This window comes from Equus asinus, chromosome 13 (assembly GCF_041296235.1).
Source record: "Equus asinus isolate D_3611 breed Donkey chromosome 13, EquAss-T2T_v2, whole genome shotgun sequence".
NCBI classification, from domain to species: domain Eukaryota; kingdom Metazoa; phylum Chordata; class Mammalia; order Perissodactyla; family Equidae; genus Equus; species Equus asinus.
In genome coordinates, this window is record NC_091802.1 from 17307294 (window position 1) to 17565585 (window position 258292).

Consider the following 258292-nt stretch of genomic DNA (forward strand, 5'->3'; position numbering starts at 1 on the left):
AGTTAATGGAAGCGGAAAAGGAATGCACGGCAAGGGCATCAGCTAGTTCAGAGAATGGGCAGGCGGCCAGGAAAGTCAGGCCGGCCTGGAGGCTGTTACTAAGGGAGGCTGGGGCCAGAACCTCGACCAGAGTCACGCCTTCTGTGGGTTAGGACCCAGCCGCTGCTGCTCTGCATACTGGAAACCAGCAGGCCTTGAGCCCTGGACCCACTAGCACGTCACCACCAGAGGGACCTCCAAACTGAGTCTGATCACTCACCCCGGACCACGGGTTTGTTCTTCTCCCAGGTGGCCTGTTAGAACCAAAGGCAGCTCCCGTCTCACCAGAGTGAAGCCACAGTCTTTTTTTTTTTTAAGACTTTATTTTCATTTTTTACTTTTCCTTCTTCTCCCTAAAGACCCCCAGTACATAGTTGTATATATATATATATATTTGTGTGTGTGTGCTTTTTCTCTCCAAATACCCCCCGTAGATAGTTGTATATTTTTAGTTGTGGGTCCTTCTAGTTGTGGCATGTGGGATGCCATCTCAGCATGGCTTGATGAATAGTGCTATGTCCGCACCGAGGATCTGAACCGGTGAAACCCTGGGCTGCCGAAGCGGAGCCCACGAACTTAACCACTCGGCCATGGGCTGGCCCCATAATTATACATTTTAGTTGTAGATCCTTCTAGTTGTGGCATGTGGGATGCCGCCTCAGTATGGCTTCATGAGCATGTTAGGTCCACACCCTGGATCCAAACTGGTGAAACCCTGGGCCACTGAAGGGGAGCATGTGAACATAACCGCTCAGCCACAGCCAGCCTAGAAGCCACAATCTTTATAAAGTCCCACCCGAGCTGGTCCCATCCCCCTGCGCCCTCAGCTCCCACTCTTCCCTTGCCCGGCCCTGCTCTGGCCACATGGGTCTCCCTGCTACTCCCCAGTCATGCCAGGCCTGCCCCCTCCAGGGCACAGGCTGTTCCCTCCACCGAGAACACTCTTCCCCAAATGTGCCCGTAGCTCCCTCCCTCGTCCCCTCCAAGTCTCAGCTCAAAGGCACCTTCTCTGGAGGACGGCCTGACCTCCTTATTTAAGCCCAACCTCCCTTGCCCATGTAGGTCCTTTAGACCCATCTTTTTTTTTCGTGTCATCTTTTAACACATCACTATTATATTTCTGTCTATTCACTGACTTCCTGATGATTCTGCCCCAGGTGCCTAGACCAGGGCCTGGCATTAGAGTTAATACCCACAGCTGTTTGTCGAATGACTGGATGATAGCATGACATGCAGATCCCGGTGTAAAAAGTCTTAGGAGGCATGAGTTGAATCCTGGTTCTGACACTTACCAGCTGTGTGATTCTGCACCAATATTTTAACCTCTCTGAGCGTTAGTTCCCCCATCTGTAACATGGGAACTTACCTCAAATGGGTTCTTGGTGAAGAGCAAAGGAGAAAATGTGCTGAATAAGCTCCCGTGGCCATTCTCTCCTTATTTCCCGCCCACCCATTCAAACTGATCAAAATGAAAGTCTCCCAGGCCAATATGATGCAATGAACATTTCCATTTACTTTGGATTATATGCCATTATAAATATTAACAAATAAGACTTAAAAAGGACACCTTCGGGTAGGTCAGACGAAAGTACAAAAATTGTGTGTGGGGCTGCAGTTTAAGGACAGGTTCTGCAGCCGTCACATGGTAGCAAAACGGTGTGAAGCAGTGCACGAGCGTCTGCGCCGACGACAGCCAGAGTCCATGCAACGGCAGGTTCTCTCGGTTGGAGAAGGAACAAAGGGCAGGTCATGCGCGGGCCGGGGAGGTGCAGTTCCTCACTCTCGCCACTAGAGGTCAGGAGGTTACCGCTTCAGGGTTGGAAGACGGGCCCGTCGGGGATTGGCTCGTGGGGACGGGGGCGGGGCGGGGGCGGGGCGGAGACCAGGGAGGGAGATGCGGGTGGAGGTGGACGCAGCCAAGTGGGACCCCTTGGTTACTGGCACCTGACTTTGGAATGAGATTTTTTTTTTTTTTTGGCGTCAAATTTCCCGTCTTTGTGGGGCTGATGGACCAGAAGAAAGATGCCAGTTTGGGGCCGAAGGTAGAGCTGATACTGCAGCTTCTTAAAGAGCTTTTGCTTTAACAGAGGTACAATCTGCAAGGGGTCCAGAACAGTGCCAGGGGCCTGGGGAAGGTTCCATCACTCCCTGGGGGGGGCCTCCTGCCCACGCACCCCCATCCTTCACTTGGTCCCGCTGTCCAGAACCCCCATCTCCCAGCCTGTCACTGTGGTGAGCTGGGACCATCTTTCAAAACCGAGTCTACACTTGCACAGCCTGCAGCAGTAGAGGGCCCTGGAATGGGTGCCAGGAGTCCTGGGTTCTTGTCCCAGCTGGGCCCTGGATAAGCCCCTTCCACTCGTTGGGCCTCAGTTTCCCCATGTGTCTACTAAGGAAATCGTACTAGATGAGACTCACAGCCCCCTCCAGCTTTGCCATTCGGCATTTCCATGTCTTCACAGGAGGCTGTGAGGCTCCTCTCTGAACGAGGCCTTCCAAAAGGCAACGCTAAGAAGCTCCCTGAGCTCACCCAGACACGAGGCCCCTCAAAAACGGACCATCTCCCCTCTTAGCCCCCCAGAGCTTCCCCCATTCCAGCTGCGTGGAGAAAAGAGGAGTCCTTGCCTCAGCCCCCTTGAGGAGCAGGGCCAGGCCCACAGGCTGAGGGACAGCTGAGTTCTGGCCTGGGCTGTGGGGACCTTGGGGGAAGCCCTAAGTGGCACAAATGATTTCAAAGCCATCTAGAGGACGAGACAGCAAGACAGTGACATGGCCCCACACCTCCATCACGCACCAGCGCTTGACGAGTCTTTCCTTGAGTACCTCTGCTGCGCCCTCCAGCCCGGGAGGGAGGGGCCTGGGGAGTACGGTCCCCCAGACACCAGACAGTGTGGCAATCAGAGGACCTGAGCTTGAGTCCCGGTCCGCCCCTTCCCGCTGTGTGATGCTGCTACACTACCATACTCAGCCTCTCTGAATCTCAGTTTCCTCATCTGTCAAATGGGGGTGACAGTTCAACCCATTCTGGAGAGTTGTGAAGATTCATTAAGATGGTGCACATAAAACCTTCAACACACGCAAAGCCTTCTTAAAGACGGGGAGCCAAGGCTCCACGACCGGCAGAGCTTGCCAGGTCCTGTGTGGGGGCCAGGGTCCTGTTTTCCCTGCAAACTGGGAAAGGGCTGATGGCACTTGGTGGGATTCGAATCATCACCCCAGGCCTCAGATGGTGATGTGCTTTGTGTCTGCAGCAGAGGGTTCGACCCCTGTGCCCCCTGCTCCGAGCGTTGGTGTGGGTGGGCAGCGGGCAGGGGCGAGCCCCAGGTGGGCAGCTAGCAGGCTCTCGTGTGCATCCAGCACCCTACTTCCCCCGAAGTGTGGTGTCCAGAGCTCTGGGCTGGAGGGGGCCGGGGGCCCTGGGCCTGGGCCACCCCAGCTGTGGCAGGGCTGGCAGGCCTTTGGCAAGTCACTTTCCCTCTCTGGCCTCAGTTTCCCATCAGTGCAGGGATGGGTTGAATACAGAAATTCTGTGGTTCTGCATTTCTCCATCCAGCATTCCTGAAGGCCCCTCAGAGGGCAGGAGAAGTTTGCAGCTTCAGACCTGGGCCCCAAGATTTCGATGCCGTCAACCCCTCCCTGGGGACCCTGCCTCAGGGTACAGACAGGCCCACCAGGCAGGGTCTCTCTCAGTCCCTGGAGGGCGGAGCTGGCCCCACAGGCTTCCCAGAAACGAGGCCCTGCACTGCCACCCAGCACTCCTGAGAGGGACGTCAGTGGCCACGGCAGGGCCAGATGCCTGGGCAGCCACCTGGGGCCCCCCACTACCCAGCCCTGACCCCAGAAGGGCCCAGGCCTGGGCAGGGGAAGGGAAGAGGAGGGTGAGGACAAGGAGGACTCTTTGCTCCTTTTCATGCAAAAGAAAGGGACCCTTCTCTCTTCTTGAGCTGGCCTGATGCTTAAGCTGGGAACAAAAAGAGGCAGGAGCCAGCCTCTGGGTTCCTCCGGAGGAGAAAGACAGAAGGTGGGAGGACTGCGGGTGAGGCCTGAACTTGACCCTGCACCAACGTCAGTTTCACCACCGTGCTCCCGCCACTTCCCCCACAGCGAGGAGTCCAGGCTGGCCTGGCAGCCAGGGGTGAGATGGGAGCGGGGCTGCTTGCTGTCCCTGCTGGGCCCCACTCCTGTCCTGAGGAAGCCTGCCCCCCAGAGACCCTGGGTCCTGCACAGCACCCCTGGCCCAATCACCACTCTCTCCCTCCAGGCCTTGTGGACACTCCCTCTGCCTGCACTGCCCTTCTCCTTTGTCTGCCTGGAAACTCCACTGGTCCTTCAAGGTCTTCTGAAGCATCGCCTCCTCTGGAAAGCCCTCCCTGCCCGCCCAGCAGAGTTGGCAGAATCCACAGCACTTGCAGTGGGCCAGCCTGGCCTTGGCACTCCTCACTCCCAGTGTGATGGGCTGTTTCCAGCATCCTGACTAGATGGGAACTCCCTGAGGGCAGGCCCTGGGTCTTCTTCATTCCCAGGGGCTCGTGGAATCATCGAGTGCAGCACCTGCCAATTGCCCACGTTCTTGGGGCCTCTAGGAACATCCCCAGACTCCTGGCTCTCGTGTCGCCTTTCTGCCACCTGCCCAGTAACGCCAGAGATGAAGGGATGCAGTCAGAACCTCCTTCTGGGAATAAAACCGCTCCAGAGTCCTGTCCTGCCTCTGTCCACAATCTCCTCCCCGCTATGCCCCCTCCCCAGTGTCCCTCTCAGGAGTTCTCACTGTCTGCCAGGATGCCCCTACACTCCTGTTCTCTCAGCCTGGGGTCCCCTGTGACTTCCTGCTGACCGCTAGTAGGGTCCTCGATCCCCGGACGGCCCCTTCCCCTTCCCCAGGTGGGTGCTGAGGCCGGGGTCCTCTCCTCCCATCTCCGGCCCTCTCGGGAACCCGGGGCTGAGAGCAGGCCCAGCTCTCTGCCCTCACTGTCCTTCCGAGTGGCTGGGCCCTCCGTGGCCTCCAGGCGGGGGCTACAGTGGCTCTGTGTCCGAGCAGGCGTCCTGGATCTCCCCTGACATGGGGGCCAAGGCCCTCGCTGGCAGCTGAGGAAGCCCAGGGCCCGGCCCGCGCTGGGCCAGCTGAGGGCAGGGCGGGCGCGGCAGCAGGTGAGGGCGGGTCAGTCGCTGAGCACGGCCCCCGGGAGTTCGTTGGTGAGCGTGTGCCAGCGCTCGATCCGCTTGTCCTTGTTCTTCAGGCAGTCAAACCAGTGCTTCAGGCGCTCACCCTTGGCGTTGATGCCCAGGACCACGCCACCTGCAGAAGGGGAGCCGAGGGGGCAGCGGGGACCCAGTGATCTCCTGACTCCCAGGGTCATCCACAGGCCTGTCCCTCTGGGACCAGGGCCCCCCGACACCCTCTCCAAGATTCGAGTTCCAAGGCCAGATTCTCCACCCTGCCCCCCGGGCTCTGAGAGTAAACAGTGGTCTCACCCCTGCGCCACACTCTTGGCACCCCCCTCACTGGGGCCCAGGATCCTGCCCTTCCATCACCCAGGACTAGAGCTGTGCTGGGGGCAGAGTGCAGGGGCATGTGTTAGAGGATGAAGGATGGGGGCAAAAAAGGGGAAGAAAGGGCCAGGGCGGCTCCAGTGTGCACGGCCACCAAGCCCACCAGGAATTCGGGGTCATAAAGGCTGAGTCCAGCCAGAGGCACTGACCATTGTTACCTCTCAGCCCAGCTCCACCAGGGACTGCTGTGTGACCCTCCCAGGCCTCTTTCCTTCTCTGGGCCTCTCTTCCTCTGTCATATGGGGTCAGGCTGGATAGTGTCTGAGGCCCCCTCATGTCTGGGGAGAGGTGGTCTATGGCCCCAGCTTTCCCCAGAGGCCTGGAAGGAGGGTCTGTGGCCTCAATCAGGGCCAGTGCCCTTTGCTGAACCCAGGACGGGCATGTGGCTCTCTCATCACCTCCTCTTACCAATGAAATCATTCGATTTTCCAATGTCGTAATCCCAAACGGTGACCTCCAGGGTCTTCTTGGCCAGGTCCCCGTGCTTAATCTCGTAACAGAACTCCTGGTGGCCAGAAGAGGAGAGTCAGGGCCAATGCCTGGAACTGGGCCGGTGGCCAGGAGGGCTCTGAGGTGTGGTGAGGGTGTGAACCGAGGGAGTGAGGGAGGGCTGAATGGGAGGGCGGGCAGTGCAGGTGGCGGACGATGGTGGGTTCTCACCCATCTTCTGCCTGAGAGCCCAGCCGGGTCCTCGGGCTCCCCTTCCCTCCAACCCATCTGCCCTTTGTCACTGAAGCCGCTCTCTCAAGAGCTTCCTTATTGCCAAATCTGTGCACACCTGGCAGTCTTGGCATGACTGACCTCTCCTGGGTCTGGCTCTGCTGACCACTCCCTTCTGGTAGAACCATCTCTCCTACCCGCTTCTGGGATGCTCCTGCATCCAGTATCCCCCTCACTCTCCAGAAGCATCTCCTCAGCCTCCTCCGCCTGTGCCCTGCTGGAGGCCCCTCTGCTCCTCTCCCTCCTCTCGCTCCTCGGAGCTCCTCTCCAGCCACACCCCTCTCGCTGGGCTGAGGACCTGGGTATCCCTCTGCACCTGACCTACCCATCTCCCCGGGGCATCTCAGTCCCCACATCCCACCCAGAGCTTCTCCCATCTCCCTAGGGCCTCCTCCTCCTGCTGCTGGGTCCCCTACTTCCACATCCACATCCACCATGGCCACAACCCCGTCAATTGGATCCTCTGAGGAGCTTTCCAGGCCCCCTCCCCTCCATCTGTACCACCTTGGCCTGGTTCAGCCTGGCCTTGCCCCTTCCCTTGCCCTCCACGGCTGGGGGCTCTCCTGTCGGCCCCCACCCACCCTCTCTTCCAGCTCTCCAGCTCCCACAGTGGCCTTTGGAAACCCAGTCCCTGCAGGGCCCCGTGCCCCAGGGGAGAGTGCATGGCTTCCCTGCAGCCCCCCAGCCCCTCGCACCTCGTTGAACTCTGGGTTCAGGGTCTTCTTCTTCACTGCCGTCTTGTGTTTGGATTTCTTGTCCACATCGGGCTTCAGGTACCTGGAATTATAACCAAGGGACAGGCAGAGGGTCGGGGAGAAGCTGTGGGTCAGAGGCAGCCAGCAGGGCCTGGAAGAGCTTTTTGTCCCGGGAGAGACGTCCCCGGGCCCCGTTCGTCCTGGTCGTCGGATTCCCCAGCACCACTTTGTGTGGCGGAGGTGGGCGGCCAGCAGCAGAGGGAGAAGCAAGTGGTTCCTTTTTCACCTGGACTTCTGCTCACATGCCCATTTCTGGAGCTAACACAGAGCCCCTCCATCCCTCTAGGAAAGAGGATTTTCCTTGTTTCTGGAAGTCTGACTTTCACAAAGCTCACATTTCCCACCAGAAAAACATTTTTAGCAGAGGTGGTCCCTTGTTGGAAATTTTCTTCTTTTTAATGGGAGATTTATTGAGATATAATCCACATACTATAAAGTTCATCTTTCTAAAGTGTACAATGCAGCGTTTTTAGTATATTCCCAGGGTTGTGCAACCATTGCCGCTCTGTCACTGGAGCGTTGAGGGAGGAAAAAGGCCTCCAGGGCAGTAACAGCGATGCTTCTGCAAGAAGGAAGCCTGGCTTGCGAGCCAGCTCCCTCCATAGGTGCCTTAGACTTTGAATGCAGAACAGCTATCTTCATGGGAGGCTCAGAGAGGTAGAGGGACTTGTCCAAGGTCACACAGCTGCTCAGCACAGGGCTGGTGCTCAGAAGCCAGGACAGGAGGTTTAGAACCTCTCCTTTGCAGAACTTCTCACCCTGTCCCTGCATAGACACTTGAGTGACAACTGCCCTGCCCTTGCTGAGGGTCTCTGGGGGCAAGGACCGCTTCTGTCTCACCCACCACCAGCTTCCTGGCACCCAGCTCAGTGCCTGGCACTGGGTAGCTCCATAAACATCTGTTGGATGAATGAAAGAATTCCTAGAAGTGAAATTACCCACCCAAAGGCCTGCACGTGTCAAGCTGCTTGCTTCCTTTTGCCAAAATGGCCCTCTGGAAAGGCTGTGTGGTTGACACACTGCCCTCAACAGAGTGGAGTAGCATCACCTTAAAAACCCTTGCTGGTTTGAAAGGTAGAAAGTGGTATCTCATTGTTCCTTTACTTTGCATTTATTATTTTTTCAATTGTGACTTTCATTACATAAATAATACTAGTTCTTTACAGAAACACTAGAAATTACGTATTGACAAAAGTTGGGGGTTGGAGGGAGAAATGAAGACACAGGTCCACACAGAAACCCGGTCTTCAGCAGCTTTGCACAGTCACCGAAAACTGGACACAACCCACGTGCTCTTCAACCCGAAGGGAACTGATCACACGTGTGGCTGCTCTGTCTGGTGCACCATGCTCAACAGAAAGAAAGACTAAGCTGCTGGCTCTCGCAGCCACATGGATGCCCCACCGCGTGTGATACCACAAAAGCAGCCAAATTCAAAAGGTGACACACTGTATGGTTGCTTTTTAAGAAAGTCTGGAAAAGGCAAACTATTGGGACAGAAAACAAGTGAGTGGTTACCTGGGGTGGGGGAGCTTTCTAGGGTGAAATGTTCGCTGTCTTGACTGCGGTGGTGGTAACAAGATCGGATCTTCAGTCAAACTTCAAAGGGGGAGAAACTTACTGTATGTAAATTATACTCAATCAACCTGACCTGTAAAACACGCTGGGGGCTCCCTTAAGCCCCACCCAGAGATGGTGAATGTCTTCTGTTCCTTACAAGCTTCCATACGCTTGCTGGCCATTTTGCTATTTATTGGTATTTTGTTTTCTGCGACCTGTCCTTTGCTCTGGGCGTGAGGAGGAGGAACAGGGGAGCATCTCCCACCCGGCCTTTGGAAGCCTCTGGAAGGAAGGTTGTTCCAGGATCCCCACGCCCTCAGCGCCGCACGGCTGGTCCATCCAGTGACCCCTCACCCGGCCACCGGGCCCTCATGGTGGCCACCAGCCTCAGGGCCTCCAGCCAGAGACAGTTCCCTCAGATGGTCCTCTGTCCTGCTGTCTCCTCTGCCAGGAGCACCCTTCCCGCCTCACCTCACCACTCCAGCTGAAGCTCCTCTGGAGTGCGACCTGTGTAGGCAGGGAGCCACGCTGGCAAAGCCCCTGAGGCCTGCCCCCTCCCTCCCTGTCAGGACCCACTCCTCGCCCCCAGCATCGCCACCCCTCGTCCCTTCTGCACAGCGACTGCTGCTCACCTAAGGCCCCTCGCAGAGACCAGAGGGCCAGAGAAGGAAGGAGATGCCCAGGTGGCACAGCAAGTGCTTCATTTCCTCAGTCCCCCCGGGTGTAAAATGGAGACAGTGACAGATGTGACTGCAGAGGCTCTTGGGAGGGTCCACTGAGGCCCAGCCCCTGGCACAGAGCAGTTACTCAGTGTACATTAGTGATCATTATCACTCTCACAGTGACCCCTAGTTTTTTCCATCATACCCTGAAGAGGTGGATCTGGGGTCAACTTTCAGCCTGGGGAAACTGAGGCAGGTGTCCCCTGGGGTGAGGTTTATAAAAAATGAGGCACCAGGGGCTGGCCCCGTGGCCGAGTGGTTAAGTTCGCGCGCTCTGCTGCAGGCGGCCCAGTGTTTCGTTGGTTCAAATCCTGGGCGTGGACATGGCACTGCTCATCAAACCACGCTGAGGCAGTGTCCCACATGCCACAACTAGAAGAACCCACAATGAAGAATATACAACCATGTACGGGGGGGCTTTGGGGAGAAAAAGGAAAAAAATAAAATCTTTAAAAAAAAAAATGAGGCACCAAAAGGCCTTAGCCCATCTAGCTTTGCCCCTCAGCATCTGTCACCTAGCACTTCCCCAGCCGGCTCTCTTCTTGGGGTCACAGGTCCCCTGCCAATGACACAGCCTCGGGGGCACCCTGCTCAGAATCTAACCTGTGCCTTTGTTTCCCCTGCTTTTAGCAAGAAAGAGGCCCATGGTCCGTGAAGGGGCCTTTCAGAGATGGGGAGCCCTGGACAGCAGACCCCACGTCTCATTCAGGGGAATTTAATCAGACATGGGGGTTTCCAGGCCGCGGTGGGGCCCTCAGAGGATCGTGGCTCTGATACGGGGAGCCACCCACTTGTCTGCCCATCTTTCGAAGGCCACGTTGACCTGGCCCGTGGCTGGGGGGTGGGCCATGGCTGCAGTGGGCCCAGCAGCTCCCACACCTGTGGCAGAGGAGCCCCAGGTGCGGTGGACGGGCCCTGCCAGGGCTGCCTCTGTTTGGCCATGGGAGTTGGCTGGACCCCCTGTACCAGGTGAGACCCTGCTTTCTGGATAACTCAGCAGGGGATCCTGGAATCCCCGTCAACCTGGCAGGCGGGCACCGAGCCTGATTTAAACTTTTCCCACCATTTTGGCTTCAGATTCTACTTCCCTCAGGAAGAAAAGTAGCATCACAGGTACAGGTGGAGGCACCTTGCTCCCCTCTCCAGTCCCTTCCCCTCCTCCCTCCGCGGAGACCATGGCTCCTGGGAGCCGCCTGTAGAAACGTACAGGCACAGCCTCGCTCTGTGGGCTCCGTGCTGCAGTTCACTTTTGGGCTCAGCGTGTTTGGCATAGCTGTCCGTGTTAATTCATCTAGTCCTAATTTATTCATTTTAACTGCATAGTACTCCATTATATGCATACGCCACATTTTATTAATCATTCCGCTCCTGAAGAACGCTTGGCTATTTCCAGTTTATCGCCAGGACAAGCAGTGCTGCAATAAACAGCTTTCCACCGTGCGTGGGCTTCTAGGCCACAAACCTGGAAGGGGAATGAGGCGGCCATAGGGCGCAGACGCTTACCTAGCCTACTGCATATTGCCAACTTTCCCTCAAGGTCATCAGGAGTCCCCTGAATGGTTACAGTGCTTCTCATGGTGGTCGCCAATCCACTGGAAATCACTATTTTGGTAAAGGCTGAGTTGGGACCCAGCTCATCGCTTTTTATATGGAAAACTAGCAGTCCCTGCACCATTTGCAGGGACCCTGCCCTCCCCCGTGATGCTGGTCAGCTTCCCATTACGCCTGGGCATTGCTCCTGGAGCCTGGTGGCACTGGGTTTTTAAAAAATAACAGCTTTACTGAGAGACAATTCACATGCTGTACAATGCACCCTTTTAAAGTATACAATTCGATGGTTTTCAATATATTCATGGAGTTGCGCAACCATCACCACAATCAATTGTGGAACATTTTTATCACGCAGAAAGAAATCCAGTGCCCATTAGCAGTCGCTTGGCGCTTCCTCCCAACCTCTCCCCAGCCCCTGGTCATCACTAATCTACTTTCTGTCTCTATAGATTTGCCTGTTCTGGACATTTCATATAAAAGGAATCATATGATGTGTGGCCTTTTGTGCCTGGCTTCTTTCACTTAGCATAATGTTTTCAAGTTTCATCCACATTGTAACATGAATCAGCACTCGCTCCTTTTTAAGGCTGCATAATATTCCATTGTGTGGGTGTGCACGTTTCATTTCTCCACTCATCAGGTGAGGGACATCTGGGTGGTTTCCACCTTTTGTTTGTTTGGAATAGTGCTGCTGTGCACATTCGTGCACAAGTTTTCGTGTGGATGTTGTTTTCAGTTCTCTTGGGCATATCCCCAGGAGTGGGGTTGCTGGGTCACATGGTAATTCCATGTTTAACCTTTTGAGGAACTGCCAGACCCTCTTCCAAAGCGGCTACACCATTTTTGTCTCCTGATTTAAAAAGTGACAGAAAAATGACAGGGGCTCTCAGGACTGGTGGCCCCAGAGTTGTGCCACGCAGCAGCACTGGCCTCTCTGTGGTGTCAAGACATCCCCACGGCCTTTGTCACCTGGGCCTGCTCTCTGTCCCTGCAAGCCAGGTCCATCCCTGCTTCTGTTTCTTAACACCTCTGTCCCTCTGCCTGAGCAGGAACATCTTTTTGCTGAGCCAAATTCCTCCCCAAGTCCCGCCCTTCGAGAGAGTCTCGCCGGGAACACAGACTAATAGCCATCTTTTGTTTGTGGGGGGCCCGGAGCACTATGGGGGTCACTGTGACACAGGCTTCGTCCCTCTCCTGCCCCTGCTGCCACCTGCTCACGGCCCCTCCCATGTGCTCACGGAACGGCCTGAATGGGGCATCAGGAGATAACAACTCTCCATCTGTGCAGCCTGAGAAGTCACTCAAGTTCTGCGGGCTTCAGTTTCCTCATCTGTGAAATGGGGCCCCCAGGCTTAACCCACAGCGTTGCCGAAGGGGCACAGAAGAGAACACGTCCCTGTGGGCAGAGCGTCCACGGCGCTTCAGGGGGTCCCCGAGTCCTCGCCCCACCGAGCCACCAGTCTTGTCACACGGACCGCCCGCCCCCTGAGGTGATGGGGGAGGAGGCGCCGGCCTGGGCTGCACACTCACGTTTTCACGTAGGGGTCCGAGTAGCCGTTGGCGTCCATGGCGGCCAGGTGTGCGCAGCGCACAATGCCGACCAGCAGGCCCTGCTTCTGCGAGCTGTACTTGAGGGAGATGAGGATGCGGCCCCGCTCCTCCAGGGACTTGTCCTCCGTCTTGTCCACCTGCGGGGCAGGCGGTCACTCGCTGTCCTCTCCTGCTCCCACCTCCTCCCTCAGCCATGGGCCACCAAGGCTGTCCACGGGCCCAGGCCAAAAGGAGGCTGATGGGTTGGGGGGGGGGTCCCCCGGCCCCAATGCCCCTGAAGGTGCTGCCTGGAGCCTCTCAGGGGGCCGGGGGTGGTCCCCTTGGGGAGAACCCACAAGAGAGCTTCAATACATTCCCAACCCAGGGGGAGCCGGGGCAGCCAGGGGCCGCCCTCCTGTGCCCCAGCATCTGCCCAGCACCCGCCTCTGGGGTCAGACCGCAACTCGAGGCCTCACCGCCTGGACTCCCCACCCCAGACAGCCCGATGTTTCTCCATTCCTGTCCCTCCTGAGACCACCTGTTTCCATCTTCTGGCTGTTGCTCATCCAGACCCCTCTCCTTTACCTTCCATCCACCCAGACACACCCAGCTGGAGTCCTGTGACCCCCAAGGGCCCCTCCTTAGGTCTCTCTGCCAGGCTCCTCTCACACGAAGTCCCAGCCATGTCCCTTTGCCCACAACTGTCCTCTGCCTGGCACTAAAGTGACGGCCACCCATGGCCTCTGGTAGGCAGGGGCCACACCTACACCTCTCTGGAGATGGGGCTTGTGTGAGGTAAGGAAGGGCCACCTTCCCCAACTCCCATGCCAGAGCAGACATGGCTAATTGATCACAGCATCCACCCTGAGCTCAGATGCAGCCTCAGCATCTTTCTCACCACAGCACTCAGTCAGCCACTATCGATGGACCAGACTAGGTGTGTGAGATTTAACTAGGGCCTAGGGCTTCTGTGTGACAGCCTCACGAAACCACGGCTCTTGAGCTAGCTGGTGTGATGTGTGAAAATTGAACAATACAAATGAGCAGGGTTGTTTCCAGCTGTGTTTTGGGGGTTGGATATTACACTTTGGGTCATTTCACATGAAGACCATTGGACTGGGCATCGTTCAGTACTCACGACTAATGTTCACAAACTATGTAAAATCTACAATATACCATCAAAACGTGTCTTTACTGCCAGAGCAGTTAGCTCAAACTGCACCCCTGTGGTCGCCATGCGTCTCCGAATCCAGACCAATGAGCTCCTGGCAAGTGAGGCTCAGCAAGGCCCTGATCACGCCCCGTGCACAGGCACGCACACGCTCATGCATCCACGTGCATGAACACACGCATTCCACACACCTGAACACGTGCCCACACGCACACTCTTTCACACGTAGACACACACACATACACGAGGCTCTCACGTGCGATTCACACTCACACACATACGCACGCATGCTCACCCCCCCCCGCCCCAGTTGTTTATGCCAGGGGTCACAACTGAGGAACACAACTAGAGAAGGAGTTGATGTTGCCTTTCATAAGTGACATGGATCATGTGGAAAAACCGGGTTACCTGGTGTCTGTGACTAATAATACAATGAAAAAGGTTATATCCATCGTGTAAATGTCTGTGAGTGGGAGGGCACATGACAAGGGAATACAGTTTGATAAAGGTATGCAAAAAGACAGAGCTGGCACTGGGGCAAGGAGCTCTGGCCTCAGATCCACTTGCTCCCAGGGCTTGACTCAGGCCAGGCTGTGCTGAGCATCTGTCCCAGCCCCACAGGAGGTGGGCCCGTGGGATGCCTGCTGGGCTCTGGGAAAAATATCTGAGAAAGGGATTGTGCCCTCAACACTGGGCTGCCAGAGGGTCAAAGTTTCTCAGGACCTGGGGCCTCCCGGCCAACTGCTCCCAGCCCTTCTGAACCGGGTGAGGGCGATGCCTCTGGGGGAGGGGAGGGGCGGGGGGGAGGGAGGGCCAAGACAAATGGACCGAGACTCTGGGAGGACTCAGCTGCTGCAGACGGCCAGGGGGCAGAATTGGTTTTGACATCATTTTCAAACAATTGCAATTTCTAGGAAAGAATTATTTTCCGTCTCCTCTGGGTGTCTCACTGGCACCTCACGCCTCACATATTCCGGTTGAGCCCCGAGCATCCCCAGTCGCTCCTCCCACAGTCCTCCACATCACAGTTAACGACCCTTCATCCTTCCAGGTGCTGTCCCCACACCTGGGAGCGCCACATCTGGCCCTCACCCTCCAGGATCCTGCACTTCACCCCCTGCGCTGCTGCCCCCCCAGGCCTGGGTCTTGCTCATCCCCTCCCTCCTTCCCACTCTGAGCCCAGTGAGCCTGTTAAATGTAGTCAGGTGCCCCAGCCCCTTCCCATGCTCCATCTCACTCAGTGTGAAGGCCCGAGTCCTCCCAGTTCCCCACCCCAACCTCTGCTCTCAACTCCTAGGACCCCCTCCCCTTGCTCTTGGCCCCACTCAGTTGGCCTCTTGCCTGTGCCTCCAACGGCCTTGGCACTTTCCCAAACAGGGCTTCGCACCTGCTGTTCTCTCTGCCTGGAATATTCCCCGATGGCCCAGGAGTCCTTCCCTGAGCACCCATCTAAACCATGGACCCCTCTCCTGCTTTCCTTCCTGGCCTGATCACTGCCTGACATAAAATCCGTTGGGGTGATTTATCTCGTTTTTGGCCTGTCCCCTGCCCAAGCTCCATCACGACAGGGATTTCTGTCTGTCTCCCCAGCACCTGCAACCATGCCAGGTACATCGCAGGTGCTCAATAAACGCGGCTGGCCCCGAGCTCCCAGCCGGGGCCCACTCACCGGCAGCTGCTTCTCCAGGCAGATGCTGAATGTCTTGGTGTGATTGGGTTTCAGCTTCTTCAGCGGCACTCGCGTCTCCCCGATGAACTCGTTGTGGCGGAATTTGTCCTCATCACACACGGAGATCCTGTGGGGCAAAGGGCATGGCCAGCTCTTCAGACGCCCTGGGTGCTCTCAATTTGTTTCCAGAGTCAGTGGGCATTTGCATGCGCTGGGTGTGTGTGTGTGTGTGTGTGTGTGTGTGCACATCCCGGGCCAGTCCCTGTGGATAAGGCTGTGTGGGCGGGGGGCTGGCAGAGCCCGCGGCCAGGGGCCCTCACCCACCGCAGGGTCTTCCGGATCATGTCTTCGTTCGTGATCCCGTAGTAAGTGAGGGTCTCATTCCACGTGGGGTTCAGAGTGTTTCGGAGAGTTTTCGTTCTGAGCTTATTTGCCTGGCGAGAGCAAAAATGATCCCATGAGCATCAAGGAGGGCGGTGGGCAGAATAACGGCCCCCAGAGACAGCCACAGCCTAGTCCCCTGGAACCTGTGACTATGTTAACTGTCCATGGCAAAGAGGAATTAAGGTTGCAGATAGACCTGAGGTTGTTAATCAGCTGACTTCGAAATAGGGAGGTCATCTAGATGATGTGTGGGGGCCCAATGGAATCAGTGTTCTTAAAAGCGGAAGACGGAGGCAGGAGAGGAGAGTCAGAGGGAGAGGTGATGAGGGAAGAGGGTCAGAGAGAGATGCCACGCTGGCTCTGAAGGTGGAGGAGGGGCCTCAAGCTAAGGAATGCGGGCAGCCTCTAGAAGCTGGAAAGGGATGGGAAATGGCTTCTCCCTAGGGCCTCTGGAATGGACGGCAGCCCTGTGACACTTGTCTTAGCCAGTGGGCCCTGTGCCGACTTCTAACCTGCAGAGCTGCAAGATAAGAAATCTGTGTTGTTGTTAAGCCACGGAGTTGGTGGTAATTTGTTACTGCAGCCCCAGGAAAGTAAGCCATGCAGGCCTCTAGAGTGTGTGTGTGTGTGTGTGTGTGTGTGTGTGTGTGTGTGTGTGTGTGTCTCCTGCAGGAGGTGGTGGGGGCGGGGCTGCCGGGAAGCCTGCACTCTCTCTCTCACCTCCTTGCCTTTGCCCAGGCCGTCCCTCCGCCTGGGCACTTCTCCTAGGGAATGCATGTGGAGCTGCCTGTCCAAGCTGCCATGTTGCCTCACTCCCCCTCGGTGCTCCAGGGGTCTCTGTTCTTATCACCCTTACCCGTCTTGCCCTATCAGACTCTGAGCCCCGTGTCTGACTCCCTTTGACGTGTGCCACACTGGGCCCAGGCTTGGAGGTCAGACAGCCCTGGGTTCGAATCCACAGCTTCCACCGTAAGCCCTGTGGAGCCCTGGGTGACTTGGCCTCTGTGAGGGTCAGGTCCCCACTATAAAAAAGGCATAATAATGCCTCTCGCTCAGAGTTGATTCAGGAGCCGCCTTTATCAGGAGATGGTTCTCTGTAAAAGGCTACCCTATGCAGGGATCTGTGCGGGTCCCTTCGACTCAGCCTCTGGTACTGCCGACTCCAGGTCCCATGAGTCTAGGGACGCAGGGTCACTGAGCTCCCGAGTTGGGACATTCCTCCGGTCACATTGCCCTCGGCCCTCACAGCCCTGAGGGTCCCACCTGCAGCCTGAGGTGGTCCAGGCCTGCAGTGGGGAGCCCACTTCACCAGCTGTGGGTGGCGGGCCACCGCTGTTTCTCCTGCTGCCCTGCCTTCCTAGAGAGAAGGGATCGCCCCCTCTGGGGGGCCCTCCTGGACCGGCGGGGAGCCCCAGCCCTACACTCTCGTCCTGAGGGTTTGGGCCTCAGAGTCAGCTCAGGCCCCAGCAGCCTGCGGCTACTCAGCTCGGGGGTAGGACTGTCCAACCGGCCAGGAAGAGACCCGAGCAGTGGCCAGGGCAGCCCTCCCGTTACTGACTCTCCCTCCCCGTCAGGCCACCTGAGGGCCAGGAAGGAGCTGCCCAGCTCTCGGCTTCTGAGGAAGAGGCTGGACGAGAACCCCCGCCGCCGGGCTCTGCCGCTCACGTTCCGTGTCCTGTGTCCCTCGTGCCCTGCCTCTCCCGGTCAACACGTGCAAGCAAAGCTGCTGGTCTCCAGTGAAGGCCCCCCAGCCTGGGGTCTGCACAACCTGCCCCTTGAGACGTCTGTGGGTGCCAGGGCAGGACTCACCCCAGAAAAGATGATGGGACCCTGCCTCCTACGAAATTAAAATAAAACAATGCTGAACTGCAAGACACAGGTAAGGAAGTCTGATGAAGTTTTATCTTCCAGTGCCGAGGGTCACCTTGATGCTTTTGCTTAATAGCAACTTTTTTCTAAAAAATTTTTTTTCTCTCCTTTCCTAGATGCACCACATGCTTGGTCTGCCTACGGGGTCATCTGGCATGGAAACAACGGTTCTCTGGTCAAGAGAATTGGGCAGACGCTGCCTACTCCGTCCCCCTTGTGGGGCATCACAGAGCTGCCAATCGACACATTAAAGGCTCTGATAAGCCCTGCAGTAAAGAAACCTGTTTAACAATGTTTCCCAGTGTTATCTGACCACAGAACCCTTTTTTGCACATAATATTAACCTCCAGCTGGAACTGCTTCTTATAAAACGCCGGCCTGGAAATTCTCTGGAGGGTTTCCCCGACTCAGTAGGCGGGCAGTGCTGACTTGAGGTTTGGAGGGTGTGGGGCTGACTGGGTACTCTGGGTGGAGGTGAATGGCTGAGGTCCCATCAGCTTGCTTGGGCTCTGAGGGGTGTGGGAGCGATGGGCCTCTCTGAGTGCCCTAAGACCAGCTTGGGCCTTAGTCATGGCGAGTGGGCAGAGCTGGTAGGAGGCCTGGGGCAGACTCCCTCACCTTACTGGCTCCTGGCAGCAGGTGCAGCTTGACATATGGGTCCGCCAGCCCGTTGTGGTCCATCGGCTTCAGGCCCTGAGCAGAGGAGAACAGCAAAGGGTGTGAATTGGGGCTCAGGGACACAGAGTAGCCAGGGCCTCCAGGTGCCAGGGTCAGCAGACAGCCCTTGCCCCCTGGGCCTCCTGGCTGGGTCCTTTCATGACCCTCTTCCCAGATGCCACCTGGCCCCACCCTCCCAGAATGGGGTGTAAGGAGGGCCTCATGGCAGTGCAGCTCATCCCTACAAATGTCCTGGCCCAGGGCGGGTGTCCCGAGGCCCCTTTGTGAGACCAGCCTTTCTCTTCCTGTTCTCCTTATCACAGAGGCCAGATAAGTCACCTTCCCCTGACTGAGGTCCTCATCATCCTGCTTTGATCAGGCCCTTCCCTCTTCCTGCTACCCCTCCCCCCACTCCCCAAACATGGCGACCTCCCTCACTGACCCTTAGTCCACGTGACCCTCTGTCCACTCGTCCCCCCACAGCCCTTGGTGGCCATGGGAAAATGTTCTCAATTTCTCTCTGGAGGCCACACAGCCAGCTAGCCATGGAGGGACCCTCCACAAGATGGCATCCGTCACTCACTTTGAGCAATCGCTCAAGTGTGCACAGCCAGGGAACAAATGGAGCTGTAAGCAGACGGGCTTAGCCGCCCTCACGCCTGTTCGTTTCCGAAAACTGCATTTTTCCTCCTGGGATGGTGCCTGGGCATGGAGGGGGCCGCTGTGGCATGGGGGGCAGAAGTGGCAACACCATGACTTCACTCAAAGACGAAGTGCAAACTGTCTGCTCGTGACCAGGACCCCCTCCAAGAGCGGAGCCTCTTCTCCCAGGGCCCCCACCCCGATTGGGAGGAGCTCCCAGGTAGGGGTTGAGATTCGAGGGGGGGCTGCCAACCACCCACTGCTCTGCTTCAGGGAAAGGGCACCCGGGTTTAGAGTCAGGCCGGCCCAGGTTCAGCCCTCAGCTGCACGCATTAGCTGGGCGAGGCGGTGAGCCTCAGCTTTAGCATCCGTAAAGGGGTTAACAGTTCCCACCTCCCAGGCTGGAGTGACAGGTGAGGAGGTGATGCTGACCCAGGGCCTGGCTGGCGGGGCCTTGGCTCCCCGTCTCCTACACACCAGACCCCCTGGAAGATGCCAGAGAAGCGGCTGAGGGCTGGGGTGGGGCATCTGAGCTGTGTGGAAGCGGCTGGGGTTCTAACTCTGCCTTGCTCCGTGGGGCCAGCTCTGGGACGAAGCTCGCTGCTCTCAGGCCCCGTGAGCACTCACACAGTGAGGCAGCCCTGCCAGACGCAGGTCCCTCATCCCAGCCTCTCCCACATAGTGCCCAGGACTGGCAGTGCTGTCAGTTTTCCCAGCTCCTCTGTGGAAATGAGTGTCCATGTGTCCATGTTCGGGGGGTGGAAGTGGGCGCCTGCCACCAGGCAGTCCTCGAGGACAGCTTTAGGTACTGAGCACTTCCTCATTTCAGCTCACAGCCATCACACAGTGGGGACGACGAACGCTACTTTACTGATGAGCAAACTGAGGCTGCTTTGCTGACCCAAGGAGGGTGGCCAAGCCAGGGTCCAGAGCCAGGGCATTTGGCCTCCTTCCAAGGACCCCCCCGAGGGGCTCTGCCTGTCATCCCTGCCTCAGCCCCCCCACCCCCTGGGGCTCCTCCCCACAACCCAGCCCAGGGCCCAGCCCCTCCCCTTCCTGCACCACCCTCGCCCCTGCAGAACAGGATCTAAGCAGAGAATGAACTGGAGAATGGGGGAGCTGCCATGGCTTGGGGTCCTCCCATGCCTTGCTCCAATGCTTTGAGCAACACACCCCTAAGTGGACACACACATATGTATGTGTGCAAACACAGTGCCCACAGAAACCTGTGCCTGCACACACATGCACACACTCTCGTACGCCCGCACAGCCCCGCTGGAGCCTGGGCAGTGAAGTCGGGGCACATGGCACAGGAGGGGCCCTGGTGTCTGGGATGGGGAGGAGAAGGGATGGCTCTGGCCAGAGTGGCCCGGCAGCCAGTGCCCATTCCCAGTCCCCAAGCCTGGACAACCTCTACAAGGCCGGGTAGAGGGAGAGCGGAAGGGTCTGCTCGGGCTCTGAGGCCTGCCCTCCACCTTGGCACAGCTGGAGGTCACCAGGTACTCAGCTCTGGACCTAGGGGCAGGTGTGGAGCCCCTGCAAGGCCAGGCTGGGCGGGCCCTGCATCACAGCCCGAGCAGCTCCCAGAGGAGAGGGCAGGGGTGGGGAAGCGGGGATGGAGGGCATGGGCCTCTAGAAGCCCAAGGTGGACACTACTCACGCCTGCCCACAGCATCTGGGTGTGGTGGCCCGGGCCGGTGGGGCACAGCTGGGCAGTACTGGCAGCCTGTCCCTCTGGGTGGCAGAGCCAAGGGCAGGGAGGCGGGGGGACCGAGAAGCTCACAGGTTGGGGGCTGGGGAGTGGGGGGCCCGGGCGGCTCTGCGGGAAGTCCTCGCTCCGAGCCGGCCCAGGCACTTCCACAGTTCTGCTGAGAGGCTCTACTGGGCTGCACCTCCGCCCTTACCTTGCGGGAGAACATCAAGCTTGGCACCTTCCTCCCAGAGGGAGCGATGTGGTGGGGGACAAAGGGAACAGCAAGGCTGAGAACCCAGCGCTGACAAGTGCCAGCCCGCGGGGTAGGGCCACAGCGGGGTTAACAGACACCCGTGCCCCCGCCCAGAGAGCCAGCTCAGGCCTTGACAGGGCAGCAGGTCACTCCCCTGCCTGGAGTCGCGTCGGCCTCTCTCGTGGCACCAGCGTCCAGTGCTGCCCATTCCCCGGGGGGCCGGGGGGCATCTGAACCCGACCCTCCCTCTCAGCCTGCAGGGCAGGCCTGTCACCTCCCTCCCCTCCCTGGCTCTGGGGGCCTCTGTCCCCGGAAAGCCCTGCCAGGCCTCCGTCCTCTCATTCTCTCCACAGACACCCCTGTGCAGGGCCTTTCCGGGCAGCAGGGATGCTGGAGGTGGGAACTCCCTCCGTGCCCTGCTGCCCACGTGGAACGGCTGCCCCGGGGCCTGGACAGGAGACGGCAGCTGGCTGGCCTCCCCCAGCCTCAGCGCCTCCTCAGGGACGGCCCTGGGCCGTGGCCGGGCCTACCTTGGCCTTGCTGATGGTGCAGTGCAGGGCGTTGTTCTCCTGGTCGTAGAGCAGGCTGAAGTCCAGCGTGCCCAGGGCGGCTGCGGACAGAGGAGGGCTCAGGTCACCCACTGCCACGAGGGGGCCCACCCCTGTGCAGCCGCACGAGCCTGGCCTGGGCAGCTGCTGCAGTCCCCACAGCGACTGCCACCCACGGAGTACCTCCCGCAGGCCAGGCCCTCCAGCCCCGGGAAATGGGCAGTGTTCTCCTCGCTTTCCAGGTGAGGAGCTGGGGCTCGGCCATCCCCAGTCACCATGAGTGGCAGCTCAAGAGTCAGCCCCAGCTTGTCGGCCCCACAGCCCAGCCCCCTAGGCCCTGCGCGGAGCTGCTTGGCCTGTGCTGGCCCAGCGTGGCGTCCACGTGTACCAGATACTCAGCTAAAGCAGTTCCTGTCCTCCTGCCCTGCTTGTGCAACTGCCCCTTTGGGCGCCATGCCTCAGTTTCCCTTACCTGTTAAACGTCACAAAGATTATGGGAGAAGGCAGAGGAGACAGGGCTTTGTGCGGCTGCAGGCCCTGGCTGGGCTGATTGGCTGATCCCTTCACCGGCCCCCCAGGCAACCCCCGGGGCTGTGGTTCCCAGGTCTCTCTGGTCTCTGGGGGCCTGGGCAGGCTGTGGGGAGCCAGCTGGGTCCTCGTGCTGCTATCCTGAGCCTCTCAAAGGCAGTGGGCAATTCCCAAGGGCCGGGCAGAGGGCGCAGCAAGAACTGGGTGCAGCTGCGACCCTCAGGGGCACTCCCACAGCAGCTGTGGCTCCCTGCACGAAGGCGGGGGTTGTGTGGGGGACAGACCTCGGGGGCAGTGTCTGGACATCAAGGTGCATGTTGCAGGATGTCTTCAGAAGACTAGAACCTGCTCACAGGCTGCTAGGCTAGTGAACCTGCATCTCATTCATTCATTCATTCTTTACCACGTGTTTACAATACATCAGACTCTAGGGATGGAGATATTAGTAAGGCAGGGTTCCCGCCCCAAGGAAAGCACAGCTTAATGGGAGGAGCAGATGAAAAGAATTTGCCACCACAGAGTCTGGTGGGCCAGGAGCGATGAAGGAGGGATCCAAGGGGGATGCCTGGCCTCAATGTGAACTGAGGTCATCAGGGAAGGCTTCCTGGAGGAGGTGACACTTCACCTGAGCCGTGAAGGATGAGCAGGAGTTGGCCAGTGCGCAGTGGAGCTGAGGCAGGGGGCATTCCAACCACAGGATGACCTGAGCATGGGGGGCTGTGTGGCTGGAGTGATGCTGGGGGGAGGGCAGGGGCATTGAACCTGGGTCTAGATCAAACTGTGGCCCCCTGGCCAAGTCCGGCCACGCCCATCTGTTTAGTCCTTGTCCCTGGCTGCTTTCACACTACAACGGCAGAGGAGTAAACGCCACAGAGGCCAGACGGCCCGCGGGCCTGCACTGCTGCAGGCCCCAGGCTCAGCAAAGTTCCAGGTCTGCAGAGAAACGGGCACAGTCAGGCCGCGTGCGTGGAGGGGCCCTTTCTTCTGAGGGCATGGCGCCCACTCGCGTCTGTCTTGCTCCCCAGCTCCTAACACAGGGTAAGGCACATGGCTCAGTGTTTCTGTCCTTGCTTGGGGGGCACAGTGGCAGGTGGGAGACCTGCCCTCTGACGTCGACCCTGGGTTCAAATCCTAGCTCTGCACTTCCTTGCTGGGTGACCTTAGACAGCTTATCTAGCCTCGCCGTGCCTCAGTTTCCTCATCTGCAAAATGGAGACGCAAAAGTATCGACCTCACAGCGTAGAGCTTTAACACGGCGCCCGGGGGACAGAACGCACTCAGCAGATAATTATAGAAGGAGCAGATCCATTTAGGCGATTTTCCCGACAACTGTACTTGCTCCTCTGAGACGCCTTCTGGAACGAACTCGCTCCAAACTGGATCACCCCTCCCCGCCTTCGTGAACAGAACATACAAACGGTCACCTACGCTCGTCTGAATAACCCGAGCCACTGCTGTGGCCACGATCACTGTTCTGTATGTCATGGTCACGGCCCAGACGCGAAGGGGGCGTGAGACGGTTCCCCCACCAGGTGATCCCAGGCGGCCACGCTTTTTGAGGTTTTCTTCACTTTTCTGCCTCCTCCTTTGCCATCAGCTTGATGCTCCCGTTACAGCACTCACCCCGGCAGCACAAACAGCCGTCCCTCCCGTTCCATAGCTAGTTTCTTCTATGAAACCAGGTGAGAATACTTGTTGGAAGTGCGTTCAAACTAAGAGTCAATAGGCCTTGAGTGGAACGTGGGTATTTTTCGTGAGTGAGGACGTGAGCTTTAGGGCTAACTATATCTGGCCTTTGGCTGCCTGCGTCCTCGCTCCTGTCTACGTGGGTGGGCAGGTGAGGGTGCTGTAAGTGGGTCCATCTCCCCACACCTGTAACACTAACACAGCCACAGGCCCAAGACTCTCCAGGTCTATGCTTTTGTAACAATAGCCCCCAAAGCTGTTGGTGACAGTAAATCAGTCTGCTGTTTGGTTCCGGCCTGCCCGTGGCCCGTTTCCTCTAGACATTAGCCGCCGAGGGCAGGGACCACGCCTCAGCCGTGCCCGCAACACCCGCAAAGAGCAGGTGTTCAATCCCCATGGCCGAGCCGTTCAAACCAGCTCGCTCTGCAGCTGCTCTCAGGAGCCAGGACTCGGTGTGACGCCCCCTGCTAAAACACACACCCCGACACCTCGGCCCGTTTCTCGAGCCCAGAGAGGGACAAGCCGGCGAGACGGAGGGGCCCCTGCTCCCTACTGAGAAACTCAACTCCAGGAGGAGAGAAGAGTCGCTCCTCCCGGCTCTGCAGACAGCCCTGTTTCAGGGCCCCACGCAGCTCGTGACACGACACTCGCTATCACTTCCCAGGAAGGAACAGCACGCCTCGTACCGCCCCAAGATGGCATGGATCAATTTTTTTGAACTCCAATGGAAGTTTTGTAAGAAATTATAATTTATGGATAGAAGCTTGGGCACTGTTTTTAGAGACTTGTATTGGAGCTCTCCTCAGGAAGTGACAGGCCAAAGTCTTCATTTCCCATGCAGAGAAGTGAGGCTCAGAGAGGGGAGGTGATCTGGCCAGGGTGGCACAGCAGAGCTGGACAGAGAATCCAGGCCTCTTCACTTCTGTCCTGATAGTTTGTGCCTTAAAGCTTAGTGGCTTCCAAACATTTTTTGTCTGCCACTTTGTTTAGCTGAAATCTTAGGAGGATGCAACAGAGAAACAAAAGAGAGACGAGCACGAGTTGTTCCTGGGGAGTGGGGAAGACTTGGCCGCTGCTCTGGGGGGCCTTGGAGTTGGACACGCACCCTGGGCTTGTGGTGTGGGTGAGGGGGCACCGAGGGCAGGTGAAGGTGCCGGTCTGTGTGAGCCACGGGGGCCAGCCCTCCCGCCACTCAAACCACATGTCCTGGCCGAAGTTTACATCCTTGGAAGAATAATGAGGGTTGGTCACTAATGGGCCTTTGAGAGTTGTCACCCGCTTGTCGATAATTATAGAGCCTTAATGGGGCTAATTCAGAGAAAATCAAGCTCAAGCCCCTGTCAGTTCCTCTAAGGCTCAGCATCCTCTGCTCGGCGCATGGAGACTGACAGCATCATTCTGACCTTGGCCTCCGCCCGACCTTCCTCACCCATACTCCCTTGAGAATAGGAAATCTGCCCCGCTTTTCTTTTTTGAAGAAAAATGTCAGCCTCTCAAATAGTTTTAAAAAGACTATGGCAAGAATCACAGAAAATGATCAAGCCCAACTTGAAAGCATTTTATAGTTGGGGAAACTGAGGCACTGAGCCAGGCACTGAAGGGGGTACAGAGAGGAATGAGCCACACATCCCTGCTTCCCAGGAGCTCAGAGGCAGAGGGCTAGGATTTCTACACATCTATCCATTCCCCTGCTTCAAGTTGTTCAATGCTTCTCCACTGCCTCCTGGACTCAGGTGAACCTCCTTGGTGTGGCATTCAAGGTCCTCTGTGATACGACCACTTCGTCCTCACCATCAGTCTCTTCCCCTTGCTCCAGCCACTTGACTCCATTGTTGTGACTCCTCTGGGCTGTATTTCCTCCATCTCTCTACCTGGGCACAGAGCAGTCCCTCTGCCAGGAGCACCTCCCTTCCTCCTTCCTCTCTGCCAGCCTGCTTCCTCCCCACTCCCAGCCTCAGAGCACAGCTCTCTCTGCAGGTGAATGCTGTGCAAGCCACCACTTCCCATTTGGGGTCCTGCCTCCCCGTCCTCACTGCTGGGCCACCTGCGTGTCTTGGTTTCCATGAACTCCCTGATGTCAGAGATTGTGTCTCAGGCATTCTTGAATCTCTGTGCCTAACACAGCACCTCACACATAGCTGGTCACGTAATGTGGAGCGCATAAAAGTATGGTCTGAGCAGAACACGACCGGGCTTAGGACAGGGACTCACAGCCAGGGGGACCGGGAAACGCTCCCAGCTGAGGGCCTTTGAGGCAGGCCAGCAGCAAATCCTCCGCTCCATCCTTCTCCAGGCCTCCATGGGCCTCAGTCCCGAGTCAGCCCAGGGTGAATCACTCAGAGGCAGGTGTACCCATGGGCATGTGGTGCAGTTCTGGCCAATGAGACAGAAGGACAGGTCTCCTGGGGACTTCTGGGAGAGTTTCCTCACACTTAAACTGAGACATGGGAGAGGAAACTGATCCTTATCAAATTTAGGATCTTACATGTGACACCTGGACCTGCAGCAGCCACCTTGGACCCTGAGGGAGGTCAGCCTAAGAGGAAAAGAGCATGGCCAAGTGAGAAGCCACCCAGAACCCTCACCACTGATGTTGCTGACGAGGGGCAGCACCAACCCGCCCCGGGGCCACACAACCTCAGCTGCCCTCCCTGTTTGAGGCGCTTTGAGCTTTCTGTCACCTGCAACCCAAAACCTCTGGTCATTCCAGCTTTGAAGAATGGCCTGGGTCTCCACAGGTGGAGAGCAGGCGGGGGAGCATCTCAGGCAGGGAGTGGCCCCTGCAGAGGGTGGGGCACGGGGCCGCCTGGAGAGCAGCAGCAGCGGGGTCTGGCTTAGCCAGGCCGCGCTGCGGACACTTGGAGGGGAGTGCACTGGGGGGCCCTTCTGACTCCAGCCTTCGCTGCGTATACTCCCCATCACCGCCCCTCTATTAGATCAGTTCGGAACATGTTAATTTTGTGCTTGTGCCTTAAGGTGACTTAATAAAAGATGAGCTTTAAAGAGAAGGAAAAAAACGCTGAATAAATAAACAGCACTTCACTCTCGGCCTTGGACAACAGAGCAACCGCCCTAATTTCTTTTTGTTAGAACAGAGATAATCCAATAATTAGGGCAGCAAATAGCATAACCCTGGCTAAAGCCGTAATGAACCATCTGGCTTGAATCATTTAGGCTTATTCTAGGGATCTGGCTGTCAGAGCTGAGAGGGGGGCGCAGCCTAGGGTGCCGGGTGGAGACCAGTTCCACCCCAGAACCTGGTCCCCCACCGGCAGGAGCCAAGATTTCTGTGCTCCCATGCCCGGGGTGTTTGCTTGGTCGCTAATAGGACCCAAGCCCAGGGTGGGCCACCCCCTGAAGGGGGTGAGGGGGCCCAGGCTGGCCCTGGCTCAGTCACACGGCCTCCTTAGCTCGGTTCTGCAGAGCGCCCTGGTCATCCGGGTGTGGCCAGCCCACAGTTCAGGCTGGCAAAGCTGTGTCCAGGGCTGCCTGCTACTGCTGACCCAAGCACGTGTGTCCCCTGCTAGGACCCAGGAGATCCCTGGGTCCAGAGACCCAGCCCTTATCCCCATCACCCACTCTCTGCTCTAGGACAGTGCTCAGTGGAGGACTGCTGAGTCGATGGAATGGAGACGGAGCAGCTGGCCTGAGTCTGGAATTTCTGGTCCCCTCCTTGACTGGGGGTTCAGAGATAGCCAAAAAAAATGACCAGATTTCTCGCCTCTCTGCCGTATGTCATCCAGAGGACCCTTGGTGCCAACAGGAGGGTTGCCTGACACTCAGAGCTCTGCCCTGCCCACCTTCTCACTCCCTCGGGGAAGCAAGAAAGATGCTGGAAAGGGAAGAGTTCCCTACCCCTTCTTCTGGAGGTGGCTTTGGATTCAGGGCGTCCAAAGGGGTGACTTGGGTCCCAGTGACCACCTGCCTGGAGGTGTGCAAGTGAGGGGATGTGCTTTGCCCAGGGGCCAGGAGCTGGGGGTGGGGAAGATCCGGGCACAGCCCTGAGGGCAATCAACTCTGCCACCCAATTTCCCCAAGCTGGCAGGGAAGTGCAGACAGAGAACTACTCCCCACGCCCTGCCCCTGGCAGGGCCTCAATACGCCAGGCTCTGGCCGCAGGGCTGTGGTCCAGGCCCGGGAAAGTGCACAGCAGGCAGTTTCCCCACACAGGCCCAGCTCTGAAGGGCCTCCTCCCGGGTACTCCTCCCGGGGCCTCCCTAGGTAGGGCGATGAGAGGTCTGCCGGCCCCTCCCTCACCCGCGGTGGCACTGGTACCCCCCGTCAGCTTCCAGAAGCACATATTATGCTCGGGAAACTCCAGACCCCCGGCTCCAGGCCCCTGTGAGCACCCAAGCTCGGCGCAGCCACTCTCGCTGCGCTGCGCGGGGGATGGGGCCAGGCGGGCCTTGGCGAAGCCCGCGAGCGACCCGTCCCCCTAAAGGTCCACATCTTGGGCAGGGCCGGCGTTTGACGCTGGCTTTCCAGGTCTGAGAGTGATGCGGCTGGAGCTACAGCTGGGTCGGGGGCCTTGCCAGCAGGGCTCCCTCCATCCCCACCCCCATCCCGCGCAAACCCATTCCGCACTGGTGGCGACCTCTTCAGCCTCGGTTTCCCCTCCAGTCCCGGGTTGGGCGGAGCCGGCACCCTCAGAGACGGGCCAGGCTCCAGGAGCGCCCGCCCGCCGGGCCTCGGCCTCGGGGACCCCGGCGCTCGCCTACTCCCTGGGGCTCGGGGCTCAGCCCGGGGAGGAGGCGGCGCGGGCTGCAGGGCCCCTTCCTGGCCGGGGGAAGTGGGCGTAACAGGTGGGCGAAGGTCTGCGGCCCAGGCGAGGGCAGCGGCGGGGTCCAGGGACACGGGAGGAGGAACCGCCAAGGTTTGTCCAAAGGACAAGCGGCCCCGCGGTCCTCTGGTCCTCGGCCCGCGCGCCAGCAAAGCCGCCGCGCTCTGCCGGCCGCCAGGCCCACCCACGAGGCCGGCCCGGCCCCAGCCCCGGCCCCCCTGCCCGGACACCCCAGCCTGGACCTCGGCCGCGGGGCTGGCCCGCAGCGGGCTCCTGGGCGGGCAGCGACCGCACGGCCGGCAGCAACTGGTGTCTCCCCGGGCGCAGCTCCGCCCTTCCCGGGAACAAAAGCCGCCGCCCGCGCTGGAGCTCCCGGCAGGTGGGCGGAGAGGGGGCGCGGCGCGGGCTCCGGGGAGCAGGGCCCCGGAAGTGGGACACCCCCAGGGGGCGCCCCCAAACTTCCCACCTCTCCAGTCGGGGTCGGGGGAGGTGTCGGGGCTGGATCTGCAGGGCGCGCGGAGAGCGCATGCAGCAGGCGAGGGGCTGAGACGCGGCGTGGGGTGTATGCCGAGGGAAAACGGGAGATCGCGGGGATCCAAGGGACCGGCGAGGTCGGGGCAGCGCGGGAGAGCCCGAGCCGGGGGAGGGGGCGAGAAGTCGCGAGTTGGAAACTTACTGCAGTCGTCGGACTCGTAGCCGTCGGCGTCCGGCTCGTCCTCCGGCGGCTTGGCGGGTGGCCGCGCCGGGCTGGGGCCGGGGCTGGGGCCCGGGCTGGCGCCGTAGGCTCCGAAGATCTGGTCCACATCCTCGTCGTCGTCGCGGGCGCCGTCGGAGGGGCTGCGGCGGCCCGCGCTGGCCGCGGCCGGGCGCGCGGGGGCGTCCGGGGGCGCAGCGGCGCGGGGCCCGGCGTCCGGGGGCAGGCCCCGCGGGAAGCGGGGGAAGTAGTCGGAGATCTGCTTGATGGGCCGGATGGGGCCGGGGCACACGTCGATGGCCATATGCTCCTGGATGCTGATGGTCGCCTTCTCCCCGCGCCGCCGGAGGGTCATGCAGGCAGCGCGGCCCCGCCCGGGCGCGGCCCGGCCCGGCCCGGCGCGGCCCCGGCCCGGGGGCGGCTCAGCAGGCCCGGCGGGGCGCGGCGGGGGCTGCGGGCATCGCCGGCGGTGCCCCCAGACGGCCCTGACGCGGCTGCTGCCTGCTCGGCGGCGGCCGGCGCGAGTGAGTGCCAGGGGCCGGCAGGCAGGGGGCGGGCCCAGCCCGCGTCACCCGGCAGCAGCCAAGCAGTGTGAGTGTGCGGGCTGCGCGGGCGGCGCGGAGCGGAGCGAGCCGAGCGGCGCCGCACTCACCCGCACTCCACCAGCGCGCACGCCGGCCCGGGACCCCGCGCGCGCACACCCGGGCGAGCAGGGCCCCCCGAGCGCCCTCCGCTCACGCACACTGGCAGGACGGGCGGGGAGCTGCGCTGGGACCCGCAGGACGCACACGCGCGCATTTCCACGCGTGCCAGCACTTGCTGGGCTCCGTTTACTCTCACAGGACGCACGCCGGTGTGCAAGGACACGCCAAGCACACACAAACGTGTACAGACGCTTGGCAGAAGCGTCCCCTGGCTCACACACAAACGTGTGTACCCATACAGGGTTGGTTGAGGTTGCTGTGGCAGAGTACACCCCCCCCCCCCCCCCCCCCCCCCCCCCCCCCCCCCCGCCATGCACACACATCCCTAATAGGACACACAAACACGCCCACAGAGGTGATCAGGGGACTCAGGGCACAGTCTTCCATGTCCTCGAGCACGCCTAACAGGATGCACAAACACGCTCATAAATGTGATCAGGGAACTCAGGGCACAGACTGCCCTCCCCCCATGCATCTAGCAGGACACGCAGACACACTCCTAGGAGTGCAAGGACAGGCTGCTCACACACTAGCAGGACATGTGCATCTTCAGCTGTCCAAGGTCATTGCTGGCACAATCTGTTCACACTTCCTCTCAGGTCACACACACACACTCTGTGACCTCGGGTCAGTCTCTCACTTGGTCAGTGAGTGGTTTGAGGGACCCAGCCCCACCCCCCATGGGGACAGGGTGAGTAAGAACCTTGACCACAAGCTGTGGTCAGTTGCTGGTGATGGCAGGGAGGGCCGGGGCAGAAGGGACCTTCCTGGTGAATGATGTGAATGATGGATGCAGTGGAGGTGGAGCAGCAGGGCGCTGCCTGGCCACAGCGCAGGCCTCCCACATGGTCAGATAACTAAACAAATCCCAGAGGCCCAGCCCTGCCTGTTGTCCTGCTTTCCGGGAACAAAGCTGGGAAATGGCTGCTGCTTATACAGGTGTGTCCCCAGAAAGCCCTGGGCACTGACGGATGGAATCCTGTTTACTCCCTGGTTTCTACTGTTGGATCAGAAATGCTTATCTTCTTGGCTAGATCCCTTCTGTGAGATGAGGGGCCCCAGACCTGTGCCCCTCCCCTCTCCATTACCCATGTGGAGGGTGGGGAGCAGAGAGAAGAGAGAGGAGGCCTCGCCCTCCTCACTTCCAGCTGCATCACTCTGACAGATCATTTGGTCTCTCTGAACCTCAGTTTCCTCATCTGTGAAATGGGACTAATTCCAACCTTGCAGCGTTATGGTGAGGCCCCATCTATGACAAAGCGTGACAGATCAGAGGTGTGCACTGGGGCTGGCTGTCTCTTCTCCCTTCCCTTGGGAGACGAGATTCACGAATGAGAGATGATGGAGAACCATGTTTTTTATGGCAAGTTCTGCCCCGGGCGGTGACGGTCACTACCCACTGTTGAAAACTACTGTGTACTGTGTCAAGAACGTTCAAGGTGTCATCCTACAGATTCCTTCTACTCCCCTCTGTCGCGGGCAGGCTTTACTGTTCCCGTTTTGCGGGTGGGGAAATTAAAGCTCAGATGTAGTGACTTGCCCAGGGTGACTGCTGGCTGGGGGCAGAGCTGGCATTAGAACCCAGATGTCCTGACTTTTTGAGGGCTTCCACTCCGCACACCTCTGCCTCTCCCTCCCTACTCCTTCAGTGCTCGAGGGGTCAGAGCAGAGCTGGAAACACAAATAAAACCTTGCTCTCCAAAGCTCCTCCTGAGGCTCTGTGGATGGGTATAGCCCAAATTGAGCAGGAAGAGGAGAGGAAGAGAGAGGGGGTGACAGTGGGGATGCACTGGCCTGGGGGCTCCCTGAGGACAATCAGAGGTCCTGGTGGGGGAAGAATCCAGCCTTCCAACAGTCAAAGGCCAAGGAAAGGACAGGAGAGCCTGGAAGCCTGACACGAGTGGGTTTCTCATTTCCAGGAATGCTTAAGGGGATTAGTCCTTAAATAGTCACAGAGTGACTCCCTCTGTGCCAGAGGTGGCTGCATTGCAAAGTGATTATGTAATGATACGGGGTATTAAGATACAGACACTGAGCCATCATTTCATAATTCCTTCGTTTGAGGAGCAAGAGAGTGTTGTCATCATCTTACAGGTGGGGAAACTGAGGCTTCAGGACTTCAGGCCAAGGGACTGGGAATGAGAGCCTGGCTATCCTGACCCCTGATCCTGTGCCCTTTTGACTTCACGACTTTACCTCTGTGTTTACTGCGGCTGGGGACAGAAGGCGGCTGACCACTCCCTCCCGGCCTCTTGATCTTCTGTGGGTCTGGCTTTTTGCAGGATCAGCTCACAGCTCCTGGCTCTGCAGGTGCTGGCTCTGGGGAGGGTCTGGAAGAAGTGGGGTGGAGGGCCCAGCCTCCAAAGGATCCAGCCAGGGAACCCCAGGATGCCCACTGGAGACACACGTGGCGTACGTGGGGCCAACCTCCAGCAGATGGCAGAGTCAAGAGCCACTCTGAGGTCTGAGTTCCTCCAGCTGTGAGCCAAGCAGAGACGGGGTAGGGCCGCCTGGAGGGGTAGAACTGGTGTTATGCGGGCAGGTGTCCAGTTTCTAGAAGTTGAATGGGCAGGGGAGTCAGGCAGACTTGAAGTCAAAAGCCTGTCTCCCTCCTTCTGCGTCTGACCTTGGGCCGGTGGCTTAGGCCCGCAGCCTCGCCTGTGGAGTACGGAGGCAGCGAACAAATGGCCTCGTGAGAAATGAAGGTGGGAGGCATCTCAGGTGCCTGGACAGCGCCTGGCGTGCAACAGGCGCTCAGTGAATTGTGATTCTCTTCCCAGTGCAAACCATCACCACACGCCCTGTGACCACCTCAGTGTCTCTACCAGCGAAATGCGGTTGGCAGCGCTCTCCCTGTCTGCGGCAATGCCAGGTGAGGACACTGGGGACAGTGTGTGGAGAAGCGAATGTACTTGCCAAGGCTGGGGCACCGGCTGGCATGTGTGGGGATCTGTAAGCAGCTGGGCGTGTCCAGACCCCATCAATCATGTTGCCTTCTGTGCTGGGGTGGGCGGCTCGGCAGCTGGACTGGCCTTCAGCAAAGTTAAGCGGGTAGAGTCTGCCCTTGGCCACAGCCCTCAGGAACCCCATGCCCTTGCTTCTCTCACACCTGCTTCTCCCAAAAGGCTTTTGAGCTCTCTCAGTACACACAAAGGCCCCTGTCCGATGAGGTAGGAGGGGGTTCCCGGAAGGATGGCCCAGGCGTCTGTACCACTGGGATGCCTATTAAGAATGCAGATCCCAGGCCCCTGCTTCACGCCCACTGACGGAGATATGTGCATGAAGACTCATGGGTGCATCTTAACAAGCACCCCTGGATTATTTTTATGCATGATTATTTTTATGAGAATCGCTGGGTTAGAAGGTGCTAATGGTTTAATACAGCGATTCTCAACCTGTTTTGCTGCCTCCACGCTGTTCAATGCGCAACACCCAGGCAGGAGGCGGGGGTGTCAGAATTTCTAGACCGCTTTGGCGAAGTCCCACTGGGGAGTCTCATACATCCCGTTTAGGGCGTTAGGACTTCTTTCTTGGCTGAGAACGGCCAGTTAAAGCCTTTCCTTGTAGTGAGCAACCGGCATTTTAGAGGAAATGACCTCCACCCTGCACTTGGCTGGATATCCTTGGTTGGCATCTCTGGCTGGTGCCCCCATGCCCTGGAAGGAAGGGCCCTCCCTGGCCCTGGCCTAACGTGTACTCCCAGTTTCCACCCTTCCCTGATTCCTGGAGGAGCTCTTGGCATGCTGTGCTGGTGGAACCTTCTCTGGAATTAGAGGAATTCTTTACCCAAAGGAGGGGCCAATGGAGGAGTTCCAAGCACTGTTGCCCGGTTGATGGAGAGAGGCCTTCCAGAGGCCCTTGTCACTCATTTATTTGTGAATCCACACTTTAACAATATTTATTGAACTCCTACCTGTGACAGACCCCATGCTACATTCTGCGGGGGGCCCAGTGACGAAAGAAGCCCCATTTCCCTTTAGAGTCTGATGATGGAGGGCAAGTCAGGAAGGGACATGGGAGCCGCTCACTGTGGTCGATTGCTGCCTCTTCCTTGGCGGACCCCATGGCCTTGGCATGGGAGCATGGCGGAGTGCTGACGTCAGCAAGTCAATGTAAGCGTTTGCAGTATAGCCTGTGGCTGCTGAGGCGAACTTGATGTATTAAGCAATATTAAAAATGCATCTCTTTTTGATAATTTATTATGCACATTCTCATAAACACATTCCACTCGTCACAGTACATTTACTAACACTCGGCCTACCAGCGGGGAAAAGTTAACACGCACCTAATGATGTTGTTTTGCAGATGTCAAATGGTCTTGGAGCTGCCGGGATGGGCTAAATGGCTGAAGGAGATGCGTGTCTTCTTTCCGTCCAGTGGTTTGCAGACCACAGGTCTGCGAGCCCCTCACTTCGCCCACCCATCTCGCTTTCCAGATGAGGAAACTGAGGTCTCTAGAGATGGAGGGCTGGGCTAAGGTCACCCGAGGCAGACCCGGGACTCACACCCAGGAGCTGGATGGAAGGGCTAAGGCTCTCCCTCCCTCCCTCTGCACAGGTCCTCGTCTGGGCTGCCGGGCAGGAAAGAGGCTGAGGCGAGGGTGTGGGAGGGGCTTAGCTCAGGATCATGCTGCCTCTGCCTGGAGATCAGATGCCAGTGAGGGATAATGCTGAATCCTTAGGGGAAGCTCCAGAAATAACCTGAAGGAGGACAGGGGGTGTGGCCTGAGGCTTAGGGGACAGCTCGGATGAGGTAGCACCACCCCACCCCCACCCCAAGAGACCTGGGGACCGCCGGAGCCCAGGGTCTTGTTCTGGTGTCTTCAGGACTGGGGTGAACATCTCACCATTGTGAACAGGTTAGAATGCGCGGGAGCTCTAACTGGCTATTCTGAAACCCAGGGCCATAGCCTCAAATGTTCCCTCAAACAGCTTTGAATTGATGATGCAATTCACAAGGTATCAACAAGGCAAATGGTGGCTGCCAATTTTAACTCATTTCACTTTTTTAAACTGATGAAATATTTCAGTCATACGAAAAAGGTCTAGAGTATAATGTACAGATGGCCCATACCCACCACTCAGCTTAAAAAGAAAATATTGCAGGTTCCTCAAAAAGCTAAACATAGAATTACCATATGACCCAGCAGTTCCACTCCTAAGTGTATACAAAAAATAATTGAAAGCAGGGACTCAAATAGATACTTGTACACCCCTGTTCATGGCCATTGTGAATAATGACCCTAGCATCCATCGATACATGAATGGAGAGACAAATGTGGTATATCCATACAATAGAATATTATTCAGCCCTGAAAAGGAATGAAGTTCTGATATATGCTGCAATCTGGATGAATCATGAAAACATGTTAAGTGAAGTAAGACAGAAAGAAAGCACAAATTATATGATTTTACTCATTTGAAATATCTAGAATAGGAAAATTTATAGAGACAGGAAGTAGATTAGAGGTTATCAGGGGCTGAGGGGGAGGAGAGAATGGGGAGTAATTGCTTAACAGGTACAGAGTTTCTGTTTGAGGCAATGAAGAAAAAGTTTTGGAAATAAATAGTGGTGATGGTTGCACAATGTTGTGAATGTAACTCATGCCACTGAGTCGTACACTTAAAAATGATTACAGTGGCAAATTTTGTGTTATATATATATTCTACCACAATTAAAACAAAAGATCACAAATGCATTTTAAATGCCCTGTCATTCCTGCTCCCTCATTGCTCTCCCCAGAGGCAATCACCATCTTGAATTTGATGACGATCACTCCAGGTATTCGTTTTCACATTTAGTACATATATATGCATCTATAAGCAATATGTGGCATTGTTTTGCATTTTGTAAAACTTCATATAAATGATGTCATACTATACATATCCTCATTTAACTTATTTTTTCACTTACCATTGTTCCTGAGATTTATTCCTGCCGAAGCATGTAGTATAGTTTATCTGTTTTCATTACAGTATAATATTCCACTCTAAGTACACCACAATTTATTTCTCCTTTCTCTTATTGTTGGACATTTAAGTTCTTTCCATGCTTTGCTATTATAAACCTGTTGCCGTGGATATTCCTGTCTCCTGGCCCACATGTGGGAGAGTTTCTTTACAGTTTCCTGGATAGGGAATTGCTGGGATGAAGGACATGTGTATCTTAGCTTGACCAGATAGTGCCAAACTGCTCTCCAAAGTGGTTATAACCATTTCTATTCCCACCAGCTCTGTATGAGAGTTCCAGTTCCTCCACATCCTCATCAACACTTGGTATTGCCAGACTTTTGAATTTCCGCTGGTTTGATACGTGAGGAAGGGCATCTCATTGCATTTAATTTGTTTTCCTTGCTAACTAAGTGCTGTTGCATTTTTGCTACTAAGGGCAGGCATAGATAAATGTAGCAAACTGAAAATTGAAGAGTTTCTATCAATAAGGGATAAGTTAAATATGGTCTGATTCACCTGTACCATGGAATATTATGCAGCCATTAAAAAGGACAAGGCAGCTGTGTGTGCCCTGATTGGGAAGATACATTGATATTCTCATGGACTAAAAAGCTTTTCATCTCAGACATGTTGTTAAATAAAAAAGCAAGAGGCATAAAACAGTATGTTCCTTTTGTATATAAATAAAAGGATATATATACATATATATGTTTTTATATATGCATAAGATACCTTCGAAAGAATAAGCAGGAAACTGATTAAAAATGGTTCATCTGGTAAGAGAGCTGGGACACAGGGAAACTGCTCTGCTCTGTGCGTTTTGACTACATGCATGTGTTACCCTTTAGGAAAAATGAGCCCGGAACGGGCAAATTCATAGAGACAGGAAGTGGAATAGAGGTTACCAGAGGCTTGCGGGGAGGGAGGGTGGTTATTATTTATGGAGTTTCTCTTTGGGATGATAAAAATCTGGAAATGGATAGTGGTGATGGTTACACAATAATTTGAAAGTACTTAACCCCCTGAATTGCACACTTAAAAATGGTTAAAATGGTAAATTTTGTGTTATCTATACTGTACCACAATAAAAAAATAAGCCCACAATGAAAAAATTTTTTAATTGCACCATTAAAAATAATAATTCTAAGACAGTAGGTCTTAAAAGTTCTCACTTCAAGAAAAAAAATTTCTGTAACTGTGTATGGTGATGGATGTTAACCAGACTTATTATGGTGATCATCTCGCGATATATACAAGTATCGAATCATTATGTTGTTCACATGAAACTATGTCAATTATGCCTCAATAAAAAAAGAATTATAATTGTTGGAAACATTGCTGTCTGAATCTCCGGCCCCGGAGACAAGTCCTAATCCTGGCTCCACGGAGGGCATGGTGGGAGCTGGGAGCCTAGACCTGGGTCCACCAGGCAGGACTCTCCACGGGAGGGCACTGTGACTTCCCGAGTCCTCCGCAAGGCGGAGACACGGCTCCTGAGGCCTCACCTGGTGAGCACTGCCTAACTCTCCACCGGGACCCTCATCCCCATCAACCTGGTGGCCTGGTGTCCCATGCCGCTCTGAGCTTCCCCAGCCCCACACCTCCTTTCGCTGCTGGCCTCGCTCTCAGCCCTGTCCCCACTCCTCGGTGATCCCTGCTCCTCTGTAAACAAGACCTCTGATGACTTGGGCCTCTCCCATTATTTTTCCCAGCCTGGTCCTCCTCCATCCCTGGGCAGTGAGTGCCCCCCAAATCCCTTTGAGCCTCCTACAGGCATGCTGCACCTCGGCCCCCATCGACACATCCCCCATCCCCTCTGTGTCATTCCGGTGACTCCTGATGCCTTTTCCGGCCAACACAATGGCCCCAGTCCTGAACCACTGACTGCCAACCGCCTTCCTGACGGCTTCATTTCAGCCAGCATCTCCCCTGGCCACACCCTGGGCCCTGCCGTGCCCTGTGGCCATGTACTTCCTAAACCACATCTTCAGCCCAGACAGGGTGGGGGGATCAGACACCAGAGAGGAGGCGTCTAGCTCACGGGGAAGAGCTGCATCCTCCACACTCCCCTGCTCTGGCTGACCTCCCTCTCGCCTGCTGGGCTGTGCTGCTCCACCTGCCCCGAACCTTCTGGGGACCTCAGGGTCTGAGGAACAGTCTGAAAACCACTGGCTCCCCAGCGAAAGCCCAAAGGATAGCCAAGCAGGCCCCTAGCCCAGCATTCCCTCAGCTCTGTTACTTACGAATCAGCTTCTCAACTGCAACTTACAGTATTATTTACTTTATATTTTTTGAAGAAATCAATACACTTAAAAAATGCTTCAGGGGCCAGCCCCGTGGCGCAGGGGTTAAGTTCGCACATTCTGCTTCTTGGCGGCCCGGGGTTTGCCAGTTCAGATCCCAGGTGTGGACATGGCACCGCTTGGCAAACGCCATGCTATGGTAGGCGTCCCACGTATGAAGTAGAGGAAGATGAGCACGGATGTTAGCTCAGGGCCAGTCTTCCTCAGCAAAAAGAAGAGGATTGGCAGTAGTTTAGCTCAGGGCTAATCTTCCTCAAAAAAAAAAAAAAAGCTTTAAATATTCTGGTTAGCTTTGTCCTAATGATAATATCTGTGATGGGAATTGATGTGCTGGTTATATTTCTCTACTACACATTGAAATAAACACATAATTATTACAATAAAACATTATCCATTAAGTAGATGAGGTTAAGTCAATTGCCCAAGAGCCCATAACTACAAAGAGGCAGAGCCAACATTGAGCCCAGGCAGTTTGCCTCCAGAATCCACGCCCTTGACCGTCACCAGTCCTGATGTGTCAGCCCTGTCATCCCCAGGCTGTGATGGTTACTGTTCCTCCAAACCCCATTGTCAGGCCAAGTTTGCCACAGGTGTTTAAGCTGAAGATGACAGAACACAGCTCTTTGCAGGTGTGCTGTGGGAGTCAAGCCCAGCTGAGGTTTGCTTCCACGGCATCTGCCAGCTCTGGGGCCAACCTCCCCCCTCATAGGACAATGGCCTGAGGGCCACACTTCTGCAGGGCCAGGCCTTGGGGCTCACCCCCAGTCCTCCTAGGAGAGCCCAGGGCCTGGGCTGGGATAGCAGCGGCAGCCCCACCTCCCCTGCCCCACCTGCTGGGTGAGCCCCTGGCTGGAGGTCCTCCGGCCAGCCCAGGAGGCAAGGCCTTGGCCTTAGGCCTGAAACCGGAAGGCTGAGAAGCAGTTGGGCCAGCAAAGGGATGCAGGAAGGAGGAAGGGGTCCAGGCAGAGGGAACAGCACATGCTAAAGCCCAGGTGAGAGAGTGTGGTGTGTTTGCGGAACTGCTTGTGGCTGAGATGGCTGGAGCTGGGGTGGGAGGGGTGCAGGGTGGAGGCCGGATGTCCCTGCTGAGCGCCACACGCCCCCTGGGGGCCACCGGCCCATGGGCTCCTCCTGCCTCTGGGCGAGTGTGTGGAACGCCTCACTGTCTGGATTTAGAGTCAGAGACTCGGGGACAGTGACAGCCTCTCACGGCTCATCCAGCGCCCTCCCACCACGCGGCCTGCTGCCCACTCGCGCCCGTCAGCCCAGCCGTCAGGCCTCTGCCCGGTGCCCTCACCCGCCGTGACCACCCAGCACACTCCTGTGTTGCCTTCAGTGCCCTGTTGGGTCTTGTCCCTCCCTGAGGCCCATGCCATGTTCCTTCCACAATGCCTCGGGGCCATGTCTGTGCTACGTTGCAGGGCCTAGCACACTTCTCAGGGTTTTTCTTCAACAGTCTGTCTCCCCAGCAGGGCTGAGTCTTTGAGGACCTGGAAGGGACTCCATCTTGTGGCCCTTGAGCTGTGGGCTCAGACTTGATGTGCTTCCAAAGCCCCGGGGGATTCTCGGCACCCCCCCCGCCGCCACCCCCACGGAGCCCGGCTGTGGGCCCAGGAACCAACAGTGTTCTGGGTTCTGAAGCTGGGGGCAGGCCGGGCTGCCACGCACACGGTGCATCTTTGTTAACATGGAAACTGAGGTCCAGAGAGGTGGCCTGACCTGTCCAAGGTCACACAGTAACTTTGAGGTAGGGCCAGGGCTTGAGCTCTGCGCACCACCTTGTTGGGGGCGGAGGGGGGTGTTCTACCCTCTCCTGCCATCTGGGATTCTTTGGGCACAGCCTCAGGCTCAGGGCTTCAAGCCCACCCCAGTTAGGCCAGTGGGGTTTTCCTGGGCTTCTCCCTTGGCCCTGCCTGGGTTCTGGTGGCCCCCAGGGGGATTGTACCTTGAGCCCGCTCCCACAGGGCCTTTGCAGAGGGCACTTAGTTCTGAAGAGGAAGCCATTTTGTTTCCTTCTTCCTGTCCTCCCCTGCCCAGGCCCACTGACATAAGCCTGGGGACTGCCTCAGGGCCCTTGCATTAGCCAGCTCCTCCTCCAAACTATCCTTGCACCAGATCATTTCACGGGTGGTTCATTCTCACCTTTTACATCTCAGCTCAAAGCCCGTCCCCTGGAGGGGCCTGACAATCCTACCAAAGCAGCTGCCTGCAGTCCTGTTTACTGCTTACTGTCTGCAAGCTCCCGGGGGTGAGGACCCAGCACAGTGCCTGGCCCATGGCTGGCAGGCGCTCAGTTCACAGTGGCTGAGGGGAGGCATCTGAACCACAGGCAGCCCGGGCGGCGGGGCCCAGGCCAGCGGTAGGGGAGGCTTCGGGGTGGCAGGCAGGGTGGCTAGGTGGAAGGAGGGAGGGAAGGCCAGCAGGGCCCTGCCGGCCAGCTGGCCCGGCCCCTCCCTGCCTGCGCTGCTCCCCCTGGGGCGGGCGGCCTTGAGACAGCAGCATTGAGAGGGAGGAGGGGGAGAGTGGAGGGTCATCCATCAGCCGGAGACGTGGAGAGCCTGGGAAATCGAGGAGGCTGTCTGAGGCCCGTTCGCCAAGTGTCTGCCTGGCGTTCTGGGAGTCTGGGCACCTGGTGGGCAGGCGGCTGCTCCCACGGGGACGGGGAACAGCCATGGCAGCCCCAGGACCACCCTGGTGGAGGAGGGGGGTGGAGGCGGTGCTCCATGCCCACCTCCCCGTCCCCCCCCGTCCCCCAGGCACTTCAGCCTGTCATCCCAGAGGTGGCTAATTACCTTCTACAACCCTCACCCCTTTCGGCAAGGCAGGTCACTATTTTGTTTTAATTATTTTGAACTTCAATACACAGGAGTATAGAGATTAAAATAACAAACCCCAAAGCATATCCACCAAGATGAACGTTTTCATCTTTTTTTTTAGAGAGGTTTTTTAACTTCAAAAAATGTGAACTGTAACACAGAAAATTGCATGAAATGCAGATGCACAGCGTAGTGAATAGTTATAAAACAAACACCAGCATGATCAGCACCATTTCACCCCAGGAGTCATGAAGTGGAAGGTGCCACCCGCTGCCTGAGGGCCCTGATGTGTCCCTTATTCGCACACTTCCCCTGACCCCCTCACGTTCTCTTTTATGACACCGTTGTCTCGGTTTCCTGGTCTTATAAAAATATAAATACAATAAAACATTACAGATAAAAAATCCCCTTCCTGAGTCCCATCCCCATCCCAGGGGAGAGCACAATTATGAAACTGACGTATATCGTTTCCAGCTCCGGTTGATATTTTTACTATGCATATTTGTATTAGAGAAGTTTTGTTTTACAGAGTTAAAAATTTTTCATAAATGGCATTAATATCCCACGTATTATTCTGAAACTTGCTTTTTCACTGATCTCTCAACGCTCTCTGAAAAAACAGCTTTATTGAGGTTTAATTTATACACCATAAATTCAACGGTTTCAAGTGTATGATTTAATGATTTTTTAGTAAATTTAGAGTTGTGCAGTCATCAGCACAATACAGTTTTAGAACATTTCCATCTCTCCTAAAAAGTCTAAATGCTTTTTTGGGGTTTTCTCCCTTTTTCTCTAAATGCTTCTTGATATACATTTTAATAACCAGCCCTTATAAAGCTCCGACTGTGTGCCAGGCGCTGTTCAAGAGCATCACATACATCACTCATTTAACCCACCTCCGTAGGGTAAGTTCTCTTACAGGCAATGACACAGGGCATAGAGGGGTGAGAAGCTGCCCAAGGTCGCCCTTCTAGAAACTGACAGAGCAGGCTGCAGACCCAGCCGTCTGACCCCAGAGCCTGCAACTGTGCAGTCCCACTACACGGCCGCTCTGAATCTGTGCATTTTCCTGTTGTCAGCAAGTCAGGCAAAGCTTTCATCCTCCAGATGAGAGACTGAGGCTCAGACAGGCCAAGTGACTTGCTCGGTGTCCCTGGGCAGGGAATGGCAGAGCTGGGATTCAGAGCCAGGTCTGTGCGACTCCCAGGCCCCCGGGCCCTTTCTAGTCTCCTCTGCTGTTTTTCTTTTTCGTTACAGAGAAGAGAAAAAGGGAGAGAAAGGAGGAGGAGGATGGGTGGAAAGGGAGAGAGACAGATGTCAGGACCACCTTTTAAGCTCTTTTATGTTCATGCATATATATATCCACAAACACACTCACATGCCCACACGTGTACACATGACCGCGTGTACACATACTGCTGTGCACGCATCGGCGTGTACCTGTACAGGTGCCCATCCACACAGGTGCGCATAGTCAGCCACATGCACATGTGCCCATACATGCACAGTGTACTCGGCGATACACACACTCAACCGACCAGTCGGTGTTCAGAGGTCCTTTGTTGCTCAGAGTGAAGAGAATGTCCGTGTGTGTGTGTGTGTGCAGTGGAGTGGGGATGGCTCAGCCTTGCTGGGTCCCCTGGTGGCTTTTCTATCAGGGTCCAGGCCTGGGAAACACCCTGCTGGGAGGGCTGGGCCGCAGTACCCACAGCTGTGTCTTCCGCCGGAGTGTCTAAGTTTCAGTGCCCAGGAAACAGAGCTGGGCGTGATCTCGAGGGACTTCACCAAGCTGCTGGAGCCACAGGGCCAGGCAGGGTCTGCGTTGCCTGGTGTCAAATCCAACCATGTCTCTGCCCCCTGGCCTGGATGCTTCCTGTCCCCAAAGATCATTCCTGTGCCTGGATTCATCCGAACCTACACAGACCTGTGAGGGGCCATGGGAGCCCCATCAAAAAAGCAACACACACGTTGAGTAAGCGTGCCCTCTGTGCCAGACACATGGTCTCTCCACAGGTCCATGCAGGGCGCAGGGCAACGATTGGCATTTTAAAGATGGGGAAACCAAGGCACAGGGCCTTCTGCAGGGTCCTACAGTTAACAAGAGGTGGGCTCTGGATGCAAACCCAGGCTTGTGTCTGCTCCACCTGGCATGAGGAATCCCCAGCCCCAGCCCATGCCCCAAACCTGGACCCAGGAGTTCTGGCATCCAGCCCCAAGGCTTGGTCCTGCCTGGGGCTTTGGAAAAGCTGGTACGCTGACAGGTGTGTGATGAAGTTTTTACCCAGCCTCGGCAAAATGGGAAAAGCAGAGGACAACAGAGTAAGTTTTTCACAAAGTTAAATTTCTTTAATTTGAAAAAGATGGTCTTTTTCTCAGTTCTTTTTTCTTTCTTTTCTGAAATGAGGGTGATCGTTTACGATGGTTATACTTTTATAGTCTTACTTGGCGAGATAAAAATGTGAGCAGCTGCGCGCCAGCCCTCAAATCTGGCAGAGGTTCTCCTGGTTGACGGACCCCTTAAAGTTGATGGTCTCTTTGGGGTACCCACCCCTCGGCCCACCTCAGCCTGAAACTGGGACTTCTTTTTATCCATAGTTTCATATTTGTATTTGCTCAAACAGTCTAGTTGAGGAAATCCCGTCCAGGATGTTTGAAATCTTTATATGACCAGCTCCAACTTTGGATTGAGTTAACAACAAAATAGGGGAAAACTCTTTTTCTTCTTCAGCAGTCAAACTTCAAGGCGATTTCAACCTGGGAACTCAGCCAGCTCCTGGGTACTGAGGGAATCAAAGGCCTCTGGACAGTAAAAAATGTCTGGAGAACAGAGTTCAGCTCGGAGCCCAGGCTTTGGCTTTACCGCAAATTAAAAACAATGATCTGGTAAAGCTTGTTTATCTCCTTGCACCCTCCGGCTGCCGGCAGGTCTCCACGGGGCAGTGGGCAGCAGGCTTGGAAGGAGGCTGGGAGGGCCATCGGGGGCTGGTCTGCTAACCACAGCATTTAGGGGGATGGGGGAAGCAACTCCAATAACCTGGGGCCATTTCACGTGGGGCAGAGAGATTTTCTCCCCTCCGCAGCACCCAGAGTTGTCAAGCACAGTTTACAAGACACATATATGTTGATCTGGAAAAGAGAGTGCTCCCAGCACATCTCAGAGAGATTTCCTTAAACCTGGCTAAACAGCAATTGTAAAACCAAAAATGAAAACCCAAAGAGGCAGGGGAAAGGATAAACTTCAGTTATCTAGAAGCTTCAGAGAGAGGAGAGCACCCTGGGCTGGACGGAGGGAGGCAGGGGTCAGACTGGGCCCCCCCGAGTTACCTGTGTCATGTACATGCAGGAGCTCACCTCTCGGAGCTGCTCCTTGGGACGGGCCTGGTAGCCAGATGGCCCCAGGGTTGCATCTGATTGCAGTTCCCATCTTCCCTTGCTGGAGCTTGCACCCAGAACCTGGTAGCTATTCTGTGATCAGGGGGAGTGGGCACAACCAGAAAGAGCGGGTGAGTTAGGGCATTTACTGCCCTTCTTAGGAACGAGGCACCATTTGGAGCACGTATCATATATTATTTCACGTGATCCTCACTATTGTTATCTTCAGGAGACTGAGTCTCAGAGAGGTTAAGCTACTTGCCTAAAGTCACACAGCCAATTGGTGCCACAGCTGGGAAGAGAACACAGCTTTGTCTGACTCCAGGGTCTGGGCTTTCTGCCCTTGATGCCCCAGCCTCTTCAGCTAACTGGGGCAGGTCCTGTTCCCCCCAGGCTTCCAGGGAGGACACACCTGCTGGGGGTCAGCCGTGCCCCTGGCCTGGGCTTAACCTCACGTTCTCTCTCACCCCTGGGGCTGCACTGGCAGTGAGAGGCAAGCAGAATGCTTTCATTTCTCTTTCCCCAGGCACCAGCTCTGACACCTCCAATTTCTACTGCGATCATAGTGTTTTCTGAGTCAAGCAGGGTATAAGGAAAATCGCTCTTTCCCTGGAATAATTTATCATCTTGTTATTTCCATTAGCTGACTCTGTTTGAGCCTATTCCATGCTGAGCTGTTTGAATTCTCAGCCTGGAAATCCCTGGGCTGGGCGGGAAACGCTGCCTCCTGCTCTAGGAGCGGATGAGGGATGGCTCCCAGCAGACATGGGGAGGTGAGGGGGGGCACGGAACACAGTGGGGAGGGGGCTGAGAATCAAAGCCGAGGCAAGAAGCAGGGGCATTTTTGTTTCTTCTGACTCCAGAGGTGGGTGCATGGTGGAGTTCCACAGGGCTCTGCTGGGCTACGGGGCGGGGGTGGCAGAGGCCTGCTGGGACCCGTAGCCAGGGGTCCCATGGAGGGAAATCATTGGCAGGAATAGGGGGGGTTCCAGAAACCTAGGGAACTCCTAGAGCCAGGCCCTGGAGCAGGGCATGGAGTAAGATTGCTGGAAGATGCTGTTTTCAACAAGTTCAGCATCCTCAGGAGACCGTGTAGATGAGCACACGGATTAAAGCAGGGGCCTTGCGTTCAAATGCTCTCTCTCCCACTTGCTAGCTGTGTTATCTTGTACAAGTGGCTTAACCTCTCCCCAGCCTCAGCTTCCTCACATCTCCCTCCCAGCGTTGTGGGGACTAAGTGGGGTGCAGCGTGTGAAGAACTTAGTCTATCACCCAGCCGTGGCACGTGTGACCCAGATGTCAGCTGTTGAGGGTGACCCACTCTTCCCAGTGTGCCTGAGAACTTTCCTGGTTTGGGCACTGAGAGTCCCCTTAGTTGTGGGGAAACTGGGATGGGTGGTCACCCTGGCTGTGGTCTCCAGGCTCCTCAGATCCACAAGAGGGGCCTTCAACATCCACCTCAGTGTCCTGGGGAAGGCCAAAGCCTCTGCTAAGGTTGCTGCAAAATCCTGGGGCGTCAGTGTCAGCTTCAGCTCCGAGGTCTTGCTTTGGCTGCGTTAACTCCGTGTTGGAAATACATACAAGATCCTGAACCACAGGGGATCCCCATGTGAAATTCGGCCCCTTCTTGCCCCAAATCCATCTCCACGAGGCATCTGGGTGTGGAGGCCATGTTCTGGACATCCAGGGTGTGGGGAGGACTGGCTTACATCACCTGCCACGCAAACAGCATCAAGTGGAACCTGACACACCAGTCCATCAGCCACCCCCGCCCCCCGCTCCAGGACAGGTGGGCATGTGGGGACAGTGGGGCTTCACTCCAGGATCCTTGCCTCCCCCGGTCTCTCTGGCTTCACTCTCTGACCTCTCTTCCTTCCTCTAAACTCCTGTTCATTTCTAATCTCTCTTCTGTGGCTTCGGCCTCTGGTTGAACTGAGTTCTCAGGATCATGCACCATCAGCCTTAAAAAGCATTTTCCAAAACAAAGACAGTTCCCTTCCCAAGGGGAATTGTGGGGCCCCTGTTCAGATCACAGCAGGCGTGTTTCACGTGGAACCGTGTTGAATTATCTGTTTAGACTTGGGAGGCCCTAAGAGTTGGGAGAGGCCCCACTTGGGATCTGTTCCAGGTTGCACAGGTCACCCCTCTCTGGCTCTTTCAGAGACGGTGGTTCTGGGCTTCCAGTGATTTTTCTCTTGGTGTTTCAGGCCCTGAGCCCGGCTCAGCTCTCAGATCCTGCTGCTGCAGCTGCCGGGATGGAGTGATGGCCTCCTGTCCAGGATACACTTTGAGAGGCCGGCTCTCAGACCACAGCCCAGGGGAGGGATGCCACAAAGGCACAGACGTGCAGGGCTGGAAGACGCTGGAGCACAGCTGGTTCAACCTCTTCCTTGACAGGGACACTGAGGCTCACGTCCGCGTTACACACTCTGGAGGAGGCAGAGTCGAGGAGATCGAGTGATTCATTTTAAAACATTTCTGTGTGAATGAGTTTGAGTAAGTTCTGCTCTGCATACACCTTTAGGGGTGGCTGATTAACATGGGAAGTCAACCAGTCAGCCCCATCTACAAATCCATCTTCAGTGTTGCTTTATTCGTGTGGGGAACGTTGCCGTGGTTTGGATGGAGCGAATTTGTGAGGTTTAAGGTGGGGGGCAGGAGATGTTCGGCAAACTCTGGTGGGGGTTGCTGAAGCAGGCTGTGGGGCACAGGGAGCTCGGACCCTGACATGGGCTCTCACACCTTCCGCAGCCCCTCGGCAGTGGCCCAGCCTGGAGGGTGAGCCGGGCGGGGTGGGCAGCCAGAGGGCAGGAAGGCCAGACCTGTCACCCCCTCCTCATAGGCAGCAGCTGCTGTGGGGCCTGGAGGCCTGGCCTGGTGCCCAGGTTGGGTATTAACTGAGGCCCAAAGACCAGGTCCTCAGCAGCCATATCTGACTTCAACATTGGCTCTTCCCAGGGAGCCTGTCAGCTGCTTTGAATGGAGTGAGCCCCAAGCAGGGGACCCCACAGATTGTGGGAAGTGTAGGCTCCTGATCCGCTGCCCCTTCCCTAGGGATGGAGAGAAGATGGGCCCTGGACTTGAGACTGTTTCCATCTGCCCATCCACCCATCCTTCCTTAGGACAGCAGTCCATCCTTCTGTCCATCCTTCCAGATGTCTTCAATACACTGGTCCACATATCCTATCCATCCACCCATCTCTCCATCCACCAGCCCAACGCTCCATCAGTCTATTCATCTCTCCATCCCTTCATCCCTTCTTCCCTCCGTCCATCTGTCCTGTCCACCCACTCACCCATCTATCCATCTATCAATCCAGCGCTGTTTCTTGACAGCTAACCAGGGACTCAAAGTGAATGACTGTCTTTAAGGAGCCGGTGGGGGAGATGGACTCTAGGGAACCGGCTCAGCCACCCCTCCTCTAGAAGCAGAGCCTGGGCAGCGAGCGTCGGGCACTGATCTGAGCAGGCCCTTGCGTTGGGGGCAGGGAGGACAACACCTAGCTTTAGCCTCCCTTTTCCCCGTTAAAGAGCCTGGGCAGAGGGTGGAGGAGATGGCAGTCGGAATGAGGGAGGGAGGGAGAGGCTTCACTTGTCAGCTGCTCAGCAGGTACAGTCAGACTTAAAATGTCCCCAAAGAGTGTCTGCTGAGAGGCAGGGGGTGAGCACGCTGAATTATTTCTCCAGTAATTGGCACTGAAGAAGCGGCAGACATCCTGAGGTCTGCATCAAAGGGCTTGGAGCTCAGCCTGTCTCAGTTAAGACGCGGGGCAGCTTGTCGGGTCTCCTGGGGCCCTGTCCCCTCCCGCCTGCCCGCCTCCTCCCCCTCTTCCTCTCCACGGTATGATGGGGCACCGTGCTCTCCTTGGCTTTCTGCACAAGGCAGCCTGGGGGGTGGGGCTGGATGCGTGCAGCTCAGAGCCTGGCGTCTGCAGAGCCTCGTGCCAGCTGCAGAAGGGACAGGGATGAGGACACTGGAGCATCGAGGCTCTTCTCTGCAGGGGACAGCCTTGCCAGGGGCTCTGCCAATGTCTGCCCGGAATGGTCCTTCTCCCCATACAGTCTGGGCCAGGCCAGTGCCAGGTTTTCCTTTGGTCTCATCCCTCCCCTGGGCAGAAGAGCCTTTGCTGGCACTTTGGATGAGCAATTTGAACTGACTGGTCACACACATTTTGTAAACAGTTGAATCTTTCTGTGCCTGTGTGCATGGTGTGTGCATGTGTGTGTGGCGTCCATCTCCCCTGGCAAGGGCTCCTTCCAGTGCATTTCTGGCTGGTCCCTGGGGCCCCTCTCCCACAGCTGGGCCCACCCCTGGTCGCCTTATGCTAGAGGCTTCTTCTCTCTCCTCAGATGCAGAGGGCAGGGGTAGGGCAGCCTGGGGTGGAGGATCGAGACAGGTCCGGTTTCCAGCCAGCCTCGGCCTCCTTCCTGCCGTGGATCCCAGTGGAGAGAATGGGTCAAAGGGGAGCCCCTATGTTGGCAGTAGGCGTGAGGATGGGTCCCAACGTGCCCCCAGGACTTCCCATGCCACCACCCCCACCCCAGGGAGCTCTGGGGAACACGATCAGAAAACTTTCTATTTAGTTCAGTTCCCCCATCTCATAGATGGGGGGTGACAAGTGCAGAGGGCTGGTGGCAGGGCCAGAATGAGGACTCGAGTGCCCAGATGCCCGGTCAGGGGCTCTGGCCCGCAGCCCAGGCTGTCCCTCAGTAGAGTTTGAGGACTCTCTTTGTCCGGCCTTGCCTGTGGATCTGGCCATATTTAGAGTCTGTGCCCAGAAAGAACAGCCAGGCCAGTCGGGACCAGCTACATAATCTGCAGGGCCCAGTGCAAATAGAAAATGCGGGGCCCCTTGTTCAAAATTATTAAGAATTTCGAGAGAGTGACAGCAGAGCATTCAGCTGAGCTTGGGGCCCTGTGTGACTGCACAGGTCATGTGTGTGCCCCTGAGGCCACCACCGAGGCCAGTGGGATTCCAGCCATCGAGGGAGCAGCTCAGGTCCCTGGGTGGCTTCTGTTCCCCATTCCAGGAGCCCAGTGGGCAAAGAGACGCAGGAGGACAGCATCCCGCTTTAAAAGGGGAGGCAGACCCTCATGCACTGCTGGTGGGATTGCAAAACGGGGCAGCTGCTGGGGGAAAGAGAATGGTGGTTCACCAAAAAGTTAAACATAGCGCTACCATACAGGTAATCCAGCAAGTCCACTCCTAGGTGTATACCCAGGAGAAGTGAAGGCAGGGACTCAAACAGATCCGTGTGTACCCATGTTCACAGCAGCATTATTCATAAGAGCCAAGAGGTGGAAATGCCCCAAATGTCCATCAACAGATGAATGGATAAACACATGTGATATATACACACAATGGAATGTTATTCATGCATAAAAAGGAACTAAATTCTGACACACGCCACAACATGGATGGATCTTGAAATCATTGTGCTAAGTGCAATAAGCCAGACACAAAAGGACAAATGCTGCATCTTTCCCTTTGTATGAGGCTCCTGGAGTTCAAATTCATAGAGACAGAAAGTAGAATGGTGGGTGCCAGGGGCTGAGGGGAGGGGCCAATGGGGAGATTTTATTAAATAGGCACAGTTTTTCTGTTTGGGATAATGAAGAAGTTCCGGAGATGGATGGTGGTGATGGTAGCATGTGACGGTCCTTAACATCACTGAACTGTACTTAAAAATGGTTAAAATGGTAAATTTATGTTATGTACATTCTACTATCAAAAAATTTTTTGTAAAGGAAAGAGAGGCAGGCGGCGTGAGAAGACGAGACGGTTGTGGGGGGTGGTGAGGTGTGCTGGGGGCTGTGGAACTGCAGCCCCCCTCCTGGAGCTCAGGCGCCCTGTTCAGGTGCGGCTCCCACAGGAACCGCAGGTCCGTCCAGAGACAGCCGGGCTCCGAAGGCCCAGAGAGGCTGCTTGACTGATGGGAGCTCCTGGAAACCCTCTAACCCAAAACCACCCCACATCTGTCCACACGCGGCCGGAAAAGAAAGCCGCTTCCCTGAACCCACCCCGGGTGTCCCAATGAGAGAAGATTCACGAGAGCACCTGGGGGTCTTAGCCACACTGGGCCACAGGAGCATGACAGTGTCCAACATGGGGACAAAAATCTCTGTGCAGTGACTGAACTTTATTCTTAGTTGTTACATCAGCAGTGGGAAAATATCCCAATGAGACAAGGGGCTGACTTTACCCTATTTATCTAGAAGTTTCCATCTGCGCTGCTGACACAGCCTGGCTACCCTTCTGCCTGTGCCTGACTCTCCCTCCTCTCAGAATCCTGACTTGTTCTCACCCCTGCCCTGCCCTGCAGCCTCAAGAGCACGGTCTTCAAATACGTGCTCCCTGCATTAAAATACAGGCTGTCTTGACCTCTCTGGGCCTCAGTTTCCTCTTCTGTAAAATGGGAATGATAGAAGCATCTGCTTCATAGGTGGGCGAGGATCCCTAAGGCTCGGGGCAGGCGCCTGATTCAACAAATGGTGGCCTTGACGGATATTATGCAGCCAAATGCTTCCTCTGTCCCCAGTCCTGGCTCAGTGGAATCGAGGCTTGGTTTGTTGTCTGCAGACAAAGCAGTGTGAGGAGGCAGGGGTGGCAGGGGCGCCGCCTGGAGTCCTTGATGGGCCTCCTCCTGAACCCAGTGGCTCCCCTCTCCACAGCCTGCTGCAGCCTGCACTGAGGCAGAACACGGCACACGCTGCAGACAGTTCAGGGGAGAGGCAGGAACAGGCGGAATGGAGGCTGCAGGCTTCTGGGAACCTTGAGATGTGATGCTGGAAAGCAGGCAGATTCTCATTAGGGAAAGATGCCAGCCCCTGCTTTGTGAGTGGAAATGGTCCTCACTTGCTGGGTCCATTGGAGGTGAATCCACCGTGGGTGCTCTTTGCTCCAGGGCTGAGCAACAGCTGGGGGCAGCACTTCTGTCCAGGGGTGGGACTCAGCAGCAGGACTTGTCCCACAGCCTGTGGGAGGCCGTGTTTTTTCTGCCAGCCTGGTCCTCATCACCTGGCCACTGTTCCCCTACGTGGGTCGGTCTAGAGGTGTCAACCCAAGGAAATGCAGGTAAACTGGTTCTACCAGATCAGTGGTTCTCAAAAGTCTGGTGTCCCAACCAGGAACATCAGCATCACTTGGAAACTTAAAAATGCACATTCTCAGCCCCATTCCAGAACTTTGAGCCAAAAGCTCTGGGGTGGGGTCCAGTGATCTGGACCTAACAAGCCCACTGGGTGATCTGATGGTGCAGGAGGGCAGGGGCCACCACTGCTTTGTCCACTGCTGAACCTCAGCCTCTAACAGTGCACTTGGCACCCGGCAGCTGCCCAGTAAACAGCAGATGGATGACTGACTGCGAATGAGCACCATCACTACCCCGAGGGAAGAGTGTGAACATTGACCTCGCCCCAGGCGCCACGCACCACTGCACTCACCTTCTGACGTCACCCAACAACTCGGAGGCAGGCGCCCCGACTGAATTTTGTGCGAGTCATAACTAAGAGCCATGGGAGGAGTTTTACAGGCGCTTTCAGGTTTTTAATTTCCACCATCATCCTGTGAAGGAAGTATTACCCTCATTTTACAGATGAGGAAACTGAGGCACAGAGTAGTACACGTAATTTCAGGTACTAAGTAGTGGAGCAGGAATTTGAACCCAGGTGTCCAAGTTCATGAGCCTTCCACCTGCTGCCTCTTTTAGGGGCTCCTTAGGTTAGCTGGTATTTGGGACAAACCAAGTCATTTCTGCGCTCCCTGAATTTTACAGATGACACAGAACACCACTCTCCCCTGACGTCCCCATGAAAGGCTCAGCTCCAAAACTTAACTTGTAAGTTGGTTGCTTGAGACACAGAAAGCAAGTTTGTAAAGAAAGGATTTCTCGGTTCCCAGACCAGCCCACAAAGAACTCAACTCCAGAGGCAACTCTCAGACCCCCATGGGGGACCTGCATTCCATCTCGCCCCCGAAAGCTGAGGGCTTCCGGGATAACCCCGGGATGAAACTGCTTCAGAACCCGGCAGCCCTGTGACACTTCTCTAGGAAACACATGTGGAATTAGCCCTGGGCACTGCAGGGACCAGGTCCTTCTCCTGGACTGGGTCTGCCCAGGCAGGGGATTCTGGCGGGGCTGAGCGTGGGAGCTCGCGCCACATCAGGTCTGGGAGTCTAAGGGGCTTCTGTCACTTAGAGCCAGAAGGCGCAGGCAATAGCCCCTCACAGCCGATATTTGGATATAGGGACCTCTGGGGCTGTATTTCCTCTGCCAGCTGGGTCCTCAGGGCCTCCCTGCCTCGCTCGCCTACTATAGCCTCAGGGCACTCACCTCCACCCCATGGGTTTATCCTGGGTTTGATACGTACTTTCCCATTTTAAAAATCCCATTGTTAGAAATGTAACCTAGCATAGAGTTTAAAAAGGGCAACTGTGCCACGAAGTTTACAACATAGGCAGCAATGCCCTGCCCCCAACCAAGTCCCTCTCTAGGCAACCCTTAGAACTCTTAGCCGCTTCTGCTGGGGTTTACCTTGGATCTGAATCTCACGCCGATTCTATTTCTTGATTTCTCAATTTTATATGTCATTACAAACTATATTATATATCATGATATATTATAAAACATCATGATACCATATACAATCTCCCCAACACACATATGCTTATCCCTGTATATTCTTGAATATCTCCTCCGTCCTCACGCTCTAATCTGGGCTGGCCTTGGCCTCACACAGCCACCCCATCATCCTGGGGATTCTCTTTGCTCCTCTCCTGTGTCAGATGTCCAGTTTCCTGTGTCCCTGGTATCCCCCTTCTGGTTTTCTCCCTTGTTTGGTTGGGGCACATCCTCTAGTAGTTGCCTGAGAAAGAATGCATGGGAGGTAAATTTAAATAAAATTCACATCTGAAAATACCTTCCTTCTACCATCATTGAAATTTGGCTGGATATAAACCTAGACTAGAAATCAGTTCCTGTCAGAATTCAGAAGACCCTGTGTTCTGCTTCAAAATCTGCTTTGAGAATTTCAATGTCATTTTAATCTCTGATCCTTGATATGTGACCTGTTTTTTTTCTCTTTGGAAGGTTTTAGGATTTTTTTTCTTTAGTATTTTTATACTGGTGACCTGAAATTTCATGCTAAGAAGTCTTGCTTCCTTAAATTTTTTTATTTTGGAAGATTTCAGACATATAAAAATAATACAATAATAAAATATAAATATTACAGATCCATCTATCTATTGGTTTAAACATTACCAATAAAGTTGAAACCCCTTCTTAACCGCATGTCTCTTCTTCCCAAGAGATATCGTGAATCTGTTGTTTATCCTCTATACACTTTTCTTTATTCTTTCACTGCATAAAATATATGTTAATATGTATCATTTTTGCATGTTTTAAAATCTCCAAATAGATGGTATCATAGTGTATTTTTCTGCCATCTGTCTCTTTGCTCAGCGTTGTTTGTGAGATCTATCTATGTTGAGTGTGGTCGCCCATTTTCATCATTGCACAATATTCCATTGTTGGAATATATCATGATTTTTGTAGCTATTCTTTTGTCGATGGTATTTGGGTTGTTTCCAATTTTTAGCTAATCAAAAGGTACTGCTCTAAGCATTCTGTGTGTGTCCCCTGGAGCCCACGTAGAAAGGTTTCTGTAGGGAAATGGTTCTCAGCTCTGGCAGCACACTGGAGTCACCTGGGGAGCTTTACCAAACCTTGATGTCAAGGCTGTGCCCAAAATTGATTAAACCAGACTCTCTGGGGGTGAGTCCGGTGTGAATGCTTGTAAAGCTCCCCAGGGGATTCCAATGAGCAGCCAGTGGCGCCAACCACTGCTCTAGACCAGCGCTGCTTGAAGTGTGGTCCCCCAGCCAGCAGCAGCGGTATCACCTGGGAGCCCCTGAGACGCACACGCTCAGCCCCCGGCCCAGACCTAGTGAGAGAGAATCAAGACCTCAGGGGACCGGTATTACACTGCGGCTGCTGGCCACGCGCATCTTCATCTACAGGCCTTGCCACGTGGCTGCTCACAGTGGCATCCGTGGTCCACACGCTGTGGGTTTGTCACTGGCCCGGTACTCGGTGGGTTCTCCCTCTATGGAAGCTCGTTTCCTTCAATGTAGGAAATGTTCTATTATATTTTTAATTTTCCAGAGTTTTAACACTTCTTTTTAAAACATTACATTCTTGTCCTGATTCATGGGTACAATCTCTTCAGAAGGCTGCTCTCTGACTCCTTTCTTCTGTGTATCGGGGTCTCTGCATTTTAGGTTGTTGGTTTTGGTGAAATGTTGGCGCCCTTGGCTGTTCTCACTATGAGTGAGACACACCAAAGCTAAGAGGAAGCTCTGTACACGTGGACAGGACTTGTGGACTGGGGGATCTCACAGTGGTGACTGGGCAGACTGGGGAATCCCCAACGTCAGGACCTGTCCATCTTTTCTCTTTGGTCAGTTTCCCAGAAGAAACTCAGTAAGGTGGGAGGATGGGGAACAGGCCTGGCTGTTAGCAGGGTTGGGGGCTGAGGGTCTCCCCATTAACCATTGTTTTACCCCAGTCTTTCTCTGGGCTCGGGGTCCCTCATCCAGAATCTTTCTAGTTCAACCTTGGCCAGCTGTAAAACCTGCGTTCCTCCAGGGTCAAGGAAGGGCAGTCATGGGCCATGTGAGCTGGGAGAGGGGACTCGGGGCTCTAACCACTCCTTCCAGCCAATACTAGTTCCACACCCATCCTGAACTCCCACCTGAGGGATATGTGGTCCCTCCAAGTTCTGAGCCCTTGGAGGATTCCGCAGAGCAGAGGGGCGGTGTGTTCTGGGTTGGCTTTCTCCCTTGTAGACACTTTGGGGAGTGGCGGAAGCTGGCACTAAACAAGTTATATTCTCCCATCTTCCAGAGTTTTCAGACCTCTCTCATCTGCTGCCACCTCCTCTCCTATGCTTTCTGTCTTTCCGGTTTATGCCATTTTAGTGCGGGTTTGGAGGGCAGAGGAAATACGAATGTGTTCAGTGCACCATATTTAACCAGAAGTCCTTGTCCATTTCAAAAACATTTCTACATTTGTCCATATAAGTGTGCATAACTCATTTTGATTGTATGTATACTTGAAATTTCTTTATATAGATGACACTGTGTTTTCCATTCAACATTAGGTGGGGGAACTCTTTGAACACACATAGATCCAGCTCATTCCTTTTACTGTGGCCTAGGACATGTTTCAGGAAATCAATGCACCGTATTTTCATCCATCCATTTCCCTACTGATGCATCTCAGAAACAGGCGATTGTGGTCTTTTGATCAACACACTGGCTCAATGCAAATTCTAATCTTTATTGTTTTTATTCTGAAGCATAACTTGCCACAGGGAAACAGTGAGTGTCTTTACCGTCTGCCAGTGGCAAGGGCAAAAATGCTGACGGTGGGGGCCTGGGAGCCTGCAGAGAAGAAGGCCCTTCGAGGACGGGGTACGGGGAGGCGTGGAAGGAGGGGCAAGAAGGACGGGAGGGTGTGGACACCAACACACACATGCACACACACACACTCTCTCTTTCTCTTCAGGAAAGGGTTTTCCAGAAGCATTTGGCTGCACTCTGAATTATACACTTTTCATGCCAAACCAAACCTCCTGAAGAAAAGTGAATTAATGGCTTGGGGGGGCCACATCCTGGCTGGGGACTCAGCTGAAGGCTGCTCTTTAAGGAGGGAATTCACAGTATTCCCCAGAACCCTTCCCAGCTCCACCAGCTGAGCAAAACCTGGGGAGGCCAAGGGAGGGATCCCAAGAAACCTAACAAAGAGCCAGGCTTCTACAGCAGCCCCTGGGCCGGCCCCGAGTGAAGTGGGGACGCTGCTCCCACGGCCCAGAGAGGCAGGGAGAGGGAAAAGGCAGGCAGATCTCTCATCCCCTTGCTCTGGGCTCCACCGCTCAACTCCAGGGGCCAAGTCCAGCTCTGAAGGGTAAATGCTCAGGGTCGGAGTTCTTCTTCCATTAACACAAATATGGAGAGACCCCACCTGGCCCCCTCTGAAACTGCAGTGCATATGAGAAAGCCCCACAAGATGGGTCTTCCCTACCAGTCAAACGCCAGACACGTGCAAACTTAAAATGAAAACGGGGTAGCCTGGGAGTGGGGGCAGGGGAAAGGACAATAAATTAAGGTCACGGCTGAGTGGAACAGCTAGGGGTGGGGAGAGGAGGGCACCCAGGAGAGAAGGGGTGCAGAAAGGCACTGGGTGGGGGAGGCAGACTCAGCCCCCCAAACACTGGTTTGTTGAGTCAGAGGTCATGTCCCACAGGGCTGGCCGGCTGAGGGCGAGTCAGGAAGGAGCCGGGAAGGACCTGGCTCTGGCTTTCTCTCTCTCTCAAACTCTTCCACTGGAAAGTCTGCTCCAGGCACCAAACAAGCCTCCGCCCACAGCAGGCAGAGGGGACCGTCGGAGCCCACACCATCAGAGGGGCCTTGTCCAGGTGTGCCTTTTGCCTTTGGGGGAGAGGAAAAAAAAGCCACTTATAGGGTTAGCAGAGGCAGAGTTCCTCCCCGGTGACAGCTTGACCTTGGGGAATGAGATGGAGGTGACAGCAGGGAAGGAGAGCTCCTTGCTGCAACAGCCCCGCACCTGAGGCAGCTTCTTGTCTGAAACTAACCAGGGGGCTGCCCTGACGGCTGGGGCTGGCGCTCTGGGCAGGGCACCTGTGCCCTGGGCCCGGCTCTGCTCCGCTTAGCTGCGTCACCACAGGCAAGTCGTGCACTCCCTGTGCTTCACTGTGCCCATCGAAACCCGGGGCAATCAACACAGGTGATCTTAGGATGCCAGAAGGAGCAGATGGGCATGGGAATATAAAACTTGCCTCCAGGCTGATCCTTTTCAAGTTGTTTCTTAAGCCCTGGAACCCTTTCTATGCACTGGGCCACACGGCCTTCCCCATCTATTACTGGACATTTCCTGAAGACCTACTTAGGGCAGGACCTCCACATGGCTGCGGCATTTTACTCTCCCTGCAACCCCGTGAAGGACACGATGTGGTCCTCACTTCAGCGATAATGCAACTTGGTGCAGAGAAATAATAGGTTGAATCATAGTGAATTGCCAATATTTGACTATTTTTGATCTATAAAAATGCAACGTTATATGGTTCAACCTGATGGTTTGTCCAGGTTCACATGGCTATGGGTGGCAGGGTTGGGGCTAGAACTAGGGCCTGCTTGAGCCCAAACTATCCTCTGTGGAGGAGGCTGGAGGGAGGGGAGAGACCTCGCGCTCCCTGGGACCTGCCCACCTGCTGCCTCTTACATGCCCCGCCCGGAAGCTTCTCTGGAACCATCACGACAGGGGGAGGGGGAGGAGGTGGGGTGGAGTGGAGGGGATAGTAGGGAGGATGAGGAGTGGGCGATTGCTCCCATGAGATTTCTTGCTCCAACGAGATTTCCTGGTGGGCAGCTGCCAGCGGTCTCAGGGTCCTACAGAGAGCCGCTAGCCCCGTGCCGCTGGGGGACCAGCTGCTGCACTGATCCACACGTGCGCAGTGCACGCCCGTGGATTCTCCGGCCAGGCCACACAGGGATCAGGTCTTTCCTGAAGGAGACTAGGGTGCGAACCTGCGCTTGCACAACTTTCTCTGGCTCGAGTGTGAGGAGACGTCCCCCTGCCCACCTCCATCGCATGATGAGCTCAGGATGGTCAGGCTGGGACGGCAGGCACGGGGCGGGGTGGGCAGCTGGATTCCTGCCCTTGGTTTCCACGCCTATCAAATGGGGACAACAGGCCTCTTGCATACGCCTCCAACAGAATGAAAGTTGACCCTGGAGGTGCAAGGGCAGGCTGGGGGTCCAGGCCGCCAGCTCCTGGAATTCTCCATGTGGGCCTGCCCTGTCTGGGCTGTTTTGGGTGAGTTGATTCGGCTTCCTCAGCTACATGGCGGGTTTCTGGAGGTCAAGGACTGTCCCCCACTGCACCCAGCCCAGGCTGGGTGCAACAACGGGGCTTGGTGAGGCCTGGATTGCCTGGCACATAGTAGGTGCTCTCAAAACAGGAGTTACTGTGACTGTTACGGAGACGGGGAAATGCTTTGAAAGATTACGTGTTTTATAAAACCAAGGATGGTAACAACCACTGTTAGTTACTGAGAATGGGTTAGGGATGGTACCATATTATTTTGGGTTCCTCTCTCTGTTCACTGTCGGCAGGGGTGGGTCTGGCTCACCTGTTCCCCCAGTGGCTGGCACAGCGCTCAGTAAACACAGAGAATTGAAAATCTCGTCTACTACTCTCCAGTTCTGGAGGACTGAGTGAGAGAGGAGGGCTGTGGGGGAGGGGGAGCAGAGAAGGAGAGGAGGCAGCTGGTTAGAAGGGGTGGTGTGGTACTCACCGGCGCCCTTCGGGTCCGGCCAGGGAGGGGTGCCCCCCTGCAGGTCTGCAGAGCCCATCCCAGTCTCGCTGGCCAGGCTGCTCTGGCTCCCCGAGAGGTGGCTTGGGGGGCGGCTGAGCCCCATCTTGGGTGACTCCACCCTGCCACCTGCAAGAGACCATGTGTGGGCGAGAATGGCTCAGTGCTGGGCGCCCTTTAGACCTTGACCAGAGAGGGAAGATTGCAGCCCGACAAGGAGCTCACCTAAAATCTTTGCTTTGGGATCTGTGACGGGTGCCTACGGGACTGTCTGCCCAGAGCCCCTCACCAGGGGAACTGCCACCCCCGCCCCCACAGGGTTGCCGTGTTCTAGCAGGACCCCACTCCCGGCCACTGCTGATGGGTCCAAGACGTATAGAGGGAACTGAATGGGCCCTTAAGTCGTTTCACTTAAAGAATGAGTAAAGGCACTGATGTGAAAATTGGCAGTGAAGAGCTTTCCCTGCCTTCACAGAACGAGGGTGTGTGTGGGGGGATGGGTGTATATTTCAGTTAACCCAATGGGGTTCTTAACTGCTGCCTTTTACAACTAAAGAATCCTCACTTAAATGTGGTCGTTAGTCCTTGCCTGGCCAGGAGAGCAGAGGTGGGGCCTGTGATACTGCACGCCATCCTCTCCCATCTCCTGGACCCACTTGGTCACAGGTGAGAGTTGACGTGAAGGGAGGGGACCACAGCTATGGTGGTGGGGAAGGAGGGGAGTGTAAGACCTGCCCTGGAAACCAAGGCTGGCAGGCGAGTTTCCTTTACACTTTTCTAAGACAGAATCTTTGGCCTGAGGGGCCCAAGAAACCATCAGGTCCAGGGCGAGTTTTCATGTCTTGTGTCACCTCCACGTATTGATACTGACCACTGGGAAAACTGCAGAGGAGGATTCTGAGGCCACATCAGGCTCTGCGGGAAAGAGTATCATGATCAACTAGTAATGTCTGCCACAGGCACAGGAGTGGGAATGGAAGTATGTGTGCCAGGCATGTGCCATCTCTGATCTAGCCCCAAGTGCCATCCCCAGCAGGAATTCCTTCCAGGTGAGCTCAGGCAGGAGATCACTCAGCCTTGGTCCCAGGACAGCACCCTGAGGCATTTCATTCCAGTTTGGGGCAGTTATTATAAAGCTTTCTTACACACTAAAATCAGCCTCTCTGAAACGTCCTTCAGATATCTCAGTTCTAACCTCTGGAGGAACTGAGTGAAGCTGGTCCTTTTTCTGGGACGTGTCTTCATCTGGGTAAAGGAAAGGAGAATGTGTCCCCCAGGCCATCTCTGCACTAGCCTCAAGGCCCCGGTTAATTCTCTTTCATAGTCAGGGCCACAGAGGAGAGCTCGGAGACGTTAAATTCAGACGGCACTTTGGAGACCACCTGCTTCATCCCGTTTGTGCTAAATAGAAGGAACCAGAGGCCCAAGAGGTCATGGTGCGTGTTCGGGGCCCCGCTGCAGTTTCCAGGCAGAGCTGAGCTAGCCCGGGGAGCTCTCTACCTGATTTTCACAGCTCTCATCATTCACGAGGCAACATCTCCTCTGGGATGCTCGCAGTGAGCTTGGGGACGACCCCAGGTGTGCAGGCAGCGGTGCGGGGAGGCCGGTTGGACCTGCCCTCCATCCCCCTGCAGATACACCTGGGCCTCCTTTCCGCCTGCTCTTCAGCGGTGCTAAGACTTGAACTCCTTATCGTCCCCACCCCCAGCCCACTCTCCTCTCTGGTCTAGAACAACTCTGTAGACACCAGTGTGGGAACAGCTGCCCAGGTGTGGTCACACCACTCTGCACCTGGGGCTTGGGGAACAAGCAGCATACTTCCCACACTTACCTGACTCTCCCCAGGCTTTGTCACCTCTTGAGTCTCTGACTCCAGTGGGCGGGAGTCCGTCATCCAGGCTCGAGGAGCTGAGATCGGAGTCGCTGTCACTGTCACTGGAAACCACTGGAAAAGACAGACAACACAGGAGGTCACCCCTAGAGCCACCACCAGCAGACACGTGTAGAGGGGGCCAGGGAAGGACCTCAGCCGGCCCTTGTGTTTGCGGCTTGGGAAACAACGGCCCGGGGAGGGAGGGTACTCCTTCCTGCCCATCAAAGAGGTGAGTCCTGGTGTGAGGAAGCCAGGACTCAGGCTCAGCACGACCAGCTCCAGCAGGGAGGGCTCACCCCCGGCCAGCCGTCTCCACACGTCCCCCTTCCCTGCAGCAGAATCAGAGCCCTCTTGCTGTGGGAGAAGCTGATTAATCCCTTTGGTGCAGGCACAAGTGCGCTGAGGCTTCTGCCTGGCAACGCTTCAAGGTGCAAGGCCCTGCAATGATGACAATTCCAGGCCTGGCCGATGCTGATGGCACGCCCCAGGCACTTTATACATGGAAGATAGGAAAGAGCATTATCCCCATTTTACAGGTGAGGAAACTGAGGCATCTGCCAGGGTGGTCTGTGGAGGAGTCCAGTTTCTAACCCCCGCAGGCTAGCTCCACAGCCTGTGTTCCTCACTCTGCTTCCACTGGAAGAACTGAACTGGGAGCCAGCAGGCCCAGGCTCTCATCCCAGTTCATCCAGTAACTCGCAGTGGGGTCTCATGAATGAAGAAGGGAGCCAGGCTGAGGAGGCTGGAATCCCAGGAGAGGGGGGCCTCACAGGGAGCGCCCACTGTGGTAGAAATCCTTTTTTCTGGACTGAATGGGACCATGTTTGGCTGGTTAATCAACAGTGGGAGTCATAATACGGGATATATCCATACGTTAAACATTCTGTTTTAATTGTAAGCACGGAAATGCACATCCACTCGCCAGTCCTTTCCTGGAGGGCTCAGGTGCTTCTTTGCACTGGGCCCACACGGTCTTTCACATCTAAACTGCATCCATATCGCCTTGTCTGTGGTTCCCAGATTCTGCGTCTTTCAATTGGAGCAGAGCTTCAAGACACTGGCAAAGCCAGATGAGTGCAGAATCTTCTTTTTTTCCATTTTTCTCCTGTTTTTTACAGTTGTCCTGCCCACACCTAATTCAACAGCTTTTTTAAGCAAGTGGCTGCTATCAAGACATCCCAAAGCCTTGGTTTTAATGAAACAACTCCGTGTCTTTTCATCTCTTTTCAATAATTTACATAACATTGAATTAAATGATGTAATTACAAGAATAAGGATCACTGCACAGAAAGGTTTGGGATCACAGGTCATCGCCAGCTCCCACAAGTGACCAACCAAGCGGACAGATGGGGCAGGCCAGTGTGTTCTGCCCAGGGAGTGGAAAATGCTGGTGACGGAGGGGGTTACGAGGGGTGAGCGCTTTCTGCTGGGCACTGTGCTCGGTGTCTGGTGAGCATTAGCTCAGTCAATCTGCCCAAGAACCCTCGATCGTAGGGCCCTGTCTGGGGGGAGATGAGATTGGAAACGGAATCGGTCTCTACCAAGGGTGGCTAGTAGGTTTCCTCTGACCCGCCAGGCCCCTTCTGGAGCAGTGGGCAGGGGAGAATCCTGAGACCGCTCAGCAGGAGGAAGAGCCTGGCGGGTTAGAGAAACCCACTGTGAGTATAGGAGGGGAAATGGTGGGACCTATGCCATGTAGCTTCCACCCAGATCTAGAACCTGCCGGAAAGCCTTCATGCCTTCTTCAGCCTTTCAATGTCATCTTTTGGCTAAGGGAGTCACAGGTCACAGAACCAAGCAGCCAGAGGGGTTGGAGCTGGCTCACCATTTCAGCTCTAAGATTCTCTCCCTGTGCTTCCTTATAAGCAGAGTGGCCGGCACACAGTAGGTGCTTTGAGAAGCGCTGGTGACTAACTGGCTCTTCCTTCTTTCTCATCCCCACATCGTGCCAGTTTCACTTCCTAAATGGTTCTTGAATCAGTGGCCTCCTCACCACAGTCGCTGCTCTTGCTTAGCCCAAGGCCTCATCGCCTCCAGCGTGGACTCCTGTGACAAGCTCCTCCTGATCCCCACCTGCAGACACCTCCCTCTGCACAGCCAGTCCTCCCTCTGCACAGCCGGGGATGCTCCAGCTAACACACAAATCCTGGAGGACCCCTCTTTAAAGGCTCCCCCGCAACTCAGGATCAAGCCCAAGCTCCTGCCCTCTGTCTGCTTCTCCAACCTCATCCCACACAACCTGCTCTCCTCCCCCAGGCTCCTTGAGCCCCACACGGCTTGCAGCTCTTGCCAAACTGACGCTCAGCACCTCCCGCAGTGACTGGCTTCCTTCTGCCCAGAATGGCCTGCCCATCACTCCCCTCCTGCCTCCTTTTGGGTACCACCTTCTCCAGGGAGCACCCCCCCACCCCCATCACCTGCGCCTGGCTGGCCGACCACCCTGTGCATTTGTTACAACTGCATCAAGCGCTTTCTGCTTTCGGCATTTGTGTCTGCTTCCCCAGCAGACTGTGAGGCTCCTCGGGGGCAGGGGCCAAATCGCATCCTTAATGAGGCTGGGTGGTTCCCCTCCCGCAGAGCCTGAGCCACGTGGGTGAGGCGAGAGTGGTGCTAACGTGACAGTTCCCCGCTTTTCCTTCCTGTCTGCTCAAGGATTTTGCCTTTTTCTGCTTTCTTTCCCTCCTCTGCTCTCAAGGAAGAGTTCTGTGTTGGCTTTTTGCGCTTCTGTGACATAGAATCAAGAGGAGATGGGGACAGGGAGGGGCTGTGGTCCGTTTGTCCCCTTCACGCTGTTTGAGAAATGCAAGTAAAGGCCCGACTGACTTTGCAATTGCTTTGCAGGTCCTGGCCTGGGTTTCTTTGATCATGAATCCACCAAGTGGACCTCACGGGCATTAGTTTTATAAGCATTTACGTATTTTTGACTCACTCGCTGACTGACTAAACACCAACCCCGTGGGTCCCCGGACAAAGGAAGTGGGAGGTGGGCAGGATGCAGCAAGCAGCTCCCCATGTCTCCCTGGGGGCAGCTGCAAAGGAATCAGGAAGGACTCTGCCCTCCCCAAATCCCAGCAGTAGGGATGGGGTGGGGGTCCAGCAGCCTAAGCAGTGAGAAACCCCTGAGGAGAGTGTGGTGACTGATCCCCACATTGGTTCCCCCATCTCTCTGTCAGAGATGCTTATGGGTGATCTATTCATCCTTCCCGACTTGGCATGTTCCATCTCTCCCATGCTTGTATGCAGGATCTTTGTAATTCTGGGGCAGGGCAACATGGGAGTCCAAGATGTTGAAATAATCTGGATCCTTCGGTGATAATGGGCAGGTCAAAGGACACAAAATACCAAGTGCTCAAAAGGAGATGATGAGAAAGGATGTCCCAGGACTTGGGTTATGGTGGCAAGCTCATTTATCCCATTTCCTCACTCTCCTCCCTGTTATGTCATCTGTCATGTGGGGTCACAGCGTTGGGTTGGGAGTGGACTTAAATCACAAGACTGTGCCGTGCTACATTGGGAGAGCAGTTTTTGTTGTGAGGGATATGTCTTGTCCAAAGCATCAACCCTGGAGGTGGGGTTTGGGTGCCATATTGCTTGGTTCCCATGTGGCGCCTACGCTGCACAAGGTTTAGGAAAAATAGAACCTCCCCAAGTTACAGTCAGTTGGCTTGTCCTTTGTCTCCTTTTACAGACCCCCAAAGGGCCAGAGCAGTGGAAGGGAACAGCCCCAGATGACACTGAGCTCACACAGGCGTCACAGGGCAGAGAACCAGCCAGCCAACGAGACTCGTTCCTTTCAGATGTGTCTCCCTTGGCTCAGGCATCTTTGCTCATTGTGTCTGGGATTTCGAGCTGAAGCCAGGCCTCAGCTTAGTGGGCTTTGTGGTGCAAACCCAGTCCCATTTCTAATCCACTCTAATAAACCCCACTTGAAAGAAACAAACCAAAGGAAGTCAGCAGTGTCCACGCCCGGCCTTGGCACCTACTGTCAGTGGGAAAGAAACACACGGAGAAGACACTGCTGAGAATGTCCCTGGACACAGCCCAAGGCAAACGCCGTGTACACAACTCTTCCTCCAGCAGGAAAGGAAGACGTCTTTCTTCTTCCTCCTCCTCCAAATGTCACCGTAAAACCCAAACCTTGGCCAATTTGCCATTCGCTTGCCGTTCCCACCTTTCTCCCCGCACAGCGGCTGCCACTGGAAATCTTCCAGGTCTATTAACAAAGCTTTTAGGCTCATAAATCTTTTGGCCCTTGCTCTTCCATCCTCAACAAAACACTGTGTGTCTGAAGGCTGATTTTTTTCCCCCTAATTCCCCAAAGGCTGAGTCTGGGATGGCTCGGTGATGAGTGCTTGTATTCTGCCCACGCCTGATTTTTCAGATTGAAGACGGGAAAACACCAGGGAGAAGACGGTCACGGTATCCTCCTCAAGACAGTGGCATCACCAGTGGATTCACCCGGCTCTGCCAAGAGGCAGGGAGGCGGGACGGCCCCCCCTCCACAATGGCTTCAGCCCCTGGACCACTTCTTGGGGACCTGGCATCCCTTAGATTTTCCCATCATGCCCCAGAAGGGCTGCCCCGCTCTGCTCAGCTCTCATCCTTAGCAGCAGACAGCCCCAGTGCCACCATGCTCACTTCTCTGGGGATAGGCCAGCTTTTCTTTTTTTTTTCCCTGGCTCACTCTTGGATGGATTCGCAATTTGACTGTCACCATGGAAACTCAGAGTTTTGGTATATGAAGGTGGGGGGACGCCTTCCCTTTGGAAAGTCTTTCTGGACTGTCTCAAAGCACATGTGTAGCAGCTGCTGTCCTGTGGCGATACCTTGCTTGGGACGGTCCAGGGGGCAGCTAGGATGCCCACTTGACCTCACAGCACTGCAGTGGGATTTGGGGACTTGCTTCTGCCACTGCCTCTCTTTGTGTGACCCTGGGCACCTCTCAGGGCTTCATCACACACAAAATGAAGCCAACCTGGATAGCTGCTCTAGGTCTGAATCCTAGGACTCAACTTCAGGTCACCTTTGCTCCATCAGTGGAGAGACCCCGATGCCCCTCTCTGGTTGAGAGGTGGGAGATGTGACTTCTGGGCCACACAACATCCGCCTACCTGCCACAGGGACGGCTGACAGCCTAGGAGCCTGGGAGACACCTGTGAGCTGCCGCTGCTCCGCGTGGAGGCCCCCAAAGCCCCCAGAACGTATGGGAATTAGAGAGGAAGAGGGATATTTTCAGCAAACATTCTGCCAAGGCAAAGCAGATGGTGGAAAATTTTGCATACTAAAAACACAAAAAAATTTTTTCAACATAAAGGAAAGATGATAAGGCCCCAGGGAATGCACAGACATCCCCAATTAGCCTTACCCAGCCCACCAGGCTGGCACGGCTGCAGAGGAGAGTCATAGAGCTGTCCCCACTGGGGCAGGGGAAGGCTGCCCCACCTGCCAGCAGGGCCAGGCCTGCAGCCTGAAATCCCAGTGAGATGCCTCCCAAGTCTGGGCTCCCGTGTGGTGGCAGCAGAGGGAAGGTGTGGGGTGGCGAAAAGGGACCAGCTCTGAGTTAGATAGCTGGTGCCCTGGCTCTGCCACTTCCCAGCTGTGTGACTTTGGGCCAGTTTCTTCACCTCTCTGTGCTCAGTGGGCCCTCCTATGAAATGGGGGAATGATGGGTCTCTTCATGGGTTGTTGTGAGCATGAACAGAGGTAACACAGGCAGTGTCTGGCACATCGTAGGTGCTTAATAAATGGGGGCTATTTTGTTGGAGGGGGGCATCCTGAACTCATGGCCCACATAGCTGGTGCAGGGCTGGCCTCTGAAGCCACCATGTTTGGGGCTCAGGCCAACCTCCCAGGGGTGGACTCGCCTCTTCCAGGGGAGCTTAGGTTCCCATGTTGTGCTTCAGAGGATGTTGAGGGCACTGGATGCCGTCAGAGGCCGAGCTGGGATTTGAACCTGGGCCTGTCTACTGCTGGAATCTCCGCCCTTTCCTCCTCAGCCAGAATGCAGGGCACCCCTGGTCTGGCCTCACCCTAAGGGCTCTGCTCCCTCAGAAGTCCTCCCCTCCAGGCAGGCCCGGTCCTCCTGGTCTCCCTGGCATGCGCTGTCTGGGTTTCTCTCTGGCCCTTTTCCCGCCAGAGGCAGGGGCTGCCGTGTGGGGGAGAAAGACTTCTAGTTCACCCCCCATCAAGGAGAGTTCTGGCTCTGCCTTGGACAAATACCTTCACCTCTCTGAGCCTCAATCTTCTCATCTGCAAAATGGAGACAATCATAACTACCAGTAAAATAAGATCAAGCAGGACAAAAGGCATTACAGGCTTAAAAAAGCCATACAAGCCTATAAATATTTTTAAAAATTAGATTCCAATTCATCCTCCAGGAACCCGTCCAAATCCTGCCTCTGTCGGAAAGTCTGTCCAGCCCCAGGGAAGGAAGGATGGAGACCGGCCCTCCCTGGCTCTCCCCACCACAGCTGGGGCAGCTCTTCAGGCTGCTCACAGACCCCATCTGGCATTGCATTTCTTTTTCTGCGAACGGCTGCCTTGACTTCTCCAGCGGTACCAGGAACCACTCGCGGGCGGGGCCACATCTTAAGCTGCGTCTGGCTCCTTCTCTCAGCCCCCAGCACTGGGCCGTGGGCCAAGCAGGCACTCAGTAAATACTTGTTGACTGGTTTCTGAAAAATCCTCCCCAGGAGAGGACACAGCACTCTACGGAGACAGCAGGACAGGATGGTGGTCAGCAAGGTGGTGGCGAGCCAGCGCCATCCCCAGAAGGGCGGACATGCCAAGCAGACACCTCCTCACAGCCTCCCCTCTGAGGACACTCAAGTGGGACGAGCCAGGCTGCTGGTGGCCTCAGCCTGAGCCAGGGACAGACTAATGGGGGAGGGGCTGTCGGAGGCTGGTTGCCATGGACACGGGACGAGTGGGCCCCGGGGGGAGCACACTGTTCACACAGAGTCTGCTGTCTTCCAAATCCGAGGCCAGGCCGGAGGAACAGGTTTTCCCTTTGTTTTGGAAACCCCTTCTAGGACCCCAGAGAGCCAGCGCCTGGACAGGCAGGAAGGAGGCCACAAGGTGGGGGCAGCCTGTCCTCATAGGAATGGGCCCAGGAGGGCAGAGAGGCTGAGTCCGCCTCCCTCAGACCCTCATTTCGTCATCGGTGAGGTGGGAGAGGCCCCGACCACCTTCAAGGGTGGGGCAAGGGTGTGGCGCATGGGTGGTGAGGATGTGGTGCCCAGGGAGCACTCCTTCCTTGGTCCCCCTCCCAGGCCACCACCAGGGACAACAGCAGGGACCGGACGGACCAGACTGGGAATCGAGAGTTGGGGAGTGGAGAGTTTCCTGTGCTTGATTATTCATTCACCATTGATTTTAATTAACTTCCTCCTTGGGGCTCACAGACAGACAGGAGGCACCGGATAATGAAGATGAGCCCTTAAATCGATAGTGATGTGGTCGCCAGCATTGAAATCCTGTGGTCCTGCCCTTGCGGGAAGAGCTGCAGATAGAACGGGAGACGAGACGGATGGATGGATGGAAAACAAGAGCAGCTCCCCGCAGAGAGAACATGATACTCTGAAGGGGAGGGGAGAGCATTCAGGGAGAGGGGAAGTCAGGGAGGGCTTCCTGGAAGAGGTGGAATTTAAAGATGGGCCTGATTTATAGATAGAAATGCTGGGGCCAGGGTGCGCCTGGCATCCCTGACAGAGAACAGGAAAGGCAAAGGCCAGGTGGTGGGCTTCTCTGGGGCCAGGACCACCCTGCTGGCTTAAGAGGAAGGCTCCAGCTCAGGCCCTTAGGGCACAAGGGGCTGGTCTGGCTTGGATGCACTGGGCACTACTTTTCTCTGGGAGATTATTGCTTCTGTGCAGAGATGAAGCAGAGCAAGTGCGGACCTCCTGCCTACTCCTCCCTGCGCTCCTCGGCCTCAGCTCTCTGTCTCGCTCCTTCCTTCTGTCTGTCTCTGTGCCTGTCCGGCTGATGTTTTCAAAAAATCGCCCCCTGCCTTTGCTGCTCTTGTCCCTCTTGCCCTCTCCTGTGTGCCTCTGTGTGTTCTGAGTCCTGCTGGGTTTGTCTCGTGGTTCCTCTTCCTGTTTTTGTAGTTTTCTCTTACTCTCCAGCCTCGTCTCTCCGCATCTCTGTCCATCTGTCTCTGGGTCTCCATCTGTCTCTCTTTCCCTGGGCCTCTCTGTCACATTCCCTCAGGGTCCCACCTTCTGGCTTCTGGGTTTGACCCTCCAGTCCCCTCACTTGGGCTGGACTCTCAGCCCCTGCCCAGGCCCATGGGGTCTGTGCTTAGAGCTTGGGTGTGGGGATGGGCTGCCGCTGTGTCAGGACCCCATGTGGACCCCAGGGGCAACTGAGGCAGGGGAAGCCCGGATCCTCCCTCCTATATGGAACTCACTGGACACAGACTCTCCCAGCACCTACTCCTGCTCCTGGACCAGCGGTGGGAAGTCGGCCGAGCTCCATCTGTGAGGTCGGCCTTTCCCCTGTGATGGACAGGAGGCCCGGGGAGAGAGCCGCTGGGCGGAGGGGAGCCAGCACTGTTAGCTCCTGGGGCTTTACTGGAGTCAGACGGGCCGGATGTATTCACTTGCCTCAGGTCCCCAAAGGCTGAGGAAGCTAGAGCGGGTGGAATGAAGCTGTAGTTCACACGCCAGACAGGAGCGGCTGGAGAGGGAGTGCCCTACCGCACAGGCCGGAGCTCGGCACACGGCTGGACTGAAGCCAGGGGCTGGCGCGGGGGCTGGGCCCTGCTCTCCTCTTTCAGCTCAGATGGGGGCAAGGGGCCCCCAGACCTCACCTGGCAGCTGAGGCCTCATCCAGTCAGCTCAGGCTGTCACTCAGTCTGGGCAAATCAGAAGCGACAGCCATGCCCCTGACCTCCCTGGTGTGGCTAATGAGGGCCTTCTCCTCTCCGGAAACCAAGCCCCAAGGCCGTGAGGACGCCCAGGCTGGCAGGAGGGCTGCAGGGGGCACAGGTGGGGCGCACAGCTCAGAGCTCCGGGCTCCTGCTCGGGGTGGCCCCTCCACTCCCCCGTCTGGCACTGGGCTGGTGTTTGGCTTCCCCAAGGTCTCTGAAGGTCAAGGCAAATTAGTATGCATGGTCTTCTCTTTCAAAACAACCACGCGAGACGTGGCCAGGCCTCTGGTTCCCTGAGATTTCGGGAGAGGGCAGAGTTTCCTGAACGCCATGGGGATCTCTCTTTCTGTCCATGCCGAGATTACAATGCAAGTCACTTGACCTCTCCATGCCTTGGTTTCCTCTTCCATAAAATGGCACAACAGTCGTACCCCCACCCCAGGCTGTCAGGGGATCATGTGACCTTTGCCCCCTATGGCAGCCCGCTGTAGCACCCAGGCCGGCCCGTTCGCCTGCATGGACCAATAGGCAAATGGCACCCAGGCCCTCAGGGCAGCCTGGAAGAATGGTGGCTACAGAAGACCTAGGACAGCCTGACGGTCCCTGTTTGCCCCAGTGGGGCCCACAGCAGGCTCAGGCACCTCAGCACCACCCCTTCCCCCTTCTCCCGCCTCCGGTGGGATGGATGGCATTCAGCCCCTGAAGTGGGCGGTGGGAGCCACACACGGGACTGTCTGACAGTGACTTTTTTGTTTGTTTATTTTCTGGATGCAAACAGCAGGCCTACACCAGGAAGACCTGAGTCAGTGGCTCTCAGGGTGCCGTGCTGGACTCAGAGCACCGTCCTCAGACCACCCCCCTCCTCTCGCGCACTCCTCTCTGACAGCCCTTTCTGGCTCAGCCTGTGTTATGTGTATTTGGCGGTTTCGGTTATGTTTATATATAGAAAAATCCCATGTACTTCCAGCTCCCTGGGACTCTAGAACCCAGGCAGGGAGGAAAACGAACGGAGACAGAAAAGGCGATAATTAAGCATAAGAGACCATCCTGGGGAAAGGACATTGAGAGGAAGATTCAGCTGGTGCAGAAGCACTCGGTGAATGCCTCCCACAGAGCAGTGTGCAGGGGTCGGGGCGGAGGGGTGCTGCGCGGGTCGATGGGATTTCATCGGTGGCCTATACCAGGACTGTGAGCGTGTGTGCACACGCGTGCATGCATGTGTGTGTGTGTGTGGAGGCAGGGCCGATGCTGAAATGGGCCGGTCTTTCCAGCGCATGATCTGGGAGCTGCTTTGCCACCTGCCAGAAACTCCTCCACAACGTTTCATTCGCTGTAAGAGACGAAAGCTGGAAGAGAACGGACTCTCTGTCCCAGCCCCTCATCCTCATGGGGAAACCAAGGCCCAGACAGGAAGAAGGACTTCCCAAAACTGAAGTTCTCCTCCCAGGGGTCCTGTGTGACAAGACATGGGCTCAGCAAGGCCTGGCTTCTTAAGTCCTTATCGGCAAGGCCCTGGAGGAGACAGTGCCTGGTCATCTCCACAGAAGGTACAGAGCCACTAGGGGCAGGATTTGTGGGGTCAGGATCGGGAGCAGGGACACAGAGTTGTGACATCGCCTTCCACAGTCAGGTGGAAGTGTCAGTGAGTGAGGTAGGCTGGATGCGAGAATCCTTCACTTCCACAGAGAAGTGTGCCCGGTTTCCTACAACAGGTGTCCCTGTTGGTCTAACTTCTATTCCTCTTTTCATAGGGATGTGGGAACAAGAACTCTTTCACTTTCTTCTTAATAACCCTGTAAGGCGATGATCAAGAGTGTCAGAGACAACAGGGAAGGGTGGGGACTGCGGCAAACCAGAGACTGCAAACCCTGTGTGAAGGGGGAAGTGGCTACTTAGCCTACCCGATTTTTCCAGGGAGGGGCAGTACTGGTGGACCTTCGGACTTTCAAAAACGAAGACAGAACACCATATTCTTTTTAATGAGAACTCTCCACATTGAGAAAAGTTGTCCATGAATTTAAAGCAGTGAGCCAGATCCAGTCCCTGCTCCACTAGTTTGTGACCTATAACACCAGCAAATACCCAGCCCTCCAAGGACAGAGGGCATCCCACCTCCCAATACGGAGGCCCCTCTGCTCGGCTCTGCCCCGTTCTCTGAGCCTCAGCCAGTCTGCGCCCCCCGCCCTTCACCCCACTCCCAACGACTGAGCAGGCTGCAGGGAGTTCATGGACCATATCCAGGCCGAAGGGATGGAAATGGCAAGTCCAATGTCTGCTGGGGAAACACTGGGGGTTCGTGAGGGGGTGGGAGAGGGCGGCTGAGCACGCTGAGGAGCTTCCAAAATGCTAATTTCTCAGGAACAGAGAAAGAAGGAAGGCGGCATAGCAACAGCTGGCTCTGGGCAGTGAGCAATCCTGTCTGAAAATAAAACATTTTACAATCCACAACCGTGGCTCATTAAGAATGAATGGATCGACTGGTATAAATAGCACGCTGCGTTAAGAAGTCAGGAAACAGCATATGCGTTTGATGGAGAAATGGCTGCCACGAAACTGCTTATTAGCTGAGTCGGCTGCAGCTCTGCGCTAACAAGACGAGGTCTTGGGTTCAAAGCTTTCACGGGCCATGCGGCTTTCTCGATCCTGGCCCATAGAATGTGTCCCCAACCCCCCAGCCCTGGTCACAACATGGGGGCATAACTCTGTATACACAGCAACAAGCCCATAGTGAGCTTCTCCATTTCTGAACCATAGTATCACCACTATAATATCCAGCCTCTGCTTGAATGCTCCCCGTGACAGGGAGCTCACTACCTGTCAGATACAAAACACCAATTCTGTGGTTCAAGGGCAACTGAGCAAGAAACACAAATTTCCCTGACTCTGTCCCAGCTCCGCTTTTGGAGAAAGCAGCCCTCACTGGCCCCACCATCGATTATGTCTGATGGGATGCAGGCTGGATGCAAAAAGGGCAACCTGAGCAAGAATGTGTTGGGCCAGACACCTCCTCCCCAAGTGTGGACATGGGGCCCTGAGAATGGCAGGGTGGAGGCCGAGACAGAAGGATGCAGACTCGTAGCTGAGTGCCAGCTGCGGAGCGGCGGAGGCTGAGGAAAGGAGCTGCTGGGAGAGTTCCCGGAGCAGCAGAGGAGCTGCCGCCGTGCTCCTCCAGCCCCACGGCCTCGGAAGCCTTCCTCTCCATCCCTGCTTCTGGGAGACCTTCCTCAGCAGCCTGCCGGCCACCCCCTTGCTTGAGCCAGCATCGGTGGTCTCTCTTTCTGGCAACCAAAAACCCAAGTCGGAAGGGGAAAGCCAGCGTTTGTGGCCACCTGGGCAGCAGCTCTACTCCGTAGCACACTCAGAGGGGAGGAGCGGGTGCTGGGAGTCAGGAGCCTGGGTCCCTGGCCCCCTCGGCCACAGCCTATGTGATCTTGGGCGGACTTCCCCCTAGTCATCCTTCACGCAGAGTCAGTTTCGCCGTCCAGCTGCCCCACAGGCTGTTCTGAGCATCAGATGAGATAATGACCGTGAGTCACGGATGCTGATGCTGAGGCAGCACCCAACGCCTCGGCTTCTCCAGGGCGGGCAGGTGAGCCGAGGGCTCCTTTGGGAAAGGCAGCCCCAGGTAAACATTTGTAGCCTGAGCTGAACCTGACTGCTAGCTCGAAAAACCACGAAGCTCGCTTTCACTGGACCACAAACAGAACCACAGTTTAGGATTAAAAAAAATTGTTTATAAACGTAGAAAACCAATGAAGTGAGAGTGAAATTCCTATTTTTCTTAAAACTACCCAACTGTGACAGATCCAAAACCTCGAAGTACTTTTCTGGAATAGACCTTGCAGTGAACCAGTGTGTAACTCGGTTCAAATCTGTCCAGGAGGCCTGTGCTCTGCTCAGGGGGATGACGAAGGGGGCGGGGTGGGGGGGGGAGGATGCCTGCACAGGGTCCTGGGGACGGACTGCGACCCAGGCCTCAGCAGAGATGGGAAGACGGCTTTGCCTCATGGCTATGGGGAGCTCAAGGCTTTTTGGGGTCTAGGGTAGAGGGCAAACTGGGAAGCCCTCCCCAACCTGGCCAGGCCACAGGGCAGTGACAAAGGCTTTAGACGATGGGCGCCCCACTGCACTCCACCCCAGGTCCCTGGGAGAGGTGAATACAGCAAAGCTCACTGATCCAGGGTCAGTCTCCTGGGAACCCTGGCTCCCCGGCACCCATCTGAGACAAGGACACACATCCTAAAAGCCCTCTGAACACTGTATGAACTCTAGATTTGGGGCCTCGGTGCCTCCCACCCCCACCCCGTTTCAGGTGCTCAGCCACACCTGGGAAAGAAAGGCAGGGTGGACCCACCACAGAGCAGACCCAGGGCAGTGTTGCTTCCTGGCCACAGCACTGGGGGCTGAAGAAAATAAGAAGGGCCCATATGTTAAGTATCCTCGGCATTGGAGGCAGAGAAACACAAAATCCTATCTGAGAATAATTTCCACTGTAGTGACTTCAGTCCGATAAATTCAGCTCTCCAGCTCTCATAGCGCATGGGGCTCCTCCAGCACAAGCGCCAGCCCCCTCCTCCCTGACCACTTCCATTATAATAATGCAAGGCTGCAGAAGCGAAAGGCTAGATTTCCCAGCCTCCCCTTTGATCTTTCTTCCTTCCTTTATAGTGATGGCTGGAACTGTGGCAACCATCTTGTGACCATGAGAGAAAAAGCAGGAATTATATAAACACCTGCCCTGACATCAGTGAACTGCTGAATCAAGGCTGCACGTGCCTTCCTCTAAGCTTTCCAGTATATGAGAAAAAAATGTAACCTCTTATTACTCCAACACGCCAGATTAATATGGCATTTCCCACCCCTACTCCCAGCAAATATCTCTCTATACACAGCCCAAAGGTTGGATCCAGCTCAAAGGCCTGCAGAAGAGGTGGGCTCAGCTTCAAAGCGATTGAACCCCAAAAGCCTGAACTACTGGTTCCGCCATTTACACCTTATATTTCATCGGGGAACAAAGAGACCTGGGAGTGCACAAAAGATGACAATTTATTGCTGCCATAAACTTGGAGCAAGATCTGCCAGGGAAAAGTAGTGTGGAGCACACACTCCATCTGGAGTGATTGGGCGGGAGGGTGGAGACCTCTCCCCAGAGGCAGCCAGGTCAGACCCTGGGCCAGTCACCAGGAGGAACACAGGCCACACTGTTCCCCACCTCATCCTGGGGAAAGGACGAATGTCTTGCTGTGAGTAAGCTGGTGGGGGCTCACCAAGGGGTCTGCAGGCACATCCCTGGCCAAAACCGAAGAGTCAAGTGTCCAGAGGAGGGAGTGGCAAACCCAGGGGTCAGTCCACCTGTCCTGCAGGTGCTGGAGTGTGAGTCACCAGCTCTTTCTGAGACAACACTTCTAACCTTTCTCTGATACGTTCACTCTATTATTGCTGACGTTTAGCTCTTTACTCAACCTGCATTGTGTTTCTGGATCCACATGGAATGGGATGGAAATCTAATTATGTTCCAGTTGTTAAATAAGCCTGTTATTTTCCCATTGAATTGAAAAGCTACCTATGTTCAGCTTCCATTACATTCTTAGGTCTGTTATTTCTCTATTGTGTTCCACTTATCTACTTATTTATTCTATAAGTAAATATTCTACTTATCCTGATGCCTATACTGCAGTGTTTCTATTGATTAAAGTAACTTCATAGTAATCTTTAACATTTGGTCAGACAACTTCTCCCACCTCCTTTGTTATTCTTTAAAAAAATATTTTGCTAAGTTATTCTCTTTCTAATGAAGTTTTTTTTAATTGAACTATAAGTCCTATACCATAAAATGCACCCTTTGAAAGTACACAATTCAGTCGTTTCTAGTACATTCATAAAGTCGTGCAACCATCACCACTAATTCCAGAACATTTTCATCACGTCTCAAAGAAACCCTGTACCCATCAGCACTTCCTCCCCACATCTCCACATCCTCCCCAGCCTCCGGCAATCACAAATCTACTTTCTGTCTCCAGGAGTTTGCCTATTCTGGACATTTCATAAATGGCATCAGGAAAGGCGGCCTTTGTGTCTGGCTTCCATCACTGGGCCTAAAGTTTCAAGGTTCAGCCATGTTGGAGCATGTGTAGCTCTTCCTTCCTTTTAGGTTGAATGACACTCCATTGTATGATTACGCCTCATTCTGTTTACTCCATGGATAAAGGAAACATGTGAGTCCATTCCTGTCTACAAACTCCGCTGGGAATCAGACAAGAATTGTTACACTTATTAATTTGGATGGACCGAGATTCTCATTTTCCTTTTTGGTCACGTCTTACTTTTCGTCCTTTGATAAGAGTCTATAATTTTCTTCATGTTGGACCTATAATTCTGTTTTAAAATTTGTTTCTAGGCATTTTATAGTTTTTGTTGCAATTAGGGATGTATTTTCCCATTTCTGCTTCTAGTTAGTCAGTACAGAGTAAGATGATTGATCTTTTTGTGTAAACTATTGATTTACTTGGTGTCCTATCACTTCCCAAATTATCCCATTAATCCTAGGGGGCTGTTTCAGTGGGCTCTCCTGGGTCTTCCTGGTATACGGCCACATCATCTGCCAAAAAGAGAATTTCTTCTCCTTTCCAGTAGTAATAGATTATTTTACTTTCTTGCCTTATTACACTAGTTAAATACTACAAAATACTGTTAAGTGATGGTGATGACGGAGGCATTCTTGACTTGCATTTTGATAGAACATGGTTCCAATGCTTTGTCAGTTAATACGATATTAGGTATTATATTTTTTTCTTTTTTGGTAATTTTATCATGTTTAAGGAATTTCCTTTTATTCTCATATTACTTAAACTTTTTATTTAGCAGATTTTTTTAAACCTTAGGGTCAGGAAGCCATTTCAAAGCAAGACAGGAAATCTAGAAACCGCAAAGCAAAAGCAACTGTACTTGACTTCACAAAAATTAACAGAAATTGTTTTTGAATAGAAAAATAGATTTTAAACAGCAAAATACTATAAGCAAAGACTAAAGTCAAACAAAGCATAAAGTCAAACAAGGAGAAAAATATTTGCAACTCATTTAATATCCCTAATATATAAAGAGCATCTACAAATCAATAAGAGAAAGTAAACAACTTAATAAAAAATGAGCAATGGATTTGAACAGGCAACTTTTAAAAGAGGAAATCTAAATAATCAATAAATAATAAAGATATGAAAAGATTCTCAAGCATGCAAAGTTAAATAATGAAATGTCATTTTCCATCTAGTATACTGGCCAAAAGGATAAACACCAATAATATTCATGGCAGGCAAGGACGTAGGTATAAGTGAGTATAAAATACTGTAATATTTTTGGAATATGGTTTGGCAACGTCTATTGAAATGTAAAATACACCACCTCATTTTTGGAAACCTACCCCATGGAAATAAGAGCATGATATACATATAAGGATGTTTCAGTATTGCTTGCAGCAGCAAAAAGCCATAAACAGTTTGAATGTCCATCAATAGGTGAATAATTAAATCACAATACACACTATGATGGGATTTTATTCAGTCATTAAAAAGAATAAACCAAAATCTATATCTAGAGACCTGGAGGTCATGCCCATGACGATCTTTTAATTGAAAAAAGCAACACACAGAGTTATAGGTAAGAGCCTATTTTTGTTGTTAAAACAAAAGCAATAAAAAACAAAACAAAAAGTAACCTATATCAAGTACATGTTTATAGGAAGAGGGAGAAAGGGATTTGGAAATGATGGCAAGCAGAAGAGATTTTAATTTTTCATACCCTTTTGAATTAACTTGTTAAAATATACCATGCATTCTTACGTAATTAAAAATGAACAAAGAAAATTTAAAGGAGGAAGAAAAGGAACCTGTCTCAGGAACATCAATACATTTCACTTGATGGCTCTGTGGACTGAAAAGTTCATGGCTTGTATCTATTGATTACCTTTCCTCTTCCAATAGGGCAGGAGAAAAAAAATGGCCTGGGCTGGGCTGGGGGGAGAAGCTGGGAGCCACAGGTGTACCGGCCCAAGGGCTGAGAGGGACAGAGAGATGGAGGGCTGGGGGTGGGCAAGAGGGTCAGAGAGAGCACACTGGTGCCAGGATCAGCTTCCAGGCCAGGGAGCAGGAAATGCGTGGCAGGAGGGGGATGCTGGCCCTGGGGTCCCTGGAGGCAGGGGCCCAGGAGGAGAGCCGCCTCTGGAGAGTGGGGTGGTTTTGTTTGTTTGTTTGCTGAGGAAGACTCGCCCTGAGCTAACATCTATGCCAATCTTCCTCTGTTTTGTATGTGGATCACTGTGGCTGCCAATGATTGGTGCAGGTCCACATCTGGGAACTGAACCTGGGTCACTGAAGTGGAATGCGCCAAACTTAACCACTAGGCCACGGGGCCGGCCCCAAGCGGGATGGTTTCAACAGCCTCCAAGTGTCTCCTGGGGCTGTCCAACAGACCCCTGACCCAGAGGCGCCTGCAGGCCCTACTGAAGATCCCTCATCCTGGAGCAGGTGGTTCATCAATTCATCTAACGAGCATCCATCCCGTGCCTCTCCCAGGCCACATGCTGAGGAATCGGCCTGTTCAGGACTGACACAGCCCTGCTCGCGTGCAGCTTCCAGTGTGCTGGGACTAGCCCAGTGCTAGTCATTCTGTTTCCGCCTGGGCCCAAGCTTGATTTTGGCTGAACGGGGTCCTACGAGGGCCAGGCTTACCAGACAGGCTCTGACCTGGACCACAAACAGCAGCTCTGACCCCAGCAGCTACTTGGCACCTGGACACCACTGATGATGGGGCTGGAGGCGGAGAAGGGAAGCCACTCTCGGAGCTGGAAAAACACCAACTGGTTCCCCAGTGGGCAGCGGTCTGGAAAGGCCCAGTGACATCCCTGCGCCAGACTCCCAAGGCTACCCCCGGGCTGCCTGCTGCAGGGAGCCTGACAGCCTCAAGGGGACCAGCCTGAGAAGGAATCAGGAACGAGGCAGCATCCTCGGGCAGCTTGGGGGGCTTCCCAGAGGCAGGCATGCCCAAGCTCTCCCCAGAGGCTGCCACAGATTTGCCGTGAGGCCATGTGGACCACCAGGGAGCCACAGAAGGGCTAGCATGGGGCTGACCTCCTGGAGGGCTCCCTCCTTGCCCCCAGGCTCAGGACCAGCTGTAAGGATGGTTCCAGCTGGCCGGGGCCTCTGGTCTCCCACAAGCCTCGGCAGTCCACCGAGTACCTCTGTTAGTACACAACCCGGTCTGGGATGACCAGGGGACCCAAACTCAATCAGAAAGCACAGATCCTGGTTTCTGCACAGGCTAATCAGAGAGGACAACCACAGCCACCCAGGCTTGCAAGCAGCTCAGGGACAGTCGGCCTGTTTGTGGCTCTCCTGAGCCCTCTGGCAAACCCCCAGCACTCTGGCTTCCACGGCATAGAACCTCTCTGCTTTCCTCCTGCCTCCCCACAACGCCACCTTTGCCTCCTCCACCAGCTCCTCCTCCTCCCTCCCCCACGATTGCGGGTTTCCCCAAGTTCAGTCCTGCCTACCACATGTGCCCTATGCTGGTGCACCCGCTCTCTGCGTGAGTGCAGACACCTCCTGGACCTCCACAACCAGCCTGGGGCCATCAGCCCTTCCCCGCTGCCCATGTGTGATACCTGGAGGTCCCCCATCTGGGCCTCCTCCTCCTGCTCAGCACGAACACTCAGATAATCACAGGCTGTGATATGCCTGGCGGGGCCTGGCCTGGAGCAGGCACTCCCTGTGCTCTGGGGGCCTGTGGGCATTCCAGTCTGGGCTGCAGAGAGAGACCCAGCTCACACGAGGGGGCTTCCACGTCGCCTGGCCTGGCTTCCGCATAAACTCGGCTCACAAACGGTGCCAACCCCAATTGTGTGGGCTGCTGGCCTCATTGCCCACATAATTAAAAGGCCATCTGTGTCTGCGTGGCTGTGTGTGCGTGTGCACGTGTGTGCTGTGCTGATGCTGGAGCAGACAGGGCAGTGAGGGCCGCTTGGGTGGGGCCTCAGGGCCTCCTCCTCAACCTGCTCCAAGCAACCCGCCAGTGTCCCCCAGCTTCTGTTCCCACAGCTGCGTGTCTTCCCTCGTTGTGCGGGACATGGATGCGCCCTGAAGGGCTGAGGCAGGAGAAGCCCGGCTCTGAGGGTGGAAAAGGGACATGATGCAAGAGGGAGCCACTTCCCCAGTAGATCCCCTGCTGGCTCCTCCGAGGGCTGGCGGCCACGGCGCCCTGCTCAGGCCAGGCCAGGCCAGCCTGCTCCCCTCCCCACGGCACTCGTCCATGGTCCCTACAAAGGCTCGTCTGTGGCAGTGACGGCAGGAAGGCAGACTCGCGGGAATAAGCTGGCAGATGGAGTCCAGTGGAACTAGGAAGGAAGGCCGGCTGCAGACAGAGCCAAGTGAGGCCGAGGGAAAGCTAGCTGGAGAACAGACGCCTGGCTGTTAATGCCGGTTATGTCTGGAAGGATCGACCTACGGGAGATTATTACCTTCTAAATCATATTATTTGACAACCTTCGAAATTTCATAATAAACATGCCTTACATTTGTAACAAGAAAAAAAATAGCCCAAGTGATGCAAAGATAGTCTGATGCTGGTTATAATCCAAAGACAGAGATGTTTGAGAGCCCCTCAGAAGCTGCGTCTCCCATCTTGGGTCCACCACCCCGGCCTCAGGATGAGCCTGTCATACCTCTGGCTGCTTTGTCTCATTTAGGGCCCTCAGACCCTGAGTCTCAGGCTGAAACTCGGTGCTTCAGGGCAGAAGGAGCCACAGCTCAGAGGGCAACACCCTGCCTTTTGGTCCCAGCCCTGCCACACCCCAGCTGAGTAAGTCTATCCTCTTCTCTGGGTCTCAAGCTACTCATCTATAAAATGGGGCCACTAATACCAGCCCCGTCTGCCTCTGGAACCCATTGTGAGACCTCGAACTTCAAAAATAAAGTCATGAGCATTATAGCATCATGCAAGCCGTGCAGAGCCGTCTACCACACCCGGCGCTGCATCCTCACCAGGGGGAAGAGCTCCCTTCTGATGGGGGCCCCCTGGGACACACCCACATCAGTGCAGCCGCCACAAACACCAAGGGTGCTGGGCACAAAGTCACTCTGCTCATTAGGACCAGGGAAGCCAGGAGTCCTCTCTTACTGAGATGCAAGACAAGTGCCAAGAAGAGATGGTACAGGTCTGCCTTGGAAAAAGGCATTCTCATTCTTTGCAAAAACCCTCCATTGACATCACATTTCTGCAAAAGACCCGTAGTGCTGTTCACAGCATCCCTGCTCCCAACTCGTCCTTGTTTATGAAATGGCCCCCAGCGCACCCTCCCTCCAAATCTTCACACAGAGCAATCACGGCGCTGAGGTCCAGGTGCGGGTGCAGGGAGGGTGGAAACACCAGTAGGAGCCGCGAGGAGAGTGTGGCGGGCACTGGCCTGGTGCTCATGGCACCGCACGGCTGGCTGACAGCCTAAACGTTAGCTATTATCCTGGGAGAGGGGGCAGTGGGGACTTACCTCTCCCTCGGGCCCACGTGTAGACACGACTGGTCTCAGTGCTTCTGGGTTCCTGCTCTGCGGGTTCCAGGGGCAAAGGCTGGAAGTGGAGGTCATCGGCCCGGCCAGAGGTCTTCAGGGGCAGGATGTACTTGGGGAGCCCTTTGTAGAACCAGGCCCCCGACCTCTTCCAGACCTGGGCGGGGGAGACATCAGCTTAGCACACAGGAATCAGAGCAGCGCTCCCCGTGCTCCCATGCAGGCCCCCCCACCCACGTCCTGTTGGAAAGTTGGAGAATGATCAGCACCATGCATGACACCCAGAAGGTGCTCAATAGATGCCACCGGTGTTCCTCCTGCCCACCCCTTCCCCTTAAAACTCTGGGGCAGCATGAGAAGAGGCTGGAGGGAAAGCCGGGCTGGGCCACGGTACGGTGTTGGAAGCTGTCTTGGAGAGCTTCTCGGGACGAGAACTCTCTGCAGTAGGCACAGAGAGAACAGAATCTCAGCGAGAGCCACAGATCAGAATTCAGAGCAGCAGCGGAGATAAGGCCCCTGAACCCTTAATGCCTACTTCAAAAAACACCAAGTGCTCTGTAATCTCTTTTCTGATGAAAGAAATACACTCAGGGTATTTCGTAAGAGGATGGGAGCATGTGAAGGAATGAGGTGACCTTCTCGGAGAAGAGGAAACCTTGGCAGTCAGTCGGACGTCCTGGGTTTGACCCCTGGGGTCTGTCACCCAGCAGCTGCGAGATCCGGACACATCACCCTTCCTGACCCTCCAACAGGCGGAACGTAGGAACAGCACGCGTCTCCCACGGCGGCCGTGAGGGTCAGACTCAGGTGAACATCCAGCCCCACAGCCCAGTGCTGGGCACGGAGCAGCCGCCCGACAGACACGGTGCCACGATCTTCGCCGTCACCCTCCTCTGCTCATCTAACACATGCGGACAGCTTTATAACCAGTGGACCAAGTGCCCTACTCAAAAGGGAGAATTTAGAATCAGAAGGCCTGAGTCTGCCCCGATTCTCTCTAGGACGGTGCTTCCCAGTGCCCACACTTCCTCTGCACCACATTAGTCCTGTGGGATGTTAACAGGGGCCAGACCAAAAAAAGAAAAAAAAAAAAAAGGTTCCCGAACAAATAAACTGGGAAGCACTAGGTTAAACCAAGTTCCGTTACCGCAGGACTTCTCAGAGCCTTTAATAGGCCCATATGCACAGGGTTCTTGGCAGGTTCTCCTCAAGAAACTTAACCTTAGTACTGCGTCTGCATAAACTCAGCACCTAACTGTACGGCACTGGCTGCTCACTGGCTGAGCCAGGTGCGTCTGTTTCTCGAAGGAGACAGTAGAGTGCCAGGCACGGGACCGCTGAGTCCGGATCATCTTCCTGGCTCGAATCACTCCCCGCTCCTCTCAGCTACCCTGTGCGGAAGGGCCTGCTTTCCTGTGGCTCCTGTGTAACACAGAGCCTGTCTGCTGGGATGAAGGCTTCAGGGTGCCCCTTTGGGAAAACCCTTTCCGATCCTCTCCCAGCCCTCCTACAATATATGTGTATTTATCTGAGTCGGTAATGCATGCACACGGTCTGAAATTCACTGAGTGCCTCCTCTATTCCCAGAGGCATCCGGTGACAACAGTTCTCTGAGGAAGCACTGCTATTATCCCCACTTTCCTGATGGGAAAACTGAGGCTCCAACAAGTTAAGCAACTTGCCCAAGGCCGTCCACTATTCTAGTGGCCTCTGCGCCACACTGGAGGCCTCAGAGTCTCATCCCAACAGTTTACAGATGCAAAGAAGATGCTCACTAAACGGTGACTGAGCGGTGAACAGATCCTCAGGGGGTCAGACATCATCGCGGGCACTATGTGTCCTGCAGACCAGATGCCTAGAGGGCAGGGAAGAGCCGTACAGGGAGAGGAAACAACCTACGCTGCAGCCACCAAGGCCACCTGTCCCTGAGAGGGGCTGTGTGACTCCTGAGAACAGGCGTCCAAGCCCAAGAGGTCATGGGGGGTCGGCAAGGGGCTCACCCGGCCTCCCTCTGCTAAATGAAGACCTGAGGGCCTGAGCATCCGTCCACACGGGCTTCATCAACCTCCCTTGAGCATGCCAGCCTCCTGCCCCCCAATACGGGCTGGGCCTTGCGGGGACCAAATGAAGCAAGCTCTCGAAAGCTGTCTGTGAATAGAGGGGCCCGGGGGGCTTAGGACCCGCACCACAGTGCCTCTTCCACCCCCGCCACGGAGACTCCTTGGTCTTTTTTTTTTCCTGAGACGAGAAATACATACATAGCATGCAAAATTAGGACCATAACAAAAAAGTAAAATGGGCAAACCATAGGTCACTCATAACGTTACCACACGGAGAGAGGCCTGCTTAACATTGTGGTGTGAATTGTCTTACACCCTTTCCTGGCACATACACAATTTTGTTTTTGTTTTTTAGAAGAATAGCACTATGTAGATGCACCCTGTCTCCCCCCACTTAACTATATACCGTGGCAACTGTTCGTGTTAATAAGTAATGGTCTCCACCATCACCTTCCAATGGCTCCATAGTTTAGATTTATGAAATTTAATTAAATCAGACCCCCACTGATAGACATGAAATTCTTCCCAATTTTTCACTCTTGTGAGCAGGGACACAACCATCATTGCTGCCCACACGTCATCAGGCAGGTGTCGGTTATCGCCTTAGGAGATATTCCGAGGGAAACCGCCGGGTCGAGGGACGTGTGTAGATGATGACGCATATTGCCAGACTTCTCTCCAGGAAGACAAGTTGAATCCCCAGTGGGGTGCTAAGCGTCTTCAGGGCGTGGATCCCGCACTACACTTCCTGGTGGGATCTGGGGTCTGGTCTGGGGACCACGTTCAGGAGCAGTTCCCACGGGGTGGTGGGTTTGGGAGGTGCTTGTCAGGTCCAGAGGTCACTAGGGTTAGGTGCCGCAGGAGGGAGGATGGGGCTCCCGCTGCCGCCCCTGGGAGACGCTGTCTGAGTGGAGAGCACACCCTCCCCCACTCACAGCCAACAGAGGCCCTGTCTGAAGGGATGTGGATGGGATAACCCTGAGGGCGACTTGGCGACATGGCCCACGCTTCACTGTCATGCGGCTTCCAGTGGGAGAGACCGAGAACCGCCACAGAGCTGCATCCGGGACTCCACAGGGCCAGGTGCATCACTAGTCATCACTGAGTCCTCATCTCACGGCCTCCTGGCCTTTTCCTCCAGAGCTGGGACCACAGTCCCAGCCTGTGAGTGTACATGCTTCCTTTTCTTTTCTTTTTAATTAAAACATTTTTAATTGTGGTACAATACACATAAAGTTACCATCTTAACCATTTCTAAGTGTACAGTTCAGGAGTGTTAGGTACATGCACGTTGTTATGCAGCCAATCTCCAGAGCATTTTTTATCTTATAAAACGGAAACTCTGTGCCCATTAAACCACAGCTCCCCATTCCGCTCTCCCCGCCAGCGGCCGACGACCACCATTCCACTTTCTGAGAATTTGACTCAGAAAGAATCTGACTACTCCAGGTACCTCCTAGGAGTGGAATCGTGCAGTCTTTGACTTTTCGTGACTGGCTTCTTTCACTGAGCATAACATCCTCAAAGTTCATCCAAGTTGCAACATGGGTCAGAGTTTCCTTCCTTTTCAAGGCTGAATAACATTCCACTGTATGTGCACCACATTTTCTTTATGCATTCATCCCTCGACAACACTGGGGCTGCTTCCACCTTTCGGCTGGTCCTTCCATTTTTTTTTTTTTAAAGATTTTTTTTATTTTTTCCTTTTTCTCCCCAAAGCCCCCCGGTACATAGTTGTGTATTCTTCGTTGTGGGTTCCTCTAGTTGTGTCATGTGGGACGCTGCCTCAGCGTGGTCTGACGAGCAGTGCCATGTCCGCGCCCAGGATTCGAACCGACGAAACACTGGTCCGCCTGCAGCAGAGTGCACGAACTTAACCACTCGGCCACGGGGCCAGCCCCTGGTCCTTCCATTTTTATCTGTCTCTCCCACTAGGCTCTGCCATCCGGGAAGGGGGACAGGGCTGTGTCTTCAAACTCCCAGTGCACGCCTGACACAGTAAGTGCTCAATAAACACTGGTTGAATTGGCAGCCGTGGGTAGTTTGCTGGAACGTGTCCCAATCCATAGTCTGTCGCCTTCCTGGGGAAGTGGCCTGAGGGTTTCACCCAAGTTCTTGTAACTAATCAAATGGATTTGCTGTTTCAGATTAAAAGAGGGACAAAGGGGACAAAGAGGGGCGCCAGGTGTGATGGTGCAGAGCAAGCTCTAGTGAAGCTCCCTGAGGGAAACTCCAGATCACAAGGCAGCCGTCCGCCCCCAGGTTCTACTGGAGCACCAGTGAGACCCACGCCCCGGCTGTCCCCGCCTCCCCTGGCACATCCCAGCCAGCGGGGCCCACGCCATCAGCCTCACTTCCTGTTGCAACTATCCGTCTCCACGCCTACCCCCGACTTAGAAAATCCTGATCAGTAAAGTGCTTTTGGAAAAAGGATAAAGAGCACAGGATGCAAAATATTAGGCTGAAGTGCATGAAATGGATATTCAACCTTTTTTTGGTATTCAACCATTTTTGATCTATAACTCAATTTCACACAATTCATCTCGATGTTTATGTTCAGCAGCGGCAATGACCTCATGAGTCTGTCAGGTCTGCAGCGTCTCCCTGAGGTCCAGTGGGCAGGTCCTAGGTGGGTCAGCCAATCCTTGTGAGTCCACTGTAACAGGGCCTGGGGGGGCTGTCTGCTTCTCTCGGTTGGCACTGCAGTCTGGTTGGATGGCCTGATGTCACTGCAGTGGGCAGAGACCAGACCAGACCAGACCAGGCTGGCTGGTGCTCCTGGACCAGCTCGAGGGGCAGCAGTTCCTGAGTCCCTGCGGCCTGTATGGAGGGCACACCCGGGCAGAGGTGCATAAAACACACTCAGTATTTTGGAAAATGCCTTCCACGTGGGAGAGCAGGAGTGGTGAGGTGAGGCAGGAGGGACCCCAGCTGGGCTGAATTCTGAGCTGCCACCCCCATGCCAACCCATGCACATCCTCAGAACTTCTCTTGCCTCGTGCCCACCCCCACCCTGCAAAACACTCAACAGTAGCTTTCAATCATGTGGTTTCTGCTCTGTGCATCCAGGCTCATCATCCACTGCCTGGCGTCAACATGTGGCCCCCTCCCCAGGAACAGTGGCAGGAAGAGCCCTCAGCGGGAATTAACCCCCAGTCCACCCTGTCCAGGGCCACAGGTCGGAAAATCTTCATTTTCTGGAGAAGCCGTGCGATTCTGCAAAGCCCCCTCTGCTCCCCACGTGTGGTTTGCTGTGATAAGGCCAGCAAAGCAGCCAGCCTTGAAAATGCCATTTAATGAGAAGAGACCCGCGCAGCCACCACGGCCCTTGCAGGGGGTGGCTGGCGGCATCAGATCCTCCCCGTGGCACCGCTCTGTGCTCTGCTTACAGGTTTTCATTAGGATTTCAGCTCACGGCCAACCTGACTGCAGACACTGATGGATAGGAGCCAAGCTGTTCCCAGGGCATTTTAATTACCATGATAACAATCGCTAATCATCGGCATTTCCTAAATGGCTGTGGCTGGAGAAGGTGGTAATTGCCAGGCCCGGCTGGAAAGAAGGGCAGGCCTAGGGGACAGCCCATTGGGGATGATGGGGGAGGGGTGGCCCAAGACCTCTGTCCCTGTCCATTGCTCCGTCCTTCCATGTGTTACCACTGCCTCTCCCTGCCTCCCACGCAACTCAGGAGAGCACCTGCATGAACTCTATGGTCTCCACCCCTCACCCCATGGGTCCGAGCAAGGGTCCAGTCTGCGGCCTTTGCACGTGCTGTTCCTTCCTCCTGTGCCCTGTATCCCCATTTCCATCAGGCAGCAACACTTCCCCTAGGAAGGCTTCCATGCCACCTCGTGCAGAATCAGAGGCCACGCAGTCCTGCTGCCACAGCACTCACCCAACTAGAAAGCGGTGAGCTCTTCAAGGGCAGGGCAGTGCCTGAGCCATCCCGCGTTCCCAGGGCCCAGCAAGGAGCCTGTACGTGGCAGGAATGTTGCCAACCAACTGAACGAACAAACAAAGAAAGCAAAGCAAAGGAACCGTCCCCAGGGGACAGAACGTGGGACTCTGTCTTCAGGGAGACCGTGTTCTGTCTGCTTAACAAGCTCCAGGTTGACCCAGTCTTGAAAAGACAGGGGAAATGGCCTGCTAGAGAGAGGTGTTCTTGCTTACACTTTGGTCATTTTAAGAAAGGCCTCTTAAAGGGTCAACCCACCCTGGCAGAGAGGCAGCACAGCCCTCCCTAACTCATTACCTGCACACACGCACACACATGCATGCACACACACACAGTGCTGGCCTCCCAGGAACTCTAACAGGCAAGCTAAACTCCACAGCATGGCCAACAAGACCCCAGAACTCTCCCTCCCCAGCCTCATCTCCCGCCCCCACACTCGGGGGTCAGCCAGACACAGCCACCGTCACTCTCTGACCACACCAGGCTGTCTCTTGCCTCCAGGCCTTTGTACACGCTGTTCCTTCTTCCTTCCCTGGGCTGGGCTAAGGAAATCCAACCTTTAGGAAATTACTTTTACCCAGAAGCTTCCACAGAACAACAGCAATACACACACTCTGTTAGGATTGCTTATTTACATGTCTATTTCCTGCACCAGGTTGAAAGCTCCATGACGGCAGGAGCCACCCAGGGCACCCAGCACATGCTAGTCACATACAAACATGTGTCAGCCGAGACTACTGAGCACACGTGCAAATTTCCAGGCTTTAAGTAACTCAGGTTACTTGAGAGAAGCACTGCTCTTAGAGGGCGCTATAGACTGAACTGCATCCCCTCCAAATTCATCTATTGAAGACCTAACCCTTAATGGGAAGGTATTTGGAGATGGGGTCTTCGGGAGGTAATTAGATTTAGATGAGGTCATAAGGGTGGGGCCCTCCGATGGGATTAGTGTCCTTATAAGAAGAGACACCAGAAAGCTTGCTTCTCTCTCCTCTGTGTGAGGACACAGCAGCGTGGCAGCCACCTTCAAGCCAGGAAGAGAGCCCTCACCAGGAACCAAATCTGCCGGCACCTCGATCTCGGACTTTCAGCTTTCAGAACTGTGAGATAAACTCCTGTTGCTTAGGCCTCCCGTCTACGGTATTTTGTTATGGCAGCCTGAGCTAAGACAGAGAGGAGTGGCCTGGGAGGCTGCAGCAGAATAAACATGGCCCCAAATTATTTTCTCCTTCTCCATCAAGAGGTGGAGTCTATGTCTCCGCTCCTTGCATCTGGTGTAGGCTTGAGCAGAAGTAACACAGGGCTCCTGACCAGGTCCCAAGAGACTGGCAGCTTCCTTTGTCGCTGCTTGGAACACTGCTGCCATCAGGTGAGAGCTTAGTCCAGTGTCCTGGAGGGCGAGAGGCCACACAGAGAAGTGAGCTGCCCCAGCCAACAGCCAGCACCGACCACAGAGGAGTGCGCCTTCGTGGACCCCCATCCCAGTCAAACCGTCAGATGACTGCAGCCCACAAATGACCCCAGGAGAGGCCAGCAAAAGGGCCCAACTGCAGAGTCGTGAGCAAATAAGTGATTGCCGTTTGAAGCCATTTGAGCCCCCACACCTCTGGCAGGACATTCATCCTCTGTTTAGACACTTCTAGAAAAAGAAACAGATACATTGCTAATTAATTGAGTAAAGTAGGAAAGTTTAACTCAGGGACTTAAATATACAGGCTCATTCACCAAATGAGAACAACATGCTATGAAAAAGGTACAGCTGGAGAATAAGAAAAGGCTTCTAGAAATTAAAAATACAGTGCAGAAATATAAAAATGTAAAATAAAAGGATGGAAGATAAAAATGAGGAAATTTGAAATATGGAGCACAAAGATGAAGAAACAGAAAAAGGTGAAAGAAATCACAAGACAAAAATGCTCAATTCGAGGGGCTGGCCCAGTGGTGCAGTGGTTAAGTTCTCACGTTCTGCTTCTCGGCGGCCCAGAGTTCGCCGGTTCGGATCCTGGGTGCGGACATGGCACTGCTTGGCAAAAGCCATGCTGTGGTAGGCATCCCACATATAAAGTAGAGGAAGATGGGCATGGATGTTAGTTCAGGGCCAGTCTTCCTCAGCAAAAAGAGGAGGAGTGGCAGTACTTAGCTCAGGGCTAATCTTCCTCAAAAAAAAAAAAGAAAAGCTCAATTCGAGGGGTCAAATTCCTCATGAGAGACTGCCCAGAGAGAGCAATAGAAAGAAATTCCCTGGAGCTGAAGGAGGACAAGAGTTTGAAATTAAACACTTTTTTTAATTGAATATAAGGCAGGAAAAATGAAAAGTAAAAAAGCAATACTCATAAAATCAAATATTATATAAAGTTACAAATTTAATCAGAGCTAAAAATAATAAAAGCCCAAGCCAGCCAGCTCCACATCTTTCAGAGCATGGGGTCAATTGAGAATACCTCAAACCAAAAAATCAAGGAAGCCATGGCAGGAGCCGGCACTGAATTAAAACAAGAGGGCTGTGCGTGCTGGGCTGGGTGAGGAGGGGCCGGGCAGGCCACCACCGCTCCCCAGTATGAGCTCCTCAGAACATGTGGGTTGTTTTAACCACATGCATGTGTTACTTTGATTAACATTAAAGTATAGCAGATTGGTAATTGGATGTCGACATTATTAAATCTCTGGGCCGCCCGGCAGGTCAACACAGGGGGAGTCAGGCCAGTCTGTGGCTGGTACCCTGAATCTGGATGTGACTTAAGAGAGAAAAGCGGGCAGCTCAGGAAAGGAGAAGAAAGCGGTAATTAACATTGTTTGTAGTGGAGCAAGAGAGGAAAAGATTAGTCACATTACGGCTGGTTTGAAAACACCAGCACGGGCTCGTAAAGCTGAAATTTCTGTCTCTGAAGAAAAATAAGTTTTCCCTCAGATGTCACTTACCACCTGACCTCCAGGAGCCAGAATTTTGACAATGGGAAAAACCTAGATGGTTTTTCAACAGGAACCAGGGCTTCCCAGCATAGAGGCAGCCGGAGCAGGACCCCTAGGAAAACAGGAAGGGCCACTGCTCTCAAAGACTGTTGGGCAGTCCGTGGTGACAAACTGAGTATGAAAAGCCATGATTACAGCCAAGGGTGACAAGCTGATACTGGGCAAGGCGAGTCAACATGAGACGTGCTGATGTCACGCACACAATCATTTTTGGTATTGTTTTATGCTACAAATGCTATCCGTCGATCAAACCAGATTGAGACCATCCTACCTTAAAGGTGCCTAACAGCTGGATGCCCTGCTGCCCTACTCAAGCAGGATGGAGACTCAGAAGGTACACAGAGTGCGTGACTGTGCCATGGATGTGACTGTACGTTTGTTCAGCGTGAGGAGCGAGTGGGGCAGGAAGCAGGTCACCAGGCCTGTATCACACGTCTGCAACCACACAGAGGCAACCCAGGGAAGACCGCCAGATCTGCCATTCTAAACGCATCAGATGGCACCTCCAGCTGCCTCTGCAGTCCGGAAAATGGCTGTGATTCTGATCTCCAAAAGGTACCGTGGATTGTGAGAGCAAAAACAGAAAACAGAGAAGCATCCATTCTTCCTAAAGAATTGCTTCAAAGTATCGTCCAGTTGACCGACAGATGAATTACAATAAAAAACTCCAGAATGGGAGACTGAAAATTCACAGCGATCAATGAAATAAAGACAGAATTCAGCCTAAATAACTAATGTAAATATACCTACGGAATAAGAAAAATGTGAAAGAAACGATGCTCAAAAAAGTACATAAAGGATAATCCATTAACGATAATAATCTGACCCCAAATTCCATATTGTCTCAATGAAAAGCAAGTGGCTGAAAAAAAAAAAAGCCTTGGCTTCCTCATTCTTCATGGCAAGGGCAGTTAATAGACAGTTTCTAGTGTAATGTGAGCAACTAGACAAATGTTGGCTTGAATATTTAAAAAGTTAAATGTGCATATATTTACCTGTCTGCCTTAAACAACTAGCAGAATTAAAACCAGAAAAAAGGTCTCTTGTACTGAAATACTAGATTTTCTGGCAGCTTTCTTTCTTTTTCTTCCTTCCTTCCTTCCTCTCTCCTTCCCTTTCCTTCCTGTTTGATTTCAAGTTTTTCTTTGTTCCTGCCTTTTTCTCTTTTGGTAGGAATAGAGGTTAGAGTAGCCATCTTTCCTCAGTGTTTGCTCCCCCACCTCAGAAACATGAAGCTTACAAACAAGTTCTGAAGACGGATCAGTAGATATTAATTCACTCAAATAACATTTATCCAGCACCTCCTGTGTGTTAAGACTGAGCCAGAGAAAGAAACAATCAAACATCCTTGCAGATGGGTGGCCCCGTGGCAGCAATCTATAAACAGCTGAGGTCCGTGTTTTCTCTACCTCATGAGAGTGTGTTCACGTTCTTGATTCTGCTCCGAGATGGTTGCCCTATATTCATCCCCTACGGCCAGGGGTGAACCCCTCAGCCTGTGGTGTACAGCAGGAGTAAGCAATCCTGAGTCCAGAAACAGCCTTGAGAAGCGCCAGGGGGCTGGGCAGAGCTCGCCTCCCCCCCCCCCTCCCCCGCAGGCATCCACCAGGTCCTGGCTCTCCACGAATCCTTCTAAAGCGCTAACTCATCATCGAGGTGTTGGGGGTGGGGGGAAGCTAAGTGAGACCCTCCCAGGGGTATTTTATTTTTGTATTTGCATTTTACAAGATGACACTTAAAACCTCAGGTCTGTGTGTGTACCTGCAGAAGGGCACAAACTCCTCCTGCCTGGGGATGTCTCCTGCCCCCAGGTGTGGCTGAGGGATGGCCGGCTCCCCACACCGGGGCCAGGCCTGAGACTCGCCAGGAGATGAGCTGGAAATTAAGCCCTAGCAAAGACACAGCACACACCTGCTCCTTCTTCCAGCTCTCTGCAGGCAGCTCCTGGCTCAGCCCCAGAACCTGAGCCTTCACCAGGGCCAGAGCAAATTTCCTCTTCATTTCAAGAGGGTTTTTGAGCAACCAGGTGGGTCCAGGAGGCAGGCACTCACCAGCATAGTGGAAAGGAAAAAGACGCAGTGAGAGAAAATATTCTGAGGGTGCTGTTTTCTTGACAGATCATTTAAACACCTTGGCTGGATTATTTCAGAACCAGAGGAAATGCTTTGGCTTCCATTAACCCCTGGTGAGGGGCTCGCTGCTGCGAGGCTGCCACACAATTACCGGGGAGGAGCTTTGCCAGCTTCAGAGGGAGGTGGCACCCAACAACGGCTCTTGATGACTGCAGGGCTGTGTTCCCCTGGGTCAGGGGGAGCCTCCAGGGCAGGCCAACCTCCCACTCTGGCCTCACCCCTTCTCACGGCCTACACTCAGGGTCTGTACCCCAAGGGGCGCCCTCCCCCAGCCCTGCATCTCCCACATGACCTGCGACACGGAAAGGGCCCGACAAGCCACTGAGAAGAGGGACCCGTCTTCCTTCTCTCTCAGGTTCCACACGCCGTCTTCTCCCTTTGTCCAGAAGGGTCTTGCAGGTTCCACACATCTATGCAGGCTGATGACACTTCCACTACTGTTCTTAATGACTTGCTTTGTCAACACTGTATGTATGCCTCCTCTTACGCTTCATTTGCATGCAGCATGAAATCCCTCTGAATCCCAAATATTTAACCGTCTTGCCTGTTCCAACATAGCTCTAAGAGAGGGCAAACGTGTTCTGGTGGTGTTTGGCTGCGAAGCCAGCCTCTGTTCCCAGATGGAGTAGGCCACACGTAGGAAATGAATAGGGCTGGAAGCAGAAAATTCGACAGGCCAATTATACCCAGCCGGGTCTTTCCAGAGGAGCTTTGTGATTTTGATTCCATTCCCAGAACAACAAACATGCCTATGTTTAAACACAGTCTCAGAAACATATTCCGAAGCCAACGTGGGACAGTTCTGGGCGACCCCTCCTCGGCAGGCTTGTGGGCCTGGCTGCGTGGGGTCTCAGGCAGGGACGTTTTCCTCACTTATCGATGTGACAACTGCCTCATTTCCAACTTGTCTTTTTCCTTCTCAGGGAAAACCTATAATTCTGAGGTTCCACTGGCCTTCTCTGTCTTCCAGATTCATCGTTGCTTCCCTTATTGTTTTCAGGTTGTTTTGTCCCCCTACATTCTGGGGGATTTTAAAGATTTTTCTTGACATCACTGATTCATGCTTTTTTGGGTCTGATTTTAGTGATCTCCTCTTATCTTTTGTGTGTGTGCCTGTGAAATCTAGCACGCATATGAAAGTGTATGAAAACACAGTACATTTCAAAGAGCCAGAGTCAAGTGAACAGCTGTGAACTCATCAAGAATTTGAACATTATCGGCCCTGGGAAGCCCCTGCAGGCCCTCCCTGCCACCCAGAGGTAACCACCATCAGGAATCTTGTGTTAAGCAATCCCCTGCTTTTCTACCTTAAAAAACCATGCATGTGTGCATTTCTAAATAAAACAAGGATTTCCTATTACCTGTTTTTGAATCAGTGTGTATTCTTTGGTGATTTGCTTTTCTTTTGCTCATTGTGTTTTTAGCCAGCCCTGGTGGTCAAGTGGTTAAGATTTGGCGCTCTCACCACTGTGGCCCGGGGTTCGTTTCCCAGACAGGGAATCACACCACCCATTTGTTGGCTGTCATACTGTGGCGGCTGCGTGTGGCTGTGATGCTGAAAGCTATGCCACCTGATATTTCAAATACAAGCAGGGTCACCCATGGTGGACAGGTTTCAGCGGAGCTTCCAGACTAAGAGAGGCTTGGAAGAAGGACCTGCCACCCACGTCTGAAAAAAATTGGCCATGAAAACCCTACGAATAGCAGTGGACTGATGTCTGATACAGCACTGGAAGGTGAGATGATGGTGCAAAAAGACCGAGCAGGGTTCCACTCTGCTGTCCACAGGGTCGCCAGGAGTTGGAATCCACTCAATGGCACAACGACACTGTGTTTCTGATTCATCCTTTGATGAGTCTAGTGGCAGTTCTTTTTTCACTGGTGTATATTATTTCATAGCCACAATTCATCTATCTACTGTCTCAAGAAAGGACATTTGGGTTGTTTCCAGTTTTTTTGTATAACACAAGATGCTGCTATATGCACCCTTGGTCACATTTCCTAGGGAGCATGTGTGAGAGTTTCTCTCAGGCATACAGCTAGGAGTGGGGCGCGAGGTCAAGTGTCATGCATAGGAGATGGTGCTCATGAGGTGCCAGGCACAACGTGGAGATGACCCAGTTGGGACTCCTACTGAACGGGCCTCCCTGATTTAGTCTGCAAACAGGGAGCATCAGGAGCTGGCCCATGAGCCTGACACGACCCTCAAGTCAATGACGAGTTGGGAAGAGGCAAAGTTCAAGGGTCAAGGGGATAACCAAGGCTGGGACCCAAAGCCAAGTTCAGATATGTCAGGTCAGGTAACGGTCAGGGTCCGGCTGGGCTGCACTTATGGGTGTGTTAGCCCTGTCCAGATGTAACGACTTACAAAGCCAGGCTAGAAGAAGCAAGGCAGGGACCCGGGAGTCCCCCAGGGAGGTGGGGATCTCTACCTGGCAAATGAGGGGAGATAGGCTGAAGGGCCCCTTCCATTCATCCGGCCTGTGGGCCATCCGGAACAGGAAGGGCTGAGGACTTATTCCTGAAGGCAGTGGCTGCTGGCTCAGGAGAAACCAGAGGAGGAAACTGGTCTAGTGGCAAGAGCCCATCAGACAGCCTAGGCTCAAACCCCAGCTCTGCAGGTCCCTGCTGTGCCACCTTGGACTTGTCACTTAAGGTCCCTGAGCTTCTCTGTGGCTGGAAAGTGGGGACACAGAGCCGCACGCCTGGCCCAGACGAGAATCCCGATAAAGGCCAGTTCTCTCTGCTTTCTTTTATCACAGAGGGATTTTCTGACACCACAGTAAGACAGTTTATTCTTGAGTTATTTCCTTGGGGTGTGTCTTTCCAGGGCTGGGCACCACCTAGGAGCTTAATAAATACTTCCTGAAGGATGGAGCCACACTCTACGCCCCAGTCTCCATCTGCCAGACCGCTGGCTGGGGGAGGGGCACAATTGTGCCAGCCAGTGTCACCTGGCATCTGAAAAATGGGCAGGAAAATCTGATTACCCAAATTTTTATTCAAATTAATGCAAGAAAATGACCAAATTCAGGTGCTTTCTCCCTAGCTTTTTGCCTACCTCCCCAGGGACACACACAGGGAAAACCAGGTTGTGGAGGCTCGGGGGGTGGGGAGCGGGGAGGTGACAAGCTGGGTTGTGGTGTCAGGACCGTGTCACACCAAAGGATCACAGGGACAGTGATGCTGTTCTGCACTCAGACCACAGGTTCCCAACCCCACACACTGCTGAGCACCCCAGGGTGGCTGAGTAAGTGGGGGGCACCCAATGGTGCGACAGCTAAATGCTCAGATCTGTGGGTTGTGTTCCTGGTGGGCTGCAGGCTTCATACTGGACATCAACTCATCTCCCTACTGCCCATGGCTACAGAGCCCCCTGGACCAATCCCTCCCGCACCTGGGACCCGGCACATGGAAGGCGGGGAGCCTCACCGGCTTGGTGCTTCTCTGTGAACCGGTGCTGGTGTGTCCCCGTCCTGGGCCGCTCCTCCCCCAGAAGGCTGCTGGCGCCCCCACTACACCTCCTTCAGGTCTTTGCTAACATCTGACCTCAAAGAGGCCCACACTGGCCAGTCCCCCCACTTTTTTACTGTGGTAAAATATATATAACATAAAATTTACCATTCTAACCACTTATAGGTGTACAGTCCAGGGGTGTTAAGTACATTCACTTTGTTGTGCTACTGTCCCCACATGCACCTCCAGACCTGTTTCATTGTCCCAAATGGAAACTCTGTGCCCATTAAAGAATAACTCCCCATTCCCTCTCCCCTGGCCCCTGACAACCACCGGTCCACTTCCCGTCCTCATGAATCTGACTCTTCTAGGGACCTCACAGACGTGGAATCATACAGTATTTGTCCTTTTGCATCTAGCTTTTCACTTAGCATAACATCTCAAGGTTCTTCCACGTTGCAGCATGTGTCAGAATTCCCTTTCTTTTTAAGGCTGAATAATATGAACAATAAGAGGTATATACTACATTTTGTTTATCCATTTCCCCAATAGTAGATGCTTGGGTTGCTTCCATCTTGAGGCTAATGCGAATAATGCCGCCATGAGCACTGACGTACCATATCTGTTTGAGTCCCTGCTTGCAATCCTTTAGGGTATATACCCAGAAGTAGAATTGCCGGATCGTTACTTTTTTGAGGTATTGCCGTCTGTTTTCCATAGTGGCTGCACTATTTTACATTCCCGCCGGCAATGTACAAGGGTTCAAATTTCTCCACATCCTCGCCAACACTTTATTTTCTGCCTTTTATCTATTAGCCATCCTAATGGGCGTGACGTGGTGGCTGGTGTACCGTAAACACTGCAGCCTCTCTCCCCACCCCGCACCCGACACTCCTGACCCATCTGCCCTGCTCTGCTTTCTTCTTCCCATTCAGCATCTAACATACTATACCATTTGCTTATCTATTAGTTTGGTTATGTTTACTGTCTGTTCCCTCTCGCCTCCCCAGCCCCTGCTAGAATGTAAACTCAAGGCAGAGATCTCTGGCTGTTTTGTTCATTGCTGTTTTCCAAGGACCTAAAACAGTGCCCAGCAACATGGGAAATACTCAACGACTAATACATGAATGAACAAATGAATGAATAGGAAACAGAGTTGTTAGAAGGAGTTTTGGAGGCAGACATGCCTGCCTTCAACCTCTGGCTCCATCAATTACTACCTGGTGTCTCTGGGCAAGTGACCTCCTTTCTCTAAGTCTCAGTTTCCCCATGTGTCACATGAAGACAATAATGAGAACCTCCCTGGGCTCCTGTGAGGATGGAGCCACATATCCCAGCCTGGCCCATCGTAGGTGTTCAGATAAGGTCCGCCCCCGACGCTAGACTGGATTCTGCTGATGTGCACGGCGAGGACAATTGGCTCAGTGGACTGGACTGAAATCAGTTCCCTCCTGAACGGGGCAGCATCCAGGACAGGAAAGTTCTTTCTCCAGGGCACAGACACAGGCTCAGGTGCACCCCAAACAAGGGGCAGGGATGTAGTGGGGGTCCACTCTGCCTCCTCACAGGAGGCAGCGGGGCTGGTGGGCCCCAGGACCCTCCTCCTGCTACTTCCACATGCGTGGGAGGCCAGGAGCCTGTACTGCTAGCAGGTCTGCTTGGCAGAGCCGTGGCGCGTGGGAGGTGACCAACACACTGAGGAAGTGTGACCATCCAGGTCCCCCAGGGACGCCACGACAGCAGTCTAGAGCGAGCCAGACGCAGATGGCGGGGCCCTCAGGCAGCCGCCCACCCAAGCGGCAGCCACCCACTCCTGAGAGTGCTCACGGGCCTCCTGATGGGCCCTCCAGCCAAGCTGTTTGCAGCAAAATTCCAAACTGCGAGTAACAGCAGGACCAAGAGAGAGCCAGTGTGGGGAAGCAGATGGCAGCTTGAGCGAGCACAGGCCGCCTGCCTGGGAGGCAGGTGCCACAAGGATGCTGGGCCTGGCTGGCAAGGCTACTTCCCACCAGTGCTGGCTGGGAGCGAGGGAGCCTCTGCTTCTCCCGGACTCCTGCAGGCTTGTGCCAAGGCAGACTCTCCCTGGGGCCCCAACTGGGCCACTGGTCACCCTCCAAGCGGGATGGGTTGGGGATGATTTAAAGACTACCACCTGAAGACACTTTCCTACTTTACAAATTGCTCTTTTAGTCAATCAACAAGCAGGAGAAAGGAGCAGGAGGGGAGAATACAGACCCAGCATCAATGGGCACTGTGAGACTGCAGCCAGGGCTGTCTGTGACAAGACTTGAGGGAAATAGAGGGCCAGCCCGGCAGGAAATCGAGAGCACCCTGCTGGGAAAAGGTCCCTACGTGATCTGAAGGAGGAACCGGGCTTTCCACTTTTGCAAATGTCTCTTTCAGTCCACAAATATCTCCTGAGCACCTTTTACATGCAAAGCACTGCAGGAAACCCAGGAAGTGCTGGTGCGGCCGGCCTCCTCTGGGTTATAATCAGGATGCAGCATGAAACTGGGAAGGCAAAGCGAAGGCTGGATGGAGAAGATGCTCTAATTGTATTAATCAGCTTTCAATTACTTGCAAATTGGTCCTCTCCCCTCCCGTTCGCCCCCCTCAGAGAACGCCTGCATCCTCAGCGACTTCTTACCCCAAAGGTACATTTGAGAGGCTGGAGGAATGGTTTCCAGAATCCTGGGGAATCCAGATTCCAATTAACTTTTCCACTGATTACAGTATAACTTTGAGTGAGTCACTCTGTTTTTTTAAATGAGTCCGGATTAAAGGTTAAACAACAAATGAAATGGATTTCTGGCTTACAACGTCCTATGTTTAGAAGCCCCTGGTCAGTTCCCCCAGCTTCACGCTAACACGCCCAGGAAACCCATGAAAAAGGGCACACAAACCCCAGCACAGGAGGGATCCGACGCCAACCTACAGTCAGGCTCCTCTCCGACGCCAGGCGAGTGCGCTGGACGCAAAGTGTGTCTCAGGCCCACCTGGGCCTGGCCTGTCTGGCAGAGATCAGGGCGCAGAGTCCAAAGGGCTGAGGCAGGCTTCCTGGCATGGCGGGCCTGTGGGTTTCTGGAGCCTCACAGGGGCTTGTCCTTCCTCCTCCAACCCCGTCTCCATCCCTGGGAGACAGATGCCCAGAAAACAACCAGGCAGGAGGGGGAAGGCGCTGGCAACGGCGAGCTGCATCTGGGAAGGTGTATTCTCTTATGTAAAGCACAGTCGTGGGAAAGGAGGGAGCGGCAGGAAGAACCAAACCAGGGGCCGCAGCCTTCCACGTCCTCCTTGTTCTGATGGCCTGGGGCCTGATCACGATCACGGGAGAGTCAAAGGTGCCTCCTCCGGGGAGCAGAGCATCACAGGTGAAATCGCAAAGAAAGGGGTACAGGTGCCGCCTCTGTAAACCGGGGTCTGCAGAGCTCACAGCACCCGAAGATGGACAGACCCACATGCGCACACACGCACACAGGACAACACACGGAACACATCACGGCCAGACCAAAAAATGGAATCAGCGACATGGAAGAAAAGCTTTACAATTTTTCAGAACAGAGGGAAAATAAAAGGAGTTGAAAATGACCTGGTAGAAGATGACAAATACAGAAGACAGAGAAGGGAAATGCAACCTTCACATTAAAAATGCTCCCAAGAAGAAACCAGAATAGTTGGGAACAAAGCAACAAGCAAAAACATAATCGAAAAGCTTTCCTGAATCCAAGATCCAAATATGTTGGTTCTAGACAAAGATCAACAAAAACGACCTAGGCATATCGAAAATTTTTAATTTCCAAATATATATACATAAACACCTCTGCCAGGTTATTTAAAGGAGAACAAAAGCATAAGTCTGGCTTCAGGCTTCTCCCCCACGTCTCTGTTCTTGCCCTGAAAATGACTTTATGTTGTGCATTAGATCTTGTCATCCTGCCTTCTCTTTCCCTCCACTTCGACTTCATGGGTTCATCCATTGCCCCCAAGTAACATCCTGAAAACTGTCTTCTGGTTCGCAAGGTCCTTCCTGGGGTTCTTCAGGCCTGATCTGCTGTTTAACCAGCCCACTGAGGGCTGTTTCATCCTCTTTTCTGTTTCTTTAACTCTTGGACACATGTCAGTGTTTATTAATTTGCCACCCAGGAAACCAGGAAAGTGACTGAAGAGGGTGCCCATTCACAGAGGGACTGGAAATGGGGTGGGGCAGGAGGTCGGCAGATCGACTACTTCCCTAAGCAGATAGGTGAGAAAAGGCTAATTAGGTAAAGACTAGTTTCGTGTGGTCACGAAAAATGTCATATTCATGACCATTGTGTACTGGAAACCAGGGACCAGGTACTCCAGCTGTTGGGAGTGCCAAACAGGGATCAACAATAAAAAACAATCAGGGCCGGCCTGGTGGCATAGTGGTTAAGTTCACATGATCTGCTTTGGTGGCCTGGGGTTCACAGGTTCGAATCCGAAGCATGGACATACACACCACTCATCAAACCATGCTGTGGTAGTGACCCACATACAAAATAGAGGAAGATTGGCATGGATGTTAGCTCAGTGACCATCTTCCTCAAGCAAAAAGAGGAAGATTGGTACGGACTTTAGCTCAGGGCCAATCTTCCTCAAGCAAAAAATAAAGAAAGAAAGAAAAATAAAAAACAATCAAGAAGAAGCAAATGATAAGGAAATATATGTGGCTGTTAATGGGAATGACAAGCTTTATTGCTCTAAAAAATTACTGCAGTGTAGTTCAATTGAGTTTTTAAATTCATTAATGAATATCTTTCATTTTTGGAAATGAAAATGGTTCATTTGGTTCTTTTTCAAATTTGCTCATTCGTTTTTCAAAGGTCCTCTTTGTTCAATTTGATTTCTATTCCCACTCTTATCTCTTTTAATTAATTAATTTAAAAAGCTTATTTGTATCTCTTTCACAGTTTCACTATTATCTCTAGTCTCATGGGCACCAATTCTCCTAGTTGTTACATTTGCAGACTCTCCCTCATGGTGTTTCACATGTGGTTGGACAACAGGGGCAAAATCCACAGAATTCTGAGTGGGAAAGATTATGATCAATTGTATTATTAGTCAAGTTGTCCTTTTTGTATAAAGGCAACAGCTATTACCAGATAGCAAAAAACTCAGAAAATACACCATCCATGTGCCCTTACAGTTGTACGTCATTTAATGACAGGCTGTGTTCTGAGAAATGTGTGTGCGAACATCATAGAGTGTACTCACACTAACCTAGATGGTCTAGCCTACTACACACTTAGGCTACATGGTCCTAATGTTGTGGGACCACCATCATATATGCGGTCTGTCGTTGACCAAAACATTGTTGTGTGGGGCATGACTGTATTTAAAAAGATGACATAAAATTATACACCAGCTAATTATGAGATAAATAAAAAATAATAACTCAAGGGTCTATAAGAAAGAATATAGACACCAATGTTTATTTTTCCTTCTAAGAATCCATTCTGAGGATATAATAAAAAATGTAGTCAAAGAGCTATGCACACAGATATATGCTGAAGATATTAATAAGAGGAGGAAAAAGGAAATAACTTAGATGTTCTAAATTAGCAGAGTATCCATATGGTAGAATGTTTATAAAGAATTATTGATTACATTGAGAACTACTTATGACATAATGCTAATTTTAAAACATAGGCTCAATAATATAAAGAAGAAAGAGACAGAAAAAAAATCAGAAGTAAATATGCCAAAATGTCAACAGCAATTGTCTCTGCATGGTAAGATTATGGATTTGTGTGTGTGTGGTTATTTCTTTATGCTTTTGTATACATTACAAATGTCAATGATCCAAATTAATTTGCTAATCAGAAAAGAGTAAAATGTATGTAATATTTTTAAAAATGAAAACTTCTAAGGGTAACAATAGCCAAGAACTTAAACATCTGGGGCAACATTAAATAAGAAAGACAACATACCATGATACAGACTCTGACGTCATAATCTACAATCTATTCTCAACACAGCAGCCAGAGCATCCTTTAAAAAGCGGAAGAAGATTCAGGTCATGTCTCTCCTCTACTCAAGACCCTCCAAGGCTCCCCATTTCATTCAGAGTAAAAGCCAAAGTCCTTACAATGGTCTACAAGGACCAACACGATCTCATCCCCTGCCACGTCTCCAATCTCCTCTTCCGACCCTGATTGAAGCCAGTCACATGGGTGTTCTTGCTGTTCCTATAACTCTTTATAAACATTATAAGCCAAGGACACACCTGCCTCAGGGTCTTTGCACTTGCTGTACCCTCTACTTGGAATGCTTTCCATCCACATAGTCACATAGAATGTTTCGGATCTCTGCTCAAATGTCATTTTATCAGTGAGCCCTTCCCTGAGCCCCATATAAAATAGCAGCTACCCCTAATGTTCCCAGGACCCCTTCCCTCTGTCACCCTGGGTCCTTTCTCACCATCTGTGACATGGCAGAATTTACTTTACTGTGTTTGTGGACTCCCTCTCCCACGAGAAGAGCTATTTTGCCTGGCACATAGAAGATGCTCAATAAATCTGTGTTGCATGCCTGAATGAATAAATGCGTTATTAACTGTGTTTACTGTATTTAACTGTAAACTCCTCATGAGTGGAGGCCTGATGCTCACACCGCTGCGCCGCCGAAGTACACAAGACAAGCAGCAACGCCATCCCGACGGCCCCAGGGCCTTTCACCAGCGCTGTGCTCTCTCCGGAAAAAACTTACAATTACAGTCAGAGACGATGGAAGTGAAGCGTCAGAAGGAAAGATAAGCATGTTCAGGCAGAGTGGGACCGGAGTTAAAATTCAAGTTCTTCCATCAAGACACGACTTTTGCTGCAGGACACAAATCCAAATTTTTATCACAGACTCAGAAGTGGCTATTTGTGGCACCAAAAATGACATTTTAAAATGCTCTTTCAATATAGCTCTGTCTTTGTGGTGATTAGATATTTTTCTAAGAAAAAAAGGCATTAGGAAACCAATTACCCTGTCACTCTCCCGCCCCAAAAGCAGGCAGGAAAATGCAGCACCCGGGTATGGTACCCCGAGGCCCCCACAATCACAGACACCCACTTCCACGGCCCATGCACGCCTGCTCAGTGCCACGGGACGCCTGCTGCTGCAGAGGGAAGGCAGCCTTCTGGATCTTGCTAAGTGTTACGGCCTCTAGAAATTCAAGGACAAACCACAGCATAACACAGAGCTTCATATTCTTTGCCTTAGAAAGATAAGAAAATTTATCTTGAGCTATTTCAGACTGTTCCAGACACCAGAGCCGTTGGAAGATTAGGCCGGGTTTGGTGGGGCGCCCTGCATGTGGGAGCTGAGGACAGTTAGGGAGCGTGAGGGTAAGTGGTGCTGGGGCTGGACGGGGCTGCTCCCTCCGAAGCTTCCACGGAATTATCACGTTTGCTAAATTCGTCTTTCCTTCCATCCACCTTCATTCCCTTGACAGCTCCTTCATCTCTGTCCTCCCACAGCTCAGTTGTGACCATCATTTCATCCTGCTAAGGTTCTTCCCCAAAGATGCTGCTGCAAGGAATTTCCTCCGGTGGATATCTGCATCTTAAAAGGGACCCCCTGGAAACCAGAAGGACCCCAAGTTCAAAGGGGGAGTTTCAGGCTGAGTGAGGGAGGGAGGGCGCTAACATGTACAGAGTACCTTTGCTATGCGGGATGTTTTGTGCACTTTATGACCTCGCTGAGTTCTCACAGCATTTCTATGAACTAGGTACCATCATCTCCATTTGGGGTGAGAAGTCGGGGACCTCCAGGCAAGACAGAATGTGAGTTCACACCTTGAATACCTTCCCCGTTCTAAAGATACAGCAGTGATGGATGAAAATATTCTAAAAATAAGTAAACTTATCTGTGCTCAAAATAAGATATATATCTCAATGGATCAGAAACTCCAAGATTTACTATTTTGAGGGCCTAAAGGCACAGCTTGCTGAGCTCTGGATCCAGAGGCCAGTGGAGGCAGCTGGGAGCTTGGTCTTCCAGGGTACAGGGACTAAAAAGTGTCCCATGAGAGGTGGGGGACCAGAACCAAAGTCACTGGAAATGGGGGCTGGTGAAGAGATTTCCCACCTGGGAAAAGAGGCTGAACAGAGCAGGGACCCCCTCCCGCCCTAAGAAGAGCTTATCTGAGCACATGAAAACTGAAGGGAGCTGGAAGCAGCACACACACAGCCTGGGCCTGGCTGGACTGCCCCAGCTTTGATGACTGCCTCCGGATGTAATCCCATTATCTCCGTGGACACAAAGCTCATCACTAACCCAAGACACCTGGCCCTGCACTGGGGCACCCGGGACCTGGGTGGAGGTGACCGCAAAATCAGCCGGCAAGGAGAGCATGTGAAGGTGATGAGTAAGGAGAGAGAGAAAAACAGACTCCCACTCAAGATGAGCGTACAGACCCCAATTCCAATACACCCAAGGAAAAGTGATGCTGAAGACAACCAACAAAACCACCAGCTGGGAGATGGTCTCAAAGATTTAGTGAACTGGGAGTCAGCATTGAAGAATTTACCTGGAAAGATAAAGAAGGAAACAAGAAGGAGCAGTTGGGAGCTATGGGGATGGACTGAGAGGGGCTGCAACGTATCCAGCAGGATTGCCAGAAGAGGAGACATGGACTGGCAGAACAGCGATACTCAAGGACAGCGAGGCTGAGAATTTTCCATAACTGGAGACATTTTATAGATCCTCAGATTAAAAGCTCATACCAAGGGCCAAGCCAGAGAAGTGAAAAAACTCCACATCTGGGAAACCAGGGGCATGCTCCCTCTGCCCGGCTCATTCCATTCCTGCAATCCCTGTGCCATGGCCCTCTCCAGAAGCTGCCTGCCAACATCCTGCTGTTTCGGCCCCACTTCCGATCCTGGTACAGTGGGGAGAGCCCTGGGTTGGGGGCTAGGAGACGCAGGTTCATGCCCCACATCTGTTGCTGCCTCAGACTCCTCATTGAGCATCGATCTCTCCCCCTAAAATTGGGTCTAGACCTTAACCTCAGAAGGGACTGTGGGCGTGGCATCATCACAGCAGACCATGGCTGCATGCAATTTCCAGCTCCCCCACTGAGCAGCTCGGTGCCCGCAACTTACTTAACCTCCGTGTCTGCTTCCCCATCAATGAAAGAGGATAATAACAGCTCCCACCTATGGGTTGTGTAGGGATGACATGAACTCACACATGTAAAGAGCTTAGTGCTGTGCCAGGCGCATAGTCAACACTGAACCAGGGCAGCCATTACTATTACTATAATAATAGCCCCCCACCAAACACCACTTAGTATGAGGGCTTCTGGTTGAAACCACGGTCACAGGCACAGCAGAACCAGGGCCCACTGCCACCTCTGCACTGTGGAATGGGCAAGCCAGCAGGCTGCCCCTCCCCACCCGTCTCCCTGACCACCCCATAGGCCCTCCTTGGCCTCCGAGAAGCCCCTCCCGGCAACCAACCGTGAACTTCCCCAAATGCCAGTGCACCCAGACCCCGCCCCAGCCCGCCCCCACCCCGTTGCCCTGGCACCCTACCTCTCTCTGCTCACTGCAGATCTTACACAGCCACAGGGGCCGCTTCTGGCCAGGGGAGGCCTCGATCCCACATTTGGTGCAGACTTTCTACAAGAGAGAGGACACGGGAACGTCAACACTTCAGCCACTTCCTCCTCGGCTGACGGGCTGGCAAAACTAACCAAGGGAGCCTTCCGCATCTTCCGAGGGGTGGCTGTGCTTCAGGCCAGGAGGGTGGATAACCCGAAGGGCACAGACCACCTACAACCTGCAGTTGGCTTTGGAACACAAGGGATGTGGCACCCGTGGGTCTCCATGAGATAAGTTCACCCCCACGATTACGTCCTGTTAGGATCACATCAGAAAAGAAGCGTGCTGATAGTCACAGCTGCATCATTTTCAACAGCAAAGGACTGGAAACAACCCAAACGCCCAATTCCAGAAGAACCAGGCAAACACAACAGAATGTGATACGGCCTTAACACAGCAGCCTCTGCCGATCCCTGGAAATGGGGACAGGAAATGACGTTATTCAACAAAGAAAACATACGTTTGTATGCAACCACGCGAAAAACTCACGTGTGTGCCCGGCAAGGTGAGAAGATGATACAGTGAGAAATAGCAGGGACAGCCTGAGCACTTACTTTACGCCAAGCCTCTTCGTTTAACGATCCCAGGAACGCTATTATGTAAGCTTTAGGCCCACTTTACAGGTGAGGAATCAGGGGCTCGGAACAGTTTGAGAATTTGCCCAAATTCACACAGCAAGTAATTGACTCAGGTCTGACTGTAGAGCCAGTACATAATTTCTTCCAAACACAAAAGTAGCCAGAACCTAGTCTCTGCTTAAGCTTGTAACTTCTAACTCCATATTTCTTCCCTGGAACACGCAGCCTGGAACTGTGGTGGGAAAGGCCAGATGAAACGGCCGGGAGGCAGAGGGGAACTTGGTGGGGCTCAGACCTCCTCCCTGCTAACCCCTGGAGTCTGGTTCAGCGACAGCGCATCTTCCTCAGAAAACTAGAGCACAGCAAACAATCTCACTGCCCCATGGAAGCCGCCCGGGCCCGGCAGGGCTGGGGGCTCTCTCCTGCCCCCCGCCACGGGAAGGCTGGATCTGTTGCTTGGCCTTTTCCGCAGGCTGCCAACTGAGCAAGAAGCACACTCTCTGCGGAGAGGGAAATGTCACCAACTTGGCTTCCCAGAGCATGTCGTCACTGCCTGATTGGGTGGCTAAGCCCAGCGCTGCGGGAGGTGGGGAGCCAGCTTGTGGCGGAAGGGGAACTGTGACACATTCATAAGGGACGTGCATTCGCTACCATCCAACACTCAGGTACGAGAAATGTCACTTTTCTTCTATTTCTCCAAATAAAATGTAATCTGCTCCAAGCTCCTGTCTCCCTGGGCTGCAGGCAAGTCCGTCCCAGTCATGTTTGGGGCCCAGCTCTCATGAAGGGCCCAGGCTTGGGGTCTTTGGCGGTGCAGGAGGTCTGGGGAGGGTCCCCTGGGTGCCGACCAGGCTGCTCACTGCTGTGCTGCTCACCCTTGGAGCTCCCATGGTCCCTCAGAAGGGGGAAGGGGCCCGGCCACTTCTGTGCCAGGCCCGGGTTTGGGATCTGTGCCAGGCTGGGGCTCAGCCTGTCCCCCTGACCTGGTCTGGAGACTCTCCCTTCTCCACTAGAGCCACCTCTCTACTCCTCCCAACATTCACCCTCCACCTTCTACCTTTAGGACAGGGTCCCCCAGAAGCCCATAAGATGAGGCTCAAGAAACACACACAGCCTCTCCTCCTGGGGGTACAGAGGAGGAAGGAGGAATTTATCGGGCAATCGTGTGCACACCAGGCACCACAACCCTGCAATAAAGGAAGAAGGAGGTGGCTGTTATCTCCATTACACAGATGGAGAAACTGAGGCTCAGAGATGTAAACGACTGCTGAAGTTGCACAGCTGTTAGTGACTATCAGGATTTGGGAGGCTCCCTTCTTCCAGACCTCAGGAGAGCGGGCCAATACCCTCCCCAGCCCAGGTGCCAAGCTGGTGCCCACAGCTCTCCAGGGAGCTGGTGTGTGTCCTGGGGATGTTACTGATGGCTCTCAAATGAATGGGCAGAGAAGGTGACATGGGATGACCCTGGGACAAGGCTTTGCTGGGGAAGGGGCTGAAACCGGCATGTGCTCATCAGCTCCATGACACTGGTTCTAGGAGCAAAGACCTGGGCTGAGGAGTCTGGCTCTGCCCTCTGCGCTCTCTCTCGAGAGGGAGGGCAGCTGCTCTGCACAGGAGAGAGGTTTCTAGCCACAGGCAGGGAGCCCAGGCCCAGCGGCCTCCCCACCAACACCCAGGGGCTTCCCGGCAGCCTCTGCCCCTGTCTAGTCAGCTCGGGCTGCTGTAACAAAAATGCCATAGACTGGATGGCTGAAACACCAGACATGTACTTCTCACTGCTCTGGAGGCAGGAAGTCCAGACAAGGGTGTCAGCACGGTTGGGTTCTCCGTGAGCGCCCTTTACAGACGGCCGCCTTCGCGCTGTTGCTCACACAGCGGAGAGAGCTCTGGTCTCTTCCTCTTCTTATAAGGTCGCCAACTCCATCCTGGGGGCCACACCCTCATGGCCTCACCTAAACCTAATCACCTCCCAATGGCCTCACGTCCAAATTCTATCACATTGGAGTCAGGGCTTCAACATACGGATTTGAGGGCGACACAGCAGTCTCTGACCAGGACTGGGCCCCTGCCCCTGCTCCTGCACATGGGGAACCCTAGAAATGGGCATGTGGTCAGCTACCTCAACTCCGGAATCACTGAGAGCCCCCAGTCCTCCTGGGCTGTCCACCTCATGCCATCCTGCACTCTCACCGACTTCATGTTCCAGAAACACTGCTCCGAGCTTGTTCAGAGGCAGTGTGGCTTGGTGTTGGGGCACAGGCTTTGGAGAAAGGCAGGCCTGGGGGACCCCTGGGAAGCTACTCGATGCCTAGCTAAGCCTCAAATGTTCCCATCTGCAAAATGGGATAATAATATTCATTTCCCCTAGGGTTGTCTGGTGATTAACTGAGACACACACGAAAGGCAACCAGCATATTATAAGCGCTTCATAAATGCCAGTCGTTATCATTAGTGACACCCCCTCGTGCCCTGTTCTGAAGCCCTGCGTGATTCTCCTCTAGACCTGCCCTGTCTAAGGCGGCAGCCACCAGCCACGTGTGGCTATTTAAGTTGAAATTAATTAAAATTAAATAAAATGAAAAACTCAGTCCCTCAGCCACACTAACTACATTTCAAGTGCTCTAGAGCCACACGCAGTATATCCCAAACGCTCCCTCCTCCCTTGCACCACAGGATGTTGTTGGGGGTCGGGGGGTGGCGTGACAGGGGACACCCTCCCTGGTCCACGCATAGCCCTGTTTGCAGGCTACCAGCCATCACTAGTGGAAAACCCAAGGTCAGTTCCCACAATCCCTCGGTCACCTTTACACACCTGCAGCATCTTCGGAAGGGGAATCTGCGGCAGCGAAAAGATAACACGCTCCCATTCAAATAATATATAATTGCTGCTCTATTAAATCTTGGATCAATGAGAAGATAATGAGCCTTTTCCCCTTATGGGCTTGGTCTTTGTTCACAGGTTCCCATAAAGAAAATTAAGCAGGTGTATTTTAAAAAGCCAGCGAGAGTGTGAGCCAGCACAACATCAACTTGGTGCAAAGGGAACACTGCACGGTCGTGTCAGAGACAGCCCCGGGGCCTGGGGGTGGTGCCTGCTCCCCTGCCTGAGATGGGCTTCCACTGAGCGGAATTGCCCTGAGTGAGCGCTAGCTGCCCGGGCTTGGCTGCCTCAGGCCTCCTGCAGCCTGGAACTGTGTCTGAGCCTTAAACAGACCAAGTCTAGCTTCCTGGCTTGACTCAGAGCAGAGGCGACAAAGCTCCAGGCCCTCAGCCTGCATGTGCTCTCTCCTCACTCCTGTCTCAGTCACTCCATGCACTCCTTTTGCAAATGTATACCCCAGGTTAGCACACACACGGAGCAGGGGAAAGCTCAGAGGATAGCCCACGAGTCATAGGCTTTGGGGAAGGAGAGCGCAGAGGATGCCATTTAGATGCAACTTTGGACTCGTTACTAACCTTCTCTGAGCCTCATTTCCTCATCTGTAAAATGTGGCCACAGGCAGACTCGGGCCTCAGTTGGGAGGATGAAGGGAGATGATTCATGAAAGCGCTTAGCACGGCACATGGTAAAGAGCAGGCAACAACCACAGTCCTTTCCCAGATGTCTGTCCCGGTGAAGGGTGCCAGCACCCATCAGTCATCCAGGCCAAAACCCAGAATCTTCCTCGATCCCCACTCTCCCTCATTCCCACCCAAATCATCCATCTCTAAGAACTGTAAGCTTCGCCCCAACTGTCAGCTGCCCTCCGTCCCCCTCCCCCATCCACGCTGCCCTGTCCAGGGCCTGGCCTGCACCCTGGCCTCCCAGCAGACCCCCCCGATCCTCACTTTGGCCAGCCTCCAGTTGGCTCCCAGCACAGCAGTCAGAGTGATCTCTTCAAGACGCAAATCTAATCATGTCATTTCTCCCATCTCTGCCAGCTTAGAAACCTCCAGAGACTTACTGTTGCTCTCTGATGAAGACCCCTTCCCACCTTTCACAGGGTGTGTGATGCCTGCTCAGGCTGGACCTGAGCTCCTTGCCGGCCTCAGCTCGCACCCCTCCCCCTGCTCCACTTTCCATTCTCCGAGCCCCAGCCACATTGGCCTGCCTTCAGTCCCTGGTCCTCAGTCTGCTTCTCCTGCCACAGGGCCTTGGCATGTACGGCTCCCTCTGCCTAGCATGCACTTGGACACAGTTGTTCTTCATTAAACTATGCATCCTTCAGACCTCAGCAAAAGCACCACTTCCTCAAGGACGGCTTCCTAGACTTCTTACCCGGCTGGGGTCCCATAACAGGCTCTTGCCTCTTCTCCACTGTCAGGGCTGCAGTTTTGCCCTCATTCGTGTGGCTGTGTGACTACTGTCACTTCCTACCAGACTGTTGGCTCCCTGAGGGCAGAGGACATGTCTGTTTCTGTTTACCATCCTGTTTCCAGTCCCTGGCACAAAGAATACTTGTGGAATAACTGAATGAACAAAAGGGAGCTATGTTTAGTATTAGAATTGAGAAGGCAAGACAGTCGCTTCTGGAATGTGCAAACCTGCTGGGGAGAGGAGTCACACAGAAACATGAAACATTCCCTCAGCAGCACGGGGCGGGGTGCACTCCCCTCCAAGTGGTATGATGCTGACTGGCGGGGTGATGGAGGTCAGACAAGGGACAGCTGCACATGGGGTGGAGTGTCCAGGGGTGGTGGGACTGCTGGCCGGGTGGGTCTCACTCTCAGCGTATGGGGCATGAATCCAGGACAGCCCAGCTATGGAGGAAACGACACCAAGGGTCCTTTGCTAAGGGTGGGGGCAGGGATGTGTACCCTGCCCTCCACATGACCACTCCTCCCTGCCTCCCCAATGGGGCATCCTGGAGGCCGCCTGTGCGTGCAGACTTGTTCCAAAGTGGGTGCCCTCCTTGACGTCCTCAAAATCCAGGCCACTTTGGAGGCTGGCCCCGTGGCCGAGTGGTTAAGTTCGTGCGCTCCGCTGCAGGCGGCCCAGTGTTTCGTTGGTTCGAATCCCGGGCGCGGACATGGCACTGCTCATCAGACCACGCTGAGGCAGCGTCCCACATGCCACAACTAGAAGGACCCACAACGAAGAATACACAACTATGTACCGGGGGGCTTTGGGGAGAAAAAGGAAAAAATGAAATCTTTAAAAAACATAAAAAATAAATTAAAAAACTAAATTAAAAAAATTAAAAAAAAAGAAAAGAAAAAAAATCCAGGCCACTTCGGGTTACCCCTCGACTTCCTGAACTACTGCACACTCTATCCAACACCTTCACCTTCTCCTGCCGCAGGCCAGAGTCAGAAAGTAGGACAAGAAGGTCTGCGAGACCACATGCGGCAGAGCTCAGGCACCGTGCTCCAGCCAGGCCTTCCCACCCGCACCATGCACCCCGGACCCACACAGATCCCTGAAGCGCCATGGCGGGGTTTGCAAGCTGCCCCCGATTAGAAGAAGGGCGGATGTGCGGTGCCAGTGTTGGGGGGCACCAGGGGTGGGGGGGGAGACAAGTGCTCAGCATGCGGACACCACCCCCTCACAGGAACAGCGGTCTGAGAGTGTTGGGAACCGCGAAAGAGCTACACAGCCCTTGACAGGCCCTGAGGGCTTCGAGCTATTATCATCCATCACACAGAAAGCCATGTTTATGATGCTCAGTCAACCACAAAAAGATGAAATTGTGCTCAAACGTTCTATACAAGGAGGCGAGGAAGACGTACGCTGCACTGCAGAAATGATTATTGAAGACGGTTAATTTGAAAATATTTGGTGCTTCAATTCAGCAAACATCTACTAGAGAGCGGATGTAAAGCACTGTTCTAGGAATGATGAGGACGAACAGGGCTCAACCCTCTGTCCTCAACGAGTGGCCCATCGGACCAGCAAAACTCACGTGGAACGGACTTGCTCAAGAGTTCCAAGGAACGGAAGTCTGCAGGTGGGACGGCCTCTCATTAGGAGCAATGCTGTAAAGGGACGTTCACAGAGTGGTCGTCTGCCAGCCCAACAAAGCAGAGGAAGAAACGGCAACACACAAGTGATCGCAGCACACACATGAAGCCACGTGAAGAAGTGAGCCCACAAGCGTGCATTTCATGTCAATGTGTGCCCGATGCTACAGATGGAATCTTCAACAGTTGGAAAAATCCAACTGTGCTGTGGGGAAAGCTATGCAGCGATAAAAGTGATGATGACGTAAGCAGAAAAAGTGAAAACAATCACGATGAAGCTGTCTATGTACTGAAACGGAGCAATATTCACAATAAATTAAGTCAAGAAGGCATGTTGTAAACAGTATGCGTAGTGTGATTCTCTACCATATGAATATGTATATGTGCCTGTACCTATTCGGAAGTCGATACATGCACAGAAAAATATCTGGGAGGATATTGGCCAAAATGTAAATCAAACTGTGCTAAGTTGAAATCTATTTTAAACAGATAAGCAGAATTCCTATTTTCAGGAAACCTATGCTAAATGTTTTGGGAAATCACTTGCCCCAACTTCATTTTTGGATCAGATCTGGATTTTTGCGGGTCAGGGTGGATTAAAGAAGCTAAAAGCATATGCGCAGATAGGCGCCAGACAGGACTTATTGGTTGACTGTGGCTCAAAGGTAGATAGTCAGCCCTGCCCCCATGCCCTCCCCAGATGGTGTCAGTGGGTCACTGACCACCCCCCCCCCCACCCCGATCACAGGCTCAGTTCTGCTCAGACCCGGAGACATCATCAGCCAGGCTTGGAGGTGCCTCACCAGTCCTGGTGGGCCAGGAGCGCAGGAGCTAGAAATGGCCCTGGTGCCAGAGATTCAGTATTTGAAACCCAGGTCCTGCTGCCAAATGACTTTAAATAGTTCAGATATTGATTACCTATTATAAATATTTATATACTTTATCAAGTACTTATGCTACACCAAGCACCAGGCTAGGTGTTTTCTGTAGAATCTCATTTAATTTTCATAACCACCCTAGGAGGTAGGTGTGACTGTCCATGTTCTACAAACAAGGGATCTGAGGCCTGAGGTCAGGCACCTTGACCACGGGGGGCTGGCATGTGAACTCCATGCTGTTGGAGCCCCAGGTGGCTGCCCAGACAGGAGACTTATCTAAGCCTTCACACCAAGTGAAGGCAGGGCTGGTCCCCCGGGCCCCAGCCCCTCCTCCAACATTACAGGATAGGTCAAGCCTCAAGTGGGAGAGGGCACAGCCAGGCCCCTCCTTCTATTCATTAAGACACAACCTTGGGGCCAGTGGGACTGAGCCACTGCCCTTAGCCCTGACCCCTGCAATATTGAGTCACCAGGGCCCAAAGACACACAGCCTTAGGAATGCCAGCCACCTGCTGCCTGGTCTGAGACAGCAGCCAGGAGGCGACCAGAGAAGAATTTCAGAAGGAAGACAAGTCTCTCTGTGCTTCCCACGCTAATGCTTTGCCAGGGAGACGCCAGCCTCCCTCCATCCTGGCTGCGGTGGCAGGTGTGTTACCTATGCAGGGTGGGGTCCCTCCCCTCCAACGAGCCACTGATGCTGCATGGGGGACCACCTGCAAATGCCAGGCCTGGGCAGACCCCAGCCACCTCTCCCAGTCAAAAGGAAGCGCTGCAGGTTTCAGGATTGGCTTCCAAAACCCCTCCTCCCTCCGCCTGCCACTCATCACAGTCAGCACCGTCCTGAGCGGAGAGGGGGGTTAAGGAGGCAGCAGGAGCAGCTCTTGATTATTAACATTCACAGGCGCATAATGAGAAATCACGCCTCAGATGTGGCTCTGGCTGATCGCTGTGTTCGTGCCGCACTGGGTGTGTCTGACGGGGAATGGGGCACTTCAGGCTGGATGGAGCCTCCAGGCTGGCTGGGAGTGGGGAGACTGCCACTCCACCTGCCCCCTTCACCTGTGCCCGCCAGCGCCTGTTCCCTCTTTGTGATCCTGGTTACCCTCGGCATCCCCTCTCAGACCAGAGACTGCGTGCCCGTTTTTGCCTCTTTTCCAGGTGAACACGGGAAACAAAAGAGGTTTGAGCTGTCTCTAAGGGCCCGAGGGGCGTGCAGTGTGGGTGACAGGAACTTGAGCGGAGGCAGCCACGGTTTCAGACAAGAGCTTGGAGAAGGGGTGAATGGAGGTTATCCAATCTGAAGCTGAGAGGAAGGTTTTAAAGAACCAGGAGATCTAATAATGTACGATCAAAGAGGGGCCACGTGAGACACAGCCCTGGGTCTCAGGGAACTCAGTCTTCATTCCACAGGCACCTGTGGAGGGCACGGGGGTGCCAGGTCTGTGTGCAGTGGGAGGTGTCAAGCAGTGCCCACCATGCAGCCCCCCGGGAGGAAGAGACACAGCAAGGCTGCCGCGTGGACAGAGCATTCAGTCCAACTAGGACTGAAGAATGCTGACAGGGAAACACATGAGCAGAAGGGTTGATGCTCAAAAACACAGAAGGGATGAAGGGTTGCAGAAGGCAGCTAGGGACAGACGCCCCATCTGAGAAGGGCCGGACGTTGACCCCAGGGGCTGGGGTGTGCCCTTGACATGCGTGTTTCCGTGAACATCCCACTGTGGCCACCAGTCCATGACTCCATCTGGGGTCCTTCTCCTCTGGGGGCTTGAGGAGGACACATGCAGTGGGAAAAGCACATCAACATTATATTCACTTTTTTCAAACAGATTATTTTGAAATTTCAAATAGCGTTAAAAAAGGACGTGGGAGGTTTCCACGCTTACCCAAAGGGAACCTGGGTTTTGAATGGCCAAACGATGCTGCTCTGAGTCCTGACGGAGAGCGAGGAGGCCCACCAGCTCCCGGTCAGGAGGCCGTGTGGGAACCCCACACCTGTCCTCTCAGACACCTAAGGGGACCTTTGCGGTCTCATGGGGCCTTGTGTGGGGACAAGTGATAGCACTGACTCTCCCCAGGGGTGCATGAGGACTAGAATTCAATGTGCGTCAGAACCTGCCACTCCTCTGAGGACAGTTCTATCAGGGGTTCTCGAATACAACCCTCCTAAAACCCCCCGGCCTGGTGTGCATGTCCGGCCCCAGCCCTGTCCCTGAGCCCACCTGCCAAGGGCGGGAGAATCGATGGTAGATGGAGTTCCACCACACGCAGGGCTCCCTGACCCTCATCGAGGTCTCTGAAGCTCTGAACACAGCTGGCTTCACCCTGCCTGGCTCCGACAAGTCCTGGGACAAGACCCCTGGAGGCCTCAACAGCCCTAAAGGAAGAAACCCTTTGCTTCTGCACCCCGCCCGCCAGCCTGGGCTCCTGGAACTGACGGGGTCTGAGCGCGTCACGTCCTCCAGACTCCCAGCCGCGGGTCCACACGGCTCCATCCAAATCACAGGTGGATGACACTTGGGCCAGTGGTCCCCGGGAACACCATGTCACACAGCAGCCTGCAGCTCTCCAACTCCACTCTGGCCGGGAGGGAGCCAGGGCAGGGGAGACCCAGGTGGTGGAGGAAGCAGGCTTCCATCCATCTTCCTCCCTGCCGTGTGGTCACTTAGAGTTACAACTCATAATAAGGATAATAGCCACCATTTATTGAGCACTTATTCCATGCCTGGCTCAAGCTCCGCGCTCCACACACATTAACATGATCACATTTAATCTCACTTACGTTCACAACGGCCCTGTGAGGGAGGTTTTATGATCTGAACATTGTGGATGAGGAACGAAAGGCCCAGGGATGCTGGGTGGCTTGGCTACATTCATGTTAACGAGGAGGTGGCAGAGCCAGGATGCAGACGCAGGTCCATAACAATAAAAGTAAGAGTTTATATAACACGTACTGTGTGTGGGGGCGGCATGAATACTTTACACAGATTATTCACTTAACAAGGACGGGACTGGGCAGACAGCTTAAGCGATTTGTCTGGGGTCACATAAGGGTAGTCAGTGGACGGCTAGACTGGGGTCCTGTTCTCCATCTGGCCTTTCACCCATGCTGTGACCTCTGCACTTATTGAGAAGGATGCTGATGGGGCCCAGGAAACAGACGTCACTGAGAGAGCAAGCGGACAGAGTCGTCCTATGGGCAGCGGTGGCCTAAAGATAAATGGCAGCCCACTTTCCAAGACAGACGTTGGCCATTGCCAAGAACACGAGCACAGGGACTCAAAAGCCCCAGACAAAGCCAGCTCCCGCCTCCCTGAGCTCAGCTCTGGTTGCATAACCAACCTCTGTTTTCCGGAAGCCCTGGGCCGAGACCTCCTGCAGACAGTTTCTCACCCAGAGGCGTGCCTGCCACCTGGGAGTCACCAGGCCCAGGCCCTGTTAAAGGAGCCTGGTTCTCAGAGCCACAGCCGAGGAAGAGGCTGCATCATTCGGCTTTCTGTCCTCAAGTCCAGCGTCCTGAAAATGCCCTGCCCCTCTCAGCAGCCCCAGAGCTAATGGCTGCAGGGGAGCTGGCTCTCGGGGGCTGCCACACGCTGTTCTAGGACAAGTGAGCAGTCTGTGGGCCGGAGCCCAGACACCCAAGTCAGAGCCCCGCTTTGGAAAGCTTGAAATCTCCATGGGAAGGTGAGCCAGGGCCTCGGTTAACCTCCAGCACCTCTTCCCCTAGAATTGGCTGGGCAGCTGCAGGTCGGGGCCAGTGACGTCAAGAGCATTCAGCTTCCCGAGGCCTTGGTTCTCCCAGGCCCTGGACTAGGCGGAGAGCACGGCGAGGCTCACAGGCTGCAGGGCAGAGGCAAAAAACGGATGCACACTCATGTGAGAGCCTTCCTCCTTGCCCCCACCTGACTCTCCAGTCTCGCCAAGCCCACTGTGCCCACCCCCAGGCCTCACTGTCTGCTCCCCACACTCTGGGTGCCTCCACGCCTCCATGAGTTGCCCAGGCCATGCCTCACAGCGAACGAACTTCTACGCATCCTTCAGGAACAACTCCAATGTCTCCTCCTCCATGACCCCTCCCTTGATTTCCCCTCCTGGGGAAGCACTAGTTACTCCCTCCCGTGTGTTCCCACAGGGAGTTGACACGTCTAGAGGAGCGCTGATCGCATCATATTGAAATTGCCTCTCCTGTGACTGCGCCCTCTCTAGATTTAGCAATTACCAATTTAGCAGGCGCCTGGCATGCAGTTGGCTAGGAAGGGAGGGAGGGAGGGCTGAGTGACAAGTACAAGGTGCCGTGGGGTTGGGAGTCCACAGACAGCTGGAGGCCTACGGTGCTTGTAAGGAGGGGAGGGACATGATCAGATCTGGGTTTCAGAAAAAGCACCTTTGCTGAGAATATAGATTCAGTCACTCTCTCCTGGTCAATTGGTCCTCCACATTCTCAGCAGAGGCTCTTTTTCCAGAACATTCCCAGATGCCTATGGAATTCCAACTCCTACCCGGGTATGGGAGGTGAGGAAAAGAAGGGACTCTGGGTTGTCCTGAGGCTGCCTGCCGGCCACCTGGATGGACACTTGTGACGTCAACAGAGTGGGGACGAGGGGCAGGAGAAATATCCGGCTTGGGACACACTGACGTCTGCGGTGTGAGTGAAGCCTGTCGGAAGAGCTGTCCAGCGCAGGTGACACATAGGTCCAGAGCTTGGCAGGGAGGCCAGGCGGCAGACAGAGAAGGCGGGCTGGTGCACAGCATTGGCTGAAGCCTGAGAACGCAATGCGAGTGGAGAGGCCCTGGAGATCAGTGGACTTTCAACACTGACCTGTGTGTCGTCTACTGTCGATTTCGGCCCTCAGAACGAGCGCTTGAGGAAGGCTGAAGCTTTGCCTGACCCCGAGGTAGCTGCAGAACCCGGACTGGTGCTCTGCACACTGTGGGTGCTCAATGAATGCGTGCTTAGGCTGAAGGAGACTTGAGCATCTCTATTCTGAGGGATGGAGCTGGTGGAGGGGGAGAGCATGGAAGGGGGAGGGGTCACCACAGAGGCCAGGACCTGGGGGAGGCAGGAGGGGACCCAGAGCACAACCATGGGGCCTGAAGCTGAATGCACAGACAGCCACCCAACAAACTCGAGGTGCTGGGCCACAGAGAAGGGAGGGAGAGGTGGGGAAGGCTTGGGCAGATTAGAGAAGGCCAGTCTAGGGTCTACCAGAAGACAAGTGAGCACAGACGCCCTGGGCAAAGTCAGCAGACCCCTCACATTCCCCAGCTCTGCCTCCACCAACACAGCATGGGACATCGCAGCCCCTCGGGTCCCAGGGGTCAGCACTGCCTCCTCTGACTTTCCAGGATCATCGTAGCTCTCAAAAAGTCAGTCCATGTGAAAATACCCTCTCCCTTCTCCGGGCCCCCTCCAGCGCCTGCAATACAGTCAATATCCTTGAAGCCAGTAAATACCTGTCGTAGGAACTGATTTTTTATTTGAAAAGTATAGCAGACTAGACAAACACCCTAGGGCTTCTTAACATTCCAGGAGCAGCAGCACTAACGATCAATTAGGGACCCTGGTGACGTGCAGCAGAACTCCAGGACAGCGGTGACGGGTCTGGGCCAGGGATAGTCAGGCCCGACCCTCCGGCCTCAGAACGCCCAGCCTGGGTATTTCATTTATGCTGCTAAAGTCAGCAGCTTGTGCCTAGGGGACAGACTAAGGGCCCTGGACACCACGTGGAGGCAGTCAAACTTGATTCTGCAGGCAGGAGAGAGCCACTGAAGACTCTGGGGGGAGGGCAGAGCAATTGATCAGAGCACAGTTGAGCAAGATGAACAAGCGGAGGAGCAGAGAATGAGCTGGAAAGCGAATGAGACTCCACCACAGGCAGCCGGGAGCCTGGTGGGGAGGTCCTGCAGTGGCACCTGGTGCTCATGCCTCACTCCCTGGAGGGCCAAACTACACTCCTGGTGTGCCTGAAAACTCAGCAAGGCGGGCGTGGTTCCTGGGCAGAGGGGTCTCTGGAAGGCCTGGCAGATCATCACCCCTCTCAGTCTCAGTTTCTCCACCTGTAACCTGGGAGAGTCATCCTTCCCATAGAAGGCGGGGTGACAAGGGGGAGGAAAGAGATGGGAAGGGAGAGAGCTGAACAGCCCCAAGCCACCTCTGGGAAGGCCTGATTCTTTCTTGGTTTGGAGGTCCAGGCTAAAGGGAGCCTCAGGGGGTGGGCACCCCCCAGCTCCGCCATCAGCAGGAGCGGCGCCCTGGTGCCCTCCCACGGGGGAAGAGAAGGACAGGAGAAATCCACCTTGAATTAAGGTCAGTGAACAGCAAACAGCCGTGCGGGCAACGCTGCAGAAGGAAAAACAGGGGCAATTTGAGAGCGATGAAGAATCGCAGGCCCTCGGAAGTGTGGCAGCTGGCAGGGCGCAGCCGGCGAGGTGAGGGAGCATGTGCGGGGCCCGTCCACACCACGGACTGGAAATGTCATTATCTGTTATTTACCACAACAGAGGACAAGAGGCTGCACAAAATTACCGTTCCCAGTAACAGCTGCTCAACAGATTTGCCAACGCTGCTTCCTGCTGCCGGCTTTCTCTCAAAGCTACACTGACCAGACCCGGGAAAAGAGCCACTGAGCTCCGGCGGCAAGGGGCCTGAGGGGGAGCGGAAGAAGTCTGACCTGTATCCCCACACCCCCACCCAAGCCTACAGAAGCTTTTGCCCACTCAACTATGGGGAGCTGCCCTCACAGTGACTCTGGTCCATGACTCAACAACCATAAACCCCTGCAGACCCCCATACGTGTCCAGCCACTGCCCAGCCACCTTGGGGGTGTGAAAAACCAAGGCCAGGTTCCATTCCCCCCTGTGGGGGGGGTCTGCCTGAGGGATGCCCTGGGCTGGGCACCATCCTCTACTATGGATGGTTAGCTCTAAGGGCTAGGATCCCTTCCCCAGTGTTGGGGACACTTAGTCAACGGCCTTGGCACCCCATTGGCAAGCTGGCACCGGACATCACCTTCTTTTGGGGGTGTCCTACATGTCTTCAGCTCTCTTTACTTCCCAAAGGGTATAGGGTAAAGTTCTGAACTGGGCTGTAGGCGTATCTGCAAGGCCCTGGCTGTGCCACCAGGTGCAAATCATCTCTCTCAGCCTCAGTTTCTCCACCTGGAAAATGGGTATAATCACTGCCTTTTTGCCCACCTGCCCGCCATGTACTTCACTCATTTCAACCCTCACACCACCTGATGAGGAAGCTCCTGTTATTATTCCCAATTTCCAGGTGAGAAACTGAGCAGAGAGGCGAGGCAACTTGCCCAAGCCAGGAGGAGACCCCAGGTGGCCCGAATCCAGGGCTCTTAACCTCCAGGCAATAGTGAAAACCACTTTTTAAAACCCAGGAAAAGAAAACCGGTCAGAAAATAAAGGGAGGAGTCAGCCTGGTGGCGCAGCGGTTAAGTGCGCACGTTCTGCTTCTCGGCAGCCCAGGGTTCGCTGGTTCGGATCCTGGGTGCGGACATGGCACCACTTGGCAAGCCATGTTGTGGTAGGCGTCCCACATATAACGCAGAGGAAGATGGGCACAGATGTTAGCTCAGGGCCAGCCTTCCTCAGCAAAAAGAGGAGGATTGGCAGTAGTTAGCTCAGGGCTAATCTTCCTCACAAAAAAAAAAAAAAAAAGAAAAGAAAGGGAAGCTATCTTGATAAATTCTTGAATACTTTGGGGCCCAAGTAACCAACCCTGGCCCCACCCACCTGGCCCCCACCAACACAGAGCAGGGAGGGGCAGGAAGTCACCAGCCTGGCCCCCAGAGTGGGGGCTAATGGGCTTGGACAAGGGTGGGCATGCTTTTTTGGTAAAGGGCCAGGAAGCAAATATTTCAGGCTCTCTGTTGCAACTACTCAACCCTCTCATTGCAGGCTGTGCCAAAGCAGCCAGAGAGGATATGTAAATGGTGGGCGTGGCTTGTTCCAACAGAACTTTATGGACACTGAAATTCAAATTTCATATAATCTGAATATGTCACAAGATATTAATCTTCTTTGGAGTTTTTCAACCATTTACAAATGTAAAAAACATTCTAGGGGGGAAGATCCAAGATGGCAGCCTGAGTAGTCTTCTTTGTCTCTCCCCCTTCGAATCTACAACTAATTGGACATTCATCGCTTAACAAAGGATATCCATATAGCATCCCAGGACGCCTGAGAGACCCACGCTGCTGTACATCGGAAGGTGGAAGGACTTCCCTCCGGGAGGAGGTGGAGATAGGTGAAAACTCTCCTACTCCGACCCCCGAACAGCCTAGTACCTGCAAGCGGCTTTCTTCCAGCGGATGCCCCCAGAACATCGCCACACACCAAGGGCAGGAGGGAGAGCACACCAGAGGAGTGATGGTGGAAAAAGGTGACCAGAGCCCTACCTAAGCCCCTCGCGATTACACCTAAGCCCAGAGGGAAGCTCCAGAGTTACATACCTGAGGCGGCGGGGAAAACCCCTACCTGCCATTAGTGGAGAGGCCCCGCCTAGCATCCACAACGCCGGGAGGCTCCCAGAGAGAATCCCAAATGGCACGGTGGCCCGGCAGCTGCCGCCACCGGCTCCACTGACCCGGCTTTCGCCTGGGAGGGGCTCGGGACTACCGGAGATCTCCTGGGAGAGGACTGGGGCTGAGTGGAGCTCCAGCGGCTGGCTCCGCGGCCTGGGGGGAAACTCTAGAGTTCCATCTGGGCAGCAGGCAAAGTCTCTACCTGCCATTCGCGGAGAGGTGCCTCCCAGGATCCACAACGCTGGGAGGCTCCCGGAGAGAATCCCAAACGATGTGGCGGACCGCCAGCTGCTGCCACCGGCTCCACTGACTGGGCTTTCACCCGGGAGGGGCTCGGGACTACCGGAGATCTCCTGGGAGAGGACTGGGGCTGGGTGGAGCTCCAGTGGCCGGCTCCGCAGCCCGGGGGGAAACTCCAGAGTTCTGTCCGGGCAGCAGGCAAAGTCTCTACCTGCCATTAGTGAAGAGGCCCCACCCAGCATCCACAACGCCGGGAGGGTCCCAAAGAGGAGAATCCCAGGCAGGGCAACAGCCGGCCAGCTGCCACTGAACTCAAGGTCTCCAGCTATTCCCCAGACACGGCAAGGGGCTCCCCGAGATCCTAGGTGAGAGGACTGGGGCTGGGTGGAGTTCCAGAGACCCGGCTCTGTGGCCCAGGGGGAAACTCTACAGTCTCACAGCAGCCTCAGCGATAGCCTCTGCACAGCACTAGTAGAGAGCACCCACCCAGCAACAACAAGGCTGGAAGACCCTGGCACAAAAGTAGCATAGCTAGGCGAGCTAACCACAGACTGCAGAAGATGCCCATAGCTCTGCTGTGACCCATAGTGGACAAGTGAGATTTTGTGGGTGCCGACAGTGACAGAGCTGCAAATATAAGTGATCCTGCCCCTGGCTGCTGGGAAAGCCCATAACACCGCTGCAGACCCTAAGGAGGGAGCACGTCTAGGTGGTCTGCAACAGTAGGCACCAGCAGCCTGAAGCCCCCCTGTGACGGCCCCCACAGCTGAAGAGGAAACCCTACAGGATCACTGTGACTGCGAGGAGGGGCCCAGGCCCAGTTAGCAACAGCTGATAGGGTTCCTGGTTGGTGCAGTATAAACAGCTGTCCCCCCCACACAAGTAGAAACAAGTGGAAGCAGTAACTAAACTCTATCTCTATGCTGAGGCACAAATCTACACCATCAAGCAATATGACAAAATATATTAAATCTCCAGAACAGAAGGAAAATGACAAACACATGGAAAACAATCCCAAAGACAATGAAATATATAACCTAAGTGATGATGACTTCAAAACAGCCATCATTAAAAAACTCCATGAGTTAAAAGAGAATTCAGATAGACAACTCAACGAGTTCAGGAGCTATGTCACAAAAGAGTTCGATACTATAAAGAAGAACCAAACAGAAATACTGGAAATGAAGAACATAATAGAGGAGATTAAGAAAAATCCAGATGCACTGAACAGTAGGGCTGATAATATGGAGGAAAGAATCAGCAATTTGGAAGATAGGAATATAGAAATGCTGCAGGCAGAGGAGGAGAGAGAACTAAGACTAAAAAGAAATGAAGAAACTCTCCGAGAATTATCAGACACAATTAGGAGATGCAACCTAAGGATTATAGGTATACCAGAGGGAGAAGAGAGGGAGAAGGGGGCAGAAAGCCCATTCAAAGAAATAATGGCTGAGAACTTCCCAAACCTGGGGAGAGAGATGGAACTTCATGTGACAGAAGCCAATAGATCTCCAAACTTTATCAATGCAAGTAGACCAACCCCAAGGCATATAGTAGTGAAGCTAGCAAAAGTCAATGACAAGGAGAGAATACTAAGGGCAGCCAGGCAGAAGAAATTAACCTACAAAGGAACCCCCATCAGGCTATCAGCAGATTTCTCAGCAGAAACTTTACAGGCTAGAAGAGAGTGGAATGATATATTCAAAAATCTGAAGGACAAAAACCTGCAGCCGAGAATTCTCTACCCAGCGAAAATATCCTTCAAATACGATGGAGAAATAAAAACTTTCCCAGATAAACAAAAATTAAGGGAGTTCATTGCCATAAAACCTCCTCTTCAAGAAATGCTCAGGAAAACCCTCATTCCTGAAAAATCAAAAAAAGGAAAGGGGCTACAAAACCAAGAGCAAAGGAGATAAGTAGAAGGACAACAACAGAGAGTAGCAGCTCTCCAACAGAACAGACTAAACCATGGGACGAGAAACAAAGGAAATTGAAGAGAACCAGAAAACAAGACACAAAATGGAAGCAGTAGGCCCCCACATTTCAATAATCACTCTAAATGTAAATGGATTGAACTCCCCAATCAAAAGACACAGAGTGGCAGGATGGATCAAAGAACAAGACCCAACAATATGCTGCCTCCAGGAAACACACCTCAGCCCCAAAGACAAACACAGACTCAGAGTGAAGGGATGGAAGACAATACTCCAAGCTAATAATGAACAAAAGAAAGCAGGTGTCGCTATACTAATATCAGACAAAGTCGACTTCAAAGCAAAACAGATAAAGAAAGACAAAGAGGGACAGTATATAATGATAAAAGGGACTCTCCACCAAGAAGACATAACACTTATAAATATACACGCACCCAACACAGGAGCACCAAAATTTGTAAAGCAACTCTTAACACAACTAAAAGAAGACATCAACAACAATACAATAATAGTAGGGGACCTCAACACCAATGGACAGAACATCCAGACAGAAAATCAACAAGGAAATTATAGAATTAAATGAAAAATTAGACCACATGGACTTAATAGCTATATATAGAACATTTCATCCAAAAACAGCAGGCTACACATTCTTCTCAAGTGCGCATGGAACATTCTCAAGAATAGACCATATTTGGGGAAACAAAGCAAGCATCAATAAATACAAGAGAGTTGAAATAATATCAAGCACTTTTCTGATCATAATGCTATGAAACTAGAAATCAACTACAAGAATAAAGCAGAGAAAGGTGCAAAAATGTGGAGACTAAACAACACGCTACTGAACAAACAATGGATTATTGAAGAAATTAAAGAAGAAATCAAATATTATCTGGAGACAAATAAAAATGAGAACACGTCATACCAAATCATTTGGGATGCAGCAAAAGCAGTCCTAAGAGGGAAATTCATTGCAATACAGGCTCACCTCACTAAACAAGAAAAAGCTCACATAAGCAACCTCAAATGACACCTAACAGAATTAGAAAAAGAGGAACAAACAAAGCCCAGAGTCAGTAGAAGGAGGGAAATAATAAAAATAAGAGCAGAAATAAATGATACTGAAACAAAAAAGACAGTAGAAAGGATCAATGAAACAAAGAGTTGGTTCTTCAAAAAAATTAACAAAATTGACAAACCCTTAGCCAGACTCACCAAGAAAAGAAGAGAGAAATCTCAAATAAATAAAATTAGGAATGAGAGAGGAGAAATCACAACAGATACCAAAGAAATACAAGAGATCATAAGAGAATACTATGAAAAACTATATGCCAACAAATTGAACAACCTAGAAGAAATGGACAAATTCCTGGACTCTTACAACCTCCCCAAACTGAACCAGGAAGAAATGGAGAATCTGAATAGGCCAATCACAAGTAAAGAAACAGAAACAGTAATCAAAAACCTCCCCAAAAAATAAGAGTCCAGGACCAGACGGCTTCTCTGGAGAATTCTACCAAACATTCAAAGAAGATTTAATACCTATCCTTCTCAAACTATTCCAGAAAACTGAGGAAGATGGAGTACTCCCTAACACATTCTATGAAGCCAACATCACTCTGATCCCCAAACCTGACAAGGACAACCCAAAGAAGGAGAACTACAGGCCGATATCACTGATGAACATAGATGCAAAAATCCTCAAGAAAATTCTGGCAAACCGAATACAGCAACACATCAAAAAGATTATACACCATGATCAAGTGGGATTTATACCAGGGACACAGGGATGGTTCAACATCCGCAAGTCAATCAACGTGATACACTACATTAACAAAATGAGAAACAAAAACCACATGATCATCTCAATAGATGCAGAGAAAGCATTCGACAAGATCTGACACCCATTTATGATAAAAACCCTCAATAAAATAGGTATAGAAGGAAAGTACCTCAACATAATAAAGGCCATATATGACAAACCCACAGCCAACACCATACTCAACGGACAAAAACTGAAAGCTATCCCTCTGAGGACAGGAACAAGACAAGGGTGCCCACTTTCACCACTCCTATTCAACATAGTACTGGAGGTGTTGGCCAGAGCAATTCGGCAGGAAAAAGAAATAAAAGGAATCCAAATAGGCAATGAAGAAGTAAAACTCTTGCTGTTTGCAGATGACATGATCTTATATATAGAAAACCCCAAAGAATCCATAGGAAAACTATTAGAAACAATCAACAGCTACAGCAAAGTTGCAGGGTATAAAATCAACATACGTAAATCAGTAGCATTTCTATACACTAACAATGAACTAACAGAAAAAGAACTCAAGAACTCAATCCCATTCACAATCGCAATGAAAAGAATAAAATACCTTGGGATGAATTTAACCAAGGAAGTGAAAGATTTATACAATGAAAACTACAAGACTTTCTTGAAAGAAAGTGACGATGACATAAAGAGATGGAAAGACATTCCATGCACATGGATTGGAAGAATAAACATAGTTAAAATGTCCATACTACCTAAAGCAATCTACAGATTCAATGCTATTCCAATCAGAATCCCAAGGACATTCTCTACAGAAATTGAACAAAGAATCCTAAAATTCATATGGGGCAGCAAAAGACCGTGAATTGCTAAAGCAATCCTGAGTAAGAAAAACAAAGCCAGACGCATCACAATCCCCGACTTCAAAACATACTACAAAGCTACAGTGATCAAAACAGCATGGTACTGGTACAAAAACAGGAGCACAGATCAATGGAACAGAATTGAAAGCCCAGAGATAAAACCACACATCTATGGACAGCTAATCTTCGACAAAGGAGCTGAGAGCCTACAGTGGAGAAAAGAAAGTCTCTTCAACAAATGGTGCTGGGAAAACTGGACACATGTAAAAGAATGAAAATTGACCATTCTTTTTCACCATTCACAAAAATAAACTCAAAATGGATCAAAGACCTAAAGATTAGGCCTGAAACAATAAGTCTTCTAGAAGAGAATATAGGCAGTACACTCTTTGACATCAGTTTCAAAAGAATCTTTTCGGACACTATAACTCCTCAGATGAGGGAAACAATAGAAAGAATAAACAAATGGGACTTCATCAGACTAAAGAGTTTCTTCAAGGCAAGGGAAAACAGGATTGAAACAAAAAAACAGCCCACTAACTGGGAAAAAATATTTACAAGCTACTTATCCGACAAAGGATTAATCTCCATAATATACAAAGAACTCACACAGCTTAACAACAAAAAAACAAACAACCCGATCAAAAAATGGGCAGAGGACATGAACAGACATTTCTCCAAAGAAGATATACGAATGGCCAATAGACACATGAAAAGATGTTCATCATCGCTAATCATCAGGGAAATGCAAATCAAAACTACACTAAGATATCACCTTACACCCGTTAGACTGGCAAAAATATCCAAAACCAAGAGTGACAAATGTTGGAGAGGTTGTGGAGAAAAAGGAACCCTCATACACTGTTGGTGGGAATGCAAACTAGTGCAGCCACTATGGAAAACAGTATGGAGATTTCTCAAAAAGTTAAACATAGAAATACCCTATGACCCAGCCATCCCACTACTGGGTATCTATCCTAAGAACCTGAAATCAGCAATTCCAAGAGTCCCTTGCACCCCTATGTTCATCACAGCATTATTTACAATAGCCAAGACGTGGAACCAACCTAAATGCTCAGAAACTGATGATTGGATAAAGAAGATATGGTATGTATACACAATGGAATACTACTCAGCCATAAAAAAGGACAAAATTGTTCCATTCGCATCAACATGGATAGACCTTGAGGGTATTACGTTAAGCGAAATAAGCCAGACAGAGAAAGACGAACTCTATATGACTCCACTTATAGGTGGAAGTCAACATATAGACAAGGAGAACCGATCAGTGGTTACCAGGAAAAAGGGGGGGTGGGGGAGGGCACAAAGAGTGAAGTGGTGTACCCACAACATGACTAACAGTAATGTACAACTGAAATCTCACAAGGTTGTAATCTATCATAATCTTAATAAAAAACCAAACCAAAACAAAACATTCTAGATCATGAAAACAGGCTTTGACCTGTGATCAAGTGCCACCCAGCTCTTGGGTCCCTGGTGCAGGAGAGGAACAGGGCATGGGCAGGGTCACCAGGATGCTTGGAGTGGGCTCCAGGGCACACAGCCCAGGAGGGGACAGGAGCTGTCACTTCTGGAAACACAGTCAGTGGTAAAGTCGGGGGTCCAGGCACTGGTAGAGCTGGGGTTCAGGGTAAAGCCCAAGGTGCGGCATGGTCAAGATGGGGCACAGAAGCCTGGAGCTCTTGGGGACTGTGCCAAAGACGGCCCCACCAGGGCCAATCCGGAGGATGCGGAGGTGCCTGCCTCACAGCTGGGGGGCGAAGCAGGGGAGAACCACCCCTCCCTGGAGGCCCAGCTCTCCCCGGGCTTCTCTGCCCCCCACCCCCACCCCACTGGGCAGCTTCCCTGGCATTTACGGGATCGCTCCTTCTCAGTGGGACTCCCCTCACACCTGAGTGACTTGAGCGCATACAGCAGATGCCCAGTGACCAGTCTTAGCTCACTTATTGTACAGAGAGGCTGACACTTCAACAGCATGACACCCATACGGGGACAACAGGTCACAGAAATGTCTCTAGACAGGTCATTGAGGCAGGTTCAAGGGGAGAAGACAGCTGCCCCCACCCCACTCTCTCACAATGCCCCATTTGGTGGGAATCTCCTCCTCACCCTGGATCCCTGCTCTCTCCCATGTCACTTCAGTCTCCCCCACGACATCCACCTCTGGGCTGATGTCCCACCAGGGCCCCTCTTCGGACCCCCATCCTGGAATCCAGCCCACAGACTACAGAGACCACGTGGCTTCCCCCAGGAACCTCAGCCCCACTTGCACCAACGTGCCCACCACCCCCTGGCCCAGCCCAGCCCTGCACGTCAGGACCCAGCACAGTGCAGCAGGTAGGCCTGGGCAAGGCCGTGGGACCCTACTACTGACTCCCCGTGGCCAGGCGAGGGCGTAACCTCCACATACTTGTTTCCTCACCTCCAAAGGGCGGATCACGGCCTCCCAGAGTGACAATTAAGTGGGCAGGGGCCTGGCCCTGAGTGAGCTCTGGATCCCTGGTAGCTTTTGTTATTTCTAACTTTTAATTATCTTTTGACTGTCCTTCCTGGTTGTTCTTGCTTGAATCCAGGCCCTTGTTATTGCTAATTGGATAATTCAGCATCTAACAGGCTCTCTCCAACCCACTACACACACCCTCCTCCAAATCTGCCTCTGGACTTAACCTCCCCAAAGGCCCACCTGATTCTCGTCCCCTGTTTAGCACCCTTTGATGGCTCTGCTGCCCATAGCTTGGTACCTGAGGCCCTTCAGGGTCCTCACTTCCTTCTCTCCCTCCCTCAGCCTGCCGCCTGCCCCTTGCCCCCTCCATCTTCTTTCCTCCCTCCCCCGTATCCCCAAACCACTAGCTATGCCCAAGGCCCACCACTCCACTCCCCTCGCTTCCTCATCACCCTGCCTCTACAGAGCTGTGCCTCCTCCTGAAAGGCCCTCCCCCTTGGTGTCCACCCTTCCAGGCCCAGCCAAAGTCAGCTCCACTCTGCAGCCTCCGCACCTCTCCAGGTGCCAGCCCGGCCACCCCTCCCCTCCAGGATCACTCCAGGCATTCTGTCCAACAGCACTTCTCACACTGCGCTGCATTATCTGTCACCAGTGGTGAGCTCCAGAAGGACAGGGCTTGGCCGAAGGTGAGCTAAGTGGGTAGGGTCTCTAGAGGGCTGCAGGGACCGACCCAAAGACCCTAATGCTGGTCTCTCTCCAGGAAGCTCTGGGCCTTGTTGCCAGGAGGCCTTGAGGTTCCCGGAGCCGGCCCTGGCTCTCTGCAGCTCCTTACCTGCCTCTGACCCTGAGCTGAAGGTCAATGGCAAGACGGGGTGAGCAGAGTGGGCTCTGCACTGCACAAAGTGGCAAGAAAGAAGCTACTGTGGGAGAAGAAAAGGCATGCCCCAGGCACGTGGACAGCAAGAAAAGTGGGCCTTAATGGAGACATTCTGATCACCAGACTCCCAGCAGGGCAGATGTTCCAAGATGCTGCGTGGTGTCTGGTCCAATCCTCCCATCGTGGCAACAGCAGCCAAGTCAATGCCTGCCAAGCAGCCTGGGAGACACACGAGCAGCCAGGGCAGGCCCTGGGGGCAGACGAATTAAGTGACTTTTTCCGGGAATTTAGGAAACATCGGTAGCTGAATGAAAAAATCCATCTTGGTAATGAGGCACAAACACACGTCTTCTACATCTGAATTAGGTCAAGCAGGAGAAAGGACACGGCGAGGCCAATCTGGAGGCAGCTCAGATGAACCGGCTATTGCTCAGGGAGGCGGCTGCTTCTGTGGCCTCCAGGAAGGACAGAGCCTCTGAGGGCTGGGTTTGGAAAGGGAGTGGGGGACAGAGAGATACAGGTGACTTTCACGGCACCCCGATTGGGGAGGGAGGCCCTGAGAAAAACTGCCCCCTCCTAACCCTCAGGGCGCTGCCGCTGGGACTGTAAGGTGGTGCAGCTGCCATGGAGAACAGTGTGAAAATTACACACAGAACTACCACAGGACCCAGCAGTTCCACTTCTGGGTATACGCCCCAAAGAATGGAAAGCAGAGTCTCGAATAGATCCCGGCACACCCAAATTCATAGGCGCACTGTTCACAATGGCTAAAATATGGAAGCAACCTAAGCGTCCATCGACAGATGAATGGATTGACAAAATATTACATACACACAGTGGAATATTATTTGGCCTTAAAAAGAAGGAAATTCTGATCACTAATCATCATGGAAATGCAAATCAAAACTACACTAAAACACCACCTTATGCCTGTTAAAATGGCTATAATCACTAAGACTAAAAATAACAAATGTTGGAGAGGGTGTGGAGAGAAGGGAACCCTCATACACTGCTGGTGGGAATGCAAACTGGTGCAGCCACTATGGAAAACAGTATGGAGATTTCTCAAAAAGTTAAAAATAGAAATACCATATAACCCAGCTATCCCACTACTGGGTATCTACCCAAGCAATCTAAAATCAACAACCCAAAGTAACATATGCACCCCTATGTTCATTGCAGCACTATTCACAATAGCCAAGACATGGAAGCAACCCAAGTGCCCACTGACTGATGATTGGATAAAGAAGATGTGGCATATATATACAATGGAATACTACTCAGCCATAAAAAAGACAAAATCATCCTGTTTGCAACAACATGGAAGGTCCTGGAGGGGATTATGCTAAGTGAAATAAGCCAGAGAGAGAAAGACAAACACCAAATGATTTCACTCGTATGTGGAATATAAACAAGCACATGGACAAAGAAAACAGTTCAGTGGTTACCAGGGGAAGGGGGGTGGTGGGTGGGCACAGGGGGTGAAGGGGAGCACTTATGTGGTGACAGACAAGAAATAATGTACAACTGAAACTTCACAATGATGTAAACTATTATGAACTCAAATGAAAAAACAAAGAAGGAAATTCTGATAGACTCTACCACATGGAGTAGCCTTGAAGACATTAAGGGAAAGAAGCCGGTCACGAAAAGACAAATACTGGATGACTCTGCTTCCCTGAGGCTCCTGGAGCAGTCAAACTCAGAGACGGAAAGCAGGATGGCGGGGGCCGGGGGCCAGGGCCGGTGGGAACGGGGTTATTGTTTAATGGGCATAGAGTTTCGGTTTTTCAAGAAAGTTCTGGCGATGATGGTGGTGATGGTAGGACAACAATGTGAATGTACTTAATGTCCCTGAACTGTATACTTAAAAATGGTATATTTTATGTTATGTACATTTCACCACAAGTTAAAGAATAAATAATTTCAGAAATTGCCTCCTATTTTGGGGGATCAAGCTATCCAAGGAGTGGGGTGGGGCAGCCCCCACTACGTAGGCTCAGTGCAGGCCAGGCTCCACAGTAAGAGGGGGTTGAGCTCGGGGTAGAGCATTTGCCAGGGGGGCCATTTGTGGGGCCTGCTCCCTCCCCGTGCCTCCCTGGCCTTCCTCCTGACTCTCACTTAAGCCTCACTCTGCCCGCCCAATGGCTCATCCACGCCCCTCCCTCTGCCTGGGACACTTTCTGCCAGACCTGACTTTTTCTCATCATGGTCTCAGCTCAAATGTCACCTCCTCATTTTTGGACGCTGTGCGTCCACAATAAAACAGCTGCCTTCCCACTCCCTCCCCACTGGCTGTTACAGTGCCCGCCCTCTCAAACATTTGATGTTTTTGCCTACCACTTTCTGGAATGATTGCAGTTACTTGTTCTTGTCCACCGTGCTTTCTAGGTCATAAGCTTTATGCAGGTGAGGTAGTCCAGCAGCTACTGGCAAACCAGACTGCTTGGGTTCAAATCCTGACTCCACAACGAATTAGCTGAGTGACCTTGGGCAAGGTACTTAACCACTCTGTGCCTCAGTTTCCCCATCTATAAAAGAGGAATTATAATAGTTCTGACCCTGTAGGGCTGTTAGGAGGACCGAATGAGTGAACATGTGAAAAGCCTTAGAACAATGTCTGGCATAGTCAGTGAGAAAAATACCGGCTCTTATCACTAGTCGTGGTTGCGAGGGCAAGGCCGCCTCCTGTCTTGTTCAGCACAGAACCTCCGGGGCCCGGCACATAGTCAGCACCCAACAAAATGCTGTAGAGTGAGTGAAGGAAAAAATTCTGCAGAGAAACAAGCTCTGCATGAAATTCAACTTCCTTTGCAAGGATGGGCCTAGGGAGCTGAGCTGGCTCCAAAGGAGGTAAAAGGCCCCCAAGGGGGCTGCGCTGTTCTCTGCTGTCTCCCCCCATGGTGGTGAGGGCAGCCAGCCGGCACTGCGGGCACTGGACGGAGGACAGGTGGGAGCGTGCCTCCGGACAGGGCCATCTGGGTTCAGTCGGGGTCCCCAAAGACATCTTCCAGGCAGATAGGGCGTCCACTCCTTCGCTTTAAAGCCTTTTCCTGTTTTTCTTTTTTCTCCTGTTTCTTTCTTTCTTATCTATTTATTTATTTTCTTCCTCCAAAATATTTACTATTTTACCTTTCAACATTTAAATCTAAAATCAATCCGGAACTGATTTTTGTGCCTAGTGTGAGCTAAGTCAAGACACGTTTTTTTCCATATCAATATCCAAATGACCTTGCATTATTTATTCAAAAGGCCATTCTCCTCCCACTGCCTATCAATGTCCCCTTTGTCACAAACTGGACTTTTTATTTTCTCTCATTTTTGTCACCGGTGTATAGAAGTACTGATTTTCTTGTAGGTATATTAAACCTGTATACAACAACCTTGCTAAATTCACCTACTAATTCTAACCACCTGTATTTAGACGCTTTCAGATTTTCCTGTTACATAGTCACGTCCTTCCTGGATGATGACAGTTTTAGCTACTCTTTCCCGATCTGTATGCCATACGTTTCTTTTTCTTGCCTGATTGCACTGGCTAGGCCTCCAGTATAATGTTGGATAGAAGAGGTGATCAAGATGCATGGAACTTGTCTTATTCCTGATTTTATAAGAAAAGTTTTCAATATTTAGCCCCTGGGTATGATGTTTCTCCTCCTGGGTTCTTTAGGAAGATGTCCCTGCTTCTCAAGGACGGGAAAGCACATGGCGTGACTGGTCTGGTCTGAAGGAATGGAGGGGTGCAGTGAACGCCCCGGGGGACCCAAGCAGGCCACACCACCTCAGCTGAGCCCCTGTTCTCCATCTGCGACGGGGGACAGCCTCACCTCCCCTGCCTCCCTTCCAGCTTTGTCCTTAGGACTAAAAAGGATGACTTTTGTGAAAGCGCTTTTATAAACCCTAAAGGACATCACAGGTAGGACAATGGCTCTGTGCTCACTGTTTGCAGGAGCGAGGATGGCCTGAGGGAGGGCGCAGGAGACCCTGAGCTGGGGTGTATGCGTGTGGTGTGGGTGCGTGTGGCACAGGGGAGGGCGACAAGAAGAGGCAAGGCTGGGCCACTTCAGGTCCTTCACCACCAGCTGAGACAGCCTGGGGCTGGGACCCTCGAGCAGGGATTGTCAAACCCTAGGAGACTCAGAATCCCCTGGAATGCTTGTTAGAGAAACACCGCTGCCCCCACCGCCCGAGTTTCTGTTCAGCAGGTGCTACGGACTGACTGACTGTGTCCCCTCAGAAGTCACATGGTGAAGTTCTAACCCCCAGCAAGATGGTGTTTGGAGGTGACTAGAGTTCAATGAGGTCATGACGGTGGGGCCCTCACAATGGCATGACTGGCCCTAGGGTGACTGCCAGCTCACCTGCTGGGGGTCTGGGCTGACCCCAACAAGATATACCCCCTCAGAGCCGTGAGCAGGGCAGGGGACAGGGATCAGGTTCCAGCCAGGTCCCTTCCCTCCAGCGCTCCCCATCCTGGGCCAGCGATGCCTGACACCCCCCCATCTCTCCCCACCTCCGAGCTGGACTTCCCTCAGGGCTTTGAGCCAAGTGCTGGCCTGCCTCATTCTCTTTCACCAGGACCCAGCACCCAATACCAAGACCACCAGTTCATGGGCAGGCTTCTCTGCTCCCACACCGTGGAATATATTTTGGCTGGGACCAGAGACAAATCTGATTGCTTCCCCCATGTGGCAACAATGCCATCCTGGGCTCAGGCAGGTTCTCCTGCAGCCCTGCCCAGCCTCCCCATCGTTGGTGAAGCAGGATGCTCAATTAAACTGAAAGCCGGTTGACTCAGATCCCAAGCAATTAGGAGTGCCAGGCCCCTCTAATTAACCAGCCGGGCCCTCTCCCTTCCCACCACAGCTCTCCAATAACGAGGGCAGGCAGCCTGCATGCAGGCCCAGCTACAGAGGGGGTGCTGCAACCAGGACCGGTACCAGGGGTTCCACCTGCATGCTCATTGTGGCTGCCGAATGCTGCCAGGGCTCTTGCTGGGGCGGCTCCGTGTGGCCAGGAGCACCTGAGGACCTGCCCTCCAGGCCTGGATCTGGACACTTCCCATGTCAGAGATCCCCCAGCACCCCCTCTCTGCAGCCTGCCCACGCCCACACACCTCATGGGACCCAGGGCTGCAGGCCATTGCAAAAGGTGAGAAGGTAGAGAGTAAAGATGGGAATAAACAGGAGGCGCCCAGAAACTGGTGAGCCCAGAGGGCTCCTGATGCCCCCAATTAGGCCAGTACCATTAGAGCTCTCTCGGACCCTCAGGGATGCCTCCATAACCCCAATCACGACTGTCATTAATTATCCATAACCATTTAACCCCGCTCCCCAAAGGGATCTGTGTGTCTTTACACTGTGCCTGCACCAATAGGCATACAAAAAATATTTGTTGGATGAGTGAATGGATGACATCGTCCTCCCCTCCTGGACACCAGAGAGCCCTTGCAAGGGCTAAAGCTTTGCAGGGGGCTCTGAGGCTAAGACTGGGCCTCCCTCCTGATTCTCCAGGGACTCAGCTCCTAAGTGACCACCACCTGGCACAGTGGCCCCAGGACATTTGAACCTCTGTGACCATCTCCCAGGGCACTCGGGGCCCTATAGACCTGCCTGCTCTGCTCAAATGCAGCTTGGCCCTCAGAGAACTCCTTCTAACAAGCCCCATTTCCTTCCGAAAGATCTCAGCTCTACCCCACATCTTCCCATCCCCATCTCCCCTGTCCCTCCTCCAAGGTTCCCTTGATTCCAAGTCAAATCTGACATCCTCTCCTGTGTCCTTTCTTCTTTCAGCACATTCTCCCTGCCCTCAGGGCCTGCATCCTCACAGTCAAGTGCTGGCCCAGCCTGTCTCCATCTCTGCTGTGCTGCTCTCCCCCTCCTGGAATGCCCTTCGCTCTGCTCTCAGCCTCTCAGAAGCCTGCCCAGCCTTAGGAGCCAGCTCCTCCAGGCAACCCTCCCGATTGCTCTCAGTCTTGGAAACCCTTGTCCCAGCCATAGTCAGCACCATTCTAGAGAATACTGTCTGGACCATCAGGACCTGAGGGAAGTGACCATTCTGGACACCTCTCCTTCTGGATCCCCCTACTCCAAAATTAGCCCACAGTGGACTGTATAAGTGATTGAGTGTTAGGTTTATATGAGGAAGTTGCACAAAAACTGAGGGGTTCCCACTGGCTCAAGCCACGCAATGCTGGAGGGCTACACGGGCTTCTGGAGGCTTTTATATAAATTATGAAACATGCGGCCAACTCTGGGAACTCTGATTTTAAGTTCAAGAAGACATGAACTCTAATAAGGAAAATGCGGGGTGCTATGGGCTGAACTTTGTCCCATCAAAATTCTTATGTTGAAGCCCTGTTCCCCGGTGTGAGTACCTGGGGTCAGGGTGTTTAGTAAGTAATTAGGTTGAATGAGGTCATAAGGGTGGGGCCCTGATCCAATAGGACTGGCGTCCTTATTGGAAGTGGAGGAGACACCAGGGCTCTCTCCACCAAGTGTGGACACAGCGAGGAGGCGGCTGTCTGTGAGCCAGGAGGAGTGCTCTCACCAGACAGCGAACTGGCCAGCACCTTGACCTTGAACTTCCCAGCCAGCAGGACAATGAGAGATCCACTTCTGTTGCTGGAGCCGTCCAGGCTGTTGTATTTTGTTATGGCAGTCTCAGCTGACCAACACACGGATGTCACTAAACCTCTTCTGAGATATGTGGGAGGTCAGGCCATTCCTGATAACACATGGGAAGTCTGAACAGCTAGGACCTTGAAGTGGATTAATAATACTAGCCATGATACTAACAACAATAGGTACCCTTTACTGAGTGTTTGCAATGGACCTGACACTCTGCTAACAGCTCCCCCGTCTCAGCTCATTTACTCCTCGCACCCCCAATGATGGCATAAGGTTTACTATCCCATTTCCAGATGAAGACACGGAGGCCCAGAGAGGTTAAGCGACTTGCACAAGGTCACCGTGCTGTGGCTGGGCTGACACTGTGATCCAAGGCCATGCGCATGGGAACAGCACTTAGTGGAAAGTCCAGGTGGACCGCCACCCCCTTGCCACGCAGGATGGACCAGGTGACCTCTTGCCCTGGCCCATTTGCAGTCCAGGACCCCCTTTCCTTCTTAGGACCCTTTAGCACCATCTCTTGTCCTTTCCAATCTGCTGAGAACACACTGAAGAGACTGATTCTCTTAGTGTATAGCCCCATCCCTATGTTGCCTTGTCCCCAACCCCATCGTCTCCCAGTGACAGCCATGACCTCCTCACTTGTCTCCTGCTTTCACTCGATGTCCCCCTGCAAGCCACTCCCCAGACAGCAGCTAAGCTCATCTCTGAAAAACACAAATCAGATCATGTCACACTCCTGCTTAAAATGCTCCACTGGCATCCCATTAAACTAGAATCAAATCTCCACTCCTGACCTTGACCCGTGAAGCTCTATGTGACCAGCTGTGCCCACCTCTCGCTCCCTCTTCCCCAGATGCCTTTCTTAGTTCCTTGAACGTGCCCAGCTGGTTTGTGTCTCAGGGCCTTCATGCTTGCTATTCCCTCTGCCTGGAACACTTTTCCACCTGGATCTTTCCAGGGCTGGTTCCTGCTTGTGTCTGGGTCTGAGCTCAGAGAGGCCCTCCCAGTCATTCTCTATCCCACTGCCCTGTTTTAATTCACTACAGAGCCCTCAGTTTACTAGACATTATTTTGTATTTGTTTGTTTGTTGTCTCTCTTCTCCCAACCCTGGAAAATAATCTCCGTGAGAGCAAGGACTTTATCTTGCTCACAGTATCCCCAGCACCTCGAACAGGGCCTGCACACAGTGGGCCCTCTACTATTCACAGAGTGAATGAATGAATGAATGACACAATCTTCTCAAGGATGGATGAAGGAAACCCCCAAATGCCCATCATTCGGCTGTGGCCCCAGCCAGCACCCTCTCCTCCCACTTTTACCCAGGAACAAGTCCCCTCAGAAGCTCAAAGGGCTCCTCACCTCACCACCCAAGCCAGGGCCTAGTCCTCAGTCTGCTGCAAAATAAGAACAATTTCTAACGTCCTGCAGACCAGCCCAGCGCTCCAGGGTACGGGGATGGGGGCGGGAGCGGGGGAGGGTGGCAAGAGTGCCTGGAAGAGCCTTTCCCCCACCCCCACCCCCAGCTGAGGTCCTCCCCTGAGAGGGCCACTGTTGCCTAGGAAACGGCTCTCCAAGGAGCGGCTGGCATTAACCCTTCAGCCGCCAGAGGCAGCAGTCTGCCTCTGTGACGAGGCCCCAGACATTTCCAATGAAAGGAAATGTGGTTCTGCCCCGTCTTCGTGGCCCTGCAGACCTGGACATTTACAGCAGTTGTGGGATGGAGGGGCAGACGGAGGGAACAGGCTGCTGGGCCCATGTTCCAAGGCAGGAGCCACACAATATAACCCCGCCTGCCCAGGTATGGGGAGCAAGACATTCCCGAGTCCCCGGGCCCACTACCCATGCTGGTATCTAGTCCACGGCCCATGGAGGGCTTAAGGAGGAGCCGACACACGATGCCCACCCTCCCTGACACCCAGGTGCCCGCCCACCTCCACTGTTCTTGGGACCCTTCACCAGTTAATCTACATTCCTCAGCCCGGTTCCTCACAGGTCAGAGAGCAGGGGAGGAAAATGGAAATCCTGGCTTATCTGAAGTCATGGCTTTCCATTTAGTTAGGCAGATTCACCTTTCTGTGCCTTGGTTCTCTCACCCAGCTTTTGAATGCCATGAAAATGCCTTTGTCAAGACTGCCAGTGGCCTCTGTGTGGCCAGGTCCATGCCAACTTCTTTGACTTCCCTGGATTTTACAGTCCTCTCAACTCTTAATACCCCACCCCCAGTCTTCTATCCCCTGTGATTTCTTCTCAGAATTTACGACTTCCTGAAATCTTATTTATTTGATCATTGCTTGTTTTCGGTTCCCTCACTCAATGTAATCTCAAGAGAGAAGGTTCCTTCTCTGTCTTGTTCACAATAACTCCAGGCTTCAAAGAGCGACTGGCACATGGAAGTTACTTGAGGATCGGTTCCAGTAAAACTAGAGTGAAAAACAAAAAAAGTCTTGGTCTCTTGGGAACAGTGTCTCTAAACTAGGAGGGCAGAAAAAGGAAGTCCCATGATGACAGCTGTGCAGCAACCAGTCTAAGCTGGAGCAGATATAAGAATCTAGAAGGGTTTCTGGCAGGGAAAAAAAATGCAGGCTCCATGCAATGGAGAGCAAAGTTGAGATGCTAAATATTTTTTTTTTTTGAGATGTTAAATAATCTTGAGGATTGGAAGGCATGTTTTTCTTGGGTCAACAAGAAAAAGAAAGGCAATAAGAAACTCTAGGGAAAACAAAAAGTTATTTATAAAAGTATTGGACTCAATATGAAACAATTTAATATGTGGCACAATTTAGACAATTTCTCCAGTATAAGAAAAGGAGAAAATCCATTTGACCTTGCTGCCAAATCACCGTCATTTGAGAGGCCAAGGACCTAGAGGCAGGCCAATAGAATAGAAAGTACAATCCTAGCACACTGTTTGCCCCTGAGGAGAACTGTATTTACTTAATACCAACTAACAACATTTATTGAGTATTTAATGTGCCAGGTGAGGTTTTAAGAGCTTTGCATAGAATAGTTAATCCTCACAACTCTCTAAGATACATATGATCATCATCCTTATTTTACAAATGAGGCATGACACGTTAGCAAGTTTCCTGAGGTCACACGGCTAGGGGGAGAGCTGAATTCACATCCAGGCCTATGAGACCCAGAGGCAGCCATAGAAACCAGGCCATTTGACCTTCAGGCCCCAATCCTTCTTGCCAAGAAGCACAGGATACCATGTGCGCCCACAGACACGCACAAATACACACATACAACACACACGCCTGGGAGGCAGGATGCAAAGCCACAGAGCAGCAGCAGAGCTGGTCCAGGCTGGGTAGCCAGAGTGGCAGGGCCAGAACAGGGCCTTACCTTCCGACAGTCCTTGCAGAAGACCGATGAGCTTCCCAGGAAGCCCAGCACCTCCCCGCAGAGCAGACACTGGGAGAGGCCGTTCCCCATCACGTTCCGCCTCATGGTCTCCAGCCGCTCCACCAGCCGCCTGCAACACAGGACTCGAGTCAGCTGGAACGTGCTTTCTGTCTCCAACCCAACCACTGCCCAGCCATGGTTGCCATGGGGCCCCAACACTAAACCATGCCCCATGTGCTGTTCCCTCGCCTAGGGTACTGTTCCCTGCCCCACCCCTTCCTCTGGCTAACATCATTTATTCACTCACCAACTATTAATTGAGGACCTATGAAGTGCCAGACAGTGGGAATATTGTGACAAGCAAGCCAGAGACAGACATGGTCCCTACTCTCACGGAACTTACATTCAATAAAGGAAGAAAGTCCAGAAACAAGCAAACTGACTTCAAACAGGGGGAAGTGCTAGGAAATAAAATAAACAGGAGGAGGAAGATTGAGGGAGACAGGGGCATGTTGAAGGTGATCAGTGAAGGCCCCCTGAGAACATCTGAGCTGTCAGCCAAAGGCTGACAAGGACCAAACCACGTGAAGAGCTGGCAGGGGGGGAGCATTCCAGGCAGAGGGGACAGCAAGTGCAAAGGCCCAGGGGTGAGAAAGGGTTTGCACATCAGAACAGTCAGAAGGCCAGTGTGGCTACTCCCTCATGAGCGAGTGGGAGCCTGGGATAAAAGGAGGCTGGAGGGGCGAGGAAAGGCTGGATTACATGGATTTTGTAGGTCACAAAATGGAGTTTGGATTATTTTCAAAGATCGACGTGAAGTTATTGAGGAGCCTTATGTGGAGGAGTGATTTGATCCGAGTGACATTTTTAAAAGCTCACTCTGCTGCTGTGCAAAGTCAGGATTGCGGGGGGAGTGCAGATGAGGAAGCCGGGGGAGGGGGGGGGCGGGGGGGCGGACAGGGGGGACGGGGAGGGGGGTTGTCCAGGGAGGGGGGATGGAGCATGGGACAGGCTGGATTTCAGAGGCAGCATTGATGGAATTAGGGTGAGGGGGGTAAGAGAGAGATCCAGGATGACGTGGAAGCTTTTGGTTTGAGCAACGGGGTGGGCAGAGAAGCTGGAGGAAGAAAGAGAAAGAGGTCCCCCCTGAACCTGCAGATGCCGAGGTCCAGGAACATCCCCCGAGCCCCGCTAAGCGTGGGGTAGGTGCCTCTCCTCGGGGTCTTACGGCCCCTCCGCCCACTGTGACCTCCGTTTCATGACAACCTGTAAGACTACAACCTCCACAAGACTGGCAGCCACTTCTGTTTTGTTGTCCACTGTATCTCAAGTGCCCAGTGGACTCTCGGTGAAAATTCTTGAATGAATGAAGGACGGTGTGGGGGTACAATATCTTCTCTAATTCTCACAACCCCTCAGTGAGAAGGATGCTATTTTCCCGTATTTTAAAGATGAGAAGACTGAGGCTCAGAGATGTGAAGTCACTTGCCAAGATCACACAGCTCCTAAGAGGTGGAGCAGGGCCATGCCCAGTCCCCCTCCACCGCCCCCCCAGCTCATGGCAGCCCACGCTCTCCCCTAGGTGATCAGGCTCTGCCTGGGGGCCAAAGAAGAAGAGACTGGGCTGAGGCTGCCTCTACCCATGTGCCCTCCAGCAAGCACCCCTGACTTCCACAGGGGTCACTGTCCCTCCCCCAGGGACCTGCAGGGCCCCAGGGGCAAACCCAGCTTCAGCTCTGGCCTGACTCACTTGCCTCGGGGACCCCCCCGTCAATATGACCCTGTGCCTCCTAACTCACGGAAACCCCCGGGATGCACCTCCTTCTTCAGAGATGATTAACCTGAGGCCCTGCCTTCCGGGTCACTCCACACCCCTGCCAAACCCAGTGCTCACAGTGGGGACAGACAATGGGAACAGCACAGGGAAGGAAAAACAGCAGCCCAGCGGGTGAGGGGGGCACAAATGCTTCCCACTCTGGGGAGCCCATGTGAAACACACCTACCGGCTCCCAGCATGCCCTCCTGGGGGAGCCCCAGGGATGCAGCGCTGGCCTGTCAATCACCAGCGCAGGCACATTCAGGTCTGGAGGGGGCTCTGCAGGGCCCTAGGGCTGGGTCTGTAAGAGGGCGGGGCCACAGCCAGGTTGGGGGTGGGGAGGCAAATGACAGGAAAAGACAACTGGTCTGTCTGATGTAAACCCTTTTTGTAATAACATGATAACAATATGCCAGTATTATTGAAGCGCAGGCGGCAAACTCTGGACAGCAGTGGTCTGTGTAGTGGGGCCTTCACTTTCTAGAACTGTGCATTTCTGCAGTGTCTGACTTTTTCAAATGATGATTTATTTAATAGAAAAAGATAAACAGAAGAACAAGGAGACCAGAATCAAATTAATTCCTGCCCGATGCAATGCACGGCACATGCGTTTTCCTCCTCTGGCGCTCTGTTGCGTTTTTCACATTGCCTAGGAAGTATGAATCGCTTTTGTAATTAAACAAACAACAAAAGACACAACGAAGCTGTCTGAAGACTGTGTAGGAGTCAGCGCTGGATGCTGGAGGCCAGGAGAAGAGCTCAGAACAAGCTGAGCGCAGCTCCTGTTGGAGTCTTTGATGAGACCACCCACTGCTCAGGCTCGACTTGAATTCCTGCCCGGCTGAACCACACGACCCTTCTGTGTGCAGAGCTCCACAGCCGCTGGCGCGTTTTGACACACTCGTTCATCCTCCCCCACCCCGGGGCCCGCACACCAGCCGCTACCCACACCTCACAGAGGGGTACTGTGCAGCTTCAATGGGCCGGGTTACACGTCTACACTGCAGGTGTGTCCAGGCAGAGCTGACTCACTCGCAGTGGCGAGAAGCCAGCACTAGGCTGCCCGACTCCCCACCGGCCGACCTGGTGCTAGGCGCCCTCGCTCTCCCCTCACTCATCGCCCTCCCGCCCAGCTGGGGAGCAGCCCTCACCCGATCCTGTGCTGCTCCATGACGTCTAGCCGCTCGGCCCTCTGGATGACCTGCAGGATGGCCTCCAGCTCAGCCGGGCTGAGGCACTGGCTCTTCCTCTGCTTCTCCGTCTGGTAGGTGTGCACAGACCAGCCCGTCTGCAGCCTCGAGAGAGATCACAGATGCCTTGAGGGCATGCCCGCCACATCCACAAAGCCCCCCCTGAGAAGAGTCTGGGGACAGCCCAGCTGCTGGGTGCCGGGGACAAGGGGTTCAGGGAAGAGGGCAGACATCAGGCTCCAAGCCGGTTCTGCCACCCACCAGCTACCCGGCTCCGCAAAGACGCGGCAGCACCTTAGCAGCTTGGGGAGCAGGGGCAAATGCACCGCTGTGCAAATGGAGAAGGCCACTGCCACAGCGCGTGCGGTTTCGAGGGAGAAGCATGGAAGACTATCAAGAGAGGAATGAAAACCTAGATCTGAGTCATACAAGAAAGTGAGACGGATTTACGATGGGAGAGGAGAGAATGGTAATCAGGTTAAAATCGAAACTTGAGGATAAAAGGAGACTCACATTTTGAAAACTAGAGGTTCCAGGCCAGGAGGGCATAAGAGCTGCACAAGAGGAGGGGTGGTGAGGACAGGCAGGACGGCACGGTGTGGGGCTCAGGCGTCTCCACTCCCCTGGGTTGCGGAAGTGACACCTCCTGAGGCTGTGACCAGGGACTAAAGGGAAGAACTCAAAGCCTTCCTGTTTTTCTAGATGGGGAGAAAGTGGCGGCAGCAGACCAAGCCCCAGACTCCCTGCCCTGGGTCCCAGCTTCTCCAACACATTGTGTCAAGTGCTAGGAACACTGAGATGGACAAGATGGCAAAGTCACCACCTTGGAGAACTACAACATGCTGGGGAGACAGATGCCCAATCAATTACACAAATATGTATTCAATGAAAAACTATAAGAGCTATTCATTCAATGCGTTTGCACTGAGCATCCACTGTGATGGGCTCATTCGGTGCTGGGACATGCCGCTGGGCGGGACACACAGGTGAGCGTCAGGAGGATGTACAAAAAAGGGGAGCTGTCTTAGTCTGGGGGTGCGGTTCGAGAAGGGCTTCCCTAAGGAAACGACAAGATTCTCTGATGCAAGACACAGAGTAGGAAGATGAGGACGTGGATGCTTTCCTGGTGGTTCCCTGACACAACATGGACACTGGTGGTCTCCCGTCACTGCGCCATCAAGCTATTGCAGCCAACAGCTCTTGCATGGCCAGCACCGTGTTAAGTTAGGAGAGCTACAAAGCACATCCTTTCTCTGTCCGGACAGAGGGCTGGTGGAGGTGATGGACTCAGACCCTGGAATCTACTCGAAGGTCTTATCTATCGGCTCTGTCCCTTCCCAGGTGTGAGAATGTGGGCAGCTGTTCATCCTTGCTTTCCTGAGCTGTCTCTTTAAGGGACACCATGAGGATTAAATGAGGCTCAAGTATAAAGTGCTTTGCATATAGAAGTGCCTGATTGCTTAATAAGTGGCAGTTAATGATGATACTACAATTATCAGGGGTGGAACCATCAGGAACGGCTTGACCACAGGAGGAGTGTTTGTGTGGGGTTTTGCAGGATGAATAGGTGCTTCCCAATGGAAGGACGGAGAGGGCGTCTAGCCATAGGAATGCGCACTTGCAAAGGTATAAAGTAATGCACTGTATTTGGGGGGCCAGGCTTCTAGACGGCTTATTTCTCCCACTAAAAAAAACAGAGCACTGGTCAAGACCAACACTTTTTCAAGGGATCCTCACAGAGCGGGGGGGGGGGGGGGGGGGGGGGGGGACAATGGGTGGGAAGAGAAAGGGCTGGAAGAGAAAGGAAGTGGGGGCAGGCCGGAGCGGGAGGGGGAGGCAGGGGCACATGCCAGCCTGCCTTCTGAGCGCTGGGCAGACCCAGGGGCTTTCGGTTCTGAAAAGAAACACTCCCCCACCCCAAGCTGCTAGTTTTCACTGTCTGACCATTTCAGAAACTCAGGTGGTCAGTGATTGGCAAGGACACCCTCTCAGTGTGGCCTTCTAGGCCAGCAGAGGAGAACTGGAAAATGGCCCCCAAACTGAGGGCACTCCTCCCACGGGAAGAAGGCAGGCGGAGGAACACAGAGATGGAGGGCAGGGCACGAGCACTGCCACCCATCCCAGGGGGCGAGGCTCCCCTCCAGCTCGCTCTGGCCCCGCTCCAGCCCAGGGCCTACAGACCTCCTCCCTTGGACCTCTGTCATCCCGCAGGCAGGCCTCCCCATCTCTCAGGGGAGGAAGAGGCGGGATACAGTTGGAGGGCTTCTAAAGGCAAGTGAGAGCTCATTAGCCTCCTGGCCTGGGGAGCCCACATGCAGCTGCTACCGACAGCCTTTCCAGGCTCCCTCAGGGCATCCTCCAAGCCTCCTTTTCTGCCTCCAGCTGATCACCCACCAGCTCCGACAATTTACGTCTTTTCATCCAACCTCCTTCCCAGGCTTACTACCCTGGTCTGGTCAAGCCCTGACTCCCACTTACGGCCACGGCTGCCACTGAGCATCTTGTTCCCCTGCAATGTCCCCTCCACATAGCCAAATGAGGCCACCCCAAGGCTGCTAGGTGTAGACGGGGCTGCAACCCCCAGAGAAGAAGCTTCAGCAATGCCCAGCACCCACCTGTACGTCCCCCGTATGGTGCCCTTGTCTCTCAGCTCACCTGGCCTCACAAGGTGTGTGTCACCAACAACTGCCCCTAGTTCCCTTGCGTTCTGGGCTGCGTGCTGTCTCCAGGCCTTTGCTCAGGCTGTGCTCTCCACCTGGGGTGCCTGCCCCTCTCCCTAAACCCCCTTTCCACCTGGCTCACTGCTGTTCTTTTTAAAGACTCTTTTACACATGATCTTCACCAGGAGGCTTTTCCTTGATCCCTTCCAAGATGGGTTAAAAGTCCATTCTCAGTGTTCCCATGAGGCCCAGGCATAGCTCCACCACTGAGCTTAAACACGACTATGAGGCAATGTGGGACCCTCTGTCTCCCCCTCCAGAATGTGAGTCTCTGGAGGACCAGGCCCTGCCCCATCCGGCCCCTGCCCCTCTCTCCATCTTCCCTTCATGCCACTCACTCCCTCATTCTCTGCATTCAAGCCACACTGGCCTCCTGTCAGGCCCTCTGTATGCCATGTTCCTTCTGCCTCAGGACCTTTGCACATGCTGTTCCTCCCACCTATAAGCTCCTCCCCCATATTTCCATCTAACATTTGCCCCTCCTCCAAGACTTAACATAAGCATCACACTCTCAGGGAAGCCTCTCCCAATCCCCCCTTCATTAAGACTAAGTTGGCACCCCCTTCACCCTCACTGCCTGTTTCCACTGTCAGAGTCACTGCCTGTGGGTGATTATCTGTATAACACTCACCTCTCCCCACCAGTGCCTTAAGACAAGGGACTACATTGCTCTCGTTTGCTGCTGTGCAAGCAGTGCCCAACACACAGGAGGGGGTTAGCAAACGGCTGATGTCGCCTGGAAGACAGACCTGAGCTGGAGCCACAGCAGGTAATTTCCCAGGCTTCCCCTGGGCATAGCGCCTGGCTGCGGGGGCTTGTAGTCCTGGCATTACAAGGAGCCTGGCATTACAAGGAGCACACCCTGGGGGAGGAGATAAAAGCATGGCTCTTCTAAAAGGTGCTATAACAGCTTTTGGCTGCTGAGTGCAAGACAAGGTCAGGGAGAACTGAAGGGAACGCTGTGGGGGAGGTCACCAGGGGTCACCCTAGGCCCTAGTACAAGAACACAGCTCTCCCCAGCTCCTCGTGTCCTGCTGGGGGACACGTCACCTCGCCCAGCATCAGAGGAGAGAGAAAGCGGGGCTGGCTTCATCCCTCATCTCCTTCCCCCCGCGGGGGCTCTGCGGGGCTGGAAGGAGCTGAGCCATCCCAGTGAGAGGGACAAACTGACCGTCATGCAAAGTTTCCTGCAATCGCGCAGGACTCCACTGTTCCTGCGCGTTTGGGATTCACTTTTCTATCTCTGTTTGACGTTTCAGCTCTGTCCCCTTGCAGGCTCATAACATCTAACTGCAGAGTTCTTGAACTTGGTCCCATTGGGGAAACGCTGGCTCCCGGAATTGGCAGGATCTGCAGGTGAACGGGCGCTGTTGGGCTTACTGGATGCCAGGGATCCCCAATTCCCCAGAGGAGTGCAGAGGACTGGAAGGCAGGAGAGGCACCCGGGCGCCCCTGGTCTCCAGCCATGGGGGGGATGGTCCGTGGACACAGCCTGACATAACTGGAGCAGATGGGTCGCCAGGCTAAGGGATAACAGGAAAACCAGGACCCCAAGGGGACAAATCAGAAACAGAGAGACCCTGACATGAGTGGAGGAGACCTGGGATCCCTCGAGGCTGGCTGGGCGTCTCAGCCCAGGGACAGCTCTTCACTCATTTGACCAGCTCTGCTCTGTCCTGTCTGTCGGCGCCAGGCACTCAGCTGTGAAGTGGGCACCCAGAGATCAGAGGCTTCCCGCCTCCAGGAGCCCCAGGACTGAAGGTTCAGTGACAGAGGGATGTCGACTCTAACAGAGAAGGCAAAGGAAGCTGTCTGGCTCTCCGCAGTCTGCTGCGGTACAGAGAACACAGGGTTGGGAGTAGATGGACCCGAGTGTGGTCCCAGCCCTGCCACTCACAACCGAAGCGACCTAGGCAAAGCCAGCCTCACTTTCCTCCTCTGAAAAATGGGGACAAATTTCCACACGGTGGTTAAATGAGTGAATGGTTGTTAAGTGCCCAGCTCAGGGCCTGGGGTATGGTGTGCATCAGACAAGCACTTGTGTCCAAACTTCTTTTTCTGCGTCTCTGGAACTGAAGCTCACCAAAGAAAGGAGGGGAGCAGGGAGGGGGAAGGAAGGCGTGGCGGGGCCCTGGGGTACTCACTTGGCTCGCAGGGCAAGCTGCCGATCATTGGGGCAGACCCACTGATCACTCCCGCTGCCAAAGATGGTGTCGGCCATGGCCTGGAGCGCCCAGCCGGGGGAGGGGGTCACATCTGAGGTGAGAAGAGGGAAAAAGAAAGAGCAGGTCACTGGCAGGGGTGCAGGTGGCAGACAGGGTCCCTCAGATGGCAGACATCGGCCCCTCCAACCTATCTCAGTACATTGCTCTCCACTGATGCCCGGAATCGCACCATCAGAATCACTCCTCCAGCTAAACTGTTCCCTGAAAGCTCCTCTTTCAAAAAGCTCACAGTTCTAGGAGGATCATGCGACTAAGTGACAAGATCAGACATAACTGGCAGGACATCAAAGGGTTAGAATCACACAGGAGAGAAGAGGCACACCTCCTCAATTTTCCACTTAGTGGGCCAGCCATGGAGAGCGCTGACCCCGGCTCTTCCAAGTGCAGCCCCTGCCGTCCTCTGCACATCGCCCAGCAGGAGGGGCTGGGCCAGGGCAGACGGCCTGACAGCCTGGGCAAACCCCACACCGCTCCCAAACCCGGGGGACCCGGAGTGGCGACCCCAGGTACACACATGCAGCCGGAGCCACCCGCCTTCCTCAGCTCTGCAAACAAGGTCTGCACAGACTCTGCTCCCCGGGAGGTTCCGCCAACGATCACCGTGCTCTGCAGAGTGGGCAGGCAGGCAGGGGACGGTGGCTGCAGCCATGACCGCCACCTGCACAACTGCAGGGGGTGCTGCCCACTGGGACTACAATGAAAATGGCACCCTCGGGAATCCTGCAGGGAGGCGGGCCTGCTCCAGACCTTCCTGGTGGTTTAACTTGTGCAGTCCAGCTTAGCTGGCTCTCTCGGGGCCACCAAGGATATGTGTTGGGGGAGAGAAGAGAGGGGAAGAGAAAGCTGAGTTTGAGGGTATCTCAATCCCTGCGCAAAGATGAGGGGCTGTACTGAGCTATCCACACTCCCTGGTCTGCGCCCACCTGCACCAGTGGTTCTCAAACACAGGACTCCCGCACACTCAAAAATTATTCAGCTTGGAATTTAGTCTGGCAGTTCCTCAAATGTTGAACGGAGTTACCATATACCCAGAAACGACTTCTAGGTATATACCCAAGAGAACTGAAAACACGTGTCCACACACAAAAACCTATACGTGAATGTTCACAGCAGCATTATTCCTAACAGCCAAAAAGTGGAAACAATTCAATGTGCGTTCAATTGAATGTCAATTCAATTCAATGTCAACTGATGAAGGGCACAATGCGACATATCCAAACAATGGGATATTATGCGGCCACAAAAGGGAATGAAGTACTGATACCTGCTACACATGGATGAACCTTGAAAACACAATGCTAAGTGAAAGAAGGCAGACATGAAAGACTACACATTGTGTGGTTCCATTATATGAAATGTCTAGAATGTTCAAATCCACAGAGACAGGAAGGAGACGGGAGGTTGTCAGGAGCTGGGGTGGTGGCAGGGAGAGGAAAGAACGAGGAATGACTGCTAATAGGTTCAGGGTTTCTTTTTGGGGTGATGAAAACGTTCTGGAATTAGATAGTGGTGATGGTTGCATGACTTCGGGAATAAATTAAAACCACTGAATTGTATCCTTTAAAAGTGTGAATTTTGTTGTTGTTGTTGTTGAGGAAAATTGGCCCTGTGATAACATCTGCTGCCAATCCTCCTCTTCTTTGGCTTGAGGAAGATTAGCCCTGAGATAACACCTGTGCCCATCTTCCTCTGCTTTTGTATTTGGGTTGCCACCACAGCACGGCTGGTGAGTGATATAGCTCTGCGCCCAGGATCCAAACCTGTGAACTCAGGCCACCAAAGTGGAGCATGTGGAACTTTAACCACTTGGCCACTGGGCCAGCTCCCAAAAGTGTGAATTTTATGGCATGTGAACTACATCTCATTAAACTGCTATAAAAATTCTTGACAGGCCAGCCCTGGGGCCTAGTGGTCAAGTTTGGTGCACTCCGCTTCAGTGGCCCAGGTTTGGTTCCCAGACGCAGACCTACACCACTCAGTGACAGCCATGTTGTGGTGGCAACCCACATAGAAAATAGAGGAAGATTGGCACAAATGTTAGCTCAGGGCAAATCTTCCTCTGCAAAACAACAAACAAAAAAACTTGAGAACTCCAAATGATATGAGCTATAGTTACTGATATTTACCATATTAGAAATTAAAACTGAGGAAAAACTTTAAAATTATTAATTCACCAAAAAATCATAGACCCATTAGATGTTCACATATTTTACAAAAAAAACCACTATATTTTCAAAACAAAAACAATTAGTGAGAATATGGCATTGTTTTACCTTTTTACAAGTCTTTGTAATGTTTGGCTTAACAAGACAGTTGGATGGTCATAGCTGATTTTTCACTCAATCTTTTGCCACATATGGTTTTGTTAAAGTGCATGAAGGACATCAAGACTCCCACAGATATGTACTACTGTCGGAAAAGAGAGGACTATTTTAATTGCCTTTCCAGATAATTGTGGATATTCTTTCAATTGCACCAAAATGCAACAGATGGTAGCTTCTTAAAGATTAGTTCCAATGTGGCATCTAAAATCCTATCGACGAACTTTTCATCTTCTGCACATTTGTGAGAGAATGAGACCAAGCGTCTTGTTATTCTTATGAAAAGTTTTGATTTTGCGGACCCCCTGAAAGGTACTCGGGACCCCCGGACCATGGTTTGAGAACTGCTGTTCGAGCCCAAAGTCACCCATTTCTGTGATGACCACCAGGGGGCAGCCTGCGGACTGCCGTTGACTGACCCACACAGGGACCAAGCCCACGACATTCACCACAGTGGCCTCTCTGTCCCATTCAGCACATCCAAGCAGCAGCGGGAAATAGACCTGGGGACCCTAGACCTCAGGAGCCACGCGTGGAGACCCCACAGCCAGGCCCACGCAGGGGAGGGCTGCTGGGGTGCCACGGTCATCAAAGACCTCGCATCTAAAGTCTTGACCTTCTTCCAAATGAGGCTAACACAGAATCCAGGAAAACGCAGACAGAGTCAAAAACGACACGCTTATCAAACAACTTTAAACCGGTGTCCCACTTCCAGCCTTTTCCGCATGATGGTTTGTTTTGTTTTGCTTTTTAAAATTTCTGTTATCTTGTGAATAGCACGGTCACATCGCGGTGTGGGTGTGAAAAGCGTTATTCGGTTCCACGTAAACATTTAAAACATACTACAGCTCAGGAGCCCTGAATCCTTATTATTATTTTTAAACATTCTGGGAGCTTCAAGAAATGGAAGTGATGGGGGTCTCCCTGACCGGGACAGGCTGTGCCAGGGTAAACCGGGTGTCCCGGCGGCAGCCACCTGTCATCGCCTCACAGGTGTCGTCGCTCCCGCCTTGGTCTGCAGGGGGCACCAGGTCTCGGGCCACTGCTCCCAGGATGGGAAGGCTTTGAGCCTTCCTGCCTACCCTGGGCAGCTGGGCACAGCGAGGATGGGCACAGAGAGGATGCAGTGGCCCATCTGCTCTGCCAGGCACCCCCACAGAGGCAGGGGTGCACCAGTGTTGACCCCAGAGGGGAGGAGCAGGCCAGGGAATCTCAGAGTGGGAATTTCATCTTCTCCAGAAGCTTCTGAACCAAAAGTGTGTGGAGCTGGGCAGGGGGAGGAGCTGGGGTCCTGTGCTCTCGTGCTCAAACCGTCATCACCTCTTTTATGGGGGGACAGGTGGGGACATCCAGGAGAAGACAGCAGCAAACACAGGTGGAGACGCAGCCATTCCTCACAGCCCCAAATGAATCTCTAGGGAATGAACTCTTTCGGTCCCCTTTGGGCCACTTCCTAGGGGGCCAGACTTTTGGGATCACTGGTAAGGGAACCCCCAAACTAACATTTATCTGTCCTCTGAGCCATTTAGGGTCCAGTCCTCTACATTGTTTTTCTAATTTTAGCCAAAACAACTCTGCGACCACCCACAGGCTATTCTGTTCTGTTCTTCCTAAATCTAATCATTATTCTTTTCTGGTCAGCAAAAGAGAAAAGAGAGAGGTTAAGAGACTGAGGAAAGGTCACACAGCTAACTGTGCCAGTCTCCTAACCCTTAACCAAGATTACTTTCTCTGCGTCCTATCAGGGCCGTCGGCACGGAAGGAAGGGTTGTACAGCAGGGAGGACGGTGGAAAGAAGACTCAACTAGGAAAGAAAAGAGCCATGAAAATCTAGCTTTTATGCGAACTTACTGGAAGGCAAGAACAAGTCAGTTGTCTTCCCTGGGCCTCAGTTTCCTCATCGGTACCCGAGGGAGATGAAACAGACAGGCTGGAGGGACTGCCCTGTGCAGTTCCAACACTTGACCCCGCCCTGCCGAGCTGCAGGAGGGAGGCCTGGGCGCAGGCAGGGACTGAGGAAGGGTCTTAGGGTGGGAGGCTGGCGGCTGCCCCAAGCCAGGAGGTGGGATCTGAGCCCCCACCCCAGCCTAGTCCCCAGGGCAGAGAAGAGAAGGACATCCCAGTGTCCCCCACCCCTCTCGCTCCCGCAGCTTCAGGGAAGATGGGCCTGCAGAGTCAAATGCTATAGAGATGTCTAAGGAGATGAGAGGATGTTGCCTTTCGGGACCTGGGGCCATGGGTACTGGCTGGCAGGGTCTTCAATGATGGTAAGTTTGTGGCTGAGCATGTCCACGGGGGTGGCTCCGAGCAAAGACTCAGGACCCTGCCCAGGGACTGCTGTGCTCGCCCTGTGCTGCAGCTGGCACCTCAGAAGGCACAGCTGTCCTTCATCCACAGACAGCAGCCTCAGGACAGACGGTGCGAGAGGAAGGGCAGCTGGGGGAGCCACACTTAGGAAGCTGCCAACGGAGCCAGCTTAGGTTCCCAAACCTCTTCAGTCTGAAGTGGCTGCCAGCTCCCTGACTTGCCAGCCAACTGTCCCCGGCTCGCACACCCCCTTAACCAGGGGGCTGCTCTGCCAGGCTACATGCTCACCACTACCCAACACACACCTCCTGGGCTCTGCCCGCCTCCAGCGGGAGGGCCCCTTCCCCAGGCCCTGCCGCATCAGGCCCATGCCCTCCTACGAGGTGGGTCCTTAGACCTCCCAAAGAACAGTGCCCCGTGAGTTCAACATGGACCGCACCCCTGCTTAATAAATGCCAATCTGTCCTAGACAGAAACCAAATGATGAGGGGACAAAACAGAGGTCTAAAGGTGAGCAAAAAGCAGGCATTCACGAGGGGGAGGACGGGACTGGCCAAGGGCCCAGAGGGAGCAGAGGCAGGGTGTCTGCAGAAGGAGGGCCACCTGGTGCGCTGGCCTTCCTCTGTCAACGAGGGGAGAAGGGGTACCCAGGCCGGGCCTGCGGCTCAGGTCCTTCCAGCTGTGAGGAAAGAGGCTGTGGGGAGTGTGTGTGTGTGTGTGTGTGTGTTCTGCGGGGGAAGGAACACGGTCATGGTGTGTGTGTGCACGTGTGTGAGTGTGTTCTGCGGGGGAAGGAAGAGGGTCCTGGGGAAGTGGGGGTTCTACCTGAGAACCGGCCCCAGACACCTTCCTTCTATTGACAGGTCTCCATCTCTCCTTCCCCAGAGGGCTGTGGGCTCCCCAGGGGGCCTTCATCCTCCTACAAAGTGGATGTTCGCTGAACCTCTGTTCAATTCAACTGATTTCATCAGAGCGACGGCCTTTCCCAGACACAGAGGAACTCAGGCAACGAGCCAGACGTGCTGGGAGCAGAGCTGGGCTCCAAGCGCGCTCTGCGACTTGCCCACGCGCAGGCAGTCTGTCCCCCAGGATTCCCCACAGCGGAGTCAGCGCCCAGGGGCTCCTGACAGCAGAGCCGCCTCCCCCCGCAGGGGCCAGCGTGCCTTCCAGGCCTGCAGGTGCCACCTGCCCCCCGCTGGGCGAGACAAGCCAGGCTGCACCCATAAGCGTTTCTCCACCTGCAGCGCAGGGGCTCAGGGGACCCCATGAGGGGACAGGAACGGAGTTGCCTGGTGACGATTTCCTGAGAAAATTCCCAGGGGATGGAGGTCCGTGAGCCCCAGGCAACTTTCTGAGGCAGATCTCAGCAAACAAGCACATTCTGACAGGGAGATCCAATTCTCCTCTCCCCAAGCCGGCTTTGGGCAACCTCACGTGGCATCTCCACAGAACATTACAAAGAAAACACCCTACGCCGGCCCATCACCCACCCCCAGAGAAGAGTCCTAACATTTTAATGTAAGAGCTTCTCATTTTTTCCTAGGTATTTGTGTGTAGATTTTAAATAAAACTGGGTTCGTATTACATACACTGTTCACTCTGCTTTCTTATCACACTGTACTTTCTCACATTATTAAAAGTCCTCAAAAACACGATTCTTAATTTTAACTTAGTATTCTGGATATGTTTTATCATTTTCCCATTTAGGGGCACAGAGATTGCTTCCAGTTTTGCTCTATTACATTCAACACTAAAATGGACATCCCGGGAGACAAATCTTTGTGTCCATCTCTGATTATTTCCTTAGGATAAATTACCCAAAGGGAAAGGAAGTGTCTTTTTTTGAAATGGGTTTTTGAAGCGACTTTTGCTATAGTGACGTTCACAGCCACTCCGATCTCCCGGTTGCAGGCCTCACGCCCACTCCCTCGACGACATCTAGAAACAGTCACCGCAAAAAGGGCTGCTGGAGGCAGCCCGTCCCGTCGGCCCAAGGCGGGTTTTGTATTTTCAAACTCAGAACTCAGATACAAGAAGCTACCTGTAAATCTCCAGTCAGTTGGTTTTAACAATGCGTACGGTCCTCGAATCACTGAAAAAGGGCCTCCCTTCTGCAAACGTTCGAGCCTACTTAGAAGAAGCCTTCTCCCCCCCTTAGCGGACGTCGTGGGCTCAGAATCCGGTAAAGTGGGCACCTGCCTTAGAGCTCCGAGTGACCAGGTGGTCACATAACACCTCTCCACCGTTTGTTCTCCTCTAAAAAGGGGCGGGGTGTCCGCCCCACCACAGGCTGGGGTGAGGACGAAAGGAGGGTACCCTCCAGAGAGCAGCACATCTCGTCACTACTCCAGGACAATGCTGCTGTTTGACCCCCAACCTCCCAAAACTTACAACCACTGAACACAGGGTGGAAAAGATGGGCAGCCTGCAGCTCTCGCTGAGCCATACCCAACTTCGAGAAAGATACCTGGAGGGCAGGACAGCCTGCCCCTAGAGAGCATTAAACACACCCACGGGGGCTCCGCCCGCCTACCGGGGCCAGAACAGAACAGAGGCGAGCAAAGACAAGCAAAGGCACAAAGGCCCGAGCGAGGACAGCTCCTCTCGCCTGCACCTGCTCCCAGGTGTGCTCATCTCTCCCGCCTGTACCCTGGCACTTTCGCCTCCTTGATTTTATTCCAGGGGAACTTCCACGGACATAACAGAGCCGAAGGTGGTATGAATGGATGACCTCAGGGGAAGAGAAGGAACGAAGCGGGAAGAATAGCAGGAAGGAGGCAGGCAGGATGGAAGGACCGCAGGGTCGAGGAGGGGACACCATATGCAGAGGCAAACAGGAGTCACCAGCAAGTGCAGGACACCACTTCCAAAGAGCTACCAAGAGAACGAAAGTGCATCCTTCCACAGAGAGAGGTTTTCTCTGAGCCGCTGACCCATGATGATGAAACGCACGGCCCAGCAAGAGCAGCAGTGACCCACAGACTCAGGAGCAGTGAAGCGAGGCTGTAAATCAAGGAGTCTGGGCCTGGTTATTATGCAGTATTATCAAGGCAAATACATAACTGATAGAAATGGCATTTGGTAAATAAAGTCCCAACCCTGAGCTCATATCCGACCAAACCCCTCCCAGAGCTGTTTGGAGTTTGATTTTCAAACCTGTGAGCAGAGGAAAGACCAGAAGACCAGAGGAGGAGACAAACAGGAGACGCAAGAGGAGAGCAAAACCCACTCCACTCCCCACCCACAGGCCAGAGAGCCCTGAGGAGGAGGACCGCGGAAGAGCCCAGAGCTACCTCAGGGGGCCTGTGCTGGGCTGGGACAGAGGCTTCATCCCCATGCCAAATCCGAGCTGACGCCCGGAGAGCTGCACAGAAAGGACTCAGGGCCCATTCAGCCTCTGCTGTGATCCTTTAGTCATGCCCGCCCTGGAAGCGGGAGGGCAGAGTGGCTGCACAATCGCTGCTGGGGAGTTTGCCATCCCCAGACAGCTGGGGGTGCCTGGGCCGGGGTAGCGGGGGAGGAGACGAGGGCCTCAAGGAGGGAGAAAAAGCAGGGATGATATGAAAGAATACTTGCCACCAAGCCGAGGGTTCCCGAGACGCCAAAGACACAGTGTGACAGCCCTCAGTTCTACACCCAGGTATTAATATTCCAGGGAACCCTTAGCAACAGGCTCTGACACCTGCTCTGTTACTATGATACGGGAAACATGACACTAGCAGCAAGATAAGGTGAACCCAGGCATCGACACTTCCTCCACCTGTCACGAGGATGCAAGATTTAGAGAGGAAGCCTCAAAGGCCTGTCTGAGCACCCAAGGAAACTCTCTGTGGGGTCTCGGGCTAATTATGCACGAGGCAGGGCTCAAGCAGATTTGAGAGATGAGACGGGAGCCCCGGGGAAGCTAGTACCTGACAAACGGCCCTAGAACTCACGCTGTCAGCGGGCGTCCTTCCAGATCTGCTTCCCCAGTGACTACTCCCTCCCCGGTCCCAGTTGGATTCTCCTTGTCTCTTGCTCAGACTGTGGGACAGCTTCCCCATCGGCCTTTGGACCTCCTGGGGCTCACCTCACCCCCTTCACTTGCAGCCAGAGAGTTCATCCTCAAAGCCTAGGTAAGGCCATGAGATGCTCTTGCTCAAAAACCTTCAATGGCTCCCCACTGCCAAAGGAAAGAACCCAAGCTGCACGTAAGGCCATCCATGATCTGGCCCAAATTACCCTTCCAGTCTCACCTGCCACCACATCCCTCCACAGAACTCACACTCTACAGATGGTCCCTGACTTACGATGGTTCGACTTAACAATTTTTCAACTTTATGATGGTGCAAAAGCGATACACATTCAGTAGAAACTGTACTTTGAATTTTGAACTGTGATCTTTCCCGGGCTAGTGATATGCCATAGGATCCTCTCTCGTAACGCTGGGCGGCAGCAGCTCCCAGTCAGCCCTGCCATGGTGAATGTGAACAATCGATACAGTAACCACCATTCTGTCCCCAGACAACCACGCTGTTTACACTTTCAGTACAGTATTCCATCAGTTACACGAGATAGTCGACACTTTGTTATAAAGTAAGCTTTGTGTTAGATGATTTTGCCCAACTGTGGACTAACGTAAGTGTCCTAAGCACATCTAAGGCAGGCGAGGCTAAGCTACGATGTTCAGTAGGTTAGGTGTATTAAACGCATTTTTGACTTACAGTGTTCTCAGCTTTCGAAGGGTTTATCAGGATGTAACCCCAGCGTAAGTCAAGGAAGATCTAAGTCACTGGGAACCGGGACATGTTCTGCTGCTCAGTCTTGTCTCCGGAACTCACATGAAACGCCTCTCCTGCACATGGTCTACCCATAGAGGCCCAGCACCACCTCCTCCGGGAATTCTCTAACTCGTCCCCACCCAACTCCCATTCAGAATCGACCCCACCTGCCTCCCCTCAGCAGTTCATTCCACTTTGTATTCCGGGCGGGGGGCGGGTCTTTACCTCTGTGACCCCTGCGAAGACTGCAGCTCTTGGAATGCATCTCGGACACATGGTGGTTGTCTGGTACACCTTCATGGAACTAACACTAACCTTCAAGAGGTTACCGCAGCCCATGGAATAATGCCCAGCCTCCTGGGCCTGGAATTTCAGGTCCCACAGTGTCACCCCCGACCTCCTTAACCTTCCTCCCAGCCACATGCAGGTGGCTCCCATCCACTGAACAGGTCTCACCTGTCCTGCCTCTGGCCCACTCTGCAAAGTGGTTTACACCACCTAAAACCACGGGAAATCTAGAAAGGACTCCAACTCTTGAAGAGTGGTCAACGATGGCACAGTCAATGGCAGTGTCAATATCAAAAATGACAAATGACCTGGAAAAGGGTTTACAGCAAGATTAGGTGCATGAAGTAGAACCCAATGGTGGACACAATGACAGCACCCTATAATAATCATGTGCCGTGTGGAAAATGCAGAGTTCACACATTAGAGGAGCAGGGTTTGGGATTACGGGTGAATTTATTCTGGAATCATTTTCTAAGGATGACTCAGTAGGAGTTAGACCAGCGACGGCACCCCACCTATCCTCGTGGCTCCCACCTACATCCTCCTCCCGGGTGGGGCTCTCTAAGACCCTGCAGCCCTGCTCAGATTCCTGTAGCCTTTCTTGGCAGTGCCCTTCAGGAGTAGTCCATCCTGGACACCCCAGGCCTGTTCTGTGGCACAGCCCCTCCAGAGTCACAGAGCTCAGAGCCTGCTATTGTCCTCAGAGAGACAAGCAGCAGCTACTTCTTGGTTTCTTACCCTCATTCATTCAACAAACAAGCACTAGGTATTGACTTTGCACCAGGCACATGCCCAGCATCTCAGGTCAAGCAGGGTGAGAGGGGTTGTTCTTTGCGTGCCCAGAAGGCCTCCCACAGTGTACAGGCAGGATGCCTCACTTACAGCTGTGGGGGCCTCTTCTCCCTAGAGAAGTAAATCCACACTTTAATGGCTTAAAACACCCAGTCCAGTGGACCCAAATGCCTGCCTCTTTCTCTAGCGGAGACCGTTTTCTCATTTTCCAGCTGAAACACTATGCAAAGCCTGCAACCAAAATACGAGGCACAGCATCCTCCTCCTCTCTCCCACGTCCCCCGTCCCTCAAGTGCCAGCCCTCCGACTTTAGCGCCACAACTTCACCCACACGTCACCAGAGGCACAGCTCGCTGTGGTCATTTCTGAAAGGCCTGAAACAGGGCAGGTAGGGGGCACGAAGCAAGGCCATCACAGAGATGGAGGATAGCGGCCGAATACAGGGTAACCAGACTTCTTGGCAGGTGTCACCCCGAGAACACACAGGAAGGAGGGGAGCCCCAGAGGCTGGCAGCCAGGCCCGAAGCAGTGCCCCGTTCCCCTCAGCCCACGTGGTACCAGCCTCCTGGGGCTGCCGTAACAAACCACCTCAAGCTGCAAGGCTTCAAGCAGCTCTAGAGCCTAGAGGTCCCAAACCAAGACGGCGGCAGGGCCGCGCCTCTCTCGGCTTCGGGGGCTGCTGGCATTCCTTGGCCCTCCTGGGCTGGCAGCTGCATCACTCCAGTCACTGCCTTCACCTTGCCACGGCCTCCTTCCCTCTGTGTCTCCACGTGGCCGTCTCCCTGTGCCTCTTGACCTCAAATGGCCGTGTGCCCTGGGGACGTGTGGGCGGAGCTGAGGCCTTAAAGTCGGAGGGCTGGCACTTGAGTGACAGGCAAGGGGGGGATGCTGTGCCTCTTATTCTGGCTGCAGGCTTTGCATAGCGTTTCAGCCCGGGAATGAGAAAACTGCCTCAGACAAAGAGGCAGGGATTTGGGTGAGCTAGAATGGACGTTTTAGGCCGTTAAAGGTGCGGTGTGTCACTCTTCTTCTGAGAGGACACTCATCACGGTGGATTAAGACCAAAGGAGAATCCAGTATGGCCTCATCTTAACTAGTTACATCTGCAATGCCCCTATTTCCAAATAAGGTCACATTCTGGGGTTCTGGGAGTTAGGACTTAACCATACCCTTTCGGGGGACACAATTCAACCCATAACATATGGGAAAACAGAACCCAGAGCCCTACCTTGGGGGTGGGCCCTTTAGTATGTGTGATCAGATGTTCAAGCTGGTCTCAAGTGCCCCCTGGAGCTCCTGGGGCGCTAAGGACCAGGAGAGGGGTCTAAATCCTGAGACAGGGACTTGTCATGGTTGATGCAAAAAGAAGATACAGGAAAACAATCTCCTTTGGTCAGTGCCTGTCTTGAGAGTTCTTAAGGGGGAGCCATGAACTTGGGCGGGAACAAATGATATCTTTATTTTCACTAACCTGCAACTGAAATTTTCTATTTCCTTTCATTATGAATGTAGGCAACCCACCACAGTCATATTATCAGTGCCTGTGTCTTGGTTATCTACAGAATACAGATATTTTCATATCACAATACAGATTTGCAGATATCTTGAAATATTATTTATGCTCATCACCACTTTAAGATCGCAATAGTTATCAGAACTGCTGCAAGGCTGTTTACCTAATGACTCAAAAAATCAGCACATGGGGCCAGCCCAGGGGTGTAGTGGTTAAGTTTGTACACTGTGCTTCGGTGGCCCAGGGTTTGCAGGTTTGGATCCCAGGCACGGACCTACGCACCACTCATCAAGCCATGCTGTGGTAGCGACCCACATACAAAAATAGAGAAAGAGTGGCACAGATGTTATCTCAGGGGCAATCTTCCTCAGGCAAAACAGGAAGAATGGCAACAGATGTTAGCTCAGCGCCAGTCTTTCTTACCAAAAAAAAAAAAAAAAGCACATAGTTTACTATATCAAAAGCTTGTTTTTAAAAATATTCTGATAACAGTAAGTCAATATAATTGGTTTCCTCTGTAATCCTGTTTGTGCATTATTTTGAGAAAGGTACCATAGGATTCACCAGACTGTCAAAAAAGAGGTCAAAGGCACAAAAAATGAACAGGAGATGGAATTAGACCTCAGCTCAAGGGTTACCAGAATAAAATCAAGGCTTCAGGGTCAGCAGGTGTCCGTGACCCCAGGGACTCTCTGCTCCGAAAATGCCCAGGTCCTCCCAGGGGCTGCCAGGCACCTGGCTTGGTATGTGCAGTGATGGGTGTTAATGCTGTTTGTCTCTTAATGCAGAAATACAAGCCTGCTTCCGTATTTGCAATTTGTGTGTCTAGAAAGTGCCAGGCAAACAGAATTTCTGCAAAGGAAATCTGATTTTAGCTCACTCCTGGGAGTTGGAGGAGCCCAAGAGAAACCTCTCCACGAAGCAGAGAAGCTCTGGAATGAAAACAGGGCTACCCCTGCTCACCTGCTTGTTAAAGTCCCAGTGCCCAGCTGTGCTGACAACGGCAGTGCTCCAGGTCCCGGGAGCAGCTTCCCACACTGCCGCCTCCCCCCGCAGCCTCGTCACAGCCCCCCCCCCACCCAACACTAGCTCTCAGGTGGCTCTTGTTGGGCTCCGCCAGGTACTTCTCCATCCTTCTTCCACCCACTTCACCAGAGCCGGGGTGGGAACCCTGGCCCTGGCTGTTTGTTTAAAGCTGGCAGCCAAGGCAACCCCAAGCTGACCTAGCCGATCTGCGGGCCAGCTGTCCCCTCTCGTTCATGGAAACACAAACAGACGTTTCTCTGTTCCAAATCCAAGGTTAAGTACCACGCTGCCCGGGCACCAGCTGTCAACTTCTCCGCACACTCCCCGTTCCCCTGGCAGAGGCTAAGGCCCCAAACAAGTGGGGGTGCCCGTCACAAATGACCATGGTGAAGACTGCCAAGGACTCAGTGGGAGCCCCCTGAGAGTGAGAGAGGGGACCACCTCCAGAACATGGCTTGGTACAGAGAAGAGCAAAAAAGGCCAAATAGAACCACCAGCATTTTGCCAGAAGTTTTCGAGGCTTTTAGGAGGAGCCCACAAATTAAAATGCACGTGCACGTGCTCAGCCTGACCATGAGCTACCAAATCAGGAAGGGACAGCAGTTGGCTCTACTGAGCTCTGCTGACCTGCCGGCTGCTTGCCACAGGGTGACCAACCGAAATTCATCACAATGCCAGGGGGATGGCATGATCATCGTCCCCTTCCAGAGCAGGGGCTCAAGACCCAATGCTTGAGAAGTGCAGCCACTGGCTCAAGACCACACAGCTGGCCCCTGGCACCTTCTAGCACCCTCTCTGCCCCCAAGGAGTCTCGGCTGCAGCTGTGGCACCTAACAAAAGCAACAGAGCAGGGGGTCTCCTCAGCATCTCATGCTCCAGCACTGAGGAATGTGCAGGAGTTCACAGAAACTGAGCCGTGCAGGAATCGGCCACAGGAGTTGTGAGCAGGCGCGGGGTTCCCTGGGCCAGAGGAGCCTGGAGGCACTGCCGTGGAGGCAGGCTGGCGCGGGCTTCCCAGAACAGGCAGTGCTGGCATTAGAGGCACAAGGCCTGAGAGATGGCAGCAGGGGCTCCCCTGCCCTGCCTCAAATGCTGCTGTTACCCCACCCTAGGCCCACAGAGCAGAGAGACACCAAGTCACAGGTCTGTGATGGCCCCTGCTCCCCACCATTCCCACCGCCTGACCCAGGTGCCCACCCAGACCTCAGTCACCCTGCGATGCTAAGTGGGTCCCCTGTCTCCACACTGCCCCCCTGACCCAGCCTATCCTGCCCCCACGGGCCCTGCAAAGGCCCAGCTCTACTCAGACACTTCCAAATCAAGCCCAGTGTCCTCCCTGGGGAGTCCACGGCCATCCACAGGCTCTGCTCCACCTGGCCAAATTTGTCTCCAACAAACAGAAACACCTGGCATCATCCCCTGTGTCCAAGCCCAGGCCTCCCCCAGGAAGCCCCCCGCCACCCCCAACTCCAAACCCACAGCCTGTGGCAACCGCTCCCTCCTCGGCATCTTCTTAAACATTCACTTTTTACCTCTTCCCAGGGTTTTCCAGTTTCTGGGGGCTTATGAACGTGTGTGACCTCTCCTAAAGGACCAAACACTCCCTAAGGGCAGGACACACCTCGTGCCCCGAGGATACTCAAAACATGTGCCCTAGAATAGAATTGAGGGCCCAGAAATAACACCATACATCTACGATCAAAGAATTTTCGACAAGGATGTCAAGACCATTCAATGGGGGAAGAAGAGTCTTTCCAATGAATGGTGCTGGGACAACTGGGTAGCCACATGCCAAAGAATGAAGTTAGGGGCTGGCCCAGTGGCACAGTGGTTAAGTTTGCACGTTCTGCTTCAACGGCCCGGGGTTTGCCAGTTCGGATCCTGGGTACGGACCTACACACCACTTGTCAAGCCATGCTGTGGTAGGCATCCCACATATAAAGTAGAGGAAGATGGGCATGGATGTTAGCTCAGGGCCAGTCTTCCTCAGCAAAAAGAGGAGGATTGGCAGCAGACGTTAGCTCAGGGCTAATCTTCCTCAAAAAAAAAAAAAAATGAAGAAGGAAGTTAGACCCTTACATCACACCATTTAAAAGCTCTACTCTAAATGGATGAAAGACCTAAATGTAAGAGCTAAAACTATAAAACTCTTAGAAGAAAAACAGGCATAAATCCTCGTGACCTCAGATTTGGCAGCAGTTTCTTAGATATGACACAAAAAGCATAAGCAACAAAAGAAAAAAAAAGATAAATTGGACTTCATCAACATTAAAAACTTTAGTGCACCAAAGGACACTATCGAGAAGGTGAAAAGATAACCCACAGAATGGGGTTAAAAAAATATTTGCAAATCATATACCTGATAAGGGTCTAGTGTCTAGAATATATAAAGAACTCTTACAACTCAACAATAAAAAGATGACAACTAAAAACTGGGTAAAGGATTTCAACAGACATTTGTCCAAGGTAGATACACACTTGCCCAAAAGCCCATGAAAAGATGTTCAACGTCATTAGCCATCAAAGAAATGCCAGTCAAAACCACAGAGAGATACCACTTCAACTTACTAGGATGGCTAAAACTTAAAAAGTGGAAAATAAGTGTTGGTGATGACGTGGAAAAACCGGAACCCTTGTATACTGCTGGTGTGAATGTAAAATGGTGCAGCCACTGTGGAAAACAGTTGGGCAGTTCCTCAAAAAGTTAAATATAGAGTTACCCTACGACCTAACAATTCCACTCCTACGTATACATCCCAAAGAATTGAAAACATATCTTTAAACAAAACCTGGACACATTATTCACAATAGCCAAAAGGTGGAAACAAACCAAATGTCCATCAACTGATGAATGGATAAACAAAATATGCTAAAACCATACAATGGAATATTATGTGGCCATAAAAAGGAACAAAGTACTGAGTCATGCTACAACAGGGATGAACCTTGAAAACATGCTAAAAAGACACCAGGCCACAGAAGACCACAAAGCATACGATTCCACCTAAAAGAAATGTCCAGAATAGACAAATCCATAGAGAAAGAGAGTAGATTAGTGGTTGCCTCCATCTTACAGGGGAGGAGGGCAGGCAACAGCTACAAGATAGGGGGTTTCTCTTTGGGTGATGAAAATGTTCTAAAACTGGCTGGGGTGATGCTCGCACCTATCTGTGAATATACTAAAACCACTGAATTGTACATGTTAAATGGATGACCTGTATGGTATGTGAATTATTTCCCAATAAAGCTGCTAAAAAAAATCACGGGGCACATTGAAGAATGAACCTGGGGTCTGAACAGGGCAGCCAGGCACAGTCTCCAGGGGCAAAGAGCTGTCCACTTACATTTTACCATCAACCTCTGATGGTCTAGGGACAGATTAACTGCAAATTAACCTCAATAAAAGAGCAACAGATGGTACATTTGTGAAAACACTGCGGCAGAGGGGCAAGGGACAGAGAGAGAAAGCAAATATGGTCAAATGCTAAGAATGACCAAACCTGGAGGGACGACAGGTTTTCTTTGTACTATTCTTCCGGTTTTTCTGTAATAGTTGAAAATTTTCACAATAATATAAACTTTCATAATGAGCTAAAGCTGGAAGAATTTGAGCAAAAAAAAAATAACAATAGTATTGGATTATAACCCAAAAGATAAAATAAATATTTATGAGTCCTTCTGATATAAACAATCGAATAAATAGAGAGAGGGGACAGCTCTTTCTTACAGAAGAGCTCCAATCAATAAACGAAGGAATGAAGGAAACAGAAGAATCGACATTAAAAGACCGCAGGAAGAACCATCACAGGAAAGATCTGTGGACGGATACTAAAATTAGGAGGCAAAAGTTTGAGAAGAAGCAGGATATTTGCATAGTCTCAAAGTATCTCCCCCAGGATATTTATTCATTACAAAGGGAAAAATAGTAACTTTACAGGGCAGAAACCAGGCAGACACTACCTTCACCAAGTGATCAAGACTAATATCACCAGTGACAAGACATACGGACATCATGTACCTCCCGATATGATGCCCTGAGAAGGATGCAACATCACCGCTGTGAGATTCTTACCAGAAATGCACGACCGCACTCTGATCATGAAAAAATATCAGACAAACCCAAACTGAGGGACATTCTATAACATAACTGACCAGTACTCTTCAAAAATGTGAAGGTCTTGAAAGATAAGGAAAAAATGAGGAGCAATCACATTGTTACATAAGCTGTTAGGACAACCAGGATGAAGGGTACACAGGAACTCTCTGAAGCATTTTTGCAACTTTTACGTAAGTCTAAAATTATTTCAAAATAAAAAGGTTCTAAAATTTGCATAATTAAAACACCAACTTTGTATTAAAGGTGTCTACTGTTGGGAATCACTTACACCAAGGGCTGTGTAATATGATGGGGCCTCATAGGACGGAACATCCCCTCTTTGCCTGAAGCAGTAGCTGATGCCCACTCAGGAAAGGCGGGGGGGCTCAGGATGTCACTGTAGGTCCCCCTGCCCCATGCACTCTGGGCTGGAGAGAGCAGCAGTAGCTGAGCAAGGGGTGAGAGTGTCTGCCAGGGTCTTCACTTACTCCTGAGACAAAGGAGGGCTCCACCAAAGGAACAGAGAGGACAACAATTTAGAATTTCACAGACGTGGCCTTCTTTGTGGTAGGCGATTTATATGACGTTGTTTGAAATTGTTGCACTTGTATTATTTCCATTCTCTAAGATGATATGGATTAAGTACTGGATGACATTTTAAAATAACTTTCCAATTCACTTAGTATTAACTAGTTTTACTCTAACAGTGAGTAGGGACATCCACGACCCTTTGCCTCCCCCATCAGCCTGGTTAATGAAGACCATCTTTGGCTCATTACCACTGTTTACGTTATTAATGGATTCTCCTCATGGAGAATTCACAGTGTGCTCACTGACCCACCAGCTAAGACGATACTGACCTGGGTTCCGGAAAATGGAAATAGGAGAGTAGTAAAACGTTAATAACAGAATCTAAGTGCTGGGTATGTAGGTGTTCACTGTGCAATTCTTTCAACTTTGCTTTATATTTTAAATTTTTCATAATAAATTATTGTAAAAAAAAGTAAAATTACAAATGAGTACTTTGGCCATTCAGACGTTAACCCAGATTCACAGCCTCAGTGGAAGCAGACAGACAATGAACTTGGGAGGCCCCATTTGCAGAAAAACATGCCTACTCCTGTTGCTCCTCCCCACAGGTGTCCGCGGGCAATAGGGCTGCCTAAAGGAAGGAGAAGCAGTGGGACCTCCTTGTTATGGCAAAGGCCTGGGGCCTGTAGAGACAGTCTCCACATAAATACATTCAGCACTCCAGGTTCAAACCGAGTCAGAGAACGGGCAGCAGCCGCTGTTTTTATCAGCCCCAAATGAATCCAACAACGGATGCCCAGGCTGACCAAGCAGGCCCTAGCCTGGTCACATGCCCCAGGTGGTCCTGCCAAGGGGCAGATGAATTCTCCTCTCCTGCCGACTGATAAAGGGCAGTGGTTACAAGTCTGTTCTTTGGACCAGGTATCTGGGGTTTGCATTCTGGCTCTTGGATTATGAGCTCAGTGACCTTGGACAACTTCCTTTATTTCTCTAAGCCTTAGTTGCCTCATCTGGAAAATGAGTAGCTGCCTCCTGAGGCTGTTGGGAAGAATAAATTAGATCAGTGGTTCTGAATCAGGGTGACTTTGTCTCCCAAGGGACATTTAGCAATGTCTGGAGACATACTGGGGGGTGCCACCAGTTACAACCTACTGGGTACGGGCCAGGATACTGCTAAACACCCTACAATGCACAGTACAGCTCCACAGCATAAAATTATCCAGCCGAAAATGTCAAAGTGCCAAGTTTCAAAAACCCTGATTTAGATGGTACAGGGAACATGCCCAGCACGGGACCCGTAACACTGCACACTCTCAGTGCAGGGCTGCCATGCTCATCATCGTCATCATCTTCCACCACCACCACCATCACCATCATCACTATCGTCATCATCTTCCACCACCACCACCACCATCATCACTATTATCATCACCATCAGCATCACTGTCACCATCGTTATCATCACCACCACAATCATCACTATCATCATCACCATCATTGCCACCATCGTCATCACCACCACCATCACTATCATCATCACTATCACCATCATTGTCACAATCATCATCATCACCACCACCATCACCATCATCACCATCATTGTCACCATTGTTATCATCCACCACCACCACCACCACCATCATCACTATCATTGTCATCACCATTACCATCATTGTCACCATTGTCATTATTACCACCACAATCATCACTATCATTGTCATCACCATTACCATCATTGTCAGCATTGTCATCATCCACCACCACCACCATCATCATCACAATCATTGTCATCATCACTAGCACCATCATCACCACTGTCAGTATTATTAGCCTTGGAATTCCTGGGACCCAGAAGAGCACAGCTAGAGGCCTCAATGAACGCTGTTGTACTAAATTGAGCTAACAGGTCATTGCTTTGGGGTAAGGATTGCCCTCTTCCAAAATGCACTTTCAAGCCCCTGAGCTCCCCTGAGGGAAGTGAAGGAGTTTGGAGTGGGGAGGTGGGAGGTGGGTGAGCGAGTGGGAGGGGCGTGCCCTGGGAAAAGAGTCGGAGTTGATGGTGGTGACACCAGCCGACATCCTATTTAACACTGCACGCGTGTGAGTTCTGCTCCAAGCATTTTACCCGTATTGATTCATTTGACTCTCTCAACAACCTAGGAGGTCAGTTCATAACAGGACAATACATCTCCCCTCCCCACCGCGATCATAACGACTCAACGGCCGCTTCTCTGGCGGGAGGGAGAAATGGTTTTGCAGAATCCACCCTCTACCTACGGCCAGTCCTGCCACTTTCCCGACAGCTGTATAAACCTTAGAAGGCACAGCCCTGTCTCCAGGCAGTCCACAGCAAATGTGGGCAGTTTCTGGGCCTTCCATTCCGTATTGTGGGAAATGCCCAGAAGGCGTCACTTCTGGGCAGGGCAGAGCCCTGGCGAGCAGAAGGTATATCTACTGGGAAGAGAAACCAGCATGAGGGAAAGGCCATATGGCCTTCCTGAGAGGGGTGGGGGGCCTGTTGGTGAGGCCATGTCAGGAACTAACCGCAAGGCCCATCTCTAAAGGAGCCAGGAGCTGGCCAGTCTAAAGCCACTGCTGGGTGGACTCCGTCAACCTGGTCACCTTCCTGCCTCTCTGACTTTGCCTCACTCCCTCAAACAAGACAGGCCTGTGGTTCAGGGAAGTCAGAATGGGGAGTAGCTGGAGTGTCTACACTCGTAGCCAGGCTTGGAGAAACAGCAGCCCAGGGGACGTGGCTGGCGGCAGGAGTGACCAAGAAGAGGCAAGTAGAACGAGTCCAGGGCTCCCAACAAGGGAAGTGAGGGGAGGCCGGGGAAAGGCTGAGGCTGAGAAGTGGGTGCCTGCTGGCATGGCATGCTTCCCATATGCGCGCACACCCCAGATTAACACTGTAAGGACAAATGGGATTCTAGTGGGCTCTGGGGTCTCAAAGACTAGGACACAAAGGAAACACAGAAGGTCACATAGGAGAAGTGAAACGACGTATTAGAAGAACCATCATTTACTGAGCATCTACTCTTTGTCACGCTTGGTGCCAAGCACTTTACAGAACCATGTCCTTTATTTTGCACAGCTGGTTTTAACAGCCCCATTTTACAGCTGAGCAAATGGAGGATCAGAGAAGTGAATGATGTGCCAAAAGTCACACAGCTAGTAACTGACCAAGCCCAGGATTTGAATTCCAAGCTCCAGCTCTTCATTTCAAGGGTATCCCAACTTCTCGACACCAAACCGTACTCTTTGCTAAACAGAACTATGTGTGTTTGGGAGCCTTTTCCCATGATAATCATTCCCACATACACACATAAATCCTTTTTCCCTGTCCTTTCAGATAAATCAGAGACAAGGAATAAGATTCTAAATGGGAGAAACACTACTTTTTCAAAAATAAGAAAACTGGGGCTGGCCCCGTGCCTGAGTGGTTAAGTTCATGTGCTCTGCTTCAGCGGCCCAGGGTTTCACCACTTCAGATCCCAGGTGCGGACCTACGCACCGCTTACCAGGCCATGCTGTGATAGGCATCCCACACATAAAGTAGAAGAAGATGGGCACAGATGTTATCTTGGGGCCAATCTTCCTCAGCAAAAAAAGAGGAGGATTGGTGGCAGACGTTAGCTCAGGGCTAATCTTCCTCATTAAAAAAAAAGAAAAGAAAACAAACAACCCACTTAAAAAACGAGCAAAAGATCTGAACAGATGCCTCACTGAAGAAGCTATAGAGATGGCAAATAAGTATATGAAAAGATGCTCAATCATATGTCACTAAGAAATCACAAATTAAGATAACAATGAGATGCCACTACACACCTATTAGAACGGCCAAAATCCAGAACACTGACAACATCAAACGCTGACAAGGATGTGGAGCAACAGGAGCTCTCATATATTGCAAGATGGTACAGCCACGTTGGAAGGCAGTATCTTACAAAACCAAACATACTGTTACCATAGGATCCAGCAATTCCATTCCTCGGCGTCTACTCAAATGAACTGAAAACTTACTTTCACACTGAAAACTGGCACGCTAATGTGTACAGCAGCTTTATTCATTATTCCCAAAACGTGGAAGCAACCAAGATGTCCTTCAGCAGATGAACAGACAAACAAACTGTGGTATATCCAAACAATGGGATAAAATTCAATAAAAATGAGCTATCAAACCACGAAAAGACATGGAGGAACCTTAAACACATACCGCTAAGTGAAACACGCCAACGTGAAAGGCCGTCTACTGTGTGATCCCAACTCTACGACTCCCTGGAAAAGGCAAAATTATGGAGACAGCAAAAAGATCACCGATTCCAGGGGAGAGAAGGAAAGATGACTAGGTGGAACCCAGGGGACTCTGGGGGCGGTGAAACTATTATTCTGGACAATACTATAATGGTGGATACCTGTCATTATACATTTGTCAGAACCCATAGAATGTGCACCACCAAGCGTGACCCCTAATGTAAACTGTGGACTTCACTTATTAATAATGTATCAGTACTGGCTCATCAATTGTAACAAATGTACCACATCAACGCAAGACCTTAATAACGGTAAACTGGGCAGGTTAGGGGAGTAAGTAGGAACTCTGTACTTTTCACTCAATTTTTTCTGTAAACCTAAAACTTAAAAAAAAAGTCAAACATTACCCCAATACAATGGGGGAAAAAATTTGAATTTTCTTCTACAGAGAAAAAAATTCTACCCTAATCTTCATCGATGAGAAAGAGTCTTGCGCTACTAATATTACATTTGTATAACGTGTCACATCCTCCGAAACGTTGTGTCGATTCAAGATCTGATCTCATCGCGCCCAGAAGGAACGTGCAGACTGTTCAAGCCTTTATTGTACGAACATCCGCTCTGTCCCCAGCACACGGCCCAGGCGGGGACACAGCCTCGGGCAGAAGACTGAAAGGATTCATTTTCTTCATTGCATGTATCACAGTTTGAACGTGTGCATTTATTTCTTTGTTTACTTGTTAATCTCCCTAAGGTCCACAGGGAGGGGGGGCCACCTCTTTTGTTCGCCCTGATACCCAGTGCGGTTTGCACATGAGCGGGATGAATCCTGACTGAAGCAGACAATGACTCTAATAAATTCTGGGACTGTGCAAAGGACAGGGGAGCAAAGAGCAGACGCAGTCAGGATTTCTCTCTGCAGCAATCCCAGATGGCTTCAAAGAGGAAGAGAGTCTGGCGGAGGGCTGAAAGGAAAAGGCAGGGGCTTGGCAGGCATCTGGCAGGCATTCCAGGAAGAGAGTCGTCTGGGTAGAATTGCCGGAAAGTAAGAGGCCTCTCTGATTCTGTGGAGCTGGAAAGTGAACTCTTCAGAGAACGGCTAGTTAAGGTCCTGGGCACCAACCTTGCACAGGTGAGACAAGAGACCTGGGACCACCTGGGAGCCTCGAAACAGCAAAGGGCAGCTTGAGTCTCAGGCTTTCACCACAGTAAGGCTAATAACAGAGGAGAGTGCACCCCCCACCCCTCCCCACATCCCCCCCGGCATCCCGGTGCGGCCAGAAACAGCCAGCCCAAAGGCAAAATGTCTCCAAGGTCAGATCTGCCCATTCTATCCCATACCTATTAATTATTTTAAAATTAAAACAATGCTTCTCCCCGACCCTAAGGGATACCCTCCCCAAAACGTCTTCCAGTAAAATCAGTGTTCAGGACTACACAAACTCGAGTTTGATGTCATAAGAGCAGTAACAGCGGCGAACACGTGTATAGCACCTTAGCCGTCTCATAACTCACGGAAACCCTGCCACAACGCTGTCGGGTGTTCAGCACCCCCACCTTCCAGATGCGCCCCAGCACGCTGCAGGGTGCAGCCCCACACCCAGACAGGGGAACATGGACAGTGTGCTATGATTTCTCCCAGGTGATGTATCTTGTCCACAGTCGCTCCTACAGACAGTACCAGCGTGCGAGTCTGGAGTCAGGCTCTGTAGGTAACCGACTATAATGTGGGACTAGTTAGCTTTCTCCACACCCTGTTTCTTTTTCTGCACAATGGAGGGAATAATACCTTCCAACAGGTTTTGTCCAGGGTGAACTCTGATAACAGAGCAGAAGTTCCACACACGGTCCCTGACACATAGTAGGTCTTCAAAAAATCCAAAACCAAAAAACTCCTGTTTTTTAAACCAAACCTGATTCTGAACTCCTGGTGAACTCCTCTGCACTAGAAGGAAGAAGTGGGAGAGTTAAAAAAACCTGTGCCGAGACGGGCGGCAGGCTCTGCTGATGAATGAAACGTCGCCAGGCTGCCCTGGGGAGCTGGAGGGCAGGAAACCGGGCACTTCCTCCTCCTGCAGGAATGCGGTGCTCAGGACCAGAAGGAGCTTCCTTCAGCCGACCCCACCCACTTCCCCCAGAACATTCCATGCTCGGCCAGAGACACCAGGAACAGGCCACTGGGCTCAGGTGGGAGAGGCAGGCCTCTCCCCTCCAGGCCTCCATGCACAACCTCTGACCTGCACCTCTGCCAGGCTCCCATTGCCTCCCCGCAGAGAGACCGGGGCGTGGCTCATCCACCCCAGACCTGCCTCTCTCCAACGTCTCTGGGCTGCCTGCCAGAGACAGAGGGAGAACAACTGGGTGGCTGGGCAGCTTGTCCTCAGCCATGGCCTCTTAATACCCTCTTAGGTCCTGACTGGTCATCCTGCATCCAGTCCTGGTACCCACTACAAATGAGTCTCTTCAAAGACAGTCATGAACCACGCCCTTCCTCAAGCACCTTCAATGGCTCCCACTGCCCCCTGAATTAAGTTCAGAGTCTGCACCCTGGGATTCATGGTCCTCTACAATATAGTCCAAGCTCACCCTCCCATCTCCACAGGGGATTTATACACTGCAACCGAAATGGATTATACCAAGATCTGCACACACTTTCCTGGACCTGTAAGTACAGATTCACCCTCTCTCATCTCCACCTGGATCCTATTTCCCCTCTACCCGCCCAACCCCTCCAGGAGCCCTTTCCTTTCCTGTCTGAATTCCTCTAGCCCATTGTTCCCAAACCTCAGGCATTCCCATGCTGCCTGCCCTCCCCACATGGACCCTGTACTCTTCTTTACTTAATATTTTTCTTTAAGTCAACTCACTCTTTTACTTAAATTTACTTTCAAAGGAAACTTTGTATCTCCACCATAAATAGAAAACCATATCATTTGCCATAAACAGAAGGCAACTGGGGGCTGGCCCAGTGGTGTAGCAGTTAAGCTCGCATGCTCCACTTCGGTGGCCCAGGGTTCGTGGGTTCAGATCCTAGGCGCAGACCTATGCACTGCTCATCAAGCTATGCTGCAGCGGCGTCCCACATACAAAATAGAGGAAGACTGGCATGGATGTTAGCTCAGGGCCAGTCTTCCTCAAGCAGAAAGAGGAGGATTGGCAATAGATGTTAGCTCAGGGCCAATCTTCCTTACCAGAAAAAAAAAAAAAACCCAAGGCAACTGAAGAAAACAAAGTTCTAATATACATGTGAATAAATACATAATATTAAAATGTTTTAAATGCTTGTCTGTATCATATACTTAATATTACTACAGAACATACTTAAAATCCCTTCACCTTCTAAGAAACGCTGCCTTGGCCCTTTATTTCCCTCCTCGTGGCCCTTGGTTTCTCTGGCCCTGTCACACAGTTATCTGGGGACTTGTCTTGGTCTTGCCCTGGCAGATCCCCAACGTGAGCACTTGGGGGCACAGAGCCGGCACCCCTCTTCCAGTGCCTACACACAGCATGACATGTGATAAGAACGTTTATCACACAGAATGTTCCAGGTTGCTCAGGTGCATTAACATGGCCTCATGCTCCACCCGGTCCTTGGCCCATCTGCTGCTCAACTTTCTGCATAGCACACACCCCCTCGGCCCCCAATCAACCCTGTCCACTGGGGCCAGGGTACAGGAAGGGTGACAACCGTCCAGGGGGTGCCGAGGAGGCTCCCGTTCTTCTCTGACCCCTGCTGCCTCTTCCCCTGAAGCAGCAGGACCCGGGGAGGCTGGAAAGGCCAGTCCCCTGTCAACCATTAACCAGACACTCTCGCAGCACAGACACACACCCTTCCCTGGGAGGGGGCGAAGCGCTGGGAAAACCCCTGGATGAAGTGGGCCCCCAGCTCTGGGAAATACAAAGTTATCTTTCTGTCCCCTCAGAGCCAGAGACCCCAAAACACCTACCAGGAACCAAGGGGGGCCTCGCCTGAGCTCTGCCCTGCTGGCGCCCCAGACGGGAGGAGGTCACGCTCCCTCCCACTACCGTTGTCAGGGGCGACCCTGATGAAGATCTGAATCACCCAGACTTAAGTCAATAAGTGGCAGCCGACGGGAGGCCCAGCTGGAGCCAAACCCAGGCCTGGATTCTCGTGGGCGGACGGAAGCCTGGCCGAGGCCAGCCCGCGGCCCATCTGCTGCAGTCTGCTCAAGCTGGACAGACACAGGACACTGCCTATTGGAGGGAGGCTTCCCTTGGGAACGTGTGCATTCTTTTGGATGTTGTTTCTTTAGTCTGGCCCACATTAATGAATTTCAAGGATTTTTTTGTTAGAAAGGATACATTCCATGGACAGGTATCCGAAATATTCATTCCACGTAGTGGTCATGCACATGATGTCAGCATCTCATAACTTTCTGAAGCCTCACCTGCCGGGGTGGGACACCTAATTGGGTATGGTTCCCCAGGAAGAAGGTAAACTGAGGCACAGATAACTTGACCAACACTGTAGATGGAACAGCCTCCCAAATGCAGCTGGAGGAGGCCAAGGATAATGACGAGCACCTGAGTAGCTGGGGAGCATTACACCCCGATGCCTGCCTGCAGTGAGAAGAACGATGACAAGGATCTCCTTGTCCTTTGCACAGTGCAAGCAAGCTAATGACAGAAACAAACATTGTGGTGGTTAAGAAAAACACCACATCCAGCAACCTATGCCCCATGGGGAACAAAAGCAGATGATACTGAGAGGGACGAATGGACAGAATCACAAAGAGGTTCTCAAAGTGGGTTCCAAGGGGCCCTACGGGTGTCATGCACCTCTTCAGGGCTGCTGATGTGGAATTGGAGGGGGAATAAAAGGGGAGTGGTCCACCCCAACGGGGAGCAACTCAGCTCTTGTCGGCCTCAGTTATTGGACTTTCAGGGAAGACTTCATTTGAAGAAAAGGTTCTGTAGCCAAAAATGTTGAGAAGCACCGATGCGATACCGATTGTATCAAATGGGAGAATGTGACACAAGTTGTCTCTGAGTTTGTGGAAAACAGCTGCCACAACGCCAGGTGTGCTGGGAACCAGCTGCTCCTTCATGCCAAGCGTGTGCTCTGAGTTCAGGAGCAGCAATGGAGGAGAGGAGCTGCCTGTGCCAGGTCCAGCCTGGCCACTTTGTCGTTCCCCTGGCAGGGCCACAGGCTGCAAAGTGCAGGTGACACCAAAACCAAGCTGAGCCTTGAGCTGAGTCAAGCATCCAAAAGAGAGACTCAAACCTCAGCAGGGACAGGGGCCAAAAGCAGACATCACAGGCAGATTTGTGGATCCAGGAACCGGAGCCAAAGAGCTGTGACAAGAGGTGTCAGGGGTGGAGCTGAGCTTGGACAAAGCCCTGGGACCACCACGGTGGCAGAGGCTGGTTTCCACGTGCTCCCAGCGGTTTGCTGCACAGGTGAGACCAGCTTGGTTGGAAGGTCCAGGATGGCCCAGACCTGGGGATGGGAAGAGGCCTGAGTGTGCACACTCTGCACAACACAGCATGCTCTGCGCTGCTGTGCAGCCGGCGCCCGGGAAACTGCCTCGACCCCAGATAGCTGTGCCCATGAGCCAAGCCCCAGGCCTCTGCTGGCCTTCCATCATGGGCAGACATTTGTCTGCCCAGCATGCCTTTCCTTGAGAATGATTCCTCCTCTGGGCCAAGGAAATCACGCCCAGTCCTGCTGGGTGGGAGAAACGGGCGCCTCCTTCCTTTTCCTCATGGTGAATGTGACTGGGGCCGACCAATCAGAATATCCCCACCCCTGGGCAGAATGTGGGGCTCAGGGCTGGGCATGTGACCCAGGCCCAGTGTACGGAGTCCTCCCCTGGCTCTCACCAGAGTTACTGAGAAATACGCTCTTTCTCCGTGACAGCAAGCTGTGGGAACAATGTTGATTTGGGATGGCTGATGGCCGTCTTGCTGCCACCTGGAAATAACCTGAGAAAGAAGCCGAGTGGAGCTGAGAGATGGAGGTAAATAATCCTGATGGCATTGTCAGTCACTGGATCCAGCCATACCATTTTCATTCCCAAGTTTTTCCCTTAAGCTAGTTTGAGTTGGGTCTTTGTCGTTTGCAATCAATGGTCCAGGAATGGAAGGAGTGGGAACACACCATGCATACCAACCTGAAGGAGCCTGACATCTTAACAGAAACGCCCCAAAAGTGAGCTTCCTGGTCCATGCCCGACTGGCCCTTCAGAGGCCTGTGCCAGCAGTCGGCTGGCCTGGAGAAGTCAGGGTGGGAGCCGCTTTCCTGTGAAGCCCCCAGCGTTCATTCCCAGGCCAACTTTGGCTCCTCTGCAGCAGCCACATGTCCAGAGGGCGCCCCTCCCCTGTGGGTTCCTTCTACAGCCCCGGGGTGGTGTGGCAGCTTCCCCGTCTGTCACCATGAGTGAGCTGCTCCCTCGACATTCACCCAGACCACAGGAAGTTGACCCGCTTGTTCATGCCCCCAGGGATGCCCGAAGCTGCCCGAGGTCATCCTGGACCCAGGCCTGTCTTCCAGGCTCCACTGCCCACCTCTGACCACCCCAGGATGGCTGGTCTTCTGGCCTAGAGCAACTAGAATGAACAGCCTTGCACGCTGACTGGAGGACCTTCGGCAGGAATAGGCAGGGAGTGCGTACCTCATCCTATGATCCAGGAGTCATGAGCAACAAACCCCATCGGCCTGCATCTCCTCACTCGGCGGTCAGAACCTCACCCAGTGGGTGCAAATAGGAAAGCAGGTGCCGAACGACTTAATAATCCCACGTGGAAGATTTGCAAGAAGGAGGCCAAAGGGAAAAACTGAATGACTCAGACACGAAATAGAGTAATTTGATAATTAATATAAATAGGAAATAAAAGTTCTCTAGATAAGTGACTAAAAACACCTTAAAAAGCTCAAGAGGAGGGAAATTAGGAACATAAATCTCTGTCTGGAAAGTAAAAACATTAAAAGAAGCTATGCTCAAGATAACATTGCTACAAATGTGACCAATATATATTGTTTTAAAATTAGAAATGTATTCACAACAGTGTTATTCAGTGAACTAGCGGCACAAAGCCCCCCAGGAGAGCCGGGCCAGGCTGGGGTGGTGGGGGGCATGGCTGGGGCTGGTCAGGGGTCCTGGGGTGGGAGCCTGCCAGAGTGGACCCAAAGAGTCGACAGGCACAGGAGAGGCAAACTGAATCCAGGGAGCACAGGTTGTGTGTTCCCCCTGGGTACTGTCTCCAACACTCTCGGGCCAAATTCAGGCCGCCTGATGTCCCCGGCTCTCCTCAGCCTGCCCAGCGCTGCCTGAGGGCCCTCTCACCCCATCCCTGCTCTACTCACAGATATGCTGCCCAAATCAAGCCCGGTGGGCAGCGCTCCAGGAGCTGGCTCAGACCCACCTTTCCTGGTGTAGCTGCTCCTGCTCCCCGCCACTGCCTAAGGGCACCCCAAAATAATTCTGGCGCTTCTCTCCCCCAGCTCCGCCTCTCTGCCTCTGCTCCTGCTGCCTCCAGGGCCCCAGACATCCCTCCCTTCCACCTCATCCTTCCACCCAGCAAATGCAGCTACAGCATGACCCTTCCTTGATCTCCCCTTCCCTCTGGAGCAGCCTCTCCTCCCCTGAAGTCCCTTAGCTCGTCGTCTGTCTCCTCCCTTCAGCACTGAGCATTTGTCGCCTTATGTTGTATTCATTCATGTCTTTATCTTCCCCTGGTCAAAGTCTGCTCCGTCTTCACACCTCTTTATTCTTTCATTCGTTCATTCCACTATCCTGTGTCAAGCACTGGCTATGTGCTGGACCCTGTGCTGGGACGGGGTACAACGATGACAAGACAGTGCTGTCTCTGCCACCTTGGAACTCCCATCTTGGAGGGAGGATAAAACACTAAACAAATAAACATAAATAAATATATCATACGAGCTATGATAAAGGCTGAGAGAGAAAGCTACAGAGGGACGTGATCTGTGAGCACTTGAGTAGAGGAAGTCGTGGGAGGCATCTCTGAGGAAGTGATGTTAACCTGGGACCACGGGGGTGAGGAGAGAGGGTCGGGCACACTTCCCAGGCAAGTATTTATGGTGGAACAAATGAGTAACTGTAATGAGTCAGAAATTCCTAGCGCAGCCCCTGTGTCGCTCTAGGCACACTCACCCCCTCTCTTCTCTCTGACGGGTCACTCCAACTGGAACCCAGACATGTCCAATGGACAAGAGGGCGTGTCCACCCATGTCACCCCTGCAGACATGCTTGGCTCGACTTAATGTGGCTCTCCACTCAGAATCCATCATGACCTCCCGATACCGCCACCACCCCCGACTCAGGAATGGCAGGTGGGTTTCATCTTGCATGCTGACTCCCAATCACTGGTGACGGCTGCCTGGAACACCATGCTGGAGGGGCTGTAAGCGCTCCCTGGCCTCAGTGGGAAAGGGCCGTGATTGATTAGTGATGTCTACCATGGGAGCAGAAGTAGAGAGCAGCGCACACGTGCCGCATATTTTCCGTGCACTCAGGGTCCCGTAGACGGCCACTCAGGCAAGAAATTTCCTTCAGATCTAATTGCCTGGAAAAGCACTCAGCATCTGGCATCCTCCTTATGGACCACACGAACCATGTAAGTACTTTTTCTCCTGCTTTGATCGCTCATTAGCTCAGAGCTAAATCTGTGGTTCTAATATAGCAAACTTTGTACAAGTCTATGGTCTGAATACGTAGTCTAACTCTCTCCCTGGTTTTGACTTTCCAGTTAATCTATATTTTTCCTGATCTTATTTTTATGGGTTTCTATTTAATTGCATATACACACACATACACACAAACATACATAGAAAAAATATCTACATACAGGTCTGGCATATAATGTCAACCATATCTTTTTATTATGAATACATATTTCTATATTTCTTACATATTCAAAATGTATATATTCAAGAAATAGGTATTCTTGTGGGCATCTCGATTCCTTTATGGAACAAGATGGAGGAATAAATGGAGAGATGGAAGAATGACAGGAAAACCCAAGAAGAACAAAATACAGTCTTTGCCTGACAGAATTCAGAATATCATGGCGTTCTTGTGAATAGAATCAGGGATCAGAGACCAGAAGGCAGGTTTTAGTACCAGCTGACACACGCCTCCTCCCCACGCCCAAGCAACCTGAGGTTTTCTCAACTATTAAATGCATATGAAACAACCTGCCCTACTTCACTCGGCTGTAACAGAAATTAAACGGAGAGATTTGTGACTGCTAATCAGTGGGAAGGCACCAGCTACGTGCCCACCACCGGCATCATTATTTGTACTGAAAACAACGTTCTCGGCAGCCAGCACATGGCCCTAAATGAGAAAGCGCCGAACCGCATGGTCTCCCATAAATGTTGCAGGGATCCAAAGAGAAATGAGCCTCGGATCCCACATCTGCATGCAGAGTCCCTCCTTTTCCCTCTACTGATATCTGAGAGCAGCACCGCCTGAAGGACTTCAACTCCCTGCTTCTCACAGCCAGAGAAAAAAACGCCATCCAGGATCAATCACACTCCTCAGGACTGGAAATGGCTGTCCCCCGCCCGAAGGGCCTGGGGCTTCTGGCCCCCCGGCCGTCTCCTGCCCGCTGCGTCCCCGGTAGAAAGAAAGGGCAGCACGGCATGCATTCCCCGTGGGCCAGATGAAAGGGAACGAGCTCAGGCTGGACACTGAGGGGCTGTGGGAGGTCACTGGCAGCTGACCCTCACACGTGCCTCCCACCGGACTTCACAACATTTCCTGTCCCCTCCTGTCCCCACTCAGAGGCTCATTTATTCCACAATCACTAGGGTTTCCAGCCACCTGAATCAGCACCGCTGAGTTTCAAACAGCAGGTGAAAAATGAGACGATGACAATAACTGGAGTCTTTTCAACAGGTTTTCAGCAGGGCATGGGCTAGAGCTTTCTTTTCTGGGGGAACTGACAGAATTCACAAAGGTGTAAGACTAATTCTAAATTCTGGAATGTTCCCTGCCCAGGCGAGGGCTGAAAGTGAAGGCCAAAAGGGGAGGGGAGATAGACGGTCAGAGGGCTGTGTTTGCAAACCGGTTCAAGTGACAAAATAAGGTCTCAGGGGCAGACTGATCCTAGCCAGTGAGTTACCCAAAGTGGAGGAGGAGGGACCCTTGACATAAGGTAACCTGGAATGCCATCCGATGTCCCTTCTCCTCCCTGGCCTTACCATAGCTGCCCAGCTGCCTTCAGGTGAGCTCCAGAAGCCCCAAATTTACACTGTGATCAGCCTCCTCGGGCTCAGCTGCCTGTTTCAGGGTTGCACCCGGCCCAAGCTGGCATGTCAAGGTCCCTCCCTGGGAATCTGGGAAATGGGCTAAGACAGTGACATCTCAACTCAACTGCTCTCTGAAATAGTATTTGCAAACTTAGGAGCCATTTCTGCATGATAGAGAGGCCATCTTCCCCATGCAGAAATGCCCCGTGAAACATAAAGGTGACCTTCAGGGAGAGGAAGAAGCGGGGGAACCGAAACAGAGACTGAAGGAAACCCAAGGCAGAGAGCGGGCTCAAGGTTTCCCTCTGGGCCACGTGCCTGATTCAGCGCTTCCAGGGCCTGGGCTTCTGCGAGATACTCCAGTGTCCAGGCAATACATTTCTGTTTTTGTTCAATCTCTACTGTTTGCAACTAGGCTGGCCCTGGTCAGCCACAAGTCCTGGTTGGGCTGATTAATGTGATGTCCACTTCCTGACCCCCCTCAGCCCACCTGGGCTGATTAGGAATACCTGGGAGGATTTGAATCAGTGGCTGGTAGAAAGCAGAGGCCAGTAGAAACCCAAGGGACTCAGGTCTGGCTGCATCCAGGGGGGTGACCTTGAACAAAAACCTTCTGGAAATGCAGGTTCCTCTCACCTGGCTACTGCAGATGCCTCCCCAAAGCCACTCCAGACCCTCTCCAATCTGCCCTCCTCACAGACTCAGGGAGCTCTTCAAAATGCCAGCCCCACAGTGGGACTGCCTATGAAACTCCTGCAGTGGCTTCCTACTGCTCTGGAGATAACACCAAAATCTCCCTTCACCCCCTGCCCAAGTTGGGCCTCTGTATTTCCCATAACACACCATGTTCTTTCCCCTCGGGGCCTGCAGGCACCCCAAGCATTCCTGCTGGGAAATGCTTCCCCTAACCCTGCTCCCCGCAACCCCTTTTGCCTAATCAACACAGTTTTAAAAAATTTTTAATACCATTATTACAATTTAATTTACAAACCATAAAATCGACCCTTTTAAAGTTTACAAATCAGTCATTTTTAGGATATTCAGAGTTATACAACCATTACCACTATCTCATTCCAGAACATTTTCATCACCCCAGAAAGAAACCCTGTACCCATAGCAGTCACTCCCCATCCCTCCCTCTCCACGGCCCCTGGAAACCACTAATCAACTTTCTGTCTCTACGGATTTGCATCTTCTGGAAATTTCATAGATAGGCATACCTCAAAGATATTGTGGGTCTAGTTCCAGACCACAACAAAATGAGTCACGCAAATTTTTTGGTTTCCCAGTGCATATAAAAGTTATGTTTACACTATACTGTAGTCTATTCAATGTACAATAGCATTATGTCTAAAAAAAAAATACATGCCTTAATTAAAAAATAGTTTATTGCTAAAAAATGCTAACCATCATCTGAGCCTTCAGCAAGTCGTAATCTTTTTGCTGGTGGAAGGTCTTGTAAAAAAATGCAATATCTGCAAAGCATAATAAAGCAAAGCAGAATAAAAGGAGGGATGTCTGAAAATGGAATCATACAATATGTGGCCTTTTTTGGTCTCTCTTTCATTTTTTTGGTGCTCTAATCTTTATTATTTCTTTCCTTCTGCTTGCTTTGGATTTAGTTTGCTCACCTTTTTCTCTTTTCTTAAGGTGGAATGTTATTGATTCGAGGTCTTCTTTTTTAACATAGCCATTTACAGCTACAAATTTCCTCCTAAACACTGCTTTGGCTGTATCCCCTCCGTTTTAGCATGCCGCATTTTCATTTTCATACATCTCAAAGTATTTTCTAACTTCTCTTGTGATTTCTTCTTTGACCCACTGGTTATTTAGGAGTGTGTTTACTCTCCACGTATTTGTGAATTTCTCAAATTTATTTTTGTTGCTGATTTCTCATTTCATTTCAGTGTAGTCAGAGAACAAACTTTGTATGATTTTAACCCTTTTCAATTTATGGAGGCTTGTTTTACGACCTAACCTATGGTCTCTCCTGGAGAACACTCCATGTGCACTTGACAAGAATGGGCACTCTGCGTTGTTGGGTGGAGTGGTATATAGCTGTCTGTCAGGTAGCTGGTTTATAGTGTTGTTCAAATCTTCTGGTTCTTTCCTGATCCTCTGCCTACTTGTTCCACCCATCACTGAAAGTGGAACCTTGAAGTCTCCAACTATTATTGTGGGATTATCTATTTTTCTCATTTCTGTTAGTTTTTACTTCATGTATTTTAGGGGTCTGTGGTTAGGCACATCTATGTTTATAACTGGTATGTTTTCGTGATAGATTGACCCTTTTATCATTACAAAAGGGTAATGCTTGTCTCTTAGTAACTTCTTTTGTCTTAAAGTCTATTTTGCCTGATATTAGTATAGCCACCTCAGCTCTCCTTTAGTTACTGCTTGCATGGTCTATCTTATTTCATCCCTTTACCTTCCACCTGAGTGTATCTTTGAACCTAAAGTGTGTTTCTTGTAGACAGCATGGAGTTGGGTTTTTTTAACCCATTCTGTCAATCTCTGTCTTTTTACTGTAGTGTTTAGTCCATTTGCATTTCATGTAATTACTGATAAGATAGGATTTATGCCATTTTGCTATTTGTTTTCTAGGTCTTACATCCTTTTGTTCCTATATTCTTCTATTACTGCCTTCTTCTGTATTAAATAGGTATTTTCTAGCATACCATTTTAATTCTCTTTTATTATGCAATAAAAATATGTATTTTTAGTTATTTTCTTAGTGGTTGCCCTTGAGATTATAATTAACATTTTAACTTAAAACAATCTAGCTTTGATTAATGCCAACTAAACCTCAATATATACAAAAACTTTGCTCTAATATAGCTCTCTTTCTTTCTTCCTCTTTTATGCTATTATTGTTATACAAATTATATCTTTATACATTACAGGCCTGTCAATACAGTTTTATAATCATTCCTTTATGCCAACAAAGAAAAGAGTTACAACAAAATACATTTATACCTTTAAAGGTGCTCCTTATTTCTTCATGTGGATTTGAGTTACTGTCTAGTGTCTTTTCATTTCAGCCTGAAGGACTCCCTTTCGTATTTCTTGTGGGGCAGGTCTGATAGCAACAGTGTTTATTATCTGGGACATCTTAATTAGTCCTTCCTTTCTGAAGGACAGTCTTTCTGTATACAGACTTCTTGGTTGACAGTCTTTCTCTGAGCACTTTGACCTTGTCATCACACTGCCTCTGGCTTCTATGGCTTCCGATGAGAAGTCAGCTGTTAATCTTATTAAGGATCCATTGCCTAATTAAGTCTTACCCTTCAGTTCTGAGCTCTTCCATCTCTTCTTCCTGGACTAGGTAGGTCAGGCCCTTTTGTACGTGCCCCCAGTGCTCTGTACTTCTCCTTCGTACTGATAATCACAACTGTAATTAAATAATTAATAACAGAAGTAGCTCTTTAGTGTGTATTTCCATCACTAGACTCCAAGTTCCACAAGTCAAGAATCAGGCCTGCCTGTTCACCACTCTATCCCCAGAGGCAGCACAGTGCCTGGAACACGGTAGCCTTTCAAAAAATATTTACTGAGTGAATGAATGAAACTCATTCTAAGGTAGGCTGAATTACTGGTCTCAATTCTTCATTCCCTGAAATAGTATGAAACAGGCACACTCTGCCATGGCCTAGTGGTGGGCAGTGTACTTCCCCGCCCCTTGGCTTGGGAATGGTCATGTCACTTGCTTTTGCCAATGGGACGTCAGTGGATATGAAGTGAGCAAAGGCTTGAAATGTGCTTATGAAACTGAGCTTGCTCTCTAGCACTCCTGCCCATCACCATGACACAAACATGCCTTGGTCACTGGTCAAGTGGGATAAGAGACGCATGGAACAGACCTAAACCCAACTCACAGCTTGAAGCCAACCAAGTCCCACAGACAGCAGCCTAGGTCAGCCAAACCTCGCCCAACCCACAGATATGTGAGGGAGGAATAAATGCTTAGTGGCATACGCCAGTGGGTTTGGGGATGGTTTGTTACGCAGCAATATTGTGTCAATAGATGACTGAGACATGCATCCTGGCAAGTACGAGGAGCAGGAGGAAGTCCCGGGGAAGGTCTTACATCTGGTCCTTCATATGGCCCACAATTGAGGCCAGCTTGATTCTATGGGCAGATCCTCACTCCTCCTGCAGACTTACAGAATAAACCTCCCAGAACTCCACAGTCCCACAGCTAGCATACTCATCTCTAGCGGCAGCCTCCTGGAGCAGCCCAAAGGGTGTTAAGCACCTACATGGTGCCAGGTGCACAGTAGGTACTTGGTAAGAGTTTATCCTCTTCCACCCACCCTCTCACCAATCCCACCACTGGGCCTGAAGTGCATCTTCACAGCCAGAAAATCTGCAGTTTTTTCTCTGCTGTGGGGCTGGGGAGGGGGGTGCACCCTAACCTCTCCCTAGGGCTAACCCTTACGGCCTCAACCGACCCCCCCAGACTCAGGTAAGGAGCAGGGGACAGGGACGCAGGCAGGCAGAGCGTATCTCCTTATGTTGTGACCGATTCAATGTATGATCTAAAATTGTATTTATTCATTCAAAATTCATAACTGCCTATTTCAAGGAGGGCTTGAGGCAGCTTACGAGCTTAAATGCAATAAAAAATAAACAACTTAAGGATCAAAGAGAACAGAGGTCAGACAGAAAGCAGAAAGAGGAGATGTCGCCAGAAATCTGATGATGAAACTGAGCAACACGTCTGACTCTGAGCTTTCCAGCAGCCACAGAAACAAGGCAAGCGTGGGGTCTACAGAGTCAGGAGCAAATCAAAGCAGTGGCCCTGCAGTCTGAGTGTGACCCTCATTCACAGGCAGCTCCAAGGCCAAAAGGACACTCGTCAGGCCAAACTGGGGAGACCTCAACGCTGACAATAACAACACCCACCATCCACGCACCCAGCCCTGTTCTAAATGCTTTGCACGAGACTTCTCATTTAGTCCTCGTGATGATGAGACAGATACTATTATTACTTCTATTTTACAGATGAGGACATTGAGTTTCATAGAAACAAAGTGACCTCTCAAGGACACAGAGGGAGGGAGCGGTGGAGCCAGGACAAAAGCCTGCAAGTGATGAAAGCACTTGGCCTCTGGCTCTGGGCCAGCGTGCAGGCCGACCCTTTTCATCCCCCACACTTCTGAAGGTCTCTTGTCCTGAGACTGCCCGTCCTCGGCTGTGTCTGTTTGTCAGGACCCCGTTACCTCCTGGTGAGACCCCGCAGACAGCTGCCTGGATGCCCACCTGCCAACCTCTGGAGATGTGCCTTTCCTTCCTACCCCCGCGAAATCCGCACCCCTAGCACATTCCCCCTGCCACCCAGCCCTCCCCCGACTGTGTTGACTTCCAGCTCCTCCCAACCTGCCTCAATGTGCTGTCCACCCTCCATGCCTGTCCCAGATTCCAATACTAACCCTCTAAGAGTTCACGTCCTACATCTGTCAGCAGAGCCCACCATAGTGACGCACAGTGACCATCCTCTAAGGCAATGACCTCTGCAGTGCCAACCTTCAACCCCTCACTGAGCTATCGAGAGAGGCTGCGCCCTGGACATCAGGTCTGCACAAAGCGAGGTCAGCCCACAGTTCAGTCCCGGCTTCCCCCTGGGCCTGTCCTCTCCACACTCAGAGTGACCTGGATGCAAAGTTTCAATTTGGGAAAGGCAATTTAGATTCCATGTAGGGTCTTCTCACTCCCATGTTTCCCCTTTGCTAAGTTATCCCCCATCCCCCTATCAAGGGTGACCCAGCTCACTATATGGCACCCAAACCTGGAGACGGGTTTGTGGGCAGTCTGAGGCCACCCCAGCCCACGAGACACTTTTGTGTGGAATGAGAAGAGGCCCCCCTTCATGGAGGCACTTCTCTTCCACCTGTTTGGAAATCGTCATCATACACTGATAACGCTAAAACAAGGTGCTTCACGTCCATTTGTTAGAAAACGACCACCATAAACCACACAAACCCAAGCCCTCTTCCACTGGGGCCCTTGTGTGGCACTCAACCTGCAAAAATGGCTGCAGCAGACCCTCGTGTCCACAGCCACCTGCAGCCCTGGCCAAGCAAGGTACTCATGGCAGTTAGTCACCTGTTCCACGGTCCCCTGAGATGGGGAGACTGCGTGGCAAAGAACCAGGTCCTGTTTCTGCTGAGCGAAGGTCAAAAAGTCCTAACAAGCCTGGAGAGTGCGAGAAAGGTCTTCGTGTCTAGGCCAGGGCCATAGGACCCCAAGCCACTCCAGTGGCTTCTGCAAATGAGGAAAACCACCAGCAGGGTTAGAACTGACAGGTAGAGACGATCACTCTGCACGACCTGGCTCTCAGAAAGGCCGTGGAATGACAACTGGGAAAATGCGGGCAATTTGGTGGCTGCTCCGAGACACAGCCTGGACCGTCTGTTACCCCTGGGGTCAGAAAGGACTTCACGTTCATCTCTGACCTTTTCTTGGTGAACTTCACCCACAGCACCTTCCCCTTGATCAAACACTTCCCCAGACCCTGACATTAACGAGGACAAGCACGGTGACAACTCACAGACCGGTCGAAATTGGGTCGTTTCCTGTCACTAATCCATGTGATTCGATGACATTAAAAAAGAAACCAGAAGAGAATTCATTTCCATTTTTACTTTTAAATGAGGGCCTCTTAGAAGAGAACAGTTTAGTTATTGCACCTCCTTAAGCAAATGGTCCCCGAGGGATGGCACCAAAGAACTTTGGGTCCAGCCCTTGTTTTCTGATCATGGCACCCCATCATCTAACCCCTCTGCGCTCCACATCGAGGAGCGAGAGAAATGGACCTGCTTTCCAAATACGAAGGCTGGAAAGTGATGCACACCCCTACATTTCACCCTCTAAATTAAGCCAGCGTTCTCCATCAACTTCCCACTGGAGACTGAGAGAAAAGTGTTTCAAAACTGAAAACTAAATTTAAAGTTAGGGGGGAAAAAAACCACCTCATCAAGCCTAAATGCTTTTTTTTTAAGATTTTATTTTTCCTTTTTCTCTCCAAAGCCCCCCGGTACACAGTTGCATATTTTTAACTTGTGGGTCCTTCTAGTTGTGGCACGTGAGACGCCACCTCAGCGTGGCTTCATGAGTGGTGCCATGTCTGCGCCCAGGATCTGAACCAGCAAAACCTGGGCTGCCAAAGTGGAGCACATGAACTTAACCACTCGGCCATGGGCCGGCCCCAGCCTAAATGTCTAAAGTAGCTTTGCCGCAAACTTTCTAAAGTTAGATCTACAGTGAATTCCTGTTTGAGATCTCACCTTGTTAGCCCAGGAGTCCAAGTGTTCAAATGGGTCATGTAAAAACTGCTTCAAGGTAGCACCCACCCTGAGTTTTAGCAACATGAGGGGCACACGCCACTAAGTTTTTGGTGCGAGTAGTTGGGCACACTGAATCCACCAGGATTCTTTGGTTGCAAGCAACAGAAGCCACATCTGGCTGATGTAAGCAGAAAGGAATTTACTGGAGTGATACCTGGTATCAACAGGAGGAATCAATAGGAAGGCTGAAGATCGTGATGTGGGAGAAAGCAGGAACCCTAGTGGATGCAAGAATCGTGGCCCCAAAGTCTCATCAGACGCCACTGCGGGAATCAGTGACTCCAATATCCTTTCCCTCCTGGCTTCGCTCTGCTCAAGCTTCAGATTCCAGAATGGACAGCCCAGGTGAGCAGCCCAGCTTGGGCCAAGGTCCCACCCCCTGACCTGGGAGATGGCTACACGGGTGTGTTCACTTTGTAAAAATTATTCAAGTAGTAAACGTAGGATGTGTGCAGTTTTCTGAATGGATCTTATGCTTCAGTATTTAAAAAAAAGTTACACCTAACCTATGACCCAGCAATTCCACTCCTGACTGAAGTAAAACATGTAAGAGAAATAATACATATAAGAGAAATGAAAACGTATGTCAACAAAAAGCCTTACAGCCACTCCATTTACCACAGCCAAAAATGAAAAACAGCCCAGGGCTCTATCAACGGGTGAGTGGATAAGCAAATCGTACAAATTCACATGGTGGAATATTACTCACCAATAAAAAGGAAGCAAATACTGATAGACACACAACAACAGGGACGAATCTGAAAACATTAGGTCAAGAGAGAGTGAATGAAGCCTTTAACGAAAGAGTACATGCTATGTGACTCCATTTATAGGAAGTTTTAGCACAGGCAAAACTGACCTACAGTGGAACAAAATCAGAATAGTGGTTGATCCTGCGGGAGAGGGCAGGGATTGCTCGGGAAGCGGCACGGGGAACTTTCTGGGGTGACAGTCATGTTCCCTATCCTGATAGGGGTTTGGGTTACACAGGTATATGCGTTTACCCGAGCTTACTGGATGGAACACATGAGATTTGTGCATTTCATTGTTTGCGCATTTTACCACAAAAGAAAAGAAACATAAACAAATATTGAACTTTAGTTAATGATAAGCTTGCTGAAGTATCTGACTGTTTTGTTCATCAAAAGATGCTATTAAGATAGTGAAAAAGCAAGCCACAAACTGAGAGAAGTATTTGCAACATATAATAAGCAAAAGATTGTACCAGAATGTGAATATGGGAAGATCTCTCATGAATCAGTAATAATCCAATAGGAAATAAATGGATAGAGACAAGAACAGGTGTGTAAATGAGGAAAGACAAATAGCCGATAAACACATTCAACCTTAGTAGTAATCATCGAAATGCCAATTTAAACCACCGTGAGATACTGGTTCACACTCACCAGACCGGCAAAAACTACCAGTATGGATGACACTGTGTATTGATGAGGATGGGGAGCATCCCGCACTCGGCCCAGCGCTGCGGGGAATACACCCTGCTTCAGACTTTGGAGAAGAGCGGGAGGTGGAGATGTACGCAGCCTATGACCTTATCATTCTGCTCCCAGCTATACATCCTGGAGAAACTCACACACAGAAAGGATGTTAAGGATAGTAAGGAAAAGCAGAAACAACCCAAATGCCCATCAACAAGTGGAAGGGACAAATAAATCGGGTATCTTCACACATAGCAGGAAAAAGGAGGGAACCACAGCTACATGCAACAAGAGGATGAATCTCAAAAACACACACACATAAACATATTCATTACAAAACTGGAAAACAGTGTGATTCCATTTACAAACGTTCAAAAGCATACACAAATCGAACAATGTATTGTGTAAGGATATAAACCTATGTGGTAAAGCCATAAAGAAGAGCAGGTTAATGATTACAACAAAATTCAGGTTAGCGTCTCCCTTGGGGCTGGAGAGAGAGAAAGACCCATTTAAGGAGAGGTATAAAGGCAATTTCTAAAGGGCCATGGCGCTCTAGTTTTCAAGTTAGCTGTGCATGTGTCTGCTTTCTTCTTCTTCTTTAAACTTTACACATATGTTTTATATGCTCTTCTATATATACCTATTGCACAATACTTTTTTTAGATCAATAATCTTTCTTACATTCCAACAATATCCAGCTAAAAATAAAACAGAAAGAAAGAGAGCCTATTCCCTAGCAACAAAAAAACATAAAACACCTAGGAACAAACTTAACAAGAAATGTTCACCACCTCCATCAAGAAGTCCATGAAACTCTACTGAGTGCCATAAAAGAAGAGATGATAGCAAGGAAGGCACGGGTCACTATGGGACAGACCATATTTCTGCATAGGGAAACTCAATGTATTTATTATTTTATAAATTTAATGTAATTCCAAATTGGATTCTAATAATAATTGTAGAAAACCAATGAAATGATTATAAATTTCACACAGAGGAAAGAATAAATAGGCAAGCACAACCAAGAAAATCCGGAAAGAGAGTTTGCACTGCCAGGTGTTAAAATATATAATAAAGTCATAAGAAAAAATGTGATGGTGGAGGAAAAAGAGATAGATTAATAGAAAATGGAAAACCTGGAAACTGAGATGTCTGTACATTATAATCAACAATTAAAGTCAGTCGAGGAAAGGAGGAAGGATGCCTAGTGTCCAAGATCAAAAACTATTAACTAGGGGCCGGGTGGCACAGCAGTTAAGTGCGCACATTCCGCTTCAGCGGCCCGGGGTTCGCTGGTTTGGATCCTGGGTGCGGACATGCCACCGCTTGGCACGCCATGCTGTGGTAGGCGTCCCACATATAAAGTGGAGGAAGATGGGCACGGATGTTAGCTCAGGGCCAGTCTTCCTCAGCAAAAAGAGGAGGATTGGCAGCAGTTGTTAGCTCAGGGCTAATCTTCCTCAAAAAAAAAAAAACCTATTAACTAGGAACACCAGTTACTGCACGTGGAGGCTAAGGGACAGGGAGGAGGGAGACTCCACGGTTCGCCTTCTGCACCTTTTGAATGTGAACAACATGAGCGTAGTGTATAGAGCACACTTCGTTTTATTGTGCTTCACTTTACTGTGCTTTGCAGATACTGCTTTTTTTTTTTTTACAAGACCTTCCACCTGCAAATAGATTATGACTCCCTGAAGGCTCAGATGATGGTTAACATTTTTTAGCAATAAAGTATTTTTTAATTAAGGTATGTACACTGTTTTTTTTAGACATAATGCTATTATTGCATACTTAGTAGACTAAAGTACAGTATAAACATAACTTTTATAGGCACTGGGAAACCAAAATTTGTGTGGCTCACTTTATTGCAATATTCACCTTATTGCAGTGGTCTGAAACCCAACCTGCAATATCTCCAAGGTATGCTTGTATTAAAAAATAAATTAAATTTAAAATATAGTCGGTAGGGAAAGAAATTGAACTGAAAGAACGGGTCGATGATTTAGAAAGAAATAAAATCAGGGTCTTAGCTCACATGATAAACCAAAATAAGTTTCAATTGGATTAGAATTGAATGGAAAAGAGAGTGCTGCACGGAAAAGCTGAAACCAAAAGAGAACCAGAAGGAAATCCAGGTGGATGTTTCTCTGACCTTGGGGTGAGGAAGACCTTTCAAATCCAAAAGCAAAGGAAGACATCATAAAATGAAAGGGCTGATGGACTCAACCACACGTATCAGTCTGCTCAGGCTGCCATAACAAAACACCACAGACCGGGGGCCTTCAACAACACACATGCATTTTGCATAGCTCTAGAGGCTGGAAGATCAAGATCGAGTGGCAGCCAAGTTGCTTCTTGGTGAGGACTCTCTCCCTGGCTTGCAGACGGCAGCCTTCTTGCTGTGAGCTCACAGAGGAGAGGGAGCTCTCTGGTGTCTCTCCTTATAAGGGCACTAATCCCATTATGAGGGTCCCACCTCATGACCTCATCTAACGCTAATCATCTCCCAAAGGCCCCATCTCCAAATACCATCACATTGGGCATTAGCACTTCCACATGAATTTTGGGAGAACACAAAAAGTCCACAACACACCATAAATATTAAAACCTTCTCTAGGTTTAAAAATAAGAACAATAAAAGAAAAACAGTACTGAACTGAGAAAAAAGTGTCCTGTATATCTATGTCAGTCAATACTCTTAAGGACAAGGAAACACGCTGAATAAAATGCCGGGTATAATCATTTATATAGAATGATCTTGATTTCTAAGGGGTTATCTCTGGAGGCTGATAAGCATAGATTTTTATTTTCTTCTTTGGGCTTTGCTGTGCTTTCTAAATTTCCCACAATGAACATGAATTTCCTTTATAATTCAAAAAACTGGGGGCCAGCCCGGTGGCGCAGCAGTTAAGTTCACACTTCTGCTTCGGTGGCCCGGGGTTTGCCAGTTCGGATCCCAGGTGCAGACATGGCACCGCTTGGCAAGCCATGCTGTGGCAGGTGTCCCACATATAAAGTAAAGGAAGATGGGCACAGATGTTAGCTCAGGCAGGGCCAGTCTTCCTCAGCAAAAAGAGGAGGATTGGCAGCAGTTGTTAGCTCAGGGCTAATCTTCCTCAAAAAAAAAAAATGACCATTATTTTTAAGAAGTGCATGTCACAGTCAAGCAACATTGAGGGCAGAGGGTCCAGTTCTGCACAAACTTTAGGAGGACGGTTGCTGAGCACAGCCTGGAGTCTGGAATGCACGATCCATATCACCCTACAGACTCCACAAGGAACCCCTGCAAGAGGGGAGTCCTTCTCCCCTAGAGGAGGCGGGCAAGATAGGGATCTTGCACCAGTGAAAATCCTGCCTCATGGAAAAGGGAAAATCTACTGAGATGGATCCAAAGGGACAGACTCAGAGGCAGAGCAACACAGACGCAGATCTCAGCTCAAAAGAGGGAAGAATTTCTACTTATGTGAACTGCCCCTAAATGCAAAACACTATATACAGTGAGCTTCCTGTCACAGTCCCTCCATGACTCAGAGATGGATGGAGGAAGTTTCTTGTACCAGGAAGGGGGTTAGACTAGACATTAATTTTTTTTTTCACATTTCTTTTCTTTTTTTAATTTTTTTTAAAGTTTGGCACCTGAGTTAACAACTGTTGCCAATCTTTTTGGTTTTTTCTGCTTTTTCTCCCCAAATTCCCCCAGTACATAGCTGTATATTGTAGTTGTGGGTCCTTCTAGTTGTGGCATGTGGGATGATGCCTCAGTGTGGCCTGATGAGCGGTGCCATGTCCGCACCCAGGATCCAAACTGGCCAAACCCTGGGCCGCTGAAGCAGAGCATGCGAACTTAACCACTGGCCATGGGGCTGGGCCCCTAGACATTAATTTTTTAATTATATAAGTACTTTTCCTTTTAAGAATTTAAAACAGATTGTATACTTAAAATGAGTGAATTATTTGTGGTATATAAATTAAACATCAACAAAATTATTTTAAAAATTTTAAATATCACAGAGAAGGCTAAATTTCTTCTTGATCATCCCCCCACGCCCACACACAGTCCTGGTCCTCTTCCCCCTTCTCTAAAGATAACAGCTATTGTAAATTTGGAATGTATTTTTCTAGATGTTTTTATATGCTTTTACACGTAGGTGTGTTACATATATTTGTATTCATATAAAGTAGGAAGGACTATGTGTATACATTTCTGTAAAGGGCATCGTAATGTATTTATCACTGTAAAATTTGCTTTCTTCACGTTACAACCTTAGAGATTCATCATTATTGTTGTAGAAAGATCTATCTAATTCCTTTTCAAAGCTGCATAGTACTCCCAGGTATGAAAATTCGAGTTTATGTAACTATTCTATCACCAGTGAACATTCACACTGTGTACGGTTTTTCACCACTGCAAACTGTCACAAAGACCATCTCAGAAGTTTCCAGCTGCGCACACAGGCCAGGGTTTCTTTAGGGCAGATCCCGAGAAGTAGAATCTCTGTCATAGGGCAGACACATTTTTTATTTTAACAGGTTCTGCCAAATTGATGTCCACTGGGACGTTCCTTTCCAAGCCTTAGATCCCATGGCTTTAGAAACCTGATCCCTGTGAAATTTCTTCTCATCAGTTACAGCCTGGCATTTGGGCACGTTCTGTGTCTCAGTTTGGTTCCATCGCTGTCCCTGACTATTCAAATCACTGTCCAACCATGAAGCGGGCTGCCCTGGTCACTGGCAGCACAGACCAAATGGCCACCCCTCCCAGCTACTCATTGAGAGGACTCTTGAATGGGGAGGAGGCCCTTCTACTCCCAAGAGGCTGCAGTTCTGAGAATCAGAGGACGCACTATCCATGAATGAGAAGCAGGTGGGGGCTGAGCAAGAGGAAACTTTATAAACCCTGGCGTCAGCTCCACGGCTTGGAATGACCAGAACCAAAGAGGAAAACGCACTAACACGTAAATTAGGCCTGAGCGCGGCTGTGTGAGTCAGGCAGGGCTGGATACTGACGATGGTTCACCTCCCTCACCAGGCAAACCCACCCCAAATTCGTAATGACGCCCACAATAGTCCCTGCAACGCCCACCTGATTAATGGTCCAGGGAGTACTAAGGGTTTTTATATAAGGTGCTAACTGCGTAACCGCCGGCTTACATAAGGTGCTCCGGTATTTTTAGCAGCAAATAACTGCCGTGTGAAGGGAGCCGCTGCTCTCCCGGCGAACTCTGCTTACTTTACAGGCTGGCGCAGTCCTTGAAATGCCGATGTTCCGCAGGCAGCTCATTGCTGCCGGAGGGTTGAGGGTGTCTGTGCCGAGGGCCCCAGCACCAGCCGTATTCTCCAGCTTCTCGGGGCCAAGCCGACACCCCACAACCAACAGAATGTGATACACATCGCCTCGCTTAACCCCAGGCATCACGGCAGCGAGAAAAGGGTCCCTTATGGACTCGGGAGAACCCACCCAGCCACCTGCCAGCTTAGCGAGCTCTCCCCAAACCTGACGGAGTAGCGGGGACGGGGGGAAAGGAGAGCTGACCCGGCCCTGCTTCCACATCCCCAGTGTCTAGCAGTCTAGCGTTCTACTGTGTGTATTCACCCCAATTTATCTGCCCGTTCTACTGCCGATGGACACTGGGTGACTTCCAGTTTCTTGGCCATTACAATAGTGCTGCTATGAGCATTCTAGTACATGCCTTTCACTGCAGCCTTCTGACCATCATAAGACATAAAAAGTTGAAAACTACCGCTTTAAGCCTCAAATCTCGATAAAGCCAAGCTGCCCCACCTCTCCAATTCACCCTTTCATTCTTCAAACATAGTCCTTCCACTGTTTACATGGCACCAAGTAAAGAGCATTGTCATAGAAGTCCGACTTCTAGGACTAAGGCCCAACTCCACTACCTACTTGCTGTGTGGCCTTGGGCAAGCACTTAACCTCTCTGTGCATCAGTTTCCTTACCTGTAAAATTGGGATAGTAATAGTACTTCTAACGTCATTGGGTTGAGGATTAAATAAGAGAAGAGTGTCTACACATAGTGAGCGCTCATCAAAGTTAGTAGCTGTGATTACGGCCAAAGGCAAGCTGTCTTTCTCGGCACCCCTGAAGCAGCCTGCTCTGGGCAGCCCCTGCCAGGATAGCTGAGCAAAGCCCTCGCACAGGAGGAGAGAGCAACTGAAGATAAGCGACTTCAGCAGCTCCAGCTGGAGCAGAGCCGCGGCAAGCAGCCCTCCCCTCTAGGCCGGGCCACGCTCTCTCCCTCTGCCTCTCCAGTCACCAAGGATGCAGGGCAGCCGCAGACACTGACCTTTTACCCAGAGGACACTGGATTTCACTCCGAATGTGACTTACACCGGGGGCACCATTCCGGGGTCATTATTAATGGTGTGCCAGCAGCCCGGTGACAAGCTGCAGGGGCACCGACAGGGCCCAGAAATTGCTGCCTGGAGAAATAAACATTTTAAATGTCCGTGCAAAAGGTGAGTGAACTGGAGTATTTCATTTTTTCAGGCGACAAAGATGGAAAAAGCCCCTGGAAGCGTACCGTGCAGAGACCCAGGAGCCAGAGGCTTGGGGCTGCGCACTACTGGTTGCCATGGCAACTGTGTTTCACAGCAGGGACTCATTTTCATATGACAGTGACCTGTGGAGGGAAGAGAAGGACAGCTCCTAAAGAAACTTAGTTGAAGGCGCTACTGTTTGGGGGACCACGGTTGATTTTATTTACCAAAAACAGCATTTAAAAGTGCCTCAAGGGGAAGAAATGACCTGAGGGTCCCTCGGGGTTCTCTGTTCCACAACTCTTCACACACACACAGCCCGTTTCAAAGGCCCCCAGGGCGGATATCACGGCCTCCCTGAGTCACTGGTCCCACCGTTAACCATCTGTTCTGTTACAAAGTCTTTTCCTAGAGTCCAGCAAAGTCCCAAGCAACCAGCTGCCCAAACCACCAGGACACCCCACACACCTGCGCCAGGTGGCTCCCTGGACAAGGCACGCGCTTCCCTGGACAAATCCCACCATTGAAAACCAGTCTCGGAGTCAGACAGACTTGAGTTCCAACCTCGGCTCTGCCCACCTACCAGCTGTGCGGTTTCCACAGGTCCCTTGACCTCTCTGGGTTTGTGTCTTCACGGGCATAATGAAAACAATCACAGCGCCTACCCCGCTGGGCGCTGAGAGGATAATACACATGAGGAAACACCTGGAAAGACTGGCACACGCCTGACACATAACCACTCGACAAACAGCTGGTGTGATCAAGAGCCAGAAAGGCATCTCTCACCCATGACACAACTGGAGGCTAACAGAACAAGGGATTAAATTGGGTGGCACAAACCGTAATGACTCCATCAATAAGCCTGGCAGGAGTGTAGACCAAGGGGAATCTGGACCACTGGAAGAGTCCAGAAGGAGGTGGAGTTTGACGCAGACTCTAAAGGATGACAGGACATGTTCTTGGAGGTTTGGGGGCAGGGGGATGCCTTTATGCAGCGCCTACTGGGTACCTGGTCCTGGGGATCCAGGAGGAAGGGGAGAGGTTTCAAGAACACAAAGGGGCCTGCGATTAGCAGACAGATAGTGGTAGACGGTGGCCCCAAGGGCACGGGCCATGGGAAGGCCAGGAAAGGGGCCTCCAGTGCAGCTGGGAGAGGCCAAGCTTTCCCAGGAAGACAGTGTCTACACTGGTCCCAAAGGGGAAGGGCGAGCATGTGACCATGGTGGGGAGGGAAGAAGCGGCGGTCTGGAAGGTGGTTCTGGAGAGAGGCCACATGAGCGAGGAGCCACATGAGGTAGAGGAGCTGGCCTTTGTGTGGGGCAAAACCCGGAGCCTCCAAAGATCCTCATGGGAGAGGGGTCAGTGACAGGGTGAAAAGGACCATTGGTCTAGAGGTGACACGCCAGATGGACTGCAGGGGCTGGAGGGAATTCTGGCATCAGAGAGACTAGCTAAGGGGCCTCTGAACTCTGGCCTGAGACGCTGTAGCCCTGTCACAAAGGGGCGGGAAGCAGCAGAGACACTTCAGGGAACAGTGACAGCAGAGGAGGAAACCCACTGCTGAGGAGGAAGCAAGGGCAGCTGCCCGGGAGGAGGAGGAGGCCAGACTCGGACACCCTGAGTCTGGGAGTCACTGGACATCCAAGGAGCCAGCCCTGGAGCTAGAACCCAGAGGGCGAGCTCCCCAAGAAGCTAACACGGGGCCTCACGAGACCTCCCAGAAAAGAGGGATCCAAAGAGGCGAAGGAACAATGGAGAATTAAGAACAAAGCCAGGAGAGAGGAGTGCCTAGGAAATCACAGCAGAGAAGGCTGCAAAGAGGACACACGCACACAGGGGCGAGCTTCCCGGGCAGAAGGGCAAGGCTGACAAAAGATCAGTGTTTGGAAACAAGACGACTTTCAGGGAAGCAGTTTCAGGAAAGCGTGAGACCAGCAGCCAGGCTGCGGAGGATTAAGAGGGGAGCCGAGAGGCAGGCAGCAGGTGCAGAGTGCTGGGGAAAATGTGACAGTGAGAGAAAAGAGGAAAGGAAGCTTATGGCTCCGATGCCTGTTTTTTCCCCCAAGAGATGGGACGCCAAGTGGATGACAGAGGCAGGAGGATGGAGGGGCATGGAGACGCGGGTAAGGGCACAACCTCTCAAGGTGTGGGGGATGGAGGGGCACTGGACTGCAGCCCTGGCTTTGCCAATGCTCTTACCAGGGTGTCCAGGGACACCGGCTGAGTGCCCCAGCCCTGGGACTGCTGGGAGGAGCAAAGGTTCCCACGTGGCTGCACAGATGGAGCCTGACCACTCACCCGCATGCCCCTGGCCCTGGTCTCACTGTGGATGGGTTTCCACCTTCCCCATCACACCTCTCCCCAGGGCGACCTTCCGGGTGGGCAGAGGGGGTGTTACAGACCCAGGTGGGAAAGTCAGGTCCTCAGCCTTCTGAGCAACCAGGCAGGGGACAAAATTCCCGCACCTCCCAGCAGAGCCCTGGCTGCAGCCCAAGAAAGGAGGCTTCCGCCCCCACAGCGCAGGTGTCATGGGCACCACTGTGAGTCCAGAGCCTTCATCCTGAAGGCAGGGAGGCGCCCTGGATGGATTTCAGCACTTCCTCCAAACCGTCTGCCTGGGAAAAACAGCGGGGGGCCTGACTGCTGGGAGAGGGTTTCCGAGGCCCGAAAAACCAAGCCAGGGCGGGATTCTCAGGCTGGAAGAGATGAACCGGGGGACTCCTGCCTGGGCCTTGAGAAGTACCTCCCTCCCCACCTCACACACTCCTGGCACCCATCGGAATCCACTCCTGACCACCGAACCACAGGCGAAAATCCCAACCTGCCAGGGCCCAGGCCCACCACCGCGCTCCACGCCGATCATCAGGAGTGCGGGACCCTCACCCAAGGCAAGGCCGGGCGGCACAGGGGCAGTGGCGCGCTGCCCCCACGCGGGCGCGGTCGGCCGCGGCGACACCGAGGCCGCTCCCGCCGCACGTGCGCGCCCCGGCGGGCGCTCGGTAAACACGGCACTTGTTGACTCGCCCGCCGGGAACGCTCGCCCCAGCGCCGCCTGCCGTCTGCGGCCGCCCTCGCCGCCCACGGCCCTCCCCTCCGCTGCCGCCCCCGCCGCCCCCCGGCTCGGGGCGCACGACGGGCTGCCCGGAGGGCCCCTGGCAGGCTGCAGGCCAGACGCAGAGCGCGAACCGTTCCGGGGGCCGCGCCCAGGCGCCGCCCCGGGCCGCTCGGGTCCAGCGCCAGGCTTCGGGCGAGGCCGGCGGCGAGGGCAGCGCGGCGGCGAGGAGAGCGCGGCGGCAGGCCCTGCCCGCGCCCCGCCAGCCCGGGACTCGCCCCCTCCCCGTGCACAAGGGGCCCCCAGGGCCCGCCCGCCGCTCCAGGCCGCCCTGCGCGCCCCCTCGGGCCCCGGCGCGGAGCCAAACACACCCCCCAGCCCTGGGGGACCGGGTCCCGAGAGGGGGGCGGCCCCACTTGAGGCAGACTTACCTGGGGGTTCGGCCCTGCCGCCCGGCGCGCTCCCTGGCTGCCCTCTGGCGGCGGCCGAGGGGACCCAGGCGCCGCCCCGCCCCGCCCCGCCCCGCCCCTCTCGACCTGAGACCTGTTGCCGCCCGGGAGGCGGGAGGCCAGGGCCCCTCCCGATGGCTATCCTCGCCGTGGAACGGCTTTCGTTTCTGGTTATGGGATAGCAAACGTCAGTCTCTTTTTCCTAAGTAGCTTCAAGTCCCAAAACTCTGAAATGACCCGTTCTAACAATCCCAGGAGGCAAAAGGAGGGCAGGTGTGCGTGTTGGGGCCTGAAACAGTGTCTGGCGCTAGCTGGAGCTCAACATGTGTTTGTTGAATGAATGAATGAATGAATGCTCCATTGATGGAGGGACAAACTGAGGCAACTTGCTACAGTCACTAAAGGAAACAGCCACAAAAAGCTAAAGCTCTCATCAGCCTGATGTCTTGCTTCCACTGTTCCAAGAACCTCTGCGCTGTTCTCCATTTCTGCGCGTTCTGAGCCTCCGTGCCTGGCTTTGAATCGGGTGGGTGGGAGTCGGGGAGAATGGAAAGGCAGTGCTGGGCCCTGTTACCCTCATTCTCTACCAGGGAAACGGTATGACCCAACAATTTCTTATGAAATGGTTTCCTGAGATAATCCCCAAAATCAGTAGCTAAGTGATAACCAGATTTGGGAGTCCTAGCTTCCAGACTCACACAGCAGCCCCTAGCAGTACCTGGGCCAGACCTGCAACTGGGTTCTGGATCTTTCCCACGGGAGATGTGATCTTGGGCAGGTGAGCAAATCTCTGTAAGCTGGCACCGTCCAGTCAAGTTTTTGCAGCTATGGAAATGTCATATTGCTGTGCTGCCCAGGAGTCGCTAGTCACATGGGATGGACTTTTAAATTTCATTTAATTTTACTTAATTTAAATTTAAACCGCCAATGGAGCTAGTGGCTAAGCCTCTCTTTCTTTATGTGCAAAATGGACATAATAATATTCCCAATGTGAGGACTGAGTGAGGTCGTGTTGGGGAGGCCCCTGACCCTTGGCCTGGCTCGCTGTAAGACTCAATCAGCAGTAGTTATTAACATCACCACCACCCGCGTCACCTCACTAACCCTAAAACCTCAAGGCTGGAAGGACTCTCCAGGCTGTAGCCCCGCTCCCACCCCACAATCACCCCTCCAGGAGTGGCTCACACCTCTGCTTGCACAGCCCGTGACAGAGCCCTTGCCATCTCTGGGGTGACCTAGCCTCTTTTTGGACAGCTGACCACCTGAAATAGATTAATACACTGACCTGACATAGCCTCCCGCAGCGCCTCTTCCTGCCCACAGCTGCACCTCTTGGGGGCTTATACAAAGCGAATGCCCTCTAGCCTTTATTCCTTTAGTATCAAAGCTTTCAGCAAACTACTCATTGCACCTCTGCTATGTGCCAGGCTCTGGCTAGACTGGGGATTCCTTCTTGTTTCACTTAACCCTTGTTTCACCAGACCTTACCGCCACATAGTCCCAATGACAGTAACAAAACAGTATTTGTCTGGCTGTGCACCATGCCCCAGGGTGGGGGAGCTCACACGTGAGAGCCGACACAGCCTCCCAGTTAGCTTAAAAAGCCATTTCCTCCTCTCCTGGCACAGTGTTTATGCCCTTGGCCCACAAGGCAGTACACTCGGGCCTGTCCCATTCACACATACACACACACACACACACACACACACACGTCCAGCATAACCTCATCCTCTTAGGGGTGGGCTCCTTCAGGCTCACTGTAGAGGGACACACACTTCCACATGTGTGCACACACCAGCATAACAAGCGTGCACACCACCCTCGACCAGCCACGAGCTGCTGCACAGGCTCTCACTCCAGTGTCACGGAGAGAGTGTGCAGATGGGAGAGGAAGCTCCCCTTCCCGCAGCTGGGGAAAGTGCCCCACCCCTGCCTCTGCAGCACACAGGTACCATGTGAAGTAGGGCCCCGTTTATCCCCATTTTACTGCTATGCGAGTTGAGACATGAACACCTTAAGTAATTTGCCCAAGGTCATACAGCCAGGCAGTGGCAGAGCCACTGGGCCCTCCTACCTCTGTGGCTGTATAAGACACAAAGAAACACAGAGGGGTGAACTATGGTGTGGCAGGGCTCAGAGGGGGCCTTTCAGAGGAAACCCTTTGCAGGGTCTCAAAGATTGAATAGGAGTGTCCCAGGTGGGCCAGATGAGGAAGGACATTGCAGTAGAAGGAACAGCAGGTGCAAAGGCAAGAAAGGGAATGTTGAAAAGCTGGAGACGGCAAATGGGGAGACAGAGCAGAAAAAGAGGCCCGAGTGGAAGGTTGGGACCAGTGTGAGAGGGGCCGCATATACCCTGCCAGGGATGTGGACTTCAGCAGGCCAGTTGTTTCCAGTCTTAAATCCTTGCATTCTGAGGCTCCATCAGAAAGTAAAGAGAATCAGCAATCTATTTGCATGTGTGGGGGACACATGTCTCTCTTATATTCAGTCTGTGAGACAAAGGTAAATGGATATTACTTACATAGATTCACTCCCACAGGTGAGACCACCTGTAACTGAATACTTTATGAATAGAACGCATCCTCGTTACAGAGTTTATATATTTCGAAGAGCCACTGATCGATGTAATAATCTGTGACATGGATGTGCATGTCCTTAGGTTATAGATGTGCTCATAGCTATGGCCAGAGACACACTGGCAGAAATTAGCGGTTAAAACTCAACTCTCTTCTCCTCACTTCAAGGCACTTGCCGTCTTTTTGGTCCAGTGAACCACAGCTCTTTCTGTATGTTTCCTACGACACATTTGGAAGATTGGGGGAGGGGAGCGGGCAGTGTGAACAAGTTGGTATAAACTGGCAGGACACCCCAAGAACCCTCAGTCTTGACGTCCCGAAATGCATCTCTCCAGGTTGGTTTGGAGACATGGGCAGCCCAGGACATTTTTGTAAATGCCCTAGCTCCCTAGGATGTAGATAAGGATGAGATGGAGGGGGTACCATCCCTCACCTTCTTTACTCTGAACCCTCAGGCGTTCTGGCACAACTGGAGCTCTCCATTGCTCTTTTTTCTCCCCAGCTTGCCTTTTTAAAAAATTAACAGACTATTTTTAGAACAATTTTCGAGTGATGGGAAAATAGAGCAGATGATACAGAGAGTTCCCAAATCTATCGCCCCCACCGCCACACACACACACAGCCTCCTCTGTCATTAACATTCGACATTAGTATGGTACATTTGTTATAATTAATAAACCAATATTGATACATTATTATTATTAACTAAAGTCTGCGGTTTATTCCAATTTCCTTAGTTTTTGCCTAACGTCCTTTCTATGTGCCAGGATCCCTTCCAAGATATCACATTACATTGAATTGTCATGTCTCCTTAGGCTCCTCTTAGCTGTGACAGTTTCTCAGACTTTCCTTGTTTCTGGTGACCTCGACAGCTGTGAGCAGTACCTGTCGGGTATATTGTAGGATGCCCCACTATTGGAATTTGTCTGATGTTTTTCCCATGATTAGACAGGGGCTATGGGTTTGGGGATGAAGACAAGAGAGGGGAAGAGTCATTTTCACCACATCATTTCAAGAGTACATACTACAGACATGATTACACTGTTGACGTTGGCCTTGACCACCTGACTAAGGTGTCTTTGTCAGGTTTCTCCACTCCAAGGTTACTCTTTCCCCAGAAGCCACTCGGCACAGCCTACACTTCAGAAGCGAGGAGTTATGTTCCCCCTCCTTTAGCGTAGAGAAGCTACAAAATGTATTTGGAATTTTTCAAATCTCAAAAAGAGATTTGTCTCTTCTCTCCTGTGATACTGTGATATCATAAGAAATATATATTTTGGTCTTCTTCCCAGCTCCGGGCCAGAGCTCCTAAAACCCTTCTAATTTCCTACACGATAAGAGCTATAGGACCATCTTGTTATATTTGGTTTTTGTCCCAGGCTCTGGAAATGGTCCAGAGTGACAAAGGTGAAAGGAACATCTTTTGTTATTCGTAACAAGCCCCGTGACTTTCGGAAAGCCCTTAAGGATGGGTGAGCTGGTTGGGGGGGTGGGGGACAACCAATCATGTGATTAGAGGGTTGGAACTTTCAGCCCCGCCCCCCACCTCTGGGGAGGGGCTGGAGGTTGACTAATCATCAGTGGCCGATGATTTAGTCATCATGCTTATGTAGTGAAGCCTCTGTAAAAATCCTCACGGAAGGGGTTCAGAACGAGAGCTTCCGGTGTGGTGAACACGTGGAGGTGCTGGGGGGTGACCCACCCAGACAGGACGTGGAAGCTCTGCACCCCTTCGCACGTACCTTGCCCTGTGTACCTCTTCATGTGGCTGTTCCGTTGTATCCTTTAATATATCCTCTGTAATAAATTGGTAATAGTAAACCATTTCCCCAGGGTTCTGTGAGCCATTCTTGCAAAGTATTGAACCCATGAGGGAGTCGTGGGAACCCCTAATATGTAACCAGTCATTTAAAAGTATGGGAGGCCCAGACTTGCAATTGGTGTCGTAAGTGGCCGGGAGGACAGTCTTGTGGGGTTGAGCCCTTAATCTGTGGGGTCTTCTCTAACTCTGGGCAGTTAAGTCAGAACTGAGTTAAACGGTAGGATCCCCAGCAGGTGTCTGCCAAGAATTGGAGAATTGCTTGGTGTGGAAAAATTGGTACATCTGGTGCCAGAAGTGTCGTGTGACGCAAAGGAAACCGTCAGACAAGTGGGATCTGCTAGATTGGCCCTGGCTCAGGGAAACGTGGTTTGGGAAGAGAAAGGATGAAAAGGCGGGGGATGAGGAACCTTTAGTTCCTGAGTGGCCATGTGGTGACCCACGGTCTAGAGCAGCAGCCGTGCTGTGCTGAGTTAGGACAGGCAAAAGTCACTAACACAATTTAGAGATGGATCCAGCTCCAGGGAGCTGGTCGCTGGATGCCTCAGGAAATGCCAACAGTAAGAAAAAGGCAAAATATTCAATCCCTTGGTTATTGTTCTCTGCAACAGCTAAAAGAAATTAAAAGAGAGTTCTGGGTTGGACTTTGATGCTAGACTAAGCTCAGATTCTGGTCAGTCTAAGCTTCGGCCACTGGCCTCAAAGCCACCGCAAGAGAAAACCTATGCAGAGACAACAGAAAGTTTGTACCTCTAAGACATCTGGTCACCAAAAAGATAGTCAATGTGGAGGAAGCGCAAAACCAAGAAACCACTGAAAGCCGAGGGTGTGATATGAAGGAGTTGCTTCATTTTGAGGATCGGTATCATCAGCTTCCTGAGGAACCTTCACTAAAGTGGATTGTGAGCATAATCTAGGAGAAGCGTCTTTGATTTTGTAGACTGCAGAGTGGAAGAACATGCTTGGGTTGATGCAGGAGCCACAGCTCACTATGGAACAACCACAGATGACTGTACGTGATCCAGACACAAAGGAGCTTATTCCTGAGGGAACGACCGGCCTCGTGGACTGGATGAAAGCCACTGGAAGGTCTGTCTACCCTGAGAAGGGGGACTGTCCACCTTCCCCTATAAATGCTGAGTGGAGCACCCTAGATGAAGAAGCTCATATGCTTAGCATGCAAGCCACGTGGGATGGCTTTATGATGACCAGGATCTTCACCTGCTGAATACGCCCATCACCCAGGTTATGGTAAATGCTACGGTTAAGGGGGCTCCTTTCACATGGGCACCCCATATAAACTTACTGCTGCAAAACCAAACAACAGTTCACGCAGGAAGCCTTATCAAATTTGACATCTCAGCTTCCCCTCATGGGTCTTAAAGATGTTAATAAACACATTAGGTTAATTAATGAGAGAAGGGGCAAAGGCAGAGAGTCAGGGGACTGATTTAAGCACAGTGGAAATTTTTAAATGATTATTAAGTAATACGGTGAATAGGGCTGGGTCAGTAGCATAGTGATTAAGTCTGGCATGCTCCACTTCAGCAACCTGGGTTCGCAGGTTCAGATCCCAGGCACGGACCTACATCACTTATCAAGCCGTGTTGTGGTGGTGACCGGTATACAAAATAGAGGAAGATTGGCATGGATGTTAGCTCAGATGGCTTCCTCACCAAAAAAAAAAAAGAAAGAAAGAAAGAAAAAAAGAAAGTGAATAAAGCAAACATTGATAGAAGTAAAACAAAGAGGAAACAGAAAGAGGAGAGTCACAGGACTCGTCCCAGCAGGTGGAAATCTTCAGTCGGTTATTAAGAAATGGGATGAATAAAACGGACATTGATAGACTTAAAACAAAGGTCTTAACACAGCCCTGCCAAATGCTGGGTGGGCCAAAGGGACTCTCTGCTGATCCCCCAAATTTAAGAAGCTCCAAACAGGTCTACTCTACTAACCCCAGTTTGGAGAAATTTAAAAAGCCAGAAGACAGAGATTATAACAAGAAACCTGACCAGCAAACCCTTGGGGCAGTGGTTAGCTAGATTAATCAAGGTAAAGATCAACAGGGGACCAGCCCGGTGGCACAGTGGTTAAGTGTGCACGTTCCGCTTCGGCGGCCCAGGGTTCGCCGGTTTGGATCCCTGGTGCAGACATGGCACCGCTCATCAAGCCATGCTGTGGCAGGCATCCCACATATAAAGTGGAGGAAGATGGGTACGGATGTTAGTTCAGGGCCAGCCTTCCTCAGCAAAAAGAGGAGGATTGGTGGTAGTTTAGCTCAGGGCTAATCTTCCTCAAAAAAAAAAAAATTGACAAAAGGGCCAGGGTGACCTGTCCCATCAGTAGGGCCCGGAAGATTTTTGCACATTAGGGGTAAAATGGTCATGGGGTGGAGAAGAGAAGTTTCTGGGACTCCTTTACATGGGAGCCCCACAAACTGTGGTTCTAAATCCCATTGGTAAAGGCTGTATGGGGGCTGCAATTAGTCTGAGAGGACCTAAAAATGGGAGGGTGGATAGGATGATGAACGGAGGGAAGGTTAAACGGGCTTCATGTAAAGAAGCTGTGCCTCCTTTCCCTGAATGTTTTATAGGAATGCATCTTATGTCCGGCTGGGGAACACTCCCTCTCTCTAGTATCGTAAAACCAAACCCTGTTGATGAAGCCCTAGTGGAGGCTAAAGTCAGAAATGTGCGGGTTGATGGAATTAAGGTAAAATTTTTAGGATGGAGGCCAGCCCCGTGGCCGAGTGGTTAACTTTGGGTGCTCTGCTTCGGCGGCCCAGGGTTTTGCTGGTTCGGTTCCTGGGCGCAGACATGGCACCACTCATCAGGCCACGCTGAGGCAACGTCCCACATGCCACAACTAGAAGGACCCACAACTAAAAAATATACAACTGTGTACTGGGGGGATTTGGGGAGGAAAAAGCAGAAGAAAAAAAAAAGAAGATTGGCAACAGTTGTTAGCTCAGGTGCCAATCTTTAGAAAAAAAACAATTTTAGGGGAATTGGAATGTTTGAACAGGCTTTACAGAAAGTGGTTGTGTCTCTTTTATCTGACTGAATTATGAGGATGGACATTGTGTCTGACTGGGCAACGTTTCTCCTACCGGGTATTGTAAAACAGAAGGCGAGCAAATCCACCCTTCAAGCAATATTCGCTGGACATGTTAAATGGGAATCAGTCAGATTGCTGGAGCCCCGCAGTCAGAACAGAAGCTGGAGGGTGCTGGGGACGTAGTCTCTGTGCAATGGCCCTGTGTGGAGTGTAGACTGCAGCTTACGGCAAGACCCTGTGAGCGCCTCCAGGCAATGACTACTGGAGCTTGGGATAAGAGACTCCATTTCAGGGGCATTTACTAGCTTGCTATTGGGCATTAATTGCAACTGCCACTATGGCTAAAGGACAAAAAGTAATCTTGAGACCTGAAATACCCATGATGTCTTGGGTGGTGTCAGAGAAACACTAATGGGGATCGCAGTGCCCAGAAGTGTTCCATCATAAAACAGAAATGATTTACGCAGCACCGTGCTGCCTGGACAATGCGAGGAGGACATCCTTGTGGGCAGGAAGCCTCTCGTCCCCTAGGACGACTCTGAACCGCGTGAGGATTCCATCGTCACTTGTACGGTGCCCTATAAACAGCTCCAGACAGACCGGCCAAGAACTGCTTGGTGCGTGACTGGCAGTTCCAAGGAGAACGGTCACATCCCGTTTGAAAGGCCTCCACTCCGCTGGAAGAAGTGGTCACAGGAGCAGGGCTACAACCGCACGTGCTGGAAGCAGGGATGATGCCTAAACAAGAAACTGTAACTGCGTTTTTAAACCTTCTGTCAGAATCCCTGAGGGCCAGATGGGGTGGTTTGCCTTCACCCCGTCAGGCTAAACTGGGGTTAACCATGAATGAGGCCATATTGCCTGGTGGTAAAAATGCCCCGCTCGCTCGTTCTGCGCCTGTGTAACTTTACCCCATGTGACGGGAGTGCACTGCGGGGGAGGGACTTGCTGGACCAGTATCGCTGCCTGCAACCCGGACCAGCAGCGTGGCCGAAACTACATCCCTTCCAAAGGTGGAAAAGTGTGAGTATAAATGGAGAGAAGGAGGAATAGTTGCTGAGGGCAAGGGAAGGAATAAATGGGTTAGGTAACGTGGGAAATCCGCTATTACATTAACACCTCGAGAGAGGCTCAGGGCAAGAGATGATAGTATCTCTTAGATCAGTTATACCAGATGCTTGAAGGGGCGAAGCCACATATTGCTGGGACCGCTCCTGCTTTCGGAAGCTCACAAGCCTGAGTGAAAACCTGCAAACTTGAGTGACCTTGCCGTGGGAGCCATTTTCATACGATATGATGACAGACTGGACTAATTACTAATGACTAAATGGTATTCTAGCAATGTGACACATCTGGTGACAGAACTAATATTGAGAGTCAAGGAAACAGAGTGTTTTCTTTTATCCTCCATTTATTAACTTATTCAATCATTTATTTATCTCAGTATGGACTCATGAATATTTATTTTATACTTTGGGTTATAATCCAATACTGCTTTGTTTATTTTTTTGCTCAAATTGTCCCAGCTTTGACTATTAGGAATGCTTTCAGTTGGCTCCTGTGCCCCTCTGACATTTCCCTATCAATGTGGACATTTTTGGGTCTTGTTGTCAGGGGTCGGGGGCACTTCCTTACTTTCTGGCACTACAAGATTCTCGAGACTCATTTTGTATATTTCCTGCCCCAGTCCTAGAATCAGCCATTTCTCCAAGAGCCCTGCTTCCTTTTATTGGGGAGTGGTGTTAGAAACCAAGATCTGGGGGCTACGCATGCACTTTGCCACTGGACCCAATGCTCTTTATCATTAATAAACCACAGCAGGCCAAGGGAAGTCAGACCTCCTATCCCATCAAATATTCTTGCCTGCTTAGTCCCCAGAGCTTGGGGCCACAACTTGGGACCACAGCTTCAAAGAGAGCTCCTAGAATCCATGCCCAGGAAGGGAGATTGGCAGAGATAAGGTGGCCTTGGTCACCTGGCACACTGGGGAAGCCTTGGAGTTACCTGCGGGCCAAGGTGAAGGTCTGGGTTTTGCAGAGTCAGCTGGGTAACGATCATCTAGACAGGGAAGGCTGCAAGGTTGCAACTTAGAGATAATTGGCCCATGAAAAAGTAAATAGCAACAGGGCGCAGGGCCCAGTAGGCATGAGACACAGGGGTTTCTTGGGCAGGAGATCATTACTGTGGGTGCCGGCTGAAGGCTTCTGGTTGTGTGTGTGTCTATTTGGGAATGATGTTTACACTTTAAACCAGTTTCTCAAATAAGTGGCCTCAGGGCCTCTTGTGTCAGAAGCGCCTGAAGGCTTGTTAAATATGCAGATTCACAGGCCCTGGCATTGAATCTGGAGGTGGAGACTGGAGTCATGTTTTAATATGTTTTCCCAAGGATTCTGATGCGCACCAAGGTTGACCCTTTCAGAAAGGATTGGAAGTCCATAGTCCGGATACCACGTAAGAAAGACTCTACGTCTGTTCTCTTTCTACAGATGCCAGCCTGACCCCATCTTGCCTTGGTTCTTTTTGGCCCCACGTAGAACATTTGAACAAACATATTGCTCATTTTTGAGCCTCTGACACCCTCAGCAGGAATGACCCCATTGACTTCTACCTTCGTTTCGACAGACTCTGTTCTTAAACTTTAGTTAGGTCCCTCAGCATTGGCCTATAAGAACTGCAATTCTCCACACAAACGATTTTGTCCACCCGTCACACACAGAGACTTGGGGAAAAAATCTGGCCTGGCTTCCAGCAGCCTAAGGCCACCGTGTTCCTGTGATGACCAGCCCCCTTGAGTTCCTGGCTGAAAAAGCTCAAGACCATCAAAAGAATTTACCATTTGTTCCAGCCAACACCTGCCGATAAGCTCCTGACCTCCGTTTTCTTAGAGCATTTATTTTAAAAACTTACTGTTGTAAATCCTTTCTCTGTGCCTTTGGGGTCTGTCTCCTAGAACACAGGAGTGTCTTTCTCAAGGACGTGGGAGCCATTCCTTCGAAATATAATCATCAGGATGGGGCCTCTGTGTGTCAGTCTCCGTGGGTGGGTAGGAGCCTAACTCGGCTGAGCGCCAGTCACCAGATACGGAGGGCCTAATCACATCGACACTGATGCTTACCTGCTTTTGAAATTTTTCACTTTCTTGACTCTGCTTGAACCCTGACTCACTCCCCATCCCTACTCCCTCGGTTTCCCTTCAACAGGCCAAGTCGTCTCGGCACAGATCAGAGCCCAGCTCAGGTCTACACTAAAGGAGTCCTTTCCTACACTGCAGTAGTGCTGGATAAAATCTGCCTTCACCGAGTTGAACTGGCGTCGGATCACTTCCAGGAACATTCCTGGAGAGCCTGGGGGCTCCCTCGCCACCTCAGAACCGACAGGCCTCCGGGAGTCGGAGTTAAATAGCAGCCCACAAAGGCAAGCATGAGGGCAATTGTTCAGCTGTCAGCCAACCAGGCCTGGATCTAGTCACACAAAAGGATTTCCCCTTGCTTAGGGAGGCAGGCCCTCGAGAGGCAGGAGGCTGCCCATAGAGATGGCAGCATAAGCCCTGTGACAACTAATACTGAAAGAAACTTAGATCTTTGAGTTCCGGAAATAGCCTGGGGGCTGAGGTGTAGATACAATCAATTAATAGTCTAAAGGAAACTAAAGTCAGGAAAGCCTGCAGCTTACCCCCCTGTACAGCACTTACGTACAGATGGTGTGGGGAAGGGCTATGCAAACTGAATCGCAAGTGGGTAGGTGCCAGCTTCCTGGGACTTGCGATATGATGAGACCAGCAGCAATGGCCCAGACACAAGGATCAGATCATTACATTCGTGGAGCCACAGACCCCATGGAATCACTTTCTGTGCATTACCTCACAGGGACCACTGTTGTCTCCATCTCACAGGTAAGGGACCCAGGGCTTGGAACAGCTAAGCTTACTTACCGAGGTCACAGAGCTACTGGGTGCTAGGCACGGGGTCCCAGTGTAAGCAGTGTCCAGGGCTGCCCCGCACTCATTCCAGCACACTGCCTGCCTGCTGCTGGAGCAACCCTGACACCGCGTCAGCCTCCACGTTTCCTCCGCTGGTCTAGGGATGGGGAGGAGTCCCTTCATCAGGAACCCTCTTCAGCCCATGGTCTCACCTCCCTGGGTTCCAGCAGCAGAGTCCCCTCCTGGGCTTTCTTCACACCCTGGCTGTGGTCGGCCTGAGGGAGGCCAAGGTCTTGGCCCAGGGTGTTGGCTCAGGGCTACCCCATGAGTGACAGGTGTCCTTTCAATGCTCCCATAGTTACAGGAAGGGGAATACTCCGGAAATATGCAGGCAGCCACCTCTGGGCCAGGCTGGAATATTCCCCGGGTCACTGTGTCGTCAAGGCAGAGTCCTGAGGAAAATACCCTTGGTGCTGGGGGCTGGAGGCGTGGCCCTGACAAGGTGTCACTCTCAGGGGCTTCCGCAAATTGCATAAAATGTTCTGAAAAATCCGTGTTTTCAAGGAACAAATGTCATTCCTCAGGATCAGCCAGGAGATGAGAATATCTCATCACTGATCCCACACCCAGGCCCTTTTGTCTAGAGAAAGGGATCTTGGTCCAAAGTTTAAAGCAAGGCACAACAAAACAAAATACAGCTCTACACATGCACAAGGAACGATGGCAAACGCTTTTCAGATAATAACTCACTTAATCCTCTCAACAACCCTAGGATGTAACTACTGTTATTATTATGACTAAAAAATGAGAAAACTGAGGCACAGAAAGGTGAAGTAATGTACCCAAAGTAACACAGCAAATAAGTAGCAGAACTAGGATTCAAACCCAAGCAGTCTGCTTCCAGAGCCCATGTAACTGGGACAGGACATAGCCCCCAGGAGTGGGGTGGGTGGGCAGGCGGCTTCCCACGTGAGTCCCCACTGGGCTTCCTCCCCGAGGGGCCTTTGATCAGCTGAAGGAGTTCTCCGAGCCGCTGGCATCCTCACTGTCAATATCTCCCCCTGGAACCCAGCTCCTGTGTGGTCCGGGCCCAGGTCTGAAAGACGGGTTTTTAGAAATGCTAAAAATGGGAGATGGGGGATGAGTCCTTCAGCCAATGGCAGATCACTGCGCTCTCCCATCCTTTGCTGTGCAGTACTTGTCTGCTCTGGCGGCTAAACCCACCAGGAAGACACATGGTCAGCCCAGTATAGGGTGGAGAATAGGAAGCAGGGCAGTAAAGGCGTAGCCTGTGGGACCTGGGGGGCAGGTAGAGGACACAGGATCTGTATGAGTGTGTCCGGGCTGCCATGACAAGGTCCCGCGGACTGGGGCGCTTAAACAACGGAAATTTATTTCCTACAGTTCTGGAGGCCAGAAGTCTGAGTCCTTGCTCCTTGGCTCGTGGACGGCCGCCTTCTCTGTGTCCTCACATGGTCGTCCCTCTGGGAGTGTCTGTGTCCTGATCTCTTCTTATTAGGACATTGGATTAGGGCCCACCCTAACATCCTCATTTTAACTTACTACGTCTTCAAAGATCCTGTCTCTAAATATGGTCACATTCTGAGGGACTGGGGTCAGGGCTTCAACACAGGGATTTCGGGGGACACAATTCAGCTGTAATAGGAACCTAAGGAAATGTACAGGCTGGAGTTGTGTGAGGTTTTGAATTATTATTAGAAAATATTTAGACATACGAAAAAGTATAAAGAATAATATAAAGCATGTGAGATACCCACTGCTCAGTGGAAGAAATGAAACATTTCCAATCCAGGGGAAGCCCCTTGGGTAAGGTTTCTGGTCATGCTCTCCTCCCCACCTCCAGAGGCAACCTTACCTAGAGTTTAGCGTTTCTGGTTCTCCTGCATTCCTTTATACTTCTAGTACATACCTGTGCATCCTCACATGATATATAATCCTGTTTTTTGTGTTTTTTTAAAAGATTTTATTTTTTTCCTTTTTCTCCCGAAAGCCCCCCAGTACATAGTTGTATATTTTTCATTGTGGGTCCTTCTAGTTGTGGCATGTGGGACGCCGCCTCAGTGTGGCTCGATGAGCAGTGCCATGTCCGCGCCCAGGATTCGAACCAACGAAACAGTGGGCCGTCTGCAGCGGAGCACGCGAACTCAACCACTAGGCCACGGGGCCAGCCCCCTGTTTTTTGTGTTTTAAACTTTGGATAAATGGTAATATTCTCTATGCTTTTTTTATTGAGGTGAAATTGATGTAACATAAATTAACCATTTTAAAGTGTACAATTCAGTGGCATTTAGTGCATTCACCATTTTGCACAACCACCACCTCTCTCTAGTTGCAAAAATTTTTCATCACCTCATAAGAAGACTCCACAGCCATGAAGCAAGTACCCCCAGTCCCCCCCTCCCACCCCCGGCAACCACTAATCTGCCTTCTGTCTCTATGGATTTGTTCATTTGCATCCTTTTGCAAATTCCTTTTTCTGCTCAGTATTTGAGTCATTCATCCATGTGGTCACATTTGACCATTGTTTGTTTGTTTTTCATTCCCATATAATATCCCATCATGGGACTCAACCACATTTTTAAAATCCTTACTCCTATTGATGAATTTATGGGACTTGTAAAAAATCATTTAAAAAATAAGTATTACGTGCACATGGTAACAAATTCAAGCATCGTAAACGAAGACACAGTGAAAACAAAATGTCTTTCTCCTCCTTCCAAAGAGACAGCCACTTTACCTGTTTTTTGGTGCATTTTTTTAGCACTATGCCGGGCTATACATACACATGTAAATATGGCATATACTTTTGGTACACATATGTGGTATTAGTGTTTATTGAGTGCTCGTTCTATGCCAAACACTGCTTTAGGTGCTGGAGGTGCAGCAGTGGACAAAACATCCAGCTTATATTCCAGTAGAGACAGATAGACGATACACAAGCAGACAGCCAGATGTATATGTCAAGCGGTGATAAGAGCTATGGAGGAAAATAAAGGACAATAAGGGACGGGGGGAGGGGGGGAGTAATCAGGGAAGGCTTCTCTGAGATGACATTTGACTTGAGGGGAGGAAACATCTTTTTCCTTCTACTCTCCTAGGTTCAGTGGCTGGGGCCTGTGAATCAAACTGATAAAAGACAGATAAACAAGAGAAAAAACGTTTTAATTACATACACACCAGAGTTCACAAAGGAAAAAATGTGGCTCAAGGAGGGCATCAGATGTTGAAACTTACTGTATATATCATCCTAGGCTAAGTAAATGAAGAGGGGTTTCCGGCTTCTGGGAGGGGAGGCAAGTTATGGGAAGGTGACCAGGAGAGGTATGGTAAACAGGGTTGTTTAGTAAGCTTTGTTCTGCAGATTTAAGATGGTGTCTTCTCTGAATTAAGAGTTGTCCTCTTCATGGTATGGGAGATGGGCACAGCTCTACAAATGGAAATTTCCTTTATAAATGTAAATTTCCTTTGCAAGAGGAAAATGTGCGCCCTGTTTATAGAGCTTTCCTGTGTCTGCTGGTTCTCAATGGCTTTTAGCTCAAAATAATCCAGATGCCAAAGAGGCCTATTTTGAGGTAGTATATTCCGGTACCCTTCAGAATGAACGCAGGACATCTAAAGCAAGAATGTTCCAGGCGGAGGGGGTAGCAAGTGCAGAGACCTCAGCTGAGATGTGTTGGCATGTTGGAGAAACAGCCAGGAGGCCAGCGGGGCTGGAGGGGAGAGCAGGAGAGGGCAGCAGGTGTTAACAAACCGTTCACCCTGCTCTGCACTTCGCTGCTTCCCCACGAACCACAGTCTCCTGGCCTTCGTCCTGATTAGCCCACGTTAAGCTGCCTTCTTCTGTTGCAGAAGCTCCCAGGTCATCCACCATATGGATACAGCACAAGTTATTGAAGTGGTTGTAAGGTTTTTCCTTTCCTTTTTAAAAAAAGTACCAGGAGGTATAAAGGGAAAATCGGGAAGTGGCCGGAGTGGATCATGAAAGGAGGAAAATAGGAGACCAGCCCGGTGGCGCAGTTCTTAAGTTCGCACGTTCTGCTTCTTGGCGGTCTGGGGTTCACCGGTGCAGACATGGCACTGCTTGGCACGCCATGCTGTGGTAGGCGTCCCACGTATAAAGTAGAGGAAGATGGGCATGGATGTTAGCTCAGGGCCAGTCTCCCTCAGCAAAAAGAGGAGAACTGGCAGTAGTTAGCTCAGGGCTAATCTTCCTCAAAAAAAAAAAAAAAAAGGAGGAAAATAAAGAGCAGGGCTGCTCTTAACAGTTGCATAGTCCAGGGCAAGAGTGGAAATGCAGGCCTAGGGACCATATGTCTAAACATTAAAAGTTATAAATTAAACTGACACGCTGTTAAATAAAATACGTATTATCTTCCTACCTTGACAATGGACCTTCAGATCAATCTGGAGGCTAGAATTAAATGTGGAATTTCAGGCTCTTTGGGGTTCTGCACCCAGCCCGTGGCCTGCCCACTCCTCTTCCCACTCCCAGCTCCACCTGCATGAAGAAGGCACCTGACTACACAGGTCTGGACACCTCAGCCTGTCTGTGGAGCTTCCATCTATGCCGCCCTTGGCCTAGGGCAACTTCGGAGAACGGCCTCAGGAAAGAGGCCCAGGGGGGCCCTACAAGCAGGCTGGGGCCCCTTGAGCAAGAAATTCCAAGGTGCCAGGCACTCAGACTGTGGTCTAGAAGTGTGTGTTGGGGAGATAGGAGCTGGGTGGGCAGGACCTCTTGATTCCACAGACTTCCTGTCCCTTGGGGAGGGATGTGGCTCGGGGAGAGTCAGAGCAGGGTCGTGTGAAGCATGAGGCCCAGGGACGGGACCCCACTTGCCCAAGTCTAAGGCTGGTGCTGCTGAAGAGGGGACACAGCCTGTCTACCTTGGGGAAGAAACTGACGACATGGAGAAAGTGAGCAAGACAGAGCAGAGAGCTGGAATCAGCAGCCCAGCCAGCAGGAGGGACCCAGGCTGAGCAGGCGGCAGGAGGAGAGAGAACTGCCAGTTCTACCCAAGGTGTGCCCACATCAGCACCGGCCGAGGGGGAAACTTGATCCTCATAGAGAAAGAAAACACAGCTGTACCTTCTCGTAACACTAACAGCCACTGAGACCACAAGGAGAAAGAACAAACAAGGAAGCTGGAAGAAATAATGAAAATACTGTCATCTCTTCTGTCGGCCAAGGAACATCACGGTAGAGTGTACTGCTGTCCTGCAAGACATGTAGGGCTGGGAAGGCGGGCTCCAGGTCCAACTGGGCGGCTAACTAGCATTGACAGGTTGAGCAAGTCACTTTGCATCTCCGTCTGTTTCCTCATCTATCAAATAAGGACATACCTGCCCCATGTCTCTACTTGCAAGGGATTTTTACGGTTATCTGACAAATAGAAACGGCAAGCAGTAGGATCTATTGGAGTATATGAGGAAGCCATTTGGTGTAAAGCTAATTCGGCCTGACTTTGTTTTTTTCCAAAAGGGCCTGATGTGGCCATTGAGCATGCATTGTATATCTGCTTTAAACATTGACCACAGCAAGAACAAATGGCCTTAAGATAAAGGTGCAACTTCCCCACACACACACATTGGCATTTCCTTAAGGATAAGCATCTTTCCTTAGGCTAGGAACTGATCGCTGTGCTCACCTTTGACCACCCAGCTCACCTGTGACCACCCAGCTCGAGACAACAGACAGGCCACCCTGCTGTGTCCACCAAGACAGCAGACCTACCTGCTGTGTCCATCAATCGCTGTGCTGACAAAGCAGTCTCGCAACTATTATAAAAAGGGACATTTCAATCATATGTGAAACATCCTCTTTGGGGGTATATAACCACTCTGTACACCCCACTTCTTTGGTGCCCTTTCTTCCTTCGTGAAGAAAGGCCCCAGGCCATGGTCCTCACATTTTAGCTCAGAATAAACTCTCCCAAATTTTCATTTATAGATTGGTTATGGATTATTTTCGTCGACATACTCAAAAAACTTATTCCTTTGCTGGATGTGAGTTTTTTCTTTCAAAGCTGACTGGCTGGCTCAACATAACCTTGACGCAACCTGCACTAAAATCGGGAAGAGAAATGGTCAAGCTGCCTCCTGCCAGATCAGCATCCAGACAAGGAGGGCCGGCTGAGAGGGAAGAGAAGCCAGCCTTTCTTGGAAAGGAAGAGCAGCCAGCCTTTGCAAGCACCTGTCTGCGAGCACCAGGGTGAGTAGAGGAGGGCACCTGAAAAACAAACCCCAGACATCTCCACTGGCAGGTGGTCATTTGTGCAAAGGACCTCTGTCACTTCCATTTCACTTAGCTCCTAGGGACAAAAGCAGACAGGCAAGGGGCACTTGCTGTATGCAGAGCTGTGCTGGACACATTAGAGAGCTTGCCAGTGGACGAGAGGACTGAACAACAGAAGGGTCCTTTACAGAGCAGGGTGTCCACACAGACCTGTGTGGATCAACACTACCAACTCTCATTACTGAGGATAAGAGTGCCAAACCTTACAGATTTGAGGCAGTCCCCATCAAAATCCTAGCAGGCTATTTTGGAAAAATAGACAAGATGATTTGAAAACGTATATGGAAAAGCAAAGGCTCTAGAATAGTCAAAACAATCTTCAAAATGAGCAAAGTTGGAAGACTTGCACTACCTGATATCAAGACTTACTATGAAGCTGCGATACTCAGGACGGTGTGGTGTGGGCGTAAGGAGAGACAGATAGATAGATAGATGGAACAGAACGGAGTCCACCAATAGAGTCACACATACACAGCTTATTGATTTCCTACAAAAGTGCCAAGTCAAGTCGATGGGGGAAGGAACGTTTTTTCAATGAAAACTGCTGGAACAACTGGAGATCCATTTGGGAAAAAATGAATCTTGACCCCTATCTGACTTTATTCACAAAATTAATTTGAGATGGATCATGGACCTAACCTTAAACCCCAGAATCATAAAGCTCCTTGAAGAAAACAGAAGTCTACATTTGTGATGTCGAAGTAGGTAAAGATCCTTGGGCAGGATACACAAATTAAAAAATTGATAAAATGGCTTTATCATAATTTAAAATTTCTGCTTAGCAAAAGACACCATTAAGAAAAAGAATTGACAAGCTGCAGACCTGGAAAAAAATCTCTGCAGCCACATATCTGAGAAATGATTTATATCCGAGACATGTAAAGAGCTCTTACAAATGATCAATGAGAATATAAATATTCTGGGCTAGCCCCAGTGGCCTAGTGGTTAAGATCAGCATGCTCCACTTTAGCGACCCACATTCAGCTCCTGAGCATGGACCTACACCACTCATCTGTTACTGTCCATGCTATGGGAGCAGTTCACATAGAAAGAAAAAAGAGGAAGACTGCCAATGAATGTTAGCTCAGGGTGAATCTTCCTCCACAAAAAAAAAAAAAAAGTAAATATTCCAACTACAAAATAGGAAAAAACTTTGACACGCTACAAAGTAAGATATATAAATGACCCATAAGCAGTGTAAAAAGTGCTGAACAGTGCTCACTTCAGCAGAACATATACTAAAATTGGAATGATACAGAGAAGATTAGCATGGCCCCTGTGCAAGGATGACATGCAAATTCGTGAAGCATTTCATATTTTTAGACAAACACAGGCTCAGAGTGAAGGGATGGAAAACAATACTCCAAAATAATGGCAAACAAAAGAAAGCAGGTGTTGCCATGCTTATATCAGACAAAGCAGACTTCAAGATAAAAAAGACAATGAGAGACAAACAGGGGCAGTCTATAATGATAAAAGGGACAGTCCACCAAGGGACATAACACTTATAAATATCTATGCACCTAACACAGGAGCTCCAAAGTACATAAAGCAACTATTAACAGACCTAAAGGGAGATATTAACAGCAACACAATAATAGTAGGGGACCTTAACACCCCACTTTCATCAATGGATAGATCATACAGACAGAAAGTCAACAAGGAAATAGTGGAATTAAATGAAAAACTAGACCAGATGGACTTAATAGATATATATAGCAAAACAGATAGATAGATAGATAGATAGATAGATAGATAGATAGATAGATAGAATATATATACCAAAAACAGCAGAATACACATTCTTCTCAAGTGCACGTGGAACATTCTCAAAGACAGACCATATGTTTGGAAACAAGGCAAGCCTCAATAAATTTAAGAAGATTGAAATCATATCAAGCATCTTTTCCGACCATAATGCTATGAAACTAGAAATCAACTACAAGAAAAAAGCTGGGAAAGTGACAAATATGTGGTGACTAAACAACATGCCACTGAACAACCAATGGATCATTGAAGAAATTAAAGGAGAAATCAAAAAATACCTGGAGACGAATGAAAATGAAAATATACCATACTAGGGGCTGGCCCAGTGGCGCAGCGATTAAGTGTACATGCTCTGCTTCGGTGGCCCAGGGTTTGCCAGTTCGGATCCCAGGTGCGGACATGGCACCGCTTGGCAAGCCATGCTGTGGTAGGTGTCCCACATATAAAGTAGAGGAAGATTGGCATGGATGTTAGCTCAGGGCCAGTCTTCCTCAGCAAAAAGAGGAGGATTGGCAGCAGATGTTAGCTCAGGGCTGATCTTTCTCAAAAAAAGAAAAAAAAGAAAAGAAGATACACCATACTAACTCACAAAGGATGCAGCGAAAGCGGTCCTAAGAGGCAAATTCCTAGGAACACAGGCCCACCTTAACAAAGAAGAAAAATATTAAATAAACAATCTTAAACTACACCTAACAGAACTAGAAAAAGACGAACAAACAAAGCCCAAAGTCAGCAGAAGGAGGGAAATAATAAAAATTAGAGCAGAAGTAATGAAATTGAGACCAAAAAAAAAAAAAAAACAGTAAAAAGGGATCAATGAAACTAAGAGCTGGTTCTTTGAGAAGATAAACAAAATTGACAAACTCTTAGCCAGACTAAGAAAAAAAAGAGAGAAGGCTCAAATTAATAAAATTAGAAATGAAAGAGGAGACATTACAATGGATGCCACAGAAGTACAAAGGATTATAGTATGAAAAACTATATGCCCGGTGGCCAAGTGGTTGAGTTTGCGTGCTCCGCTTTGGCAGCCCAGGGTTTCACCGGTTCGGGTCCTGGGCACGGACATGGCACCACTCATCAAGCTATGCTGAGGTGGCATCCCACATGCCACAACTAGAAGGACCCACAACTAAAAATATAAAACTATGTACTGGGGGGCTTTGGGGAGAAAAAGGAAAAATAAAACCTTAAAAAAAAAACTATATGCCAACAAATTGGACAACCTAGAAGAAATGGATAAAATCTTAGACTCAAACAACCTCCCAAAATTGGACCAAGAAGAAATAGAGAATCTGAATAGACCAATCACAAGTAAAGAGATTGAAACAGCAATCAAAAACCTCCCCAAAAATAAAAATCCACGGCCAGATGGCTTCTCTGAAGAATTCTACCAAACATTCAAAGAAGATTTATATGTATCTTTCCCCAACCATTCCAAAAAAATTGAAGAAGATGGAACACTTCCTAACACATTTTATGAGGCCAACATCACCCTGATCCCAAAGCCAAACAAGGACAACACAAAGAAGGAAAATTACAGGCCAATATCGCTGATGAACACAGATGCAAAAACCCTGAACAAAATATTGGCAAACTGAATACAGCAATACATTAAAAGGATCATACATTGCAATCAAGTGGGATTTATACCAGGGATACAGGGATGGTTCAACATCTGCAAATCAATCAACATGATACAGAACATTAACAAAAAGAGGAATAAAAACCACATGATCATTTCAATAGACGCAGAGAAAGCATCTGACAAGCTCCAACATCCAGGGGCTGGCCCCGTGGCCGAGTGGTTAAGTTCGCACGCTCCACTGCAGGCGGCCCAGTGTTTCGTTGGCTCAAATCCTGGACGCAGACATGGCACTGCTCATCAAACCATGCTGAGGCAGTGTTCCACATGCCACAACTAGAAGGACCCACAACGAAGAATATACAACTACGTACTGGGGGGCTTAGGGGAAAAAAAGGAAAAAAAAAAGATCCAACATCCATTTATGACAAAAATCCTCAATAAAATGGGTATAGAAGGAAAGTACCTCAACATAATAAAGGCCATATATGACAAGCCCACAGCCAGCATCATACTCAAAGGGGAAAAACTGAACAGCATCCCCCTGAGAACAGGAACAAGACAAGGGTGCCCACTCTCTCCACTCTTATTCAACATAGTACTGGAGGTTTTGACCAGAGCAATTAGGTGAGAAAAAGAAATAAAAGGTATCCAAATTGGCGATGAAGAAGGGAAACTCTCACTATTTGCAGACGACATGATTTTATATATAGAAAACTCTAAAGAATCCATCAGAAAACTATTAGAAATAATCAACAACTACAGCAAAGTTGCAGGGTACAAAATCAACTTACAAAAGTCAGTTGCATTTCTATACTCTAATAACAAGCTAACAGAAAGAAAACTCAAGAATACAACCCCATTTACAATCACAACAAAAAGAATAAAGTATCTAGGAATAAATTTAACCAACGAGGTGAAAGATCTATACAATGAAAACTATAAGACAATACTGAAAGAAATCGACAATTACACAAAGAAATGGAAAGACATTCCATGCACATGGATTGGAAGAATAAACATAGTTAAAATGTCCATATTACCCAAAGCAATCTACAGATTCCATGCAATCCCAATCAGAATCCCAATGACATTCTTCACGGAAATGGAAAAAAGAATCCTAAAATTCATATGGCAACAAAAGACCCTGAATAGCTAAAGCATCCTGAGAAAAAAGAACAAAGCTGGAGGTATCACAATCCCTGACTTCGAAATCTACAAACCTATAGTAACCAAAACAGCATGGTACTGGTACAAAAACAGACACACAGATCAATGGAACAGAAATAAAACCACACATCTACGGACAGCTAATCTTCAACAGAGGAGCTAAGAACATATGGTGGAGGAAGGAAAGTCTCTTCAATAAATGGTGTCGGGGAAATTAGACAGCCACATGCCAAAGAATGAAAGTAGACCATTATCTTTCGCTATACACAAAAACGAACTCAAAATTGATTGAAGACTTAATGGTAAGACATGAAAGGATAAAATTCATAGAAGAAAATATAGGCAGTACACTCTTTGACATTGGTTTTAGCAGCATCTTTTCCAATATCATGTCTACTCAGGCAAGGGAAACAAAAGAAAAAATAAAGAAATGGGACAGCATCAGACTAATGGGCTTCTGCAAGGCAAAGGAAACCAGGAACAAAATGAAAAGACGACCCACCAACTTGGAGAAAATATTTGCAAATCACATATCCAACAAGAGGTTAATCTCCAAAATATATAAAGAACTGACACAACTCAACAACAACAAAAACAAACAACCCAATCAAAAAATGGGCAGAGGATCTGAACAGACATTTTTCCAAAGAAGACATACAGATGGCCAACAGGCACATGAAAAGATGTTCAACATCACTAATCATGTGATCTTCATATTAAATCTCCATACTAAACAGTAGGGAGATTTCTCAAAAAATTAAAAATGGAAACACCATATGACCCAGCTATCCCACTACTAGGTATTTATCCCAAGAACTTGAAATCAACAATTCAAAGAGACTTATGTACCCCTATTTCCATCATAGCATTATTCACAATAGCCAAGACATGGGAGCAACCGAAGTGCCCATTGACTGATGAATGGATAAAGATGTGGTGTATATATATATACACATATATACAATGGAATACTACTCAGCCATTAAAAAAGACAAAATTGTACCATTTGCAATAAGATGGATGGACCTTGAAGCTATTATGTTAAGCAAAATAAGTCAGACAGAGAAAGACAAAAACCATATGATTTCACTCATATGTGGAAGATAAACAAATACATGGACAAAGAAAACAGACTAGTGGCTACCAGAGGGGAAGGGGGTTAGGGCGTGGGCATAAGGGGTAAAGGGAAGCATTTACATGGTGACTGACAAATAATAATGAACAGCAGCCAGCCTGGTGGCATAGTGGTTAAGTTTGTGTGCTCTGCTTCGATGGCCCAGGGTTCACAGGTTCAGATCCTGGGTTCAGACCTACACACAGCTCATCAAGCCATGCTGTGGTGGTGTCCCTCATACAAAATAGAGGAAGACTGGCACAGATTTTAGCTCAGGGACAATCTTCCTCAAAAAAAAATGTTCAACTGAAATTTCACAGTGTTATAAACTATTATGATCTCAATATTAAGTCACTATTATTATTAATAACATTAAAAATATTATGACCCCAATAAAAATAAGTAAAAATAAAAATTTTTAAAAAGTGCTCGACATCATTAGTCATCAGGGAAAAGGCACTTAAAACCACAGGGAAGGGGCCGGCCTGCTGGCACAGCCGTTAAGTTTGTATGTTCTGCTTCGGTGGCCTAGGGTTTGCCAGTTTGGATCCTGGGTGCGGACATGGCACTGCTTGGTAAGCCACATATAAAGTAGAGGAAGATGGGCATGGATGTTAGCTCAGGGCCAGTCTTCCTCAGCAAAAAGAGGAGGATTGGCAGCAATTAGCTCAGGGCTAATCTTCCTCAAAAAAAGAAAAAAGAAAAAAGAAACCACAGGGAAATACAACTTCACACACACTAGAATGGCTAAAATCAAAAACTGATGTTCCAGTTATCTCTTGCTGTATAACTATCACCCCAAAACTTAGTAACTTAAAGAATTACGATCATTTTATTATCACTCACAGTTTCTTTTGGTCAAGAATTTGGGAAGGGTTTGGCAGGGTGGGGCTGGCCCGGGGGTCATTCCTGCTGTTGCAGTCAGGATGTGGAAAAGCGAGGGCGGGAGCAGGGGCGGCATTTCTCTCTCCCCCTTCACACAGTCTGAGTCTCTCCATGTGGTCTAGTGTGGGATTCCTTGAAGCAAGGCAGCCTCAGAGGACTCAGACTTTTCCTTAGGAGGCTCAGGTCTCCAGGAGCAAGTCTTCAGCTAACAAGGTGAATCTGCACTACCTTTTATGACCTAGCCTAAGAAGTCACGGTGTCACTCTCACCGCACACTACTGGTTACAAATGAGTCAACCAACCCACCCAGATTGAAAGGGAGTGGAATTAGACTCTGTCTCTTGATGTGGGAGTGGCAAGATTCTAGAAGAGCATGTAGGATGAGAGATGTGATTGCAGCCATTTCTGGAAAATACAATCTGTAGTGGAGAAATCTGGAAAGAAAAGCAGGTGACAGATCATACCAGGCCTTCTAAGCCACACTGAAGTTCAGTCTTGATATGAATTGTCATGGAGACCCACTGGGGGGTTTTAAGCAAGAGAGTGAAATTACCCAATTGTCTTAAAAAGTTCATTCTAGTAGCTGCGTGGATGAAGAATTTGTGGGGAGGGTTTGGAAGCAGAGAGACCATTTAGGGGTGGGGTGAGGGTCCAGAAGTTCAAGTGCCGCACATAGCGGTCAGCCGGAGTCCAGGTGAGGGCACAGGCAGAGAGTAGGGGCAAGGAAGGCCGCCAGGTTTGTGGCCCGTCCACCTGTTTTGTCCACTGAGACGGAGTGCGATGGAGGAGTGAGTTTGTTTTGGACGTGTTGCACTTGAAAGGCCAGGGTAGACGTAGGAGCCTGGAACTTGGGAGATAAAAATGTAAGAAAGAACAAACAGCATTTTAAAAGATAGAGGGGTCGGCCCATGGCCGAGTGGTTAGGTTCGCGCGCTCCGCTTTGGCGGCCCAGGGTTTCCGAGGTTCGGATCCTGGGCGCGCACATGGCACCACTCATCAAGCCATGCTGAGGCGGCGTCCCACGTGCCACAACTAGAAGGACCTACAACTAAAAATATGCAACTATGTACTGGGGGGCTTTGGGGAGAAAAAAGAAAAAAAGAAATCTTTAAAAATAAATAAATAAAATAAAAGACACAGGAGCGGACGAGATACGTGTCAGCCCAAGCATTTAGGATCTCTGTACTCACTGCAGCCCTTTGCACTGCCAACCGCACCTAGGTCTCAAGCAGACTGAAACACGCATGCGCACACCTGCGTCCACAGCGCGCACCTGGGCGGAAGCCGCCGGATTGCGCAGGCGCGGCGTCTGCGGTCGCCATGGAGAGGCGTGGCTCTCCAGGCACTCGGGGCCCGGAGCCGCTGGCTCAGCGGCAGCGGGTCTTGGGTTGCTCCGGGTGCAGGTGGCGGCCCCGCGGGCGGATGGACCGCCTGGGTGGGGCAGGGGCGTCGGGGTACGGCGAAGAGGGCGACGAGGACGAGGAGGAGCGAGAGGGCAGCGCTGCGGGCTCGAAGGGATCCAGACTGCCCCCGATCGCGGGCAGCGCCTCAGAACCGACCACACGGAAGGTGAAGAAGAAGAAGAAGAAAAAGACCAAGGGGTCGCCCAAGGGGCACGGTAAGAGGAGCAGCTAGCGAGGCAGCCTCGGCTCCCGTACCTGAGTTCTTCTCCGAGGACACCCTCCCCACCTCTCACAGAGGCCACATCTACTTGGGGACCACTTCGGACCAGAAACAGAAACTCGCCAGTCCCGAACAGAGCGCCTCCCGCTCCCCACACATACTCCTGATCGCTGCACAGTGATGCCCCAGCTCTACCCATAGAGACGGTCCATGTCCATAGAGACCCCAAATCCTGCGTGGAGAATTCAACGTTCATGGAGACCCGCACCCCACCCAGAGACCCCCACAGATACCCAGTATTGTCCCCACAGAGACTCCCAGCCCCACGCGGCGACTCTTAGCTTTACACAGACACCCATTCAACTTCCTAATCCTTCAGCCAAAACTCGCAGTTCTAAACATCCGGACTTTCCCCACAGAAATCTCATGTCCTCCTACAGAGATCCCCTCATCCTCATAGAGAGACTGTCCCAAATCCAAAGATGTCAAGACACTACATGGCAGACACACACACAGAAGTACAGACTCCTGCCCTTCTGCGTAGAGACCCTCCTTGCATCCTCCTGCCTTCCGTGCACCTGCCTGCGGATGCTGTGTAGATACCCAGTAAATACATGTCACATGTCCCTCCCTGCACAGAAATCCTCCCCCCCATCCACCAACGCCAGACTTGGACTGCACCCACACCAGTCACTGCTGCATCTTCTTTAATCTCAGCAACACCCCCTACGTCCATATAACCACCAGATAAAACCAGAGCACAGACACGCTGTCAGGCACGCACATTCACAGTCTGCACACACATGCAGATACTCAGTTACACACTCACATGCATAGACCGGTCCCAGACAGCTCCTGTACACATACAACCATACGCACGCAGGTTCTCACTCCAGTCTCTCTCATGGACACTTTACAGACACACACCAACCACCCACAAACCCACAGAGTGCCTACATTTCACCATGCTCCTCTTGTAGAACCTGCCGATTTATGACAAAGGCACTGAGCACCCACTTTATGGAGAGACAGTGCATCAGTGACATGGAATGCACCTGCCCGTGGGTACTGTCTCCACTGTCACCTGTGTGGTCCCCCTCTGGGGCTTTGGCTGTCAGGGAGGTGGTCCTGGAACAGCAGCCCTGACCTCTAGCATGGCTAGTTCTGAGTTCAAGTTTCTGGGCCTTGGCCCTTTTTGTGCAGAGTTGGCACCACTGGCAATCTGGAGACAGAAGGAGTGGCAGCCTCTCCCATGTCAACCTTCTAGTTTGGGCAAGGAAGCAATGGGAGATCATAATTACTTCTTCAGGTGGAATCATGAAAAAAAGGCAAGAGAACAATCTGGAGTTTAGGTAAAAAACAACAACAACAACAACAAAAACAACCCTGGGGCTGGCTCCGTGGCTGAGTGGTTAAGTTCGTGCACTCCACTGCGGCGGCCCAGGGTTCGGATCCTGGGCACGGACATGGCACCACTCGTCAGGCCACATTGAGGCGGCGTCCCACATCCCACACCTAGAAGGACCTGCAACTAAGATATACAACTGTGTACAGGGGGGGTTTGGGAAGATAAAGCAGAAAACAAAAACAAAAACAAAAAACAACCCTATGTGTGTCTACAACACCAAATTAGGAAATTTATAGTCTTTTTGGCTTAGCTTCTGACTCTAGAAATTACAGTGGCATGTACCTCATACTGTCAGCAGGGGACACCAAATAGTTTTCAGGGAGCAGAAAGGCATAAAAACACCAACAGAGAATTTTTTCTTCTTTTTTGAGGGGGACAGGGGCATTTCTCTCTCTTGAAAGATAGAAGGATGAACTGATGAAAGAACCACAACTTGTAGTATTTTATGTGCAGGTTATATAATTCACAAATTCTATTAATATTAAAAAAAAAGTCACTACAAGCCACACAGCAGAAGTATTTCCTGGCTTGGCTTAATATTGCTTTCCACAGTCGGAGTTAGGAAGCATTCCTGTTGTTCTCCATTTCTTCCGTGATAAAGTGTCTAGATTAGGAGTGGAGTCATAGACTCCTAGAACTGGAGGCGAGGACCTTGGTGAGCATGTGAAGAGGTGAGGTGGGGGCAGCGTGGCATAGTGGAAAGAACAGAGCACGGGGAGTCAGGCCTACATTTAGCTCCTGGCTCTGTCACCTGCTGTGTGACATCAGCAAGCTACTGAGACTTTTGGAGTCTGTTTCCTCACCTAGAAAATGGAGCTGACCGCCTTTATGCAGAGGACCTGGCTCTTGGTACGCACTCAGCAAATGGTTCCTCCCTCCCCGAAATGACCTGGCAAAAGCATATGGCTGGTGGGTGTGGGCGAGGTTGGTGGGCTTGGCTCCCTGAGCCCTAGGTAAGGAGGGGCCTCCACCCTCCTTACATTTTGGGTGATTTTGGGCATCATCCCAGAGCGGGCTAAGGGCAGGCGTGACCACAAATGCTAACGCTGCTCATCTGCTCAGCAGACAAACATCAGAGTCGAGGCCTGAAGACTCAGCAGCTGTCTTCATCCTTTCATGGCATCTTAAGTCCCAGCAAAGATCACGACCCGAGGCAAGAGCACAGACAGGACAAAGATGAAAACAGGCTCATCCCTTCTTACTCCTCCACTGTAAGTCTCTCCCACTTTGCCGAGATAGAGGAGAACCTCTCCAAGCAGATCAACGAGAGTCTGCGTTGGGATGGGATCCTCGCTGACCCGGAGGCAGAGAGAGAAAGGATTCGTGTATATAAGCTGAACCGCAGGAGGCGGTACTGGAATTTGGCCCTCAAGGGCTTCCCCTCTGAGCCCTGTGCTGACGAGACCCCCGAGAACTTACCCTACCTCTCAGACAAAGACAGCAGCACGAGCAGCAGGCAGCCCTCCTTAAAAGCCAAGGGCCCTCATCACTGCTTTGAAGGAAGCCTTACTCCAAAGCTTCTAGACTCTGATTAGACTCTGCCCCAGGCGAAAATCCACCCATGACACTGGCGAGCTTATCGCTTATCCTGACCACAAGTTTATGTTAAAAAGAAGAATAATAAACGGAAATCAGACCTACATCCGAGGGAAGCAGATATCTGGTCTGTGGGTGGTCAACCTCTCCTTTCAACAAGATGCCTTCACTGCCCAGGAGAGCCACAGTTCCTTAAGAACGTAAGCAGTTTAATGAACGAAATTCTTTTCAGAGTTTCCTTTGTCTCAGATAAGCGGCCATCTCTTTGTTATTTAATTTCTCATCATAGTTAGATGTCTATAGTCTGCCCCCGCAAAAAAGACAAAGTGTGTACGTTATGTCAATTCTAAATCTTAAACTGATTTTATGTGTAAAACTCCTCACACAAACTTCTGTAGGCCCAAGGAAAATGCCCCAAGTATCCTGGAGACTTTAAAAAAAATTTTTTTTTTAAAATACAATATACTCCCTGCCCTCATGTAGCCTTTAAAATACGTGAGTTCTGGAACTTCATTGCTGGGAAGTTATCATGAAAAGTCTCAAAAGGAATACTGCTTCTCTTATAAATGTAGTCCTCCCCTAATTGCCCAAGATGGCATTTTAAGCAAAATTCTGGAACATTAAAAATGCCCTACTGTACCATTTGTCCTAAATTAATATTCCTCTCTTCCGCAAATATTTGGTGAGTGAGGGCTGTGTATTGTCTCAGTTTGGGTTCTCCCGGAAGCAGACCCTGAAACAAGGCTTCACAAGCAAGTAGATTATTTGGGAGATGAAGGAAAGATCAACGGAGGGGATATAGGAAAGGGGAGCCAGCTAATCCAGGGGACACTGTTAAGCCTGCTTCCATCCTGGGCAACTGGGGCTTAATCCCACAGGGAACCCCTGTCAGAACTATCCCACCTGAAGGGGAGGGAGCTGGGGTATTTATACTCCCCAGAGGCATTGGCTTGGAGCTGGCCTGGGAAGGTGTTGATTTTCTGGCATTTTCAGCCTGCCATTTGTGGGCTTAGAGGCCCACCTCAGTGGGGGACGGAATTCGCCCTCAGGCACAAAGATGCAGACTGAAAGGTCCAGGGTTGGGGGGTGTCTGGGGTGGCATCAGCTACCTGTGTACCACACTATGCAGGGCTCGAGAGGGATGGATTGGAAGGTTAAGATGAGGCCCCTCTCCTCCAAGGAGTTGACATGTTTCAGAGAAGGCAAGATATGCTGGGTACACAGAAGAACCAAGACAAGACATCATACAAAGCTTGTTTGATAGTTAAGCGAAAGTAGGCATCTTGGTCCCTACCAGCCCCCAGCTGAGAGAGCAGCCCCTCTTCTCACCTTCCTTAAAAGGCCAGTTACAGAGTGTTCACATTTTGCCCATGGTACCCTGGCAAAATACACTGAAGGGACTTTTGACAGAGCCCTCTCCTCCCCTGGAGAGGAAGTTAGCAGTCGGGCTGGCAGGGGCTGGAAGCAGTCAGGAGTGGCTCCCCCATGCCGAGGCCAGGCCTGTCCTCCACTGCCCAGGTTGTGGAGCACCCATGGAATCCAGCAGAGGGGACCAAGGCTTTGGTGTGGCTGGGTGGTGGGGGGAGATGGGAAAGGTGCCACTGCTCAGCCCAAGGACCTTCCCTAATGCCCCAGGGCTCAAGGTAATGACAGCCCAGGCTGGAGCAGCCAGGCTGGCATCTCCTGTGCCCCCTGGATCAACCATAGTGGCTGGGGGTGCCATGTGTGGAGGAGCTGAGGGCTCACCAGCCTCGGGATGCCTTGGTGGCTTTGCCTTATCTTCCATGAGGGGGTGAGTGGGAGTGGGGGTGGCCTGTGGTCATCTTTCTGCCCTGAGTTATGCTGGGATAGCGGTTAAAATTATGAGCTTTGACAGTGGAGCTGAATTTATTCTTTCCCATCACATGCTAGCCATATTATCCCAGGCGGATTGCTTAACCTCTCTGAGCCTTAGTCACCACATCTGAAAACAAGGATGCAGATCCCTCCCCAGTGTGTGGGAATCAAATGCAGCAATTATGTAAAGGCTTTAGCATGGCACCTGGCCCCTAGGAAGCACTCCATCTATTGTAAGAGTTTTGAGCAAGGTTGTCTTAGGTTGGGGTGGCTCCACAGCCACTGGAGAGACTGTTCTGGGGGATGGTGTAGAGGTCATCTCATCAAAGGGTGAACTTCACAAAGACACGTGGCTTCAGTGGCTGGCAGATAGATATAATTCAAACAAAGCACAAAAAGTTCAGGGGTCTGGAGCAAGAGGAATGAAGCAAGGGTCTCAAGGTCTGGTGTTCTGGGGTGGGGGCTTTGGGCCAAACAAGAAAGTGCCTACTTGTAGCCTAGAACCAAATGAGAGTCTATGCTTAAGATGTAAATAGAGGAAGCAGGTGGGCAGGGAATAGAAAACCCAATGAAAACTGGCTTACTGATTAAAGGGAGTGATTATAAAGCCAACAGTCCAGGGTTGGCTGTGGCTTCAGGCATGGCTGGACCTAGGAGGTCATACTGTGTCATTAAATTTGTATCTCTCTCCATATCTTGCCTCTGCCTCCCCTATATTAGCTTCATGTTCAGGCAGGTTCTCATAACAGGATGGCAAAGATAGCCACTGATATCCTTATAGTTCTTTGAAAAAAAGAGTCACTCCTATGTCCCTATCCAGGGTCTCTGTCAATCCCAGAGAAGGTCTCTGGCCTGGCACAAGTCATAAGCCCATCACTGGACTAATCACAGCGGCCAAGGACATAGAGTATTTGACGGCTACACAGACCCAGGGTATGGTGGGGAAGTGGGAGGCGGGCAGGGGCAACCCCACTGGACACGTATACTGAACAGATTGTTCTAGAATCTATGTAAACCTGTATGGAATACAGTGATTCCCTAGAGAGATGCCAAGTAGACAGAGGTTTGTCCATTACCCTCCAGATGAAGAAAGATTCGTGTTTTAAAGGCCCGGACCAAGGGTCCTGGGGGTGGATTGCCCAGCGTGAGTTAATCTGAGCTAGCCTGGATTGACTGCACGCTTGTCTCCAGAACTGTAGACCCTTGGCCGGGAATCTACTATGGGATCTTTTAACTAAAGGTGAACAGTGTTGTGTCACCATGGGTCCATGTGTTGTTTTTGAGCAGTATCAGGCGGTCAGCACTGTTCAATAATAATAATTGTGTTGATGATTTGCACCTGATTTTGGTAGAGCCTAGGGGGTGGGTTTCTACTTTTAAGGCTGATCACATAGCTAGAATGTGCCCACGTGATCAGCCCACTATAAGACACTCCCACCATGAGTAGACGCTGGGCTTCCACGCCAGCAGCGGTTGGAGGCATGGGAACAGAATGCTCCCGTGTGAGCCTCGTGAACATCCACCATGGGTGCTGCAGGAGGACGTTCCATTCCAAGGGTGTTCCATTCCAAGGATGCAACAACTTCCCTGTGGATTGGTGTGGTGGATGTCCCCCAGTGATCTCTGCCTCCCCTTGAGTATGGGCTGAAACTGTTGACTCTTGCTAATGAATAGAATGTGGCAAAAGCGATGGAATGTCACTTCCAGGTGGGGTTGTGAAAAGAGACTGTGTTCGGGGAAGGAGGGAAGGACGGCCAGGTGGAGCACGGGTGGAGGAAGCATGAACAGGGCCGTGAAACTCTTCTGTGTGGTCCTGTAATGGCGGATGTTAAGCATTTGTTCAAGCCCGGAGAACGTCTCACACCAACACTGACTCCTAACGTAAGCTATGGACTTTTATTAATAATAATGAATCCATATTAGCCCACCAGTCGTAGCAAATGTACCACACTAATACAAGGTATTAATAATAGGGGAAATGGGGGGGAGTACTGAGGGGGTATATGGGAAATTTCTGTACTTTCCCCTCAATTTTTCTGTAAAACCTAAAACTGCCCTCAAATTAAAGTCTATTAGTTAAAAGACAGTGAGAGAGACTATGGCTTCCATCTGGCAGGCACTCTTTCTCTCTCTCCCTCTCTCTGGGCTCCTGCTCTGGGGGAAGCCAGCTAACGTGTGGTGGGCCACCCGAGGAAAGGCCTGTATGGCAGGGAATTGATGTCTCTGGCCAACAGCCAGCGAGGACCTGAGGCCTCCCAACAGCCGCATGAGTGCGCTTGGAAGCAGGTCTCCCCCAGTTAAGCCCTGAGGTGACCAAAGCCCTGAGTGACACCTCGATGACAGCCTGTGAGAGACCCTAAGCCAGAGGCACCCAGCCAACCAACACCCAGATTTCTGACCCACCGAAACTGTGAGATAATCAAGTTGTTTTAAGCCACTAAATCTGGGGTAATTTTGTTCCTCAGCAACAGCTAAGGCCTGTTCCTCACCATCAGCTGTGCTTTTCAGCAAGCCGCCTCACTCTTGATCAGAGGAGTGGAAAACCCGAAACCCAGCCTTCTCTTGAGGAAAATCCAGGCACCACAGACGCCCGTTGCCAGTGCTCAGAGGAGGTTTAAATTTGTTTTTAGAAATGATGCTGTGTCCTATAGGGTTGAGGGGGCCACTGGGTGAGTTAAGTGCTAGAGAAGACTGAATGGTTTCTGCTGGTTATGCTTATGCATGGAGCTGTTTATAGTTATTTATATTTTCGTGGTATGTGTTTTGTGTCTAGCCCCCCACCTTGTAATTATTAGATTTTAGGTCTTTTTTTTTTTTGAGGAAGATTAGCCCTGAGCTAACATCTGCTGCCAATCCTCCTCTTTTTGCTGAGGAAGACTGGCCCTGAGCTAACATCTGTGCCCATTTTCCTCTACTTTGTATGTGGGACGCCCACCACAGCATGGCTTGACAAGTGGTGGCATGTCTGCACCCGGGATCCGAACCGGCGAACCCTGGGCCACTGAAGTGGAACGTGTGCACTTAACTTCTGCACCACTGGGCAGGCCCCTAGGTCATTTTATAGTCTGTAAGTTCATCTATCTCACTTGTCCCTCAGTCACTATGTTCCCTGGGCAGTGGGAATTATTATCTCCATTTGACAATGGAGGCTTAGAGAAAAGCTCTAAGGTCTCCAGTTGTCGTTTGAGGAAATGTTTATCAAGCAACTGCTAAGTTTGCAGTTGCTAATTGCTGCCAGAATGCTGAGGATAACAGTCTCCAACAATCAGCTCCTCGCCTGTCCAGGCGTGGCGTTAGGCACTTACCGTACATAATTTCATGTCATCTCTACCACAATATTTGAGGTGTGAGGGTGTTGTGATACCATCCACATACAAGGAAACAGGCACAGATTGGGAAAGTGACTTGCCCAGGGTCACACAGGGATGAAGGGGAGGAGCTGGGATGTCATGTGTGGGTCTGGCTGGTTCCGGAAATGCAGCTCTTTATTACTACGCTAAGGTGCCTCAGACAGGCTCCCAGAGCAGGTGGGGGCCAAGCCACACACACTCCTGGAACTCAACCACAACTGAAAGAGATGGATGAAGACAGCACGAGGGGCTTGTCCGCAGGGCCTGTGGCTGAAGCAGGGTGGGGGTGTCGTGGGACGGACAGAGTTGCTCCTGGGAACTGTGGCTGACAGAGAAGCTTCCTGGGGACAAGAGGCCTGGGGAGGCAGAAATCTCCACCAGCTGGGCTCCAGAGGCCCCCTGGGGTGACGGGAAAACTCTTGGGCCTCCTGGCCACACTGTGTGCCTGTTCATGGTCAAATCCAGCCTTTGAGACTATTGACACATCCACCTCTGACCATCACTGGGAAGGGATTGGGAAGGGTCCCACCTCACTCAACCATCCTCACCAGTTACAAACCCCCAGGCCAGCACTCCAGTCTGCAGGCAAGGCTACTGCCCATGCCTTGGCGCTGAAGATGGTGCCTAAGGCCTCGCTGCTCAAAATGTGGGCCTGAGACCAACAGCACCAACTGGACCTGGAGCTTGTTAGAACTCTCTTGCTGGCCGAATCTCAGGCCCCACCCCAGACCTCCTAAATCAGAACCTGTAGTTTAACAAGATCCTCAGGTAGCTCATGCATGTGTTAACATTTGAGAAGCTCTGGTTGTTGGAGGATGATTCCTCCCAGGTCTGTCAGGTGTCTGCGCATCTTGTGAGGAGAGGCGCCTTCGTTCCAGACTCCTGAAGGATGTTGGTATGACAAACGGCTTTCGAAGATAGAGACTACCTCCCTCCAGAGCATGGGGCAGATTCGCTTACTGCTTATTGCAGAAGATTCCAGGTCCTGAGCCCAGAGTTCCTCTCCTGTGACACAACCCCTTATGTTCCAGCGCCACACGGCCCTCTTCACAGCCCTCTGCTGGGGTTGGGCTCTGGAAACCAGCACAAATGCTAAGGCTCTAGCTATTGCTGTGACTAAGAAACCGTCCTTCGTCTCTGACCCCAGAGTCTCATGTCTCCAGCTTACACCCCTGCAAATGTGTCAGCTAACTCGTTAGCTGCAAATACGGTAAAATCAGACTCGTCACAGCTCTTGACCTTGGTTTCTCTACACTTGAATCACCAGAAAGCTGTGTAGTGTTCTATACTCAGGTTTTACTTTTCAAATTATACAGGAAATGCATAGGTATTACAGACAAATCAGAAAATACAGATAAGCAAGCAAGTGTTTACAAACACCTAATAGTCCCACCATCCAGAGAGAGCCAGCCTCACCTGCTTGGTATCCATCCTCCCAGTCTTCTATTCATGTGTCCACATACAGGAAAACAAAATTAATGAGGTAATGATACATATGTTGTCTTTTAGTGGGTCTCTCAAAAATATGGCATGAACGTCTTTCCAAGTCACTAAATTGACATCCACATCATCCTTTGCAATGCTTGCTTAGCATTTCATTGTGTAGACTGTTTATTCCATCCCTATCTGTGGACATTTACTTGGTTTTCTATTTTTTGGCTATTCTAAACAACTTTGCAAGGAACATCCTTATATGCACATTTTAGTGCAATTTTCCAGTGCTTTGGGTACATTCTTGGAAGTGAAATTACAAGCCAAAAGATAATTAAAACAATAAGCACTTGCATAGCTTTTAACTCATGCCAGGTACTGTTCTAAGCACTTTGCGAGTATTAACTCACTTAATCCTCACAACGTCTCTATGAGAAAATAACTCTTGTTATCTCTCTTTTACAGAGAGTTTAAGGGACTTCTCAAGGTCACACAGCTAATAAATGATGGAGCTAGGATTTGAACCCAGGCAGTTTGGTGAGGGGGTCCAGAATATGCCCCTCCAAAATATGCCACTTTGGCATAAGGATTATTTCGAGCTGAAGGCAATTGAGAATTAATAGATGCAGGAAAAGTCCTCTGCTCTCCCCTTATCTGCTTAAAATCAGGGCATAAATTTCCCCTTCTGAAAGTGGCATAGATGTGCCCCCCCTCTCCTGTACCGGAGTGAGGAGAGTGAGTCACCACCAGAGATGGAGAGCCAGCACCAAGATGAGTCTGCGTAAACAGATCTTACTAAAATCATCCTCATCTTCCATTAGTTTCCCCGATATATTTCCTAGTCACTTTCCTGCAATTTATTGGCCCTAGAAGCCCAAACCCACTTTCCTTTGTCTAGTCACTTCTCAATTTATCACCCTTTGTTAAAATGATATATATAAGCTTCCAAGTCTAACCACTTTGTGTTTTCACTTCTTTTCTGTCAAGCCCTCATGCTCATAAAAATACTAACATCAATAAAATTTGTATGCCTTTTCTCCTGGTTATCGGTCTGTTGTCATTTTAATTCACAGGCATTGTTCATTGAACCTAAGAGGGTAGAGGAAAAGTTTTTTCCCTCCCCTGCACCGGCTGCAGAGTCTGTGTGTACTCATAGCACTATGCGTAAGTGCCTATTTTAAATGCCCTTCTTTTCCCAAGATTCAAATAGAAAATGGTATTGCAAAAATATATGGATCTTTGCTTTCGCATCCCTTATATAGATACAGGCGGTGGTAAAGTCATCTTAGAGCTTAGTGCTTGTCACACAGGCTGCTTTTCTTTTGGGCCTTGCTTGTAAGGAGGCTCAGGACTAAGCTTTGTTCTCAGTTGTAGCAGCTCCTGGGCTGAGTTCTGGGGAAGCGCCCCTCCACTCCCACCCCTTCGCTATTTGGCCTTTACCCTGGGTTTAGTGCCTGTGTCACATAGAGGGCATCTTTTATTGTAGGCATCCCCACCCCCTTTTGAAAATAAGTGGGTACAAATAAATACATGAAAAGAGTGAAAGAACTCATTTAAACTAACTTTGCAGAGCCCCATTGCTTTGTAAGAACTTCTCCAGGTTGAGAAAGTAGTGTGCTGGCATTCAGAACATCCTGTTAATTGTGCTTGCCAGCTTAATTACCCAAACAAAGCCCCAGAGCTCTTAGAGAAAAGCAATGATTTGTAATTACCAGCAATTGGTTTGACACATCCAAGACCCTTCCATTATCATTCTGAAAAAGAAACCAGCAAACATAAAGAACAGAAACCTCCCCTAAAAAAAAATCCCCTCACGCTCTGATGACTTGATTCAACGCCTACGTTGTTGGGAGGTTAAAAACGGTGTTGATAGCGCTGGCGTCTAAAAGCAATGTGTTCCCTTAGTTTAGTCTGTTCTTACCAGTATCAAAAACTGCAGTTCTCCAGAAAATTAGCAATGGGTTCTCTCCTCAAGAAGTATCAGCGATTTTTATTTTTGCTAATATCTGTTTTCTGATTTTTTTTAAATGAGCACTTAGTTGGGTCCTAGAAACACTATTAAAGATATACTTTTTTCTACTTTTTATAATGGAAAATTTCAAATATATACGAGGTAAACATAGCACAAGGAAACCCCAGGTACCCATCACCTAGTTTCTAGAATTTTCAACATTCCACCATTCCTGTTTCATCTATATCTCCATCCGCTCCCCACCCCTCAACTGTTCTCATTTCTTCTGCTTTTCTTTTCTTTGAGGCAAAAATTACATTCGAATGCACAATGTAAGCTTTGTGCAGTTTTGACAAAGTCCATACCCATGTAACCACCCCATCATGATATAAATCATTAGAGATTAGAGATGGAAATAGCTCTAAAGAAAGTTCCCTCTCGTCCCTCCCAGTTGTCCACACCACACACTTGCCTAGGCAATCACTATTCTTAATTTTTTCAACTCAGATTAGTTTCACCTGTGTTAGAAGCTCATGTATGTGAAATCATCCAGTATGTAATTTTTGGTGACTGTCAGCATTATGTCTAGGAGATTCATCCTAAATGTTGCATGTATCAGTGATTTACTCCTTTTTTTTGCTAAGTGGTATTCCATTGTATGAATATACACCACAGTTGATCACCTGATACACCTGTTGATGGGAGAACATTTTGGTCACTTCAACAGATCACAATTGTGGATAAAGGCGTCATGGACATTCTTATATACAGGCCTCTTGTGCACCTGTGTTTTCATCTCTCTGGGATAAGTATCTAGTGGTATTTCGTTGTGGTTTTAATTTGCATTTCCCCATATCTAAGATATTGAACACTTATTCATGTGCTTATTTCCCACCCATCTATCTTCCTTTATGAAGTGTCTGTTCAGATCTCTTGCCCATTTTTAATAGTGTTGTTTGTCTTTTTAATGTTGACTTGTGGGAGCTGTTTATATATTCTGGATATAAGTCCTTTGTCAGATGTGAATTTTTTCTCCTTTGACTTCCTTTTATTTTCTTAATGGAGCCTTTCAAGAACAGAAGTTTATATATATAGTTTGCTTTGGGTTTTTTTCTCCAGATATTCTGTTTCATTTTGTTTCAGTTTGGTAAGATAAGTTTTTAAAAGGAGTTTGTCCCATTTTTTTTTAAAAAGATTTTATTTTTTCTTTTTCTCCCCAAGGCCCCCCGGTACATAGTTGTATACTTTTAGTTGTGGGTCCTTCTAGTTGTGGCATGTGGGATGCCGCCTCAGCATGGCTTCATGAGCGGTGCCATGTCCGCACCCAGGATTCAAACTGGTGAAGCCCTGGGCTGCCAAAGCAGAGCACACGAACTTAACTACTTGGCCATGGGGCCGGCCCTGGAATTTGTCCATTTTATCTAAGGTGTTAAATTTATTGGCATAAATTTGTTCCTAATATTACCTTATGATACTTTTGATGCCTGTAAGATCTCTCTTCAATCATGATATTGGTAATTTGTAATTTCTGTTTATTTCTTAATCAATCGAGCTGAGGTTTATCAACTTTTTCAAAGAATCCAATTTTTGCTTTTAAAAATTTCACAATTATTTATCTATTTCATCAATAGGAATCTTTATTATTTCCTTCTTCCTCTGACTGGCGGTTTAACTTGGTCATCTTTTTCTAGTGTCTTCAGGTGGAAATCGCCAGAAGGGGGTGATAGGGGTGGGAGCTGCTCCCTGCAGTTACTAATAGTTGGGGTTACTTCAGGGCCCCCTTTTTGTTCTTTTAGCCTTCCAACACCTGTGTGATCACCTCTCTGTATGAAATCTCCTCTGCTGGAAGTATCTACTATGGTTCTGGTTTTCCTGACTGGACGCCAATTGTTATGCATATGGACCAGCATTTCATAGAGTGCATCCCAAAAAACGATAGTCCTATGAAATGCTCGTGGGTTCTCTGGTCCAATGAGTTTGGAAAATGCTACACACTAGATCTTCCCTTTTGAAGATTCTCAATGCACATGACCATATTAAAGGCTACAGTAGATTATTATACAGCAAATATTTACTCCTTCTCCCCACATCTATGGGGAAGTATGTGTCCCTGACCTGTTGATGTCAGGTTTGGCCATGCAACTCGCTTTGACCAGTAAAACCTGGGTGGAAGTAACAGGGTGCCAATTCCTAGTGTAGACCTTAAGAGGTATTGGGTATTTCTAGTTGCTCCTCTGGGAGCTTTTGATGTCTTCCATGAGAAGAATGTGCCCCAGGTAACCTCACCAGCCTGCTTCAGAGACAAGTGGAACATAGCTGAACCCAACACCTAGCCTTGGGCAGAACTGCCCCTCAGACCTATAGGCTTGTGAGCGTTGTGTCTGCAGGCACATGGCACTGCTGTACGCCACTGCGACTTGGTGGTGGTTGTTATGTGGCAAAAGCTGATTAATACAAGGGTTCCAAGAACCTGCAGCAAACATATTTATCATTGTTCAGCTTTTCATTTCCCCAAACTTATTTGATCATAGAACCTTATTTTATTCCATGGAAAGCACTTTGGGAAATAGTGATATAAACAAACCACTTGATATTGATTATACCCCAAAATAAAATTATTAGAATTTCATTTTGAAAAGAGGCATTCCTTGCAATAGGATTCATTACCTAATCAATAGAGTGATTCATTTCTGGGAAGTATACCAAAAAGGCATCCTAAGATTGATCACATTATGATTAATTACACCTACTGCTGTTTCTCTTGAGGGCACCAAGGTAATCTGATAGACTTAGAAAGGTTGGGAGAAGTGAATCATTAGCTTCAACACACTTTTGCCTCTCTCTCTCTCTCCACACACATACACACACGCACACACACATTATAGCTTTAATCTTATATGCTTTAAATATTTTTCCATCAAAACCTTGGAACTGCTGATTAGCTCATTCACTTTATGGAAAATTTACACCATATAACCTAATTGGCAAGATTAGCCCTCATGGTCATCCCAATCAGCCAAATTACATTTAACTTCTATTAAAAAGAGACTGGCTTTTTAAATTATTATTTATAAGAATGATAATATGCATTCCTGGGACACCTTTATTTCTGAGTCATAGCTCAGAGACTGCCAGGTAAGGCACGGAGCTTTGCCGTGAACTGGATGCTGGAATGCAATAAGACACCTTCCCTTTCAATATTCCTTACCAACTCTCCCTTCGCTTTGCCCAAAGGGACTTTTCCTCCGGGAAGACAATAGTCTCAGATTGAAGACATGTGGGTCTTAAACGAAAAGTGTCATCACTCCAACTGCCTCACTTTATGAGATACTGGAAGTGAGGATCCCCACCACAGGCCAACCTTGCTCCCACCGCCATGACAGGATTACGTGTGGGATGCCCACAGACACGAAGCCTGCAGTGGGGCCCTGGTGCCAGACACCAATGTTTCTAACTGTCCCTTTGTCTCGTACCTAGAGGTTTTTCCAGCTCAGAGCAACATACCACAATAAAATTAAGGATGAGTTAGACTAAGGTATGTATTTCTTCTGCAAAGCGGGAGAAAGGCAATTTGAAAGGGGAGGTGGGAAGGGACTGGCTTGACATTGCTGCTCACACATGCATTTTCAGGACAGATCAGTTTTAGGAAAGAATACACACTGAATCTGGGAACAAATTCCTTAAAACTGTGCCCAGGGACCCCTTGGAAAATCTTCTTGTGCCCCCAGGGGAACACACCTCAATCAAAAGTATTATACTATTAAAATACAATCATGTTTTAAAATTTCTCAAGATGAGGAGCCATTTTGCTCTGTTTTTTTTTTTTGCTGAGGAAGATTCACCCTGAGCTAACATCAGTGCCAGATCTTCCTCTATTTTGTATGTGGGTCACCGCCTCAGCATGGCTGCCAACGAGTCGTGTAGTTCTGCACCTGGGAATAGAACCGAGGCCACCAAAGCGGAGCACACCGAACTCAACCACTAGGCCACAGGGCCAGCCCCTTTTGCTCATTTTTCTTAACCAATCATCATAGTTTTATTTTTATTTATTTATTTTTTAGATTTTTAAATTTTTTTCCTTTTTCTCCCCAAAGCCCCCAGGTACATAGCTGTATATTTTACTTGTGAGTCCTTCTAGATGTGGCATGTGGGACACTGCCTCAGCGTGGTTTGATGAGTGGTGCCATGTCCGGGCCCAGGATTCGAACCGACGAAACACTGGGCCGCCTGCAGCGGAGCGCGTGAACTTAACCACTCGGCCACGGGGCCAGCCCCCCATCATAGTTTTATTTTTTAAAAAAGAGAAGCATCTCTAAGTTTTGGGGGGGGTTTTAGGTAATTTATTATTAAATGAAGAAGTCACAAAGCAAAATGGAGTGGGACAGATGTCAAAGATAAATTTAAAAAACAGTTTTTGTCAAATACTATTCTGGATTTCCTAAGATTAGAAAGAAGAAAAGCATCAAATGAAAACATACTCATTCTTTTTAAAAGGTCTGTGAATTAAAAAGAAAACAATTTTTTCTCTGAAAATACAAATCATCCTAATCACATAAAAGACATAATTTAAGAGTCGGAGGAAAAAAAGACTTTTTACTTAACAGGTAAACTGTGTCTCCCACACACGCTTAGGAATGTTTGTTTGTAACTAGTGAGTTTTAAGAGTCGTTGCATCCCCCTTGTAGACTAACGTGAATCCACCATCGACTGAGCCGTTCGATCCACCCTCGAGTGTCCCATGACGTCTTCCCACGCTTGCTTTTCTGGATCTTTCAGTAAAGCAGGTTTGGAGAAAAAGAAAGGATTTGAAAGAACTGTGTTGGTTCCCTAGTGAATAACTTCACAAAGCAACCCTGCTTTTCCATTCGCATGACACCTTCCCCGCCTCTCACTTCTACTTACTTTACTGATGTATTTTGGATCCTCTCCACATCTAGAATGATTTGCCTGAACTTAACCCAATCCCCTAAAACAGAAAGGTCCCCCGTGGACAGCTCAAAACACTGCTGTCTTGTAAGACCGAGCTCCCCGCTTCTCTCTCTTGCCATACTGCCCACAAGACTGTTCTGAGCTCATTCAAGTGTCCCCATGGGGCCAGGGCAGAACCTTGGGAATTCTCTTAACATAACTTAAAAATTGCATTTACCACTCGTCCTAAATGACAAGATTATGAAATCAGAGAGAAAAATCCATTTTTATCAATAAATGTCACATAACTTGCTCTTCTAAACACAGGAAGCATTTGTTGCTCTGCCTGATGACTGAGGAGACTGTGGGGTCCCAGAGTGCCCCCTCGAGGGGTCCCTGCTGAGCTTCACCCTGGCGAACTGAGGACTAGCGAGCTGACTGCAGGCTCGACCCAGGGGATGTGTCGCGTCAGTTAGGCGCTCGACAGACTGACTGAACACTATTAAACCAAAAGAGGGTAGCAGACAGTCTGGCTCTCCAGGACTCCAATGAGCGACTTTAAAGGAGAGATTATCATCACAGCCACTCTCCATGGAACAAAAGTCCCTGCTGTGGCTCGAGGGTACCCACAGAGCTATCGCTTCGACTTTCCAGACAGACGGAAGCCCTCAATAGAAACCGGGGGATGCAGCAGGAGTCCCAGCTTACAACACACTGGACACAATGTGGGTCTATTCAGGGGAAATACCCACAGCTTGTTCTCTCCAGCGTTGGAAGAGAAGCAGCCAGCTGCCACTTTCTTCACTCAAAACCCACAGGGATTGACAGGAGGAATTAAGGGCTGGGGAGAGGCAGGGCGGGCAGATGGCTGAAGTCCAGGGGCAGCCGGGCCACCTCGCCCTCACCACCCAGCCTCGCCCCTGCTTCTGTGGCCTGTTCCGCTGAATTCACAAAGTTTCTTCAGCTCACACCCAACGCCACGATTGTTGCCTACCCTAAAATGAACACTTAAAAGAAGCGTGCACCATCACGACAGCACCCAGGTTTTGGAGCTTGACTTGTGACGGACATCATTCCCGATTCTGAATTCACCTTTGCTCCACCTGAGGGGGCAGACTGCCTGCTTTCTGGCCTAGACCTGAGGCTCTGGCAGAACCCCTCTGCAGTGCTGACACAATCAAAGTCTTCAGAGCAGCTCACCAGGGTCCCTGGAGAGGGCCATCCTGAGGAACCAGATCACCAGAAGCATCTCCATCCACCTCCTCCCAAACGGCATCAAGTCCTAGGAGTGGCCATGGGTTCCCATCGTGAGTGAAACCCCCCTCGCGGAATCCCAAAAAACGTTCTTCCTAAGCATTTTCTAAAATACCATTTCTCTCAAAAGGGCCCTCTGCCGTGTTTTGCCTTGTGAAAAAATAGGAAAGTATGTGGAAACTCCAAAATACATAGGAGAGTTACACAAGCCTGTGGAGACGTTACTAGATGCCAAGGGTGCGAGGCGCTCGGCCAGAGACCAACCGGTGGAAGGAACCAGAACTGGGGCCATTGCTCCCAAACTCGGCCATCAGTTGACCCGACCCTCCTGAAAAGGTGAGAACAGGTGAACCTTTTCCTTTCTTTTTTTTTTTTTTTTTTTAAGTCATCTTATACTGCAGCTTGGGGTTTTTCGATATCATGAAAAAGACTGAGAGAATTCCAAGAGTTTTGGTTAACAGGAAATGGAAATGGAAATGGAAATAAAAAATGGAATGGAACTCATCTCTCCACAGATTGAACCCACATGGGTGTCACAGCTTACAGAATTAGCACCACTTCGGTAGCAGTGAAGACACCCGCGACTGAAATTTCTTAAAACTCACTTTTTCCATCCCAGAGATTTTTCCACGCTCTTCCTCAGAGAAACTGACCAGTGGAAGAAGACTCTCCCCTCCCCCTCCCTTTCCAATTGTGGCCATTTTCCTTTTGCTCTAGTCGACTTTTTATTTTCTCATCAAATTGAGACTTTGGGGGAAACTATGCAGCAGCAAACTAGAAACATACTCCTTTTAAAAACAATTTGAAAAATTGTATAAAACCAAATTTTCTCCGTAATTCTAAGACGCCACGACATTTTTTTCTTCCCTGGGCTGGGCTGAGAGGTATCTCTGGGTCAGACTCCTCGGGGGCCAGAATCACACGCGAGGGGAGCAGTGGCCCACCCGGACCAGGGTGGCAGAAGAGCTGGTCCAACCCCACCAGCCCGTTCAAGTCAGCACTCATCCGAGAGGTAATCGCCACCCACAAACTCCGTGGCTTCGAGCTCCACGCTGGACAGGAACCGCCTCAGCATCTTGCGACAGTTGTAATCCAGGGTGGTAGTGTAGACGGTCTTGGGGTACTTGGGGTAGACGATGGTGGTGCTGAGGAAGCGCATGGGCTTGTGGCGGGGCTCGAAGCGCACCTCCGCCTTATAGTTGCGCCACGTGCAATTGGGGATGCAGGTGACCGTCTGGCTGCAGGAGGCCACTGCCAGGCCCAGGGGCAGGTGGACATCGTCAATGAAGTGCCGCTCCGAGTCATACTTGACCGAGGAAGTGTACCTGGGTGGGAGACATATGGCGGCATGAACCCGCTCCTCTGAGCTTGGGGCACCGGAGTCCCTACTGCGACCTTGACCCTGTCGTGGGGTGCAAACCTCGAGATGACATGCGGCTACTCTAGTCAGAAGCAGCACAGAGCTGACAAAGCACTTCCTGTGTGGTCCTATTCTAAGCACTTTACTTCCAGGATCTCATTTAATTGTCCCAACGACACCGGGAGAGGAAATCGAGGTGCAGAGGGTAAGGTCACAGCGAGGGTGGGCAGTGGGACGGGGATTTAAATGCAGCTGTGCAGTTGGCCAAGCTTACCCTGCACGCGTGGCTCCGCACTGCAGGCAGCAGCCCCTGGAATCTACGCCCATTTACTGAAGCTATGAGAGCTTGGTCAGTACTAACATTCTCCAAGCCTCAGTTTCCTCCTTCTGTAAAAGATGCCCGATAATAACTGGGCAGAGTGCTAACATACAGCAAGCACAGTTGGTGGAAATTACCATGTAACGAGGTGGAGTCTTCTGCTCCACTAGGGGTGAAGGGTCTCTCTGTCCCCTGCTCTTTAATGAGAGGATGAAGGAACCCAGAAATCCTGAATGCTGGCTCTGAAAGCTTGGTGATACCAAGTACTAGTACTTGGTCCACCTTGACCTTCAGACTGGAGACCCCTCAAATCCAGGGACTCCGAGATCTGACCTTATCAATCAAAGCCAATTACAACCTTCATTTCCATAAAATAAATTAACATTCATGTTCCTCAGCAGCCACTTTACTTTTTTTCAGTCCTTTGATAATTTGGGAGTCAAATTTTTTTTTATGTAAGCAAAGTATTAGTTCATTTTACTGCATAAGTATGGCAGCCTCACAAGTACTAAAATGTGTGCGAGCGTCACAAATAAACACGTCTAACAGCACTGCCCCCACCTGCACCCACCCACGGGTCAGGGAGCAAGAATCGGCATTCCTTCAATGAGTCGGATGGAAACGGCTCTTCTCCTTGGACGAGCAGTTAAGAGGCTGGTGGAAGCTAATGTCATGAAGTCATGTCCTCATTTTGTTCAAAAGACAAGTTCCTCAGGAATAAAGGGCTGACCTGCTCACCTCCAAACTGGGGAGCCTCCTTTGTTCCACGTCAAAGGGCCCTTTGTGTTAAGGCAACTGAAACTCCAGCTATGAAACCACCAGACACCAAAAGTAAAATTCCTTCCTCTAAACAGACACATCTTTAGCAGAGCCTCTCAGTGAATCTCTGCCCCAGATAATCCTGCATGGGATGAATTCCCAAAGGAAGAACGGGACTTGCCTGGTGAATTTACAAAGGACAGAAGCTTACAGCGCCTCGAAGCACGGGTGGGCATGGAGCGGGGGTGGGCAAGTGGGGGGAGCAGCTTCTAGAAAGAGGAATCACTTTATAACAAAATCTTAAACATCTGATGGCCGTGATACATGAAGTGCAGAAAGCAAGTTGCAGGATGTTATGTATAACATGATCTCATGTTTATTTTAAAAACTGCGTCTATATGTTTAATTGGTTAGAATGGAGAAAAAATCAGAAAGAGTACCAACCAAACTATGAGTAGTCTTTGGCACACTTTTGCGATTAACTAATTTTTTTTAATAACAAACATTAATTTCTGGAATAAAAAATAAAATAAAATCAGGGCCCGCTGTATTTACCTCACTTCTGTCGGCGGTAAAGGGTCAAACTCCACTCCTTCGCCAAAGGACAGGGGGCACAGCCGCGGCGAGCAGGCGGAGGCCGAGGCGTGGGGCAGAGATGCTGGATTCTGCAAGGATGGAGAATGCGGTCAGACCACAGGCCTGCGGATGTATCCCCCACAGAAGGGCCTGTCTCTGAGCCTCCAGCTGATGGGCCCAGCTGTGACTTGTGTCCCCCTCCCAGGAATAATACCAGAGAAGGGCTGACCCACAGCATGGGAAGAGCACTGGACAGGGAGCCAAGAGGTCTGGGTTCGAATCCCAGGTCTGTCATGAATGTGCTATGTGCCTTCACCTGGCACACCCTCTGACCTTATCTGCACACCAAGGGGGTGTCCCCTTCCACCTCGCAGGTTTTGTGAGAGGATGAAAAGAGGAAACAAAGGCGAGCCCAGCGTCACGACCGTGGCCAGGCCCCGCGGTGGCTGCACCATCCTGCAGCAGGGCGGTGAGAAACCCTCAATGAACTGGGGCGTCACTAACCAGAACCCTCAATTATGTGCCCCCAAGCCTGTCATTGTCTCAGGAACACTTTAGAAAAGGCCAAAACAAAAAAATTCCAGCAGGGATTTTTTTGCACTGAAGATGCAGTCTGACTTCCCACACTTCCTCTGCCTCTGGGGCCGCCAGGTCAACACCCAACCAAGGTGCAGGAAGCCACAAATTCAAGGCGAGGTGAACACCACAGAGTTCTCCAGGTCACCTTCACCACCCAGAAACTCGAAGAACCAGAGCACAGCATTCCCAGAGGCTAAGTGGCTTCCAGCCAGGTCACAGCTTAGACTCAGCAAGTGGCCTGAGGAAGAGCGGGCTCCATCCCACACACAGGTGCTCGCCTCCAGCTGAGTTGCCTGCAATCGGGGCTTCTGTGCTAAGCGTGAAAAGACGAACAGAGAGCAGCCCTTTGGGCTCCTGGGTTTACTGGGGAATCTGTCATGTTCTTTGCCTAATTTGAGAGAAGGATCCACACTTGGCACAGGGTGTGGAAGTGGCAGCCCGATTCCACATCCTCTGGGACAGCGAAGGAAGCAGACATTTCTAGAAGATTGGCTCTAACACTCTTATCATGTTACCAGCACACGGCGTCAAATGGGGGTGTTGAGTGGAACTACAAAAGCCAAAAGGGACCGGGGTAGGTCAGGGAGAGGTAGAGGGTCCTGAGGGTCCAGCTCCCAAAGCTGGGTGGAGAGTTTAGTAAGCCCCGGCTGGGGGAGGGGCTGTGGTTGAGAACCTGGGTCAGTGGATGCTGGGAGGGGTATGGTCGCTGCAGAGCTTCTGGAATTAGCCCCCAAATAGTGACAGTGGCTCTGCTCTCCCCTAGCTCTCTGGCTGCCAATCACTCCCCAACTAGGGGCACCTTCCAGGCAGTCCTGGGGGCTGCAGGATGACACAGCCACCAAGGGCACTCTCCAACAGTGGTGCTACAGCCTTCTGCCAGGTATCCACACGAACACTCTGATCTCTTGCCCCTGCCTTCTCTGATCCCCCATCTCTGCCCACCCAAGAGACACTCTCTGAGCACCCACCTTGCTCCAGGTGCAGGCCGGGGTTGGGGCAGCAGGAGTTATAATAGCCACTGGGGAAAGCAGATGAAGCCACGGACTCAAGCATGGCTCTGGGAAGCATCAAGGAAGGCTTCCCAGAGGAGGTGACAAGGTGGGTATTGAACGGCCAGCGGTGCTTTGACAGGTGGAAAAGCCCCCAGGTGTTGGGAGAAGTAGGAGGGGATGGGCTGGGAGGGAGAAGACATGTCAGGTGGAGGGAGCAGCAGCAGAGGCACCAGCATGGGTATCCGCCTGTGGTCAGGGGGTGGGGAAGATGGGGCTAGAATGGGCCAGACCCAGAGGGCACTGCAGGCCAGCTGAAGCAAGCGCTGCCTTCCCGCGGAAGCGAGAAAGTGCAGGACGGCCAGAGACGGGGTCAGTGGATCAAGAACTCCCTGAACCATGGAAGCTTCCCTGCGGGTCCCTCAGGAGCAGCCTTGCACTGACTACTTCCCCGCAGGGGAGGGCTCACCCCGCCCCCAGGGGAGGGCGCCCTGAGAGCCCCTTTGAGCTTTGCCTGGAGGCAGGATGTGGCCTCCCCGAGCTCTAGGTAAAGGCACCACCCAAGCGATTCCGCGGCAGGAGAGGCCCGGCGGAGTTTTGTCTTAAAAAAAAAATTCTAAAATAAAATAAAAGGATTCATTTTTGAAAGCTTCCATCCACCTAAAGGCCTCCCACTTATCATGTGCCAGGCACCGCTTAGGTGACAGGACAAGGGGGGCCACGCAGAGGCTCATGAGGTGACCCTTCTCAAAAGGTCTCCTCCAAGGCCACGAACGCGGTCCCCAAAGGCTGGCCCCGCTGGCTTTCTGAATCGGGGAGCTCGGCCGCGTTCCCGCGCGGGGCCAGGCGCGGGGAAAGCCCCTGGGAGCCGCCGCCGGCGGGGGGAAGCCCGGGGAGGCTGGTTCCCTCTCGGCGTCCCGGGATCCCCTCCAACCCCCGTCCCCCCCCCATCCTGGGCAGGAATGTGGCCGAACCGCAGCCTGGCAGCCCCGGGGGCGCCACCCCGAAGGGAGGCGGCGGCGGCTCGCCTCTCCCGGGGCTCCCGCGCCTCCCAGGCGATGACAATTTTCCAGCCACCGGCTCCAGCTGGCCGGGCTCTGCAGCGCTCCCGCCCCGGGCTCCCGGCGAGGGCCACGCCGTCCCGGCGGGCGGGTGGCGGCGCCGACAGCGCGCCCCGAGCGGGCCGGTACGACCGGCGGGGGGTCTCCGGGCCCGGCCACGGGGGGATGGGAGGGCAGGGCTCAGAGCGGGGCCACTCACCGGAGCCGCGGGGGTCGCCGCCGCGTCAGGCTCCAGAGCCCCGGGGGCCGGCGCGCGCTCCCCGCCGCCTGCGCCGCCCGCGGCCGCCGCAAGCCCCCAGTGGCTGGGGCTGGGGCTGGGGGGCAGCCCCGAGTCCGGACTGTCCAGGACGCCGTCGCCCTTCTTCTTCGTGTCCACGAGCTCGGGCACATCCTGCAGGCTCAGGCGGCCCACCATGGCTGCGCGCCCGGGCGGGCGGGCGGGCGAGCGAGGGGCGCAGACGCGGGCCGAGCCGCTGCCCGCCGGCCGCCCTCCCTGCCCGCCGCCCGCGCGCCGCCCGGGGCTCGCCGGTCGCCGCGCTCCCCGCCCCGCCTCCGCCCCGCCCCGGCCCGGCCCGGCCGGCCGCCGCGCAGTCCGCAGCCCGAGCCGCGGGGCGGGCGCCAGGGGCCGCTGCGCTCCCGCCAGGCGCCGCCTGCTCCGAGCGCGCTGGTGGCGCGGGCGGGAAGGGCGCCCCTAGCCCCGGCCGGCCCCCCCGCCCCGCTCCGGGTGCGCACGGGCCCCCGCTCGCCCCGGGCCCCTGATGGCGCCTGTCTCCTCGCCGTGTCCCAGCGGACCGGCAGGCGCTAATGTCTCGAGCCCGCGCGGCCGAGGGGAGCCAGCGTCGAGCCCCGGCCTGCGGAGGCCTGGGGAGCCGGCCGAACCCAGCGAGCAAACAACTGGAAAGTATTAATAGTTAATGCGCTTCGTATGGCTCCCCCGCCTCTTGGCTCAGCCGGGCCGGCGGGCGGGCTCTCGGGCTGTCTCTGCCTCTCATTTCTGCCCCGGAGGAAAAGAGGGCCCACTCCGTTCATCCCCAGGGGACTCCCTGGGGGGGACACACCACTCCCTGGCCTGGGTGCCCAGCTGAGCAGGCTGTGGCCACGCCAGGCAGAGCAATTCTGCGGTGGACGCAGACTGGGCCCTCGGACAAGATGGACAAGCTCAGCAGGCTGCCCAGGGGCTGTCTGAAGGGCAGGGGGGCTCCCCGATGGGGGCCACAGCTTTTCATTCATAGGAACACCCTTCTAGAAAGCAGACTGGGGATTTCTCCCCTCCTGTTTGGTTTGACAGAGAAGCCCTAACTGAGTGGGAACTGTTTTCAGTAGCTGCCAGCAGTGGAACTCGGCTGTTCTCAAATCTATCACCCTTTCTCCCAGAGACCTCCGTGACCAACAGTCCAGGAAGTCCCCACCTCCCACCAGCCACCCTACCCCGGGGGTTTCTGATGGGTGTTCTGCTGAGGGCCTCGAGCTGGAGCTGTGCCCAGACCGAGCTGGCAGGTGCCAGCTCTGAAGAGGAGTGGTGCCCTGGGCTAGCGACTTCCCCGGCTGAATGAGAGGTGGGCTCCATGTGTGCCCCACCATGGCAGCCCAGCCTGCGTCCTGGCAAAAACAAGGATACTTGTCCTGCTTGGGACTTGTTAAAGTCAGAATTTAGAACCGGCAGATGTTAGAGATCTGCTGGCAAAGTTGAGCCCTCCTACCCTCCCCACCCACCAATTTCAGGTAAGGAAACAGAGAAGGAACTTGACTTGCCCCAAGTCACACAGCTGGTACAGGGCTGCTTGCCTTGGACCATCCCCTCCATGGAGAATAAAACTTGGTACATGCCTGTGTGCTGGGAGGTTGTTCATTCATTTAGGGCCTGTGGAAATAGATGACAAAATCAGCGGTGCACACTCCTGGATCAGCGGTTAGTGCAAGGACACACTATAAGCAGTGGGTCCTGGAGGCTGGCCCACCTATGTGGCTACAGCTCCCTACCCCTGTTGATTCTGCCATGTGCACATCCCAGGCTGCCCTCAATGAGGGGGTGGGGGGCATCTCGGGAGGAATCGAAGTGCTTCCTGGGGTTGTGGAAAGGGCAGTCTGTTGACAGTGGGGGGACTTGGCGCCCTGGAGGGAATTTGCCCACCAGCATTCCCAGGTAGATCCTGAGAACTCCTCCCTAAGCCTGGCCAGGTTGGGAAGGTGTCTAGGAAGATGCCAATTGCTCCAAGGAGGTGGTGGCCTTCAAGGTGATCAGCCTGGAAGAGGTGGAGGATGAGGCTGAGGACGGTCAGCGTGCCAGGCCAGTGCAGCCGCTCTCTCCAGCAAAGTGTGGATGGTTGTGGAGAGCTTGGGAAGGCTCTCCACCTGGACCTGCTAAAACCCAGAGCCTGGGCGCAGCCCGGCATCGAATTTGGAAGGGCTTAGATTATCCGCATTCTGACGGAAGGTCCACAGAGACATCAAAGGTGCCAAAGTGAGCAGGGAGGTGTGAAGCTGCCAGCTTTGGAGGGTCCAGGCAGATCAAAGGCACAACGCTGAGGCACCCCTTCCTCCTTGGCACCAGGGTCATCAAGCAACTGGCCTAGGATTTCTCATGGGCGTCTCTGCCGTCACACTAGACCCAGGAAGCATCCACACGCTGACCTCCATCCTATGCAACTTCTGTCTGATCCCCAAGAACAACCTCTCCCCAACTCCAGAGGGGCACTTCTATTTAAAGGGACCCTTTAAACAGAGACCAGGCAGGGCTTCCTGAACCTAGAGCACATCCTCAGGCCTCAGGACAAGGCCAAGGAGCTCCTGGAGCATAAGCTGATCGCCCACTATGGCCTTCTTCCTTACAGAGGAGCCCAGCACAGATACACATTCAAGAAGCTGGAGGGGCTCGACGAGGAATCCTGCCTCAGGACCTGGCATCGATGGAGAAGCAGGTGGAGACCATACAGATTTCCCTGAACCACTCAGGTGCCCCCTCTCCCAATAAGCTGCACTGAAGTCTGGCCCTCTGTGGCTCCCAGAATTCTGTTGAGCTGACCAAAAGACAATGAGGAGGGACCCCAGGTTTGTCTACTTTGTCCAGACTGTCTTTGAAGAGCTCAAAGATGAGCCTAAGCCAACTGGAAGCCACGTGGGAACCAAGGAGAAGGGAGGGAGCACCTTCGGCCTGGCCCAGGCATCCTGCCTGCACTGGCGTCTGTCACCTCATGGCCTTTCTGGTGGAGAGGAGTAGAGGTGTTTACAACAGGACCCGTCCAACTTCAACCTGCCCGTGAGCCCTCCCGGGCGGGAGAGCAGGGGCACTGCCTTTGTAGCCTCGTGGGAGCCATGGAGCTCCGTCCCTGGAAGTCGGCTGGTTCCTCAGCCCCAACGATGAGTTCACACTGCAGACCTGCTGTAGTCCTTTGCAAGAGCCCCACTACCTGGGCTCATCATTGCCCTACATCTCATTCCACATTGTTTTCCAAAGGGCGTTTCTTAAAAAAACTCTTCCCAAAGCTTGGGAAAGATAACGGATCCCACTTTTCCCCCCTCCTGGTCCGGCTTCGAAGACAGGCCTTCTTTTGAGAAGCGCCTGGAAATCAGGGGCAAGTTAACACAAAACGAAACAAGACCATGGAGCCTGCAGAGACAGTGGCCTCTTCTCAAAGCTGTCCTTTCAGCGCAGGCCATCGTCCTCCTGCCTGGATCCCAGAGACTGCTGTCCACACAGAACTTGGCTTCTGGCCTGAGGCCTTTCCCAGCAGGGTCCAGGAACGAAAGCTGCTTGACAATGTGCGCCCATCCTGCACTCTCCCTTTTTCTGCACTGCATGAGGCTGATGCCCGAACGGGAGTTAAGTCAGACAAGAGTGGGGCAGGACCCCCACGGCGGCGGCTGCTTATTGTTTTGGAACAGCTTGTCGTCAGTAAACCCAGCCAGACGGCGGATTAACAGCTCTGCCGGCTCCAGCATGCTGGCTCGTGCCCCGTGCCCCGGGCACCCTGCAGTCCCAGCCCTGGGTCCCTGTGTCCTGGATTCTTGGGGCCGTGGATTTGCCTTAGCGTTAAATCAGGCGCCCCCTTCCCTTCATCTGCACCCAAGTCAACCAAAATGCTTTAAAAATGTAGCACTTTATTTTGTTTCCTTAAGTATTTTAAGATTAAGGTTGTAGTTTTCAAAGAACATTGAAAGGGACCTGCCATATTCAATAGAGAAAGGGATCGAATTAAGAAGAGGTACCCGGACACAACACAGCCCATTGGAATGTGCGCACATGCGCTAGTGAGGCCGCTGGATGACCCTGAGCGCCTGGGACTCACAAGGTGGCGTGAACCAGACAGATCCAGGGGATGCCAACGTTCCAGCTCGGCAATTTCAGAATCAAGTGGGCCTGAGGAACAGGCTGGCTCCTTTTCTGACCTCTCTCAATGGGAGACCACCAATTCAGGTGGAGAGATGGGACCTGGCCCAGGCCAATTGGTGACACTAACCCAGACACCAAATGCAGCTTGGAGTGGAGTCCGGCCAGCGTCCCCATGTAGGGAACCCCGAGATTCCAGTCAAATATAGGCTCCTCCTTCGAGGCCTCCTGTTTGTAAGCTGAGAGCTATTCTCCCAAATGCTCCCTAGTTACACAGAAAAGGGCCGTGGCCTCTGCAAAGTTAAGCCCAGATGGCAATTTGCAAAGAGCTGGGGCACATGGCCTCCTTGGAACTGAGTCAATGCACTTGCTCTCCTGGCTCCGTTCTGTGTATTCACACTGGACAAGGACTTGCAGCCCAGAAAAATAGCCCTTGGTTGAGCAATGGAAGTTAAGACCGTTGGTTCCTTGGCTGAAAGGCGTGATAGAAGGGTCCCCGTCCCTGAGGAACCAGGGGCCGGTCTGTGCAGCCACACTCCAAAGGCAGTGTCGAGGGTCTCAAGACCATGGTGTTTCAGGACCACCCGGGGATTCAGGTCTGTAGGGGCTGCATGAGAAGGGATAGAGAGTGGGAGCCTGTGGGGGCGGCCCTTTGGCTCCACAATGACTGTCTGACCTACCGTGTCCTTCCCTGGAGCCGGAGCCCCCCAGTGCATCACCAAGTTCAGAGCAGAATGCACACAGGCTGGGGGCGGCTGTGGTTTGCTGCTAGGTACTGTGGGGAGCTCCTGATACTTGCTGAAGACATTCACACGCCTTTGAAGAAATGTTTTCGAGGTTTGGGTGTTTACTGAAAATTAGCCAGGGGTGGGGGAAGAACTTAGGGTGATGGGAGAGGGAGCAAAGAAAAACTCTTGTGTGTCCCACGTTTTCCTAGGCCATATTGGCTGCGGGGGTGGGGGTGGGGAGAGAAGGGAGGTGGTTAACTGGAATTTCATTGCTTCTCGCCCCACACTTTTGCAGGATGACCCCAACCACTGAGAAATATTTCTGGAAGTCCCTGAAGGTGCCTGGCATATGCTCATAAATAAATCTAGTCATACACAGGGGACACCTGCTATTAATTTTCTTTTCCTTTACCTGCTCCCACCTCCCCAGCCTCTGGTTCTAAGTTGAGTGACAATGTCCCACCATGGCCATCTGACAGTCTGCCCTTGCTGAGACCATGGTCAGCTCCACCAGGCACCTGGGAGAGGCCAGTGGGGGTACTGCCCCTCTACCCCCTGCCACTGGGCACTGCTGCCCACGCTGGCGATGGGGGGAGGGTCCCCTAGTTCAGAGGTGCCACAGCCAAGCTGCCGACTGCAGTGAAGTGCCTCTGGCCCCTTCCGATGATGTTTACAGGGAGGTCCTGAAGCAAAGGAAGCGGCTTTCTTGATGCGTGCCTCCTGCCCTAGGATTCAAACTTGAAGCCTGCAGGGCTAGGCCAGGATAGAAATAGTAAAGCAAACAAAACCAAAAAAGCCCTTTGAATTCCAAATCCCTCTCCCCTGAGCCAGGCCTGTCCTTCTGGCCCCTTCTCTTAGTGTTTCTCTAAGAGGCTCCCCGGTCCCCTGTGCAAAGAGGCTATCTGGACCTGGGAATGATGGGGATGCTCAGCTTCAGCCCCAGCTGGGACCCCTGCTCCGCCAGACACCCATCAAACATCGCCACAATCCCACGTCAACACCTTGCTCATCGACGCCTGAAAGGTGGGCCCTGCTGTTTACAGGGATGTCACCTAACCTCCTTAGCACTGGGGCTGTCTGCCTGGCAGGGTTTTGGGCCCAGATCTGCTGGCAAAGCATCTGAGAAAGGGCCTTTAGCAGGCTGTATTAGAAGCAGGGGTTTCTAGAATGTCAGACATTAACATCTTGCAAACCCTGAGACAGGCCTTCTAAACAGCACACAGTGTCTGCCTGTTCTTCTATACCCTTGTAATAAGAAGAGCAGGTAATGTGAGCTTGGGCCGTCCATCACACATGGACATTAGGGAATCTGGGCTTTGTGCTCCTGGTGGAAATACTGTTTATCAGCAGGGATCCTGGCCTTGTTCCACCAGAACCCATTTCACCTCTACTCCCAAGGCTGACAGCTCTTCCCAAAATCTGCTTTGGGTTTGAGTTCTTAGGGTTCGTGTCTGCTCTCCCACTAGACTCATTCATTCAACCAGCACCTACCAAATGCCTGCTGTGTGCCAGGCAGAGTGTGGGAGCACAAAGAGCTCCAGCAGCCTGGTGGAGTGAGGGAGGTGAAGCTTGGGGAAAGATTTCTGGAAGAAGTGACACCTGTGATGATCTTAAAGCACCAAATAAGGAATAGGCAGGCAAACAGGGGAGGGGAGCTCGGTCCAGGCAGAAGGAACAGCATGGCTAAGGCCGGAGCTCTGCTCATCTCTTTGCTTGTCACTGAGTAGTAGACCACAAGCATCCTCCTTACCAAACGCCACCTGCGTCATGGTCAACCTTGGGAGCTCTTTGGTGGCCGTACCCGGGAATGCCTCAGACTGCCTAAATAGGAATAAAGGGCATGTTGGGATCCAATCACATTTCCTTGAGTTTGCCTAACACTCTTGGACCAGATCTTAAGAGGCCTCACGGCAGAGCTTTGGTGCTCATCCTTCTCCTCTGGCTTAGCTGCGGTGGGTGGAGAGCACTGCAGACCTGGACAGGGCCCCCAGTCCAATCCCTTCTGGAGTCAGATAGCTGCATTCCTGGACATGCATCCTGCAAAGGCGTTGCACTGGTGACGAAGGTGAGCAAGAGTTAGGGTGGCTGGTTTGGTCCAGCCGTGCTCCTGACTAGAAATGCCATGTCAAGTACACAGCAGTGAGCTGCTAGTTCTCCTTTTGTACCTGTAAAGGGTATTGTTTTGTGACTATGTACTCTGACATACGAAAGGTTAATGCTTTTTATTTTTTTAACTGAACTAAATTTAGCCCATAGGCTCCCAATTTCTCTCAATGGAACCTGTCTTTCTAACTCAATAGAGTTTCTTCTCTTCTGGAAAGGACTAGTGGCTTTTGGGTAATTACTGCTCTCGTCCTTATCTTTTGCATGGGTGGCATCTGGGGAGGTTTATATAACACCATGGCAGTGACGATCGGGTGGTTGGTGGTGAGTGCCTGGTCCATGGTCATTCTCCTACCTCTCTGGCCTCCACTGAGATGTACCTGGTCCTGGTCATGGAATGCCATCTTTTGCTTTTGATGTCCATATGCCACCTATTCTGCATCCTAGTTGTCCCAACCCAAGGTCTCTTCCAATAAGCTGGCCCTTTCACTAGTCCTGGGAGCTCAGGGAGCCTGGGAGCTCTCACCTCCCACGAGGGGTGTGAGGGACTCTGGGAGGTGCACCTAGCTGGCTGGACAACGCCCTCAGACACTCTTTCTCCTCCTTCAGGTGCCTCGTTGAACACAGGACTTCTCTATGGGGCCCGCAGCCTCCCAGGTTAATTGCTGGAAGCCAGGCGATGGCTTCCAGATCAGGATTTCCCTCAAATTTATGGGGCTTTCTCTCATACTGGGGCTCAGCCCAGGGGGTGGGATTCTGGATTTCTCCTCAGGGGTTTACCAACCACTAAACCAAGCCATACACCCTCTGGTTTTTCCTTTCCTACCTGCTGGTCAAAATCTACTTTTTTTAAAATGGAAAAAAAAGTTTATGTCGTGAAACACTGTCCCTATGATGATGGTGCAGATTGTGCAATTTTTCTCCTCCAGATTTGCAAAATTCTCCTCCCGAATTTTGTCTCTTAAAATGTAAAGGTAGGGGCCGGCTCCATGGCCGAGTGGTTAAGTTCGCGCGCTCTGCTGCAGTGGCCCAGGGTTCGGATCCTGGGCGCGGACACAGCACTGCTCATCAGGCCATGTTGAGGCGGCGTCCCACATCCCACAACTAGAAGGACCTGCAACTAAGATATACAACTATGTAGCCGGGGGGTTTGGGGAGATAAAGCAGGGGAAAAAAAAAAAGGGAAGATTGACAACAGTTGTTAGCCCAGGTGCCAATCTTTAAAAAAAAAAAAGTAAAGGTAGACTTTTAGAACAAAAACAAAAACAAAACACGATTCCAATGCTCTTGCATTAGCAGCCTCGGCTTGCAAGACTTTATTCTCTACTATAGAATCACAAAGGTCTATAAAGGAGTTCAGAAGCTAAGAATTTAAGTTACTTTCTCTGTACCATCACCACCAGAGGACAGTGCATATAGGATGCCCCGCCTACTTCCAGGGTGGTGGGGGAGGGTGGAGGTAAAGAAGAATCAGAAAGCGGCCCAATTTAATATTGAATTATTACCTCTCTTCATAGACAAAGGACGACCATTGCTTTCATGAGCGAACCAACAAAGCATGTCCTCCAGGAGCCTGATGGTGAGGGAAGCCTCGGGTCTTTTGCTCAATAAGAAAGCTGTCTTGCAGCAAGACACAGCACCGGTGGGCTCGCATTTGGTTTTGTGCAATTAAAACCAAAGGGGAACTTCTGCTCAAGGGGTTTCTACACCTAGAGCAGCAACTACATCCTCTAGATCAAGAAGCAGGAAGAAACATCTAGGGCGAGCGAGGATGTGGAGAAGCGGGCACACACACTGTCGATGGGAGTGTGCAGCAAAAGAATCTTTGTGGAGGGCATTTCGGCAAGAGCTGGTAATGTTTCAAATGCGCATGTCCTTTAATTGTTTTAAATGGGAATAGAACAGTTTTAGGAGAGTATCCCACAAAAAGGTATGCACAAATAAGAGAAGATATTGTTAGAAAGATTTTCACTGATGATGTGTGTTTAATACTCAAAAAATAGAAACCACTTATTTGTATATTGATAGGAGACTGGCTAAATAAACGATGGTATATCTCAACTCTAACACACCATGCAGCCTTTACAAAGAAAGAGTAGGTCGACATATGCTGAGATAAAGATGTCCAAGATATAGTGTTTAGCTGCAGAAAAATATGCTTAATATTAATTTTTTTGCAAAGTGCCCCTCTCCCCACGATCTAGACACAGAGAAAGTCTAGAAGGAGACTAGGACCTTTGATATATTTCCATATTGTTTTACCTTATTAATATGAATATTCATATTGTAGTTTAAAAATGAGTATTACTATTTTACCAATATTTTATAAGGTAAAGAAAATTGAAACAGCAGCACAGGAAACACTCAGAACCATCAGTGTTACCAGTTACGAGTGAGAGGAGGTCCGGCAGAGTGAGGCTCCTGAGAAACCCTCAGGGCAAAGAGGAACTCTGCAGCCCAGCCAGCAGACCACGGGGAGGGCCTTCCACATGCTGAAACCCCACCTCCCAGGCCTTACTGATTTTTTGATTTGTGGGGCAAGTTAGATTTTTCTCTTGATTAATAACTAAGAAAATGTTTTATGACAAACTAACCATATTGGTTGACAAAGAGAGTTGTCAAGGGTGACCGACTCTAAGTCTTTGAGACTGAGGAACTAGGAAAAGAAGGTGATGCCATTTAGAGATGGGGAATTCCAGGAAGGGAGCTGAGTTTACCTGGAGAGGTTATGCACGAGCCAATGATGGGACATGCAAGTGGCCTGGAGTCAGCTGAGGGGGAAGGACAAGAAGCAAAATGTGAGAAACCTCAGAAGGCGTAGCTGATGTTTATGTAAACCTGTGATGGGCAGGTACATTCTCTGAAGGAGTCTGGAGTGAAAAGCACAGGGGACTTAAGACCTTGGGGCTTGACCAGACTCTTGGCTCAGCAGGACAGAAGAGTCTGTGAAGGAGACCAAGAAGTATGGAGCCAGGAAAGCAAGGCATCGAAGGAGTTAAGGGAGAATTCCCAGGGGCAGGGGAGGACTCATCAAGCAAATGGAAAGTGCAGAAAGAAGGAATGTTCCCCAAGAAGATAGAACACATGCAGGGATGGAGGCGGTGACTGTAGACCTCTTGAACGAAATGGAAACAAAGACAGTAAGAGAAGTAGCAGGGGGCTGGGAGGGCAGTGGATTCAAGAAAAGTGTGGAAACTCCTGTTCACTTCCGGAAGGCAGAGTGGAAGCAGGGGCATGCTCTGAGGAACTTGGGGAGGAGGGTGGACTCCAGGGGAAGTGGTATGGTGTGGTGAACGTGGGACATACAACGTTGGCTTAGATTCTGCCAGTCCTCTTTCATAGCTGGGGGTAAGCAAGGGATTGAAACTCTCCAGGCCTGAGTTTCCCATCTGTGAAATGAGAGAATTTGACCAAAGTTCTAAAAACAAATAAACCAACCTACTACCTAAGGTGACGCGCCAATTCAGAGGTTCCCAACGAGAGAGCTGGGCCACTGCCATAGGGCACAGCTGACGCTCACACTGATCCCCTGAGCCCTGGGTCTGGGGTGGGGGACCTGAAGCAGCCACAGATGGGGACCCACGCCCATCACCCCGGCGGCCTCTGCAATTGATGTGCCCAAGTGTGGGGCAATGGGAGCACAGATGTTATCATTTCTGCTGCAAGTCCTGAAAGGTTTGGGAAGCACTGCCTACACAGACACGTGAAGCCACAGGTGTAAGATTTGGGGCTTGTGGGGGTTTTGAAAGAAGGACAGGCTTCCTTTCAAACGTTGCCCAAGGCCCCCCGCCCATTCCAGTTGCATTGTTTTTTTCTTAGAACACAGCTGCCTCGCACCAGGTGCTCTTGCTTTTTGATGTCTTTTCTACCCAGGAGGTGGCCTCCAGGGTTATTCGCACAGGCTTTGGGTGACAGTTCAGGTGTGTTGTTGAGTGGGTGGTGAACTTCAAATGAAATGGTGCCCTTTCCCTACAAAGGAGACACTGCCAAACCTCCCCTCCCCTCCAAGCTCGGAAAACCCACGTGCAGCAGCTT

At 51.6% G+C, this 258292-nt stretch overlaps 4 protein-coding genes, 2 long non-coding RNA genes and 1 other non-coding gene across 25 annotated transcripts; 3 read left to right on the plus strand and 4 right to left on the minus strand.

The window, feature by feature from the left end:
* Nucleotides 1–1533: 1533 nt before the first annotated feature.
* DOC2B (double C2 domain beta) lies at nt 1534–29541 on the minus strand. Its single transcript, XM_044744520.2, has 9 exons — nt 28984–29541; nt 21296–21375; nt 18139–18213; nt 15592–15701; nt 15268–15394; nt 12428–12585; nt 7005–7086; nt 5998–6094; nt 1534–5335 (listed from the first exon to the last, which is right to left on the minus strand). Exons 1-9 carry the CDS (start codon nt 29354–29356, stop codon nt 5199–5201), a joined length of 1239 nt encoding a protein of 412 aa, XP_044600455.2. The 5' UTR covers nt 29357–29541; the 3' UTR covers nt 1534–5198.
* On the plus strand, nt 28549–36986 carry LOC123275987 (uncharacterized). Its single transcript, XR_011493661.1, has 3 exons — nt 28549–28686; nt 32486–32577; nt 34011–36986. It is a non-coding gene; the product is annotated as an uncharacterized lncRNA (long non-coding RNA).
* Nucleotides 36987–55467: 18481 nt separating this feature from the next.
* Nucleotides 55468–198056, minus strand: RPH3AL (rabphilin 3A like (without C2 domains)). 18 transcript variants are annotated; one of them, XM_044744521.2, is made up of 9 exons: nt 197938–198056; nt 146962–147073; nt 142059–142202; nt 139092–139221; nt 104954–105040; nt 80818–80992; nt 60374–60487; nt 58525–58671; nt 55468–56638 (listed from the first exon to the last, which is right to left on the minus strand). In XM_044744521.2, exons 2-9 carry the CDS (start codon nt 147036–147038, stop codon nt 56607–56609), a joined length of 906 nt encoding a protein of 301 aa, XP_044600456.1. In that variant the 5' UTR covers nt 147039–147073; nt 197938–198056; the 3' UTR covers nt 55468–56606. The 18 variants fall into 18 exon arrangements, with proteins under 18 accessions (XP_044600456.1, XP_070338737.1, XP_070338741.1 ...); XM_070482636.1 differs by lacking the exon at nt 197938–198056 and adding an exon at nt 197338–197529; XM_070482640.1 differs by lacking the exon at nt 197938–198056 and adding an exon at nt 197276–197434.
* On the minus strand, nt 88455–104577 carry LOC139040023 (uncharacterized). Its single transcript, XR_011493662.1, has 3 exons — nt 104522–104577; nt 89770–89872; nt 88455–88489 (listed from the first exon to the last, which is right to left on the minus strand). It is a non-coding gene; the product is annotated as an uncharacterized lncRNA (long non-coding RNA).
* An 18799-nt stretch (nt 198057–216855) lies between the features above and the next one.
* LOC123276542 (U6 spliceosomal RNA) lies at nt 216856–216962 on the plus strand. The gene has a single exon (XR_006513045.1). It is a non-coding gene; the product is annotated as a U6 spliceosomal RNA (small nuclear RNA).
* Nucleotides 216963–223482: 6520 nt separating this feature from the next.
* LIAT1 (ligand of ATE1) lies at nt 223483–226830 on the plus strand. Of its 2 annotated transcripts, none has more exons than XM_014827057.3 (2): nt 223483–223777; nt 226256–226830. In XM_014827057.3, exons 1-2 carry the CDS (start codon nt 223582–223584, stop codon nt 226723–226725), a joined length of 666 nt encoding a protein of 221 aa, XP_014682543.3. In that variant the 5' UTR covers nt 223483–223581; the 3' UTR covers nt 226726–226830. The 2 variants fall into 2 exon arrangements, with proteins under 2 accessions (XP_014682543.3, XP_014682542.3); XM_014827056.3 differs by having other exon boundaries at nt 223488–223777; nt 226253–226830.
* A 14985-nt stretch (nt 226831–241815) lies between these two features.
* Nucleotides 241816–247639, minus strand: RFLNB (refilin B). The gene is made up of 3 exons (XM_044745549.2): nt 247299–247639; nt 244450–244559; nt 241816–242781 (listed from the first exon to the last, which is right to left on the minus strand). The coding sequence occupies exons 1-3, from the start codon at nt 247512–247514 to the stop codon at nt 242451–242453; spliced, it is 657 nt and encodes a 218-aa protein (XP_044601484.1). The 5' UTR covers nt 247515–247639; the 3' UTR covers nt 241816–242450.
* Between the last annotated feature and the right edge of the window lie 10653 nt (nt 247640–258292).

Coding starts and splice junctions, on each gene's coding strand:
- DOC2B (XM_044744520.2), bottom strand. CDS start 29,356: ATGACCCTCCGGCGGCGCGGGGAGAAGGCGACCATCAGCATCCAGGAG. Junction 7,087..12,427: donor TCGGACCCCTACGTGAAAAC/GTGAGTGTGCAG, acceptor TTATAATTCCAG/GTACCTGAAGCCCGATGTGG. Junction 5,336..5,997: donor AAAATCGAATGATTTCATTG/GTAAGAGGAGGT, acceptor CCCCTTCTGCAG/GTGGCGTGGTCCTGGGCATC.
- RPH3AL (XM_044744521.2), bottom strand. CDS start 147,038: ATGGCCGACACCATCTTTGGCAGCGGGAGTGATCAGTGGGTCTGCCCC. Junction 105,041..139,091: donor TCTGCAAGGACTGTCGGAAG/GTAAGGCCCTGT, acceptor TCTCTCTTGTAG/AAAGTCTGCACCAAATGTGG. Junction 80,993..104,953: donor TCTGCAGTGAGCAGAGAGAG/GTAGGGTGCCAG, acceptor TCCCCCGCCCAG/GTCTGGAAGAGGTCGGGGGC.
- LIAT1 (XM_014827056.3), top strand. CDS start 223,582: ATGGACCGCCTGGGTGGGGCAGGGGCGTCGGGGTACGGCGAAGAGGGC. Junction 223,778..226,252: donor GGGGTCGCCCAAGGGGCACG/GTAAGAGGAGCA, acceptor TCATCTGCTCAG/CAGACAAACATCAGAGTCGA.
- RFLNB (XM_044745549.2), bottom strand. CDS start 247,514: ATGGTGGGCCGCCTGAGCCTGCAGGATGTGCCCGAGCTCGTGGACACG. Junction 244,560..247,298: donor CGGCGACCCCCGCGGCTCCG/GTGAGTGGCCCC, acceptor CCATCCTTGCAG/AATCCAGCATCTCTGCCCCA. Junction 242,782..244,449: donor TTACCGCCGACAGAAGTGAG/GTAAATACAGCG, acceptor TCTCCCACCCAG/GTACACTTCCTCGGTCAAGT.